The 242,669-nt window shown below is 44.7% G+C and overlaps 2 protein-coding genes across 12 annotated transcripts; one reads left to right on the top strand and one right to left on the bottom strand.

The window, feature by feature from the left end:
• The first annotated feature begins 20,251 nt into the window (after positions 1-20,251).
• Positions 20,252-114,655, top strand: Mapt (microtubule associated protein tau). Of its 7 annotated transcripts, XM_090350013.1 has the most exons (14): positions 20,252-20,356; positions 63,380-63,496; positions 69,670-69,756; positions 72,615-72,701; positions 76,691-76,756; positions 81,132-81,917; positions 85,530-85,585; positions 88,685-88,882; positions 89,734-89,866; positions 94,052-94,317; positions 103,621-103,713; positions 106,626-106,707; positions 107,839-107,951; positions 111,539-114,655. In XM_090350013.1, the coding sequence occupies exons 2-14, from the start codon at positions 63,397-63,399 to the stop codon at positions 111,752-111,754; spliced, it is 2,283 nt and encodes a 760-aa protein (XP_090206139.1). In that variant the 5' UTR covers positions 20,252-20,356; positions 63,380-63,396; the 3' UTR covers positions 111,755-114,655. The 7 variants fall into 7 exon arrangements, with proteins under 7 accessions (XP_090206139.1, XP_090206135.1, XP_090206137.1 ...); XM_090350007.1 differs by lacking the exons at positions 81,132-81,917; positions 88,685-88,882 and having other exon boundaries at positions 20,258-20,356; XM_090350009.1 differs by lacking the exons at positions 81,132-81,917; positions 88,685-88,882; positions 103,621-103,713 and having other exon boundaries at positions 20,257-20,356.
• Positions 114,656-122,790: 8,135 nt separating this feature from the next.
• Positions 122,791-237,401, bottom strand: Kansl1 (KAT8 regulatory NSL complex subunit 1). 5 transcript variants are annotated; one of them, XM_090350003.1, is made up of 16 exons: positions 237,355-237,401; positions 235,559-235,695; positions 200,296-201,667; positions 164,684-164,825; positions 159,005-159,106; positions 148,126-148,241; positions 146,674-146,866; positions 138,391-138,562; positions 132,022-132,204; positions 131,382-131,570; positions 130,894-131,042; positions 126,311-126,432; positions 124,328-124,385; positions 124,021-124,133; positions 123,289-123,541; positions 122,791-123,077 (listed from the first exon to the last, which is right to left on the bottom strand). In XM_090350003.1, exons 3-16 carry the CDS (start codon positions 201,582-201,584, stop codon positions 122,850-122,852), a joined length of 3,309 nt encoding a protein of 1,102 aa, XP_090206129.1. In that variant the 5' UTR covers positions 201,585-201,667; positions 235,559-235,695; positions 237,355-237,401; the 3' UTR covers positions 122,791-122,849. The 5 variants fall into 5 exon arrangements, with proteins under 5 accessions (XP_090206129.1, XP_090206127.1, XP_090206128.1 ...); XM_090350001.1 differs by lacking the exon at positions 237,355-237,401 and adding an exon at positions 236,352-236,703; XM_090350002.1 differs by lacking the exon at positions 237,355-237,401 and having other exon boundaries at positions 235,559-236,703.
• Positions 237,402-242,669: the final 5,268 nt, after the last annotated feature.

The following is a 242,669-nucleotide window of genomic DNA, read 5'->3' as shown; positions in this document are numbered from 1 at the left end:
CAACCTAGATACTTGGCTTGATTGAGGAGTGAACAAATGAATGAATGCATGAACTAATGAGTGAATGATGAATGAATAAATGAATAAACAAGATGCTGATCCCACTTAAATGTAAAGGAGCAGGAACACTGTCCAGGCCACCTCACCGGGGTCTTGTAGGGCCCTGATTAGAGGGAAGGTTAGATTCAGGTTAGGCCCTAAGATGAAGGCAAGGGCAAGCAAGGCTAGGGTGGAGAGAATGAACAACTTAAATCCCCACTCCTGGTGGGGGGGAGACACAACCCTTTAGCAACCACAAAGCCAGGCCAGGCAAGGACAGAGGGATGTGCTCAGGCCAGGACACTCACTAGAGGTGTTGGCAGCCCCTCCCACTGCAGCCAGAGGCCATCTGGCCTGGACAGAGGGGCCACCACAGGCTCTGGCTCACCCCCAGTCCAGGCAGCCTCCCCACTGCTGACCTGCGTCACTGGGCCTGCAAGACAGGCTACACCCCTGCTAGGCCCAAGGGGAAGGGCTGGACAGAACCCAAGCCTTTTGGCCCCAGAGTGAGGATTCAGGGACAGGCCAGGAGTGTTGGCTCCCAGGCAGGGTGTCTATGAGGACACACAGCAGAGCTGCCTAAGCAGAGGTGTCTCAGGACAGGTCTGGTAAGGGAGTCACCTCCTTGTCATCCCATGGGGGCCTAGTGGCAGGTAAGGCTGAGGGGGTTGGATGCGTGGCTGTCCCCCTCTCTGACAGCTTGGTGTGTGGTGGGAGGTTGGATGAGAATGCCCATAAGGGTCCTAGAAGGGATCAGGGATAAATGACTGAGATGGCTCATGTGCAGTGGAGAGCCCATGACTCTCACCCCAGCACAAGCTCTGCTCCTCACCAAGAAATCATTACGGGAGGCTCAGTTGGGCTCTGGCCCCCAGCCTCTGATAGACTAACTTGACAACATCTATAAAGACAGCCCCAGTCTCCAGAGGCTCACAGCAGGGTTCAGCTAACTCACATGCTGCCTCAAGCCCCACCAAGCCGGAACCCCGGTGCCTCCTTTCTTTTTTCCTTTTGTGCTGGGGCTTGAACTCAGAGCCTGAGTGCCATCCCTGTGCTTCTCTCTATGCTCTACCACTTGAGCCACAGTGCTACTTCCAGCTTTTTCTGAGTAATTGGAGACGAGTCTCATGGACTTTCCTATCCAGGCTGGTTTTGAACTGCAGTCCTCAGATCTCAGCCTCTTGAGTAGCTAGAATTATAGGTATGAGGTGCCTGGCATGCATCCCCTTATACTCTCCTGAGCCCACTTACAAGGCACAGGGGCAACAGCCTTTTGTATGTGAACCCAAAGAACTAGACACCCTCCACCTGCACCCTATCATGTCCTCTGCCCATCCAGAAGGAGAATAGGAAGAATAGAAAGAGGGCCTGGTTTTTCTCCACTGCCAGGCACCTGGCAGCAACACCTCCCATCACACACGTGGGGCTGGGCAAGCACTTTGAAAGGAATTGGCAGTCCGAGTATGTAGATACCTGTGCATGGCAAATTCGTAGGCATCTGCTAAAAATGCAGATTCCTGGGCTCCAGGTTCTCATTTGCTGGGCTTAGGTAGGACCAAACATCTGTGCATTTGAAGGGCTCCCACCCCCACCCTAGGTTGAGCACCACCAGAGGCCAGCACTCTCCCTTTTCTTGACTGGAAGATGAGGAGGAGAGAGACCTGGGCTCAAGGTGCAAGGCTCAGAGCACTCTCCACCTTCCATCTTGTCACCTGCATCCTGATTGGGCCCAAGGTTCCCTTCCCCCACCCCCAGGCTTATACATCTGATGATAGGATGTCACCATACTCCCCAGGCCAGTTCTGGGGCAGGAGGAATTGAGACAGACAACTCCAACAAGCTTCCCTCTCCCCCTTCGCCCAGGAATGTTCTGCCCCCAAGGCAGACACTATTTTCTTCTTCATGCCACACTGCAGGTGCTAAATAAAACATGTCAGATAAATCTGCAGGAAAATGAAAAGTCCCTCTTATTATGTGACTTTAGGACACAGATGTCCTTGTTCATGCAAAGGGCACCATGGGAGCACTGACCAGCCCAGGATTCTGTGAAATATTAAACTGTCGGAGGAAAGAATTGGGCTCTGTTTGGGCCAGGAGTTTGGCCTAGTGGTAGAGTGCTTGCCTAGCATGCACGAAGATCCAGGTTCGATTCCTCAGCACCACATACATAGAAAAAAAAAAGCCAAAAGTGGTGCTGAAGCTCAAATGGTAGAGCTCTAGCCTTGAGAAAGTCCAAGGACAGTGCTCAGGCCCTGAGCTCAAGTACAGGACTGGCAAAAAAAAAAAAAAAAAAAAAAAAAGGGCCTGGTGTTTAGCCTAGTTTAGCCTAGTGGCAGAGTGCTTGCCTAGCATGCACAAAGACCCGGGTGCAATTCCTCGGTACCACATGCATAGAAAAAAGCAGGAAGTGGTGCTGAGGCTCAAGTGGTAGAGCATTAGCCTTGAAAAAAGTCCAAGAACAGTGCTCAGACCCTGAGCTCAAGCCCAGGACTGGCAAAAAAAAAAAAAAAAAAAAAAAAGAATTGGGCTCTGTGACTGGTGCAGACAGATGAGCGTACACCTGTACACATGTACATAGCACACCCCAAATATAAACCCACATGAGTACATGCCACATATTCACCCACAGCTAACACGGGCACATACCTGTGTGCACACTTCCCAGGCTCACATGTGCACACATGGGAATTGTGGCCTGTTTCCCTTTAGATTTAGTCCTTCCCCACAGGCCATTGCTGGACTCTCAGGAATGAGGGGGTAGCAGTCCCTGAGGGATAGTTGTCTAGGTCTCTACCCCTAGGCCTGCTGCTTTCCTAGGCAAGCAGATATGGTTTCAGAGATTTCTGACCAGGCGTTGGTGTCTCATACCTATAATCCTACGTCCTCAGGAAGATGAGGTCTGAGGATTTCAGTTCAAATCCAGGCCCAGTAAGAAAATTCTTGAGACTTTTATCACCAGTTAACCATCAACAAAAGCCAAAAGTGGAGCTGTAACTCAAGTGATAAAATGGCAGCCTTAAGCAAAAAGAAGTGCAGGGACAGTGCCCAGGCCCTGAGTTCAAACCCTAAGACACATGTACGTGCACATGCATGCATGCACACACACACCAAAGAAAATATGATACCTCTCAGTTCCGTGGCACTCTTCAAGGCCACGCACAGGGCTCTAGGTGGCCCCATGCAGCATTAGAGCTACATGTTTGGTTTTCTAGGGGCCTCATTTAGACCACTCTAGGTCTCAACCTTGTCTCTTTTCTATAATGCAAGTGTTTGGTGTCAGAGTTTCTGGATTGCCTGTTCATTAAGAAGCAGCAATCACCTGTGGAATGCTCCTAATCCATAGACAAGGAAAGAAGGGGAAGACCTGCCCAGAGTCATGCAGGAGTCAGACAGGAGAAACAGAACACAACTCTGGTCTCCTGATTCCCAGTGCAGCGGCTGGAACCACCTTCATCTTCTACACACTACCCCAGGAAAACGCTGGCCCTACCACCAGCAATCCTTAGTAACAAGTGTAACTTTTATTTTTCCTCATTGAGAAGTTCCTGTGGAGCTTGCTGAAGGTGTATAGTTAAGTGACAAGCACCTCCTCAGCTACAGTGGGAGGGAGAGAGGACATAGCTGGACTTCTCTGACACCTAGGCTCAAAGCCAAGCATCAGTTTGACTTGCCAAATGTGATCAAGAATGGTGTCTTTTTTTTTTTTTTTTTTTTTTTTTTTTTTGGCGGCAGCCCTGCTTCTTGTGTGCTCCTATGCTGCCACCTGCTGGTCAGTATGATGACAGCAAGCCAATGCACACCACCTGAGAACTTGACCATTCTACCCAGGATGATGCTACATACTGAATACATACACCCACGGTGTCATTGCAGCTGACTGTATGACCCTGGACAGACTGCATTCCCTCTTCATCCTCTGGAGAGTGCTGGAATGGCTGTCAACACCATGAATCGGGACACTCTCCTTAGCCTCCTCACCTCCAGTCTTTTCTATCATCCATGTCTTTGGGACCAGGAGAAGCTACTTTGAGGCATTTCTCAGAACATGGCTTTAATGGAAGCCACCTACTCACCTTCCCAATTCCCTTCCTGGTCACTCTAAAAATATGTCTACGTGTGTGTGTGTGTGTGTGTGTGTGTGTGTGTGTGTGTGTGCCCTTCCAGTGGCTCATATATGTTGTTCCAGTCCTGGGGCTTGAACTTACAGCCTGAGCACTGTCCTTGAGCCTTTTTTGTTCCAGGCTGGCACTCTTACCATTTAAATCACACCTCCATTTCCAGATTATTAGTGGTTAATTGAAGATATGCAGCTCACAGGCTTTCCTTGACAGCCTCAGATCTCAGCCTTCATAGTCGTAGTTAGGGTTACAGGTATGAACCATAAGTATCTCACCAGGATCCTATAATTCTGTCCAGTTGTTAGAGGGACAGCATACTATTTTCCAGAGACTGCATAATGTTACATTCCCACCAATGGTGCACGAGAGCTCCAATTTCTCACATCTTTTCCAAAACTTGTTATTTCCTGGCTTCTTTTGGTAGCCATATTCTTTGGCAAGGGTGAGAGTGGCTGGAATCCAGCTGGCATCTCTCTATTAGCATATCTCCTTTGGAGAAATGTTTATTCAAATCTTTCCTCCATTTTGGAATGAGGTTACTGTTTCCTACTTTGCATGTTTCAATGGTTCTGGTAAGGTAGCTCCCGTCATGTGATCTCTGGGAAAACAGAGACATGAACATCTTTAAAGCTTATAATGCCTTTTGCTATATTTCTTTCTACCTCCTGTGTGTCAGTTCACCCTCGGTGCTGGTGAGATGTGAAAGTATCAGCGCTGGGAGTGTGTCTTTGTGGTAGAATGCTTGCCAAGCATGCATGAAGCCCTGGGTTCAGTTCCTCAGTATCACATAAACAGAAAAAAAATCCACAAGTGGTGTTGTGGCTCAAGGGCTAGCCTTGAGCAATAGAATCTTAGGGACAGTGATCAGGCCCTGAGTTCAAGCCCCAGGACTGGAAAAGTGGGGGGGGAGGAAGAAAGAAAGAAGCCTTCATGGCAGCCTCACTAACTTTCCAGCATGAGAAACAGCATGGACTCCACCTGAGAGACCGATGGGCTCCACACTCCACATCCAGCCACTTGTGCTGGTACAAAGTTACAGGCAGTGTGAATCCTCTTTCGTGGGGGCATAGTTAATAAAAGTACATAGTTTACATTCAGAGGCTCGTGCTTCTATTCCTAGCCACTTGTCCAGGTTTGCATCCCTCAAGCCCCCATACACTGTGCGCATGGCTCTTCTTACACACTCATCCTCGATCACACTTCTGCTGAACTGTTCCACTCACTGGAAACTTTCTCCCGATGTCCATTACACCAGAATTCGCAGAGAGGCATTTCACAGGCTCCGGTGCACTGTCCAAGGTCCTGAAGGTCCAGGGTCTCACCGTGGAGGAAGGGCAGAGGGGGCACGGCCATTTTTTAATGGAATCTTACTGCATTACCCAGACTGGCCTTGAATTTCTGGGCACCAGAGCTCCTCCTGACAGCAGCCTTCTGGGTAGCTGGGACTACAGATGTGCACCACTGTGCCTGGCTAGATAGACACATTCTGATTAGAACCCCTGGGCTTCAAGAGCAAGAATACATTTCAAAAAGCTCCAGCAAAATATGCTCATGAGAAGGGATTTTTCAGAACCTAAGGCAATCAGTCCAGTGGGGCCTGTGGGGATTTGCAAGGAAAGAGCTCTGTGCATTCTACTCTGTTCGGGCTTGTATTCCCACTTCTTCTTGTCCCTCCTGGAGCGGGCTGCCTCTCTCTTTCATTTTGCTCTTGACTCACAGTGGCATTAGCCCAACTCTACTTCCCTGCCTCTCTTACTCAGGGAATCCTGGGAAAGACAGACTCAACTTAGATTTACTGTGTAAATTTAAAAGTGGGATGTGGGGGCGGGGGAGGAGCTGGGAGCTCACACCTGTAATCCTAGCTTCTCAGGAGGCTGAGATCCAAGGATCATGATTTAAAGGCAGCTCAGGCAGGAACAGTGGTGAAACTTATCTCTAACCACCAAAACGCCAGAAATGGATCTGTGGCTCAAGTGATATGGTGCTACCCTTGGTCAAAAGAAGTTCAGGCATAAAGGCCAGGCACTGAGTACAAGCCTCCGTACCAGTGAGTGCACACACATACACACAGCGTTTGTTATCTCACAGTGTCTGTGGATCCGCATTTGAGGACACTGGCTGAGCATTTAGCTCACTGGCTCAGATACAGGGTCCAGTCTTGCAGAGATAAGAGTCCAGAGACTGAAAGACCAGCAGCAGCACACTTGTGCGCTGGGGTAGGGCTTCACAGCCCCACGCCAGCCCACGTGTTGACTGACCTCTTACTGGACTTGTGACTTTTGCTTCACTTGGTCTAATGGCCTCTCCTCTACAGCATAGGACTAGCTCTCATTCTTTTTTCTTGAATGCTCACCTCCCTGGCTGCCTGGGTCTGGGGTGGCTTAGATGTAGGAGAGAGGGTTGGAAGTTGCATCATCACTTGATATTGGTTGGAGAAGGAAGCCAAGTTTTCATGCTTTGGTGGTATGTTTGGCCAGGAGCCCACGCTGCCGCCCTAAGCTCTGGCTGAAATGACTTAGCTGCAGGTCAGCACTGAGGGAGAGAAGATGGCTGGGAGCAAAGGCTATCAGCCCTCATCCTGCCTCCCACAGGAGCAAGCAATTGCTCATGCCAGACCCTGAAAGGACCTTGCCTTAGCCCACATGAACTACTATGACAAAATACCATGGATGACTGATAGACCATACATGTTTATTTCTCCCAGTTCTTGGGAATAAGAAGTCAAAGTTCAAGGAAGAGTCAACATCTAGTGAAAGTTCCCTTCCTGTTTCCTGATCATCTTTGGAGGATTACAGGTGTGTATCACCATAGCCAACACCCTCTGCCTATTTCTTATGAGTCCACTTGCCACTAGATTTAGAGTACCCCTGGACAACCCAGGATGGCCTTGCCTTCTGGTTCATAACTAATTACTTGTGCCAAATAAGACCACATCCATGGATTCTGGGAGAATATTTACAGAGCAGGGGTGAGACGGGGTAAGAGGGACCATTCAACTCACTACATCCCCTTTCTAACCAATAGTATAGGATCACACCAGGACCAATAGTGTACCACTCCATCTTCATCCTCATCAGAACTACAAATGACAAGACATTTTGGTCATCCCTATGTTAGAAAAGCCAGCAAATTTCCAAGAAACCAGACAGGGTCAGCTTCCTCCAGAAACTGAGGATGGAGTGGGACCACAGCAGTCAAGAGGGGTGCCATCTTTGTCCTTCATCTACATGAAGGACATCTGCCCCACCTCTGGTCTTCTGGAATCAGAGAATGAGATTATGCCCAAGGGAGAGAGTCAAGTACTTTGCATTGCATCCTGGGAATTACACAGCCAATGCTCTGATAGCACAGCCCTTTTGTAGCTTCTGTTCTGCCTGCCCAGGAAGTTTTATGATTGCCAGGACAGCAATTAAAGAGGAGATGATCAGCCAAATGGTGCATTCATGGGCCATGGCAGCCGACGTTCTGTGCAGCCTGTCTCGGAGCCAAAGGGGATGAGACTTTCCAGAAAGCTAGCCGTCTCCAGACAAGACTCGGCGCTGCAGCCTCCAGGGTCACTAGTTCTGCTGTGATGAGTGATAGGAGCCCTGGCCCATGGTGCTTGAGAAATGGTGGTGAAGATGTCTGACCACTGGAATATCATGTACAGGCCAAAGGAGAAAGGAAATGAGTGGACAGTGAAGGAGAATGGTGGACTGGGAGCTGGTGGTTAAAATAGATAATTAGGTTAGATTTGTGTCCTCTTCTCAGCATGAGATTGGAAGAGCTTCTTAAGAATCCTTACAAATCATTAAGGAAAAAATACAGGAGAGGGAACCATGGGCAAAGAATTTGAACAAGCATCTTGCAAAAGAAATACAGATGGTCAAAACCAGAGAGAAAAGATGTTCAATCTCTCTAGTAATTAGGAAAACAGAATTAAAGACAGGCAGAATGTAAGTGGAAAACTTAGTGACATCTGAAGAAATGCTGTCATTAATAACATTGTATTAATGTTAATTTCTTAGCTTTGGTCTTTCTGTTAAGTAAGTATAACACACTACCTGGAGACCAGATTCCAGTAGCTCATTTAATCCTAGCTACTGAACAGGTTCAGACCTAAGGAGGCTGAGATCTGAGGATCTTAGTTGAAAGCCAGCCTGGGTGTTCAAGTCCGTGAGATTCTTATCTCTCATTAACCCCCCAAAAAAGCTGGAAGTGGAGCTGTGGCTCAAGTGATAGAGTGCAAGCCTTGAACAAAAAAAATGGGTATGGGGGCCAGGAGTTTGGCCTAGTGGTAGAGTGCTTGCCTAGGATGCACCAAGACGCGGGTTCACTTCCTCGGTACCACATACATAGAAAAAAAAAAAAGCCAGAAGTGGTGCTGTGGCTCAAGTGGAAGAATGCTAGCCTTGAGGAAAAAAACCTAAGGACAGTGCTCAGGCTCTGAGTTCAAGCCCCAGGACTGGCAAAAAAAAAAAATGATTAGGGACAGCACCCAATCTCTGAGTTCAAGCTTCAGGTGAGAGGGGTCAACTGTTTAAGCCATTTTTTGCCAGTCCTGGGAATTGATCTCAGGGCCCGAGCATTGTCCTTGGGCTTTCTCAAGGCTAGAACTCTACCACTTGAGCCACAGCACCATTTCCAGCTTTTTCTATGTATGTGGTACTGAGGAATTGAACCGGGTGTTCATGTATGCTAGGCAAGCACTCTACCACTAGGCCAAATTCACAGTACCTGTTTAAGTCATTTTTAAAAGAATTCTAGTAGATATTACCTGAGAGTGTTTAGATTCTCTGAACAAATATTCTAGCACATCAGGAAAATGAAGACTAAAGAAATTATATATCTACATATATGTATATACATACATATATATAAAATCATTTTGGCCCAAGACATGTGAAAGGGTATCAATGTATGTGAATTAATGCACCTTCTATCTGGCAAATATCATGTAACCCTTCTATTAATTACAATAAAAATATATGAAAAAAATAAATAAGTAAAATCATTTTGGCTGTAAGTCATTGGTCTTCCTACCTGGTTCTGCCCCAACTGGCTTTGGACTGAGTTCCTTAGATCTCAGCCTCCTGAGCAGCCAGGATATAGGTATGAGCTACCAGCACCCAGATCACGTACAGTTTTTTTCTTCATTTGTCTGTGCATAGTTTGGATTATATGCCAACCCTAGAGTCACTAGCCCTAACTGGCAGGAGAAAGAAGTTATTGTGACCCACAAAGCCTGTGGGTCCTGGGATGCTTTTGTTGGGCACAAAAGCCCTTGTGTGGCTCATAAGAGTCTGCACCCACACCCGAGGTCCCTCATAGGAGGGAGAAGAGCACTCCCTGTACTCATGCTCTCCTTCTCTCAAATTTGTAAACAAGTGAAGCATAACACAAATTTTCTGTGTGTGTGTGTGTGTGTGTGTGTGTGTGTGTGTGTGTATGCATGTGTATGTGTTTAGCTTGTTGGTGTTTTTTAACTCAGTTTATTAATTAACTCCATGAGCTCTATTTTAACCCTCCACTATCTCTACATTGGAATGGCCTCCACTGACTTTTGTCTTGATAAGTATGCACCTAGTAATTATCAGGGCAGGCTAAGTGATCATGCAATAACAAATAACATTTGGATCCCAGGGGCTTACCAAAAGTTGGTTCTCTTGTTGTACTCCATGCCCTCTGAGGATTAGCAGGGGATTTGTTCCATCCCCTCAGCTGGTAAGGAGAAGCCTTGATCAGAAAATTAAGGACCCTGCCCCTACATGTACACCACAAGTTAAAAAAAGCAGTCTATTGACCAGCACAGGTCCTGATGTAAGTAGTGTCACCTTGCTCTGGGACCTACCGACAGCATGTCTCAGGAGAGCCTTCTGCCTTTTACTCTCCAAATGCCAGAGCCACCCTCTTCCCAAAATGTCCCCGGATATTGCCAGATGTCCCAAGATCTGCATCTATAGTTGCACACTGCTCCGCTATGACTTTAGTTTGCCATAACTTGGCTTACCTATGCTTCAGTGGACAAGCCTGGCCTGCTGTCTCTAAGGCTTGAGTTTAAATCTGCCTTTGCCCAGCCATTCGAAGCTGGCTCTTTGGGCCTCAAATTTCCTCTCTGCAAATTGAGAAGATCACACAGGACAATTCTCAAAATTGCTTAAGAGCTTCTCAAGCTGTTCATTTCAACTCTGCTCCAGTCCCCCTCCCCTTTATGTGTGTGTGTGTGTGTGTGTGTGTGTGTGTGTGTGTGTGTGTGTGTGCACATACACTGGAGGAGGAATGAAGAGTTCAGCCATACAGAGGGACAGCCCACAGTGACAAACTGCCACACAGTGGGAGCTCAGCAGGGGCTGGAAAAGGGGAGGACAGGAAAAACACCAAGAGTCATTTCGTGGTTGATTCTGAGCTTCCACAGGACCCAAGAGAAGGGAGAGAAAAGATGGTTCAAGGGTGGTAAAGGGTTTGATGGGGGAAAGCCTAAGAGGATAAATAAGAAGCAGTGGACAAAGAAAAGGTAGAGGAAATGTGCCCAAGTATGAGCAGAGTGTGGTGTGTGTGTGTGTGTGTGATTCTGGTGTATCTTTGCTATGGGCTAAAAGGAACAGAATAACTTCAATTCAACTCGAATCTTCCCATGAGCTGGAAAAGCTGCCATTACCCTGGCTTGTTATTAGGCTGGCTGGGCTGGCTGGGCTGTCTCTGGCCTCTTGACTCTGTTCAGCTATAATCAAGGCAGAGATGAGAGGAGGGAAGGAAGGGACAGCCCTGCCCCTTGCCACCCACATTTCCTCCCAGTCTATCTCAGAATCTAATAAAGGTTGACAGTGACATTGAAAGGGAGTGAGTGGTATTTAATAAAAGGCTGCTCTGTCTAAACAATGATTCAGGACTTTCTGAAGAGAAGCCGACGAGCTCCTTCCACACTCACACACTGAACATGGCTTCCACATAGCTCTCTTCTCTGTCTTCCATTTTCATATCATTTGTTTCCATTCCACATTTGTTTCAGCTATGTGAATTCTTTTCCCAATTCCTAATAATCAGAGTTCCCAATCTGTGCTCCCCATTTCTCAGAAATATACCCCCCCCCACCACACAAACACACAGTTGTTCTCTGTCCTGCAGCCAGCCAGCCATTTTCCCCACTCCAGCCTTTGTGGGCTGCGGACACAGGTGAATAGGAGACTGGGGGGCGTGGGCAGCTTACCCAGCATGCAAGGAGGTTCCAGCCCCAGCACTAGGGAGACACAAACCTGAATGGGGTCCCAGAGTATGGTATCGCACTGGGTGCAGGCATGAGTCCAGTGATCACCCCAGGAAAGAGAAGGACACCAGAGAAAGGCCACTGCACTGAGACCTGAAAGACAAGAGCTGCTCACACCAAGATGAGAGAATCATCAGACCTGTAAAAGACCCAGAAGCAAGAGTGGGCTGCTGGTCCAGTGAGCTGTAGCCAGCTGGCTACTTGTACCACGGTGTCTCAATCACCACCACCAGAACCCAAAGTACAAAAACAGTGGCACTAAAAAGCCCACAGAAAGGCCTCCTCATAGCACAAAGGCTGACCCAAGAACAGAAGCTTCTGCCTTGTCTGACCTCCATTGTCACACCAGCCACAGTCTTCTTTCGTGTCCAGTTGTGACTGGCTGCACAGTTACTAATACATGTCAGCAAGCAGACAAATTTGAAAATATTGGTTTACAAAGGATCAACTACACTTAAAAAACATAAACACTGGGGTTGGTGATTTAGTTCAGGGGAAGAGCCCTTGCCTGGCAAGTACAGGCCCTGAGTTTGGTCCTCAGCTCTGGGAAAAATAAATAAATAAATAAACATTTCTGCTGGATGGTGATTGCTTACACCTGTTATTGTAGCTACTCAGGGGGCTGAGAACTAAAGGTTGTGGTTTAAAGCCAGTCCGGGCAGCAAAGTCCATGAGCTTCTTAACTCTAGAAAAGCTGGGAATGGATGTTTGGCTCAAGTGGTAGAGTACCCAGCATTGAATGAAAAAAACCAAGCTAGAGCATGAAATTCTGAATTCAAGCCATAAAACAAGCAGGAAGATCTGGGCATGGTGGCTCATGCCTGTAGTCCTAGCTACTCAAGAGGCTGAAATCTGAGGATCGTGGTTCAAAGCCAGCGCAGGTACTAAAGTCCATGAGACTCTTATCTTCAATTAACCATCAGAAAACCATAAGTGGCTCAAGGGATAGGGCAGTAGCCTTGAGCTGAAGAGTTCAGGGACAGCACCCAGGCCCAGAGTTCAAGCTCCATGACCGACAAAAAAAAAAAAATGAAGAAAAAGAAGGGAAAAAGAAAAGAATAAAGAGAGAGGGAGGAAAAAGAAAGGAAGAAAGAATGAAACAGAGAGAAAGACAAAGACAAAGAGAGAAGGAGGGAGGGAAGAAGGAGGGAGGGGGTAAGCCCCTAATGTCCAAGACTATCTATGCCTGCTAGTGTAGTTTGCTTCTATTCCAGTTTCTTAAAAGACATGAGAGAGGCAGGAGTGATCTCAAGATCTAGAACGATCTGTGAATGGAAATCAAGAGCTACAGAGAGACATGTCAACAGCACAGCAGTTCTTTGTGTCTTTCCAAGGTCCGCTTGTCACGGTGACTTACGACTCTTGTCCCGTGCATGTCCAGCCAAACTTGGCTAATGACATTTGCATCCCTGGAATGAAGCTACGCAGTGCAGCTGGCACCCCAAGGTCTCCAGGGCATCAGCTGACAGCCCTGTCCATCTGAGGTCACAGGCGGTGGGGCGGGGGTAGAGGGGGCAAGCAGGAAGTCAGGTGTCCCGACAGACCTGCCAGCTGCTGTCAGAAATGCAACAGCCTGCACCTCACCACATGTCCAGAAAACCATTGGACAGCTCATGCATTACAATGTTTCTGGATACAGTAACATAAACTCCTTAGGCTGTTGAAAACCAGAGTACCTTCCAGGCAGCACTTCATTTGAAATACTAGACACTGTGCACATACAGGTTTTAGTTAATATTTTAAACCATAAAGCTTCTTACATGCTGGGAAAATATCTGAAACACACTCCCCTCAGGGTAGAGGTAATCTCCTAGTGGACTTACTGAATTCAGCAAAAAAAAAATTGTTGTTGTTGTTAGGCATGAGGCTTAAAATCAGGACCTGGGCACCGTCCCTAGCCTTTTTGCTCAAGGCTAGACCTCTACCACTTTGAGCCACCATGCCACTTTCAGTTTTCTGGTAGTTTCTTGGAGATAGGAGTGTTGTGAGCTTTCCTGTTTGGGCTGGCTTCAAACAGTGATCTTCAGGTCTCAGTCTCCTGAGTAGCTGGGATTATAGGCATGAGTGACAGGCGCCCAGCTTCAGCAAGTTCTTTAGTATGAAAGAGTGTAATTTGATGTTTAAAGAATACATGCTAGGCTGGGAGCATGGCCTAGTGGCAGAGGCCTGCCTAGCATGCACGAAGACCCAGGTTTGATTTCTCAGTGCCACATACACAGAAAAAGCCTGAAGTGGCACTGTGGCTCAAGTGGTAAAGCACTAGCCTTGAGAAAACCCAAAGACAGTGCTCAGGCCCTGAGTTTAAACCCCAGGACTGGGGGGAAAAAAGAATACATACTAACCATGATTATTGGAAACAGATCATTTGATGTTGCCTAGGTGATAACACAGACACACACACACACACACACAAACACACACACACACACACACTTCCATTGCATTTCTTTCTCTCTATTTTCTTATTTTATATAGGTTTTAAAAAAAATGGCAATACTAAGGGAATTGAACTTTAAGCCCAGGCAGGTATCTTATCACTCCAGTCCTGCTCTTTGCCTTTTTTGCTTTTGGTTGTTCAGATGAAGATTTAAATTTCTGCCTAGGGCTGCCCTCAGACTGTGATCCTCCTCCTACCTCTGCCTCCTGAGCAGCTGAGGTTACAGGTGCAGCGCACACCACCAAGCCCAGCTGGCTTTTTTTTTTTTTTTGGAGAAGTTTCAAGTCCCCAATTAAATTGAGTAGGCAGTACAGTGAACTCCCATATCACCACCTGCACCCAACCTCCCCCACTTACAAACATCCTAAACCACACGATGGTACCACCCAGGGGCCTATGCCTACACCCCATGATTAGCCAAACTCCACTGTTCACACTGGGGCTCGCTCTTGGCATGCTATGGGTTTGGATAAATGTATGGTGAGGTGCATCAGCTATTATCGTATCATATAGAATAGTTTTCTGCCCAGGAAACTTCCTTGTACTCACCCTGACCACCTTCCCGGTCCCGCCCCAGTCCCTGGAAGCACCAAACTCTTCACTGGCTCTCCAGCTTTGCCTTGTACACGTGTCATGTGATTAAAACCACAATGTACCTGGGCTCATGCCTATAATCCTAGGTACTCAGGAAGCTGAGATCTGAGGCTCATGGTTTGAAGCCAGCCTGGCACTAAAAAATGTGAGACTCTTATCTCCAATTAACTACTAGAAAACCAGAACTGGTACTGTGGCTCAAAGAGTAGGATGATAGCCTTGAGCTGAAGAGTTCAGGGACAGTGCCCAGGCCCAGAGTTCAAGCCCCATGACCGACAAAAAAAATCACAATGTATGTGATGGGCTCCCCCCAAGATTTTTTGAATTTATAATTATCTTCCCCTGGGACCCCCTAAGTTCAAGAACAGTAAAAATTCATAAGTCAGCTATGAGGGACCATACTATGAGACACAACCATGAAAAGATGGACATATAAACAACCTACTTTTCTGAAGAAAAAGAATCAGAACACTAATTTATCAATGGTTACTTTTAGAGCATAGTGTGGTGGCTTAGAAAATTAGTTGCTCCGCACTGGTGGCTCACACCTATAATTCTAGCTACTCAAGAGACTGAGATCTGAGGATCATGGTTAGAACCCAGACTGGGAAGAAAAGTCTGTGAGACTCTCATTCTCCAATTAACTACCAAAGTAAAGCTGTGTATCAAGCAATAGCCTTGAGCAAAAAAGCTCAGAGATAGTGCCCAGGCCCTGAGTTCAAAGCCTTTGAACTGATGCAAAAAAGGAAGGAAGGAAGGAAGGAAGGAAGAAAGGAAGGAAGGAAGGAAGGAAGGAAGGAAGGAAGGAAGGGAGGGAGGGAGGGGAAGGAAAGAAAAAAAGTGGGAAAGAGGGAAGGAAAAAAAGAAAAATAACCAAGCTGGGAGCTGGTGGCTCATACCTATAATTCTAACTACTCAGGAGACTAAGATTTAAGGATTATGGTTCAAAGCCAGTCTGGGCAGGAAAGTCTGTGAGACTCTTATCTCCAACTGACCCACAAGTAGAGCTGAAGATCAAGTGATAGAGCAGTATCCTTGACCAAAGAAGTCAGGGACAGCTGGGCATGGTGGCTCATGCCTGTAATCTTAGCTATTCAGTAGGCTGAGATCTGAGAATGGCAGTTTAAAGCCAGCCTGGGCACTAAAGTCTGTGAGACTTTTATCTCCAATTAACCACCAGAAAACCAGAAGTGGCACTGTGGCTCAAGGGGTATGGCGGTAGCCTTGAGCTGAGGAGCTCAGGGACAACACCCAGGCCCAGAGTTCAAGTTGCATGACCTACAAAAAAAAAATCTTGGGGCGTGGGGAAAGGTGTTTTAAGAAAGCTTTCAAAGAGAATAAGCCAGGCACTGACAGCTTCTGCCTATACTCCTAGCTACTGAAGAAACAGGGTCTGAGAGATTCATCTCCAAGGACTCAAATAGTGGAGTGCCAGCCGTGAGTGAAAAAGCTAAGAGATGGAGCCAGGAGTGTGGCCTAGTGGTAGAGTGCTACCTAGCACAAACAAAGCCTTGGCTTCCATACCTAGGTACCACATACACAGAAAAAGTTGGAAGTAGTACTGTGGCTCAAGTGGTAGAGTGCTAGCCTTGAGCACAGAGAGGCTCAGGGACAGAGCCCAGGCCCTGAGTTCAAGTCCTGGCACTGGCAAAAAAAAAAGAAAAGGAAGACAGAAAGAAAAGGAAGGAAGGAAGGAAGGAAGGAAGGAAGGAAGGAAGGAAGGAAGGAAGGAAGGAAGGAAAGAAGGAAGGAAGGAAGGCAGGCAGGCTAAGAGACAGCACCCAGATCCTGAGTGTTCAAATCTCAGTACACACACACACACACACACACACACACACACCACACCACACCAAGCTGTTCGTTAATAGCTGGAAGAATTACCAGGTAAGAGATTTTTTCCCACATTATTGTGGCTTTTTCTCAACGTTTCTTTTTGTCCCTTCCATTCCTGCAGCTGATTTTCAGTTGGTCACAAGAAAATGCAATGAATTTGCCTAAGATCCTCTGTAATAAAAATGTATTTTCCAGTTGTACTGGTAACTGAATATCATGTGTAAGAAGTCCAGAAAAAATGTCCTTAAGATGTTTCTTCTTCATCTCTGTCTGTTTTCTGAGGACTAGTATACAAGTGTGATGCCTGGAACTCAAAACCCTAAGGTTCAGTGTAAAAAAGTACAAAGACGGATTGCTAGCCAAATCCTTTTTCTTTCTCTTTCCTGAACCCATGACTCTGACATTTGTTGCTCTCCCTCATAGGAAGGGATGGCTGTGACTAAGCTATGTCTGTGCGTTACGATCAGGGACAGACTCTTAAGACAGTGGTTATGCTGCCACCAGCTTCATCCAACTCTTCAAGGTGACAAGAAGACAGAAGATGAAGGACCCCAGATTCTAGGACCTCACAAAGAGGAGGCTGCCACCAACTTGGAGTTATTTGGGGGGACCATTATATTTGGGGTTCTCTTTGTCAAAGCACTAGTTTACCTTAGGGCTAAATTTAGTGACACAGCTGCCAAACTCCACAGACTTGGATCTCAGTACTAACTGTGAGACGTGTGTGTGTGTGTGTGTGTGTGTGTGTGTGTGTTTGTGTGCGTGTGTGTGTACATGTGCACGCACGCACACGCATCAATTCTGGACACTATCCCTGAGCTTCTTTTTGCTCTAAGCTAGTGAAAGTGCTTGAGCCACAGTGCTACTTCTGGCTTTTTCTGAGTAGATTGTTGGAGATAAGGGTCTCATAGCCTTTCTTACCTGGGTTGACTCTGAACCGTGATCCTCAGCTCTCAGCTTTCTGAGTAGCTAGGATGAGGTGTGAGCTATCAGCACCCAGCTCTGAGACTTTTTTTAAATAAAAGAACTGAAGCCAAGAGAATGCAGTGAATTTGCATAAGGTCATACAGGATGGCCTGGCTGAGAGTAAGGTGTATGGTTCAAGTGGTAGAGTACCTGCGTAGACCCTCCTTTCTGACACTTCACCACTTTTCTCTCCTCTATGCCCATCTGCCTTTTGTGGGCCCACAGATGTGGGTTTGTGCCATGAGATTCTATTTCAGCATGAGGAGGGGTAGGGAGGAAGAGAGGGTCTGCATTTTCTTAGCCTGCATTAGTGAGCCATTAGTAACTTAGAGCGATTGAATTCCCTGGGCTGAGCACTCAACTCCACATCACATACAAAAGACAGATCTGCCTAAGACTGTCCCCAGGATCCATCTCTGTTTAATGTAGGCAAATTCAACCTCAGTATCAAGAGATTACAGTATCATCAGGTCCTTGGCAGGCCTTAATTATACTCTTTTAGGGGGAACTGAGAAATTCCAACACGGAGACTTCATTTGACTGCTACAGCTTACACATAGAAAATAATGTAGGATGGGGGGGGAGGGAAATGGGTACCAAGACATGTGAAAGGATATCAATGTATGTGAATTAATGCATCTTCTAACTGGCAAATATCATGTAACCCTTTTACTAATTACAATAAAAAAATAAAACCTTTTCTGAGTTAAAAAAAAAGAAAATAATGTAGGAGCAAAGCATTGACTATTAAGGTCATAATGAAATTAAGATCTGCCACTTATCACTTAATTCTACGCAGTAGTCATTGTGTATGAAGCTATATGCATGCATAATCTTATTTGACTTCTAGATTAGTCAGTTTTGCTGTGGAAACAAACAGCTCCCCAAATCTCTATACAACAAATGCATCTGTTTTGCTCGTGCTAGAGCTATTTCCATGGACTTTGCATTCTGGGGTCCGTCCTGTGGGGACATGCCATCTGTTGATGGAAAGGAAGAGTGAACAGTGAAAACCTGGAATACCAGTTATGTCTGCATTATTGATAGGAATAGGCAAAACTGTATAATCCCCTTAGAGGAAATGACAGTTATTGGGTATAATATAAACTATGAATCCTGCAAGAGAAATATGATTTTTGCCACTCTCGTGAGTAGCTTTGCAAAGCTCCTTGTTGAGATCGGAACTGTTTCTCCCAGCAAAGGCGGACTAGAGGAGGTTTGGATAAAGTTTGAGCTAAGGTTTGAAAGTGAGCCATAGAATAGCTGAGAGGTAAAACTGAGAGGATAGGGGTTCAGATCAGGGGAGGTTAGGTTGCAGAAGGGTGTTTGAATGCTGAATAGAGATTAACTTCACCTAGGAGGCAGGTATAAACATTTAGATAGTTTTTACATGAGGCTGCCGCCATGATTAAAAGGAACATTTCTGAAGACTGGTGTCCCGTGCAAATGGCTGACAGAGGGAGATAATGAGAACAGGGAGACCAGCCATGCCCAAATTAAGGTAGGCATCTTGAAGGTGGGTGATGGTGATTGGGAGAGCTGGGCTCGGTTCCAGAAACTCAGAAATTAACCCCACTTCCACCACCCACCTGGTACTCCCCAATAATCATAAGGTAATTCAATCCATAGGAAGAAAGTAATTTTGCTGTGTGTGTAGGGGGGGGTGTATTATTTGGTTGTGGGGCTTGAACTCAGCATCTAGGCACTGGTCCTGAACTCTTTTGCTTGAAGTTAGCCATCTAATACTTTGAGCTACAGCATCACTTCCAGTTTTCTGGTGGTTATTGGAGATGTCTCATAGACTTTCCTGCCAGGGCTAGCTTTGAACTAAGATCCCCAGATCTCAGCCTCCTGAGCAGCTAGGATTACTGGTGTGAGCCACCAGCACCTGGCCCAAGAAAGTTTTTAAAATTATTTTTAATTAGATTGATCTATGACCTACAGCACTGGGCTTGCTTTTTAGAATAAAAGCCAGGCAAATAAAAGCTCCAGGACAAGTTCCCACCTCCTTACAAAGGGTTGTGACTAGGTGATCCACAGCCCATTCCTACACATAAAGAGCATTCCCCACCCGCTCCCCGCCAGGGCTTTGATGAAGTGCTGCAGATAAATACAAGCTTAGGCCAAAGCTTAGGGTCTGGACCCTAGGCTAGGACCCGTTTCTGGCTCAGGTGCCATCCAAGTGGCCATCTCTAGCAAGCACTTTTTAAAAAAGAGAGATTTCAAGCTCTACTTCCAGTATAAAGGTGTTTCCACGAATGAGATAAAAATACCCGCATGTGAAAATGCTTTGCAATGTGATAAGCGCCATTAGAACTTTATTTAAGAATTCCCCCCCCACACTAGGGTCACAAATACCATATCGATTTGAATGTCCCTAGATTTAAAAAAGAAAAAAAGCACCAAACCAATCCAACTGTTTTATCACCAAATCAGACTGAGTTCAAGAGTACCTGCTAAGGAAAGTCCCTTTGGTCAATACCCTAGGAAAAGGAGGCCCACTCAAAGGACCACATCTCCTGCCTCTGGGTGGACAGCCTGGAGATCCAGCTAGGGAGGACTCTGCTCTGGACCTCTCCAGGATAAGACACTGCCCTTGGGCTGGCGCCCAGGAAAGGGACAGCATCCCTGCAGCCCCAGCCCTCCGCGGGGACCGAGGAGACCCCTACACAAGACAAAGGCTCAGCCGCGGGAAGCTGACAGTGCGCGTGCGCCGTGGAGCGCGCGTGCGCGCGGCGGTCAGCGCCGCGGCCTGAGGCGTGGCGGGAGTGGGCCCAGATTGCTGCCAGCCAGCCAGGCGGCACCGGAGGGCTGAGCGGAGGGGCGCTCGCTCGCGCCCACTGGTGGTTGGAGGGGACGGCGCTTATGAAGTCCTCGCTATCCGCTCTGCCCCTCCCCACCCCTGCCCTTCCCCTCCCCTGGGGAGGCTCGCGCTCCCGCCGCTCGCGCCTGCGCCGCCCGCCGCTCTCGGGGACGCGCCCTCTCCTTGGCGCGCGCGCGCGCTCGCAGTCTCCGCCACCCACCAGCTCGGGCACCAGCAGCAGCGCCGCCGCCACCGCCCACCTTCTGCCGCCGCCGCCTTCTCCTCACTGTCCTCTTCTGTCCTCGCCTTCCGTCGGCCATCAGGTAAGCACCCAGGCTCCGAAATCGGCTTCCCGGTTCGCCCCTCTGACAACCGCACGTCGCCGTCCCTCGCCCCAAAGATGGGTTTATTGCGCTGGGCGTCGGTGGAGGGGGTGCAGGTAACGGGGGCGCTCGCTCCGGGGCTGGGGAAGGAACGCGTGCAAGAGATGCACGCGCGAGAGAGTGCGTGTGTCTGTGGTCCTGTGTGCTAGGGGGGGGGTCTGCACAACCTTCTTCGCGCAGACCTGGGGGGGACCAGGCCGAGAGGGGGGGCTGATCTCCAGGGGGGGCTCTGCGGAGGGGGGCGCGGGCGGCGGTGACCCTGGGGAGGGGTCCGCTCTGCACGCTTGCTCTCAGCCTTTTGCCGCAATGGGCGTGGGCCTGTGTGTGTGTGTGTGTGTGTGTGTGTGTGTGTGTGTGTGTGTGTGTGTGTGTAAAAGAGGAGGGAGTCCCATGACGACCCCCCAAAACCGATCCTGAAATCGGATTTCTCTGACCCGCTTTGCCTTCAGCCATGGATAAGGTTCTAGGAAAGATGACACGTCTCCGGGAGGGCCGCTGTCGCCTGGATTTTAGGCAGTAGCCCGCCCCCTCCCCTTTTTCTCCTTCTGGAGGCAAAAAAAATCCCGCAGGGGACATTTGGGGGCTGGGAGGGCTGGGAGCTGGGGAGGGGTCCGGGCGCGCTGTCGGAGCCGCCCTCCCCCTGCGCGCTCCCGGCGCGGAGACCCGCGCGGCGCCGTGCCCCGGAGAAGACAGCGCGCGGACCTCGCCGGGGAAGCTCCGAGGCCCGGGTCACCCGGCCTGGCGCGGCCCGCGCGAAGGCTGCAGGTGCACTTCGGGGCGGGTCCTTCACGTTCCTCGCTGGGCGCGGGGCGCCGGGCGTGTGCGCTCCCTACCCGAGGAGAGGGCAGCCACGCAAGGCTCGCCCCTCACTGCGGCAGTGGGTGGGGACCTGGGTGGGCGAGGGGGGGAGCGTGGGATGTGCCACCTCCCACTCCCACCCTTCCCCCCCCGAACGCGAGGGGCCATCTTTTTGCAGCGTGTCACGTCTTTATCGTGCCATGCCAGGTCGGGTGGCCGGGCTCTGGGGGACAGGGCAGGGACTGATAGAGGAGAGGTTTTGCTGCTGCCGACGTGGGCCCCGGGGGGCGTCCACCTGGGAGCGCCGGGTGAGCGCCCCGCTTTGTTTGTAGAGGTTACGTGATCTGTGATCTGCGCTCTCTTTTATTCCCAGCGCCCCCAGAACCTCCCCCCCCCCACACCCACCCTTTCCCCCCGTTTCTATCCCTTTGTCGAATCTCAGGCCTTTCCAGGGTCCTCACCGCCCCCCACGCTGAAATGAGACGGTGACCCCGCGCAGCACTTCCCACGAGTTCGGCCCGATGCCAAGCAGGGTTAGCTGGGGGTGGGGCCACAGGTCTCCATGGTGGCCCGGAAAGGACCACACCCCTCCCTACACTGGAAACAACGGGGGGGGGGGGAGACACACCCCAACGTAGCCAACCAGTTCCCGGTGATGGAAGGAGCTGGAAGGCAGGCCCTTCCCCGCCGTTCACCTTGTGGCGTCCAGGGGCAGAGAATGCAGGGGTGGGGAGGCGGCTTTAGGCCCTCCCTGTGCTGCGGCCACACCCATCTTTGGGAGGGAGACGGGTAGGAGAGGTGGTGGGAGAGGTGGGAATACCGTGGAGGATTGCCATGGGAACCGCAGGCGTCCTCTCCCCCCCCCCAAGGACCTGCGGGCCTGGCGCGCCCCTCCTCGTTGGGGCTGAGCACCTCGGGGTGGGGATGCTGGGTTAGCCTCCCCGAGGGCGGAGGGGGAAGGGGCGCCAGCCCCGACCGGTGGCTCCTTCTGATTGGTCCAGCGGCCAGAGCTATCCAGCGAGGCATCGCTGGTGTATTTTCATTATTGTGGGCTTACCGGCTCACACTATTTTATTCATCTCGAAGTGAGGGATTTCCACTCCCAGTCCAAGTTTTCCGCCGCCCTTGGCTGGGAATAGAGGGGTGGAGGGCGAAGTCCCAGCGATCAAGTCTTTGATGAGCCTGGTACGTGTGGTTTTTCTGGTTGATTCTGTGGTTGAGCCTTGACGGGAGCGGGGTGTGCGCGGTTCTGGACCCAGTGAGCATGGTGGAGGCGGAGCGGCCCATGCAGGCCGCCGGGGTTGCTCAGAATTCCGGAGAATGGCTTGGCAGGCGAGCCCCGCCTTGGCTGGGACGTTAGCCCCCCCCACCTCCCCCCATCACCGGGTCTGGGCGCTTCCAGGGCTCCGTGCAGCCCAAGGTGGTGCCCGAGCAGATCAAGGATGGATGCAAAGACCTTGGGCGGACTCCCCTCCCTGTAAGTAGGCTGCAGGAGCCCCGTTCCTGGACGAGGGAGCCCGGAGCCTTGGACGAGGCTCCGGCACCAGTGTCACCTCCCATCGGTTGGGGGAAGGTCGGAGGGGCGAGCCTGCTTAGCTCAACGCACAAACAAAGCGCCAGCCACGCGCCTTCGATTTCGGTCCCTTCTGGAAGGGGTTGGTAATGTGGCCAGGCGCTGGCGTTGCCTAGGCGATGTTAATGGAGGATTGCGGTGGCCACGAGATGGCCCCCCTCATGCCATGAGGATTGGGGACACTCCTTCTTTATTTGCTCGCTTCACCACCAGACCTGTGGGACACAGGGATGGTGCAGTGCTCAGACAGACACAGCACATCCAAAAATATCCCGGCCCCATGTATGTGCATTCAACTCCCACTCTCACGCCACCATCCTCAAGCAGGTAGGGGCTCTGTAATGTCAGCTGAGACCCCACTAGCCCTCTGGCACTCCGGAGCTTGTAAGTCCCAAGTCTTGGATCTTGGCTGGTTCCAGATGGGGATGGATGAAGGGACCCATGACAATGACAACGTGGGCTCAAGCCCCAGACTCGGGGGAGTGGCTTTGGAGTTCTGTGGGACCCCTGCTGTATGACTGGTTTATAGCAGAAAGGGAAAAAGTCTGCCTGCCTTATTTTCTGTCATTAAATCTGGGATGTCAGTTTGTGTTTAGTGAAGCTATTTTTCCACCTGAGAAGCCCTTATCACTTCCCATCTCTAGACCTTCTCTAAATAAAGGACCGGATAGTTAACTAGCACCCCACCCTCCCTCTCTCCAGGCTCCCCAGCAGTCACGAGTGATTGTGGAATCACTTCATTCCTTGACCAACATTTGCCTAGCACATGTGTTTTTGGTGGTCTAAAACAACAACAACAACAAAACCCACCTGGCTAGACCCTCCAGTTCACCTTTGGATGAATTTGTTGGCTTTGCTGTTTTTTGGGGGTTTTTTTTGGTTTTTTGTTTTTTTTTGCTGCGGGGTTGGGGGGGGGGTGAGAGACAATCCATGACTGTGTTCCCCTGTCTTATAGAGAGAGACCTGGCCTGCACACACTCATAGTGGTGAAAGGGTGTGACTCTTAAGTGACTTCTAGTGTCAGGCACTGTTTTCCAGACAGGAACAAAGGAAATTGATAATGCCACACACTGCCAGATTGAGGAAAGGTCAGGTTTATTCCCATTGGGAAAAGGAATCCCTTGTATTGAGCGTGTTCTTTGACTCACATATCCTTAGAAGTCAAGATTAGCCTGCCACTAAGATAGAATTATGGTGTCCTTTCTGTAGGCTAACTTTTCCTTCTACAGTTCATGCAGCTTATTCATTGTGAAGTATTAAGTCATGTTTTATTCTACTTTCCATCAGCTTTGTATAATATCATTGAGGCTCTTAGCTGCAGGTGTGAGCATGTGTTACTTTTCCAATTGTTTTGATGGTGGTTTTCCAATTGGAACCTTGCCTTCTATTTCTTTAGTCAATATATTCCTTCCACCTTGAAAAGGACTCACTCTGAAACAAATAAACACACCCTTGGGCCAATGTATTGGACTAGACACATAGTAGGCGTTTACTCTATATTTGCCTAACAACTAAATAGAGAAAATGTAAACCTCTGTGTCAAGAGAGTAACTAAGAGAAATAAGAATGGAAACATTGGGAAGCTTAGGGGACAAATCCAACCCAAATTGTCCCAGCTCTGTTTCCAAATGATACCCAGACAGTTGCCTCTGCTCTGCTTTGGACCTTATAGTCTGATCTCAGGGCTTGCCTCTCTCTTGTTGACCAAAAGGGGAAGGGAAAGGGGGAGAGGCTATATTCTACCTGGCTACCACCTGAGCCACTCCTCCTAGAGGCGGAGAGCCAGCCATGCTCCCTCTACTCCTCCCTCTCCACTCCCTTCCTGCTTCTTTCATTATTCATTCCAGAGACTCTTCCTCAGCTCTCCATAACTCCAGAAGTACCCACCTGACCAAAGATAACTTGGCACTGGTGTTGGGGCACCTTGGCAGGTGAGAAGACCCCAGCCTACCAGCTGGGCTACAGGAGAGGAGCCTGGGATGCTATGCCAGGGATGTTGCTAAGGTCCTGCAAGACACAAGCCAGTCGCCTTCCTCAAAGAATGTTTGGGTCCAGTATGTCAGTAGGGCAGCCTGTGCTGTAGGCACTCTTGCTGGGCCACATCCATCAAATGGCTTCTTGGAGTTAGACATGATTTCATTTAACTCCCTTCTCCTGTGAGTGATGTTATTGCCTTTGTTACCGATAAGGAAACTGACGCCCACAGATGCTCATAACACAATGAGATCCCACAGTGAGTGAGTAGTGGAGCCTGGGGTTCTGATGCCAGCACCCACTCTCCTAAGCCTCTTGTGGGTTTAATAAACCTTTGTGGGCTCGCGTAGGTCCCCAGTCAAAACCTACAACTTTGATTACACAGCAGATCCTGCTTCCATAGCTATTAATCACAAAGGAATGCTTGTAAGAATCTGATCGCAGCATGGTCTGAAATAGAGTTTTAAAAAATGCGGTTAAAGATCTCCATTTCTGATCTGGTCCAGACATGGGGTGCTCTGGTGCTTCATTTATCAGACCTTAAGCCTCTTCCTCCACATCCAGAGTTTCTGGACTTCTCTGTGCTATGAAGGCTGGAAGTTAGGATTGGGGGATTGAGGCAGAATCAGCTGTGGCTAAGGTCAAGTCAGATCCTCCCCTTAGGTCTGCCCCTCTCTTAGGTTGAGTCTTGGCACCCACCATTCGGGCTAGCTCTGAGACCGGGAGTGAGTGTTTAGTTGGGGAGTATGGAGGACCCTCATCTCAAGCATTGGGGTCTCCTCAGGCCAAAGGGGGTCTGTGCTCACTGACCAGGCCCAGGTGCTGCAGTACATAATTCCCTTATTTGATAGGTGTTGGGGCTGCCTCTGACTCTTCTGTCCTTGGAACTCTCTGCCACTCCCAGCAGGCAAAACTAAAATGCATCTGCCATCCATGGCTACCCTTCCAGCCTGCCTGTTCTGGCCACAGGATGCCAACCATCATCACCCCTGTGCACAGGCAGGGCTGATTGTCCAGGAATCCTTTTCCTGTCTTCATGGCCATGTGGTGGGAGACAGTGAGAGTCCACCAGGCAAGGTCTGGTGTTTTTTGGTTTTTGCCAGTGCAGATGGCCTGGGTTTCAACAAAACTGACATACTCAGAGGACTCCCAGGAGGCTTCTTTTCATTTGGAAGGGGAGCATTTGTAAATGTTTCAGGGGACTCTTTGCTGAGCCCTATCAGAGACTCTATAGAAATCCGCAGGAAATGCATTTTGTGGCTCCGCTATTAAAGGGAGATCTCTGCACCTGCAAGTGGGTTCCCAGTGCTAGCTAGTGGGGAACACCTTTGTCTCATCACTAAGGACGTGGGCTCATGCACCCATCTGAAAGGCACGCACAGGCTCTGGTTACAGACAGGCCAAGGGACTTCTCTGTTGTACTATGCCTATCCTCTTCCTTCCTGAAATCCACTCCAAGCCAGGAACAGACTGTGGACGACACCAGTCTGAACTGAGGTCTCCCTTCCTTCTGCCTGGCATGGCAAGCCAGACATCTTTGTAGTTTACTAGTTGAATAAAAGTGAGTGCTGTTGGTTGATAAAGTAAAAGCGGTAATGGAAGGCAGGCAGTGGAAGTACAGGAGATCTTCACAATGAACAGGTTGGCAACCTGGTGCAGAGGAGGCTTGAAGCAGGATGACAAAACAAAGTACACTCCTCATTTATGTGTGCTTTATGGGCTGCATCTTAGGAGTTCCAGGAGTTCCAGACATCTCATAAGTCCTGTGTGAATCAATAAATTAGTCTTATGAAGTCCTTCATCCATGAAAACAAGACAAAACAATCTTAGTGTGGTACTTTTATGTCATCATAGTAGAAGTCATTTTTTAAATTATATAGATACAGGTAGGTAGGTAGGTAGGTAACAGACAGACAGACAGATAGATAGATAGATAGATATGCCATGTGTGATCTTATACCACTATAATCCCAGCATTCTGGAGGCTGAGGAAGGAGGATTGTGAGTTTGATATGCAGTTTAAGCTATATAACAAGACCCTGTTGTCAAATCAAATAAATTAAAATATTTTATTTAAACAAAATAAATGGGTATTCACCATCTTTTGACATAGACCCCATACTTTTTCTTTGTGTTTGGAGTAACTGATTGCAATTCTTGTTTTTTTTTCTTTTGCCTATAACATGTTCATAATGCATTGTAGAGCTCTTTAGAGTCCTGACTCCAGATGTACATTGTGGAGTAATCTGAGCGCAACAAACTCTTGGCAATGTGAACTTCATTTCCACGCAGTGTCTAACACCCCATTTGACAGAGCAAATACTACTCAGTTGTATGAAGTCTGCATTTTGTGCTTGCATCCTAGCACCTTACACTTATTTAAGTTACATGATCATTTTTAACAAGTTAAAATAAGTCATGCAATTATTTAAGTGGTGTGATTGTTGCAGCAAGTAGAAATGGGCTGAGGTTTCTGAAGAAGCTCAGATGACCTTGGATATGGGGTTGGCTGTGGGAGAAGCAGCCCCTGGGTGTGGATACCAGCCCCAGCTTTGGGACTTCACTTTTATGCTTCTTCTTAAGGGGAAGCACCCATGGTGGGGGTTTTGGTGCTAAATAGAAGATGGACACCCTTCTGCACACCCATCTTTTTCTTTCAGGATCAGCACTTGGAAGTCATACTAACATAAGGGGGAAATACAAAATTCTCCCCATCAGACTCCAGTGAGCATTCATTGCTTCTACTATGTACTGTGAAAAGAGTTTTAGATCAAGATCTAACAACTTAGAAACAGCCAGCAGAAGTTAGATCTGGAGCCACTAATGATGATGCTGCATTCGTGATCTTCCCTTTAACCTGTCCACCCCCTGTCAAATCCTGGCATGAAAGGAAAAAGGGACATAATTCATCTCTGCTCCAGTTGCTAGTTTCCTCCCATCCATAGCTGAGTATTCTGTTTGCTGGGGAAAGCTGAGTGATACCTAGGTTGCAGCTGTATCACATTCAGAAAAAAAGCCCAGGAATGCACTTTTATTCTCATCTCCTCCCCAGGACATCCAGGGTATTAGAAAACCCCAGAGTCCTTAGCTGCTAGCCATGTGATCTGTAGCCAACTCAAATGACAAGAAGGAAGTGCTGATGGGACAATGAAATGGTGTCTCTTCCAGGGAATAACAAATTGTACCAAATTATGAAACCTGGGAGCAGAATTGGGGAGGGGTATAAAAAGTCCCCATTAAAAAATAAATAAAACAAGAAAACAGACAAAAACCCAGACTCATGTGCAGGATCAAATCCAATTCTGCCATTGCTTTACAAATCATTCCAAGAGTGCTGATTTCTCTGAACTGATTGTACTCCTGCTCCTCCTTCCCCTCCTCCTTTTCCCTCCTCTTCCCACCTCTTGCCTCTCTTCTTCCTTTTCCTCCCCTTCTTCCTTAACAAGAGACTTCTTGATAGATTAAATCTCAAGCCAGGTGCTTAAATGCCTAAGGAAAGGTTGAAACTTATATACACATATATACACATACATGTATACAAACACACATGTATGTTCCATGTGTAAGTATATGTATATATATGTGAATATTCACATATTTTTTGTACTTTTTCTATACTGAGTTTGCTGAAACTTGAACAACTATCAGCTTTGGTATTCCTAGTGTACTGGAATTAAGTCAGTGTAGCAGATAAAGCAAAGGTTGGTTCTACAAATAAAATGTTAACTTCCTCCTGCCTGGGGTCCTTTTCAAAGCCACTCATTGACAGAAGCACTAGAAATAGCATTTGGAGCTGTCACCAGCCCTTCTGCCATCTGTTCCCTGTCTTGTCTTTTTCCGAAGAATAAGGGCCACTCGAGGTGACTCATGCCTGTAATCCTAGCTGCTCAGGAGGCTGAGATCTGTGGATCAAGGTTCAAAGCCAGCCCGGGCACAAAAGGAGCTGAGACTCTTATCTCCGATTACCTCTAGGAAAAAATGGAAAGGGGGGCTTGGCTCTAGAGTAGGGTGGTAGCCTCGAGCTGAAGACCTCAGGGACAGTGCCCAGGTTGAGTTCAAACCCCATGACGCACTAAATAAATAAATAAATAAATAAAGTAATAAAGTAATAATAAGGGCTCTTGTACCTGGGCCCCAATTCTATGCTTCTGCATCTGCCACTGCCTACCATAAAGTTGGCATAGTCCAGAAGGACGGATTTTTCCAAACATCCCAAATCCACTTGAATAATGTACAGAGTATTCACAAACTCACCTGAGCCTTCTATAAACCTATTTTGTATTTTCCCTGGCTAAGCCTCTGGGGATAATGTGCCACACTCGAATCTCTCTCCTGACTGGTTCAGTTTCTTCTAGTTCTGAAGTCTTTTTCCTTCCTAGCTCAGCAGCGCCTGAGAAAAGGCCACTGCTGGCTAAGCTTTCCCTGCGGCATGCTAATAAGGGCAGAATACATTGAAACATGTTCTTTTCAATGTCTCTTAAGTGCTATACATAATCATGAACCAATATTTAATGGCTGATGGGAAAACGTAGGAGAAAAAATTTAATCAGCAAAATTCATGCTCTAAGTTGACAGTTGGGGCTGAGGTTTAAAATAAGACTTTAAAAAAAAGATTCCATCTGATTGTTTGCTGCAAGATCAAATTCCAGAAGCCAGTACTTGCCTCATTCCTCGGCCTCTGTGATCACTAGATCTTCAGGCTCCCTAGGCCCTGAATTTAATTGCTAATTGAATTGACTGATTAAGAGACTTTTCACAAAAAAGGAAGGATTTACACGCTTCTTTACTTTTGTCTGTGAAAAGGGAGTGTTATGGGGTCTTCTCCCTCCGAAAGGAAAACCAGGGTTGTTCTCTCTTCTCCCTGGTAGTCACAGAACTGAGATGAAAGATGTGTGCAGATTCTTCGGAGCATCTCAGAAGACAGCGTGCAGGGAGGCCAGTGGCTCCTGGGAGCTGCAGGCAACATGGATCTCAAGTGCCTTGGGGCCTGCTGACAGAAATGGTTCAGCTGCTGCCACCTCGCTCCTGAGCTGCAGCCAGAGGAGGCAGCTGGTTCCCAGGGGTGAAATCTGGGTCACAAGGCCCGTACCCAGGAACGATGGACAGACAGCCACAGTCTAGCCCCTATTCATTATATCTGTCTCCTTTTTTTTTTTTTCCTGTCTCCTTTTTTGATAAGAAGACCCAAAAGCAGGGTGCAGGATTGTGGCTAGGATGCTCTTTGTGTGACCCCAAGTGATTTCTAACTTCTGCCAGTGCAGGCTTCTCCGGAAATGGGCTGGGACTTCCTTTTATATTTTGGCTTATGTCATGGTCCTTGGATGGAATTTCCTGGGACCTTTCCTGTCTCTCTGGGGTTTTTAGTTTCTTCCTAATCAGACAGGGACTTGGTATAGATTCTAATTATGCCCAGGGCGGCCTCTCCTGGCACATAGACTGTTTGGCAGGCGACAACAATCGATTAAGGCCACAGTGATTAAATTAAAACCAGGCATTGACTGATGGGATAAGATTCTGATGGCTTATTAATGGAATGGCTTTAAATTGACTTGGAGCTGGGCTGATGTTTATTTGTCTCTCTCTGGGAAAGGGAGGTTTTTCATAGTTGGTGGGGATTTTGTACAGAACCCCCAACTGGATGGTGGCCCATAGGTCTGGTTTGAACACCCATCCTGCACCCCTAAAGGCTCCAGGCCTTTGTCCTTTGGTTACATCAGTGCTGCACTCATTCACACCCTGTCCCCTCCACTTGAATCTTTGGACTCTCTTCCCTCCAAGTCCTGGAGCATATCTGTCAGGTCCTTCCTCCTGTCACCTGGACTTACCCCTTCCCTAGACCATTCTGTCTGCACCAAAACAGATGTAAGCACTCTCACCTACCCCAAGACAATTATGGAAACAATCCTTGCTCCCACGTCTGTTTCCAGAATCCACATCCAATCTGTTTTGCATTCCAGTGCCAAATTCCTCTCAGAACAGCACTGTCCAAGCCTGAGTCTCCAGTCAGGCTCTGTTACCTGCTGATAAGCCACGCCCAGCCTCCTGCCACCTTCCCACCAGCCACCAGCTTGTCTAGTCTCTTCATGGAGGGGTGTGCTTTTCATCCCTCACTCATCCAAGTCCCCTTCCCTTCTTGTTTCAGCCACTGCTCCTGTCCTCCTGAGGGCTGCACAGCTCTGATTCTTCCCTTCTCCCCCTGCTCACTGCAGCACTGCGGGTGCTCTGTTGTCTTATTTGTGTGCAGGGAGTCCTCTGAGGGCAGGGACTGTGTCCCCTGCTTTCCTGTAGCCTTAGGTATATGGAGTCACAGGGTTGGTGGACTCACTCTTCTTTTTTAAACCCAGGGCTTCTTGAGTCAAGTGCTGTCTCACTAAACCACACAGTGAAGCCTTTGATTTTTAGTTTCTCAGAAAAGGTCTTGTGCTTTCTGCTCAGGCCAGCCTTGACTGTTAGCCTCTGCCTTCTGGGGTTATAGGTGTATACTATCACACCCAACTTGTTTCTGAGAGAGGATTTCACTGATTTTGCCCAGACTGGCCTCAAACCTTGATCTTCTGTCTCTACCTCCCAGGAAACTGGGATTATAGGCATGAGCCACCATACCTGGCACAGAATACTCTTGATAAATGGGGTTGAGGGCTAATAGATAAAATAAGCTGATTTCAGATACATTTTGTATCTGCTCTTAAATATAGCGTACCTACTACTTACTAGCTCACAATCTTATTACTCTGAACTTAAAAATAATGAAAATCATATTTCCTCTGAAATGTTATTTCATTGTTCACTTTGCCCTCTTCCAAACCTACCTGATAGTCACCTGGATGGACCAAATTAGTGTGGCTGCCCAAAGATTCAGCTAACAGTACGGTAGTAGATTGCGTCTGTTTGCCTGAAAATGTCTTTGTTAAACCTCACTGCCTGATGAGGCAGGGGCATTATCCCATCCCAGTTTTCAGAGTATCAAATTGAGAGATTCCAGGACTGGGCAAGGAGATGGATTGGGCCCCGTGCCAGTCATGGCTCTGCCCCTGCTCTGGCTCTCAGGTCCCTCCCACCAACTCCATGCTCTGCCAGCCACTGAAGAGCCAAGGGACATGTCTTTAGTGTTAATGACCCAGGAAGTGTGCCCTCTAACTCTGCAAATGGATTGCATGTAACGTGAACCCAGAGAAATAATTTCAAGCTGAAAGCAAGCCTCTAAACCAAGCCGCTGCTTCATGTGGCTGGTGACGGCAGAACCAAATTTAGTGCCATGGTCCTCACTTACCAGAGAAGCTCTGTTTTCTTCCATCTGTCAGGAAGCAGGAGAAATGTATACACTTGGAGGAAAGGGGGTCTACCTACCAGGGGATAGAAGATGAAGATAAGGTAGCCTGGTGTTTGAACTCAGGGAAAAGATGCTCAGCTCCCAGGTAATATCTACAGAGGGAAATTTATTTTAAATAGAGCAAGCTTTGATGCTGGAAAAGAGGTTCCTGCCAGGTGCTGGTGGTGCACGCCTGTAATCCTCACTACTCACGAGGCTGAGATCTGTGGATCCCAGCTCGAAGCCAGGCTTGGCAGGAAAATCTTATCTCTTATCTTCAATTAACTGCCAGAAAACCAGAAGTGGAGCTGTGGCTCAAAGTGGTAGAGCACTAACCTTGTGTGAAAGAGCTCACGGACAGCGCCCAGGCTCTGAGTTCAAGCCCCATGACTGACCGAAAAAAGGGAGTCGGGGTGAGGAGGGGAAATTGAGCCTGTTCCAGCTTGCCAGGCTCCTTGCCTGAGCCCCACACTCCACACTGCAACTGCAACTGCAAAGTGGAGGCAGTGGGGCACAGGAGGGAAGGAGTCACAGGTATGGCCAGGAATTCACTTTCTGCACCTCCCAGGGACTTCCACACTTCCTCCCTCTAAGACCACAGCCCATTTCTGCTCCCTCCTTGCCATCCACCTTCTGTGCAATTTTTTAAAGAAAATCTTCCAGCTGTACAGCAAAGACACCATATATGAGATAAGAGATCCCACTCAGTTCACCCTCCTTCCGCTCTGTGGGAGGGGGGAGGGGGTCATATCTGTATATAAAAATATTTTTGAGATAAGTAATTCCACAAGGAAATCCTTCAAAGCAACCCATGCCAGAGGTGGCTAGCCTTGGCCTTGAGCAACCCCACCCCCACCCCTACCAAGTGGCAGATGCAGGCTCTTGTGCATACAGATGGCCCTGGGTCTCCTGAGTTCCCTGGGGTTTCCACACCGGGCCCCAAGTTTTCAGAGAACACTTGTGATGACCTGACTTTCCAGATACACTAAGGTGGACCTGATTGGGAGTAATTAGTGGAAGTTAGGAGTCACTCTAATAGTCTAACTTGGATGCCAGCCTCTAGGCATTTGGGAAAGGCAAGTGAGAGGCACAGAGAGGGATGGTCTTGTGTGCAGTATGATTTCAGGGTGCTGAGATGAGTACTCTCCCCCAATTACTAGTAAGTAAATGGTACTGTATAGTTTAGCTGGTGTCATTTAATTCATGTTGCACAGATAAATGAAGAATTTGTTCTCCTCAATTCAGGTGAAGGGAAAAGGCATGCCTGGCATGTGTGAGACCCTGGGTTCCATCCCAGCATCCACAAAAAAAGAAATATCTTCATTTACACATTCATACATTGACATTTAGGGGGAATAAGTAGGGCTTGGGGAGTGAAATAGGGTTCTGGAGACCTAAGTGGCATCTGATATAACATAGTTAGTATGGCTGGCAGGGAATTTGAACCCAGGGCTTCTGATTTCCCATTTTGGATTCACTGTTCTCCCCTGGGGGGCCTGTCATTTATTAAGTTGCTAGTCCCTGCTTTGGGGGAGACAAGACCTCAACCACCTTTGATTCCAAAACAAAGCAAAAAAAAAAAAAGATTGGTTAGTTTGTTGGCTACCTGGTTAGCTGCTAGCTGGCTAGCTGGCTGACTGGTCAGCTGATTAGCTGGCTAAAGTTGGACAGGGCAGAGATCTGGAATGTCAGCTTGAGGGCTTGTATCACAGGACAAATAAGGGAACAGATAGCTTTTTGCTTCAAAGTAAAACATGGAGGTATTCAGCGCAAGCTGTGTTCGCAGGCAGTGGGTAATCTTTATACCCATGGGCCCCACAAATGCAGTAATCGAGAGTGGGGTAGAAATCACGGATCATAGCCATAGGATTGGCTGAGCAAGGCTGAGCAGGTGGCAGCTCTTGGTATGGCTGCTGGAGGAGACAGGGGACAAGCCTACAGTCCCATCACGTTTCCAGGAATCTAGAAAGACACAGAAGAAGAAGAAGAGCCATCATGGGTTACGGGTGATAGAGTAAAGTAACTCATTTAGTAACACGTATTTGTTTTGTTGGTTTTTATTTTTTCTAAAACTAAAGGCTGAAAGTACTAGCTGTGATTTAAAAGATTGATTAAAATGTTCTGTTTTCTGTTTGTGACTCATTTCTACCACATGACCTCATTGCAGAGTTTGGGGTCCCCTGGGGAGTAGACGCCCCCTCTTACCCAGTGCCATTTTAGTAGTTGTATCTTCAGTGGTCTGCTGAGCCATGAGTGCCACCATTGTTCACTGATGCACTAAGTGGAAGAGGGAATGAATACCACACAGACTAAACCTCCAGGCCAGCCTCCTGTTTTAATTTACCATGTTAAGATTGTGTGCATAAATTGGTAAAAGAGCTCTTTATAAAGTTGTTGGTCAATGCTGGAGTTGTAGTTTGCTGGTAGTGTTCTTACTAGCAACTGTAAGCCTTGGGTTTGAATCTCTTAATGCTGCCAACACACACACACACACACACACACACACACACACACACACACACACACACACTGTGGTTTATATATACTACTATTGATGCAAATATACAATAGAGGCCTTGTTTGATAAATTAAATTTTGTGAAATTGTGACTCAGTCATCTTTGCTTATAGCCACATGTATGTATAAAGACGTGATCTAGTCTGTGCATGACCACTAGATAAAATATTTAGTGTATTCTTGAAAGGGGAGGTGGGTAGGTAAATGAGTTATCCTTAGTGTTCTTGAATTATAAAGATACCATTTGAAGCACCCATGGGAGTTTTTGTAAACCTTTTATTATTTTCTTTAATAAATGATGAGCTCTAAGTGTTTCATGGAAGGATGTAGATTTTAGGTCTAGTTGAGCAAGACTTTCTCTTTATTGGGAATAGAATCATACCATATCTTCTGTTTGTAGTATGTGAACTCTATGTTTCAAAAGGAATTCTCATATTTAAATATTTTTCCATTATTAAAAGCTATCATTGGATACTAGAACCCAGTTAATTTTTCATTCAGCTTTCAGAAGTGAAGATATAAATTCATTGTATCCCAGTTTTGAAAATTAAGTTCTCCCAAAATTCTTGCTCTGTGTGTATGTGTGTGTGTGTGTGTGTGTGTGTGTGTTTGTGTGTGTGCGCGTGCGCATGCTCACACTGCTCCTGGGACTTGAACTCAAAGGCTGGGTCCTGTCCCTGAGCTTTTGCTGGGTCTTTTGCTCAAGATATAGCTCCATTTCTAGCTTTTTGAATAGATTATTGGAGATAAGAGTCTTATGAACTTTCCTGCCAGTCTGGCTTCAAGCCTCGATCCTCAGATCTCAGCCACCTACGATTATAGCACCTGGCTCATTATTAGTTTTAAGAGAAGTTTGAACTTAAAGATTCAAATGTATAAAGAACTTACCAAACTTTTCAACCTCAATTTTAATCAGTTTATATTATGAGATACATCTACTTATACCTAGTTGCTGAAAATGTCTTGTATTCCAGCAATAAACTTATTACTACTTAGTAAAAAAAATTAAGACTATCTTAGTCTGAGGAAGAGCACCGGCCTACCAAGTACAAGACCCTGAGTTCAAATTCCACTATCAAATGAACTTTTTTTTGTCAATTATGGGGCTTGAACTCAGGACTTGGGTGCTATCTTTATCACTTTGAGCCACAGTGTCACTTCCAGTTTTCTGGTGGTTAATTGGAGATAGGAGTTTCATGGGCTTTCCTTCCTGGGCTGGTTTTGAATTGGGATTCTCAGATCTCAGCCTCCTGAGTAACTAGGATTATAGGTGTTACTAGCTAGCATTATTAGTACCCAAAAGACTTTTTAAAGATAGACTACAAAATATCCCCCGAAAGGCCTGGAGTTTGGCCTAGTGGTAGAGTGCTTGCCTAGCATGCACAAAGACCTGGGTTCAATCAATTCCTTGAGAAAACGCAAGGACAGTACCCAGGCTCTGAGTTCAAGGCCCAAGACTGGCAAAAAAAAAAAATCCCCCAAAGATATCAGTTCTAACCCCAGAATCTGTGATCTTGTCATCCCATTTTCAGATATATGACATTACTTTCAAAAAGGGTTTTTGTAGATATGATTATATTAATGCTCTTAAGGAAATTATTCTGAAGAATCTTGGTAGACACTAAATGCAGTCACAGGTTCACAAAAGAGTGAGGCAGAGGGCCAGGAGTTTGACCTAGTGGTAGGCCTAGCATGCACAAAGACCTGGGTTTGATCCCTTGGTACCACATACATAGAAAATGCCAGAAGTGGTGCTGTGGCTCAAGTGGCAAAATGCTAGCCTTGGGAAAGCCCATAGACAGTGCTCAGGTCTTGAGTTCAAACCCCAGGACTGGCAAAAAAAAAAAAAAAGAGTAAGGCAGAGGGAGACTAAAAACACAGGAGAGACATCAAAGAGATTCAGAAAGCAGAGATTACAGCAATGTAGCCACAAGCTAAGAATTGCCAACAGCCACCAGAGGCTGGAAGAGGCAGGCAGAGGCTTCTCCCCTGAACTTTCCCAGGAAACCTGGCCCTGCCAACCCCTGATTTCAATCCAGTAATAGTGATTTCAGACTTTGGGCCTCCAGAAATATGAGAGAATTAATCTGTTATATATTTCCTTAAGCCATTAGGTTTGTGGTTCATTTGTTATAGCAGAAAGTCAATGCAGTCAGTATGTCCCATGCCAAAAAAAAATTATCTATAGTTTATCTGAAATTTAACTGGGCCTCCTGCATTTTATTTGACAATTCTCATTCTCAGAACCAAAGTAAGTAGTTTTGAAAAGTGGGGAGTGAGAACGGAGGAAGCTGACATTGCTGCCCAGAAGTGGGCTTTGAAAACACTAAACTAATTTGAACTTTACTCACCATCTCTAGACAAAAGAGGTCCTCAGTTAGATAGGTGTTCATGACTTATTCTTTCCACGGTCATTTGAGTACCTCCTGTAATAAGAAGCTCTGGGTAAGGATAAAGGAGGCAGCCATTGGTTGGGTATCTTGAAGTTAAGAACCATTCAGATAAATCACGTGAAATATTCCATAAACAGCTTCATGATTCCGCTCTGTGTTTCTAGTTACCTGATGCATCCTAGTACAGGGAAGGGGGCACTGCTGAAGGAGGAGGACCTGACAGCTGCTCTGTAAGATGTTGGGAGCTGCTGGCTCCAGAGTTCCAAAGGAGACTTTAGGGGAATAGATTCAAGACATCTCCATCATTTCCTGTCACATCCCACTCTAAAATGTACCCCACAGAGGCAAGTGTTAAAGACTGCTATGGCCTGGTTTCCCACGTTAACTGAGCTCCTAGCCATAGGCCCCACGGTGGGGCTTGGTGTCCCAGTGAGGGTAAGGGCTGTTCCTTATTCCCCCCTGCCTGTCTTTAGAATTGCCTCCCAAGGCTGGATGCCAGTGGCTCATGCCTGTAATCCTAGCTACTCAGCAGGATGAGACCTGAGGATTGCAGTTCAAAGCCAGCCTGCGAAGGAAAGTTCATAAGACTCTTATCTCCAATTAATCACAGAAAAAAAAAAGCTGTAAGTGGCTCTGTGGCTCAAGTGGTAGAGCATTAGCCTTGAGCAAAAAGGAGCTGAGGGACAGCACCTAGGCTCAGAATTTGAACCCTAGGACTGACTTGAAAAAAAAAAGAATTGAATTGCTTCCAAGTACCCATACCTGGTAAGAGATTAAAAACAGGAACTTCCTAGGAAAAGAACAAAAGCAGGGCTGGGAGTTTGGCCTAGTGGTTGAGTGCTTGCCTAGCATGCACGAAGACCCGGGTTCAATTCCTCAGTACCACATACATAGAAAAAGCCAGAAGTGGTGCTGAGGCTCAAGTGGTAGAACTCTAGCCTTGAGAAAGTCTAAGGACAGCACTCAGTCCCTGAGCTAAAGCCCAGGACTGGCAAAAAAAAAAAAAAAAAGAACAAAAGCAGGACAGGAGATTAACTAGGAAAATGATGCTTGATCTCACCCATAAGCAAAAGACGGCTTCTCGGGCGCAGTGATATGCCTTTTCTGGCAAATCATGCTCAACAAGATTGCTGTGCAGCAAGGACATCACTGGTGACTCTGACAGAGGGGCGCACACACCCCAGCCTTCATCCTTCCTGTGTGAGCAAAGACTTAAGCTGGGAACCACTGGAGACTTTGATGCCAAAGTCAGGGTGATCCTTGAGCATCCCAGGAGAGACCTCCCGTGAAGAGCATCCTGAAAAGTGAGGCTGACTGGTTGTGTCTCTCGCTCTACGGTTTCCCTGTTAGATCCTATTGTGGAGCAAACTACCTCAATGGTATTTTCCTTCAAAGTGCTCTTGCACACATGACCTCATCGTGTGTGCCACTCCAGAGTGGTGGCACTTCCTGTTTGGAAGGAGAGAAAGTGAACACTGCCATCCACAGCCCAGCCACTGCCTTCTCTTAGAATAACTGGGCATGGGTTTCGTATCCAGCTTGCCCAACGCGGCTCTCTTTGAAGGGAAGGGGGGTGTCTTTCAGAACCCCACCTGCACAGCTCCCCACCACCAACCACCACTCCTTGAAGGTTTCAGAACCAAGAAGCAACCACAGCATCAGTCCTCAGAGGTGACCAGCAGGTCCTCAGAGGGCTTGGTGCCCCTGGTATGGAGGCCTCCTTGTCTCCCCAGCCTCTGTGTGGATAGCAACTTCCCAGCATGGCCGCCTCACACCAATCCCCTCTCTCCAGTGCTGGCCTCCCCACACAAGGACCCTCAGATGCACTTGGTTCATTAGGCTGGAAAACCCCAGCAGCTGAGGTCTTATGAAAAGGAGGCTTGGCCTCTCGGAGGATGGAGGCCATCACTGGGACACCTGATTTGATTTACAGATGTGTCCCCTGGCAGCAGCCTTCCAGAACATTCCCAATATCTTTCGTAACATGGGCAACTCCTCCTGCCATCTCTTCTGGGGAGACCCTTGTTTCACTGATTTTGACAAACCACCTTTGGCTTTCAGTAGGCCAGCTTCAGCCTAGAGCTTGCTCTCAGGAGAAAAAAAACCATCCAGGCCAAAGCACACATTGGAACAAAATCCTCCAAAGAATGGCTCTGTGTGGAGATGGATCCTCTCACTTTACCGTAGGCTGAGTAGCCTCCACTACGCCTCAGCCTCTACTGAGAAGGGGCTTTGATCTTTCTCCATGGTCCAGATCCGAGCAGAAGGAGCTGTCTGGGGCAGGGGAAGCCTTGTCTCTGCCAGTGGATCTTTGCTTTTCCCTTCTGTGCTTGCATTACTCAAGAGCCTTTGTGGCCACAAAATTAGGTTAATGAGGCATTCTTGTCCAGGGAGACTGTGCGATCCAAAGAGCAAACGGAGTAGAGAAAGAAGAGTGACATTGCCCACCCCTTTGCTCCACCTGTTACTGGGCACTCAGGAGACCCAGGTTAGTGTGGTTTGAGAGTCTTTTATTTTTTTAGTCCACAGATGGAGTTGCGTGAAGGGCTTGCACACATCCGTCTGCTGTGGTGAGCCTTTTATAATGCAGGTCACAGAACCTACGCTTGGATTTGGTTCAAAAACCATTAGGGCCATAATTCTTGGGGTGTGTGTGTGTGTGTGTGTGTGTGTGTGTGTGTGTGACTTCAAGTTTCTTATTGTTATACAACTTACATCACAAATAGATTTCTCATTGCCAAAATCCTATAGAAGTGCACAAAACACTTTTAGAATCAGACAAATAAGGGAGACATTTTGTCAACCTCATCAACTTCATTTTCCTTCCACCCATCATATGGAGTTGGCTCCAGTCTGAGTATTGGTGTCCTCGGATTCCTTTGTTAAAATCTTCACTCTTAGCCAGGCACCAGTGACTCATATCAGTGGCTCTCACTATTCAGGAGGCTGAGATTTGAGGATCACAGTTCAAAACCAGCCCAGGCACAAAAGTCATGACACTCTTATTTCCAATTAACCACCAGAAAACCAGAAGGGGAGCTGTGGCTCAAGTGGTAGAGCACTAGCCTTGAGCTGAAGAGCTTTGGGACAGCACCCAGGCCCAGAGTTAAAGCCCCACAACTGACAAAAAAAAAAAAACAAAAAAAAAAACACAAAAACCTTTCACTCCCAAGGTCATAGTGGGGAGAGAGGTAGTCTTGGGGAGATTCCTAGAGGGGGTATTCTCAGGAATGAGAACCCAGAGAGCTGGCTCACAGTGTGAACAACTGGCTATGAATAGCAGCTCCCACCAGACAGAATCAACCAGAGCCAGAAAATACTGCTTATTGTCTCTTAAGCTTCCCAGTTGATGGGATTTTTCTAAAGCACCCTGCATAAACCAAGATGAATCTGGTTCTTTCTCCACCTGCCTGTAACTGCCATGCCACTCACCCTCTTGTCCTCATTGCTTGACAGCTTTAAGGATTGTCTGGCATATTTTACTCTTCTTTCCTTCCTGGATGTGTAAGTGGAAGTTTAGGGATAAGTTCTTTTCACCTGTCCTGGTGAAAGGGTTGTTAACTAAAACTGCTGGGTCCAGACACTCAGACACTTGGGGTGCATATATTTGGGGTGCCTCTCACCAGTGGGAACTTGGTGTAGAGCCATCAAGGGGGCTGGAGGCATGGCTCAAGTGGTAGCAAGTGCACAGTTCAAGCCCTAATACTGCCAATAATGAATAAATAAACACAATGGAAAAGGCCATCAACCTCTTTTGCAGAATTCTTGTCTCTACTCTAGCCTAAGGCTCAGGTAGCAGTGATACAACTAAATATGTTCTAGAACAATCTGGGCCAAAATACATCTTCCACATGCACAGATAAATGCTCTTAGGTCCAGGAGGCTTAGCTCCCTCCAGTGTTCTTGTTAATCAAAATAGGTGTCTGGAAATGATGTGATGTCATCTGAGGGTATTTTACATGGTGGGGGGAACCCAAGAGGATCCACATACTGTTTAGTTCTGTAGGTGGCAGTAAACTCATTGTTATCTCTTGGGACAAAGTGCAAAATGGGATGTCATTTGACACCGGGGCCCCATGGGGTGGAGCTGTGAATCACCCAGCTAATAATGGCATCTCACAGGAATGAGCCCAGAGTTAGCCAATCCTCCAAACTCTTCATGACAAGTCAGAAATTTCTCTGTGAAATATCTTTATCATCAAGTGATGGTAACTTTTAAAGGTCTGACCCACCCTCTGTCTGAGGAAAGAAGTATTTGGAGATAGTGGGTGGTAAGGGTGTCTCTGAGAAATTTTGAGTCCCATCCTCTACAAGGCACACTAGAAGATTCCTGCTTAGCAAGGTTTTGAATGCCCAAGCTCACAACCCCAGACAAGTCCATCTGAGTGTCCAGCACTCGGAGACCTGTGTTGAGCTCTGTGAATGGTGGACTGATCACAGCTGTTTGTTCTGTTTGTTCCTCTAATCTGAAGCTTGTTGGCTGCCTTTTAACTAGGGACCTTTCATCAAAACATCCTGCCATGGTGTATAGATTATGCCTTCAATTTGAAAACATCCAGGGCTGGGTATGTGGCATAGTGGTAGAGTGCTTGCTAGCATGGATGAAGCTGGAAGTGGCACTGTGGCTCAAGTGGTAGAACACTAGTCTTGAGCAAAACAAAGCTTAAAGACAGTGCCCAGTGCCTGAGTTCAAGCTCCAGGACTGACCAAAAAAAAAGATAAATCCCTTAGCACAGAGCTTTACAAGGTATGCTATAAAAGTGTTGACTTAAAATAAAAGATCCTTCCAGGCATGGCACATGCCTGTAATTTTAGCACCCAGGAGGTGGAAGGGTGGAAGTAGGTACACCAAAGAGTTGGAGACCACCTTGGGTTATATAGCTAGCTTCAGTCTACCAAACTACATAAAGAGAGCCTGTTTAAGAAATGGGGGGTGGAGAGAAGGGCTAGAGAGACAAGATCCTCAAACAAGACCTGGGCACTATTGCTGAGCTGCTTTGGTACTCAAGTCTAGCACTTGAACCACAGTTCTACTTTCGGCTTTGGGGGTAGGTTATGGTAGCGTCTATACAGACTTTCCTGCCTAGGCTGGCTTTGAACTGAGATCCTCAGATCTCAGCGTCCTGAGTAGCTAGGATTACAGGTGTGATCTACTGAGTGCCTGGCCCAAGTACATTCTCAGTGAATTTCCCCAGCCCTCTACTGTGCATTTCCTATCGGAGCTTCCTTGGAATTCAGCCGGAACTGCCTCCAAGGTGTGAGACTGACTCCAGCAGATCTGCACACATGGAGAGAAGGTGGCCCTGGGCCCAGGCAGTGGAACCAGGTTACAGCTCCTCATCACTCAGCAGGCCATCTCCAGAGCCCGTTTCAAGTGGGAAGCCTCAGGAGTGCATGCCACCTGCCAGCTGAAGCTCCTTTGCACACCTTGTGACCATTAAGAGAAATTGAGGATGGAGGGGAGACTCACCCTCGAATAGGGGGAGCCTCTACCAGCTTCCTTGCATCTCAGCCTCCACTTTCATCCATCATTTTCCCTTTTTTGATCACTAGAAGCAGGGCACCCAGTTTCTGGGAAAACTGTGACATTGCATCCATCTTGCCTGCTCACAAAGCCCATGGAAACTTCAGGAACCACTGCTGTCACACAGGCAGCCCCCACCATGGGTCCCCTTGCTGGCCACCCTCACGCTGGCTCAGCCTAACTCAGCCTGCAGAGCTGTACCGAGCAGTCACTTACAGTCAGTCATCCCACTGAGGACAGTGCATCCACAGCAAACTGCAAGGACAGCCACACTGTCCCGGATTCCCTCGGGTCTGTAGAAGCCCAGTTGTGCCTTCAGGGTCATTCCCAGGAGCTGTAGGGACACTGGCACGCACAGGCGTCTGATGGATCTCTCCTGCCGCTTCTCAGTGGCTGGATTTCAAGGCTGACTTAGGCTGGGACTTGCTCTGAGAAGGAAGTCCATGTGCTGCCTGCTTGAAAGAACTATGCACACCAAGCACAGGGCAAACACAGGTTTGGCTCTCACTACTGCCCCAGTCACCACTGGCCTGGTTGAACATATGGCTCTTTGCCTTTCTTTTCCCTCCCTTTCTTCCTTCCTTCCTTCCTTTTCAAAAAAAGAAAGTCTCCTGCCTGGGCTGGCTTCACACTGCGATCCTCAGATCTCAGCCTCCTGAGTAGCAAGGACTACAGGTGTGAGCCACTGCAACCCAGCTCTAAGGGTTTTTTTTTTCTCCTAATGCTAGTCCTGGGGCTTGAACTCTGAGCCTGGGCTTTGTTTCTGAGCTCCTTTTCCTCAAGCCTAGCACTCTACCACTTGAGCCACAGTGCCACTTCCAGATAAGAATCTCACTGACTTTCTTCCCTAGGCTGGCTTTGAACCGCGATCCTTAGATCTCAGCCTCCTGAGTAGTTAGGATTATAGGAGTAAGCCTCCTGGTCCCTGCCCTTTTGCATTTCTTTTCCTCTCTCCCCCACTCTCATGTGGGACATATGACAGTAATTCAGAATGTGCTGATGATTGTGTTTATTTGCGCAGCAGCCATTGCTTGAATGCCTCCCATGGACCAGGCCAAGTGGGCCTGAGACTCACTGGTCTCTGCACGCCCTTCCTGAGGATCCCTGTGAAAGGAGATTTTTCAGTTGGGTCTCCCTGCTGAAACCACACCTTTCCGCCTCCCACCCTTCCCCTCCATAACCTCAGGCTTCTATTCCACTTCAAAGACAGCATTTGCTCAAGCAGGCTCTCACGCAGTGCGGGTGGGAAGGAAAGTTCACACAAATTGCCAGGAAGCAGTTCCAGGCAGGCAGAATAGAGAACTCTTTTAAAAGTTGCTACTCTTTGATCCACAATTTCACTTCCAAAAATCTCTCCTAAGGAAATAATTAGGTACTGGGGAAAACATATTAGAGTGGGTAATACAAGTTTATGTCTCATTCCAGCATTCAGGAAGCTGAAGAAGGAGGATCATGAGTTCCAGGTAAATCTGAACTATATACAAAAAAGACTTCTCAAAAAAATAGGAGGAGGGGGCTGGGAGTTTGGCCTAGTGGTAGAGTGCTTGCCTAGCAGGCACAAAGACCCAGGTTCGATTTCTCGGTACCATATACATAGGGGGAAAAAAAACAAACAGTGCTGTGGCTCAAGTGGTAGAGGGTTGGCACTGAGAAAGCCCAAGGACAGTGCTCAGGCCCTGAGTTCAAGTCCAGGACTGGCAAAAAATAGGAGGAGGAGGAGTCATAGTATAGTGTAATCTCAGCATTGAGGGGCTGAAGCAGAGGGACTGTGAATTTAAGGCCAGCCTGGGCTACACAAACTAACAGACAGAAAGCTTAGGAGAAGGAAGACCCGCTCACCTTGAACCTTCTTTTGCCAAGCTCGTAATAGAACCCACATAATTTGGCAGTTTAATTTGTTTTCCATTTGGGCCATGGTCCTTAAGGTTGGGTTAGGTACTGCTATGGGAGTTTTCTTAGGAGGAAGAAGCAACGCCCAGGGGCCCAGGGTCCAGGTGCTTTGTCTGCTGACCTGAATGATGGGAGACCTCAGGTCAATGTTCTGGACCTGCTAACTCAGCTCACGGCCAAAGTGCACTGTGTGTACCTCTGCGGGCAGCTCTCTCGAGCTACCGTGCTGAGGCCAGCCCTCCCCAGCCCACTCCACACCTACTCCTCAGGTTCCAGCCCCCTCTTCTGCCACCAACTCAGGGACTTTGCTCAGGCTGCATTTTCCCCTTTCCAATCCTCACTCACCCTGCCAGCATTTCAGAGAACTAAATCATTCTCCTCTTTATAAGATAATCACTGTCCTCCTTTAGCCTCTCACCCTAACTCTAGCCTTTCCACACCACAGGGAGTTTTGAAAATATATATCCTCAGCATTTTTGCAGCCTCCACTCCTCTCGACCCAGTCAGTCATCCTCTTCACTCAAATCCAGCCAGGACACCTCCGTCCTTGAGCCACTTGTATTAGTCAGCAAGGCCAGCTCACTGACCCAGTAACAAATAGGCCCCAGGTTCCAGTGGCTCCACACATCTTTACTATATGTCCTTCATCTTCCAGTCTGGTGGGTTGTCTTTTACCTCCTTGAAAACTCCATGGGCCAGGCACTAGGGTATCATGCCTGCAATCCTAGCTACTCAGGAGGCTGAGATCTGAGGATCACAATTCAAAGCCAGCAAAGGCAGGGAAGTTCATGAAACTCTCCAGTTAACTACCAAATAAAGCTGGAAATGGAGCTGTGGCTCAAAGTGGTAGAATGCTAGCCATGGGCACAAAAGCTCAGGGATAGCACCCAGGCCCTGAGTTCAAGATTAGGGCCAGCGCCTAAAAGAAAAGAAAGGAAAGGAAAACTCCAGTTTCCTGTTTTAGTGAGCTTTTCCACATTGTTTCCTCTGCTTAGAATATGCTTTCCTTTCCTACCTCCTCTCATCACCTCAAGAACTTGTTCTCAGCCTGTGGGTCTCAGCATAAATACAGGTTCCTTCAAACCCAAGACCTGACTACACAAGTGCCTATCCAGCTTGTGACCTCTTTAGTAGAGAAATACAAGAAGAACTCAATAATTGTTAGCCAGCCACAAAGCAAAAATAAAGCCTTATTGTATTCTGATTGCAATTTAGACCAACCCTTTTCCTTGTTGGTCTGTCCCACCTGCAGTCAGGTCCCCTAATTCCTACGTATAGAGTGTTGCACGTGTTTATTGAAAATGCCAGGATTACTTGGCCATTGTCTGTTGTTAACAGATCCCCAAGCACAACCCCCAGGATCCTGGGAACGGAACATGCGTGGTGCCAGACCTTGAGGTATTCTCCCTCTGACAAGCTAAATGCCTTCCTGGATGCCTGGCCCCCTGCATTCCTATGGGACTTTGTAGGCTGGCCACAAGCCAGCTCTGAGAAGGGCCTCAGCCATGTTCCACCTTGGCTTTGGCCTACAGTATTGGATGTTATGAAACTAAAGGAGATGGAGCTAAAGTGGCAACAAAGGGCAGACTGGATTGTGCTCTGTATCAGGACAGCCTACAGAGGTAGGGCTGGACCCCCACATTATAAATAAGGAAATTGAGGCTTAGAATGGCTAAGTCACTCACCCGAAGTCATCACATTGAGACTTGGAATTTGAGCCAGGTGCCGCTGGCATATGTTTGTAATCCTAGCCCCACTATGGACAAAATAAATTAAAAAAAAATATATATATATATATGTAGTTTTTCCACTACTCACTGGTTAATTGTTTAATTTCTAAGATTAGACTTTTCTATTCATGACTCTGACTCTGTCTCCAGAAAAAGATGAGCACTATTCTAAAGCTCTTCTAGCTTGAACTCTGTCCAGTGCACTTGTTTTTGCTTGGTCATGGCTGCTCAGTCCCGGCCAGTAGACTGGGAAGTAGGTCACGGCTGCAGGAATCCACACGCTGGCTGCTGCCTCCATTTCCAGTGCTAAGCAGAGGCCAGAGCCTTGGACTTCTCATCCTCACTCTGGGGAGCCATGGCCACCCTTGCCATTGCGGAGCCTGGCCTTCTAGAAGTTTCTGTTTCTGTGGATGCTGAGCGTGAGAAAATCCACCTTCATTCTCCTGAGACGCTGAGTGACTGAGCCCAGCTGGGTGCTGCAGGGGTTTACTCCATCCATCAGTACAGAACAGGGTTCCCAGCCATGAGGAGCCAAGAGCTGGCCTTAGTTTTAACAGCCCCCATTCTCTGTATGACAAAATTACTTTCAGAAATAATCATGGAAAGCTGGGCATGGTAGCTCATGCCTGTAATCCTAGCTACTCAGGAGGCTGAGATCTGAGGATCACAGTTCAAAGCCAGCCTGGGCACTAAAGTCTGTGAGACACTTATCGCCAGTTAACCAGAAAACCGGAAGTGGTGCTGTGATTCAAGGGATAGGGAGGTAGCCTTGAGTTGAAGAGCTTAGGGACAATGCCCAGACCAAGAGTTCAAGTCCCATGACCTACAAAAAAAAAAAAAAAAGGAATAATGAAATGATTGAAACAATGGCCAGAAAAGAAGTACAGTTGTTTCTTTCATTGAACTCTTCTATATATCACTGCATCAAGCCTTTTTTTTTTAAATAAAAGTAAATGCTATAGTATAAAAATGGGAATGGCCTGGAGTTGTATCTCAAAAGCAGAGTGCTTTTCTAGCATGTGTGAGGCCCTGGGTTCAGTCTTCAGCACTGTTAAGAAAAGGATAGCTGGAACCATGTGTGGTGATTCACGCCTGTAATCCTAGCTACTCAGGAGGCTGAGATCTGAGGATCATGGTTCAAAGCCAGCCCAAACACTAAAGTCAGTGAGACTCTTATCTCCAATCAATCACCAGAAAACTGGAAGTGGCGCTGTTTCTCAAAGGGTAGGGTGATAGCCTTGAGCTTAAAAGCTCAGGGACAGTGCCCAGGCCCAGAATTCAAGCCCTACAACCAACCAAAAAAAAGAAAAGAAAAGAATAGCTGGGTGCTGGTGGCTCACACCTGTAATCACAACTACTTAGGAGGCTGAGATCTGAGGATCGTGGTTCCAAGGCAGTCTGGGTATTCAAACCGGAGAGACTCTTATCCCCCACTTACCCACAAAAAGTTGGAAGTGGAAGTATGGTAGACCATCAGCCCTGAGACCTGCCCTGAGTTCACACACACACACACACACACACACACACACACACACACACACACACAGAGCAATGGCATGTTGCGTATGAGAGAGTTGAGATGAATAGTTGGTTTTGGCTAAATGCCAGTAGGCTCCTTTTGGAGGAATGGCATTGTGGCCGGCCATGACTCAAGGAGGAAACTGCATGCCAAGTGCTTATGCTTTGCATGCTGGGTTGTTTCTTTCACTAGCAACCATTAGTGGTCACTTTGTGTATTTAAAGACTATAAGTTGAATACAAGTGATTCATGCTTCTATATTTTTTTCAGAGAGTAGTCTGTTTTTGAGCGTGCGCGCGCGCATGTGTGTGTGTGTGTGTGTGTGTGTGCGTGTGAGTGTGTGTGCGTGTGTATGTGTGTGTGTGTGTGTGTATGCTCACATGCACACATGTGTCCATTCTGGGGTTTAAAATTAGAGCTTGGGTGTTATGCCTATCTTTTTAAATTTTATTTTTTTATTTTTTCCAGTTCTGGGGCTCGAACTCAGCACTATCCTTGGGCTTTCTCAAGGCTAATGCTCTACCACTTGAACCACAGCACCACTTCCAGATTTTTCTATGTATGTGGTATCAAGGAATCTAACTTGGGTCTTTGTGCATGCTAGGCAAGCACTCTACCACTAGACAAAATTCCCGGGCCCGGGCCTAACTTTTTTTATTTATAGCCAGCACTCTACCCTTGATCCACAGCTCTGGCTTTTTGAAGGTTAATTGGAGATAAGAGTCTCATGGAATTACCTATCCAGGCTATTTTTGAACCATAAACCTCAGATCTCATCTTCCTAAGTAGCTAGGATTATAGGCATGAGCCATCAGTGTCTGGCCTATACTGTGGGTTTTAACTTAACTTAAAAATAAAGATAAGGTCTGAGAGAGTGGCCTAGTGGTAGAGTGCTTGCCTAGCCTGCATGAAGCCCTGGGTTCCATTCCTTGGTACCATATACACAGAAAAAGCCAGAAGTGTTATGGCTCAAGTGGTGGAGCGCGAGTCTTGAGAAAACCCAAGGACAGTGCCCAGGCCCTGAGTTTAAGCCCCAGGATGGGCAATAAATAAATAAATAAAGATAAAAAAGTATTAGGAAATTTCCTAAATGGAAACTCAGCCACTGGGCTGAGGGTATGTATTCCATTTTGGTCACTGGAGTTTTCCTTGCTGACAGCCACTAGCCACGCAGACGGCAAGCAGCTCAGAGGCAGGCGAGGACTGCAGCACGTAGTCAGGTAGATGCAGTCACCTGGTGACTATGTGTTCCAGTCTTCGTTTCTCAAGCACACTGAAAGCTGTGTCTTCCCCAGAGAAACTCACTTCTCTTCCTCCTCCTCCTCCTCCTCCTCCTGTGCCACTGACTGATGGGGTGACTGCCTCCTACTGAGCCTCTGTGGTACCTGGTCAAGAAGTCAGAAGATGGACCTTGAACTTGAAGCCATTTTGATTTTCCTCCTTTTAGAAGGATCTTGGATCTTACTGAGTTTCACAAACATGAGTTAATGATGGAGAAGAGTGAGGGAGGAGGGGACCCTTCTGTAGACACCCTTGGGAGTTTTGAAGAGTTTCCTGTACTCCCAGCTTCCCCAGGACAAATCTCCCTGGCAAGAGGGTTGCAGTATCAGAGATCCCCTCACTGGAATTTGGAAATCCACTGTGCCAGGGTCTGCTGACTCTGACAGTGAATATTATGCTAGGAATTGTCTCTCCCAGAAGGCCTGTCCATTCCTCCAGAAGTCTAGTGGGTGTTGGGGTGCCAACACCTCCGCCTTCAGCCTCACCTCAGTGGGGGAAGGGGGAGGCCTTACCCTTCTCCTCCCCCTTGTCCTTCTTGTGTGTTTCTGGCCAGGGCCTCTCTGCAGCTTAATTATGTAACCTGCCTGTTTCTGGTCCAAGGAGCACCCTGGAGAAGTGGGCAGAAATGGGCATGTAGCCAGGGCCGGCTTACTTGCCATGCCCACACTCATGGAACTTGGAGGAAGCTCTGGAACGTGGACTCGGCAGGACTTAGGCCTCCACCACCAACCCCAGAGCCAAAACTTGAGGGTGATGCTCTTTGACTTCGGTTAATTTCTAACAGGCAGTGTGGGGCACAAAGGGCCTGCAGCTACTGGGATAGAAGGAGCCCATGGCTCAGCTCTGGCTGGGCATCTGGGGAAGATCTTGAAGACCAGAACAATAAGCCAATATGAGGAAAGCAAATACGCAACCCTCACCAGGGACCCAAACGAAGGGACCGGTGGAGCCCCCCACCCAGTCTTGGCAGGGAAACTTGTACCCAAATGGTGAATGACACAGGAGTTATTTCAGAGCAAGGAGACAACCTCCCTGCCTGTAGTGTCCTGGGACTGCCTTTGGGATTGAAGGGCCTCAATGTGAATCACACAGCCCCAAACACAGCATCAATAATGCATCTGTGCATAGAAAGCTGTTACAAAACTCATTTATTATGCAGCTAACATGTCTGAATGAGCTTCCAGATCTACCTCAGAGTATGGACTTGGGACTGGTCTGCTTTAATAATAGATGCTTTCTGTATCTCCGGCTTGGTAGCTTTTATTTAAAGTGATCTTAACTGAAGAGATTAATGGATGATTCTGAATTTGTGCCTTTTAAGAACAAAGCTTTGCTCTTAATTAACTGGATTCGATCCTTTGAGCAGGAAGAGGCTCTCCCCCAATTGCAGCAGGAACTACTCACATCAGGACAGCTCCCAGACTTTGTCCTGGGCCAGGCCCATCCTAGAGGTATTGCTGGAAGGTCAGGAGGCTACAGGAGCCACAGACATTTCCCAGGGACACCTAGTGTGCATGTCTAGGGCTCAATAGCCACATGAAAAACCCAGAGAGATGGGTCCTGTGCCTTGGCCCCACCTAGGAGAGATGGGGCCATCTTGTTGTTCACGGTTGGAGGAAGCAAAGGAGCCTCTTGTAGTGTGTATACGGACTTGATCTGAGAGGTCGGTGGCTATCACTCCCTGCTGTAGTGCATGCGTGAGAGGTCAGACTCCCTGAGCAACTTCCTCTCTCCAGTGTGTTCTTCCTTTGTGTCCCCACAGCAGGAACAGAGCTGGAAAGGTGACACAGCCTCTCCTCCACCCTACTCCCCAATCCCACTGCTGGGAAGCTGGCATGGAGAGGGGAGACGGCCAGCATTCTGGGGCTCTGCACCCCAGATAGAATAGGCACTATGGGCTTGGGGCAGCTGGTGGCTTGAAACAGAAGGTGCTCAGGAGGCAAACACACCTGCTTTAATCCCTGTCTCCGAGGCCCGCTAATGCCTGAGACAAGCACCTTAACCCTCCCAGCCAACAGTTGCCAAAGGGTACAGTCAACACCTACCACACTGGTGGGTGGTCAGAGGAGCCTGAAAAGGATAAATGGCAGAGGATCTCACATAGTGCCTGCCACACGGCAGGTGTACCATCAAACTTTTCTGTCTTCCTTCCCCCAAATCAAATTATCACTGAAGTGCTAGTCCACTCATGAGCAGATCTATCAAAATTAATGGCATTGGTTTTCTACTTGCCGCTTCAACCAGTTACCAATTTTCACAACTTAGCTGTGTTCTTTTACAGTGCTGGAAGTCAGAAGTTGAGGCTAAGGTTTTGGAAAGGTTGTGTTCCTTTCTGGAGAGTCAGAGAAGCAGCCCTTTTCTTTTCCTTTGCAGCTTCCTCTAGGGGGCGCCATGTTCCTTGGACCATGGCAGTCAAGTCTGTCTCACTTTACATGGCTCAGACATCAATGCCCCTCCTTTCTCTTCTGAGTGCAAAGATCCTTATGGTCACCCCACCCTGATGACACCGGTGAGCTCCCTACTGGAGTGAGCTGCAGAACCCCACAATGCAGCTGCAGGGTTAAGTCCCTTTGCCAGGTCACGTGACAGTCACTGTTTTGGAGATGGGACGTGGACTGTGAGATGCTATGTGCCTGCCACTTTAAGCACCCATGTGTATTTTTACCCACTAGATGATACAATAATCTGTTAAAACCAGTTCTAGAAGAGATGGGATAATGTACATTAGGATCTAAACTGTGTTTCGTAATGCAAACTAGTGCTTAAAGAGCTTGGTCCTACTGCATTTATTGTCTTATAAGACAATAAATTTATTGTCAATAAGATTGTCCTAACCAGCTTCTTTTGTATCCTTTTTCACCAGAAAACACTGCTTTGCTACAGCCTCAACTCCAAGTCTTGTCCTCTCTTTGTTTCTTCCTCTCCCTCTCCCTTCCCTCCTTTCCCCCTCTCGCTTTCTCTCTCCTGTGGTACTAAGGATTGAATTCACGGTCTCATGCTTGCTAGGCAAGTGTTTTACCACTTGATCTACACTCCCAATCCTTTGGCTTTTATTTTTTCAGACAGGGTCTTGCACTTTTTCCTGGGCTATCCTCAGAGCTGGTTCTTCCTCCCTGTCTTCTACTTCCTGTGTAGCTGGGAATACAGAGAGGCTGTAGCAAAGCAGTGTTCTTCCCTAACTTGCATAAGGCCCTGGGGTTGTGTTCCAGCCCTAACACAACCAAAACAGACCCCAGGTCTTGAGATGTTTGGATGTTTTTTTCTTCCGCAGATGTTGCCTATAAATCGAATTCCAGAGCTCTCTGGGGAATGGTGTGTGGATGACAAGACCCAGAGGGAAAAGGAAGTGACAGGGCTCTCCAAGTGTAAACAGCTTTTCCGTGGAGGTCAGGGCACTCTGCTCCTGCTCTTGAACTGAAGGACTGAAGAGAGGGGGGCAGACCCAAAGAAGATATACCTTGCTCCCCAGATGTTCTCCAGCTCATCTGAGCAGAGCCCCAAGATTCCTGCATGGCCCATGGGGGTCACTGTCAGTCATCCTACTTCCAGTCCAGTCTCCTTCTTTGAACTGAGGTGTACTCTGAGTCCTCAGTCACCCTATCCCATTATGGCTCTTTGCTTGCTGAGCTGGGAGGAATCTGATCACCTTCTCCCTGTCTAGAAGCACAGCTGGGAGGCTCTAGAATTGAGCTAGGAGCTCAGAAGAGCAGGGATAGAGCCAGACATGCACCACAAGCTTTCTGTGTTCACAGCCAAAGAGGTTGTGGTATTTCCTAAGTAAACAGAGAGCCTCGTGTGACCTGCAAGATCAAGGGTGTGGATTTGAAGCTGTGGGAAGTGGTGGTTTTTCTGCCCTACTGGCCTAGACTTGAGTCCTAGGGTCACAGCTCACTCACAGTGTGATCCTGAGCAAGGAGCTCTCTTCTGTGTTCCAGTGACCTTATCTCTAGATTGGGTATTCACGATATCATCATCTTTCTGCTAGAGACATGGTGGTGAGAATTTGATGATGTATTCCATGAGCCAGGCAGGTACAAAGTGCCCAGTTGATGTTGTTGCCATAGCAGTTAAGTTGTTAGAACTGAGAGCACCTTCAGATGCTTCAAGTGCCTCCCATCCAGGCCAGAGCAGAGAAGCAGGGTGTATTCAGGCTGGAGAGAGAAGGCCTGGTATGTTCTTTGTGCCCAGTAGGACCAGTCTACTTAAGTTTCAGGGACTGAGCTTGGTGGAACATGCCTGTAATTCCAGTTCCCTGGGAAGCAAAAATCAAGAGCATTGCAGTCCATGGCCAGCCTAGGCAAAAAGCTCATGAGACCCACCCCCCCTCCCCATCTCAACTAAAAAGCCAGATGTGTCCATTAATCCAGCTATGAAGGAGGTACAAATAGGAGGATCAAGATCCAGTCCAGCCTGTGTAAAAAATATGAGACTCTACTTGAAAAAAAATTAAGCAAAAAGAGCCAGGCGTGTGGCTTAAACAGTAGAGCACATGCCTAGCAACCTCAGGAGTCCGAGTTCAAACCCTAATACAGCCAAAACAAATCTCAGCAAGTCTGAACATGGTGGTAAAAGCCTATAATGCCTGCACTTGAGAGGCAGAGGCAGGAGGAGCAAGAATTCACGGCCAGCCTGGGGTGAGAAAGTACAGCTGCACCATGCTGTGCGTTCTGAGCTTGGGAAGTGTCAGCGAGATCACTGCCGCACTCTTCTCTCCACACATCCATCTCCACGTCCCATGCACACCCTTGTTCAGCAGCATTTCCCAGGAGCTCCCTGTGCCAGGTGTGGGTGGTGGCTTTGTGTCACCCTACTGAAGCACAGCCATTTGAGTTCCAGGGATGAAGAAGCAATGTTAAATGGGGTTGAGAGTTGTGAGTGATTCCTGCCCTGGTTTCCAGAATTTGGGTGTCCAGCCCAATTCTGCAAAAGAGGAGAGAAGTGTGATGGAAGAAGTGGTGTGATCTCATGTACCCCAGCCTCCTCTCTACTTCTGGCCTGGGGGTGCAGGGCCCACTGGGATTCCCTCCATCTCTGTGGTTGGCTAGCTGGCTAGTTGGCTTGTCAGTACTGGGAGTTGAATGTAAGGCTTCATACTTGCTAGGCTGTCCCACTCCCCCCCCCCTTTTTACTTTATTTTTCAGGTTAGGTTTCCTATGTTTTTGTTTGTTTGTTTTGCTTGGAACCAGCCTTGCCCCGAGATCCTCCTATCTCTGCCTGCCCGCCTAGCTGCGATTACAGGCCCTTACATCCAGCATGCTTGTTGAGTTGGGCCTTGCAGATGTTTTGATTTCAGCCTTTCCAGTCGCTGGGATTATAGGAGCTACCATACCTGACCCCAGCCTGTGTTTTCATGGGTACCCCATGACAATCTGTGTGTGCTTGGCAGCTCCTGGGGAGGTGGCCTTTGCCTTTTTCCTGGTACCCCTCTGCTCGCTAGTGGGCCCGTGGTGCATACGCCACCGCAGTCCTCCCTCTGAGATTCTGCCTGAGTTCCGTGTGGTCTGAAAAATCCCTTGAAGACACTTGTTTTTGTGGCCTGTTTCAACACAGACTTGAGTGGGTTTCAGGCAAAAGCAAACTGGCAAGCAGAATACTGGCATGCAAACCATTCCTCTGGATGAATGCTGTCCCCGCGTTCCTGCTGGGGCACAGAAGGCAAGGAAACCCAGGCCCCAGGGCTTGAAGCGCCTCTATTTTTAGACCCAGAAAATTAATTCCGAAGCTGGGTACGGATTGCTCATGCCTGTAATCCTAGCTACTCAGGAAGCTGAGATCTGAGGATCGCAGTTCAAAGCCAGCAAAGTTCTCAAGACCCTTAACTGCCAATTAACTGCCAGAAAACTGGAAGTAGAGTTGTGGTTCAAGGTCACCTTGGGTAAAAGAGCTCAGGGACAGTGTCCAAGTCCCGAGTTCAAGGCCAGGACAGGCATAACAACAACAACAACATATATAATGAGACTAATTTCAGTTTCACTGCCTGCACTTTTTAGGAATTTTCTGTCTGATACTCACGTAGATGCATCGTTTGCTTGTCTATAAAAGTCACACTGGTGAACATTTCTTACTACGGTTTCTTCCATCAGAGTCTTCTGGGACCTCTGTGTGTCCACATCTCCTCCCATGACTCCCAGAGCCATCCACCTCCTGCACGGAGCACCAGGACAGAGCTTTGGCTCTGTCCCCAGGGCATCACGGGATCCTAGGATGATGATGTCATAGGGGCTGCCATCTGCCCTCCCTGGCCAGAGGCTTCAGTGGGTGGAGCCAAGGGGACGCCAAGGGGGCACCACGCGTACTGGGTATTTTCAAGCCAAAGCCCTTGGAGAGAGCTGCTCTTCCTCACAATCTTTCTTTCCTTGGCTTCTGGATGTTTCTCCCCTGGTGGGTTCCCAATTCCAGAGCTAACCCAGGCTCCTCTCCAAGGCAGCCTATGTGGAGCATGATTATAAGGCAACCGCTGGGCAAAGCTCACCAGATACCAGGATTGGGGTGTGGGGGGGGGTCTTTGTCCCTGAGAGGTAGCCTAAAAACACATTTAGAGAAGGTTTGATTAAATCAATGGATGATGATGTTTAGATGATGAGGTTTAAATGATAGAAACCATATCTGGCACTTGTGAAGCCCTTAAAGTCTGTGATGTATAGTCATTCATTCATTCGTTCATTCATTCCCAGCTCCAAAACTCCAAGAGGTCCCAGGTTCTACACTGTAAGTGAAGGATTCCAAGTAGAGCCTGAGTGGCCCGGCTGAAATGTGTCCTGCACTGTCATGAACTCTGATCCTGATGCACAGAAGAGGCTGGGCACTCTTGTACAACAGAAAACTCAGGGGCAAGTGTGTGTGACCCAGTGTGGTGTTTCTTAGGTGTGTTCAGAGGAAACTTATTGTTTTCTTTCCTTCCAAGCCCACACTGAGTTCAGGTCATTCATTACAGAGGGACAACTTCTAATTAGAAACAGACTCCCGCCACCCTCGAGTCCCCCATGTCTTTCAGGGTATGTCCTCAGACCCAAAAAATAGAACTAAAGACATGGGGAAAACTACCACCTTCCCTTCCTAAGTCTCTTCCTTCTCATCTCCCATGTTTTCCCCAGCAAGTGAAATATCAGGGCAGAAACAGCCAATTTCAAGCCCTGGGGCCCTGGGGCCTTTCAAACTCCTACCTTCCCCACGGGTCCTGGGCAAGCTTCCACCAACGTGTAGAAAGATCTAGGCCCTCGATCCCACAAGATGTCCTGCTGCATCTCTGGGCTTGCCAGCGCCTGTCTGGGGACTTGGATGAAAGGAATCAGGTGTAAGCCCTGTTCTGCAGGCTGCCTTTATGGCTCTCTACCTGGTCTTCCTTATCCACTGTCACCCCCTCCGTCAGGACAGAGACAGGAGTCCTCTCCTCAGAGCCTTGGCTGCTTCCATGGTCCACATGAAACTGCCTTTTCTCCATCTCCTTCCTCTGTGTCAGACGAGCACATCAAAGTCACTAACAGGCTGGTTTTCACCTGTGCTTTTTCAAGGACCCTCTCAGCCCCCTGTGAGACAGGTGTGGCACTGGCCTGCCACTTGGAGAGGTCAAGTAGCAATCCATCCCAACACCACCTGGCCAGTAAGTGTCCCAACTGACTTTGAACTCCACGCCAGGGGTCCATGTGGACGAGTGCACTTGGAAGGAAGGCTCCCTTGGAAAGACTTGGAGACCCTGTGGCTTTGGAAGCTACCTCCTTGGGGAGCTATGCTGTCTATTCAGCTGGCAAGCAGGTTTTGGTGGATCCCAGATGTTGGGGCCACCCAGTGTATCACAGAAATAGAGTCAAGGTGGAGCCCTGGTCCTGAGATCTGACCCCCCCAGAAAGCCAAACAAGGGGACGTCCAGGCTCCCTTCAGAGGAGTGGAGGATAGGGGTGCCTTAGCCTCTGTCATGAATTCAAGGCTGTGCTGTGTCCACGCCCCATCTACAAAGTGTCTGCAGCAAGGAAGAATTGAAATCCCAACACTCGGGAGGCAGAAGCTGGAGGATTGAGTTGGAAGCCAGCCTGGGCTACATAGAGAAATGCTGTTAGAGACATTTGTTGTTGGTTAGAACCAAACGCAGAGATATCACACACACACAAACACACACACACACACACACACACACACACACACACACACACACACACGACACTAGAAATTATACTTGCCGGAAACCAAGCAGAAATCAGGACAAAACCTATAAATACCAGCGTATTGTAAAGCGACTAAAGTAGGTTGTAGGATACTTGGTGTGTCTGAGGTAGGGAAGGTGACATATGCAAAAGAAAGGGGGAGGTATTGAGTGGGCCGAGGGGGTTAGTATGCTTTCTTCTCTCAGGTTGTTTGACTCTCAAATAATCACTAAAACTGGTTCTTAGAAAGCCATAACTTTTCTCTTCCTTCCCCTCTTCTCTGTCCAACAAAAGCAGGGTTTTCTCGGCTTTGACACCACAGGGAACTGTCCTTGTCCACTGAGATCTCTGAATTTGGGGGATTTGCTGCACATAGACTGAAAGTGGTGACCAGGGACATTGGCAGCCCCAGAACCACACAGGGACCCAAGGAACCCCTCACCATCACCACCAAAGAGTCTCACACGGTGGCTATGTTCTCACTAACGCATCTCAGGATGAGGGGGGTAGGTGCAGGTCCACCATGTGTCCTCACACAGATCCAGCCACGGGGGAGGAGGAAGACATTCTAAAGAGGGGACTGGTGGACAAACTATTGCCCCTCTGGAAATGGCCATCCATGCAGGAAAGCTTTTGCAGGAGCTATAGGCCATATTGGTGGTTACAAAGGAGAACGGAAGTTTGTTTGTTTGTAAGAACAAAAAATAGAAACTCTAATTTAAAAGCAAAATTGTAACCAGGGGTATGGGGCCATGTCTATAATCTCAGCATTTAGGATGCTGAGGTCAGAGGATCATGAGTTCTAGACACCCCTGAGCTATATAGCCAGTCCCTGTTTCAAAAGCAAAAAGAAGAATCAAGGCAGGCTTGTCTTCTCCGTCCCCCTGTGCCAACTTTCTCGATGGTGGACTTCAGCCAGCTGACCTCAGCCGACACGTCCATGTGCACATGGCGGCACCACTCCTCCCCAGAGCCACCGCCGCCGTTCACACAGCCCTACATTGTTCCCTTTGGATGGAGGCCCAAAGTTATTTCACTTTCTTCTCGTCAGAATAAGTCTTTCCTGTCTGTGTGCCCAGCACCACATGCGCTCAGGCAGAGCTCTGCTGCAAATCTATGATTGTTTTCTATCTTTTTCTGCTGTTGTTGGTTGTGGGACTTGAACTCAGGGCCTGGGTGCTATCCCTGAGCCTTTTTACTTGAGGCTAGTGGGCTCTTCCACTTTAAGTCATAGCGCCACATGTAGCTTTCCAGTGGTTCATTGGAAATAAGAGTCTCACGATGCCAGGCACCTGTGCCTTGAGCCTCCTGGCCACTTAAGAGGCTGAGATCTGAGGATCACAGTTCAAAGCCAATACTGGCAGGAAAGTTTGTGAGACTCTTATCTCCAATAGACTACTCAGAAAAGGCTGTGGTGCTGTGGCTCAAGTGATAGAGTGCTAGCCTTGAATACAAAGAGGCTCAGGGACAATGCTCAGCCCCAAGTTCAAGCTCCAAAACTGGCCAAAAAAAAGTAAAAATAAAGAATGGCTTTAGTGACATTGTCTAAAAAGAAATTTACTCATTCCTTGACTTAGGAAACTGTAACCCCTCTGTACATCGACTTTATAATAATAAAATACATTTTAAAATAAACCAAATATATGTTTAAAAAAGAAACTAATTTTAAAAAGAAAAGAAAAGAAATAGCTTCAGTGCCAGCACTGGCAGATCACATCTACAATCCTAGCTACTCAGGAGGCTGAGGTCTGAGGACCACAGCTCAAAGCCAGCCCAGCGCAAGCAGGACTATTATCTCCAATTAACCACCGAAAAGCCAGAAGTGGTGCCGTGGCGCACGTGGTAGAGTGCCAACCTGAAGCGAAACAGCTCAAAGACAGCCTCCAGGCCGCGAGTTCAAGCCCCAGGCAGGCGCACACAAAACCCAGCTTTGACTCAGGTGTGGAGGGCATTCCCAACGCGGTGCCATCATCCCCACAGACGTCCTTGCTGCCCGGGGCAGGTGCAGAGGATCCCGGATCCGGGGGATGCGCTGAGTCACCGCGCTGTGGATCCCGGGGCGGGTCCCGGGGCGGTCCCGGGGCGGTCCCCGGACGGTCCCGGGGCGGGTCCCGGGTCTCCCCTCGCGCCCGGCCCGGTGTCTGGCGCCCTCTAGCGAGCGCTGTCCCTAACAGCTCCGGGCACCGCGTTCACCTGCTGGCTGCCTTTGCAGCCTGGGGTCTGACTCCAGCCAGGGCCTGGCTGGCAGCCATGTACTTGTGCTTAGGGCAGGAAGGCAGGCTCAGCAGGGCCCTTTGGCTACAGGATGTCACAGACAGAATCTGGGGCCTAGCGGTGCTCGTCCGTTCTCAGAAGACAGTCCTCTTCCGGGAGTTCCTAAAAATGACCCATTGTAGTTTGTACTTTTTTTGTCAGGCCTGGGCTTGGGCGCAGAGTCTGAGCACTGTCCTTGGGTTTTCTCAAAGCTAGAGCTCTAGCACTTGAGCCACAGCACCATCTCTGGCTTTTTCCTATGTATGTAGAATCGAGGAATCCAACCCAGGTCTTTGGGCATGCTAGGCAAGCACTCCACCACTAGGCCAAACTCCAGACCCCTGGTTTGTACTTTTAAACATTTCCCCACTGATAGGGAAGGGGGGAAAACCAAGACGGGTGGGGGGTGTGGGGGGGGGAGGGAAACGGGTACCAAGACATGTGAAAGGGTATCAATGTATGTGAATTAATGCACCTTCTATCTGACAAATATCATGTAACCCTTTTACTAATTACAATAAAAAAAATTTTAAAAAAAAAACATTTCCACACACACACCTTTAAAATGTCTTCCTGGTTTGGGAAGGTGGCTTCGTGGTAGAGTGCTTGCCTTGGGCGTTGTATGAAGCCCTGGGTTCAATTCCTCAGTACCACACACAAAGAAAAAGCCAGAAGATGCACTGTGGCTCAAGAGGTAAGAGTGCTAGCCTTGAGCAAAAGGAGTTCAGGGACATCGCCCAGGCCCTAAATTCAAGCCCCAGGACTGGAAAAAGAAAAAAATGTCTTCCTTATCTTCCACCCCCACTGTCTCCAAGCCTCTGGCAGGGCAAACAGGAGATAGGGAGTCAGAGACAGAGACAGAGTGACAGAGAATAGGAAATCAGATTGGTGTTTGTTTTCCTCTGTCTGCTGAGATTACAGGGCTGCAGAGGAGATGACAGGCCTGGTCCATACAAGCAGGCCCCTCAGGGCCTCCTTATTTCCGTGTTTTATGCTGAGATGCACAGTTGTGCTGTTTGCTGGCTGGCTCTGCCCTGTGTCCTGTGGGATCTCCAGAGGGATCAAGCAGGCCTCTGACGGGCACCCTGTGATCCTTTCCTCTTGCAGACCCTTGGGTTCTGCAGTGCCTGCCCAGGCAGGTCCCCCATGGGGTTTCTTGCTCGCATGCCATCCGTGAGTGTCACCTTTTATTCTCCAGGGATCTCTTCTTTCTGGTTTCTATGTGAATTCCACCCTTAGGAATGTGCTAGAACACAGACTTCTCTCTTCCCATTTCCCTTCACTCTCCTGTTTTATCTTCTCCTTTTCCATTCCTTTCTCTTCCTTTTCCTTCTTCAGTGTTGAGGACCAAACTCAGGGCTTTGCCCATGGTAGGCAAATGCTCTTCCACAAAGTGCAGTGCCCCCAGCATGGCCTGTCGTCAACCCGCCTCGCCCTGCCATGAAGAATGTAGAGAGAGTGTGGCGTCGGAAGGATTTGCAGTTGTAGTGGAATGAACCTCCTGACTCAGTTTTCTTCCTACTCATCCTATTTTTTTATCTCCTAAAGGAAAATATTGGCCCTTGAATGGAACACAGTTGGATTTTTGTGATGAGTACTTTCAGGCTGGTTTAAGTTCTGCCTTCCTGTGGGTAAAGCTGACTACAGCTTTAAGGGGCAGGGCAGAGGCAAGGGGAGCTCCTTAGGAACCAGGATGGAGGGGCCCATTGTCCTGTTGTCTGCTGTGTGGGTTGAAGGTGGCCGTCTAGACCAGTGTCCCCAAACCCTGGGATGGAGGCCCTAGGCTCAAGTCCAGGAATGACCCTGCCTTCTCCAGCTCCTGTGTGGGGACCTATGGAACCCTCTCCACACTGAGAATACAGGAGAGGGCTGCATGCATGGCTTCTTGGTGGAGGCCTGAGTTCCAGCCCCAGTAACCACCCCCCGCCCCCCGCCCAAAGAAAGGAACACAGTGGAAGGACTGCAATGCTTTTGTTTGCTTGCTTTGAGATGGGGTCTCACTATGGAGTCTACACTGGCCTCAAACTCAGGATCCTCCTGGCTCAGCCATTCAAGTGTTGGGATTACAGATATCTGCTACCATGTTTGATGAAATCTTTGGGCTGAGACTTATGTATTTGTAGGGTATTTGTTTTTACTGTCAAAAACCACTGAAGAAGCCTTATAGAGAAGTCTATACACCATGGCTCACAAGTCAAACCTTGCCTTGAGCTAAAAATGTGTATGTATTTTCAAATGGTTGAGAAAACAAACACAAAAATAGAATGATAATCCATGACCAATGAAATTCAGATGTCATTGCCCATAAAGGAAGTGTCAGGAGAATGCAGTCATATTTGTTCATTTGCCATCTGACCTGCTTTCCCACCACATCCGCAGCCACAGCAGCCACAAAGTCTACCAAGTTACCCTCTGGTAAATTCTCACAGGATATAATTTGCTGGCCCTTGACCTGAAGCTAACATGGAATTCCTCTGGGTTGAAAACTCCGTAATAATAAAGCGTTACGAACTGTGAGTGTGTGTGCACGTGTGGGTGTGCGTGCATGCACACTGGTCCTGGGGCTTGAACTTAAGGCCTAGGAGCTAGCAGTCCCTGAGCTTTTATGTTCAAGGCTAGTGTTCTACCACGTAAGCCACAGCTCTACTTCTGCTTTTTGGTGGTTAGAGGTAAGCATCTCATACTTTCTTATCGGGACTATCTTTGAATCATGATCCTCAGATCTCAGCTTCCAGAGGAACTAGAAACCTGGGGGAGACTGTCCCTTCTCTTCCCTAGACCTTGAGCAGAGCCCGAGGCTGCTGTGCCTGTCTCATCATTAACATAATCTCCACCCCTGTAAGAATCCAGAGGCCACAGCAAAAAAGATGCAGAGGCTGGACGTGGTGGTGCATGACTATCCCCAGTATTCAGGAAACTGAGGCTAAAGATCTCAAGTTCCATGTGTGTACGTGTGTATATGTTTGTCTATATATATATATATATATATATCCGTACATATATACAGGCTGTGCACACACCTGTAGTCCCAGCCACTTGGAAGACTGTGATCCTAAGTGATCTTACTAAGGCAGTAGGATCACTTGAGCCTGAGCAGCATAGCAAGACATCTTGTCTTCAATTAAGCAGAAAAACACAAAGACTTGGTTTTAATTTCAGTTGCCATTGATAGAATAATCACTGCATCTTTGAGCCATGTTTTCCTGCCCAGAAATACCATGATGTAATGTCCTTTGTCTTGTCTGATCCTATCCTTCAAAAAAAAAAAAAAAGCCAGTCAATGGCATTTACTTTGTTTTTGTTTGTTTGTTTGTTTGTTTTTGGTGGGTCATGGGGCTTGAACTTGGTCTGGGCACTGTCCCTGAGCTCTTCAGCTCAAGGGTCTCGTCCTACCTCTTGAGAAACAGTGCCACTTCCAGTTTTCTTGTAGTTAATTGGAAATATGAGTCTCAGGTCCTTTTTTTGCTGGCTTTGAACCATGATCCTCAGATCTCAGCCTCCTGAGTAGCTAGAATTATAGGTGTGAGCCACCACACTCAGCAGGCATTTACTTTTTAAACAAGGAGAAAGCACTAAGGATAATAAGCCAGGTCCGCAGAACCTGCCTCCCCTGGTTGTTTTGAATATGCAGTGGTGGTAGATTAGAAATATCCAAGAGGGGGCTGGGAATGTGGCTTAGTGGTAGAGTGCATGAAGCCCTGGGTTTGTTTTCTCAGAACCACATACACAGAAAAAGCCGGAAGTGGCACTGTGGCTCAAGTGGCAGATTGCTAGCCTTGAGCAAAAGAAGCTCAGGGACAGTGCCCAGGCCCTGAGTTCAAGGCCCAGGACTGGCAAAAAAAAAAAAAAAGATACACGGGAATGTCACACTACTATGGCGGCAAAAAGCAAGATGAGACTGCATAAGTGCTTGTTGGACAGGAGTGGGGAAGACCCGCCTCTGCTTGCTGAGACTTGAGGGTGGGGACACCTTTTTCCTTGGCAAACCTACTCCACCCCAGTGTTCCCAGAAGCCCCTGGGCTCAGCATTCCACATCCCTCACCCTCCCATCTTCTTTTCCCAGGTGAGCCTTGATCTAGGATGGCCGAGCCCCGCCAGGAGTTTGACACAATGGAAGACCATGCTGGCGCCTACACCCTGCTGCATGACCAAGATGGGGACACAGAACACGGTCTGAAAGGTTAGTGGGTGACCCAGCCAACACCTTTCCTTGGCAGGAACTAGCAGAAAGAGTTCACATCCTGGTTTTTGAAAGTCTTCAATACCTAGTGGTCAGCTGAGGGCAGCCACGTTCATTTGAATGAGCCAAGATAACTCAGAATGGAGGAGGAGGTATCTGAAAATCCACCTTTTCAGAGGAGAAGCCCTCCTGAGTGGATGGAGTGAGACAGGGACTTCTGTGGATTGTCACTCTCAGTAATACCTGGGTGCTTTGTGTCTGGAGCCTCACCTGGCAGGCTATAAAATAGTACTCTGATTAGCATGTGAAATGTGTGGCTTTATCCATGACATTGTAGCCCTTTAAATCAGATCTGCCTGGCCACTGTCTGGCAAGATAAGTGAGCTCTGGATTTATTTTTTTATTGCCTCCCCATTAATAAACCATACCCACATCTGCAAAAGCTAGAATACAGTGACATGACCTTTCCCTTGACCCCCCTATGTCTCACTTCACCATGGGACCACAGACACGCAGCGTCCTGCCTGTAGATCTTGGAGCCAGCTCCTCACTCTCTGCCAGACCTGTGCTTCAGGGGGTTCCACAACCCTCCAATCCCCCTTCCCACTCCACACTCCCAAATATAGCCCCAATTAGGGCCCTCCTTAGAGCACCCCATGGTCCTTCAGAACCATTGTCAGGCAGATGAAATGGCAAGGATTTACATTTGTTGTTGTTGCTGCTTGCTTTGTATTATTGTATTTGTTAGTTTTTGTCTACCCACAAAAAAAAAGTGATTACTCATGCTGTTATGGAACTAGAGAAGCAATAGAAACTGGAAATTCTTTGCTGGACATCATGGCTCAGACCTGTAATCCTAGACACTCAGGAGGCAGATGTCAGAGTTTGAAGCCAGCCTGGGCCCAGAGGTTCACAAGACATCTTAATCAAGACAGGGCGAGGCCGTGTGTAACTGTTCTCCCAGCCCTGGAGAAGCACAACGGCTGGATATAACAACATAGAGAAACACAAGTAGGAAGACTGCAGCCCAAGCAGGACAGGGCACATTTCGCTTTTAATGCTAGAGATGATGAAGTCTTTGCAGTCAGGGTGTGGGGTAGTGAGTGGAAGCTCTGGAGTTCTGGGCTGAGAGGAGCCATCTGCTGCTGTGCTCATCTAAGAATACTTGGAGGAGGGCCAGGACATGGCTGGGCAGCAGGGGGCACTACCTCACAGGCTGGCTTCTGCCTGTGGGAGGGGAGGGAAGAGGATGGGCACACTGGTGGTGGCACAGTTGGGGAAGAGGCCAAGCTCACAGACCAGGTCTGGGGACATGCTACAGTCAAACCTCTCAGCCTGAACCCAGTCACCACCAAGTGCTATGAGGAATGTATAATAACCTCAGTTCTAGGTGGTTGGTGGCTATGCCTATAATCCTAGCTACTCAGGAGGCTGAGATCTGAGGTTCAAAGCCAGCCTAGGCAGGAAAGTGAGATTCTTATCTCCAGTTAACCACCAGAAAACCAGAAGTCACACCACTGCTCAAAGTGGTAGTGCTAGCCTTGACCTGGAGTTCAGGAACATTGCCCAGGCCCTGAGTTCAAGCCCGATGAAAAAATAAATAAATAAAAATTCAGTTCTGAAATTCTCATGGAATCATAATATAATTAGAATCATAACATACCAAGCTCACAGTGAATCATTCGTGTCCTGAACTAAGGTGTATCCACGTGTAACCATATATATTCACGTGTAACCACACAGGGAAGCATGTTTAACTATTAAAAGTGTATATTATAGGGCTGAGGGCGTGGCCCCAGTGGTAGAGTGCCTGCCAAGCAAACAAAACTACACTAAGCCAAAAAATACAAATAAAATAGGTTCTGGGAGTTTGGCCTAGTAATAGAGTGCTTGCCCAGCATTCACAAAATAGGGGAATGGTTTTTACTCCTATTATCTAAAAGAGACACTATATTCAATTTGTAAATAGAGAAAATTTACCAGTTTTCTCTGCTTTAGGGTTACCTAAAGCATATTTGCTCTACCCAATTTCTCTCTCTCTCTCTTTTTTTTTTTGCTGTCCTGGGGCTTAAACTCAGGGAGCCACATTTCTACTTTTGGTTTTCTAATGGTTCATTGGAAATGAGAGTCTCATGGGCTTTCCCTAACAAGATTGGCTTTGAACTATGATCCTCAGATCACAGCCTCCCAAGTTCGGATTACATGAGCCAGCTTAAACCTATCTTTCACATGAAACATGACGAGACATTCTATGCTAACACACACACACACACACACACACACACACACCAGCAGCAACAACAACACTGAGATTGCTGACCTTTCGGAAATGTCTCTGAAATGAAAGCCTGTGATAATTTTCTTATCTAAAGACTACAATCCACAAAAGCCAGATTTCCATACTTTCCATCAAATTGATTCCTGGTACTGAGCTGTGTAGAATGATCTATTTTTATGTGTGGAGTGACAGGTTTCACTTGGCTGAAAGCGTCACTGTACTAACAACAGTTTAGATAAGTGACAAAAGACTGTTTTGAATAATGACAAGAGACGGCAGATGTGTTAAGTACCAGAACAAAGAGTGTCTAAGCAGATGCTAAAAACTGGAATAGGACTAAATACAGCCAGACAGCTGAAAAGTGGTAAAAAAAAAAATCACTTTAGCTGGTAAAACCATGCACCCTAGGGATTAAAAAGGGGTGGTGGTTAGCTCGCTTTGCCTTCCAGACACTCAGAGGGGGCGTCTCTCACCCTCCTCCCCACCCTCTAGGGACAGTGCAGATGGCGAGCTGGGGATGGGTGGGAGAAGGGCTCTGTCACACTCATGTGTGCCATGTCTCCTGTAGCCCAGGCTGCTTAGTACCAAGACCCAAAGGTTGTCTGCCTCACGCTGCCTCACCATATGCCATACCTTCTTAAAGCAAGTTGCAGGTTTTTATAAGCTCCAGGACCAAGGAGCTGGGCATGCCCAAAGCTTGGGCAGCACTGGCTCTTCTTTGGCAACATGGGTACCTGAGATCAGTATCCAGAGACTGCATTTTGACCAGGGTGGTGGGATGCCTGATTGTGCAATGGCCTTGAACTCCATTTGTCTTTATTTGTCATCATGTTCCGTCTTGTGCATGGGGCTACCACCACCCTGGTCCCCCATCCTGACTCTGAGATTGCACCAACTCCAGAATCTCCCTATTGCTTAAAGGACAATATCTCTGTTGAGTGTGCCAGCCATACCTGCAACCTCACAAATGCCATTCACACTCTCCCATCCTCATTTCTACATTGGACTATTCTTCACTTCTACATTGCTGTACAGTGGCACCACCATTCACACAGTCACAGTGATGACCCTGGCCAGCTCCCCAGGGACCTCACCCTCCAACTCACCTGACACAGACAGCCCCACACCAAACCTTGGTTTTAATGCAGCAGTCCCATGGCCTTGGTACCATCTGCCACTCATCCTGTCATCCACTGCGGACAGGAAGCCATTCCTTAGAAAAATGACTCTCCGGCCTGATCTGGTTCCTTGCCTGCTTGTGTCCTCTCCACAAGATGAGAAGGTTTTGTTTGTTCATATGGCAAGAAACAAAGACAAACTGAAACTATCCTTATCCACTTTCAAGGTTATCTCAGGGATCGCATAGATCAGAAGGGATTGGGACATAGGGATACGGTAGGAGAAATGCAAGCTCAACCTAGGCTACCTAGGTATGACCCAAAGAAGGAAGGGAGGGAGGGAAGGAGAGAGGGAGGGAGGAATGAAAGGAAGGAAGATGGTCCAGATGGAGCCCCTAAATTTCTTCCAAAACTTCCCCTGCCTAACCAGGAGGCTGAGCATTGTAGCCTTTTGACTAGACCCATAAGGACCATTTCCAAGGAGGAATAGCTAGATGGATAGCAGAGGGGTCCCCAGCAGCCTATGTCACAGAGGAGGCCTCTGTAATGTGCCTGATAGGGTACTAGATCTCATGTGGCTGTGACTACAAATGGTGTAGGACTTTTCCTCCTATGATCAGAGCCCATTTGTTCATCTGATGTCATGCTAGGGGCCCCAGGAATTCCCGTGAGATATCTACATAAACATTAGGGACAGCATTTTTAAAAATGCTCAGGTTGGGCCGGGAGTTTGGCCTAGTGGTAGAGTGCTTGCCTAGCATGCACGAAGACCCAGGTTCAATTCCTCAGTACCACATACATAGAAAAAAAAGCTGGAAGTGGTGCTGAGGCTCAAGTGGTAGAGCTCTAGCCTTGAGAAAGTCCAAGGACAGTGCTCAGGCCCTGAGCTCAAGCCCAGGACTGGCACAAAAAAAAAAAATTAAAAACGCTCAGGTTCCTGTTGGTGCACAGTGCTCCCTCCCTGCCCCCCCCGCCCTGCCCCCATCCCTTCAGTCAAGGTATCATGGAAATGACTGATAGTAATCACCACATCTTTATGGCTTCCCACATGCCAGGCCTGGTGTGTAGGGCCTTAAACATGTTTTAAGCAGTTTTCTCACCACAAAAGCCTGTGAACAGAAGAACTATTACTACCCCCATTTTGTTGAGGAGGAAACTGAGGCAGAAAATGTTAACTACCTTGGCCAAAGCCATAGAGTTGATAGGTGGTGGGACCAGGCTTTGAGCTGGAAAAGTCTTCCTGGGTATGGAGGACCAGGCTTAGGAGATGACTGAGAGGTCCTGGAAAGGAACTCCAGATCTGATGGAAGCATTTCATGTTTCATCAGTAGTCTACATCCATCCATCCATCCATCCATCCATCCTACCACTCATCCTTGTAGCCCCCTCCCAACCAGTCATTCATCTTAATTTGAGCTGTGACTTCCTGTAAGGATCACTGGGGACAGTCTTGGTGGGGCTGAGCTGAAAGGAAGAGCAATGTTGCCACCCAGAAACACCCAGCAACTCCACACTGATGAGAACTAGATCGATAAGTAGAAATCCTACAGTTTGCAATGTGCTTTACTCTTGGGATCTTCTGAACAGCTCCAGAGGACAGCACAGTTGCTGTCATCGTAGCCATTGTATAAGAAGAAACTGAAGTCCTGAGAGACAAGTCTGAGGTCACCTGATGAGAAATGGTGAAACAAGGACTTGAACCCACCCAAATCCTGTGCTTTGTAGACTGTAGTTCCCACTTCCTGTTGGGGAATATTCAGGAAGACAATTTCAGCTGATCTTGGGCCTGTTTGGGAGCCTGCTCTCTTGATCTTTTTGCTCTGTCTGGCCATGCTTCTCTGTTATTTGGCCATATACTCCTGGAGGAACCGAGTCTTCTGAGTAGCCTGCACTCAGCTCTGCACACACAGTGATCTCAAGAAGCCCTGTCTTTGCCAGGTTACTATGGGTCACGCCTGTAATCCTAGGTACTCAGGAGGCCGAGATCCTCAGATCTGAGTTCAAAGCCAGCCCAGGCACAAAAGTCCATCAGACTCCTATCTCCAATTAGCCACTAAGAAACCGGAAGTGGCTATCCAAAAAGAAGCCCCGCCCTTCTGAATTTGAAGGCCTCAGTTCACCAGACCCAGATGTTCAGTAAGATGTTTGTAAGTATGATAAGAACTGATACAATGACCAGAGCAGATTGAGTCTGGTTGGCCAAGTTGAATGGGAGGGGACAATTCAGGAGGAGGAGATAGATTTTTCTGATTTTTTGTGAAGCCAACAAAAGCCGCCTTACCAAGAACATTCATGGTGGAAGGTAGAGCTGTGGACTGCTGTGGTCACTTGACCTCTCTCCCAGAACAGTTTCCCTGTGGTGGCTCACATTTGACTTCCACAGTGTAACTCAGGGCTTGTTCATTGTCTGTGTAGACTTGCATCCTATTTCAAGCCAGGAATGGAGTCACTGAGGCATCTATTTGTCACTAGTAGCAAAGGCAAAGCAGCCATTTACATGGTGCTGCTTTCTGGATCTGTTGCATATTGGTCAGCATAAGGTCCTTTGCCTCCTCCCCAGGGAGCACGCACAAAACACCTGCATCTGTGTCCTGTGACTGCGGGAGACACCATTACATGGGGCGATAGAGGGCTGGATCCCTTTGTGGTTTCATGGGGAGGCAGTGGGGTCCACAGTGAGGGGGCTGCAGCTCAAGACACTGCTCCCAAGTCCCTCCTGAGGGCACAGGGGGCTGGGAAGAAGCAGCCATGCTGAGGGCTCATTGTGTATGTTCCAGAGTCTCCCCTGCAGACCCCTGCTGATGATGGATCTGAGGAACCGGGCTCTGAGACCTCTGATGCTAAGAGCACTCCGACGGCTGAAGGTGGGGCCTCCCTCCCATCGCTTCCTTAGTCATGCTCTGAGCCACCCATCCCGGCTGGCACCAGGCAGGGCCACTGGCCACTGGCTGCTTCCACTCCCGCTGGCTGAGCTGTGCTGCGCACTGCTTTGCAGGATGCTGCTGCTTCTCTCCCTTGCTCACCAGTGGTCTCGTGTGTGCTCCTGAGGCCACTGTGCTTTGAGACTGGACTGTGTGCCATGGCTCCCCAGAACCCCCCACCCCATATCCACTGCCCTCCCACAGCCCCCTCAGCACCCCCACCTCACTTTTCTCTCGGGACACCATGTCTCCATTTGGCTGAGCTATGGGTGGGGCAGGGCAGAACACATTTCCTCAGCTATGCCTTGGAACTGGTCTTAGTTTGATGTCCTTCCTTTCTTGGTTGCTGGACAGGGCTTGGGCCTCTGCTTGTGGGCTGTGGGGTATGTTCAAGTGCATCTAGCTTGTCCTCTCCAGACACATGGTGTCCAAATTTGTATTAGATCCCTTGCCTGTTTCCCGAACACTTTTTACTCCTGGTTTTCACCACCTTCTCCTGCTTTCCCATCTGTGTTAGTGGAAACGACTACGTTTGAGTCCAGGCAACAGAAAACCCACTGGGGCAAATGTGTGGAGAGGCTTGATCGTCTCACGTCATAAGATGTCTAGCAGCAGATCCCCGGCGTTGCTGATGCACTGTCATCATCTCCCATCCTTAATAGACGGGCCATCGCCTTCTGATTGCACGATGGCTACTGCAATTCCAAGCATCTTATCTGAGCAAGAACAAGTGAAGTATAACCCAGGCAGCGATGATGGCTCATGCCTGTAATCCTAGCTACTCAGGAAATTGAAATTTGAAAATCATGGTTCAAAACCAGCCCAGGCAGACAGATCTGGAAGAACTTAATTTTGTTGTTGTTTGAGCTACTGTTTCTGAGTTCTTTTGCTCAAGGCTAGCACTTTATCACTTTGAGGCACAGCATCATTTCCAGTTTTCTGATGATAATCGGAGATAAGAGTTTTGCAGACTTTCCTGGCTGGGCAGGCTTCAAACTGCAATCCCCCAGATCTCAGCTTCCTGAGTAACTAGGATTATAGCCCTCTTTTCCCAGCCTGTGAGAGACTTATCTCCATTTAAACAACAAAAAGCCAGAAATGGAAGTTTGGCTCAAGTGGTATAGTACCAGCCTTAAGCAAAATTGCTCAGCAAGTATGTGAGGCCTTGAGTTCAAGCCCCAATACTGACACACACACACACACACACACACACACACACACACACACACACGAAAAAAGCAGTGACGCAGAAAAAGAAAGGAGGGAAGGAAGGGTTGATTTTAGGAGAGAGAAGAGAACGTGAGAGCGAGAGAGCGAGAGAGAGAGAGAGAGAGAGAAGAAAGAAAGGGTAAAATGGCCAGAAGAGACCTGATGCTCACTGTGTTCTCTTAGGAGAGCAGGGGTTTTCCTGCAAGCTCTTCCTAGAAGATTTCCACTTATGATTTTTGGCCAGACCTGGTACATAGCTGAGATTTTGAACATTTTGATTTTCGGCCTGTTTAGCAAAACAAATCAAGAGAGAAAGGCATTGAGGATAGTTTTTGAACCTATTTGTGGTATCTGCCCTCTGGCCCTCCATCTTCCTCAAGGAGGTCCAAGCTTCCTTTCGTTGTGTCATGGTGAGAACTTAGCCCTGGCATCTCCTCAGGCATCCCTGCACCTTTGAATTAGCCCAGAAAGTTGTTGTCAAGTCCCTGCCAGTTGCTTAGCATAAACGCGTCTGTGTGGAAGGTTCAGCTGGCGAAGTCCTTAGTCTTGAGGTCCTCTGTCCGGTGACAGTGTCCAGGCCAAATTCTCTGTGCTCCCCTGAACAGCTGGTTATGCAAGACATTTCCTGCTCATCTTGTTTTGCAAGTTGCATGTCATCCTGAGAAAGTCCTGAATTCCTGTCGCTACCTCCCCAGTCTGGCTTTCCACACTGTCATTATCATTCCGGAAGAAGCTTTCTCCCAAGGCTTAGTGTAGTCTGGACTGTACCTGTCTAGTCCCAGGTGCCTTGGCTCTCATCCACAGGGAGGGAACTTGGTGGGGGCTGGGCTTTATCTTGTTGCTCTGTCTACACCAGAGATGACTATACTTTAAATGGCCTTCATGGAGCAAAGCTGTTCCTGAGGTGTGTTCGCATCCATGAGGTGCTGACCACAGCTACTGGAAGGCTACCTCGTACCTCTGCCATAAAGCCAGACTTGTCAATGGTCAAGTCCCCAGCTCTTGGTGGGGGGCACGGGGGGTGTTATTGTGATAGAAGATCAGGGGCTTAGAAAATGGGGTTAAAGCTAGAAAAAAATCTCAGCAGTCATTTCGAGATGGCAACTCTGGTTTGTAGAAGAAATGGAGGCTCAAAAAGAGAAAGGACTTGCTCAGAGCCTCACAGCAAAACCATCCCTATTTGATTTTTCCTACTGTTCCACCTGGCATATGTGTGCTCCTGTCTCACTGGCCAGTACTGGGTCTCATGGCCACCCCTGGATACAGGGCAGGGATCTTAGGGCGGTTCTGCCCTGCCTCAGTCCCCATGCTGTCTTAGGAATTACACAGCTGGAAATGTCATGGGGACTGCACAGTTCTCTCTAGAAACCCCAAGACAAGCCTCAGCTAGCTGGTCTCCCTGCAACATACATGCTGCCTCTGGCAGGTGGCCTGTGTCCCACTGCCAGGGGGGAAGAAGTCTCAGGCCTGCTTTGTGCTGGTGCTTTCTTGCATGTAGCTGCTCCCTTCCCTGCATTGCTTTGATTAGACTAAGCAGCAAAGATCAGAGGCTCACCCCATACATACCTAAGGTCGTTCTTGGTGGTTTCCAGACGTGACCGCACCCTTAGTGGAAGCGAGAGTCCCTGGTGAGCAGGCTGCTGCCCAGGGCCACACGGAGATCCCAGAAGGAACCACAGGTGAGGTGACCCCAGGGCCCTCCCAGGCTGTGAAGGCGCTGCCTGCTATTGTAACTGTCCTACTGCAGAAATGCACCTGTGTCTGAATGAGCGGGAACGCGGGCGGGGGGGGGGATGCGGGGGGCGACTAGGGAGGCTTGAATTGTTAGGAACAGGTGCCTCAGAGGCCAGTCACTCTCCTCCAGCCTCCTAGAGGGCATTGGGGGCCTTCTGGATTCCTCCTGGCTCCTGCTGCTTCCTCCCTCATGGTATCAAATCCAGTGAGTTCTCTCTGCAGGGATATTTTGAGGCAGGCAAGACAGACCTATGCCTTGTTCACACCCTAGGGCAGTCCTTGCTCCTGCACAGATGCTGACTGGTGGCAGGGGACCCTTAAGGGACAAGTTTACACCCAGGCACACAATAGGATCCAGCATGTCAGCACGTAGTCCCAGAAGAAATTAGGAATGTGGCCTAGGATCCATTTGGAAAATGTTACATTTCAACACTGTCATTGTGAAACTGTCCCACAACACAGTGATCACAAGTGGTGGAGAATTTGTCTGACCAGGTACTGACAAGACGAGCCCAGTCACAGAGGCCCTAGGAAAAAGCCAGCACAGCCAGGAGCCCCAGATGCCCCCCAATGCACACACATGTTTGAATCTTCTTCCCTGAGTACACCGAAGTCTCCAGCCATTGGCTTGATGAGCCACAGCTGCCCAGCAAAGCTCTTTGAGCAGGAAGCTCCATCAGGAGGTAGGGGAAATAACCCCAGTCAGGGCTCTCTGGCTTTCCTGAATCTTGTGGCTTTTTCTCTCCAAGTTGGGGTTCAGAACATCTGCTGTAACAGAAGGTGCTGCTCCTTCTCCTTCGGTGTTTCTGCTTTATAGGTGATGGGCCCCTGTGGTTTGCAAGATTGTCAGAGATAGTGGAGAGGCTTTCTCTAAAGTAGTAGAGCCTCTGCTTTGAGCATGAAGATCACAGAACAACTCATAGCATGACTTGGTTTTCCTGTGATTATCACTTTACAGTTTGGTCAGTTGGGAAATTTCTCCTCTGTACTGGATGAAAACTTGAACCAACTCTGGACTTCTTCCTTCCTTCTTGGTAAACACAAATACTTTAGTCTTCATAGCACCGAACAGTCGGCCAGTGTCAATCAGGATGAATGCTGGTCAGTCCATAGGACAATGGAGCTCTGGCCGATTTCTGTGATCACCTCTTACCCTGTCTAGCTGGTGTGGGGTAGCTGGTAAGTGAGGCAGCCAGGTGGCACTGGTGTGAGTTGATCCCTGCCCCTGTAAATGTTCAGAGGTAGCGTCTTCCATATGGCCCTCACTGCCGCCGGTCTCTTGCCATGTTGCTCTGAGGATCTCCGTCCACTGGATTCTAGCCGTATGTCCTCCCTCCTCCCTTTCCTGGATCCAGCGGCATGCCGGTGGTGGCTTGCTCCTGCTGGACCTACTACACAGATCTACCGTCTCCACATGTCCTGTCTGATCTGTGCCTACTTCAAGTCTGTGGGTGGACAGCAGGGCATCTGTGCTCAGCCACCACTACTGTCCCTGACAATAGTCCATCTGGTCCCCAACCAGAGGGAGCACAGGTCAAGTGTCTTGTCTCCAGGTGGAGATGGTATGGAAACCATGGAACCACGGGACTGGTGGTGCAAGCCCGTGATCAGCTCTCAGGAAGCTGAGGCAGGGACTTGAACATAGCCAGACCCTGTTGAAACAAACAGGCTGGGGATATCATTCAGTGGAAGAATACTTGCCTAGTGTTAGCAAGGAAGGCCCTGGGTTCAATTCCCAGCAAAATGGTGGAGCCACCCCCAGCTCCCAACCCTTCACATCTTGGTTTGGTAGGGAGGTCTTAGACTTGGGTGAACAGTTTTTCAGCTGTGGACTGTGTGTAGATTTAGTACCCTGCTTTGCTGCATCTTGCTGTTTCCATGAAGATGGCCGTTGACGTCTGGCAGGGGCTGAACCATAGCTGCCCCTCTGAGGAACCCTTGCCTCCTTGAAAATACTCCCCAGGGATGTGAGAGGCCATTTGTCACAGGACACCAGCACTGCTGTGCCAGTCCCACCTTGAGTTTTTCTGAGCTCCTCACCTGCTAGGGTCAGAGATGTTGGCAACCCCCAGCTCTGCCTCACACCAAGGCCAAATGTCACAGCCCCATCTTGTGGACTCTCCTAGGGTCAAGTCCTTGGACATGTAGCTGGACCTCTGTCCCTCTGAGTCTGTCTTCCACTTCCACAGTCTTGTCCAAAACCCATACTGGCAAACTCTGCCTCCTGGATGATTGGCTCAGGGCTTATCTAATAGCATGTCACCTGACAATGAGCTGTCACCATTAGACCTCGTGGGCAGCACAGAGGCAGGTTTGGAGATGCAGTGTGTGATGATGACCTCATGGAGGGGCGGTCCTGAGCCCAGTGCCCTTCCCAGCCCCACCATAGCTGCCATGGGATAGCCAGTAGATTGGCTATTAATAAGGCCACTGGTAGCTATTCAGCAACTCCAAATCTCTTGTTGCTGTCCTTGGCAGGCCAGACTGACATGTTGGTGTCAGGTGCAGAGACAGCAATACTAGTCTGGGAGACAGGCTGCTGGACCAGCCAGCTGGTAATTCTAGGTCAGTACTTTACAAACTCTTCTCCAGGATGATTGCATGTGCTCTACCCTAACTTCTGCTGTCTTCTAGGTATGAGCACTTATTGATTTGTGGCCTATTGATATAGTCAGAAGCTTTTCTCAGCCTCTTTGTTTGGGGTGACAGCTTTCTCAACCAGAGCTCAAGATCCCCTAAAAGCTGTTCACCCATCCTGGATGATTTGTAAGAGGGATATGTCTTTGGAGAGCTACTTATGTACTTATGCCAGGCCCCTGTGCTAAATATTCTTGCAGAGTCCCCCTCCCCTATATCACACACACACACACACACACACACACACACACACACACACACACACACGTTCTTTTACTCCCTCACTCTCTTCTCACTCTCTTGTTCTCTCTTTCTTTGTACCACTCCTGGTGCTTGAGCCCAGGGCCTGAATGCTGTCTCTAAGCTTTTGTGATCAAGGCTAGTGCTCTACCCCTTGAGTCAGAGATCTGCTTCTGGATTTTTGGTAGTTAATTGGAGATGAGAGTCTCATGGACTTTCCTGCCCCGACTGGCTTTGAACCACAATCTCAGATCTCAGCCTTCTGAGTAGCTAGGATTGTCGGCGTGAGCCACCAGTGCCAAGTCAGAGCTCTTATTGTCCCTGCCTTCTTCCTGGAGACAAATCCACATCATCCCCTTGGAGCTTCAGATGAGGAAACAGGCTCAGAAAGGTCCAGTGGCAGTGCCAGGTGTGCACCACAACTACTTGAACCCTCTGCCTCATACCTCCCACGACAGCTTCCCTAGAGCCTCTGACCTCCTGTAGCTCGCAGAAATGCTTCCTCCTACCTCCTCCATTTTGGGGTCTTCGTGGAAAAGCTTTTTCTTGCTTTTTTATTTCTTCCCTTCTTCCCTCCCTCCCTTTCTTCCTTTCTGTTCCTCCCCCACTCATTGTTTGTTTGTTCCTACTAGTTGTGGGACTTGAATTCTGGGCCTGGGCACTGTCTCTAAGCTTTTTTACTTAGCAGAGCTTGCTGTTTAAGTAGAGATGAGAGTCTCATGGACTTTCCTGCCCAGGCTGACTTTGAACTGTGATCCTCAGATCTCCACCTCCTGGGTAGCTAGGATCACAGGTGTGAGCCACTAGCACCTAGCTGAAAGCTCCTCTCTCCGAGGCCCTCGTCACCTGTAAGGGAAGTGGTGCTGTGGTTTCTGTTTCAGGAACTCATATCATCCCCCTCATCCCCGCCCCTGCACCTGAAGAGCAACTACAGCACTGACCCTCTTAGGAACCACCTTCTCCACAGGTCTCAGAAAAGATGAAGACACGGAAAGCTTGGGTCCCAGCAAGCAGTAACCATGTGCTTATCTTCTCTCCCTTTCCTATGTCGGAGCAGCTGAAGAAGCAGGCATCGGAGACACCCCAAACCTGGAGGATCAAGCTGCTGGACATGTGACTCAAGGTCAGTGACCCCAAACTGATGCCATACTTGAGGGTCAGGAAGAGAGGGATGGGAGTCCCCAGCGGGGTTCTGCCTGTAGGACAATAGAGCTGTGACCTGGGCTCTTGTGCCCAAACTCAGGAGACTTGAGGAACATGGTTCTCATTAAAGGTGGGTTACTTAGATATGGCAAGAGCCTCCACGGGGTCACCCATCTTTCCTGAGTCACTCTGTCTCCTGAAAGTAGCCAACCTTGCCCACTCCAGCCATGGAGAATGCTGGTCAGCTCTCCTGAAAATAGGCTCCGAAAGCTTGCCCTCGGCCTCCCCCCTTCATCATCAAGCTTTTATTTTTGAGTTTTCTTTGGGGCAGCCTTCAGATCTCTGATTTCTTTCTCACAAACGAAACCACTGTGTTCAAGAAGAGCAGCTTTCACTGGACATCAGTGGCTTGAGCTTGTAATCCTAGCCACTCCGGAGTCTGAGATCTGAGGCTTGTGGTTCAGAGCCAGCCCCCGTAGGAAAGTCTGGGCCTCTCCGATCTCATTAGGCATCAGTAAACCAAAGTGGTGCTGAGCCTCAAAGTGGTAGAGCGCTAGACTTGAGTGAAAGAGTTCAGGAACAGTGCCCAGGCTCTGAGTTCAAGCCCCACAACCAACAAGAAGAGAAAAACAACAACAAAAAAAGAACTTATTTTTAAATTCTAGAGCAGTAACTTGAGAAAATAAGACCCTGACATAGTTAAGACTTTGTGGGAGGTTTTGTTGTTATTGTTGTTTTTATCATTTTTCTGGATAAATGAACTAGAGTCTGCTGTATAATGTGGAAGCTTCTAGATTTTACGAAAGGTGGGAGGATACATCCCACCTTAGTGATTCTGTCTGGTTTTAGGGGACATTGCCTTGGTGATACCTGTACAATCTTGCTCTTAGAGGCTTCTGGCCTACCCTGAGCCACACCCCCAGCTCTCTTCTTCTTTTAGCTTTTGTACAGTCCAACCCACAGAAATTATCAATTGTTTTCATACAAAGCAGTGGATCTGAATTTGTTCTGTCAATTTGTAGAACAGACCATGGCTTACAGGGCTCTTTCTTCCCCCAAAAGGCTCAGGAGTCTGTTTTTGTAAGAGATGGAAAGTTGACCCAGAATCGATCCACCATTTGTTAGGACTCAGGTTTGTAAGGGCCTCCTCCATATCCAGCTCACCCCCAGGAGCAGACCTTCCTCCTTTAAATGAGCCTGCACACTAAAGAGGACCAGGAAAGTTTATCTGGACTCTGTTTATTAGATACCCTTTTCTTGGACTCTCCCTCCTACCACCCCCGCCCCGCCCATGACCACCATGTTTAATATTTATGCATCAATTCAGGAAGCTCAGGGAATGCAGTAGGCTCTGAGCTAGCTCCTCCCTTCAGCACCTCAGCTGCTGTGTGCTGTGCTCCTCATCCTTCCTCACACACTACTGCACAAGCCTGAACAGATGACTCCAAAGTCTCTGCATGATTCATGTTTGGGGGGACAGGTCTTGGGGGAGTCTTTTGTAGTCTCCGAGTATGTCAGAATCCAGAACATCCCAGTCAAGAGCTATTGTTGGGGAGCATTGTCCAGGGGACTGTGGAGACCTTGCCTGTAGGTGACACAATGGCCAGCCTCTGACCTTGTCCATTGAGAAGAAGTCTTGATGCTCGCGCTTAGCGTCAGCTTTGGCCTGTGCTGACTTTCTGGCTTTTGGGTTGTCCTTCCTAGAATTTGACCAAGGACCTCAATAAAGTACCTGGAGCCCTTTGAGGAACAGAAAGCAGCCCATTTTCCTGACACCAGCTGTGTGGCTGGCATCCAGTGCTAGGAGCAGTCCATACTGAGGGTGGAGCTGAGTCTCTTTCAGTGGGCCAGTGTGCAGCCACACTGATCCCAGTGGGGGGCAGAAGTACGACCCATGAGTTACCCCATGTGTCAGTGCTCACACATATATGGGTGCACATGTGTCCTCCCCCATTCTCCTCTCTTACTTTTCTAATTCCTTTGGGATTGTCAGTTTGCTCAGAGGAAAGCTAGAGATCTATGTGGGTAATTCATGATCTATTAGGACTAGGTGGGATGTTCAAAGAGTTGAGATTAGCTGGGCACTAGTGGCTCATGCCTGTAAGTCTAGCTACTCAGGAGGCTGACATCTTAGGATAATGGTTCAAAGCCAACCAAGGCAGAAAAGTCCATAAGAATCTAATTGCCATTGAACCACCAGAAAACAGGAAATAGAGCTGTGGCTCAAAGTGGTAGCTCACTAGCCTTGAGTGAAAGAGCTCAAAGACAGGGAGCAGGTCCTGAGTTCAATCCCACAGCCAACAACAACATAAAGAAGAGACAGCCTTTTAAAAATAGAGACGTTGCTTATTAAAAGAACAAGAGGGGCCGTGAGTTTGGACTAGTGGTAGAGTGCTTGCCTAGCATGCACAAAGACCCGGGTTCAATTCCTCCATACCACATATGTAGAAAAAATGCTAGAACTAGTGCTGTGGCTCAAGTGGTAGAGCTCTAACCTTGAAAAAACCCAAGAACAAAGCTCAGGCCCTGAGCCCAAGCCCAGGACTGGCCAAAAATAAATAAATAAATAAATAAAAGAACCAGAGGAGCAGGGAGTTTGGCCTAGTGGTAGAGTGCTTGCCTAACATGCATGAAGACCGGGGTTTGATTCCTTGGTACCACATACACAGAAAATAAAAAAAGCCAGAAGTGGTTCTGTGGCTCAAGTGGTAGAGTTCAAGGACAGTGCTCAGGCCCTGAGCTCAAGACCCAGGACTGGCAGGAAAAAAAAAAGAACCAAAGAGCATAACTTTTCCTTTGTGAATGCATAGTCAGATGCTATAAAAAGGATTCACATGAATATCACATGAGTGAACCAGAAAAAACAAACAAACAAAAAAAACGGAGTGTACCACTGACTGGTGAATTGATGAACCATGTAGTAGGTGCCCAGTTAGAATACTGGACCCTGAGCTCTTGGCAGGTGTTAGTGTGCTTCCAAGTATAGGCATCTTATGGGAGATCTGTTAATAAAGGCTTGATCTTTTCCTAGTTTGTCAGAACACGGGCTTGAAGCCAGCTGGTTTGTGATTCCAACTGGTGACTGCCAGCAGGGGGAGCCGTGAGCGAGGGAGGGGACAGAGGACCCTTGGTGGGCTCACAAGAGATACTGATGTGTTGGTGCCCCTGCAAAGGTCTGTTGGTAAGCAGAGGGGAAATGCCCACACCAAAGGGACCTAGAAGGTCACCAGGCCCGAGGCTGGTTTTTTTGTTTGTTTGTTTGTTTGTTTGTTTTTGCCAGTCCTGGGCTTAAGCTCAGGGCCTGAGCACTGTCCTTGGATTTTTCTCAAGGCTAGAACTCTACCACTTGAGCCTCAGCACCACTTCTGGCTTTTTCTAAGTATGTGGTACTAAGGAATTGAACCTGGGTCTTCGTGCATGCTAGGCAAGCACTCTACACTAGGCCAAACTCCCAGCTGCAAGCCCGCTTTTATGGATGAAAAAACTGAGTCCTAGAGAGGGGTAATTTCATCCAGGTCTCCATTCAAGATGGACAGGAGAGTTTTCATTCCAAGCAAACAAAAGCAAGTTGATAGTCCCGGGACTGGGGCCTGCCTTGTGGTTGTTAAGACGACTTGAGATGCAATTTGAATATTCTTTTCTTATAGCAAGAATGACATTCCTGTTGAGTCAGTGGCTCACACCTATAATCCCAACTTCTCAGTGAGTGCAGATTGGGAGGATTGCAATTTAAGGCCAGCCTGGGCAAAAAGTTCATGAAAATGCAATTCCACCAGTAAGTTGAACACATTTGTCTCTGGTTGCCATCCCATCTATGTAAATGTTAGAGGTAGGAGAATTGTGGTCTGAGGCTAGTTCAGGCAAAAGCTTGAGACCCTATCTGAAAAATAACGAAAACTGAAGGGCTGTGGCTTGGCTTGGCTCAAGGGGGTAGGGCACGCGGGTAGCAAGGGAAAAGCCCTGAATTCAAACCCCAATATCACCTCCCCCCCCCAAAAAAAATTACTTCACCATTGCTAATTTTTGCCCCTGCTGCCTCTTTAAACCCAGAGGAAGTGAGGGTTCCAGGACAGTAGAGGGAGCTAAGAGGCTCCTGGCCGAGGGGCTTAGTGTTCAAGTCCAGCCTGGACATGGTGGAGAAGTTCCTGTGGCCTCAGTGCTGCCTCTGGGTGAGCAACAATCAGAGGCTCCCATCCCAGCCACCATGCACCTTCCTCAACAGCCTACCTGCCCAGCACCTCCCTCATCGGGGGTCCCTGAGCAGGCCCCCCAGGAGTGGGGACCAGAGTGTGGAGACCAAGCCAGGGAAGGTTGGGCTGCTTTGAAGCCCTCTGTCCCTGAATGTCTCCATATAGAGCCTAAGAGAGTCGAGATGGTCCAGGAAAACCTGCTCAGGGAGCCAGAGTGCCATGAAGGCCAGGCATCGGATCCAGGGGTCCCAGGTCTGAGCCTCCAACACATTCCTGACCTGCCTGGCACCTCCTTCCTACCTCAAGGTCTCAGAGTGGCCACACACCTGCCTTCAGGGATAGGACCTGAGGACACAGAGCCAAGCTACCCAAGCTCTGAGCTGCTGCAACACCAGCCCTGGGGAGACAAGAGCCAGGAGGCGCTGGCTTTGAAGGGGGTCTGGGGCAAAGAGAGGCTGGGTGGCGAGGAGGCGCTGGATGAAGACCGTGACATTGATGAGTCATCGCCCCAGGACTCCATTACCTCCCAGGCCTCACCTGCCCCTGGCGGGCCATCCCCCCCGGTGGTCTCCAGTGGGGCCACTGGTGTCCTTGGTTGGCCATCTGAGGGTGCCATCCCACTCCCTGTCGATTTCCTCTCCAAAGTTTCTACAGAGACCCCAGCCTTGTCACCCGACGGGCCCTGCACGGGGCCTACCTCGGGAGAGCCTGAGGCTGTCCCCGAGTTCACGTTCCACGTGGAAATCAAAGCCAACGTGCAGAAGGAGCAGGCGCAGGCCCAACTGGATTTGGAAGGGCCTACACTTCTGGGGGCCCCTGGACAGGAGCAAGAGGCCCAGAGCCTCTCAGTGGGAGAGGCCACAAAAGAGGCTGGCCTTCTGGAACCATCTAAGAAGCAGCCTGCAGCTAGCCTGCCAGGGAGGCCTGTCAGCCGGGTCCCTCAACTCAAAGGTCTGTGTTTTGAGCTCTCTTGCCCCTCCCCCGGCACCTTCCTGTGCCACCCAAGCTGCAGGCCCTGCCACTGAGCTTTGGTCCTCCTCAGCTCCTTCAAGTCCAGGCTCGGGATCAGGCACTAAACTGAACACCTGGGCCACCACTGCTCTCTCCCCAGTCCCCTGCTCCTCTCCTCTCACGCTTGTGGCTGGCCATTCTGCATGTCACCACCAGTCCCCTCTCCCCCCCCCCCCAGCCTGTGCTTGTGCCCAATTTGGTTCTCTGGTTACTTGATGTGGCACCGTGGTCCACCAGCCACAGGAGGTTGGTGGTCACCCTCCACAAAAAGGATAATAGCTGCCCATCATTTCAAGATACCATAACAGGCCATAGTCCAGAGCCAATTAGCCCTACTTTGTAGATGAGGGAACTAAGGCTTAGAGAGGCAAACATAACCCGCCTAAGGTCGTCCTCAGTAAGTGATGGGGGCCAGTTCTGAGTCCAGGCACACAGAGCCCCATGGTGCCTTGGAGAAGGGCATGACCTTTCCTGCCAGAAAGGCACCAGGGCCTGTCTTTTGCTGCTCTGGTCAGCATGCTACACACACACAGCCTTGGAGAGAAGCAAGAGGCCAGTGGAAGCCCATGGCCCACCAGCTTGTGGAAGAGACAGTGAGTGGGAAACAGCTGTCTGGTCTAGTGTGCTCTCCTCCCTGGCAGAGATAGAGGTCACTGTGCTGTCTCACCCGGCCAAATCTCGCCCACCTGGAGTGTGGTTACAGCCACCTTCCAGGCAGGTGCACTAATAGTTTAAAACACAGTGCTTTAGGTTATTTGCAGACCTCAGAACTTGGTGCTCCTCGGTTTCAAGGTGGTAAATTGATACTAGATTGGACTTATGCAGGACATTTGATACATTGTAAATAAGAGAAGCTGTGTTTAGTTTTTTGAGAGGGAGCTGGATCCAGGCACTGTTAACTCATGCCTCTAATCCTAGCTACTCAGGAGGCTAAGATCAAGGATCACAGTTCAAAACCAGCTGGAGCAGAAAAGTCCGTGAGACTCTTAATATCCAATAAACTACCCAGAAAAAGCTGGAAGTGGCACGGTGGCTCAAGTAGTAGAGCACTAGCCTTGAGCACAAAGAAGCTCAGGGACAGTGTCCAGGCCTTGCGTTCAAGCCCCAAGAATGGCAGAAGAAAAACAATGGGGTTGGATACCACTGACTCAAAAAGCTGAGCTCTAGAGGATCATGGTTTAAAGCCAGTGTAGGCCAAAAAGAAAAATGTCCATGAGACTACATCCCCAAAGGGTGACTAGAGGTATAGCTTTCCCGGTAGAGCACTAGCCAAGCAAGAAAGCCAATATGCAGTCTTGAGTTCAAACCCTAGTATTAAGGGGAAATTTTTAAGATAAAAATACTCAGGTGACTGATGCAAGAGGTTCAAGGTTACGATCCTTAAAAAAAAAGTTAGGTGAGCTGGGAGCGTGGTCTAGTGGTAGAGTGCTCGCCTAACATGCATGAATCCTTGGGTTCAAATCCCCAGAACCACATACACAGAAAACGTCAGAGATGGTGCTGTGGCTCAAGTGGCAGAGTGCTAGCCTTGAACAAAAAGTGTCTAAGGACAGTGCCAAAGCCCTGAGTTCAAGCCCCAGGACTGACAAAAAAAAAAAAAGAAAAAAAGAAATAGCCCAGGAATAGGGCTTAGTCCCTAAGTTCAAGCCTCAGGAACTGGCACATTTTTTTTCTAAGTTAGGAAGAAAAAAAAATTCTGACTGGCCTAGCATGCATGAAGCCCTGGGTTTGATTCCTCAGTACCACTTAAACAGAAAAATAGATAAATAAACTGGAAGTGGTACTGTGGCTCAAATGATGGAGTTCTAACCTTGAGCAAAAAAAAGAAGCTCAGGGCTGAGAGTCTAGCCTAGTGGTAGAGTGCTTGCCCAGCATGCACGAAGACCGGGGTTCGATTCCTCCATACCACATACATAGAAAAAAGCTGGAAGTGGTGCTGTGGCTCAGTGCTCAGACCCTGAGTTCCTGCACAAGAACTGGCAAAAAAAAAAAAAAAAAAGAAGAAGAAGAAGCAGCTCAGGGACAGTGCCCAGGCTCTGAGTTCAAACCCTAGGAGTAGGGAAAAAAAATTCCATGTCCTATTTTAAATTCCATAACAATAAGAGACAAATGACTATGACTTAGTGTTTTCCTACAGTGTTTCCTCAAGTGAGGTTCTGTTTCCATCCCAACCCATCAGACATCGATAGTGTGTCCAGCAGCGGAAGAGCTCCATGATCCAATGAGTCTAGAAAAACAGAACCAGCGAAGTTCAACCAGCTTTGCTGGTGCAGGACTTGTCAGCCCCCTTAGTATGTAAATGTGAACTGTAACCATCTAGGAAGGATGCCCAGGATAGATTTCCCAGCTGTATTTGCAAATGGTAGCATCCCCTGGAAGAGGGCTTGCTTGTCGTGTCTCCTTTTCCATCAGGAGATGTCCCTGCAGGTGCTGTTATGGTGACACACATAATACAAGTTAACTTGAGCAAAGGAAAAAGCATGCCAGATGGGGTTACTCAGGGGGCTCCTGTTGCAGTTCCAATTCCTGGGTGTCCCCTTCAGTTTCCTGACCCAGTGTGGGAGGTGCAGAGCTCATCCATAAGCAGCCCCGCCAAGTAAGTCTTTGCACAGTTACACTAGAAGTCCTCCAGGCGAGAGAAGACATGCTGAGTTCTCTAGAAATCCAATCTGTAGCTGCAGCCTAGAGTCCTGAGAGACTGAGTGGCCTCGGGGCAGACAGAATAAATAGCATGTTGAAACCAAGATGGTAGCAGTCCATGACCACCAGTGACCTGCAGGAGGGAAAGGCCAGATTAACCTCCTTAGAGGCCTCTATACAGTGGCCACACCTCTCCCTCACCTGCCCCCAGGGCGGGGGCAGAGTGGGGTTGGATAGGCTCATCTGAACACATCTTGGACTCATGGTAAGATCTCCACTCATAGGGGCAGTTTGGGGGGGCAGGGTACAGATGATAACGTCCCTCCCAGGACGGGAAGGTGAACACTAAGACCACTTACAAACTGGAGGTCTGGAGCAGAAGAATCAGGGGTGGGTGGCCCCAGTGAGGCATCTGGGCCCTGGTTTCTAAGCGGAGCCCCATGGGAAATCAAGGCCACGCGTGGCTAAGGGATGTACACAAATCTCCCACTCTGGTCCTGGGATCCAGCAAGAAGGGAACCTGGTGGGCGTGGCTCCAAGCCATGCCCTTGGGGCCTTTCAATACTCTTCCAAGTCAGGTTGGCTGTGCCGAGGTGGCATTGACCTTGGCAAGAGGCAGGGAGATAGCCTGTGACAGCCTGGTGTCCACACGTGCCTCTGTGGCCACTGCATCCCCTCTGCATGTCCCCCCCCTCACCACCCGCTGCCCCCTCTTGCCAGATTGCTCTAAGCAATGGCCCCAGTGTGCTGTGTGATACTAACCAAGTGAGGCCCAGCAGGTTTGAAGGCAAAGAAAAATCACTTTGGTTTCCACAAAAGCCAGCCTGACCAGCCCTGAAGTACAGTTGGCTCTTGCTGGAGCTGTGCCCACGAGATTGTAACATGCAGTCTTGTTTTGTATTTTTCTATCAGCTCGCATGGTCAGTAAAGGCAAAGATGGGACTGGAAATGATGACAAGAAAGCAAAGGTAAGTGGACTGGATCTTGAAGAGTGAATGCTGGCCAAGTTCACTAGTTCTATGTTGAGTGTCCTCTCCTACAGAACGTATGCAGAGTATTTGTCACCAGGACACAGCTGTCATTTCAAGGCCATTGTGGGTTTTTTTGCAAGCTTTTTTGGGGTGGGGGGAATGCAGCATTTATCAATTTTAATAATAGCATCAGGAAAGGGTAGTCCTCCACTAATGAACCCCTGCCATTCCCTCACAACATTCGAATGAGGTGTGCTTGAAACGTTCTGCAATAAATTTAGGCTTGCACATACATCTTCCACTTGTCACTACAGACCCAGCATACATCTATCTATTTAGGATACAGGTAAAAATACAAAAAAAAATACATGTAGGAGCTGAGAGAGCATTGAGCAAGGAAGTGATCTCCAGCCTGGAGTGTGGTAGAGTGCTTGCCTAGCATGCATGAAGCCCTAGGTTTGATTCTTTGGTACTACACACACACATAAAAGGCTGGAAGTGGTGCTGTGGCTCAAGTGGTAAGAGCACTAGCCTTGAGAAAGCCCAAGGACAGTGCCCAAGCCTTGAGTTCAAGCCCCAGAACTAGCAAAAAAAAAAAAGTAGAGCCAGGAGTGAGGCAGGGAAGAGAACATAGATGAGGCTGGCATGCAGGGACATGAATGCCAAGGTGGGGAACAGCACAGACAAAGCCTAGTCCAAGCAGAATCCTAGCTGGCTTGGTTGTTGTAGAGCCGTCTGTGAGGCTGGCCTGGGCTTGAAAGGGTATTGGAGGAAGAAACCTGATCCTTGTCTTGAACACAGAGTGGAGAAGTGTGGGTTGGCATAGTAGACCCCTGTGGGGTAGCTTTATAGAAGAGGTGATATGAGACCCCCTTAGTGACTTTGTGTCTGAGAAAATTCTCCTGAAACTGCACAGTGGTATCTTTTGTGGAACATTTAAGGAATATAAAATGTCCAGTCTAAATGATACCTGGAAAGTCAGGCACAGATGGCTGTAATCCTAGCTACTCTGGGAATCATGGTGCAAAGGCAGCCTGGATAAGAGACTCTTTCCTCCAAATAACCACCAGATAACCAGAAATAAAGTTGTAGCTCAAATGATAGTATGCCAACCGTGAGTGAAAAAGTTAAGTGAGAGAGTGAGTGAGACTCTGAGTTCAAGTCTCAGTACTGGCATTAATAGCTAAAGATTAAAAGTAAGTGAATTAAAATAAAATGAGCCTGGAACAGGGTAAGAATGTACCTCCTAGCATTCACAAGGCCCTGGGTTTGATTGCCAGAGCTTCAAATGATAATACTCAATTGGAAAAGTAGATATGGTTAGCACACATATGTGATTCCAGATACTAGGGGGGGGTGCAGACAGGGGAATCCTGAGGTCCAGGACAGTTTGGGAAAGGTAGTAGCAAGACCCTGTCTCAAAAACTTGTATGAGGAGGGAGTGAGGGGTGGGAGCTGGAGCTTGGCCTTGGTGACTCCTGACTATAATTCTAGCTACTCAAGGAGCTGAAATCTGAGGTTTGCAGTTCCAAGCCTGCCTGAATAGGAAAATCCTTGTGAGATTCTTATTTCTAATTAACCACTCAAAAACCAGAAGTGGAGATGTGACTCAAAGTGGTAGAGCACTAGCCTAGAGCTCAGGAACAGTTCGAGCCACATAACTGACAAAACAAAACAAAGGGCTGGAGATTTAGCTTAAGAACATATGGACAAATAAGTACAAAGCTCTGGGTCCAATCCCCCCCCCCAGTGTAAATAAATACACACACAACACTGCCTGGCACATCTGGATTGTAGTCTGTGCAAGAACCCTGCTAGGAGTCTCCACATGCAAAGATGACTCTAGAGTTTGGTAGCTTGGGTTGAGGGTTACTCCCTAAAGTGCCTGTCCTGTGTAAATCAGGGTTCCCCTATCTCACAGACCTTGACCCATGAGGCAGCTGAGCATCCTTCAGAGACCTAAGAGAGCCCTGCTATCCACCAGGGGATGCTTTCAAGTGGGAGCCATAGCTGCTTGTCAGTCCTGGTGACATTTAGTGCTGGGACAAGGGGCAGGAAACCCACCTCAAGGATGCATGCATTCATCCACGTTATCATTTGCTCATGCATCTGTGCATTCATTCACATATGTGTCTATGCATTCATAACAGAAGCAAGCTGGAGAAAGCAAGGGAACTTTCTGGTCAGGTCCCTGCTCTATAGTCCTGACTCCATTAGCCATTTAGCTTTTTATTCCCTAAGATCTGGCCTCAGGCCCTCCTCTTCTAGGCCACATTTCACAGTCAGCATTTCCACAAGCAGTTAGGACAAATTGTGGGTGTCAGGGGCCCCCACTCAAGGGCTCAGAGTGTCCAGATGCTGGCTCTTTCCATAGGTGGAATGTGTTTCATAGTTAACTGTGGCCAGATTAGGATTCACTAGGTAACATGAAGATTAGGGACGTGTACGTGCGTGCGTGCGTGCGTGCATGCGTGTGTGTGTATGCCTGAATAACCTAATTGATGTCCAAATCCCTAAGATTTGAGGCCAGAACAGTCCCCATTAAGCTGTCAGTGTTCTGTGGTATGGTGGAGGTGGCCAGTCTAGACTATAGTGGGCCTAGAGGTCTTTGAAGAGTTGAGCAGGAAATGGGGAACCTTCAGACCCATGCCGTGTTAAGTTCTTTCTTACGACAACTGTAGTCTCAGTCATCTCCAAGGACTTACTGAGTGCAAAGCTTCTTTGAACCAGTGGTCTCCAAAGTAAGGAGCACAAGTGCCAATGGCTAGAGAAAGAACATTCGAGAACCACGTCCCACCTTTCGTCCTCTCTTGGAAAATTTCTGTCATATGCAATTTAGCCATGTTTGCCACGTGTCAGCATTGGGGCACACGTGTCTAGCTGACAGACAGCTAACCCCATGGTGGGGGAAGACGGCTGCTTCCCTTTCTTGAGGATCAGAAGGGTTGATGAAGTACCCCGCACTGTGGGGATCGCTGCTTTAAACCATCGCCTGCTCTCTTTATGTTCGGTCACTGTCTTTATTTTTTTTTTCAGTTTATTTCTCTCCCCCATGTGCTGACTTTTCTTTTGATTCTATTTATGTTTATATTTAAGACATCCACACCTTCCTGTGCTAAAACCCTGAACCATAGGCCCTGCCTTAGCCCCAAACGCCCCACTCCTGGTAGCTCAGACCCTTTGATCAAACCCTCCAGCCCTGCCGTGTGCCCTGAGCCAGCCACCTCTCCTAAACACGCCTCTCCTGTCACACCCCGAACTGCCAGTTCTGCATCAAAGGAGATGAAACTCAAGGTAAGGAAACACCTGTCAGAACCAGGCTGCCCAGCTGTGCTGTTCAAATGTGCATTTTCACCAGAGAAACAGCCGACAGGGAAGTGCCAGGCAGGTTCCATGGTGCTTGTTGACCAGGGGAGAAGGGGATGGGGGCTCTGCACTCTCCACCCCCCTCTCTCTCTCTCCACCCCTGAGACACCTGGGGCAGCCTAGTGTGAAGGTCTCTAGGTAGGTTCCCTGACCCAGTTCCTATGGTAACTGGAAATGCCCCAGGTCATCCTAGCCCTCCCTCCCACCATGACAGCTCTCTCCTTCAGGGACCATCAACCCAAGCTCATGTTATGTGTATGGGTCGTCTGTAGGCCCACAATCAGCAGACTGCCTGTGCTGGCTTTGGTTCCCATCCCCCTGTGTTTACCACCAAGGGCTCTTCACACAGCTCAGTAGCCCCAGAGACACCCCCACCCAAACACCCATGGCTCATGAGGAAGACAACAAAAGAACAGGACCTAGCACTGTCTAGCATTCTTGGTTAGGTTCGACAAATGGTGTCTCCAGGCCTTCTGGAAAACACAGCCATCACTCGAGTTGGTAAAGCCATGTCCTCGGGGACAGATCTCCCAGGGCCACACCGAGTGGATGATGACTCTGACCATAGCCCCAAAAGCTTTGTCACAAACAATTCCTCTGAGAGGAAATGGGATCTGGGCTGCTGGGCATGTAGGCGGGGCTGCAGGCCATCCAAGAGGCAGAGGGCCACCTCCTGCCTTCCCTCCTTCCTGTCTGAGGAGGGAAACGGAGCTGGCCTCTCCTCAGTGACAATCACTTTCCCCTAGGTGAAAACTGCTTTGCCCTGATTTGATTTACAGGGGGCTGATGGGAAAACTGGAACAAAGATTGCCACCCCCAGGGGAACTGCTCCTCCAGGCCAGAAGGGCACAGCCAATGCCACCAGGATTCCAGCCAAAACCACGCCCTCCCCAAAGACTCCGCCCGGCACTGGTAAGCATGTCGTCTTGTGTCTTCTCTGGAAGCTTCCAGAACATTTAGCCCTCAGCTCAGGAAGCTACTGACAATAACCCACGGCGGCTGAGCAGTACTTTCCCAGTTTTCCAACAACCCAAATGTCCGTCCGTTTTCTTTTTAATCCTTTGGCACCTTCCTGTGATAGATACAGAAACCTCGCTGTTCCAGCAATGAGCTCTTGTTTGGCTCATTCTAACCATCCCATCCTAAGCATGAGGAAAGTGCAATTGCATGACTAGTAAATGGCAGGTGTGGGGGGGTGTTGGGAACAGCTCTAGGATGGGGGTATTTTCAGGGTCAAAATGGGGTGCATGGCACTGCCAGGAGACAGAGCAGCAACCTGGACAGGTAAAGACCACAGACTTCACCCTGGGCTCAGCCCACACAACTCACTCTTGGATTTGAGGAAACTTCTGGCAAAATCAAGGGTGTTGGCCCAGCAGGGGCCTGTTCTGGTCGCCTGACTCCTGTGAGTAAAACCCAGGGTTTGACCAGGCGTAGTGCTGTTAAGAAAGTAGACCTCATTAGGGCCCCATGGCATGGGGGGGTGTCAGACACCACGCAACCAGATGTGATTGGCATTGTCCGCTCCCTGGTGATCGCTGGGAAGGGTGTGGGTCTGCGTGTGGGCCGTGCTAGAGGTCTGACTAAGGATGGCCTCAATCACTTGTCTGCCTTGAGACGACGGCCGTTCAGAGCCTGGTACCCGGCTAGAGCCTGTCTCCTTGTGCTGCATGTATTTGCCATGTCATTGCACCCATGTGTACAGAGGGTGGAAGGTGGCGCCAGGATGCAGCTGCTGAGGGTGTTTGTTGTGTGTTCTCACTGAGTGTCTGGGAACCTGGTGTTTTGTTATACACTTGTGATCTGAGTGGCATCAATCTGATTATTTGCAAAGCTCTTGATCTTGCTACATCTTCCTTACCACAGCTTTGCTGTGACAGTGTGAGGCCACAGCCTGCCTTGCTCTTGGCGTTTCTCATCTGCTCTAAGCGTTGCCTGCAGGTGGCCAGATCATTCCTATTGGCCCTGCTTCCTGGCTGCTGTGTCTGTGTCCTGCCTGCCTCTCCTAAGATAGGTGGGCCAGCATGAACTCACTGATGCCCCAGGAAGCCTGATTATAACCAGGCTGTCTATGGGTTTTTCTTTTTAAGCTTCCAAGCAAGTGCAGAGAAAGCCACCCCCTGCAGAGACCCGGTCCCCGAGAGGTAATTGTGGGCCTGCTTCCCCAGCCCCCCTAGGCCTGTGTGCTGGGCTGCTTCCAGGGCTGGAGAGACCCACTCTTACCACCAGGCAATTCCCACTGAGCCCCGGACGGGGGCCTGGAAATGCACCCCTGCTTCTCTCTTCACAGATGAGTCTATCTGGTTGAACTCTTCAATCTTGCTTTAGGGACAAGAGTGTGGGGGGCAGGGAGTGTGTGCCTAAAGACATCTAGGGACCACATTTGGGGTTTGGGAAATCCCCACTAAGAGTGTGTATATGGCGGGGCGGGGGGCTGTTTGTGTTTGAGATGGGGTCTTGCTCTGTTGCCCAGGCTGGTCTCAACTCCTAGGCTGCTAGTAGCTTGAGAGCTCAGGAGTGCACTACCATACAACATATTTTAAATGACAAGTTTAACAAACAAGTGTTCAAGGAGGGAATCTCTATTTACAATCACTGGGACTTAGTATTTAGAACTTAATCAAAATTAGGCTAAGGGTTTGTATGTCATAGAAACATATTAATTTAAGAAATAAAACATTATGTCTATAGAGTCATAGGTTTTTATGTCTATATAGTTATGTTGTATTTCCATTACCATGTCCATAGCTTTGGGTATACAGTTATTGAGTCTTCGCTCTTGTACTCTTTGGATTTAATAGCCACATATTAAGGATACCATGCACCTTTTGTTCCTTAGGTCTTGACTTGTCTCACTCAGCATGATTCGCTCTAGATTCATCCACTTCCCTGCAAATGCCATTATTTTATCTTGTCTGTTGGCTATGTAGAATTCCATTCTGTATATATACCACATTTTCTGTATCCATTCATCTGCAGTAGGGCATCTGGATTGTTTCCATCGCCTGGCTATTGTGAATAGTGCAGAGATGAACATAGCTGAGCAGGTGTCCTTGTAATATCCTGGGTCATGATGTTCAGGATAGATGCCCAGAAGTGGTATGGCGAGATCATAGGGAAGGTCTATTTTCAGTTCTTTAAGAAACCTCCACACTGCTTTCCAGAGTGGCTGATCTAGTCTGCATTCCCACCAGCAGTGTAGTAGGGTTCCTTTTTCTCCACAACCCCGCCAGTAACTGTCATTGTCTGAGTTCAAAATCTTGACCATTCTTGTTGGGGTAAGGTGGTATCTTAGGGTTGTTTTTATTTGCATTTCCTTTATGACCATGGATGATGACATTTTCTCATATGCTTTTCTGCCATTTTAATCTCTTCTTCTGATAAGTCTCTCTTTAGTTCCCTTGCCCATTGAGTGAATGGTTTATCCCTCTGCCATTTTTTAAAATCTGTTTTGTTATTTTTTGCCAGTCCTGGGCCTTCAACTCTGGGCCTGGGCATTGTCCCTGAGCTCTTTTCACTCAAAGCTAGCACTTTACCACTTCCATTACAGCACCATTTCCAGCTTTTTCTGTGATTAATTGGAGATAAAAGTCTCACAGGTTGGTGCTGGGATCTCACACCAGTAATCTTAGCTATTCCAGTAGCTGAGACCTGGAGATCATGGTTCAAAGCCAGCATAGGCAAGAAAGTCCATGAGATCTTTTTCTGGTCTAGTCATGGAGTTTTGAACTCAGAGCCTGGGTGCTCTCTCTGAGCTCTTTTGCTCAAGGCTAATGCCCCACCACTTTGAACCACAGTACCATGTTTGGTTTTCTGGTATTTAATTGGAGTTAAGAGTCTCATGGACTTTTTTGCCCTGGCTGGCTTTGAACCACAATCCTCAGCCTCCTGAGTAGCTAGGACTACAGATGTGAACTACCAGCACCTGGTGTCCCCCTGGCATTTGTTAAGCGCCTTTGTTGTGAGTGTGGACTCTGTAAAACACCATCTTGTACACCCATCTGTAAAACACAACCTGCAGGCTCAAATCTGATCCCTTTCCCCAGTTTTCACATGAGGATACGAGCTTAGGATCAGCAAAGCCCCTAAGGTCTCTCAGCTCAAGGTCTCTCCACAAGTGAGTGGTGTGGAATGGAAGCCCACTACTGCCCTGTGTCCAGAAGACAGGAGGCGGAATCCCAGCACAGGCCCCACTTCCCCTGCTGTCACTGGCCCTGACTTCTTTAGGAACATCTATGACTGGAAAAGTCCAACTCTAACCTCTGCAAATGAAAGTGCTCCTTCCAGACTTCCAGGGTGGGGAGCTTGAGAAAAACCAGTTCTACAGGCCCCATTCTGGAAAACCCGCTCCATCAGATCTACATTTACAATTCCACTTCCTCTTCAGCATCTCCAGAGAGATCACACACACACACACACACACACACACACACACACACACACACACACACATCTCTTCTGGAGATTCTGACACTGGGGTCCATGGTCCCCAGTTTTAGGAAGGCTGAGGCATGAGGCAAGGATGTGGGAGTCTGTCATGAGAGGGGGCTTCCAGCAGCCCAGAGGCTCCGTGTGAGGAGGTACAAGGGTAATAGCTGCAGGAAAGGGCATTCTGAGGGTGAGAACAGCCGGGCAGGATTCAGCTGCAGGACGCTGTGTGGGGCCCGCAGTGGTGGCATAGGTAGTTCTGAGGAAGCAGGAAGGGTGGAGGGAGGAGAGGCAGAGTGGTGCCTGGGTCACTCAGGCCTCCTTCCTCCCAGTGTGAAGGTCACACACAGGGAGTTTTGCAAAGCAGACTTCCACACACTACCCTCCCTGTGGGCTTTGTAGCACTTCTCCATTCACCTGGAGGCCCCTGGCTGGAGAGGAAAGTGACAGACTTGGCTGGGGCCCATCTCTTGCCCTAGGGACGGTGGGACATAGTTGGTCTGCATCTGTAATGAGGTACTCTGTGGCTTAGTGGGAATGGACCTCCGTCAGGACGTTCTGCTCTGTCCTTAGCCTGGCCATGACCCTCAGGATGGCAGTCCCCAGGCCATGACAGACACTACCCCCACCCCAACCTGCCTGGACTCACTCCATTTCTTTCCCCTCCAGGTGAATCAGCAAAATCTGGGGATCGCAGTGGCTACAGCAGCCCTGGCTCTCCAGGGACTCCCGGCAGCCGCTCCCGCACCCCATCTCTGCCGACCCCACCTACCCGGGAGCCTAAGAAGGTGGCTGTGGTTCGCACTCCCCCCAAATCGCCATCTTCCACCAAGAGCCGCCTGCAGACGGCCCCAGTGCCCATGCCAGACCTGAAGAACGTCAGGTCCAAGATTGGCTCCACCGAAAACCTGAAGCACCAGCCAGGCGGAGGGAAGGTAAGGGCTGTGCGCTACCGAGCCTGAGCGGCCCCACCAGGCAAAACCTAAGTACTTCCAACATTTCCACAAAGACCTGGATGTCAAAAACACTTTTCTGTGTCAGAACGTGGAGGTGGCCTGGTTGACTGAGCTGATGGAGCCAAAACCTCCTCCTCCGAGCATATCCAGGCTGGACACGGACAACCTGAGATCCCCAGTGGGATAGAAACTTTCAGAGCCCCCGGGGATCCTAAAGGGAGGGATTCCTATGGGAGTCCAAAGCCCTCAGGGCTGCACTATTCAGGATAGCCACAAGATGGCGATGTTGCAGGCATCCATCCTTTCTTGGACACTTCCTTGGAGATGACTACTTTCTATTCTGCAATTGTGCTGATGCGATTTCTTTTCTTTAAATCTCCCTCTCCTTCTCCTGCTGCTGTTATCTTTCTTTCTTCCTGCTCATCTTTTTCTGGTCTATTTCTCCATGTTACCCCTTTAAAGCATTTTAAATGTACCTGCCTGGCAAATTAAGTCTCAGTTTCAACACCCAGTACTACCAAAAACAAAACAAAATGCTTAGTGCATTCTCTTCATTAGCAAAGTTCTAAAAGCGGCTGGGAGTTTGGCCCTGTGGTAGAGTGCTTGCCTAGCATGCACAAAGATCCAGGTTTGATTCCTTGGTACCACATACACAGAAGAAAAGCTGGATGTACTGCTGTGGTTCAAGTGGTAGAGTTCTGGCCTTAAGAAAGCCCAAGGACAGTGTTCAGGCTCTGAGTTCAAGGCCCAGGACTGGCAAAAACATAAATAAACAAACAAACAAACAAATAAATAAAAGCATATATCACTAGGTGTCAGTAGTTCACACTTGTAATCCTAACTACTTAGGAGACTGAGATCTGAGGATTCAAAGCCAGCCTGTGCAGGAAAGTCCTTGAGAATTTTAGCTCTGATAAATGACTCAGAAAAAGCCCCAAGTGGCACTGTGGCTCAAATGGTAGAGTGCTAGCCTTGAGCACAGAGGGGCTGAGGAACAGAGTCCAGGCCCCAAGTTCAAGCCCCAGGACTGACAAAAAAAAAAAAAGTGCGTGCGCACGTGCACATACACACTAAATGAAGTGGGTTTGAACCTGGGGTAGTTTCTGTCCCCTTCCGGATCAGGCTAGGCTTCAGGACATTTGGGCTGAAGTGTCAGGCACTGTAGTGAGCAGAGCCAGGCTGGACACTGCTTGGACAGTCCTGTCCCCCTAAGACTCCCAGCATCCTCCCTGCTGCACATCCATGCATCTGCTAAATGTTATGTCGATGAAATTGATCTTAAAGGAGCAGTCCCCGTCCTAAAGAGGATCTTCTTGTTAATGAATCTCTCCAGCAGTTGACCTGACAGGACACTGGGTTTTCTGTGGTTGTGTCCAGATAGACCACGTTGGATTTAAGACAAGGCTTGCTGTGACAGACTGCCCTGGGTTTGTGTTCCACCAGAGTATTGCTGGCTGACTCTGAGGCCCAGCCCAGCAAGCAAGAGGCAATGATAGCCTAGTCTGAGCCAGACTGGAGTCCGGGAGGCTCGCTATGGGGCTGGAGGCCTGAGAGCAAGGAGGATGCTACCTGGAGAGATCTGCGCCTGGACAGAGCCTGGTCAAGGCCTAGTGAAGGATGGGGAGAATTCAGGGCTCTTTGGGAAATGGATTAAACCAAAGTGGAACTATCATAGCCCCACCCCACTAGTGTCTCTTCAGGGTCAGTCCTCTTCTGGGGTCAGTCCTTTACCACATTCATTTCTCTCCTGACTAGCAGTCACTCAAGCCAAAAACTGGGGCTCCCTTAGCCAGGCACTGATGGTTCATGCCTGTCATCCTTGCAACTCAGGAGGCTGCAATCTGAGGATTGTGCTTTGAAGCCAGCCTTGGCAGAAAAGTCCCCAGGAGACTCTTACCACTAATGAACTACTCAAAAACCAGAAGTGGAGCTGGGCCCAGTGGCTCATGCCTATAATCCTAGCTACTCTGGAGGCTGAGATATGAGGATCAAGGTTCAAAGCCAGCCCTGGCACAAAAGGACCTGAGACTCTTATCTCCAGTTAACTTCTAGAAAATGGGAAGTGGGGGTTGGCTCAAGGGTAGGGTGGTAGCCTTGATCTGAAGAGCTCAGGGACAGCACCCAGGCCAAGTTCAAGTCCAATGACCCACAAGGAAAAAAAAAACAAAACAGAAGTGGAGGTATGGCTCAAAGTGCTAGAGTGCTAGCGTTGAGCAAAAGAGCTCAAGGACAGTGCCCAGGTCCTGAGTTCAAGCCCTAAGAGTAACAAAAATATATATATATATATATTGGGGCTCCCAAACACTCTTCTCCTCCAGTGGGTGTTTCCTGTGTCTGGCCAGGGCTGAGGTTCAATAATCGTACATGTTACTTTAACTGAGAAATATCAGGATTGCACTTTTTCTTTTCTTTTTTGCCAGTCCTAGGATATGAACTCAGGGCCTGGGCACTGTTATTGTGGTTTTCCTGAAGTCTAGCACTCTACCACTTCAGCTGTAACATCACTTCCAGCTTTTTTCTTTTTCTTTTCTTTTGTTGTTGCTGGTGGTGGTCGTAGGACTTGAACTCTTGGCCTGGGTGTTGGCCCTGAGCTCTTCAGCTCAAGGCTACCACCCTATCCCTTGAGCCATAGCACCATTTCTGGTTTTCTGGTGGTTAATTGGAGATAAGAGTCTCATGGACTTTAGTGCCCGGGCTGGCTTTGAGCCAAGATCCTCAGATCTCAGCCTCCTGAGTAGCTAGGATTACAGGTGTGAGCCATCGAGCCAGGCCTGGCTTCTTTTCTGTATATGTGGAACTGCGGAATCAAACCCAGGACTTCATGCATGCTAAGCAAGCACTCTACCACTAGGGTACATCCCTGGCCCCGGGATTGCAATTTCATAATGCCAACCATCACTGTCTTCTCTGCCTTCTCTAAATCTGAGATTCTCTAAAGGGTGGTCACTTAATGTGACAACTGACAGTAATTCAGATCTGCTTTGTAAATATCCTTATGTCTATTGCCAAACCCCACAAAAGCTTGTTGCCTTTTTTGTGGGATTGGAACAAGGAGAAAAAAAAAACACATTGGGGAAAATAATTTTTTTAATGTACATTACAGACCTTGTGTTATTACTTAATGTCCCTTGATTAATTTGATTAGTTTCTTTTATGCATTAGTACAGAAAATAAGGTTATCTTCCTTTGAGGAACTGGAAAGTTTTCTTTGTCAAATCAGAAGGGTTATGTAACACATCATGTTTCTTTTTTCTTTCTTTTTTTTTTTCTTTTTGCCTTGGCTTCCAGGAAGCTCAAGGCTAAATATAATATTCAGTCTTATAATTGTCCATCTCAGTAGCCTTCCTTTATTTTTACATTTTGCTTTTTAAGTTTTTCTTGTTTTGTTATCACCCATCCAAGTACAGGCCTGACCCTCCTTAGATTCTGAGCTCAATGAGATTGGATGTGTTCAGGATGGAATAGCTGCAGATGCTTGTTTTATTATCAGACGGAATGTGTGTTTTCTTTCATTTTTTAAAAAATTAATTTCTTTGGTGCCAAAGCCTCACACTCTCACTCAGCTTTCTTGTTCATGGTTGGTGCACTACCATTTGAACCATGCTACCAGTCTGGCATTTTGCTGGTTAATTGGAGATGGAGTCTTTTGAACTTTTCTGCCTGGGCTAGCTTAGAACTGCAATCCTTCAGGTCTCAGTCTTCTGAGTAGCTGGGTGAGCCATTGTGAGCTTCATTAATTCTAAACTGTTTCTGGTGTTTTTTCCCAGTCCTGGGGCTTGAACTCAGGGCCCGAGTCTCTCTGTGCTCAAAGCCAGCACTATACCACTTGAGCCACAGCAATACTTCCAGCTTTTCTCTGTTTATGTGGTACTAAGGAATCGAAACCAGGGTTTCATGCATGCTAGGCAAGCACTCTACAACTAAACCACATTCCCAGCTGCTTCTGTTCTTTTCTGAAAACAGGTAGGTAGATCTGATTGTGGGATTTATCCAATGAGAAGTTGCTAACATAAAATGACTCCCTGGACAGGGGTGTGCAACTTGGAAGGAAGGAAGGAAGGGAGGGAGGGAGGGAGAAGGGAAGGGAAAGAAAGCAAAGGAGGGAAGGAAGGAAAAAAGGAAATAAAGAGGGAAAGGGGGAGAGAAAATGAAAGAAAATAATAGAAAGAGGAAAAAGGAGGAAAGGGAGAAGAGATTCCCAAAGGAGCGGTTCATATGAGACTTTTAAAATCTTAGGCTAAGCCAGGTGCCAATGGCTCTTACCTGCTAGCCTAGCGCCTCAGAAAGCTGAGATCTGAGAATCATGGCTCTAAGCCAGTCTGTACTATAACGTCTGAGACTCTTATCTACAGTTAAATACCAAAAAGTCAGAAATTGGAGTTGCAGTTCAAGAGGTAAAGAGCTAGCCTTGAGCAAATAAGCCCAGGGACAGCACCCAGGCCCTGAATTCAAGCCCTAGGACTGGCACACACTCACACACACACACACACACACACACACACAAGGACCATTGTGGGAAACCCCTCCACCCCCTGCCCAGCATTGACTGAGCTCTGTTCTCATTCTCTCTGCCAGGAGAGAAGTTCTGGGTCAGCCAGGAGTCAGTATTGTTTTTATTTGGTTTATGAGGCAATACCTCGAGGTCATCCCAGGCAAGGCTTTGTTGTCCTCAGTGGCTGCAGGGACACCCAATTCCGGATCCTAGTGTGACTTCTGCCACTGCCCTGCTGCGGTGGCTGAGCCTCTGGTCCACAGGACAGCCTCGCTGGAAATAAGGTGGGGCAGTGGTGTGGCATTAGACACTGGAGATGTCACTGAGGAAGAATTTCAGCTTTAAAAAATGCAAAAATTTGCCAGGCCTGCAATCCCGGGTAATTAGGAGGCTGAGAACTGAAGATCAAGGTTCAAAGCCAGCTCAGGTAGAAAAGTCCATGAGACTCTTAACTCAATTAACCAGCAAAAAAGCTGGAAGTGGAGCTGTGGCTCAAGTGGTAGAGTGTTAGCTTTGAGCAAAAAAGCTCAGGGACAGCTCCCAGGCCCTGAATTCAAGCCTAAGGAGTAAATGGCGAAAGAGTTATATGATCTGAAGAGAAACCAGAGTATGTCAGCAGGGGGGTAAAAGAAGCCATTTTAAGCTGGGCATTCACGTCTGCAATCCTAGCTAGTCAACAGGATCACAGTTCAAAGCCAGCCCAGTCAGGAAAATCTGTGAGACTCTTTCTCTCCAGTTATCCCAGAAAAAGCTGGATGTGGAATTGTTGCTGAAGAGGCTTTGAGCAAAAGGAGCTCCAAGACAATGCCCGGGCCCAGAGTTCAAGCCCCAGGACTCACCAAAAAGAAAAGAAAGAGAGGAAGAAAGAAAAAAAGCAAGCAAGCAATTTCAGTATGCCTTCAGAAATACAAACACAACAATGCAAAGAAACAAAAAAGAAACAATTTCAGTAAGAAAGAAATTCAGGCTAAGCCATCAGTGCAGTTCTGTCTTTTTGTCAAAGATATAAACAATTGTCAGGACTTCGCATTGTGCCTACAATCAGGAGCTATTCCCAGGTGGTGGTGGTAGCAGCCCTCACTGCCTGCGCGCTGTACCACGTGTACCATGCCAGGCATTGTCCTTGGTGTCATCTCTCAAAGGTCCTAGGAGCTCAGTACTGCCACCTGCCCATTTTAGCTCCCCCACCCCCTCCCCATCCCCAGCCAAGGATTAAACTCAGGGCCTTGCACTCACCAGGCAACTACTCTTCCACTGAGCTAAATCCCCGCCCCGGCCCTGCCCATTTTACAGAAGGGTTAAGTGGATTTTCCAAGATGAATGGCTGAGGCTGAGATCAAGCCCCAAGTTTCTGACTGCTAGTCTTCCCCTAAAGTGCAGGTCCTTGCCTAGAAATGCCAAGTGCATTAGCGGAAGCAGGCTTTCTAAATAGCCAGTGGCAGCGGCAAATGCGGTCACTTGTCTGCTCTCAAGCCAACGCCTTTAGAAGGCCATTTGGAAAATTATGTTGAGAGCTTTGAGAATACTTTTAACCTTGGCCCAGGAATTCTATTTCTAGGGCTCTCTGCAAGGAAAATAATCCATACTGTTAAAAAAAAATTCCTCTTGCAGGAAGATGTTCATGTGAGGCTGAGGATGCTGTTTAAAATGGAATTCATGCAAACACTTAACAACCAAAGGAAGAGACTTCACAAAGTGACACAGGACATGCTGATAAAAGGAATACGCTATGGGGGGGGGCGAAGATGGGAGAATCATGTGTTGAAGGCTAGCCTGAGCTACATAACAAGACTCTGCTTCAAAAAATGATGATGATGGTGATGGTGATGGTGATATCTAACCAGGTGCCTGTTATTTCCAGCTAGTTGTGAAGCTGGCATGGCTGGATCACTTGAACCCCTAGGCAACATAGTGAGACATCTCGAAAAGAGAGTAAGGGCAAAGTGCTGGTGGTATAGGTCTATAATCCTAGCTACTGAAGAGGCTGAGATCTCAGGATCAAAGTTCAAAGCCAGCCCAGTCTGTGAGAAGTTATTTCTGATTAAACAAAACAACAACAACAAAAGTAAAACAGATAGAATTGGAGTTTTGGCTCGAGTGGCACAGCACTAGCTTTGAACACTACCAACAAAAAAGCTGAGACAGCACCCAGGTCCTGACATAGAGGTATTCAGGGCTGGGAATGTGCCTCAAATGGCAGAACACCTACCTAGCAAGTACAGCAAGGCCTTACGTTCAAACCTCAGTACCACCAAAACAGAAGAAGAAAGCAGGTGTACAATAATTCTGCCATTCTTATGTACATAGTGACAGTTACACACAACTGGGACTAAAAGGTAATAGATCAGCTGGTGCTACAGAGTGAGATCCTGTGTCAAAAAGAAAAAAATTAACTCTTCAAAAAATAGTTTTAATGTTTTGATGATTGTAATGTCATATTTTCTGATGAAAAGCACAGCTTTAAAAAAGGGGGGGGGGGCGCAGGAGTTTGACCTAGTGGTAGAGTGCTTGCATAGCATGCACAAAGACCGGGGTTCAATTCTTCAGTACCACATACATAGAAAAAAAAAAGCCAGAAGTGGTACTGAAGTTCAAGTGGTAGAGCTCTAGCCTTGAGAAACTCCAGCACTGGCAACAAAAAAAAGGAGTTGGGCACTGTGGCTCACACCTGTAATCCTAGCTACCCAGGGAGGCTGATTTCTGAGGCTCAATAGCCATCCTGGGCACTAAAATCCATGAGATTCTTATCTCCAATTAACCACCAGAAAATGGGAAGTGGCCCTGTGGCTCAAGGAGTAGGGCAGAAACCTTGAGCTGAAGAGTTCAGAGACAGTGTCCAAGCCCAGAGTTCAAGTCCCACAATGAAAGAGAGAGAGAGGGAAAGAGGGAGAGAAGGGAGGAGAGAAGGAGGGGGGAGTGGGAGGGGGAGAGGGAGAGGGAGAGCCAGGTGCTGGTAACTCACACCTGTAATCCTAGCTATTCAGGAGGCTGAGATCCTGACTTGAAGCCAACCGGGCAGGAAAGTCCTTGAAAGACCTCATCTACAATGAACTACCAGAAAAACTGGAAATGACATTATGACTCAAAGTGGTAGAGTGCCAGCCTTTAGTGAAAGAGCTTGGGGATAGTACCCAGGCCCTGAGTTCAAGCCCTATGACTGACTACAGAAATAAATGAAAAGATGGGTTAGATGTGTGATTCCAGTTCCCAGGTTGTAAGATTCAGAGCTGTAAAATTAGGGAAAAGAACTCGATGACTCAGAGGGTGGACTGGGTTTTTTTCCCAAGCAGTTCTCAACCGGGCTTAGGCCAGCTTGAATCTTCACCCACTGCTTCCAGTGATGCCCGTGTTTGTGAAACTGAAATCTCAGTTGGGTCACGGTGGCACAGCTGGTTCTTAATTAGGAACTCTGACTGGTAATTCTTTCCATCTGTGATTAATAAAAGCCAGGCCCACTATTTCCACCCAGGGAGCTGCGTGGGGTGAAATGGAAGATGTCGTTGCTGCTCCAGCTGACACGTAGAAATTTCCGGCTTCTTTCCACATACAGGATTGCTTATTTCATAGCTTATAGGCAAATTTGGTTAAAAAAAAAAAGAAATTGTTCCTCACTTAAACATTGATATCCCCACACCTCCCTGTTTCCTGGAGAGAGAGAGGATGCCTGGACTACCTCAGCGGTGCTGCCCCGGCCTACACAGCCTGGCAGAGGATGGGGTGCTGCTTCCTTTGGGGGCCTCCTGGAATGGAGGTAGCCAGGTGGATGGGTGGGAAAGAGTAGGGCACTTACCCCACCTTCCAAGAAACAACCCTTGTAAGAGCAGAAACTAGCCAGGTACTGGTGGCTTCCACCTGTAACTCTAGCTATTCAGGAAATTGAGTTCTGAAGATCACAGTTCAAAGCCAGCTGGGCAGGAAAGTCTATGAGACTCTGATTTCCAACTAACTACCAGAAAACCGGAAGTGGTGCTGTAGCTCAAAATGGTAGAGCACTAGCCTTGGGCAGAAAAGCTCAGAGAGAGGGCCTAGGCTGTGAGTTCAAGCCCCACGACCAACCCAAAAAGTAGAATAAAATAGCAAGACTGGAACTCCAACTCAGTACCTAACATTTTCACTCATTGACTGGCATTCTACCAACTGAGCCATGCCTCCAACTTCAAGAATCTTTACAAAGCCATCCACGTGCACCCTACAAGACTGGGGGTTCTCAACCCTGGCCAGGTTCCATCATCTTGGGACCTTTTCAGAAAGGAGGTCAGCAACATAGATTCTAACCTGTCCTCAGGCACAGGTGGAAGGAGTGTGGGGTGTTCTTTTCAGGAAGATCTTCGGGTGTTCTCGGTGTCTGTCAGTCTTGAGAACAGCCATGGAAAGTCCCGAGAATGTTCCCGTGGCTCTGGCAGGGTGTGAGCCTGAGGACCCTGAGGCTTTCTGTTTCCTCTTGGATTTGTGTGATTGGGCACGAGTGCCGCTCCGTCTCGCCCTGGTGTGCCCCCGTCTCTGACTTACAGGCATGCTCTCTGAGGCTTCCCTTATCACTGACCTTTGGCAAAGTGGATAGCTGCCATCTGGGAGTCTGTTTTGTGGCCCCAGTGTCAAACTTGGAGTTCTGCCAACTTTTGTTCCCTTCCTTCCTCCTGAAGATCCTTCCCTTCTGCTCCATTTGTCCCCCCCCCCCCTCCGCCCAGGGCCCCTGGGCCAGGCTCTGCCCCACCCCAGGTCAGGAAGCCTGAGTGTGCAGACTGGATCTGGGTGTGGTTGTCACTCATCCTTTTTTCTGGCTGTCAAAGGTGCAGATAATTAATAAGAAGCTGGATCTTAGCAACGTCCAGTCCAAGTGTGGCTCAAAGGATAATATCAAACACGTCCCAGGCGGCGGCAGTGTGAGTACTGCGCACTCTCCATCCTCGTGCTGCGGGCTCCGCTTTGGGAAGAGGCAGGAGTGTGTAGACGTGTGACACATTGCATAGAATAAATCCTCTCTGGCTTGGGCCCCCTCCCCATGTCCCTACGAAGGTGTGCCCATGATTCCCCCAGCCCACACGGGGTCCACAGCTCCCAGATCCCACCCCGGCACCCCCTGATACCCTCCCCATGCTTGGGGAGCACCTGCTTGCGGTGCAGAATACCAAAGATGATTGGTCCTCTCTGGGAATCAGAGTCCTCCCAGCCCAGCCCCTGGGTCCTCCTTACCAGTCAGGAACCAATCATGGCCCAGCACTAGTTCTCAGGAGCTCCACAGTCCATCCGAAGTTGGGCCGAAGGCCACTGCCCCATTACCTGGCCAGGCTACTTTAGGTGGCTCCACTGTGGGAAGGTATTGAGTGGATGTCGAGACCTGACCATCCCACCTTAAAGGCACGATGGTCTAGTTGCCTCTGCACTGCATCTCCTGCCCCTTGGAGGGAGGGGGGCTTCCTTAAGGCTCAGCTGAGCCTTGAATCCAGTTGTATCCAAGGGGTGACTCTAGATGCAAAAGGTCACACACAAGTGCCACTGGTGACACTGCCTTTGGTGCTTCTAAATTCAGCTTCCTCTAGTGTCCCCTCCCCCCAGGACCCGATGTGCCCTAAGGTGTGTGTCTTGTGAGGTGTGGGCTTGGATAGTCACTTCCTACCTGATCCCTTGATGGGCTTAAGAGACACCTTGGTCCTCTTGGTTGGCCTGTGCTCACTGAACAGTGCTCACACCGTCAGGCTCCCCTTCCCCCCCCCTCTCTCTCTCAGCAAACTCCTCATCCCTAGCTCTCTAGATCAGCAGATCTCTCTCCCTCCCTCCCTCCCTCCCTCCCTCCCTCCCTCCCTCCCTCCCTCCCTCCCTCCCTCCCTCCCTCCCTCCCTCCCTCTCTCTCTCTCTCTCTCTCTCTCTCTCTCTCTCTCTCTCTCTCTCTCTCTCTCTCTCTCTCTCTCCAGAAAATATACCTGTTGCCTCCAGGCCCAGAGGGTTTATTCTTGCAATGTGCTGCTGCCTCACACCCTAAGCCCCCACTGCCTTCTGCCCCCAAGGGCTTTGCTGCTTGGGTTTCACTCACTGATGCTTTCTCACCGTGTCTGCTGCTGAGTGTCTCTCCACCCCTCCCCTTCCCCTCCTGTCCACCCCCACTTGATCCTACCCCACTGCCCTGCTCTTGTCGCTGCCCCCTGGTTGCTGTTTGGAGGTTTTCTGCCCACTCCGGCCATGGGCTTTCTAGCTTGACTCCTCTATGGCCTGCTGACCAGCCAGTGGGTCCAATCTCCTCCTGCAGGAGAGGATGGGCAGACAGCACAAGGCAATGTGACCACTGCCTCTGTGACAGCATGTAGTTGACAAAGCTACAGTGCCCAGGACACCAGGAGCTTTCTGCAACATGTCCTACACTGTGCCAACCTGTGAGCTAGCCTAGGACCTTGCACAGAGCCACCAAGGTAGCCTGGGCTAACCCAGGGCCATTGTCCTTGGCCTGTGGTCACTGCTGACCAGTGAAGGCTGTCACATTTTGGGATGCTGGATCCTTGCCCTCCTCAGTGGGGAGCAGCTTCCCAGAAGCTCAGGCTTATTCCTTCTCCATCTTGCGATGTTCTGGCCTCCTGGCTGGGTTTCTCCTTATTCCTATGGCTGCTTCAATCCCCCCCCCACCCAGGGCCCACAGTCGTCCATACCTTTCTCTTCTGGACATCTCCTGCCCCTGCTGTACTCCAGTTCTCACAAATGGCCCCATCCAGGGCAAGGTGGAAAGAATGATGCCCTGGCCACCAAGCAGGCATTCCCCCTTCCCCAAACTCACATCCATGCCAGCCCTCCAGCTCACACCACCTCCTGGACCTGTTTGCAGACACACCTTAAAATCGCTTCTTTCACCCCCTTACCCTGCCCAGGTGCAGGAAGTCTCCTGCACTGTACACGTGGGCCACAATCCTGTCTGCTTTAGTCGGCTGTCCACAGCAGCTCTCCAACAAACAGCAAGTGCCAGCATGACCATGCACTAAAATATTGTGCAATCCCTCCATTTAGACACAAGTAGAAATCCCTCCTCCTTTCTATCAGCCTCCATGAGCCCATTCTCACATCAGGCCTCCTCTCTCCCTCCATGGGTAGAGGCTGCTCCTGCAGCCATCTAGGACTCTCTCACCCAGCTGCTTTGTCAAGACCTGTCCTCCCTGGCCGCCCCTCCCCCAGGGAGTTGACTCCCCAAGGAAGTGTGAGCAGTTGACCAGGCCACATGCAGGACCCTTGGGCCTGCCTTGAACTCAGAGCCAGCTCACGGGCCTCACAGAGTATCCTTGTCTGCTCCCCCTGGCCCTGCCCTCCCCCTGGGTTTCTGCTGTACAGCTGCCCTGCCTGCTGGTGTCGCTTTGGTCCTCTGGATAGAGGCTGAAATGCCCAGTGCCAGGCAGCTTAATGCTGAGTCCCAAGGCCCACTGGGTCTTGCTTGCTGACTGTCTCTGTTCTCATGTGGGTCTGGGGCTGGGGCTGCCTGAATAGAGCTCACCCATCTGCACCCGGACCACCCGTGCCTCCCTCTGGCTCTTCCCAAGACTTTGTTCAAAGGCTTTCCAGGCTAAGCACTCCTTCCTATGTTTGTCTTCACTGAACATGAACTGTCAGTGCATTGCAGAGGGACTAACACGTTCTCATTGAAGTGTTTGCTAACGGAACCGCACTGCACTGTGAACAAGTGCCCTGCTTTTCCCTGCAGAAACTCATTATGTTACACCCTACAGGAAGCTCACTTTATTCTCTCTCCCCCCCCCTCTCCTTCTCTCCCTTTCCTTCTTCCTCTCCCTCTGTTGTCACTCTAATTCTCCTTCATCTCCAGGTACAAATAGTCTACAAACCAGTGGACCTGAGCAAGGTGACCTCCAAGTGTGGCTCATTAGGCAACATTCATCATAAACCAGGTAGCCCCTGGGGAAGGCCAGGATTGGGACAGAAAGGTGCTGGGTGGGCGGGGCAGGCTTCCTCCAATGGGATCCAAGAGATGGTATTGAGCATGGAACTGTGGGTGGGGCCTATGGGAGACAAGACTGCTCCAGTTCACTACTGAGCAGGGTCCTGTCATCATCTCACAGGAGGTATGGAGATGCTGGCCCCAGACCCTAGCCCATGCCTCTCCAGAAGGCTGTACTCCAGGCTTCTAGGGTTGGCCTTGGGCCTTACTTGTTCCCTAAAGCAAAATAGATGGATGTCTCCAGTCAGCACTGGGCACACTTCACCAGCTGCACTGCAGCAGGAGACCCTGGTCATGGCATGGCTGTGATTTTGTTAAACAGAAGAGGAGGGAGACTACTAGAGTTCTTGCCAACCACTCTCCATTCCATATCTCACCATCTTTCCAGTCACCGTCTTTCTGCAGTGAGGAAGTCCATATCTGCACTGCCATTGCGGCCGCTAACCACATGTGTCTGGCAAGCACTAGAAATATGGCCAGTGCAGTAGAAGAGCTGTACTGTTATTCCATTACAAGTAAACGGGCTAGGGGTATGGCTCAAGAGGTAGAACAGCACCTACCTTTCAAGAATGAGGCCCCAAAGTTCAAATTCCAGTATGGGCCACCTCCCCCCTAAAAAAAAAAGAGTTAAACTGCTGCATGCAGACAGTGGCTGCCATATTGGACAGCACAAGTAGAGATCCCGAGTCCCCAGCCTAACAGGACAGGACAGGGCAGGAACTTCTGCCTCAATCAGGCCCTGGACTGGTAGAGGTTTTTACCGAAACCACCCACCACCGTGAAGGAGGAGGTGAACAGACAAACAGCCTGGCATGGTGGTGTTGTCTTAGCATTTGGTGGTAGAGGCAGGAGGACTGCATATCCAAGGCCAGTCTAGACTACACTGTGAGACTGTGTCACCTGGCGGAACCCTCCGTGACACCTGAGCCCCCAGAAGCCCCTGGCATTTCTGTGTTCTGCAGGCTGCAGACCTTGTGTCATGGACAGCAAGTTTACTATGCCACAGAAGATGTGACAAAGTGTATGTGTGTGTGTGTGTGTGTGTGTGTGTGTGTGTGTGTGTGTGTGTGTTGTGTTCCAGGAGGTGGCCAGGTGGAAGTCAAGTCTGAGAAGCTAGATTTCAAGGACCGAGTCCAGTCGAAGATTGGATCTCTGGATAATATCACTCATGTTCCTGGAGGAGGGAATAAGAAGGTAAAGGGCCAGGGGTGGGGGTGGGGGAGGGAGGACACACTCAGATATGGGTATTCGCCTAGTGGACAGGCCGGGCTCACTTTCTCAGAGGAGGAAATCTGAATGGACTGGCTTGAGATGCAGTCTCAACCACGCCCACAGACGGCTCCTGGGAGCACTGGTTAGGATGCAATTAGAACAAAGCAAGCTGCCTGTCAAGTCCCTGCCTGAGGGCTGCTGAACCTGGAAGTTGTCAGCTGTTTCTAGTCTTTAGGCAGGGAAGACCAGAGTGCACTGAGAGTAGGTGCTCCTCTCGTTCCCATCCCTCGGGGCCAGCACAGAGCTTGATTTTGGTTTCCTCTTCTGCATAAATGTAGCCTGGGTGCCCTCTGGGATTTCCCACCCATGCCTACTTAGAAGTTGTGCAGATGGCTCCCTTGCCAGCCTTGGACTTCCAAGAAGTTGACTGGGGACTAACAGCAGGAGAGAGGATGTCCCAGTAGTGTTAAATCATAGCAAACCTGCATGAGACAGGGCTCTACCCAAAGTGGCCCAGCTGGCCGGACAAGGCAGTGGCTGTCTTTCCACACACCACCATGCTGGGTGGCACAGGAGAGCCCTCTTCCCTGGTCAGTGTCCATACCTCCCCTGCCTGCCTGGGCAGCCCTGGGTGTCTGTGCCTCTGCATGCCGGTACTTGCCCATTGGATGACTGGGAACAGTCCCAGGGCATTATTTTGTGGAGAGGAACTTGCCAAGTGGTCCCCAGATGGCCTCACAGCCTCCAGCTCCCTGAGAGCCCCTTCTGGTTTTTAGAAGCCAAAGGCTGACCCTTATATGCATCAGAAGCTTGCACCACAGCCCCACACAGGAGCCCTTCTCAGTACCTGGCTAGCTGTCAGAAGCGGGAGGTCAAAAAAGAGGCTGTGTGCCTGAGGGGAACATGGTAGCAATCAGTGCTCTGAGGAGTTGGTGACAATTCTCTGCCTAAAGGCCAGGCCTCCACTATTTCCTTCCATCACCCACACAAGGAGTTGGGCCTTACAATCCTGGGGGCATTTTTGATAATCCCCAGGTCTGGCCCCACTCCACTGTGATGAGTCACTGCAGTGACCTAGTGGGATGGGGCAGGCCAGGGCCTTGGAGATTTTCCATGTCAGAGAAGACATCTGTCATGCTGGGTCCATCTGGCCAGCAAAGCTTCCTGGGGGTGCAGCACTGGGTGGGATGTGGGCAAGATCTGCAGATTCTTAGCCTGGTGGTCTTTAAAGAACTCGAGTTAGAGCCACAACGAGGTCCAAGCTTCTTGGATCCTCTGCTCCTAACTCATCTTCATGGTGGCCTCAAATTCAAACCTCCATTAACCAAGTTCAAAGAACACAAGTGCTGCTAGCAAGCCGTGAAGCACAGCTCAGTTTGGGGGAGTTTTGCCATTCCAGGAATCTCGCTTTATTCTTTGTTGTTGTTGTTGTTGTTGTCATTGGTCATGGGGTTTGAACTCAGAGCCTGGGTACTGTCCCTGAGCCTTTGTGCTCGAGGCTAGGCTCTACCACTTTGAGCCACAGCTCCATTTCTGGTTTTTGAGTGGTTAATTGGAGATAAGAGTCTCAGACAGGAGCCGGGAGTTTGGCCTAGTGGTAGAGTGCTTGCCTAGCATGCATGAAGACCTGGGTTCGATTCCTTGCTACTACATACATAGAAAAAACTGAAAATGGTGCTGTGGCTCAAGTGGTAGAGCTCTAGCCTTGAGAAAGCCCAAGGACAGTGCTCAGGCCCTGAGTTCATGCCCAGGCAAACAAACAAACAAACAAAAAAGTCTCAGAGACACTTTTATGCCTGAGCTGGCTTGGAACCACAATCCTCAGATCACAGTTTCTTGTGTAACTAGGATTACAGTTGAGAGCCACCAGTGTCCAGTTATGGTTTTATCCTTAAGAAACAATGATTTTTTGTTGTTAAACTATTAACATATACTCTCAATAATTCTCTCAAGCAGCCTTTCAAGTACAACACTATGGGAAATTCTTTTTAACTCCTCCCAAAAGAACATTTATGTAGCTTAAATGGGAGTCTTGAGTTTTCTCTGTCCACATTCAAGACCTTGAGGTCCTCGGAGCCCTGAGGTTGTGTGGGGGAAAAGGCATTAAATGTGTGTGAGAGTGTGGGCACACACACATTTTCTGGCTTCATCAGATGCTCAAAGAGCCTAGGATCCACAGCAAGGCAGAGAATTCCTGTGTCTTTGTCCTTGAGTTAGTCAAGAATATTACATACACACCTTCAGCTAATGCTTGGCTACCCTGGAATTTCCCAGCATCCTTTGGAACTCATGGCTATGTCTATGTCCCTTTGAGAAGGGCTGCATAGCATCATATCTAACGCCTGCCAGTGCTGCCCACTGTTTCTGTCACCTCCAGACTATCAGCCACTGATGAAAGGGAGGAATGTGTGGCTCGTGGCTGGCATTAGTGGCTTGGAGACAACGGTTGATTGTGTGTGTGTGTGTGTGTTGGAGTGAGGAGACAGTACCGGGGTTTGAACTCAGCCTTGTGTTTGCTAGGCAGGTGTTCTGTCCCTTGAGCTGTGCTCCAGACCAGCAGCCCTGTCATCTTCTGTAGGGATCTTTAACATGTTTTGTTGCAGGTTGATGAGAATCTGTGGGGCTGGTGTGGAGCTCAGTACAGAGCATATGCTTAGCATGCTCAGGGCCCTGGGTTCAATCTTTCTGTCTCTCTCTGTCTCTCTCTTTCACATACACACACACACACACACACACACACACACACACACACACACACACACACCATTGTATGTCTTTTGATCTAGCAGTTTTACTCAATTTTACTACAGCACACTGACACATGTGAAATGATGTAAGAGCAAAAGACTGGAACCACTTAAATATCCATCTGCAGGGAGGAGATACAGTTTGATGCATCTGCTGTGACAGAGTATATTAAGTCAGCAGCAAGAAGCACCAGGATGCTTCATGTACTCATAAGAGAAAGTATTATGCTTGACAAGCAAAGTACAGCCAGGCCTGGTGGCACAGGACCTCTCAGCAACATGGAGGTATATGTAGGAGGATCATAGCTCAGGGCTGGTCCAGGCAAAAACATGAGACCTTATTTAAAAAAAAAAAAAAGCAAGGATTGTGGCTCAAGTGCTAGAGCGCCTGCCTAACAAACATGAGGGCCCAAGTTCCAGTACCATCACACCCCCAAAAGAAAAACATGCGCAGACATTTGGCATTTTGTGCATTGTTATCATATGCACTCAGCACACACGTGTGAGATATCTTGGAAGGATACAAGAAATAACAGCCATTGCCTTTGGTAAGGCAGGCTAGAGAAGAACTATACGCAAATAGTCCACATTACAAACAAAACCAGCCAGGTGCAATGGTTCAAATCCTAAGTGATTGGGTATTGGGGATTTGAATTTACAAGCCCTTATTTCAATAAATGGCTGGCCACTACCTGTCATCCCTGTAACCAAGAAGCACAAATAGAATTATAGTCTAGGCTAGCCTGGGTTTCAAATCGAGACCCTGTCTTGAATGATAATCAGAGCTTTTCCCTGGCACTTCCCCTCCCCTTCTCCTTGCAGATTGAAACGCACAAGCTGACTTTCCGAGAGAACGCCAAAGCCAAGACAGACCATGGAGCAGAGATTGTGTACAAGTCTCCCGTGGTGTCGGGGGACACGTCTCCACGGCATCTCAGCAACGTGTCTTCCACCGGCAGCATCAACATGGTAGACTCGCCGCAGCTCGCCACACTGGCCGATGAAGTGTCTGCCTCCCTGGCCAAGCAGGGTTTGTGATCAGACCCCTCAGCGGTCAGTAATCATGGAGAGAAGAGAGAGTGAGAGAGTGTGGAAAATAAATGAATGATCTGGTCCCTCGCCCTCTGCCCTCCCCGCTGCTCCACACAGGGCTCGCCCGCCGGTGTCACCTAACCTGCTTTTGTCGCTCGGTATCGGGACTTCAAAATCAGAGATAGGAATAAGAACAAATTTCATCTTTCCAAATAGATTGATAGGCTAATAATTTTTCTTTTTAAGAAGTGTGTAAAAATACAGCCATGCCCAACACTTCTTTGGGCACCTTCTTTTTTATCTTTTTTTTTCTTTTCCCCTGAGTATTAGAGGGCGAAGGAGAGGTTCTAAAAGCTGTTTCTGGGGAATTTCGAGGGACCGGGGCTCCCGCTGCCCCCCCCACCCCGACTCCATCCAGGGAGTGTCACGAGCTGCATTAGCAACAATTTAAAACAACAACAAAAAACTTGGTGTGTTCGTGGAGCCACGGGCAGAGGATGTGTGAGTGTGAGGAATGCACAGGGGAGAGGCTGAAGTGGGGTGGGCAGGGAGGAGAAGATGAGAGGGGACAAGGAAAGGGGCCCCTGGGCCCTGCTGAAGGTCGCAGGAAAGGTGTGTGGCCTTGGTCCCGGCAGCAGTCTCTTTGTGCTGTTGGCGGTCAGGCATGCTGTGGGCTGTTGTCCCGCCTCTGGAGAGTGGTCTCCCGGAAAAGGGACAGTGGGAAGGAGAAGGAAGGTGGCAGACTGAGTGAGGATCCCTTCTGTGGAGAAGGCTGAACTCGACATCCTAGATTGTTGACCTCTCCCTTCTTGCAGGATGGGGGCCTGAGCTGAGGGGCTTTCCTCCACCTTGGTGGAAACCCCATTTTACTGAGTTCTGAAGGTTGAAACTGCAGCCACGATTTTGGCCACGTCACTGACCGGGACTTTAGGGCTCACCAGTTCTCTTTGTAAGGACTTTGTGCGTCTGGAGGGGATTATCTTTCTGTTTCCAAGCCTGGGCCTCTGGCTCCTCCAGGCTGTCCAGGATCGTCTGGCTCCTCCAGGCTGTCCAGAATCGAGGGGGAGGGGGGCAGGTCCTGGGAGGTGGGTCCCATGCTTCCCATCCCTCCCGAAGCCACGACAGCCACTTTGGCTGTCCCTCTGTGCACGTGTCCACTGTAAGCCCATTCACTGCCATACCTCTCATTCTGTCTCACTGTCCTGAGTGCCCAGCTTCTTCCACCCCAGTCATGGCCCTTGGTGAGACACAGGCAGCCCCCTCTCTGCACTAAGGGGTGAGGGTTGAGCGGCACAAAGGCGTGGAGCTCCAGCTTGTTCTAAGTTCCCTTATTCAATCTGTGTGCCTCTCACAATGGATCTCTCTCATCCAGCCACCCATCATAGATGGGGATCTGGGGCTAGGCGTGAGGTTGTGGTAGCCTTTTCCTCCTGGGCTGGCTCCCTTCCTGTGCTGAGCTAGCAGCAGCAGATCAGGTGTCCTGGCGGCCAGCACCAGTGCTAGGACTCAACAGACACGACTCCAGGGCAGAGCCATCCTCCCTCCTTCCCAGACTTCCACCCAGCTTGCTTCTGTTCAAATCCACATGCATAGAGTCGACCCTCCATACCCAGCTATGGGACACGCCCTCAATACTTCCTCCCCCATCCCAGCGGAAGCAAGCAGTGCTGCCTGTCCTGCTGGAGCAGCTGACATCCCCATAGATGTGGCCCTTTCCCCTCTGTCCACACCCTGTTGCATTGTAGTTGAATTTGTCTGTTTACATTTGGCTTCACCAGAGTGATGATAGTGGAAAAAAAAAAAAAAAGGATGCATGTATCTTGAAATGTGTATAGAGGTTTCTAGCCCACACTGGTTGGGTGGGGGTGGGGGGTTCTGGATCTTTCTCACCCCTGCTGGAAATTGGCTAGGACTCGCACAGCAGCAGATTTTGACATGGAGGACTCAGCTGTGAAGAAAGTCTGAGCTCATGCCTGACTCTGATCTCTGGCCTCCAGATGCCTCCTAAGAGCTGTTAGGGCAGTCTGTGGCTAGCCTAGTGTTAGTGTTCAGCATGAAGATGGTCCTCTCTGGTCACAGCCTCAAGCCCACAGCAGCTCTGAGGGAGTCTTATCACTGTACCACAAGAGAAAGGACATGCCAGCCAGATGAGCTGCAGCTCTGTGAGCCTGCGGGCAGCCATCCCTGGGCCTGGGGTGGGGGAGGGGGATGACAGTGGGGGACTCTTCAAACTCTCCTTGGTTATGGTGAGGGTGGCACCTTAGGCCTCCTCACTAGAGGGATTGGGCAGGACTGCCCAGCAGGCACAGACTCCAGATGCTTGGGCTGAGACAAGGGACCAGTCAGGAGACACACCTAGTTCCCAAAGCCTTCACGTTCCCCACCCCCATCCCCCCACACACACTGACCTAGCACAAGCTTTGTTTGCAACTACACAGAAAGTGAAATCATCTTTGCAGAAATCCAGTAGTCTCAGGCCCAGGTCTGCCAACCTCTGGTTTGGGTAGTTAAAGACAGCCCTGAGCATGGAGGCAGAGCTTTCCTTGCAAGGAAACTTTCCATGGTGAGGTTCCCCACTGCCAAGTCTCAGCCAAAATGCCCAGGCCTCAAAATTGAAGGGATCTGATGGGGAGAGGAAGAAGTATGGTTTAGAACCTTTTGACTAATGTTTCTTGCACCTCATTTCCTCCTTGTGTGATCCCTGTGCTGTGTATGTAGGAGGGCTCTCCCCTCTCCATTGTGGGATGGGCTGTTGGGGGCAACCCAAAGGCCATGGCTTAGGGTGATCAGGTCAGTGCTGAGGGAAAAAGAATGCTGGGTTATGACTGTCATGGACAATCCGCGTGGGGGCTGGGCATGTCTCTCCATTTTTCCCCACTCCAGAGCCAATGGCCCTGGATGGTTAGATAGGGCATCCTTCAGATGCTCTGTTCACTTTAATAGTTCCATTTAAATTGACTTCAACAGTGAGACTGCATCCTGTTTGCGATTGCTTGTTGTGCTGTGGGGGAGGGGGAATCATGTAAGATAGTTCTTATGGGTGGGGGGGGGGGAGTCTTGGAGTGCAGCCAAGTTCAGCTGCCTGGTAACCCTTTTCAGGATTCTGACCATTTCGCTGGAGGGAGGGGGTGTCATGGGGTCTGCTGCTCTGCTCCTTGCAGCGTGGCAGCCGGCTTGTTCCTGTCACCTCCCCAGCCAGGTACAGCCACCCAGCTTGTATCGGGACTTGAGACCTGGTTGCTCTGCTGTCCTCTCAAGAGTCTATGCCTCCCCAAGGCCATGTCACTCTTCCCTCTAAGCCACAGGCACCTTAGTGTCCTGCCTTTCCCACTGGCTCTCTCGGTCTGCATTACTAGTAGCTGGGAGAATGTTTCACACCCCTCCACTTGTTCCCCAAGTAAATCAAAAGATGGGGATATGGGTAGAGGTGGTTATCAGCTACCGGTCCATGGCTTCATGAGCCTTTCAAGTACTTTTCTCTCCAGTTTCAGAAAGGGTTATCCTGGGCACTGATCCAGTGTCTTAACTCCTCTTGGACTTAATCTGTACATGTGCTATGCTGGGCAGGACATTTCCAGCACTTGCCAGTCCCAAGATTTCTTTGGTAATTTTGAGGGGGGAGGGGGAGGGACATGAAATCAGCTTAGCTTAGCTTCCTGTCTGTGAATGTCTACATAGTGTATTGTGTGTTTTAACAAATAATTTACACTGTTGCTGTAAAAGTGAATTTGGAAATAAAGTTATTACTCTGATTAAATAAGGTCTCTCCTCCTATACATGAATTCTAAGGACAAAGAGAATTCCTAATTTCTTTTCTACCCTTAGAGAACTTCAGAACAGTAAATGATAGTACTGTTGAAAAACTGCATCTGAAGCCAGGCTCCTGTGGCTCACACATATAACCCTAGCTACTCAAGAGGTTGAGATCTGAGGATTGTGGTTCAAAGCCAGCCAGGGCAGGGAAGTCTGTGAGACCTCAATAAACTACTCAAAAAAGCCAGAAGTGGGAGAATGCTAGCCTTGAGCACAAAGAAGTTCAGAGACAGTGCCCAGGCTCAGATTTCAAGTCCCAGAACTGCAAACCAGCCAAACAAAACACTACATCTGAGCCAGGTCCCTGGTAGCTTACACCTGTAATCCTAGCTATGAGGGAAGCTGAGATCAGAGGATCACAGTTTGAAGCCAGCCCAGGCAGGAAAGTTTGTAAGACTCATCTCTAAGCCAGTAGTAGAGCTATGGCTCAAGTGGCAGAGCAGTACTGTTGAGCAACTAGCAGCTAGCCTTGAAAGAGGTTCAGGAACAGCACCCAAGCAGTTAAGACTGGCACACTGGCACACACACACACACACACACACACACACACACACACACACACACACACACCGAAGGAAAAACAAAACTGGACTTCCCGCCTAGCACGGAACAGGACCTGCTTCCCTGGACCCAGACTGGAGGCTGAGCCAAGGACCCCAGACCGCCTTTGTGCCACAGACACAGGGGCACTAGAGGCCACAAGCTCCCTGCATCCCCATCTTGCCAGGGCTTTGGTGGAGGCCTCTCTGGGCTCCCTTGGGTGGCAGTGGGTGGAGCAGAGCCAGTCGAGAAGGATGGCGGAGGCTTTCCAGGGCCAGAGGGCGGAAGCCACAGGTGGTTTGGGAAGGTATCCGGCACTCCAGGCCGATCCCAGGCTGGTGGCGGTTGGCTGCGGAGGAAGGGTGGGCGAAGTGACCCTCCGGTGCTCAGAGTCCTGGGGATGGAACTTGGGAAAGTTGCTCTCAACTCTCCCCCAATCTTGTAAAAGATGGGATCGTGCATGCAGGCATTCCAGAGGTGCAGAGGCAGGAAGTCACACTTGCCCATTTAAATGTCCTCTGGAAGTGGCTTTGGACGGCGTGAGAGCAGGAGGGCCTCTTCGCGTGGCAAGGAAGACCTGGGAGAAGGAAGAGGAGGGGGCCGCGAAGATGTTTGCCAGGGGCAGCCATGGATGTGTGTGCATCATTCCCTTAGCTGTGGATGGAGCTGACTGTGCTTATAATACCTTTGATGTTCTGGTGTAGGTTTTTAAAGTAGGAGTAGGAAAAGAGCACATTTTGTAAAATGTCTTTGTTAAAATCCCTATGAAAGGTATTTGGAATTGTAGGCCTGATGTTGGTGCCCTGCTTCCCAGGAGAAAGAAATGTAAAGACCCACACCATGCTCACAGTAGTGGGTCACACTGTTCCATTTTAACTTTCATGTGTACATAGTGTAGGTAAAAGACAAAAGAGTTCTAACTGGGTCCGGGAGTTTGGCCTAGTGGTAGAGTGCTTGCCTAGCATGCACGAACTCGGGTTCAATTCCTCGGTACCACATACATAGAAAAAAGCCGGAAGTGGTGCTGAGGCTCAAGTGGTAGAGCTCTAGCCTTGAGAAAGTCAAAGGACAGTGCTCGGGCCCTGAACTCAAGCCCAGAACTGGCCAAAAAAAAAAAAAAGAGCTGTAATTACACCTGGTATTTCTAGACGTTAGACAGGTTAGTAAGTGTACGACAAAAATAGAATCAGTAGGGGCCGGGAGTTTGGCCTAGTGGTAGAGTGCTTGCCTTGCAGGCGCGAAGACCCAGGTTCGATTCCTCGGTACCACATAGAAAAAAAAAGCTGGAAGTGGTGCTGAGGCTCAAGTGGTAGAGCTCTAACCTTGAGAAAGTCCAAGGACAGTGCTCAGGCCCTGAGCTGAAGCCCAGGACTGGCAAAAAAAAAAAAAAAAAAAAGAATCAGTAGACTGAAACTTTGTATGCTTTTTGTTAAAATTCCTAGAAAAGGTCTTCTAAAAATCTGAGCACTAGCAGAAAGGTTCTAGAATGCTCATCTCCTGTTTTGATCAGAATTTGTTACATGGGAAGACTGCTCTGTATATAGTGGATGAACTGAGTCCTTGCTTGAAAACATCTAGTCTGTCTAGAGGTTTAGAACTGCCCAGCATATGTTACATGTAGAGATAGTAAAAGATCATTTTCTAGATAGCATTTTGCTAACATTCACATGAGATGCTGTCTCTGGGAAATGAAATAGGGAAACCACCTCTGAGCAAAATGGCAGATACTACCTGCACTCACTCTTTGGCTTGGAGAAGTGGAGGGAACAACTGCAAAAGGTAATATGCTAATGTGGTCACAGCTGGACATCCTCAGAGGCCATTCTTCTGTATTGTGCATTTGGTTTTGCTGGGTATAGTGGACAAATAAAGCACATTTTGCTCTTGATATTAAGAGGTTGCCAGTGTATGACATTTTCTGTAGTGCTGACCTCACAGGAAAACCTTTTCTCTGTAAATGACACATAGATATGAATTTTAACTAGTTCTAGGCATTGCATATGCCTATACTTGTCCACTGGTTTGAAGGCAGAAAGAAGGAATTGAGGAGGGACTGTCCCAGGACCAAATTGGCCACTGCTGCAAACACAGCAGGCAAGTTTGTATGAAACAGCCAGTCGTAGGTCTAGAAGTGCTTGGTGTACTTGAAATACCATGTTTGAAAATGGAGGTATAGCTGAACGCAGTGGCTCATGCCTGTAATCCTAGCTACTCAGGAGGCTGTATCTGAGGATTGAGGTTCAAAACCAGCCTAGACACAAAAGTCCATGAGAATTTCAGAATCGCCATCATATGTGTGTGCTTTATCCAACACTACTGTGTCTATAGTGCACAAGTCCTCATTTGAAACACCTAGTGCCTCTATATGTTTTGTAGTGCACACAGCATGTTAAAAGTAGTAGTAGTGAAACTGCTTCTGAGCAGTAAGTAATGTGTCTGTACTGGCTCAGGAAGAAGTGCTGAGGGCCTTCTACCAGTGAGTTTATGCTGAAGCAAGACTGACCCATCATGCCTTGCATCTATGCATTTCAATTTTGTTCTATATAGACTGTATGTATATAAAGTCCTATTATATAATATCCAGTCTTGCTAGATGTTAGAGGTTGCCAGTGACAAAAGTAGTTTGAAAATAATCCTGACCACAGGGTTGATGGAGATGGGAAGGGTTCTAGGCCAGAATCCTACTTTCAAATTAGAGCTTTTGTTAATTATGTGTGGCGTATCTGACACTACTTGTATGTTTGGTAGACATTTTAAGAACTAGATGTCTAAATGTGTATAATCTTGTAAAAGTAGCAGGCTAACATAATGCCCTTGAAGTATTTTTTGTGGTTGAATTTGGGGCATGAATTGTTAACGCTTTAGAGACTATGGTGTTTACTAGGTGGTGGCAGAGGTGGGGTGGGGAAAGAGGCTATCTTGTGCCTGTTGTTGGTTCGGTTTGCCTAGACTTTGTTCTATATGTATACTTTAGTTAATATTGCCAATTAAGAGATAAGTCCTAATGCCAAAGCTAAGAAGTAGAAAATAATCCCTATGTAAATGTCCTTTTGTTAGTTTTTAGGGAAAACCATCTTTTGGGAGTAAACTTAATATTTGGAGTCCTTATCTCAGAGTTTGTATCTGGAGTGATGAACAGGAAGAAGAAGATGAGGGAAGGGCTCTTTACCAGTATCTCTACATCAAAGAGATGTGCAATGTTTGGTAAAGTACTTATACTTGTATAGGAAGTTATTTCAGAACATGTAATCTTTACAGATGTCTTAGGGTGACAGTGTATGGTAAAAAGGAGAACTAGTGAATTAGCTAACTTAAGTGTCTGTTAGAATAAGCAGATCCATCTTGGATGGATTGTGCCACCACTGGGCAATGGAGTCAGGACTTATTTAGAGGATGGCAGCAGAGAGTGGAAGAGGAAGCCTCCAGGTATGCTCAGATTTACATTTTAATTAGAGCCACTGATATATACGGTTCTGGTTGTACCCACAGGGATATGCATTTAGTAGAAACATATTAATATTGAAACATGCTAATATTTTAATAGTATGCTATAAACCTACTAATGAGCTTAGAAATTGCTTAGTTTGTCTTGTTTTACATCTCATTTTAAATTGAGCATAAAGGAAATGCAATATTTAAATTACAACTCTGCCAAGGCAACAGGTGAAATTTTTTAACCCTAAGAAAAGCAAGATTGAGCCAGGTACGGTGGCTCAGGCCTATAATCCTAGCTACTCAGGAGGCTGAGATCTGAGGATCAAGGTTCAAAGCCAGCCAGGGCACAAAAGGACCTGAGACTCTTATCTCCAATTAATCTCTAGAAAATGGGAAGTGGGACCTGGCTCAAGGGTAGGGTGGGTAGCCTTGAGTTGAAGAGCTCAGGGATAACGCCGAGGCCTCATGACCCCCCCCCCCCCAAAACAAAAAGCAAGATTGATTCATAATGTTTGGAAAAGCATGACATCCCATAAGATATCAGTTACCCAAAAGGGATTGGTGGGTACGTGCACAGATCTAAACAGTCATGTCCAACAGAAGTGCTTGTGGCAGTAACACTCTTTGCTTATGTTTTTTATAATGCACATGTTAAATAAAGATTTTTTAAAACCTGAAAAAAAACTGTACACCAAAAATGTTTATTCTAGTGTAACCAAACTATGTCATGCTGTCCAACTCAAAAGGCAAGCAGTACCCATGGCTGCACCCAGTCTGTAAGGGTCTTGCTACTACCTTCAAGCCACAGGAACTTGGGGTAAGGTATATGAGATCTTTTGTTCCTAGGAATTAACTAGGTCAGAGACTAATGCAGAAAAACCAAAGCTGTCAATTAAAATGGCCTAGATTCTTTCCAGGTTTACATACCTCTTTCCCTGGAACCTTTTTGTAGACTGGAGTTCAGCTCACCTAAGATAGCAATAGCAGGATATGTCTCTAGCACAAGACACAGCCCTAGCCCTCACAGAAACTGCCAGGGTGGCAACTTCTTCATTCATTTTGTACAAAAGAAATCAAGCCAGGCCTTTATTGCCCTCAGAAGCCGATCTCAGGGTGACAAGCCAATAATAAACCCAAGGGCCATGAAAATCATATGCATTCTATACATTCACATTTACCCCAAACTCCAGAAAAGCCCAATGGAAAAAAAGAAAAATCTTCACTAAAGAGCAATTTAGAAAAGGTATAAAGTATACTGCCAGCCTCATTAGAGAAAGAAACAAGAAGCAACGAATTAGTTAGAAAGAATGGATGGTTACTATTTGCTGGTGGCTCTTAATCCTAGCTACTCAGGAGATTGAGATCCAAGGACTATGCTTCAAAGCCTTCCTGGGAAGAGGAGTCCATGAGATTCTGATCTCCAATAAATTATCAAGTAGCTGGAAGTGGAGCTGTGGCTAAAGTGATAGGGTGTTAGCCCTAACCAAGCCCCAGGACCAGCATGCCCATGTGCTCCTGTGTACACACACACACACACACACACACTGCTGTGTCATCCCTCTCCTTCCAGCACCCCTGATGTTAGCAAAAACCACCAACTCTTTCTGGTAATTATCACATGACTACAGAATGGAGATTCTAAACATTCAAAGTAAATCAGAAAGCCCTGAAGAGCCCAAGCTAGCAGAGCTTGTTCCAAAACTGCCACCACTGCCGCAATCACCCAATATGCCACGAGATGCCCTGACACACAATGTTCTGTAACTTTTTTTATTATTATTTTTTCATTTTTTCCTCCTTTTTTTTTAAAGCACTAGTCTGTGCTTTGCGAACAGAATCAAGACATTAACAAAGATCAGCTTCTCTGAAGAAAAGCATTTCTATAGAACAAAGACAGCTACATGTTTTGCTGCCATTACACAGCTCAAAGCAGGAAAAGAAAATATTTACAAAATACAAGGTTTTTTAAATTTTTTTTTACAATGCTAAAAGGGTTATTCAGAATTTTCAACCTTATAAATAGAAGAAGCACTTTATGCATAGGGATATGGTGCATTATTACGGTTTAAAGAAACAATGACAAATCTTTAAACTTACAACAGAACCAAAAAAAAAAATCACTAATGTTGAAAATTGTGAAAAAACCCCAACCTTAAGCAGTTTGTCTACTATTTTTATAGGATTACAAAATGGCAGGAAAAAAAAGTCCTCCCCCCTCCCCCACTTTTTGGTGATGAGATTATACATGAGACAGGCACGAGGTTTACACGGGAGGGTGATGGGGAGTGATGGAAACCACAGCTAGGACCAGACAGTGTTTCACAGGCAAAAGGAGTGGGGAAGGAAAAGTCTGACACTGACAGGGAACAGGAGGTGCAGGAAACAGCCAAGTGAACCAGTCAGTGAAAACAAAATGATCCAGGAGAGATGGCACTCACTCCCCTCACTCCAGGTACAGGAGTGGGGAGTGGTTAAGCAGTCCTAACCACACCTTCATAGGTCAGGATAGGTGCTAACTACATTCCAAGTGGATTCTGTTTGTGTAGGTGCATGTGTGTGCATGTGTGTGCGTGTGTGTATGTGTGTATAGGTGTGTGCAAGTGGGGGCAGTAAAGGAGGGAGGGGAAAGGGCAGGATGGGGAACCTGAGCAGTCGCAGGTTACTGCAGTGAGTCAAGACAGAGATGGCCAAATGTAGATGAAAGTGAAAATATGTCAAGGTCTAGGTGACAAGAGGAAGCCTTTCTGCCAGCCCAGAGCTCCATAAGAACAGCTGGCAATTATGGCAAAGAGGTCCTGTGGGCGTCTTCAACACTGAAGACCATGGAGGATCCAGCCAGAGCCAAGCCAAAGCCAAGGATGGAAGGGGAGGGGTAGGAGTTCCAAGTGTCCTTGCTCTATCCTGTCCTTCCTAAGGCTTTGCTCAACTGGAACCTTTCACTGCTGCCTACTTGGCCAGTGCACCCCACCCACAGATTTGAGGGAGAGGATAATCATCTAACATTGGGAAGTCCAGTGATTCAACAGTGCAGAGAATGTGCCAGGACCAGGCCTACAAGGTCTTATCCCGAACTTCTGCCAACTGGAGGAAGTGCTCAGGTGTGTCATAAGAAAACATGAAAACAAACAAAGCAAAAATCAAAACAAGAAAAACAAACAAAAGGGGGGGAAAAAAACCAAAGGAGGGTCTAAGTTCCTTAAATTCACTAAAAACTGTGAAAATTTCTGGCATATGATGTTTGAATATCAAACGCAGAGATTTCTGAAGCTTTAATGCCAATAGTAGTGAGTCTGTTTAGATTCTCATTTCCCGCTCATCTGTGAGTTGGCCGCTGGGCTGTGACTGTCGTTGCTAGATGCCGACTCTTGAGGGGGACAATGGGAGGTGAGGTGGGTGCCACCTCTATCTCCCGGCCAGTCTTGCTGCCTGAGGTGCGCCGAGTACAACGGGCTGCCCGTTCCTGTGCATCGAGCTGGTCCTCACATTCTGCCTGGGGACTGTACGCCAGGGGGAAGGTCCGCCGCTCCCATGGCTGGACAGACTGTGGGCAGACAAGTGGCTCTGGTGAGGATACAGGCCCTGCCTATTTCTTGCCTGTAAGACCTTGTCATAAAACTTGTTAACTGGAGTCCACAGCCAGTCTATGCAAAATTTTTAAGAGGAAGCCCAAGGAGGACCTTTCCAAACTTGCCACCCCCTCTTCCCACTTCACCAACACTATGCAAAGGCAAAGGTAGTTGCTTGCCACTTACCTGTTCATCCAGCCCCAGTTCTGGTGTGGAACAACGGGTGTCTTCACTGGTTAAGTGTCTCAAAGTGTCCCGAGCTACAGGGGTGAGGGGTGCAGAGTGCAGTTCTGGGCTAATGGGGCTTCTAGGGGACTGACCATGGGAGAATTCTGATAGAGAGTGGCTACTACTGACATCAGGGGAGGCGGGCTGTGGGGTAGAGGGGTTGGCACTGCCCAGCTGAGGGGTGGTCCGACCGTCTGATGACCTATAAGACCTATACACCAAGAAATACAAAAAGAAAGCCGTCACTAAACAATGAGGCTAACCTCTTGTACCATACCTCGTAAATTTCATGGGGTTAGGAAAATTGGTTCAGAATTTGAAAAGTCAAACAAGCAAAAACAGGAAACCATAGATTTTATGTGTTTCTGCTGCCGTTGAGGATAAATGGCTCTCCGAAGTAGGATCACAAAACTAGTCACTATCTTAACCTATAAGGCCTTCAAGTCTCTGGCTAAATCATGACACATGACAGACAGGTTTCACAGGCAATGTCTACAATTTAAGACAACTGGACACAGACAACTTAGGAAGGAACTGACATTTAACTATAGCTCCTCTTCTATGTTGATGTCTCATCTACTACCAGTGGCTGGGCATAAAGAGCAACCAGGAGGCAATGGCAGTCCTGTGAACACAGGTAAGTCTCAAACTCTCTATCTGCCCTTCTTCCACAAACCCCAGGACTGTTACCTGCTGCCTCGCCGCTGGGGTGGCACACTCGTGGTCCACAGCCATCGTGCCCTTTCCATCTCCTCACATTTGGCATGCAGAGCAGCAAAGGCAGCATCAGACAGGTCTTCAATCTGCAACAGAATACCTTCATTGATCCTGTTCCCACAGGAAGCTGAGTTTAAGAACAGGCAGAGTAATTCTAGAACCAGTTCCACCCCATTCCAGGCTCTTTCTGGTTAGGCCAGGAATACAAAGAGCTTGCACCCTACACCCACAAGTCTTGAGGCATCTTGATTATATGTACCCCATATGAGTTGACCATTACCTCCTCATTTTCCTCATCAGGATTCCCTTTCAGAGACTGAAGATCAACTTCCCTCCAGCTATGAAAACCAAGAAGAAGAAGAAGAAGAAATCATGAAATGGCAGACAGGCTAGCCTGGGATAGTCTATTCCTCATGAGTGCTCAGCCTTACCCTTTTAAATTCAAGGCAAGGTTTTGCCACACAGCCCAAGCCAGCTTTGAAATTGGAATTATTTTTTTTTTGGGGGGGGGGGAGAAGACCAGTCCTGGGGCTTGAACTCAGGGCCTGGGCACTGTTCCTGAGCTTCTTTTGCTCAAGGCTAGCACCCTACCACTTGAGTGACAGTGCCATTTCTAGCTTTTTCAGTTCATGTGGTACTGAGGAATTGAGCCCAGGGCTTTATGCATACTAAGCAAGTGCTCTATCACTAAAGCCACATTCCCAGTCCTGAACTTAGAACTTTTATGTTTCAGCCTCACGAATGCTAGGATTATGGGTATGTACTACCTCACCCTACCATGCTGGCTAAGGAATTTGTTTATCTGGGACATACAGTACCACCTGACTGACATTATATGGGATTGCATATAATATAAAATTGTTCAAACTTCTGACTTGCCATTAAAAGCTGGAAATAAAGATTTAGATGTGAGCCAGGCAGGTGTAGTGGCTCACGCCTATAATCCTAGCTACTCAGGAGGCTGAGATCTGAGGATCAAGGTTTCAAGCTAGCCAGGGCACAAAAGGACCTGAGACTCTTATCTCCAATTAACCTCTAGAAAAAGGGGAAGTGAGGCTTGGCTCTAGGGTTGAGCTGAAGAGCTCAGGGAAAGCGCCCAGGCCGAGTTCAAGTCCCATGATCCATAAAAAAAAATTTAGGTGTGAGAGGTTGGGAATATGGCTTAGTGGTAGACAGCTTGCTCTAGGAAGCATGAAGCTCTGGGTTTGATTCCTCAGTATCACATAAACAGAAAAAGCCAGAAGTGACACTGTGGCACAAGTGATAGGGTGCTAGTCTTGAGCAAAAGCAGCTCAAGGGACATTGTCCCAGTCCTGAGTTCAAGCTCCAGGGCTAGCAAAAACCAAACAGATTTATATGTGAAATCCTTCTTTGATACTGACAATAAAGTCAGTATTTAAAAACACATTGTTGGGCCAGGCGTTTGGCCTAGTGGTTGAGTGCTTGCCCAGCATGCACTTGAAGACCCAGGTTTGATTCCTCGGTACCACATACATAGAAAAAAAGCTGGAAGTGGTGCTGAGGCTCAAGTGGTAGAGCTCTAGCCTTGAGAAAGTCCAAGGACAGTGCTCAGGCCCTGAGCTCAAGCTCAGGGCTGGCAAAAAAAAAAAAAAAAAAAAAAAAATTGGTTTTTGTTTTATCACACACGTTTATAGGCCACAATGGCCAGAGAGCCTTAGGTTATAACCTTTAGTCTGCTTGATGAAATAATGTAATGGAATAAGAAAAAGAAATATGCACAGAAACAATTTTACTCCCATCAGGTAAGACTTTCTTCATCTCTTTTATTTTTGAGATAAGAGTATTCCTTTGATAGCCTAGGCTAGCCTTTAACATGACCCTCCCGTCTTAGGCTCCTAAATGGTACAATTATAGGTATTACCATGCACAGCTTTAAGACTTTTTTGGGGGGTGTCAGCACTGAGGCTTGAACTCAAGTTACTGTACTCTGCCTTAGCTTTTCACTCAAGGCTAGCACTCTACCACTTGAGCTACACCTCTACTTCTGTTTGTTTTTGCTGGCTAATTGGATAGAATTGTGTCTTGGATTTATCTGCCTGTGTTGGCTTTGCATCTTAAATCCTCAGACCTCAAGTCTTTTAAGTAGCTGGAATTACAGGTATAAGCCACAGGCACCAAGATCTTCTAAAGAGAAGACATACAACCATGGATAGGGCATAAACCTTTATCAGAAGAGAAGGAAAGACAGGGCAATAAAGGGCAAATAAATGAGGGCAAGGAGCTGATTGCTTAAGGTTTCTACCTGGGAGTAAGGATTTCCTTGTACTGTAGTTTCTCTACACGGGTTGTTGCAGCAACAGACATGGGGATGACAATGTTGTTAATATCAAATGAGCTCTCTCCCCTTCTCCTCCTTACTGGCTGCTGTAAGACAAAGGGTAAGTTTAGGGATAAAACATAATTCCACAAACATCAAATCACTCACCAGACACTTACCAGGATCATTTAGTAACAAAGCAGCTAGATCCTTGGGTAAAGTTTGATGGTGATTTTGGATATGGCAGCTTGCACCTAAGTAGACTCTCTTAACAGCAGAATCCTTGGGGGACGGGGGGAAGAGGATACCTTACAAGGGGTAATTACTGTTCACAAGTCTCTCTGACCAACATTCTTTATCACAAGCTCGTATTACTGGGATAGGTGTCCTAGGGTCTTAAGCCAATTATTGGGATTCCTAATTCTTCCACAAATGTCTCCATCAACACCCCTTCTTATCCCTTTTATGCCTGTCTATGACTTAAAAACCAAGTTTATGCTTAGTGGCAATTCCAGTTTAAAATATTAAATTCTCTTACCCTAAAAAATGTTCAAATCACAAATCCACCTCTATGAGCCATCTTACCTTGGTTGCCATGAAAGCACCTCTTTTTTCTCTTGAAGATCTACACTCTTCAGCTAAATCTGCACCCACTACCTTCTCTGCCCTTATATGCTTTCCCCTCTGTTATTTTTGGGTAAAGAGCAGAGAGCATTCTCACTGCCTCAACAGAGGTAAGTGGAAGGAAACTGAAGAGGAAGACCTGGCTATAGCTCCAATTCCCACAGAAAGGATATGTGCTTCAAATAGAAGAAAAGATCAAGTCCTTGGGGAAATAAAACTTCCAAAGTTCCAATCAAGAAGCAGAGGTGGTCATGTACAGTAGATGGGACATCAGGATAAATGGGGGATCCAAATGGCCTGGTCTCTTAGATGGAGGAGAAAAAGTCTAACTGCCTTAGCCCAGACAACAAAAACCTCATCCTGAAACAGACTGTTAACTGACTTATGAGAGAGCAGAGAGAAACAGTGGGATGACAAACATGCTGTCATGGCAACAATACAGCTGGAAATACCCAAACCAGCAAAATGTGACCAGCCTACAGGTGATGGGTTGGTTAGTGAAGATCATCTGTTTCCTCCACCTATCTACTATATCCTCTCTTCTTGAAAGGTGATAAACAATTCCTTATCCCATTATCTTAGAACACTGTCAGGAAATAATAAAAATTAGCACTCTCTGGGCAGGATTTTTTTTTGGGGGGGGGGGGGGGGAGGAGGCAAGTCCTTGAGCTTTCTCAAGGCTAGAGCTCTATCACTTGATCCAGAGCACCACTTTCTGGATCTTTGTGCATGTTAGGCAAGCACTCTACCACTAGGCCAAACTCCTGGCCTGGGCAGGAACTTTTTGTTGCTATCATTTTTCAGATCACTACACTATCCTTTTCTCTTTAATTTCTTTCCCTACCAATGAGATTAGATTGTCACTAATCTCACAAATTGACAAAGAAAAAAAAATCTCAACAAATGTTTGAAGAGATTTTTGCCTGTTTTGCCAGGTTGAGTTTTGCAGCAGATTAGTAACCTCATACCTAAGGGGTTCTGATACATCTCTGCTGAAGCTCAATGCCCCATATAAGAAATGTGTTTTAAGTAAGACTGAGGAAAGACTATATCATAGTCAAGAATGAAACTCCTGCATTTTTTTTTTTTCTGAATCTTCTTAGGCATGTTATTTGAACCTTCAGGGCAGAGAGTCTTGTGAGGTTGTCCAAAGCTTCTACCACTTCCTCTCAGTCTGTAAGCTGTTCATTTAGTCTACTTCTACTTTTTCCTATTTAGAAGCAGAAGTAGAGAGCAGTCAATGGAATGGCAAATAGCTCCTAAACCTGGTAATACATTAAAAGCAAGATAGAAAGGAGTGAAATAGAGAAGACAATGATACTAGACTCCCCCTTTTCTGAGATGAGATGAAACAGGCAGAGCCTTCCTATGTCTGCGATAATGGTGTGAAACATCATGTCTGCCTTGAACTCAGGGCCTGGGTGCTGTCCTTTAGCTTTTTCACTCAAGGCTAGCAATCTACCACTTGAGCCACAGATCTACCTGTCTCATGGACTTTCCCATCTGGGCTGGCTTTGAATCACACAATACACAGATCTCTTGAGTAGATTATAAACATGAGCCACCCACCAGTGCTTTGCACTTCTGAATATTTACAGACATTTTTTAAAGTTACTAACATGATTCTGTTTTAACCAACCACTTCTGCAAAGCATGGCCTCAGCACCACTCTGGCTTTTTCTAAGCATGTGGTACCAAGGAATCGAACCCAGGTCTTTGTGCATGCTAGGCAACCACTCTACCACTAGGCCAAACTCTGGCCCTCAGATTTTCTTTTTTGCTGAAGTACTATAGTTTGAAATCAGGGTCTCCTGCTAAATTTTTAGATAGATCTTCTACAACCCCACATCCCTAGCTGTCATATTAAAAAAAAATTTTGTGTGTAACTTTTTTATCCTTAGGGCTGGGAGTGTGACTTAGTGGTAGAGTGCTTGTCTATCATGAATGAAGCCCTGGGTTCAATTCCTTACTACCATATACACAAAAAAAGCCAGAAGTGGTGCTGTAGATCAAGTGGCAGAGTATTAGCCTTGAGCACAGAGAGGCTCAGAAACAGAGCCCAGGCCCTGAGTTCAAGCCCCAGGACTGGCAAAAACAAACAAATAACAACAAAAATATTTCTTCATCCTTTGATTATCTGAAACCTTTGTTGATGGTTCAATGTTTGTTTGTTTTTTTTGCCAATCTTGGGCTTAAGCTCAGGGCCTGAGCACTATCCTTGGATTTTTCTCAAGGCTAGAACTCTACCACTTGAGCCTCAGCACCACTTCTGGCTTTTTCTAAGAATGTGGTACCAAGGAATTGAACCCAGGTCTTCGTGCATGCTAGGCAAGCACTCTACCACTAGGCCAAACTCCCAGCCCCTGATGGTTCAATGTTTATAGGATACACATACCTATTTATACCAACTTGGTGAGGAAGGTGAAAGAGGATTTAAGTAGGCCATGTATAAGACTGATTTGTAACAGCAAGAACAGTGTAAATTCTATCTCATCACAGGAGCCTTGTGTGTACATTTTATAAGATTGATGTTTCTTGATTTAAACTCTTAAGTTTTGTGACGCTGCCTCTGAAACATACCACTACGTAGTATAATATTAAGAACTAGCTCTGTACTCTGCCTTGAATTGCATTCATAACCCTTACAAGCTACCATACCTTGTATAATTTACTTTTGACATTGGAAAGCCTTAGTTTTCAAGCCTCTAAAATCAGGATCCACCTACATTTCAAAGGGCATTACAAAATTAAGTGGATTGACATATGCAGAGTACTTAACACTGGCTCAATGTTTAATTACTGTTATAACACTGAAATTTTATCAAAGGACCTTTGATCAGGTAAAATTCAGCTATAGGTACATGTATTTAAGAGGGCACACGTTTGAGAATTTTAAAATGTTAAGATGAAGTTAATGAAAATGTGTTTGAAATGGTTATGCAAACTGTTTCTTAGATGGAGTTTGGTACTGACAAAGTAGAGGTTTTTGGGAAGGAGAGTCTTAAATGGCCATTTAAATATTGACACAATAACCTGATGGACTTAACAGTTCTGCTCTTTATATTGGTAAGTATATGCCTTATCCCTTTCTTTTTTTTTTTTTTTTTTTGGGCCAGTCCTGGGCTTGAGCTCAGGGCCTGAGCACTGTCCTTGGACTTTCTCAAGGCTAGAGCTCTACCACTTGAGCCTCAGCACCACTTCTGGCTTTTTTCTATGTATGTGGTACCGAGGAATCGAACCCGGGTCTTCGTGCATGCTAGGCAAGCACTTTAACCACTAGGCCAAACTCCCGGCCGCCTTATCCCATTTCTTAACATTAAATGTTCATTCTTTTTTTCTGCTCAAGGCTAGTGCTCTACCAATTTGTACCAGAGCCACTTCTGGTTTTCTGGAGGTTAATTGGAGATAAGAGGCACATGGACTTTCCTGCCTGGGCTGGCTTTGAACCATAATTCTCAGATCTCAGCCTTCTGAGAATGTGGGATCACAGGTGTGAACCATCGGTACCTGGCCTAAATATTCATTCTTAACATTCTACTACCACTCACCAGTACAGTACATATTAACTGGTGTCAAGAGTTCCTATAAGTATCTCTCCTCTCAGATTTACTTTTTGCCTACAGAGCTGAGTATATTTCTCATGCTTGAGTACTGACCAACATGTCCGGTCTCTGGACTTGATTCTCAGCACTGTCAATTAAAAACAAAACAAACCAAAACAAAAGGCCTGTCTTATTTTTTATATCAAGCTTCCTATTGATGGCTCAGCAGAGAGCCATTTCTGATAAAAACTATGCAACAGAGGGTCAAGTATCACTACTGTGGCTTAAATTTGAGTTTGTATAAATACCTGAAGTTTCCAATCCCACTGTTGATTCTCCCCTTCCCATTCCCCTGAGTGACCAGTAGAAGGCTGTGGAGGACAATTTCATGCAGGTACTTACAGATGTGCTGGCTGTGGCTTGTGAACTGGAGCTGGTAGGTGCAGACGTATCTGATGAGGTGGAAAGCTGACGCACCAGTGGACTATGTGGTGAATGGTGGGTGGCTGCCAAGTAGCCTGAACTGCTTGTGTCTGTGTGATGCTTCAACACTGCATAAGTCAACAGAAAAGAGAAAAACACGTGGCTATCTTAACCAGCTTCATTTCTAACATTCACTAGGAATGCCAGCAATTCACACTAAAGACAAAAATGCTCCCTAAGCCTAGAGGATAAAAAAGTAAAGCAAACTGGTTGATGGGAAGTAGGGGCCGGGCAGAGGTTGCTGTAGCAGTAAGAAATGACCTGCATGTAGAAGCAGTAGCATCCCGCTGCTTTGCCTTCCTAGAAAGCGAAGGACAAAGCTGAGGGGCAATTAAGAGAAACCTGGGCTGCCCCAGAAAGCTGTGAGCAGGTACAAATGCAGGTAGATATGCCAGGCCTGGCCCTACCTTCACTTCTCTCAGATGAATGGTCTCGCAATCTCATTTTGCTGTGGTTTGGGTCATGCACAGGTGGTGGTGGATTGAGCAAGCGCTCTGCTTTTGGCGCTGTCACTCGCTCTACCATGGGCACGGCCCCCACATCGTCTAAGTGCTGCCTGTGGGTTCTGTCAAGCCGAGTTTGGTGATGGGACAGCTCTGAAGAGGGGAACAGAAAAAGAGCTGTGAAATATCTTGTCTCAAATTTTTCCTTGAGTTTTGAGTTCCAGTTTTCTCTAGGCCAATACTATATACCCAGGGCAGCAGGACAGTCCTTTGTGACTAAAGTATCTAGTAAACAGCACAATGGCTGGTACTGGGAGCCACCACTGGAAGACAGTCTGTGCACAAATAGACCAAATGCCAGGCCACTGCTGGCTGTTCTCTGAGTATTTCAGATTGAGTCTCAAGAGCCATGGTGTTGAGAAACCACTTTCAAAGTCCATCAGAGAGCATTTCAGACAAGTAGTAATAGATTATATGGTGAATTAATATATGTCTTGCCCAAGCCTCAACACACTGGAATGGCAAACCAATAATGAGAATTTTTTAAAGAATGGAAAAATAGCATCTGGGTCTCTGGAAGACTCCCCAGGTCCCTGAAACTTACTGGCTGTTGTTAGAAAGGAGCTGACCAACTTGTGCCTATCTTTACGAGTTGGATCTGGCAGACTGCCTGGCATGGGTGCTCTGTGCTTAAGTGAAAACTTCTTGGGAGGTCTAATCTTGTCAAAAGGCTTGTTCTGCCATTGAGTTTTCAGCATGCTCTGGAAGTGCAAGCCTGTGGGAACATCTGCAAGAAACAGAACACTGAAGGTTAGTCCCATCATGGCATGACCCTTGGGCTCCTCGCAGTGAGGATTGTTTACTGGTCATTCTCCAGTGCTCAATGCCTATTTATACTCGTCTTTTTTTTGGGGGGTGGGGGTGGGGGCGGGCAGTCCTGGGGCTTGAACTAAGGGCCTGAACACTGTCCTTAGGCTAGAGCTCTACCATTTGAGCCACAGCACCACTTCCAGCTTTTTCTATGTATGTAGTACTAAGGAACCAAACCCAGGTCTTTGTGCATGCTAGGCAAGCACTCTATTACTAGGCCAAACTCCCAGCCCCTCATACTCCTCTTTGATTTGACCAATGGCTGGATACCAGCAAGGACAAGGACTGTCATTGGAAGATCTAACTATATGAACTTCTTACTAAAAATTGACACAAGGACACTGGGTGCAGGACCTGAGGATTGCGGTTCAAAGCCAGCCTGGGCACTAAAAAATCCATGAGACTCTTATTTCCAATTACCCACCAAAAAACCAGAAGTGGTGCTGTGGCTCAAGGGGTAGGGCGGTAGCCTTAAGCTGAAAAGCTCAGGGACAACGCCCAGGCCCCAAGCTCAAGTCCCACGATGGACAAGACCAAAAGAAAAAAAAAAAAAAAAAATGGGGCTGGGAGTTTAGCCTAGTGGTAGAGTGCTTGCCTAGCACTAGCATGCACAAAGACCCAGGTGCAATTCCTCAGTACCACATATATAGAAAAAAGGCCAGAAATGGTGCTGTCACTCAAGTGGTAGAGCTCTAGCCTTGAGAAAGCCCAAGGATAGTGCCCAGGCCCTGAGTTCAAGGCCCAGGAATGGCAAAAAAAAAAATTAATTATTAAGACAGTATGGCCTCAAATATGCAATTCATCTACCTCAGCAGTGTGTATGCTATCACACTCCTCTCATTTATGAAACTATACTGCAAACCATTTTATTGAAAAATCAGTTCATTTTACCTTTTATTGTCAATCAGGGAGCTGTGAGGAGAGAAATACTGAACACCTTTAGAATGATGGGAGCTGGGTTTTTTCTTTTTCTGTTAGTTTTTAGCAAGGATTTGTTTTAGTATAACAGACTCAAAGTAGGTAGAAATAGAAAAGAAACATTTTCTGCCCCTCATATAGGAAGGAAATGAGACTCCATATAGGAGATAATCTTTCTTGTATTTTCCCTCTAAGCTTAATAACTTTACTGGTTTGACAATGATAAATCCATTTCCATCTAGAGACTTAAATCTGCTTCTAACAGTATAAAGTTAATCAAGACATGTTTATTTAACAAATATTTATTAAGAGTTTACACGGGCTGGATGGGAACCAGCAGCTGATGCTTATAATCATAGCTACTCAGGAGGCTGAGAACTGAGCATCGAGGTTCAAAGCCAGGTAAGGGAGGAACGTCTGTGTGATTTTTATTTCCAATTAAACACAAATAAAGACAGGTAGAGCTGTGCCTCAAGTGGCAGAGTGCCAACACTGGGGGTGGAGAGAGTGGGGGAGAAAGTCTACAAGGATGCTTATGGTGCAGCTCAGTAGAAGAGTGCTTGCTTAGCATATGTAAGGCTATGTTAGGCTCTGGGTTCAACTCCCAGCAAGCACAAGATATAGCGAATGTTTCCAACAAAAGCTATGAACTCATCTTCCTCTATAGTTCCACCACTTTCCAGCTGATTAATCTTAGAAAGGTGTGATCAACTATCTTTTATACTCAGTAATACCTTTTTACTTTTATCACCCTCTTTGAATTTTCTATTTTTTCATATATTTTTTATTGTAATTAATAGAAGGGTTACATTATGTTCACTAGATAGAAGGTGCATTACTTCACAAACATTGATACCCTTCTCATGTCTTGGTCCCTATTTCCCTCCTTTAAAAAAAAAAAAAAAAAAAAAAGACAAGGTTTCACTTACCCAGACTGACCTGAAATTCCCAGGCTTTGGCAATCCTCTTGCCTCAGATAAGAGTCATCTGAGGATTTGTGTGCCTGGGCTGGCTTTGAATGACCTTTCTCAGATCTCAACTTCCTGGGTAGCTAGGATTATGTGAGCCACCAGTGCCCAGCTTCTAGACTCATTTTTATTTTCCTAAGAATATGTATGTCATCTAGTCTTTTAGTTTAAAATTTTCCTTACAGGGGCTGGGAATATAGCTAAGTGGTACAGTGCTTGCCTAACATGCATAAAGCATGATTCTTTAGTACCACATAAACAGAAAAGGTTAGAAGTGGCACTGAGCAAAAGAAGGTCAGGAACAGTGTCCAAGCCCCAGGACTGGTATTAAAAAAAAAAACAAAAAAACACCCCCTCCCTCCCATTAAGAGCCAGATTGTGGTGGTTCACGCCTGTAATCCTAACTCCTCAGGAAGCTGAGACCTGAAGGTAGCAGTGCAAAGCCAGCCCAGGCAGAAAAGTCATGAGACTTTTTTCCCCCCTTTACCAGTCCTGGGGCTTGAATTCAGGCTCAAGGCCTGGGTACTGGTTCTTGAGCTTTCTCAAGGCTAATTAATTACCACTTGAGTCACAGCACCATTTCTGGATTTTTTTTCCCTGTGTATGTGGTATCGAGGAATTGAACCCAGGGCTTTGTGCATGCTAGGCAAGCACTCTACCACTAAGCCATACTCCCAGCCTCCAGGAGACTTTTATCTCCAATGAATCACTAGAAAACAAGAAATGGCACTATGGCTTCAAAAAAAAGGGAGGGGAGGGGGGAGGATTCTGCAGAAGAGTTTTTTTTTAATTAACCACTCATTTCTATGATATTTTACTGAACAAGTTTGAATGCTAGGTCTCTCATATAATGAACATGTTCCTGAATAAAAGGGAAAAAAAAAACCAACCTTACAAATGAAATTTTCCCCAAGAAGTAATCAGCCACAGGTTCATAGATGTCCAACTTTTTTTTTTCTTTCTTTCTTTCTTTGTTTCTTTTTTTGCTGGTCCTGGGCCTTGAACCCTGGTTCTGTGTACTGCCCTTAAGTTCCTTTTAGTTAAGGCTAGCACTCTATCACCACTTCCAGCTTTTTTTGTGATTAATTAGAAATGAGTCTCATGAACTTTCCTGCCAAGGCTAGCTTTGAACCGATTCTGACTACTGAAGTAGTTAAGGCCGTAACTTTAGCACCCAAGCCTATATTTTAATAACAACAAGTATTTGCTACATGTTAAATTGCAAAACTGTCTGTATGTGGTTTGCCTGCTGCCACAGCACACCTAAAGACTATACAACTCAAACCTATTTGTGGTTAGGAATCTCAAGCAGCATTTGGCCCCAGAGAGCAGTCTAACAGCTAGACTGCTGTAGAATGTATAATGAAAGCTTGAAAAGTGGCCTCAATATTTAAATATTATGTTAGAAAAGTTACCTCCACTATTCTGCAATAGCTATGTATATAGTATATAAAAACAATATATTTCGACTTTTGTTTTACCCCCCAGTTACTGTTCTCCCAAATGTGAAAATGAAGCCAGAGGGTGGAAGGGGGTGGGGGTAAGAGGGGACATAGGGAAGAGCCTTGGCTGTGAAAATAGCAACTCCTGGAAACTAAGGATGAAAGGTAAACATAATAGCAAATAGTAAAGAAAACAAAACAAAAATCAGTTAAGCTTTAGTTTCTGGTTTTTTTTTTAAAGAATTTATATTTATTTTATGCCAAACCAGGCACATGAACGCAGGAACTTGATGTCATTCAAGGCTATTACATATACTTCAAGGCTATTGCATATACTTCTCATTTCCTAGCTTCTTTATCATTTTGAAAATTAGTTGTGGCGAGTCAAATTCTTCTCTACTTTCTATCTTCTGCAGACATAAACTTAAGCACAATGGTTATTCCTATCTTAGCTAATACCTCAATTCTTCAGGGTGGGGCAGTGCAACCATACACATAACTACTATTTCCCCATATATTTTATGAGCATCAGTTGTATAAGGGGCTTCATTATGACATGTCTATATACAACATAGCTATTATTTATCCTTAGAAGGCATGAGAACATTTATGTTACTGACACAAGTCTCTCAATTCTAATAAACTGAACCAATAACTCAACTAAAATCTCACTTGTAACCCCTTTCTCTCACTTCAACGCTCTCAAATGGAAGTAGGCACACCTATAGAACATCACTCATAAAATAGTGCCTTGTACAATTAAGCAGCATAGAGATATATTGAAGTGTTCAAAAGTATTCAAGGGACTGAAGTTGCTAAACTTTGCCATAAACTTGCTGTTTTCTTTAACCACTTTTATTTGAAAGCAAAAAGAAACTGGAGGCTGCCAACTCAACAGGCTGAGATCTAAGGATCACAGTTTGAAATCAGCCTGTGTAGAAAAGACAAGACTCTCCAATTAACCAGTTAAATCCAGAAGGAGAAGGGTGGCTGAAGTGGAAGAGATCAGCCTTGAGCAAAACAGCAAAGGAAGAGTGTAAGGCCCTGAGTTCAAGTACTAGTACTGGCACTCACATGTGTGCACACGGACGGATATGGACACACAGACGACATACGAGACAGACACACACAGACACACAGACACACAGACACACACACACACACACACAATAGGAATCCAGCTAAATCCTCCAGTTAATGGATAAATAAACTGCTGGTCTGAGTCCACCCTCTAAGTGAATAGTAAAAAAAAAATCTAAACCTGATTGGATATATTACCTGAAAGTAAACAAAGGGATATGATATCTAAGAATATGCAATAAAGAGCCATTCAGCTAGAAGATGTCTAATGTTCTATAACTGTACAAGCAATTAGTCAAAAGCAATATTATTATAGAAAAAAGATAAAAAACTGATTACTAATATTAAGTTACTATTTCTTTAACTAAGTGAAATGTGGATGAAAAGACTTTGACCAGGGTTAACAGGTTCTGATATTTCACAATTCACTTGATAGTTCCACTTATTACTTTCCTTATGTTTTTTTTTTTTTTTAATTTTGTTTTGCTTTGTTTTTTTGCCAGTCCTGGGCTTGAGCTCAGGGCCTGAGCACTGTCCTTGGACTTTCTCAAGGCTAGAGCTCTACCTCTTGAGCCTCAGCACAACTTCTGTCTTTTTTTCTATGTATGTGGTACTGAGGAATCGAATCCAGGCCTTCGTGCATGCTAGGCAAGCACTCTACCACTAGGCCAAACTCCTGGGCTCCACTTATTACTTTCTACCATTTTCTCAAGTGTGTTTTTCTTGGAATGTTTTGTAATGCTCACTTCCTCCTCCTGCTGGAAAGTTATAGTAGCATCATGTGCAGAGTTTGGCAAGCTCAATTGAAGCAGCATTGACCTTCCTGGCCAGCAGGTGGTGCTCTTGAGTCCTTTTCATGAACTTGTTCTTCCCGATTGTGCTCAATCATTATGCCATAATCATACAGTGTCTTTCATTAAACACATAGGAGATTCTCCTTTAATAACTTTAAATTCATTAATGTTTCATTTGTTTTGTACTTAAGTATCCAAGATTTATTCTCAGGCAACCACCAGAGTGAAACTTGACATGACCAAGAGGAGTACCTTTCTTTAGTCAATGGGAGATAGGCAGATGTGATCAAAGGCAAAATTGTGAAACAGAATTAGGGAGGTGAACTTTAGAAAACAGTACATGCCAGTACTAAGAACCCAAGAAAGCAGTCATGTAACCACATATATACCATATACAGACAGTAGTCAAGAGTAGTGTTGACTGTTCTATTCTATGTATTTTTTAAAGTACACTAAGAGTATACTGAGGCTGGAGGCCAACTGACCCTTTCCCTCCATTCTCAGACACCTAAAAGTAGAACTTCATGGGGCCGGGAATTTGGCCTAGTGGTTAAAGTGCTTGCCTAGCATGCATGAAGACCCGGGTTCGATTCCTCGGTACCACATACATAGAAAAAAGCTGGAAGTGGTGCTGAGGCTCAATTGGTAGAGTGCTAGCCTTGAGAAAGTCCAAGGACAGTGCTCAGGCCCTGAGCTCAAGCCCAGGACTGGCAAAAAAAAAAAAAAAAAGTAGAAATTCATGATCATTCAGCATGCATCTGGTTTGTTCTACCTGTTGAGGATCCTTTCTGTAAAATCCTAAGAGAAGATTTTTCTGAAAGAAAGTGAAACCTTTAGAAGGTATATGTATCCGTTTCTTCACCTAGAGCCCTCTTAGGTTTGTATCTTCTGTTTTACTTACCATCTGGAAATGCTAGCACAGGGTGAACACAGGAGTCCAACTGGGAAAGACGTTCCAACAGAGGGGCTTCATAGTGAACTTCAGGAGGCATAGTACTGACACTACCTGAACCACACAGTGCACAGAAGGGATTCACATCACAGCCAGTGCGTACTGTGCTATTCCGGTGAGCCTGAAAAGGGCCAAACAAAACTGAAAAGTCAGTATCCAGCAAGCACTCATTCTTTATCCCAAAGATTCCAAAAATCTTTCTACATCACTTATGGAATGCTCAGACATTTCCATTTCCCGAGCACACTGACCATTAAAATGACTAAGGAAAGCTGGACAAGTGGCTCACACCTGAAATCCTAGCTACTCAGGAGGCGGAGATCTAAGGATTGTGGTTCAAAGCCAGCCTGGGCAATACAAAGCCGAGAGACTCTTATTACCAATTAATCACTAGAAAATGGGAAATGGGGCTGTGGCTCAGGGGTAGGGATAGTGCCCACGCCAGGTTCAAGCCCTATGACAACACCCCCACACACACACCAAAAAAAAGACTAAGGAAATTTTCTTTTAAATGATTTATGCCCATTACATAAAACCCGAAGTGCATGCCTCAGTATCAAATCTGTCAACATTCTAAGGTATTCAGAAACTGTACTGACAACACTTTGCAAAAGGCTTGTATAGTTTTGTTTTTCTTTTTAATTTATTTTTTTAAGTAAAACAGCCAGGTGCTGGTGGCTCATGCCTTTAACCCTAGCTGGGAGGTTGAGATCTGAGGATCAAGTTCAACGCCAGCCTGGCTAGGAAAGTCCATTATAGGCTAACCTCCAACACACCAGAAAGCTAGAAGTGAAGCTGAGGTTCAAGTGGTAGCCCTGAGCAAAAAGAGCTTAGAGACAGTGCCCAGGCCCCCAGTTCAAAGCTGAGGACTAGCAGCTGTGCGCGCACGTGCGTGCACACAGGAAAATCTTCCCAAACCAATAAAACGTGTATGTGTACATTCTAGCTGCTAGGATTAGATCCCCTAACTACTCTATTCCTTTTTAAACTAAGCCTCAAGTAGTTCTTACTACTTTCAACTAATCAATAGAATAAGTGTATTCTCATTTTTAAATCTCAGATATACTAGAGCTATACTAATTAATAATTAAAACTTCTAAGTGACTTATCATCTCATGAGGAAAAGTCAAAGTTTTCATGTCTCTGTCACTACTAGTTTCCAGGAAACACTGGAGAAAGAGAATCACCAATGATAAATGAACAAAAGGATATATATCATGTTACAAAGTATCAATTCTAGGCAGTAAACCAGTAAACATCCACATACAGGTATATATTGTAAAGTTAAATTTTTCTGTATATATGAATAAACAAAAAACAAAATTTGTAAAGAAAAATGATACCACAGAATTTTTGCTTCTGCTCATGAAGAAGCAGCAGATCAGACTTACACTATAGACGTAAGTCAGGAACCTGGACAAAAGGCATTGTAAAACTAGGAAACAGATCCCCTAGATTACAGAGCAGGGAGAGGGATTCCAAGTAGAGGCATGATTGTTTCATGAATTAGGAAAAAAACTCCTAGAGGCCAGCGCTCAGAGGCTAAGATAACTTGAGAGTACAGACAGAATCTATGAGAAAATGAGCTCTAGAAATATTCATGAGGTCCCCGAGCGCTGGATAATAATCAAGAAGTACATGTACAGGCCAGACAAAGAGCAACCGGAGAACTGTGTGCTGAATAGTTTCGAGCTAATCTAAGCTAAAAGTTTGATTATAAACAAAGTGACATGCAGCATTCAGTAAATCACTTTTATCCTGCTCTAACAAAGAAAAAGTAATTCATACACCAACATAACTTTTATTTGTGTGGTACCTGGAGACTGAGCCCAGGACCTGATGTATATTATTTTTTCATTTTAGACAGGATCTCACTGAGTTGCCTTAGCTGGCTTCATACCTGTGATCTTTCTACCCTGGCCTTCTGAGAAACTGGGATTACTGGCATGTTCTACAGTGCCTGGAAACACTAAGCCTCTTTAAAAGAATATAAAAATTGCTACAACCAAGTAGAATACATGTCCAATACTCAATGAAAATTGTTAGTTATGCCAAGAGGAGAGAAACTGAGAAAGAGTAACTCTTCAAGGATATTAAAACAAACAAACAAACAAATAACAACAACAACAAAAACCACTGAAAACTAAGGGATAAATAATCCAGTAATCACAGCAAATAAATTACTAAGGAAGCCAAGAGTAACCTGACATTAAGAATAACTAGCTGGGCCAGGCACGTTTGCTCATGTCTGTAATCTTAGATACTCAGGAGGCTAAGATGTGAGGCTAGAGATTCAAAGCCAGCCCAAGCCAGCCCAGACACTAAAGTCCATGTGACTCTTATCTCCAATTAATTACCAGAAAACTGGAAGTGGCACTGTGGCTCTGGGGGTAGGGCCATAGCCTTGAGCTGAAGAGCTAAGAGACAGTGCTCAGGCCCAGACTTCAAGCCAAAAAAAAGAAAGAAAAAAAAAAGAATAACTAGAAAAATCTGAGAATAAAGACAGACACAGACACAGACATACAGACACATACAGACACACACACACACACACACACAGTTTAGAAGAATCATAAAATTAGCTTGCATTCTGCAGCTGCTTTTTTCTGAAGATATTAGTTAATTCTGAAAAAGATGCTTAGGATACGATGTCTTGGTAGAGGACCACTCCTGGAAAGCAGAAAAACAAGCAGAGCTTTTCATAAGACTGAAAGGACAACATTAGAGACAAATGCAAATTTCCAGTGAAAAGAGAGGACAAGAAACTAAGATGAGCTTCTTGTTTTGGTATTCATTGTAAAGCTGTGAATGAAAGAAGGCTAAGAGGCTAAGCAAAATATCTCTGAAAAGTAGATAGGAAATTTTGGCTGTATGGATGCATGTATGCATCCATTCAGCTCAGTCCTAGTATATTAAAATTTCTAAAAACTATGCATGCCTAGCGGAGGATGAAGTTAAAGCCTATCTAGAGAAAAACATTGTTGGAGCTTCTACATTTAATATACTATTATTCAACAATAATTGACAACAAAATACGAGCTCCTAGCACTTCAAATTTTATACATGTGCCAGGTATAGTGGTACAAGGCTCAGTAGAAGCAGGAGCATATCAAGTTTTAGGCCAGCCTGGACACTTAACAGTAACAAGAGTCTCAGAAGATGAATGCAACAGTCCCACAGGCTTGTAATAATTGAATCAATAAACTGGTTAAAAAGAATTAAACAAACTAAAAACAGAAGAAAAGACAAATAGGAAGTATGTAACAATATAAATCATTGTGAAAATATCCAATGACTTGTAATTAGAGCTCCTTATGAGAAACAGAGAAAGTGAATATGACTAAGACTAATATCTGAAGAGATAATAGCTAGTTTCTGTTAAAAAAAAGGGGGGGGGCGTTAAAAATACGCCATATATTTAAGGATGTCTGAAAATTTCAAGCAGAAACACAATGGTAAACCCATAATCTAGTGCTGACTGCTCATCTGGTATACATGAGGTGCACCTTCAGTCAAATTTTGCTGGTTATTTTGCAGGTTTAAGACTTGAGAACTCTGTTGTTCAAGATGGCTTAGACTGGATCTTAGCCTTCTAAGTAGCTAGAATTACAGGTATAAGCCACTAGGTACTCTGCTTAATTTGCATCTTGATTCAAACTATTATACCATTTATGAGACAATCTTAGAAATCTGAAGTCTTAAGATAATATTGGCCTCAAACATGTTATACTCTTGCCTCAGCTACCCAAGTATTAGGTGTTGCAATTACTACATACCAAGCTCTACTACAGCTTTATAATGGACTGAACTAGCAGTCTACAAGAAAAACACTGTTCCAAAAAGTCTCAGAAATATAGCTTAAATGTAATTGTAACTAGAGCTACTTGGAAAATAGACTCCTGGGCTCATAGTTCAAGGCTAGTCCAGGCATAGAAAGCTGTCAAGACTCCATCTCACTCAATGGCTGGATGCTGCGATGTATTCCTGTTCTCCTTAGAATCACAGGAAAAGATAAGTAGGAGAATTATGGCCAGATGGCCTGCATATAAAGACTCTTATTTTTTAAAATAACGAAGACAAAAAGATTCCAGGCTATAGCTCGAGTGATAAGAGTACTTGTAGTAGCAAACACAGGCCCTAAATTGAACCCCTTGTACTGTGTGCACGCGTACACACACACACACACACACACACACACACACACTTAAAAATAAAAACTGTAGCTTGGTGTCAGTGGCCATATTTGTAATCCTAGCTACTCAGAAGGTTCAGCTATAAGAATCATGGGTCAATGCTAGCCAGGGCAGGATTCCCTCTACAATGCAGTATATTTTAATTTATGTATTAAAAACATTTATTCTACAGAGTCCTCAGGATTCACCATTCTTGCAAAGCTATGCAAATAAAGAAATAATTTGAATTTAATATAAGAGAATAAGAACCCCAAATTAGAGCAGTAACGAGTAAGTCTTACTGGTTCATCAGTTGGGGGAGCAACAAGGAAGACCTTTTTGGTGTTCTGAGACAGTCTCACTCTACCTAGCCTGAGGACTGGGATTAAAGGCTTGACTGAGAAGAAGTTTATAATGGCCCCTGGACCTCAGTGAGGAAAAAAGAAAAGCTAAAAAGTCCAGACCTGACTCACATTCTAGTAAGAATTCCACATTCATCCTACAAGCTTATGTCCAAGAACCTTATTCTAAGAATGTGACATCTGAAACCTATCTATATTCTAGTGACCTCTCTGGAAAATAAGAAGAAAAACATACTTAGGGACAACTTGCACAGTCCAGGGATTACAAACTCCTACAGAAAATTATGGCTGCAATGTCTCACAGAATTTACTGTCAAATTATAAATCCTGAAAACACAGGGATATTAGGAAGCATTCTGATGTTAAAAAATGTAAGAGTTTCTCCTTGAAAAGCTAGGAAGTAGAATTTGAAACAACTTATAAACAAAAATATTAATATTGTTCTAAGAGATTATAAATGTTCTTAAGAGTAACCACAAAATACAAACGAAAAGCACTGAAGTAAAATCCAACTGACAGGCTGACCGAGTGCCTTCCTAACAAGTGTCAAGTACTTAAACCTAAAAACTACAAGGAAAAAGAAACCTCAAATGAAATATAAAAGGTCAGTGAACCTTTTTTTTTTTTTCTTTTTGGTGGGTCATGGGGCTTGAACTCTGGGCCTGGGCACTGTCCCTGAGCTTTTGAGCTCAAGGCTAGCACCCTACCATTGAGCCACAGCTCCACTTCCCATTTTCTAGTGATTAAATGGAGATAAGAGTCTCACAGACTTTAGTGCCAGGATGGCTTTGAACCTTGATCCTCAGATCTCAGCCTTCTGAGTAGCTAGGATTACAGGTGTGAGCCACTGTCTGGCTGAAAGGTTAGTGAACTTTTTTATTTCTTTCTCATTTTTTTAATTGGAATTAATAGAGGAGTTACGGTTATATTCGCCAGATAGAAGGTGCATTACTTCACATACATTGATACCCTTTTCTCCTGTTTTTGTCCCCATTTCCCTCCCCTCACCCTCTCTCCTCATCTTGTTTCCCCCCTTCCTTTTCCTATTTCAAATAAACATATATACAATATAGGAAATTACAAGGTAAGAGATGAGAAATAACATAGTACACTAAGAACAACAATCACACAGGTCAGTGAACTTTTAATGACAGTAAGTCTAAATAAGACATATGTATCTGTGCTGGGCATAGTGGCTCATGCCTGTAATCCTAGCTACTCAGGAGGCTGAGATCTGAGGATCAGGGTTCAAAGCCAGCCCCGGCACAAAAGGACCTGAGACTCATCTCCCATTAACCTCTAGAAAATGGGAAGTGGAGTTTGGCTCAAGGTAGGGTGGTAGCCTTGAGCTGAAGAGCTCAGGGACAGTACCCAGGCCAAGTTCAAGCCCCATGACCCAGAAAGAAAAGACAAGAAAAGGAAGAAAGGGAAAGGAAAGAAAAAGGAAATAAAAGGAAAGGAAAGAAAGAGTACTTGCTTTCAAAATAATACAAATTTCAAAACTGTTATTTAATAAAATCGGCATTGACAATAAGACTTTCAAGGGAAAACAAAGTAAATGGATAGAATCCTTTTCTCTCAAATGTATACACATATATATACTATTAGTATCTAAAAAAGCAAAATTTAAAGCTATTGTGACTTTACTAGAAATCATTAGAATATGGTTATATAAAACTATATTCCAGTAGATACAAATGAAAAATTCAGTGTCAACATAATGACCAGTTACATAGTAACTACAGAACTATCACTTTGATGAAAATACTTAAGGTTCAACAACCAATTCGTTGGGAAAGAATTAAAAACCTTAACAGCAACTTACAAATTATCAGCAATAGAATATTTCACACTTCAAAGCCTAGGGAATGCCATCATAAACTAAACTTGGAAAAAATTCAAAAAGTAAATTCTTTCATTATATTGTAAGAAAGAACAGAAAATAAAGGCCAAAACCTGGTCTTTGAAATAAGACCATAAAATAGAAAAATTGCTGACAAGATTAATGAAGAAAGAAATTTTAAAGAAGCTTTTACAGAAGCTAACCAATACAGAGCAATCTCCCTGATACAATTACACTCTAACACAGAGTACAAAATGCATAACTTATTCTAGAACACTGAAAAACAATGTCAAGAAATCCTGCTTCAAAAAAATTATGAAATTCTATTAAGGGAAACCTCAAAATTTCCAAGGGTAATAATATATTAGGAGAGGGAGATGAAGAGGGAGAAGAAGAAAAGGGAAAGGGGGAGGGAGATTGTAGTGAATCATTAACAAAATTCTCTTTTCCTCTTTACTTTTAATTTTGTCAGTTGTGGGATTTGAACTCAGCGTGTAGGTACTGTCCCTGAGCTTTTTTTGATCAAGGCTAGTGCTCTACTAATTTGAGCCACAGTTCCACTTCCAGTTTTCAGGTGGCTAACTGGAGATGAGAGTCTCACTGACTTTACTACTTTTATCTGAACTCCCAGCATACTCTATTCCCAATGGCTGTATTAACTAACATCATATATAGTTATTTTTTGATTTGTTTCTGTTTCTATTAATTAGAATACTTCATGAAAAGAAGGATTTTTGTCTGTTGTAGTTTAATGCTGTATTCCCAGTACCTAGAAATTATTTATTTAGTCCATTATATGAGTCTCTAAGACTATTTGTTGAAGGACTAAACAAAAACAAAAGTGATAAGGTAAATGTGTACTAGAAAATTACCAGCCAGAAACCTTAAAGTGTAAAACACATTTCATTTAGTTTTCAATTGTATGAGAGCTTTGATCTTAGGAAAGGAATAGTAAACTACTACCTTGCAGTATCATGATTCAAAACCAAGCTTATCTTCAGAATTACTATTTGGTACCTTCATGTTATTAACTTTATTAGAATATTATTTCATTTGCTTACAAATAAAGCCAATTCTGCTATTTGAAGAACGACAGCAATCAAAAGTTTCCTGCAATGATGAACTAATATTCTTTTTTTTTGTAAAGACAATTTAGAAACTGTAATGGAGCTGGGCACTAGTGGCTTCTGCTTATAATCCCAGCTCAGGAGGCTGAGATCTGGAGGGCAGAAATTTGAGGACAGCCTAGAGAGAAAATTTGCTAGGTTCTTCTCCAAATTAGCTAGCAAAACTCAGGGTTGGAGACATGCATGCATGACCCAATGGGTAAAACACCAGCAAAGCAAGCACAGTGCCTTCTGATCCCACCCCCCTCCCCGCCCCCAAAAAGTAATGTGTAGTCTTTTTACATTTTTGGTCTTTTGGGATAGGATCTTACTATGATGCCTAGTGTGCCTTCAAACTCATTATCTTTCTGCCTCAGAGTCCTAAGTACTAGAATTATTCTTTTAGGCAAAAGGATTTACATTGCCATGTTCAGCTAAAGTAGTACAAATGAATGAAGACATGTTAGACACTCTTCAGTGTTTAAGGTAACACTTAAACTTTCACTTTCTGGTAGTCACCTAGAAACTGTACTTTTTTTTCTTTTTAAGAAAAATGAAATCTAGAGCAACAGAACCATAATCTCTAAGAAACAGGGCCCAACAATGTACTTTTAAGTCTCCTCAGAAAATGTTGGTGTTTAGCATAGTTTGAAAAACACTAGTTAAACCAAAGTTGACAAGACACTGAACACTATCTAAGCACCTGGCTCATTTGTTCAGACAAGGACCAACACCTTACCAGTACTGACCTTTCTGGAAAGAGGAACAATGCTGTTGGGCCTCACAAGCCTCCTTTTCTTACAGCTCAGTACGGGACGAGTTCGGGCTGCCATACAGGTGCCATCAGATGATGAAACTAGATTCAGTCGTTGTTTTTTATGTAATTGTTCGTCAGCATCAGAGCTGTCACATGAAACATGGTCTGCTAAGACAGGCTGAAGACTATACAGAGGAAGAAAAACACTGGTTTAACCCCTTTACCTTGCAAATATAAACAACTATAAACAAGTATTCTCTACCACAGAAAGATGGCAGTTCAGAAACAGATTATATGCTAATCTAAGACCATGTGTTATATCCATTCTTAGGTTCTTGGTACAAAAACAAGTATGTAAACTTAGTTTTAAAGTTTTAGTAATTAAGTATTGTTATCCAACAGAAATATGATTAAAGAAAGTATAGAAAAGTACACTTGGTTAGAAAATTATGAAATTTCAAAATGTTGATATACTGTCTTAAAAGCAGTTCTTCTGCCAGGTGCTTGTAGCTGCTGCCTGTAATCCTAGCTAACCAGAACCCGAGATTGGTTCAGAGTCAGCCCAGGCAGGAAAGTCTGTGAGATTGTCTCCAATCAACCACTCAGAAAAACTTGAAAGTGGCTCTATGGCTCAACTGGTAAGAATGCTAGCCTTGAGCAAAAGAAGCTCAGAAACAGTGTTCAGTCCTGAATCCAGCCCCATAGGACTGGCACAAAAATAAATTTAAAAACTAAAGGGGAAAAAAAAACTCAAAACAAAAACCAGTACTTCTGCGAATCATGAATTCTTGGAATGTGTAACATAGTTTGTTCACTAATACAGAAACTTATACACACAGGAACTTTCCTATATACAGATTTTCCAACACAGACTTTAGGGAGCACACTGTTCTAGAGCATAAAAGTGTTTGTGAACTTCTTTGAGGGATTGCTCCAACATTAGGACTAACAGTAATAGTCCTGCAGGATAGCTGTAGGCCTCTCTGTGCTTGTATTTAGGGGATGTTAGCAAAAAGATACACATTAACATATTAAAGTATGTTATACAATATCAGACATCGAAAATATTAATGCATAATAGGGTTTCTATTGCTTTAAGCTGTGGTCATCCTGACTGGAAATAACTAAGAGGTCTAAATTCACCTTTTGAAATCATACCAAGGGCCGGGAGTTTGGCCTAGTGGTAAAGTGCTTGCCTAGCATGCACGAAGACCCGGGTTCAATTCTTCGGTACCACAAACATAGAAAAAAGCTGGAAGTGGTGCTGAGGCTCAAGTGGTAGAGCTCTAGTCTTGAGAAAGTCCAAGGACAGTGCTCAGGCCCTGAGCTCAAGCCCAGGACTGGCAAAAACAAACAAACAAACCCCCCCAAAAAAAAAAAAAAAAAAAACAATAAATAAAAAATAAAATCATACCAAGTGTAATAACAGAAGGAAAAAACTTACGTGTTAACAACCCCATTGACAGGTCTCAAAGTTCCACATGATTTGGTAGAAAGCGTCTCTAAAACATGTCCAGTAGGGGCACCATGGCTTTCCAATGGCTGCGAAACAGACTCAATCTGAACAGGGACAGAAAAGTAAAATACATTAACAGAACTTACCAAAAAAAAAAACCTAAAAACAAAAATCCCCTAAAACATCACCATTTCATTTTATTTTACACATTTAAAGTTTCTGATGATCAACTTGCAAAACAAAACTTGTATGGCCAAGGAAAAAGAAAAACAGAAATTAGCTTCTGTTTTGGAAACAGAATAGGAAATACAAATATTATCATACTAAAAGTAGAAATCATCTGATAGGTAAATGACCTCAATAACTCTGGCATCAAAGTTTAGCAAAAAAAATTATATAGTAGCATGAGCCACTTAGGATCAAGAATGTCATAGTAATAGCTACCTAGGGTCAAGAATCACCCATTTTTAGACAACTACAATGAAACTTACATGGGTATATGGTTGTGTATATAAAATTGGGTATGCGGTGGTAACTTTTTCAAACTCTATTTTGCTTAAAAAAAAAATATATATATATATATAAATTTGGTAGAAAATAAAATTTAAATGTCAAATGAATATAATTATCTGATAATATTGTATTTTTCTTTTCTAGAGTCTTGTACCATGCTAGGATACGTAGTGTCTTGAACAGAAAAATGTATTTTAAATATAAAAAAGAATAAAGGAGGGCCGGGAGTTTGGCCTCGTGGTAGAGTGCCTCCCTAGCATATACGAAGACCAGGGTTCAATTCCTCGGTACCACATACATAGAAAAAAGCAGGAAGTGGTTCTGTGGCTCAAGTGATAGAGCTCTAGCCTTGAGAAAGTCCAAGGACAGTGCTCAGGCCCTGAGCTCAAGCCCAGGACTGGCAAAAAGAAGAAAAAAGAAAAAAAAGAAAGGACACACGAACGAACAAACAAACACACACACACGCGCGCGCGCGTGCGCGCGCGCGCGCGCGCGAATAGGAAAAGCTGGAATTTCATTATTTCAAACAAATTGTATATTTATTTTTGAGTGTCAATCATGTGGTGTTTCTGAGATATAGAAAATAAAGGCAGAAATGCAGCTATCTACTCATCCAGAGGTTGTTGAAGTACCACAAAAAGACTTTGGAATGTTCTGAAGTTCTCCTTCCAGTAAGTAATTGGTACCAGCATATTTCAAGGCTACAAGAATTAGAGGCTGAAAGTCCATTTTTAAGAATTACTGAGCTTTTTTATACAAGAATGTATCACAGAAGAAAACAAATTTTATATCAATTGGCCAAAAAAACACAAAAAACAAACAACAACAAAAAACCCCTCCAATCCAAAGTATATAAACACAGGTATACTGAGAAAACATGCTACCATAATTATGGTAAATTTGGTATAGATTCATGATCCCTTAGAAAGCAACATGCTTTTAAGTAGCAAGAACTATAAAAATATTCCTGTCTTCTTTTAAAATATTTTAACCAATTTATATATAATTTACTTAAAAGGTATAAACCCTATTAAAAGATATTAGAAAAAAATTCTTTCAAAAAAATCTTACAGGCCGGGAGTTTGGCCTAGTGGTAGAGTGCTTGCCTAGCATGCACAAAGACCCGGGTTCGATTCCTCGGTACCACATACATAGAAAAAAGCCAGAAGTGGTGCTGAGGCTCAAGTGGTAGAGCTCTAGCCTTGAGAAAGTCCAAGGACAGAGCTCAGGCCCTGAACTCAAGGCAAGAACTGGCAAAAAAAAAAAAAAAAAAAAAAAAAAAAAAAATTAATTAATTAATTAATTAATTTAAAAAAATCTTACAACCATACCTGGTTAACTCAAGACATTGAAGTCTGGAGGATGATAGTTTGAAACTGTGAAAGGAAGAAAATGTGTTCCAAAATAACCAGCAAAAAGCAGGTGGCTCAAGTGGTAGAATACTAGCCTAGAGATGAGTAGATTTGAGCAGAAAAAATACTGTTTAGTAAAAATTCAAAAATTCCTTTGGAAAAAAAAAAAGAAATTCCATGGCTGAGATTATCTCAGAGGTAGAGTACTTGTCTAGCATTTGCAGTGTCCTGTGTTGAATCTTCAATACTTTACCAAAACAGGAAAAAAAATTAACTGAAAATATTTTAAAATAGTTGCAATGAGTTCAAAATATATATATACATAAATGACTAAAATATTTAGAAATATACAGAAATTTCAATAAGAGTTTAGTAATTTTTACATTAAACTGAACCAAATGATAGAGTGTGACAGAAGTAAAAAGAATTAAAAATTCAGATTGGTATTAACTCAGGTGAGATGTATGGCTTCAGGCATGTTATAGCTTTGCTAAATTTAAGAAGTTCTGGTTTTTAGATGAAGTTTCTTTCACTTAAAAATGTGATTATCGGGCTGGGAGTTTGGCTTAGTGGTAGAGTGCTTGCCTAGCATGCATGAAGATTGGGGTTTGATTCCTCAGTACCACATGTATAGAAAAAAAGCCAGAAGTGATATTGTAGCTCAAATGGTAGAGCTCTAGCCTTGAGAAAACCCAAGGACAGTGATCAGGCCCCCGAGCTCAAGAAGGACCTTTTGATTGGCATATGGTCCATATGAAGAATTTCTGCCAACTTCACATTCATTTTACTTACAGCTGGACAAAGAAGTACACGTTTATAAATAGTAGTATTTAGGAGGCAAAGGATACAAGATGGAGAATTTGAGGCTAGCCTGGGCTACAAAGGGAGTTGAAGGCCAGCCATAGATACACAGAGACACTGTCTCAAAAATAAACAAAATCCAGGCCAGACTGGCTCACACCTGTAATCCTAGCTACTCAGGAGGCTAAAATTTGAGGATTGCAGTTCAAAGCCAGCCCAAGCACAAAAGGAGCTGAGAGTCTTATCTCCAATTAACCACTAGAAAATGGAAAGTGGAGCTGTGGCTCCAGGAGTAGGGTGGTAGCCTTGAGCTGAAGAGCTCAGGGACAATGTTCAGGCTCAGAGTTCAAGCCCCATGACCACAACCGACCCTCCCCCGCCCCCCAAAAAATCCTAGGTTCCTCATGAATCTCAGTACTAAATTTTGACCACAGTCTGATTCATGTATCTACTACAGGTTCAACAAGCTACCAATGTTTAATAGTTTGTAACTCTCCACTTGGTCATACTAATATTTTTCAGAAAACGATGGGCCTGGAGTTTGGCCTAGTGGTAGAGACCTAGGTTTGATTCCTTGGTACCACATCCATAGAAAAAAGCCAGTAGTGGTACTGTGGCTCAATTGGTGGAGCACTAGCCTTGAGAAAGCCAAAGGACAGTGCTCAGGCCCTGAGTTCAAGCCTTGGGCCTGGGGGCGGGGGGGGGGGGGGGGAGGGGGAAGCATTTTCAGAAAACTAACCATAACTGTAAATACCTCCAAGAAACTAAAATGCAAGAAAGAACCCAACATTCACCCATCCACAGAGGATAGGTTAAAGAGGCTCTTCCGGAGGAATATTATTTGGGGCTTGGCTGTATTCTTAAAGGTTTATGGATTCTGAAGCCGGAAAGAAGAGAAAACAGAAAAACTAACGTGATAAAATGCATCCATAATTCCCTTGCTTCCTAATTAGGCACCTGGAAGATTATCTTTGGAGTAATGTGAGTTAGAGGTACAAGGAAAATTACTGAACTGTTTTCTTCCCTGATTCAGAGGCAGGTGTATAATATAAAACAATTAATGCAGCAATGAGACATTTGTTATTCATAAAGCAGGCATCTGTCTCTTTATTATTCCACCCTCTTACCCAGACCTCCCTCTCTCCTTCTGTCCTTTGTTTGGTATTGGTACTGAGACTTGAACTTAAGACCCTTGCACTCTCATTTGGTCTTTTCTGCTCAAAGGTAGTCTTGCTTTACTACTTGACTATACCTCCACTTCTAGGTTTTGGTTGGTTAGAGACAAGAATCTAATAATTTTTCTGTGTGGGATGGCTATAAATTTCAACACTAAGATTTCAACTTCTTGATGTGAGATACTAGTGCCTGGCTAGCTAGCCAAACATTAAGTGTGACAAAGACATTAAGTTGTGCTTATTTGAAGAACCAGATGACCTTGGTCATCCCCCCCCCCCTTTTTTTATTGCCAGTCTTGGGGCTTGAACTCAGAGCCTGGACACTGTTCTAAAGTTTTCTCAAGGCTAGCACTGGGCCAGGAGCATGGCCTAGTGGTAGGGTGCCTACCTAGCAAGCACAAAGCCCTGGGTTCCTTGGTACCACAGACACAGAAAAGGCTGGAAGTGGTACGATGGCTCACGTGAAAGAGCACTAGCCTTGAGAAAACCCAAGGACAGAGCCCAGACCCTGAATTCAAGCCCCAGGACAAAAAAAACACCAACAAAAAATTAAACTCTTACCTGAAAGACGTGTATCTATTTTCAGGCTAGTCATTAAATTAATGCCACAATTACAGCCGAAATATTTTCTTAAAGGGTATCATATTTGCTTGGCTATAACTTCTCTGTTTTGACTATTTTTTCTTTTTCGCTACTGAAATTTGAACTCAGCCTTGTGTTTTTGATAGGCTGGCGCTCATCCACTTGAGCTAAGCCTCCATCCTTGCTTTTTTGTTGGTTACTTTGGAGATGTGAGTCCTATAGACTTGTAACCTAGAACAGTAATTCTTCAGGTCTTAGCCTCCTGAGTATCTAGGATTACAGTGTGAACCATTCATCAGTACTAGCTATCATCTGATAAATATCAAATTTGGAAACTAGATGTCAAGCATTTTTTTAAAGCCTTGTATAGATTTTTTTTCATGCTTAAAGCTAATCCCCATTAAGCTGGGTACCTGTATGATTCATGCATACAATCCTAGCTATTCAGGATCTGAGGTTTGAGGTTCAAGGCCAGCTGAGCAGAAAAGTCCCCATGAAACTCGTATTTCAACCTCTCAAAGACCAGAAGTGGAGCTGTGGCTCAAAGTAGCAGAATACTAGACTTGAGTAAAAAAAAAAATCTCAGGGGCAGGGCGCAGGGCCCCATAACTGTTTTAAAAAAGCCTTTTCTCCTCATCTCAATGACATTCAGCATAGTTTTACTTAAAATCACCAATATTATTACCAGGAACTTGTTTATTATTCCTTAGTTACTATGGCTAAGAAATTGTCCTAAATTGGGAGTTAAAGTTTCTGAATACTTCCATCAAGTTACTTTTATCTGGCTTAAATTATTGCATAGGTAAAAATGGAACCAACATGTCTCATTTTCTCATGTCTCTAACTTTATACTAAAACCAAACAACCAGGCACAGCAGCTTAAACCAGCAACCCACTTGAGCTAACCACTCAGGAGGTAAAGTTCAGGAGGATCATAGTCTGAGGCAATAGTGTGGGGGGGGGGGGGCGGGGGAGGACATTTTATCTCAATCAACGAAAATTCTATCCCAGTAGTCTAGGCTGGCCCAGGTTTAAATGCTAGATTCTATTCTAAATGTAACTAAAATGAAAGAGGAACATAGCTCAGCTCAAGTGGTAAGTGTCTAGCAAGCAAAAGGCCCTCAGTTTGAACATCCTACTGTATAAAACAAAACTCCAAACTATATACTTAAAAAGATTTCAGCCAGGGGTCAGGAGTTTGGCCTAGTGGTAGAGTGCTTGCCTAGCATGCCCAAAGACCCGGATTCAATTCCTCGGTACCACATACATAGAAAAAAGCCAGAAATGGTACTGAGGCTCAAGTGATAGAGCTCTAACCTTGAGAAAATCCAAGGACAGTGCTCAGGCCCTGAGCTCAAGCCCATGACTGGCAAAAAAAAAAAAAAAAGGAAAAAGATTTCAGCCAGTACAATGTTACTACAAGTCTAGTGGGGTTAATCTAGGATTTGTATTTCTTGTGTGATTGATAAAAGCCAAAATATTTGGCTGTGAAATTATGTATATATAGCTGAGAAAAGGAAATTGTCTTAGTTTAAAAAAAAACATTAAAAAGGGTAGACTCAAGTTAAAAATATGAAATACTTAGCTTAGAAACTAAAGAACTGAGAATCACAGTTCTAAACTAGTGGCAACAAATCCCAGAAATTCGTATTTCCAATTAACCACAAAAAAAGCTAGAAGCAGAGCTGTGGCTCAAGTGGTAGAATAACAGCCTTTAACTGGAAAAAAAAAAAAAAAGCAAGAGACCCTAAGTTCAAGCTCTCAAGCTCTAATATGACAAAAAACAAACCAAAACAAAAAATAGGTAGTAAATGGAAAAAGAAGATCCACAATTCCTTTAAAAGTTAACTTAGAAGATTAAGAGACTTAGAAGGGGTTATATTAAATCAGTCTTATTCTTTCTCTTCACGGATGGGTAAATAAATAGACATGTCTTACAAGAAGGAAATCCTGAAGGATGTTTTGGGTTGGTTTTACCGACTACCTTGACCACATGTATTGGCCAGCTCAGAAAGTATACAACTACAGATAATAACAACTACTTTTGAGGGTAGGGGAGCTAGAGAGCGATGGGGGTGGGGGGGGAGGGTGTGTGTGTGCGTGTGTGTCCTGGGGCTTGAACTCAGGGCCTAGACACTGTCCCTGAGCTTCTTTTGCTCAAGGTTAGCACTCTACCTCTTGATCCACAGTGCCATTTCTGCCTTTTGCTGTTTATGTAGTACTGAGGAATCGATCCCAGGGTTTCATGCATGCTAGGTAAGCACTCTTATCACCAAGCCACATTCCCCAGTTAGAATATTGGTAATAAAGCCTACTATGAGTTTTTAACTTCCATTTGCTGTGTGTGGAATAGGTAATACTCTTCTGATTTACTCTGTATTAATTCTGCTATACTAAAATGAATACTTTGTGAATGTTAAGCTTTATAGTTACCAACTACTGAAAACATATGCCTAGAGTCTAAAAAAAAAAACCACAGCAATTATTAAAAAACAAAACTTCCTTGTAACTCTTTATTGCTCAACTGACTTATCCACAGCTCAACTTACATGAAAAGGCTTAGTATCTAACATAGGAAATTAAGTCATTTCAAGCCATAGCTACCTTTTATTCTCTTTTGGCCTTGTCAGGCCACAGACCACCACCACTTATCATCCCTGGTGACCAGAAAACTTATTCCTGTGCAACCAGTGCTAAGAATGTTATCTGGAACTGTTTAAAAACCAGCAATACCTTACATTTTCAGCATGCCTTTCTTATGAGAAAGCATTAATTCCTCACTTAATAATACTTCAGTTGTTTTCCCTATTACATCCATAAACTGAGATGAATAGGAAAGAGTAAGAAACAAAGCTCATTTTACACATTAAAAAAGAAAACATTTGTTAGTAAGTCATAAAAATAAGTATTTAAAAATTTTAAGTATTAAAATGTAATATTTAGTACTTTAAATCTATAAAGATGATGCACAAAGGGGTTATAGTTACATAAGTCGAACAAAGAGTACATTTCTTTTGGGACAATGCCATCCCTTCTAAAATCAATAGTTTTGATACAAAACAAAAACGCATCACCTCCTCAATTCTCAATGTAGCCATTAAAAAAATACCCAAAGAGAGGATATTAAAAAGATGTATACTCATTTCTCCATAAGAAATGTAAGAAGGGCCTAGTATCATTTCCATGATTTTAATTAAGAAATAATTTCTAACAAAGGAAAACTTTTGACAAGTACTATATATATATATAGTATATATGTATATGAAATACTTGCTTTATATTACTTTACTATAATATGTAATACTGTATATATACTATATATAGCATATGAAGTATATGAAATACTTGCTTTATACTAGTTACATAACACTTAATACTATATATATATATACACACATATATACTATATATAGTTTTCCGGTGGTCAATTGGAGATAAGAGTCTCATGGACTTTTGTGTCCAGGCTGGCTTTGAACCTGATCCTCAGATCTCAGCCTCGAGTAGTTAGGATTTACAGGCGTGAGCCCCCTCGCCTGGCCATTATTATTTTCTTAAGTGTGAAAATGGATTGCTGTTTATTTGAAAGATAGAAGAAGTTACAGGTAAAGATAAAGGGGATGCTTCAAAACACTAGAGAAAACTATCAACAGCTTTCATACTTTTTTCCAAAGCATACCCTTTTTGTTCAAGAACAGTTTTATTTCATACCAGCATCTATTTGTACTTATGATAACTATTGCAGCAATAATACTACCCTTTACATTCTTTTTTTCTAAGGAGGTTTACCTTCTGAACTCCTTTGTATGGCAAATTTAAACTGAATTTTTTCCCAAAATGGGGGGAAACATTTTCCTTCATCTTACTTTCCTCTTCCCCACTACTCTGTGGTATAAAAACAATCCTTTAACTTGCCGGAGACTTAGGTAGGAAGATTGCAAATTCCAAGCAAGCCTGGGCTACAAAAATGAAACCCTGCCTCAAATAAGAAAAAGACAAGTGTGACGACTCACAATTATAATCCTAGATACTCAGGAGGCTGAGATCTGAGGATCAAGGTTCAAAGCCAGCCCAGGCACAAAAGACTTTTATGTCCAATCAACCACCAGAAAACCAGAAGCGGCACAGTGGTTCAAATGGTAGAGCGGTAACCTTGAGCTGAAGAGCATGGGGATAGCACCCAGGCCCAGAGTTCAAGTCCCAGGACAAATTCCGCCCCCTCCCCAATGAAAAATAACAAAACAAACAAACAAACAAAAAACCACTGCACAAGAAAATCAGAAACCACCTCCCCATTCCAGGGACTACTTCAAGCCTATAATCCTAGCTACTCAGGGGGCTGAGACCTGAGGATGGCAGTTCAAAGCCAGCCCTGGCACAAATGAACCTGAGACTCTTATCTCCAATTAACCACTAAAAAACTGGAAGTGGGGCTGTGGCTCAGGGATAGGGTGGGTAGGCTTGAGCTGAAGAGCTCAGGGACAGCACCCAGGCCCAGAGTTCAAGCCCCATGACCCATGAAAACAAAACAAAACAAAACAAAAATATGCTCATTTATTTCTGATCACACATTGGAACCTCTGAAAACATTTTTGTCTCATTAATATATCTGTATTGTGTATTCAAGACCTAAGTGCATGTTTTGGCTCTGTTCAAGAAAGCAATTATTGAGCTTGAAATTGAAGCAGACTGTGTGTGCTTTCAACTTAATATTAAACATTACCAAATGAGCACACCTCAGTCAGGTAACTATCCATAAATTATTTAACTTTATTTTACCTATTATTTATAATTGATTCTGGCCCAGATGACTTAAATTGGATGTCTATTTTAGAACACCAATAATTTGTGCCTTGTTGAAGACGACATAACTCCAGAAGTTATGACTTTATAATGTTAAGTGTTTGTACACTGGTGAATAATGTGTTTCTGTACTCTATTTCTTTGATTATTATGTTTTGCTGGACTTTATCAATCCTAAAAATACTTCTGTTGTTGTTAATTCCAGGGAGTTTCAGAAATGAGATTACAAAAATAAACACAACTCCAAACCTTCCACAAAACTATCTAAAAAATATAAAGTCTTTCTTTTTCTTGTGCTGGTTCTGTGGCTTGAACTCAGAACCTGGCCACTATCCCTGATCTTTTTCCCTCAAGGATAGCACTCTACCAACTGCCACACCATTTCCACCCTTATGGTGGTTAATTAGAGCTAAGAGGGCCGGAGTGTGGCTCGGTGGTAGAGTGCTTGCCTAGCATGCACTAAGCCCTTGGTTCAATTCCTTAGGTGCCACATATACAGAAAAAGTTCAAAGTGGTGAGGTGGCTCAAGTGGTAGATTGCTAGCCTTGAGAAAGCTCAAAGACAGGGCCCAGGCTCTGAGTTCAAGTCCCAGTACTGGCAAAACAAAAAGAACAAAGTAAATAGTGTTGCGGCTCAAACTGGTAGAGGGTTAGTTTTGAGTGATAAACCTCAGGGACAGCACCCAGGCCCTGAGTTCATGCCACATGACCCACCCCAGTCCTCCCCCTCACCCCCTACAAAAAAAAAAAAAAAAAAAAAAAGAAAAAGAAGGTTAGAGCTAAGAGCCTCATGAATTTTCCTGCCTGGGTTGGCTTTGAACTACAATCCTCAAATCTCAGTCTCTTGAGCAGCTAAACATACATGAACCACCTGTCTCCCCCACCTCTTCACACTGTACCATAGAAAAAATAGGGTCAGAGACTGGAATTTATAGAAGCCATTGAAATTTACAGCAAGAAATCTTAATACATTAAATGATTTGGGGGTTTTTTTGGAATAGGGTTTGAAGTCGGACCCCAAGACACTACTACTTGATTCATGCCACTAGTCCCTAATATCCTTTTTTGTTTTGTTTTGCCAGTCCTGGGCTTGAGCTCATGGCCTGAGCCCTGTCCTTGGATTTTCTCAAGGCTAGAACTCTACCACTTGAGCCTTAGAACCACTTCCAACTTTTTTCTATGTATGTGGTACCAAGGAATCAAACCTGGGTCTTCATACTAGGCAAGCATTTTTATCACTAGGCCAAACTCCCGGCCCCTCTAATATTCTTTTGAAAAGAAAATATAAGCAATGAAATAAATTAGTCATTTTAGAATTCTGAAAGAAATTAAGATACTAAAAAAAAAAATAGGGTAAAGAATTGACAGAGACAGATTTGTAATAGGCTCTAACAATACAGAACACTGGGGGATGACAGCTTTATCCTTACTATAAAGTAAGAATCATCTATCTATCCATCTATACATGCATGCACACATACACAATATGAAAGGCACTGATACTGGCTTATTCATTACTTTAGATCTTAAAACATCTCTTCCTTCAGCTAATGCAAGGATTCTAGATACAGAACGTAAGTAAACTGTGACAAAAACTATACTCTGAATTCACACCTATTTCCCCCTTTTTATCTTTTAAACCTACCAGTTTATCAGTCCCATGATCTGTCTTCGCCTCAGAACTAAGTGGAAGAAGCAAGTCTGTTGTATGTTCTGGGGGAGATGCCTCTCCAAGAACTATCAGACCCTGGAGAACAAAACAGAGAATTGCATGAGTAATATATATATCACATATTATAAGTAGAAATGGACTGAGTGAGAGCAATGGGTTGATTTACTGGAGGCCTTTACCTAATGGCTGGTCACCAGCTCCTGCTTTCCCCCAAGATCTACTAACACTAACAAAGTAATTAGCAAGGCAAAAGACTCAGACCTAAGCTTCTATTTTATTTGTATTCCTTACCCACATGGCATTTCAGCATTTAGCAATTTTATTTTTATTAGATTATGACATTATTTATTAGCATTTCGACCCTACTGGATAAATAATAGCAATGAAGATTTTCTAGCTAACTTAATCACAAATAAGTGAAGGACTAGTAAACCGTATATGTTAATATTACAAAGAATGAACTTAAACCAATTGTATTTGAGCAAACAAAACTGGTGAAACAAAGATGAGTACTCCACGTAATTAGAAAGTAAAAACGTACTTGAGAGAATGTTCCTACTCAGGAACTTCAACCCAGAATTTAATTTTATCTCAGGAAATAAAACTAAACTACACTAAGAAGCTAGAAGTGGTACTGTGGCTGAAGTGGTAGAGTGCTAGCCTTGAGAAAGCACAGGGCAGTATTAGAACAGTGCTCAGACCCTCAGCTCAAGCACCAGGACTAGCAAAGAAAAAAAAAAAAGCCATGTGCTTTTATGTTGCATATATGTATGAACATAGCTTAATGAAATACATTTTGAATTTTCTTTTTTTGTGTGTGCTAGTCCTGGGGCTTGAACTCTGGGCCTGGGCATTCTTTGTGCTCAAGGCCACTTGAGACCTTTTCTGAATAGTGTATTGGAGATAAGATTATCACAGACTTTTCTGCCCAAGCTGGCTTTGAACCCCTATTCTCAGATCACAGCTTTCTGAGTAGCTAGAATTATAGGCGTGAACCACGCCAACACCCGGCCTGAAGTTGAAATTGTTTACCAAAAAAAAAAAGCTGAGTTCCTGTGGCTCATACCTGAAATTCTAACTACTCAGGAGGCTAAGATCTGAGGATCATGGTTTAAACCAGCCTAGGCTACAATTAACCAACAAAAAAACTGGTGAAGTGGAGCTGTGGCTCAAGCCGGAAGTAGTGCTGTGGCTCAAGTGGTAGAGATCTAACTTGAGAAAGCCCAAGGACAGTGCTGAGGCCCTGAGTTCAAGCTTTAGGACTACCCCTCCAAAAAAAATTAAATTAAAAAAGGGGGCTGGGGAGTTTGGCCTGGTGATAGAGTGCTTGCCTAGTACACACGAAGCCCAGAGTTCAATTCCTCAGTACCACATACACAGAAAAAGCCAGAAGCAGTGCTGTGGCTCAAGTAGTATAAAGTGCTATCCTGAGAAAGCTCAAGCACCATGCCCACACCCTAAGTTCAAGCCTCGGGGTGAGAGAAGCAGTACCAAATGCTAGTGAATGAAGCCTGATCCTAGCTACTCTGGAAGCTGAGATCTGAAGACTGAGGTTTGAAGGCAGCCCAGGCAGAAAAGTCCATGAGACTCTTACCTCCAATGAGCTATTCAGAAAAATCCAGATGTGGCACTATGACTCAAGTGGTATAGTGCTAACCTTGAGCAAAGGAAACACAGGGACAGGGATCCCAGGCCCAGAGTTCAAGCCTTAGGACCAGCATGCATGCAAGAAAAAATGAATTAACAGAATATGCTCCACAAAAGCATAGGCTACTTGGAGAAATCCAATTATTTCCAAAGTATAGGTACCGACAATATTTGGCTTTCTAATAGAAACAAGTACACTACAATAAAGTTTCATTATTTAATGGAATTTTCTCTTCAAATCCTGCCTCATTCACAATTTCAAAATAAAACTACTTGCAAATGGTAGCTATCTTTTTTTTTTTTTTTTTTTTTTGCCAGTCTTGGACTTGGGCTCAGGGCCTGAGCACTGTCCTTGGACTTTCTCAAGGCTAGAGCTCTACCACTTGAGCCTCAGCACCACTTCTGGCTTTTTTTCTATGTATGTGGTACCGAGGAATCGACCCGGGTATTCATGCATGCTAGGCAAGCACTCTACCACTAGGCCAAACTCCCGGCTCCACAAATGGTAGCTATCTTATACACTATTACTTTCTCCAGAAGTGCATTCAAAAAAATGTTCCCTGCTTCAGAGTTCTACTTTCTTCTTGTATAAATAGCTATGGTCCCATCTTAATTACTCCCATCCCCCCCCTCCCTATCATTAATTATGCTAACATCACTATCCCACAAGCAAATGTCAGCATGTAAGTTGCTGATGTGAAGAGTTGCCAGTGGGTAGAAAGCATATAATCTGAATTAAACGTTATGATGTTTAATTCTAAAATATAAAATATAGGGGGTGTGGGGGAAGAAATGGGGACAAAAACATGAGAAGGGGTATCAATGTATGAGAAGTAACACACTACTTGACGAATGTAACTGTAACCCCTCTATACATTATCCAGACAATAAAAAAAGATATGAAATACAGATGTTATCCTATATTTTTTTCCCCATACTGCTCCTATTCCTCTCCCCCATGAGATGTTGTTGTCTTGCTATATAGCCCAGGCTAACCTCAAGCTCACATTCTCTTTCCTCAGATTCTAAAGTATTGGCAGTAAAGGAGTGAAAAAACACTCAGCCTCTGAGTCTTACATTTTTTGAATTTCATTCCCCTTTCCAATCTGAAAAGCTTTTCAAAGCCAAGTTTTGCCACATCCAAGAAAGTGGTCCCGAAAGTGGTCCCAGTTAATAGTCTTACTTACTTTATCTCTAGTTAGACTTTCTCAAGTATGATTGTTTCTATTTTATGTACTTAAATCTCATTTACAGAGCAGAATTTCATACTACTGCTTTATAAAGTTGATAAACAGAAGGGTGACAGTTACATGAATCAGGTAATTAATACAATTCTTTTTTATGTCTCCCTTCCCTCATTTCTAGTTTTTCCCTCCCATTCCCACTCACAACACATACGGTTCATTTTCCAGTATCTAATAAGTACCACTGTGGTAGCTGTTCACTCTTTGTTCCACCTTTCTGATTTCATACTTTTAATACTATAACATAAAAGTAAACAAACTAGATAGCCCACATAAAGATCCTATCCTAAAAACAAAAACCAGAGTAACTGTAGCTCAAATAGTACAGCCCTTGCCTATCAATCCCCAGGACCTTAGAAAAAAACCCATAAAACTATGTCTATTTGAGTGAGTTAAAATATTTACTACGCCACATTTTCAACAGCACTAATATCCATGAAATCTGGCACAAATGAAACATAACTTGTATGTTTATACATGTTTAACAAATGCAACAAACGATTTTATTATTCTAATCTCAGCTACTACGTTAATCATCAAATATAGGAATTACCACTCAACTACTGGCTATAAAAGCCTAGACACTTGGGCTGGGAGTTTGGCCTAGTGGTAGAGTGCTTGCCTAGCATGCACAAAGACCCAGGTTCAATTCCTCAGTACCATATACATAGAAAAAGCCAGAAATGGTGGTGTTACTCAAGTGGTAGAGCTCTAGTCTTGAGAAAGTCCAAGGACAGTGCTCAGGCCCTGAGTTCCAGCCCCAGGACTGGCAAAAAAAAAAAAAAAAAAGGAAGAAGAAGAAAAAGGAAGGGAGGGAAGGAGGGAAAGGAGAGAGAAAGACAGGTAGGTACTGGTGGCTCACACCTGTAATCCTAGCTACTAAGGAGCTGAGATCTGAGGATCAGTGGTTCAAAGCCAGCAGGGAAAGGAAAGCCCATGAGACTCTTTGGAAAAGTTTTATTTATTTATTTAGCTACTGACTGAGTGTTTCCTTTAGTGATCCTATGTTAAATTCTGTCTATTATGAGTTTAACTTAGTGGTTGTTCTACCCCTTGAACCAAAAATTCATTGCTTTCTTGGTTTTTTTTTTTTCCTGGTATTTTTGTTCCTGGGGCCAGATCCAGACCACACTTCTTTTACCTACAGCCTTGCTTCACAGTTGAGAACACAGAAATACTGTATCACAGTTGGCTTATTGATTAAAAGAGATGACATCATTAACTTTTATTACCATTCAGGACTACAAGTATGACTCAAGTGGTAGTGCACCTGCTTAGGAAGCCCAGGTACTTAAGTTCAAACTCCAATAACTTTATTAGCCTCTCAAAAGGCTTCTGGAATACATACTCAGTTATAATATTCTCTGGTGAGCTTTTAGAGATTTATACATAAACTCACAATGGAAAGAAAACAGGGCTGTATAGTGGAGTGTGTGTGTGTGTGTGTGTGTGTGTGTGTGTGTGTGCGCGCGCGCACGCGCACCTATGTGAACCAGTCCTGGAGTTTGAACTCAGGATCTAGACACTGTCCCTGAGCTATTTTGCTCAAGGCTAGTTAGCAAGCATTCTGCCACCTGAGCTGTCACAGTTCCACTTCTGGCTTGGCAAATGTGGTTAATTGAAGGTAAGAGTGTAATACACTTTCCTGCTAGGGTTAGCTTCTAATTGTGATCTTTAGATCTCAGCTTCCTGAGCACCTAGGACTACAGATGTAAGCTACCAGTGCCAGGCTTGCAGAGTGGACTTTTTAGGGTTAAAGTTTAAATGAATGTATTAGACCTCAGGACCTTTACTTAAAACATTTTGTTCACCTTGTCATTTAACCACTCTAACTTTGGGCCTACTAATGCATACCATTCTCAGTACAGCATTTGGTTCTGTTTTTGTTTTTTGTGACAGGGTCTGCCTATGTAGCCCTAGGCTGACCTGGAACTGCTCTTGCTTCACAGTCCAGACAGCTAGGATTACAGGTATAAACACCTGTCAACAATTCTTGTAAGAATCCCGCAAGCCTTTAGGATGAAAAACTATTATGAAACTTGTATATCAGAGCAAGGGAGTTTAGCTACACCATGTGTCAGTCATGGAGCTCAACCATACAAGCAAATATAAATGTTTACAAGAATGTAAGCTCCACGAAGATACCTTACTACAGACAACAATGCTGATATATAGTAAACACAATATTAGTTGAACAAATTTGCTTGTGTGCAAAATTTCAAGTCAAATGCAAACTGAATAAAGGACTCATTTCTAAGATGATTTCTAAAAAATACAGGTATAAGATCACTATACGCAGAACACATGAACTCTAGTCCAATAACACAGGTAAAGTCCAAGAACCAATATCTAATTTTGTCTATATTACCTCATAGGAAAAATCTCTACTTTTATTCATCCATTTAGAAGGAAAAGCAGGAAAAAGTCTAATAATCAAAAATGAGGAATATCCTCAATAGGTATCACCTCTTTTCCATAAATCAAACATACTTACAGTCATTGGCTCTTGTCCTTGTGTTTCCAGTTAGCCATACAGATACTTTTTGGTTCTAAACGCATGCCCATTAAGTAGTATATGTCTAACAATCTGTACCATACTAAGTAACATTGGGCTCTTATATTAAACCACTAATATCAGGTCATTAAACAATTTATCTCGATGTAGTTAATTAAGAGTTACTAAGAACTTGGGAAGGGATTGGAGGAAAGGGATAGTATCAGTTTTAGTTGGGTTGAAAAACATTGAATTTTTATCCCTTACCTTATTAGCACGTATCTGTTTGTAAATATCTGTTTGCTGACGAATTCTGTATTCCAAGTCAGAAACATGGGCCTGAAGCCAGTTCCAGCGGCTGACAATAGCTGCTCGGTCTGCAGCCCATATCCATTCTGACCTGCGTCTCCTAAAAGGAAATAAACTGAGTGAAATCCAAGAGTAGCAGTAACATCTTTACCAAATGGGCAAATGAGTGGGGTCAACTGATTAAACTTTCTGATGGCCCTCACACAAACTAATGTCAAGAAAAAGTAAAAAAGAAACATGTTTAATACAGGTGGGAGGGAAAAAAATCAAGAGACAAAAACACAGGTGTTTCCCAAATTAATTAAGTAAAGTTTGCCTTTGGTACCCTGGTCCTGTTGCACAAAATTCCTTCAAAATTGCTTTAACTTCTGAGGTGACAGAAACATTTTCTATATTAGAATTCAAGAGGTATTAAGAATTGTTAAAGTATATAAAGTGGTTTGATAAAGTGGCTAGGGTTGGGGAAAATATTCTTGGGCCAAGCATAGTGGTATATACCTACAATTCTAGTACTAGAGGCTGAAGTAGGAAAATTCAAAAATTCAAGGTCAGCTTGGGCTACACAGGGAAGAGGATGAAGGGAAGGAAACAGAAAAAATACTTATCTTCTTAAAAATTACAAGCCAGGCTCGGTGGCTCATGCCTGTAATCCTAGCTACTCAGGAGGTTGAGATCTGAGGATTGAGGTTCTAAGCCAGTTGGGGCACTAAAGACCTTGAGACTCTTGTATCTCCAATTAATCATTAAAAAGGGGGAAGTGGGGCTGTGGCTCCAGGGAAACGGTGGTAGTCTTGAGCTGAAGAGCTCAGGGACAGCGTCCTAGTCCCAGAGTGCAAATCTCATAACCCACCAAACACACACACACACACACACACACACACACACACACACACACACACACACACACACACATATGCAATCAGTAGCATATAATACTACATAAAAAAAATCTTTACAGATAAAACACTCTGAAAGACAAAGATTTACATAACTACCAGAGGTCTTTTCACATACATCTATAAATTCAAAGAAATCCCAACAAAATTCTCTATAGAATAATGTTTTGGGTGGCACTGGGATTTGAACTCAGGGTTATGCTTACTAGACACGCACTCTACTATGCCTGCAAGCTATTTTACAGGGTTTCCAATGGAAGCAGTTTTATACATGAAAAAAAGAACCAACGGAGAAATTCTGAAGTATACTAAAGCCTGGAATAATGAATTATCAAGATTCACCATGCATATAGCAAAGCACAGTAAGATGGACAATGAAAGCTGGGCACCAGTGGCTCATACCTATAATCCTAGCTGCTCAGGAGGCTGAGATCTAAGGATTCCAGTTCCAAGACAGCCCAGGTAAATCCATGAGACTCTTTTTTTTTTTTTTTTGGTCAGTCCTGGGCTTGAGCTCAGGGCCTGAGCACTGTCCTAGGGCTTTCTCAAGGCTAGAGCTCTACCACTTGAGCCTCAGCACAACTTCTGGCTTTTTTCTATGTATGTGGTACCGAGGAATCGAACCCCGGTCTTCGTGCATGCTAGGCAAGCACTCAACCACTAGGCCAAACTCCCGGCCCCTCCAGGAGACTCTTATCTCCAATAAACTACCCAGAAAAGGCAAAGTGGCACGGTGTCCAAAGTAGTAGAGTACTAGGTTTTGATCATAAGAGGCTCAGGGATAGTGTCCAGGCCCTAAGTTCAAGCACTGGGACCAGCAAAAACAAAACAAAACAAGGTTGATGGAGCCAGTGGCTCATGATTCAAGCCAGTACAGGATGGACGGACAGGGGGAGAGGGGGGGGAGGGGGAGGCGGGGAGGGGGGAGGGAGGGAGAATGAAGACCTAGGAATGAAACTGGCTAAAAATGGTGGAAACCCAGCCTTGAGCACCAAAGTATAGTTCAGTGATACAGAATCTGTTTGCCATGATTAAGGCCCTAGGTTCTATCCCCAGTCATACAAACACAATCACTCCCTCTCATTCCATCAAACACACACTCTCTAGTTCCATCCCCAGTCAGAAACCCACATACATACAGACTCCCTCATCTAATTTTTCCCAAAAAAGGGGAAAATGCAGAACCTCAGAATTTAGAACTGCATATATAAGATATTACTCAAATAATTGGGAAAAGATTAAACTATTCAATAAACAGTATAAAAAGATCTCCCCCACCCCTAGTCCCGGGGCTTGAACTCAAGATCTGAGTGTGGTCCTTAAGCCTCTTTGTGCTCAAGGCTAGTGATCTATCACATGAGCCACTTCTAGCTTTTGGTAAGTAGGTTATTGGAGAAAAGAGTCTCAGACTTTTCTGCCTGAGCTTGTTTCAAACAGGAATCCTCAGCTCTCAGACTCCTGGGTAGCTAGGATTATAGGCAGGAGTGAGCCATGGGCACCCAACGAAATGATCTATTTTTTACATCGATAGAATTAGTTTCCTTATTCATGACACAATTCTATAATTTTGGTCTTTAAACTGCTGAAATCTGCACAAAAATCCTGAAACACAAAAGAACACCTGCATCTATGGGATTTACAGCAGGATTCTTCTCCCTGCCCCCCCCCTTTGTTCCTTCCCTTCCTTTTACTTTGTGTGGGTCCTAGACATCAGTCCCTTTCTTTTGCTCAAGGCCATAGCTCCACTTGCACTTCTAGCTATTTGGTGGTTTATTGGAGATACAGCTTTCCTGCCCAAGCTGGCAGTAGTCCTCATATCTCAGTCTCTTGAGAAGCTAGGATTACAGGCTAGAGCTACCAGCACCCAACCAAGGAAGAATTTCTTAAAGAAGCATGACCAAATTTCCAACATATAATGAAAGAACTAATAAACAAAGTTGAAAGACAAGCTGCTTTTTGCTGAAGGATATGTGCATCACACTTAAGTAAAAATGAACAGAATACAGACAGGAAGTGTGGTAGTGCTTGCCTAGCATGCATGAAGACCCGGGTTCAATTCCTCAGTACCACATACACAGAAAAGGCTGGAAGTAGTGCTGTGGCTCAAGTGGTAGAGCCCTAGCCTTGAGAAAGCCCAAGGACAGTACTCAGGCCCTGAATTCAAGCCCCAGGACTGGCAATAAATAAATATTATTTTAAAAAACCTTAATTCTATCAACATAAATAAATTTCAAAGACTGAGTAGAAAAAAAAGGGGGGAGGAAGGTGGAGGGGCAGTCCTGGGCGTTGTCCTGAGCTCTTCAGCTCAAGGCTACCACCCTACCCTTGGCCCCACTTCCTGTTTTCTAGAGGTTACCTGGAGATAAGAGTCTCAGGTCCTTCTGTGCCCAGGCTGGCTTTGAACCTAGAGTCTCAGTTCTCAGCCTCCTGAATAGCTAGGATTACAGGGTGAGCCACCACGCCCAACTCCTTTTACTTTTAAAAAATGAATTTTCTGGGCCAGGAGTTTGGCCTAGTGGTAGAGTGCTCGCCTAGCATGCACAAAGACCTGGGTTTGATTCCTTGGTACCACATACGAACAAAAAGCCAGAAGTGGTGCTGTGGCTCAAGTGGCAGAGTGCTAGCTTTGAGGAAAAAGCCCAAGGACAATGCTCAAGCCCCTGAGTTCAAGCCCCAAGATTGCCAAAGAAAGAAAGAAAGAAAGAAAGAAAGAAAGAAAGAAAGAAAGAAAGAAAGAAAGAAAGAAAGAAAGAAAGAAAGAAAGAAAGAAAGAAAGGAAGGAAGGAAGGAAGGAAGGAAGGAAGGAAGGAAGGAAGGAAGGAAGGAAGGAAGGAAGGAAGGAAGGAAAGAGGGAGGGAGGGAGGGAGGGAGGGAGGGAGGGAGGGAGGGAGGGAGGGAGGGAGGGGAGGTGATTTTTCTAGCCAGGAGTGGTAGTAGGATCATTCTATATAATGGAGTATTTAATCTTTTGGTTTTACTGTTTCAGTATCTTATGTAATTAACCAAAGGGTTAAATACTCAATTGCATCCCAAGAGTCTGTCAGGATGATTCAGCAAGTTTAGAAACAGCTCTGCTACATTTGTTTCCTACTGCTATAAACTTCTAAAAAGTTTATATAATCTAGTTAGGCAAATGAGACTCTGTTAAGTGATAGTTTGTATCGATTTTTTTTCCTTAGGGTTTACTTTACAACTAAGGACTATTCCATGCTAGACAGTTTGGATCTGAGAGTGAGGGGGGGAGTAATGAATGTTATTAGAGCTATGGCTGATAGTTTGACTGTGCTAATGTACTACATTGTTTTTACCATTCAATCCAAGGCTCAAGAAACTCTTACGAGTTAACAACTACAAACATCATCTCTTGTTGCCCACTAGGTTAGTACACCTAAGTATTTGACATTAACAAGTTTCTGTCAGTTTTCTGAATTATAAACAGGAGAGCATGTAAGTATGCGCGCGCGCACACACGCGCACACGCACACACACACACACACACACACACACACACACACACACACACACACTTTTGGTGTTGGCCCTGGGGCTTGAACTCAGGACCTCATCACTGTCCCTGAGTCTTTATGCTCAAGGATCATACTACTCTACAACTTCCATCTTTTGGGGAGATTAATTGATGATAAAAGTCACATGGATTTTCCTGCCAGGGCTGTTTCTGAACCACAATCCTCAGATCTTATCCTTGTGAGCAGCTGTGATTCTAGGTGTGTGCCACCAGCACTCTGCTAGAAAATACACGCAATTTAAAAAACTTTAGATTTTAGAAGTATGCATTTACAGGGATGATGGTGTGATGTTGGGGGTCAGCTTTGAAATAATACATAGGGTTAAATGGTAGACATTATAGATGAGGTATATAGGATTAGCTAGAAATTGATAATTAAAGATAAATAATGACTGGGCACTGGTGGCTCATGCCTGTAATCCTAGCTACTCAGGAGACTGAGATCTAAGGACCAAGGTTCAAAGCCAGCTTGGGCACTAAAGACCGTGAAACTTATCTCCAGTTAACCACTAGAAAAAAACTAAAAAACTGGAAGTGGCCCTGAGGCTCAAGGTAGGGTGGGTAGCCTTGAGCTGAAGAGCTCAGGGACAGTGCCCAGACCCAGAGTCCAAGGCCCATGACCACTTCCCCCCCACTCTGCCCCCCAAAAAGAAAAAGGTTATACTACAGAAGTCTTTGTCTAAATGTTCTCCTAATTATCTTTCATCTCCAAACAAGTAAAAACAAGTATCTGTGCTCTCTGAAAATTTAAATAAAACTTTCATTTAGTATATCCTTAGGACCTAAAATAATCACTGGTAAATATTTAGTAAATGGTAAGACATTAGTCAGGTGGGAACAGGGCAGTTCACAGTGAATTAACATCCTAGGATGTCTCAGTTGTTTTATACCAATCAAGTCAACATTTAATGTACATACTTCACTTTGTTAACTCATCAAATTTGTCATTCCCTCAAAATCTGGGGTCAAACTGAGGACCACACTGAAGATTTTACAGCTTTATATCCTTGTCACAAAGCCCATGTATGGTTGAAGTTTTTTTCTTTTTAATAACCATCTTTATCTTTAGTTTAATTTTCTGTATGTCAGCTGATAAATTACTTGAAAACGTCTATGTCTGAATTTTACATATCTAAATTATGTTTTAATACTTAACTAAAAATCAAATTCAGCTAATTTACTATATATCTAAAAATGTAAAGAATTAAAAATCTTAAAATGTCTCTCAATGCCCATCTGAAAGAGTTTTTCATAAAATATAATGAACAAATATAAATTTTAAAATCTGGAATACTAAGAAATGTAGTAACTCTCTAAAAGGGCTTGTCAGCACTTCTGAAGTTCAACCCACATGGTACAAAACTGAAAACATTCAGAGATTCTCTATCCCTTAAATGCTACCTCTCCCTGGGAAAGTCTTTCCTGGTAAATTACACACACACACACACACACACACACACACACACACACACACAGAGTAATGTACTTATTTTATGACTTACAAAATGGCAACTCTTCTGAATGACCTTAATAATAATACAATTATATATTTAATATATATTTTATTATTATTTCTTCCTGGGGTTTGAACCCAGGGCCTGGGCACTGTCCTTGGGCCTTCTCAAGGTTAGTGCTCTACCATTTGAGCCACTGCACCACTTCCAGCTTTTTTTATATATGTGGTACCAAGGAATCGAACCGGGTCTTCGTACATGGGAGGCAAGCAAGCACTTTACTAGGTCAAATTCCCAGCCCCATTGTTTTTGTTGTTGTTGTTGTTTTTTGTTTTTTTTTAATTAGAAAAACATGGTCCAAGCGGGCAGGGTGGCTCACGCCTATAATCCTAGCAGCTCAGGAAGCTGAGATCTGAGGATTGCAGTTCAAAGCCAGCCTAGACTAAAGGCCATGAGACTCTTATCTCCAATTAACCACTAGAAAAACCTAGAAAACCTGAAGTGGCACTAAGGATCAAAGGATAGGGCAGTGCCCAGACCCAGAGTCCAAGCCCCATGACTGACCAAAATAAAAGAAAAACAAGAAAAAAAACACCCATGGTTCAAGCAATACAGACTACTTCCTTCCTTCCAACTCATCTCTACTTTAAGTCAACCAAAGAAAAACTGAAAGGTGGAAAATGAACTGGTTAAGGATCCCAAGACCAGAAGAATATATGTCAATGACTACGAAACCCTGTGGCTGGGAGTTTGGCCTAGTGGTAGAGTGCTTGCCTAGCATGCACGAAGACCCGGGTTCGATTCCTCGGTACCACATACATAGAAAAAAGCCAGAAGTGGTGCTGAGGCTCAAGTGGTAGAGGTTTAGCCTTGAGAAAGTCCAACGATAGTGCTCAGGCCCTGAGCTCAAGCCCAGGACTGGAAAAAACAAACAAACAAACAAAAAAAACTTAGCCGTTTGGGGCTGGGAATGTGGCTTAGTGGTAGAGTGCTTGCCTAGTATGCATGAAGGCCTGGGTTTGATTCCTCAGTACAGAAAGACAGGTGATGCTGTGGCTCATGTGGTAAAGTGCTGGCCTTGAATAAAAGAAGCTCAGGAACAGTGCATAGGCAAGTTCAAATCCCAGGACTGGCAAAATGAAACCAGAACCAAAAATCCCAGTTGTTTTTATTAGATAAGTAAAGTTATTTTAAAAAGCCAAAAGAGAGGTTACAAGCAGTAAAACACTACACAACTATATGGGTAAGCAGTAAGTGAAAATCAAAACATCCCTTATGCTGCCTGTTCTTTTTTAAAAAGCTAAACAGAAATCCAGAAAAAGTATACACAAAAATAGTTTTAGAAAATATATGATGGCACATAGCTTTTCAGAGAACTCTATTTGATTTCAAATTACATTAGGAACCAAACTCCACTAACTGTAATTATGAATGAGAAACCGCTTATTTGCAAGAACACTTCTTGTTCTAGGAAAGCCAATAAACATTATCTTTGTTTGGATAGAAGGCAATAACAAAATATCAATTTCTCAAGTTAGAGAGTGATCACAAGTCACAAAGAGGGCTGGGCTACAATGGCTTATGCCTATGAGCTACTCGGAAGGCTGGAGACCTTAGAACTCATATAGAAAGCCCAACCATACGGATAAGTCTGAGCAAGTCTCTTATCTACCAGTGATAAAGTGCAAGTGTAGCTAAGTAGAAACATTCATTAGTAAGTATTATGTACTGTACGTAACTGTAATTTAACTGTGCTAATAAGCCAACTAACAATATATAGTAGGTTTACATAAAAATCCTTACAAATGACTAAGGCATTGTGATACTGTTACAATGGCTATGAAGCAACAAAGTTACAGAAAATACTCAGTTCTATTATAATCTTACAGACCACCAATGTACATACAGTCATTCATTGATCATCAAAATATTGCTATTTGATATAATTAAATGCCAAAATTTAAGAGTAAGAGTGCAACAGATACCATCAAGAAGTGAGGAAAGAAAAAAAAAAAAAAGGCCGGGAGTTTGACCTAGTGGTAGAGTGCTTGCCTAGCATGCACAAAGACCCGGGTTTGATTCCTTGGTACCACATACATAGAAAAAAAGCTGGAAGTGGTGCTGTGGCTCAAGTGGTAGAGCTCTAGCCTTGAGAAATGTCCAAGGACAGTGCTCAGGCCCTGAGTTCAAGCCCCACAACTGCCCCCTCCCAAAAAGCCGGGCACAGTCTCTCATGCCTGTAATCCTAGCTACTTAGGAGGCTGAGAGCTGAAGATGAAAGTTCAAAGCCAGCACAGGCACAAAAGAACCTGAGACATTTATCTCTAATTAACCTCTAGAAAACGGGAAATGGGGCTTGGCTCAAGGTTAGGGCAGCAGCCTTGAGATGAAGAGCTCAGGGACAGCACCCAGGCCAAGTTCAAGCCCCAAGACCAACAAAAAAAAAAAAAAAAACAAAAAACCATGCACAGCCAGGCATGGTGGCTCATGCCTGTAATCTTAGCTATTTAGGAGGCTGAGATCTGAGGATCACAGTTCAAAGCCAGCCAGCCTAGCACTGAAGACTTATCTCAGTTAACCAGAAGGGGCACTGTGGCTCAAAGGACAGGGCTATAGCCTTGAGCTGAAGAGCTCAAGGACAGCACCCTGGCCCAGAGTTCAAGCCCCAAAAATGACAAAAAATAAAAATTTAAAAACGCTCATAATGAATGAAAGTATCTGCAGATCATTTAACATGAGACTCAGAATCTAGACTACCAAAATGGTTTACAATTCAGTAATTTTAATAACCAAATAATTCATGCTTAAAAATGGTCAGAGAGGGCCGGGAATTTGGTCTAGTGGTAGAATGCTTGCCTAGCACACACGAAGACATGGGTTTGATTCTTCGGTATCACATACATAGAAAAAAGCTGGAACTGGTGCTGTGGCTCAAGTGGTAGAGTACTAGTCTTGAGAGAAGTCCAAGAATAGTGCTTAGGCCCTGAGTTCAAGCCCTACGACTGGCAAAATAATAAGTCAAAGGATATGAATAGGCATTTCTCCAAAGGTTACATAATGATCAATAAATGCCTCAAAAGATGATATTAGTCACTAAGAGAAATTACACATAAAACTATTATGATTTCTGACTTCATGATTAGACCATAACTTAAAAGATAGGGAAGGATGTAAAGGAATTGTAACTCTATAAACACTGCCATTTTGAGAAATTGAAATGGTGTCCCTGCTTTGGAAAACAGGCAGATCCTTAAGAAATTAAATGTACTTACTATATGACCTAGCAATTTCACTTCAAGTACATAGATACCTGAAAATTGAAAGCAGATGTCCACACACACAAAAATCTGTACATGAATATTCTAACAATACTATTCATAATAGTCAAGAAGTAGAAAATGCATTAATAGATGAACACATAAAACAAAATATAAGCCATACAATGGAATATTATTTGGCCATAAAAGGTAATGATGTACTAACACAGGCTATTATACATGAGCCCTGAAAACATGCTAATGAAAAAGACACTAAAAGACACTAAAAGCTATACATTGAACGGTTCCATTTATATGAAGTATCTAGCAGAAGCACATCTAGAGAAAAAGTAAATATATTATGGGTTGCTGTGGGTAAACAGGAAGCACAGTATTTTGATTTAAAGATTATGAAAATGTTCTAGAACTAAACAGTAGCGATTGCTCCATAACTTGGAATAAGCAAAACAACAACAACAACAAAACTCTGAACTTTGCATTTTAAAAAAGGTGCCTGGGACCTGGCACTAGTGGCTCATTTCTGCAATCCTAGCTACTCATCAGACTGAGATCTGAGGATCATGGTTCAAAGCCAGCCCAGTAAGGAAAGTCCAGTAGACTTTTATGATCAGTTATCACGAACAACAGCAGCCACTACTACTGGAGTGTAGACCTGTGGATCTAGTACAAAAGTACTAAACCTGAGCATAAAGAGCTGGGAGACAGTACCCAAGTCCTTCATTCATGCCCCAGAACTCAGGACATACATATACACAGACACACTCATACACAATCAGCACCACAGTTTGGAGGTATGGCTCAGGTGGCAGAATGCTAGCCAATAAGCAAAAGCATCAGATACCAAGTTCTGAGTCCCTGTCTCCAACCAAAAAAAGTACATCATGCCATATGCATTATATCTCAATTCAAAAAACGAAGATGATCTAACTGGGATGTGATCATGAAGACCTGTGATCTCAGTCAGCGTGAGACAAGGCCACTGTAGATTATGTGGTAAAATTCTGTCTCTAGTAATACTGAGATTGAGAAAGAAAAAGCCCAAATTTCTGTGCAATTATCATCACCATCAATTTCTAGACCTCTCATCTTGTACACTGTAAATATAAAAAATTCCAATGAATGAACAAATCAGCAAACATTAATTTGCAATAGAACCAGAAAATCTAGATTTCTATCTCAGTACAAGGAGGCCTATAATAAAATTCTGACATATAAAAATGGACTACTAATTGCATATACAAATCTGAACTGAAAAAAGTTAGATCTTCTGAGAATTCTAAATGAACTCTTAATTCAAAAGTATACACACACTCGGGCCGGGAGTTTGGCCTAGTGGTAGAGTGCTTGCCTAGCCTGCATGAAGACCTGGGTTCGATTTCTTGGTACTACATACATAGAAAAAAGCCGGAAGTGGTGCTGAGGCTCAAGTGGTAGAGCTCTAGCCTTGAGAAAGTCCAAGGACAGTGCTTACGCCCCGAGGTCAAGCCCAGGACTGGCAAAAAAAAAAAAAAAAAAAAAAAAAAGTATACACACAGATTCTGTATTCTTTCCAATCACTTATGAAAACAAAGCATATGACAGTGTGATAGTTAAATCTTCATTGTCTAGATTGGATTCAGTGTAACCTAGGAGATTAGTAAAACACACTTCTGGGTACCCATGAGGGTGTATCCAGAGAGGATTAACCAAGTGAGGGAAGAGCTGCTCTGAGTATGACTCCATCCCATTTATTCCATCCAGAGGGAATGTAAGGGGAAGGAAGTCCAGGAGTATAGATGTACTCTCTGTACTCTGCCATGTCTGCCCTGCCACAGGGAACTGAAATCTCTGAAGCAAAACTAAACCTTTCTTCCCTTAAGCTGTTTTGCTGTGGTGTTACAATGACAAAAACAAACAAAACAAAAATCTCTGAAAAAATAGGTTCTGATGAGCCTTTAAAAACAATCATAAGGAGGTCAAGGGGGGAAAACTGGGAGAAAATTAGGGAGGTGACACTGTACAAACAGCCGGATACCAGTGGGTCACACCTGTAACCCTAGCTACATAGGATGGTGAGATCTACGTACGATGTTGAGATCTGAGGATTGGAATTCAAAGCCAGCCCAGGCACCAACCAAACCTATGTCCAGTTAGAAAACTAGAAGTGGTGCTGTGGATCCAGTGATAGAGCACTAGACTTGAGCTCAGTGACAACGCCCAGGCCCAGAGTTCAAGCCCAATGACCGAAGACAAAAAAAAAAAGGTATTGACTTATAATTTAAAATAACAAACAAAACCAGACATGAGCTGAGTACCCGTGGCTTATATGCCTGTGATCCTAGATAATTAAGAAGTAGTAGCTTAGTTGTAGAGTGCCTGCCAAGTATGAATGAATCCCTCCCTGTGTTCAATTCCTCAGTACCACATGAAAAGAAAAGGCCGTAAGTGGTGCTCTGTGACACAAGTGGTAGTGCGCTAGCTTTGAACAAAAGAAGCTTAGGGACAGTGTGCCCAGGCCCTGAGTTCAAACCTCAGAACTGGCAAAAGGAGAAAGGAAAGAAGGAAGGAGGGAGGGAGGGAAGGAAGGAAGGAAGGAAGGAAGGAAGGAAGGAAGGAAGGAAGGAAGGAAGGAGGGAAGGAGGGAAGGAGGGAGGGAAGGAGGGAAGGAGGGAGGGAGAGAGGGAGGAAGGAAGGAAAGAAGGAAGGTTGAGATCTGAGAATCAGGGATTCAAAGCCAGCCTGAGCAGAGGTTTATGGGACTTTATCTTCAATTAACCAGCAAAAAGTTGAGCTAAAGGCATGACTCAGGTAGAGTACCAGCCATGAGGAGGAAGAAAGTGAAGTGAAAGCTCATAGCCCTGAGTTCAAGCCCAGGTTCAAGCAGGCAATCAATCAACCAATCAATCAACACGCACATGCACACAGACACAGACACACACACACACACACACACACACCACAAATTACAGGTATTATTAAGCTGTGAGGTACATAAACTGTGTGAGTATTTGCTTCCAGAGTACACCATGTAGGAATGATAGATACCCTCTCCAAGAAATTATACCCAGGCAATATTACATACCAGAAGATAAATCCTAAAAACAGGATGCAATTAAAACCTTGGGGACAACTGATGATGACACTTTTGTTGCTTACAAGCTTATCCCACCAAAGGAATTAATAATGATACTTTCCTTAAGTACAAAGAGAACAGTCACTCTTCTTTCAAGCCAAATTCACGCTTTCTTTCCTTTTAGCTAATTGCAGGGCCTGAACTTAGGGCCTGGGATCTGTCCCTAAGCCTCTCTGTGCTCAAGGCTAGCATTCTTCCACAGCACCATTTACAACTTTTTCTGTTTATATAGTACTGAGAAATCAAACCCAGGGGTTCATGCATGCTAGGCATGCACTCTACCACTAAGCCACATTCCCAGCCCCAAATTCACCCTTTCTGCGCAAAATGTAAAGTACTTCTAATTCTCTAGATTACTTTTGATTTGGATATCATACAGGCCATGAGTATTCAGACAAATACTAATTTGTTTGGCATCAGAGGTCCTGACACTTAACAAAGGAAAGAAGAAACTCATAAGCAGGAAAAAAAAAAAAGGCTGGGAGTTTAGCCTAGTGGTTAAAGTGCTTGCCTAGCATGCATGAAGACCCGGGTTCGATTCCTCGGTACCACATACATAGAAAAAAGCCGGAAGTGGTGCTGAGGCTCAAGTGGTAGAGCTCTAGACTTGAGAAAACCCAAGGACAGTGCTTAGGCCCTGAGCTTAAGCCCAGGACTGGCAAAAACAAAAAAAGCAGTTAAAAAAAAGATTTCTTTTAGGATTGACTTTACAGGCATTACAGGTATTTCATCATCCCATTTAAAAATCTGTCTTTTATAGTTTGCATCAAACCTACTTTATACAATGAAAAGCTACAGATACTGATTTTGCATAAAAGTATTTTTTTAAACTATGACAAAAGCAAGGCGCAGTGGTTCATGCCTATAATCCTATCTACCCAGGAGGCTGAGATCTGAGGACTGCAGTTCAAAGCCAGCCCTGGCACTCTCAGTCCTCAGTCTGTGAGATTCTTATCTCCAAAAGTGGCACTGTGCCTCAAAGGCCTTGAACCATGGCCTTGAGCTGAATAGCTCGGGGGCAGCACCCAGGCCCAGAGTTCAAGTCCCATCATGGACCCCCCCCCCAAAAAAAGTATGACTTAAGAACACTGGCAAAATGTGAATTAATGCACCTTCTATCTGACAAATATCATGTAACCCTTTTATTAATTACAATAAAAAATTAAAAAAAAAAGAACACTGGCAAACTCAAGGGTCCATGTCCATGTCAATCACTTACTATCATATTTCAATTCCCTCTGTATGGGAGAGTTCTATTTCATATTCCAAATGCATTTGGCTCATTTCAGACATTTCAGGTGATTCTTAGGAAGCCACACATTGACATATATATAATCACAACCTTTTATTTCCACTTAACAAATCTTATAACACTAAATTTCCCAAATCTTCATCAAAAATTTTGAATATTTAAAAACTACCTTAAAAAAATCTACTTTGTTGAAGAGCACTTTCGTGCTTTGCTGAAATACTGGGGTTAGTAAGTAGCTACTCAGTTCTAAATTTCCATGCATGAAATAGTTTTACACAATTACTGTACTTTTTTAAAATTTCAAAACAGTATAGTCAAGCTAGAACAGTTTTCAAAACCTCTTCTGCTATGAACTAACAGTGAAACAATGAAGTTCTGGATATGGTGTTACACATCTGCAATACAACAGAGAAGGAAGATAAAAAAGAGCTAGCAAACAGCATGGGCTAGTTTAAAAACAAAACAAAACAAAAACCCTCTAATCTCTAAGTGAAATGATGAGCACAAGCTGTTTCATTTCATCTACATTAGCTTCTCTAAAGCCTGTTCAGTCATTTTACTATTTTCCATTCTAGAAAGTTCAAAGCAGTTCCAAAACAAAGACAACTAGTGTTCTTCCAAGTGGCATTCATTAATGTGACTCAGTTGTGAAAAGCACTAAAATAATATAAATGTGCAGCTAACCATCAGCTTTTGAAAATTTCACAAGTGAATAGCTATTAAGATTTCTCAGGAATTTTCACATACTTATTCAATCATCTTTAAACATCAAGGAAACAAGGCAAATCATCACGCCATAATGTATCACCTCTATTTTACAAATCCATTTTACTGAGTAAGATATGTTACACGCTTAATCAAAGTTATCAAGTGACTAAACTTGGAAAATTCAGTACCCAGTCTTATGGCAGTACAAGGTTCTTTCCTCTCTACTGATCCCAAAAGTACAAAAATAAAACACAGTTATTCAAAAGGATTCATACGTAGAATTTTTTGTTTTTATTTTTTAAAAAAGATTCAATATACTAATGGATATGAAAAGATAACCCAGGCACCAGGAGTGTGGCCTAGTGGTACAGTGCTTGCCTAGCATAAACAAAGAACCGGTTTCAATTCCTTGCTACCACATACATAGAAAAAGCCAGAAATGGGGCTGTGGTCCAAGTGGCAGAGCACTAGCCTGGAGAAAGCAAGAGAGCGAGAAAGCAAGAGGGGGTGAGGCAGGGAAGGAGGGAGGGAGAAGGGAAAAAATTGGATCCAATTTAAAAAGTGGATAAAATAGAGGGGGAAAAAATCAGCGTTTTGTATTGCTTATTTACAAATTCATAATGTTTATAAAGCGTAAAAAAAAAAAAAACCTCAAATGATACTACTTTCAATCAATTTCATTTAGCCAACTTAATTTTTTTTTTCTTTTTTGATGCCAGTCCTGAGGCTTGAACTCAGCTTGGACACTGTCCCTTGGCTTTTTGGCTCAAGTCTGGTGCTCTACACTTGAACCACAGCACCATTTCTGGTTTTTGGTAATTTAGAGATTAACATTCTCAAGGACATTCCTGCATGGACTGGCTTCCAACTCCCATTGCCAGTCTCAGCCTCCTCAGTAAACTATGGGTGCTCAGCTCTAATATTTTAAGTATTTCCCCAAATTATGGGTCAGCCAAAGGGGTCTAGGGTAAATTTTAGTTGTTTTCTACATAATGTGTAGCTAGTATTAGATGCTATTATGGCAATTGTTTTCCTGCAAGTATAGTACAAAGATTTAAAAAAAAACAACAAACCATGCCCGCTGTGGTGGCACATGCCAGTAATCAATGAGGATGGCGTGTTCAAGACCAGCCTGGGCTACACCTTTAAGCTGGTGTCAGTGGCTCATGCCTGTAATCCTAGCTACTCAGGAGGCTGAGATCACAGGATCACAGTTCAAAGCCAGGTTGTCACTAAAGTCTTGTGAGACTCTTATCTCCAATTAACCACCAGAAATCAGGAAGTGGTGCTGTGACTCAAGTGGTGGGGTGGTAGCCTAGAGCTAAAGAGCTCAGGAACAGCTCCCAGGCCCAGAGTTCAAGTCCCATGACCGAATCGCACCCTTACCCCCACCCCAATCACAAGGAATGTCTTCGTACAGTCCCAAGAATCTGTAGAACAAAATACTAGGGTTGATTTGATGAACTAACTGAAGACATAAGTTTAGGAAATAAATATTCTTAACCCCAGTGTCTATAAAATCAGATCAATTACATGCCTTGAATTCTATTTTTCCCAAAGGTAAAACAGGTAGTTACACAATCTTCCTACTTTATAGAAAAATCCTAGAGCACTGGAAAGAATAGTTTTATATTAAAAGTATTTTAGGGGGCTGAGAAGCAAGTATAATGTGCTGGGTTCAATCCCCACTATGAAAAAGGCAAAGGTAAAAACAAAAAAAAAAAATTTAGTACCCATTCTGCCACATTATAAGCAATAAGGGAGCAACCAGTAAATTAATAATTTCCTGATATTAACGTACACTGTTGTCATTAGTTAGTGTACAAAGAAACAAACTTCATACACTGTTCATTCTACCCTTCCCCCACAATTACTCTCCCAAAAGAAAGCACCATTCTTTAAAAAAAAAAAAAAATATATATATATATACATGAAATATATATATGAATTGCCAACTCAAGATTTGAAGAGAATGGGGGCAGGGCACAAAGCAACCTACTTTGCTTTATTTTTGCCTGTCCCAGGACTTGAACTCAGGGTCTGAGCATTGTCCTTGGGCTTTTTCTCAAGGCTAGAGCTCTGCCACTTGAGCCACAGCACCACTTCCAGCTTGTGGTACCAAGGAATAGAACCTGGGTACTTGTGCATGCTAGGCAAACACTCTACCAATAGGCCAAACTCTCAGGACCTATTTTAAAATTTTAAGGACAACCCAAGAGTTTAGTCATATTTGAAGGATAGGACTGTAAACATTGTATGTATTTTATATATCCTCAGATATATAACTGTCATTGGTTAGGCTATTTAAAAACAAAACAAAAAAAACTGGGTGCAGGAGGCCAGGAGTTTTGCTTAGTGGTAGAGTGCTTGCCTAGCATGCACAAAGACTCGGTACCACATAGATAAAAGCCAGAAGTGGTGTTATGGCTCAAGTGGTAGAGCTCTAGCCTTGAGAAAACTCGAAGAATAGTGCTCAGGCCCTGAGCATAAGCCCAAGACTGGCAAAAAGGAAAAAGAAAAAACAACAACAACAAAAAAAGTGGGTGCAGAGGCCAAGAGTTTGGCCTAGTGGTAAGAATTGTTGCCTAGTAGCATGCAGGAAGACTGAGGTTTGAGTCCTTGGTACCAGGTACATAGAAAAATACAGAAGTCGTGCTGTGGCTCAAGCAGTAAAGCTCTAGCCTTTTGAAAGCCCAAGAACAGTGCTCAGGCCCTTAGTTCAAGACCTAGGACTAGCAAAAACAAAAACAAAAAACCTGGGTGCATATGGCTCACATCTGTAATCCCAGTTATAACAGGATGAGGATCATAATCTAGACTGGACAAGAAATAAGAGCCTATCTCAAAAACAAACCCATTAAACCACATTCCCAGCCCAGTTTTATATCTTTAAAGCTGTGTATTTCTACCAATTAATATCTTCACTTCTACTCTACTGTTGCACAAGATGATTAACTGAATATGGGTGAAACTAATACTGACAACTAGTACAGGAAGAAGGAGGGACAATCTCACAGATTTATTTAGATCATGTCCAAAATGGTGTGAAAAGAGCAGGTGTCAGACTAACACAGGTGGTAGATTAAGCAAAGATCAAGTAAGGATTCATCAACACCAGTTTAGAATATCATGTTTCCGGTTGTTAAGCTCTCAATCAATCAGGTACACACACATACACACACCCTTTTTAGGGGTACTATGACTTCAACTCAAGGCCTTATACTTCCTAGGCAAATGTTTATCACTTGAGCCATGTCACCAGCCCTTTTCGATTCACTTCTTTAGAATGAGTTTTTGCCCAGGACCAGCCTACAAAGCTTAGAAATTTACAACTCCATGTAACTGGAATAGGAGGTGTGTGCAACATCTAACTTTCTGACTGAGATGGGAGAGGAAGATCGTGTGTGTGTGTGTGTGTGTGTGTGTGTTCGTTTGTGGGACTTGGAACTCTGGGCCTGGGTTTTGTCCTGAGATCTTCAGCTAAAGGCTACCACCCAACCCATTGAGGTTTCTGGTGGTTAATTGGAGATGACAGTCTCATGGACTTTAGTACCCAGGCTGGCTTTGAACTGAAATCCTCAGATCTCAGCCTCCTGAGTAGTTAAGATTACAGGCATAAGCTCCACACCCAGCGTGTGCGTGCGTGCGTGCGTGCGTGCGTGCGCGCGCGTGTATGTGTGTGTTTTCTTTTATCGTTGTGGGGACTTGAATTCTGGGCCTGGGGGTTGTCCTTGAGCTCTTCAGCTCAAGGCTATCACCCTACCCCCAGAGCCACAGTCCCATTTCTCCTTTTCTAATGATTAACTGGAGATAAAAGTCTCCTGTTCTTTAATGCCCAAACTGGGTTTGAACCTTGATCCTCAGATCTCAGCCTTCTGAGTAGCTAGGATTACAGGCCTGAGCCACCAGTCCAGCTCCTGTGTGAGTTTTAAAGCTACCTTTATGATCATCTACTGGTGGTTTATATCTGTAGTCCTAGCTACTCAGGAGACTGAGATATGAGGAGTATTAAGTTTGAAGTCAGCCCAGGAAAGATAAAGTCCACAAGACTCTTATCTCTGAGAATAAACTACTCACAAAAAGCTGAAAGGGATTCTGTGGCACAAGTGGTAGAGTGCTAGCCTTGAGCCAAAGAAGCTCAGGAACAGCACCTAGGCCCAGAGTTCAAGTCTCAGGACTGACCCGGGTTCAATTCCTCGGTACCACATACACAGAAAATGCCAGAAGTGGTGCTGAGGCTCAAGTGGTAGAGCTCTAGCCTTGAGAAAGTCCAATGCTCTCGCCCTGAGCTCAAGCCCAGGACTGGCAAAAAAAAAAAAAAAAAAGAACAGGCACAACAGGTGATATTCTAGGAAATATATATTGCCCAAACTGGGTCATAAAGGTTAAAAACTTTAAGCTGCATGAAAAGAATATTGTAGCTGGAGATGCAGCTCATTTGGAGTGTTCTTACCCAGTAAGGACAAAGCCCTAGGTTTCATCCCCAGCTCGTGGTGGTAGTGGTAGAATGGTTTAAGTTTAGCAAAGTCAAGTTGTATCAAAACAAATAGGGTAGGTGCAGTGATCCATGCCTATAATCCTAGCTACTCAGGAGGCTGAGATCTGAGGATCTTGGCTCAAAGTCAGCCTGGGCACTAAAGTCTGTGAGACTCTTATCTTATCTCTAATTAACCACCAGAAAACCAAAGTGGTGCTGTGGCTCAAGGGGTAGAGCTCAGAGACAGCACCCAGGCCCAGAGTCCAAGCCCCACAATGGACAAAACAAAAACAATCCCTGTTAACCACTCCCAATGGTTCAAAACAATGCTAAGATCAGTTCAAATTCATGATCCTTCTATTACAATTAAGGAGTCAGAAAGTAAAGATGAAATATTTCAAGTTATGAGGTCAATAAAGCCAGTAACAAAATTACATGTAAGGTGATATGTGTTAATAGTCTAAGCAGCCAATATTCTGTATTTTTTATCTGAAGAATTCTTTATGGCAATGTCGCTAAATTAGAAAGAACATGAATTTTTGTGCATTATATTTAATGCTGTTTGTGTATTGGTGGTGTATTAAGAGTAAGCATTCAGGAGCTGGGAGTTTGGCCCAGTAGTAAAGTGTTTGCCTAGCATGCACAAAGACCCAGATTCGATTCCTTGGTACCATATTCAGAGAAAAAGCTGGAAGTGGTGCTGTGGCCCAAGTGGTAGAACTCTAGCCTTAAGAAAACCCAAGGAGGGGCCGGGAGTTTGGCCTAGTGGTGGAGTGCTTGCCTAGCATGCACGAATACCCGGGTTCAATTTCTTGGTACCACATACATAGAAAGAAGCTGGAAGTGGTGCTGAAGCTCAAGTGGTAGAGCTCTAGACTTAAGAAATGTCCAAGGACAGTGCTCAGGCCCTGAGCCCAAGCCCAAGCCTGGCAAAAAAAAAAGAAAGAAAACCCAAGGACAGTGCTTAGGCCCTGAGCTCAAGCCCAGGACTGGCAAAAAAAAAAATAGAGTAAGCATTCAGCATTTATTGAGAAGAGTTAATCAAGGCAAGATTACACACTGATAGTAGTAGTAAGTATAAGCTTTTATAAATACATTATAGGATAGGAATGTTGCTTAGTGGTAGAATGCTTGCCTAGTATGCATGAAGCCATGGGTTCAATTCCTCACTATCACATAAACAGAAAAGGCAGGAAGTGGTGCTGTGGTTCAAATGCTCGCCTTGAGCAAAAGAAGTTCAGAAACAGTGCCTACACTCTAGGACTGGCAAAATAAAGTAAATAAAAAATTAATATACTATTATGTGCATATGTGTATACCTATCTTTTTTTTCTACAATTTTCATAGATACGGAAAAGGCACTGATGAAACAAGTTACAACAAAAAGCATCAGACCAGGGTCAGGCACACTCAATTCCCATCTCAAAATCCCAGCAATAGGCAGGTGGGCAAAAGGACCACAAGTATGAGGATAGCCTAGGTTATATAGTCAGATCCAGTATAAGACTATAACTGAAGAATTCCTAGGGTTGGGATGTAGCTCAGTGGCAAAGTGCTTGCCTAGCAAGTGCAACATCCTGGGTTCGATCCCTAGCACCAAAAAAGAAAATACCAAAAAAAAAAAAAAAGTTTCTTTAAAAAAAAAACCCAACTGAAGAATTCCTAAGTCATAAAGTTAAAACAACTGTGCTTATCTATCACTAACTTGTAATGACCTATTATACCCACTCAGAAAAACCTAACTTTATCCAGATGCTGGTGGCTCATGTGATAATCCTAGCAACTCAGGAGGCTTAGATCTGAGGATTATGATTCAATGCTAGAGATAGCATGGGCAAGAAAGTACATGAAACATTAATCTCCAATTAACCACCAAAAGTCAGAAGTGGAACAGCAGAGCAGCAGTTCAGGTGATAGGGTGCTAGCCTTGAACAAAAAAGCTAAAAGGACAGAACCCAAGCTTTGTACACTGTATTCAAGCTACAGTACTGGCACACAAAAACAAAAAACAGTAGTTTTCTCATTTACCAATAACAACAACAACAAATATCTTGCTACAAACCATACATGAAAATTAAATGAGCTAAATAAAAAAATTCAATAGTCACTCTCTCATTTAGGGTACTTCTTAAAAAAAGACCACTTCTGTTAACAGTCTGCCAATTTCCTGTAGTCAAAATGTAGTAGTAACAGCATCTGTTTCCAACAGTGTATAATCATGGGAAAATGTTACATATAAAATCCTTTATATTGGCCAAGAGTTTGGCCTATTGGTAGAGTGCTGGCCTAGCATGCACAAAGCCCTGGGTTTGATTCTTTGGTACCACATATTCAGGAAAAAGCCAGAAGTAGCGTAGAAGCTAAAAAAAACCCAAAAAACAAAAAAACCTCTATATTACAACTTTGACTCTTATTCTAGTTATCTTTAGTACAGCTGTCACCTGATCCTCATCTGGAAATAAAAAATGTACACTTTATCTACCAAAATAAGTTTTAAAATCTTATGCTTCAAAAGTCTTACATCTGTACCACTCTCACCTCATCTCCATTGCCCTGGCTCAATGACTTTTATTGCAATTAGGCAGTTTTAGCCTTGCCTTACTCAATGGGAGAATCAACCTGTCTATCCCACAACAGCATCAAATGACTTAAAATATTAAAATCTTTCTCTGCCAAGTATCAGTGAATATTAAAATCTTTCTCTGCCAGTATCAGTGTTCATGCCTGTAATCCTAGCTATTCAGGAGGCTGAGATCTGAGGATCATAGTTCAAAGACAGTTCTGGGGCTTGATCTTAGGGCTTGGGCACTGTCCCTGTGCTTTCTCAAGGCAAGCCCTCCATACTTGAGCCACAGCACCACTTTCAGCTTTTTCTGTGCATCTGGTACCAAGGAACCAAATTCAAGGCTTTGTGCATGCTAGGCAAGCACTCTACCACTGACTCTACCACGTTCCCGGCCCTTTTCCTTTTTTCTTTTTTCTTTTTTTTTTTTTTTTTTTTTAGCACTGGGGAATCTAACCCAAGGAATTCATACCTGAAACTGACAGCTTTCAATCATTTCTAGAAAAGAATGAACTATTTATTTACTCATTTATTCCTCCGTAGGTTGATAAGGAGATTTTTTTCCTAAGCATGACACTCCAACTCCTTTATCCAAAAAAGTATCACTTCACTTCACTCTACCCTATGGGTCCATTCACAACAGCATAATCTGGTCTGGAGATGTAGTTCAGAAGTAGAGCACCCCTAGCACACCCCCAAGGCCAAGGGTCAGTCACACATACACACACACACACACACACACACACACACACACACACACACACACACACTACAACACAGCCTTAGGGTCCTTTCACTGCTGTATGTGGCACATGCATACAAAAAAAAAATAAATCAGATAATGTAAGCATACACACTGGCATCAGGGTACCTCATGAGAATGAGCAGACTACTAAGGTAGTTCTGTCACTAAATCCCTAGGTGGAACCCAGTCTAAGAACTCTCAATGGAAATGCAAGTAACATGAAATACAACGAATCACTTTGTCCATTTGTCCTATATCTCAGCTAGGTATAGAATATGGCTAATAATGACAACAGCCTTTTTCCCCCCCCCCAGCCTGGCCTTGTATACAAACATTTTTCTGGAAAAGGTGTGAGGAACTCAAGTCTAGAAAGACAAAATTAACAATTCTCAATGATAGTCCTTATTTCTGTTCTATTGCTCTTTCTTATTAATTTCACAAATGCTAAGAAAAATAATAACCTCTAGTATGTCCTTCAGATTTTCTACTGCTTGCATAATGAACAGAAGAAAAATAACAAATGTTAGTTATAAACCTACTCAAGCACTGAAGTGACAATATATTCAAACTAAGTGAATGAAAACCAACCAAGATAGTCTTCAACTATTCCTTAATTTTTTTTCAAGTTCTTCTAGAAACCAGTTTTCAGAAAGATTTCTGAAAACATTCTAAATACATGTTTATAATCCATTTATCATGTAAACACAAGGGAAAAACAAGGAAGAAAGAACATAAATACTTTATAATAAACAATATTTTTGGCCAGGAGTTTGGCCTAGTGGTAGAGTGCTTGCCTAGGTCCTGAGTTCAAACCCCAGGACTGACAAAAAAAAATTTTTTTTTAATATTTTTCCAGCTGGGCAAGGTGGCTCACACTGTAATCCTAGCTACTCAGGAGGCTGATATCTGAGATCAAAGCCAGTCCAGGCATTACAAAGCCAAGCCTTGAGACTCTTTTTTTTTTTTTTTTTTTTTTTTTCTGCCAGTCCTGGGCTTGAGCTCAGGGCCTGAGTCCTGTCCTTGGATTTTCTCAAGGCTAGAGCTCTACCACTTGAGCCTCAGCACCACTTCCGGCTTTTTGCTATGTATGTGGTACCGAGGAATCGAACCCGGGTCTTCGTGCATGCCAGGCAAGCACTTTAACCACTAGGTCAAACTCCCGGCCGCCTTGAGACTCTTATCTCCAATTAATCACTAGAAAATGAGAAGTGGGATTACAGTTCAAGGGTAGGGCAGTAGCCTTGAGCAGAAGAGCTCAGAGACAGCGCCCAGGCCAGATATATATATATATGGTATATAGTTTATATATATAGTATATATATAAAATGTATAAATGTACATATATAATGTGTATATCCATGTATCCCTCCCCCAGCAACAGAGAAATAGGACTTTTCCACCAAAAGTATAGAATGTTTCATTTTGGTCTGGGTGCCAGTAGCGCACGTGTGCACACACAAACACATTTAATTTTGCTATGTGATGAAAAAACTATATAGGGGCCAGGAGTTTGGCCTAATGGTAGAGTGCTTGCCTAGCATGCACAAAACACTGGGGTTTGATTCCTTGGTACCACATACTTAGAAAAAAGCCAGAAGTGGTTCTGTGGCTCAAGTGGTAGAGCTCTAGCCTTGAGAAAAAGCCCAAGTACAGTGCCTTCAAGACAGGACTGGCAAAAAAAAAGGAAAAAAAAAAAAGCTATATGAAGTGACTTCTCTGGATTATTACAGTAGAAGAAAATTACTTTCCTATTATTGCACAGTTGTTACCAAGTTCACTAGTGAATTGTGGTGTCATCTAGCTAAATGAGTGGCTACAGCAGCAGTATGTGCCTCCAAGTTGTCCATTTCTCAAAACAGAATCTTCTTTGTGCTCTCTCCCAGTCAGTTCCAGGAGAAAAATACAGCAATAAGAAAGAACTGGCTTGGAAGTGAACTGTGGCTCAAGCGGTAGTACACTTATACTAGCCTTGAGCAAGAAAAAAAAAAGCCTCAGAGACAGAGGCCAGGCTGGAGTTCAAGCCCCAGAACTGAAGGAGGAAGGAGGGGAAGAAAGGGAGGGAAAGTGGAAAGGAGAAAAGGAAAGGAGAGAAAGAGAGAGGAAGGAGGTTCTTTTTTTATGATCTCAAGCAATTTATTTACAGCTTTACAGTCATATGAAAATAACAAAGATGAAGATAAGCTATCAAGCATTAAAAAATGTGACCAATCGGGCCGAGAGTTTGGCCTAGTTGTAGAGTTCTTGTCTAGCATGCACGAAGACTAGGGCTCGATTCCTCAGTACCACATACATTGAAAAAAGCTGGAAGTGGTGCTGAGGCTCAAGTGGTAGAGCTCTAGCCTTGAGAAAGTCCAAGGACAGTGCTCAGGCACTGAGCTCAAGCCCAGGACTGGCAAAAATAAAAAAAAAAAAAAAAAAAAAAATGACCAATCAATATCTTTCTTGCCTTTAAAGAAACAAAACAGGAAATGGAGGTATGATTCAACTGGCAGAGCACAAACCTTGAGTAAATAAAAACAAAAACAAAAGCCAAGTACAAGCTTGAAGCCCAAGTTGGGCACTAGTCACACATGCCTATAATACTAGCTTCTCAGAAGGCGAAGATTTGATCATGGTGGCTCAAAGCCAGCCCAGGTAGGAGAGTCCCTTGAGATTCTTACCTCCAAACCAGCCAGAAAAAGCTGGAAATGGAGCTGTGATTCCAGTGTTAGAGCACTAGCCTTGAGCACAAAAACTCAAGAGACAATTACCAAACTCTGAGCTCAAGCTTCCAGGACCAGCACATAGAGAGAGAGAAAAATGTGGGGTCCCAAGTTCATAACCCAATATTGGCACATGAGTGCATGTACGTGCATGTTTGCTCACATACATATGCCAGTACACAAAACCCCCAAAATAAACAGGCATGGTAGCATATGCCTTTAGCCTATTTGGGAAGAAGTGATCAGGAGAATTCATGTTCAAGGCCAGTCAGGGAAAAAGTTAGCAAGATATTTACCATAACAAAATAAGATGAGATGATATCTGTCTATAATTCCAACTATAAAGATAGTCATGTATGTCGGATGATCATGTTCCAAGGCTGGACTAAAGCAAAAATGTGAATCTTATGTGAAAAATAATTAAGGTAAAAAAATAGGCTGGTGTCATGGCAAGCATGAAGTCCTCAATTCAAACCCTAGTACCACCAGAAGTCACTCAGTCAACTAATCAATCACAATAGCTCCTTCCAAGACACTATGATGGTTTGTCCTAGCAAACCATCCCCCTTCACCCAACTACATTCCGAAAGTAAAAGGTATTGTAGATTTAACAGTAAGCATATTTTGTTAAGATAAAGGCCATTATTCCTCTTTTAAAAAGAGATATCAAGTTACATTAGTTGATTCATAGTAAGTCAAATGCTTCATTTCACCTTTACAAAACATTTTATACAGATCTGGAAATGTGGCTTTGTGGTAGAGTGAAGCCCTGGGTTTGACTCCTCAGTACCACATAAACAAAACAAGCCAGAAGTGGTACTGTGGCTCAAGTGGTAGAGCACTAGGCAAAAAGAAGCTCAGACATAGCAAACAGCCTCTGAGTTCAAGCCCCAGGACTATAAGGAAAAAAAAAAAAGAAGAAAAAAATTATAGATTTCATCAACCAATACAAAGGTTAATTTTTTGTTTCCATCAATGTAGCTAATGTTTGTGCCCAGCTCTTACTAGATAAGTTAACTTTCAATATTCCGTAAGTCAAATCTGCAAAATTAAAACTATCTACCTCATTATGGTATTGAGGATTATATAAATTAATACATGGAAGCTCATAAAACATTCCCTACTCTCTTCCCTAAATCATATAAGTTAAAATTTTTGCCTTTACTACATGTCCAATCTCTAAGTTGCTTTAAAATGTTTCCTAGCTCATCCAATTCAGCCAAAATCCTCCTGGGGCTCTGCAGTCTCCCAGGTTTCAGACTAATTTAGTCTCAAAGGTCCTCAGTTTTTTGGGAGTTGTTTTTGTTGTCATTGTTGTTTAGGGTTTTTCCTGAGACATAGCATCAAAAATTCTCATCTCAGTCTTCTTGCCTCTATTTCCTGAGTGCTGACAAATCAGGGGCATCTAAGCTTTTCCTTTCCTTCTTAATCGGACTAGGATACATCTCTTAAATTCCATAAAACAATGGAGAAAACAGAGATTAAAAGGAAAACAAGGAAAGTGCATTACAAATACAGACCATCATCCAAATTCTCAGATACACATCAGATGATTAGATTCCTAGGTTCCACATATACAGAAAAAGCTGGAAGTAGCCAGCTCAGTGGCTCACGTCTGTAAATCCTAACTATTCAGGAGACTGAGATCTGAGAACCAGGGTTCAAAGCCAGCCAAGTACAAAAAGACCTGAGACTCTTATCTCCAATTAACGACTAGAAAGCGGGAAGTAGAGCTGTGGCTCCAGGAGTAGGGTGCTAACTTGAGCTGAAGAGCTCAGGGACAATGCCCAGGCCAAGTTCAAGCCCCATGACTCACAAAAAAAGAAAAGAAAGAAGAAAAGAAAAAGCAGCAAGTGGTGCTATAGCACAAGTGGAAGAGCACTGGCCTTGAGAAAGCTCAAGGGCAGTGCCCAGGCCCTCAGTTCAAGCCCCACAACTAGCCAAAAAAAAAAAAAGATTCAAAATAGATTATAATATTTCTATATCCCTACCTTACAACCAATTACCCTTTGTTCCAATCAAAATTAATTTTCTTCACAAGACCTCTGGTCTGAGCTTTCAACAGAACTGACATTAAATATTTCCAACCTACTGAGTCAGCTGCATGATTAACACATATTTACTTGTGGTGGTTGTTGTTGTTGCTGATTAGAGGGATGAACTCAGGGCCTGGTGCTGTCCCTGCACCTTTTATGCTCAAGGATACTGCTCTACTACTTGAGTCACAGCACCACTTCTGGTTTTTGAATGGTTAATTGGAGATATGAGTCTCACAGGGCTGGGAATGCAGCTTAGTGATAAGAATGCTTGCCTAACATGCCTGAGTCCCTAGGTTCAATTCTTCAGTACCACATAAACAAAAATTCAATATACCTGGAAGTGGTACCGTAGCTCAAGTGGTAAGCACAAAGAGGCTCAGGGACAACACTCAGGCTGAGTTCAAGCTCCAGGACCCAGGGCAGGACATTTTCTTTGCAGGAGAAAACAAAGGAGGGAAGAGTAACAGTGTTTGAAAAGAAATGTACTCATTACCTTACTTATGTAACTAACCCCTCTGTACATCACCTTTACAATAATTTTTTTTTTTTTTTAAAGAGACGAGGAGCTGGGAGTTTGGCCCAGTGATAGAGTGCTTGCTTAGCATGCACAGGGCCCTCAGTTTGATTCCTCGGTACCACATACATAGAAAAAGCCAAAGTGGCACTGTGGCTCAAGTGGCAGAGTACTAGACTTGAGCAAAAAAGTATCCAAGGATGGTGCCCATATCCTGAGTTCAAGCCCCAGGACTGGCAAACAAAACCCCAAAACATAAAAAAAGAGATGAGTCTCACAGGGACTTTCTGCCCAGTCCAGCTTCAAGCCATAATCCTCAGATCTCAGCTGAGTAGCTAGGATTACAGGAGTGAGCCACCACTGCTCAACACACACTTACATTTTAATAACAACCTTTCAGAATATACTGTCCTCGTTTAAAATAGGGAAACTCGGGGCTGGGAGTTTGGCCTAGTGGTAGAGTGCTTACCTAGCATGCACAAAGACCCGGGTTCGACTCCTCCGTACCACATAAATAGAAAAACCAGAACTTGTGTTGTGGTTCAAGTGGTAGAGCTCTAGCCTTGAGAAAGCCCAAGGAGAGTGTTCAGGCCCTGAGTTCAGGCCCCAGGACTGGCAAAAATAAATAAATAGGGTAACTATTTGTACAAACATTAAATCCTGTCTACATTACTTGTCATTTTTAATTCAACGTAAATGGTGAGTAAATAGTACTTTGCTAAAGTCACTAAAGTGTGGGAATACTCTCTACAAATTCAACTTTCCCCAAGTATTTTCAGTCATCAGTGGTTGAATTCATTAATGAAGAGCAACTACTTACTATGGGCTGTTTCTGGTTGAAGAATTGACTATAAATATACTTTGCCACATTTCAGCTAACTTCACAGCCAATTTATTTACTGACGTGCGGGAAAAAACCTTTGATAATACTCTGGGCCCCAGTAGTACCACTTTATAGAAAATGTTTTCTTTTTTTTTTATTTTTATTTTTTTGCCAGTCCTGGGCTTGAGCTCAGGGCCTGAGCACTGTCCTTGGACTTTCTCAAGGCTAGAGCTCTACCACTTGAGCTTCAGCACCACTTCTGGCTTTTTTGTATGTATGTGGTACCAAGGAATCAAACCCGGGTCTTTGTGCATGCTAGGCAAGCACTTTAACCACTAGGCCAAACTCCCAGCCTAGAAAATGTTTTCTTTACACTGAGTATGAGCATAAATTTCCCAGATACAAAATTGGGGGAGGGAAGGACAATGGACCAATAGACATTAAAGGACATAACTTTACACATAAATTTCTGCACAGGCTGCAAAATAATTTAGTCCATTTTGATCCAAGTTTGGGAGTGGGGGAAAAGTAGGGAAAATAAGTATTACTGTTACAATTGAATGTTGCTTCAAGCTTTCCATGGTTAAAACAATTTGCTTTATTTTGTTGGTGGAACATAACAGAATGTTTTGGAAAAGATACTAGAGCCTCTAGTTAATAACCAACAGACAGGACATTTAATTTTTAAAAAGTCAAATCTCCCTCTTCTGATCCTTCTCAATCTCAACGTCTACCTAACTTAAAGTAAAAGCCTAACTGGTTGGGTTAAATGATTAAATCCACAGGCGGTAGTTCAAGCCTGTAATCCTAGCTACTCAGGAGGCTGAGATCTGAGGGCACTAAAGTCCATGAGACTGATTATCTCCAATTACCCTCTAAAAAACCAGAAGTGGCACTATGGCTCGAATGGTAGGGCTGTAGCCTTGAACTGAAGCGCTCAGGGACAGTGCCCAGGCCCAGAGTTCAAGCCCCACAACTGACAAATAAAAAAAAATCCACTATGGGCTGGAAGTGTGGCCTCATGGTAAAGTGTGCTTGCCTAACATCCATGTTTGGTTACTCCATACCACATACACAGAAAAAGCCAGAAGTGGTGCTATGGCCCAAGTGGTAGAGGGCTATCCTTGAGAAAGCTCAAGGACAGTGCTCAGGCCCTGAGTTCAAATACCAAGATTGGCAAAGAAAAAAAAATTCAATTGTACAAACCACGTCAGTGGCTTCTCAATTAAACTCTGAACCTGAAATTTAAATATATTTTACTTTGCTCTGAAGTGTCAATCACCTTTCATTTCCAGAACCTTATTTAGCATTAACTACTTCCCCAATCTCCTTTTCTTTCCCATTAATTCTTCATATCACTACCATGTACTGACAACATATTCCTGATGATCACTTTCACAGTACTCTGAACTTTGTTTCTAAGCAATAATCCTCTTGAGAAGACAAGAACTTTCATACTTCTGTATTTCTAGTAGCCTATCACATAATAGGGATTCAGTAAGGAGCTAATAACAAATGAATTAATCATGTGCCAAGTTCTCTGGCATATGGCTTTGGAGTCTCTCTGTATATTTAATAATTACAAAGGATATTAGAAGCTCGTTCTCTGATAATTAACACTTGCTGGAACTTTTAAAAAATACAAAATCTTTCCTTTTTTTTTTTGTCTGTAGTGGGACTTGAACTCTGGGCCAGGGCACTGTCCTTGAGCTCTTTCAGCTCAAGGCTACTGCCCTCTCTGGAGCCACAATGTCACTTCTCGTTTTCCAGTGGTTAACTGAAGATAAGAGTCTCACAGACTTTAGTGTCCCGCTGGCTTTGAACCGCTATCCTCAAATCCCAGCCTCCTAAGTAGCTAGGATTACAGGCGTGAGCCACACCATACCTGGCTACTTTTATTAGCAAAGAAAACTGGACCAAAAGGAATGACTAAAGTTATTTTGTAATATGGGTACTTAAATACTTCTGGTAATTATCTATTTCAGCTGTCACCCAGACTTAAAACTTATCTATGGGGCCATTAGTTTGGCCTAGTGGTTAAGAGTGCTTGCCTAGCATGCACTAAGACCCAGGTACCACATACACTGGGAAGAAAAAAAAAAAAAGCTGAAAGTGGTGCTATGACTGAAGCGGTAGGGCTCTAGCCTTGAATAGGCCCAAGGATAGTGCTCAGGCCCTGAGATGAAGCCCAGGACTGGCGCAAAAAAAAAAAAAAAAAAAAAAAAAAAAAAGCCTTATCTATGATGACCCTTCCCTTCCTTTACCACCCACACATATTACTGTTACCAAGTCCCATTAAATTTACCTGTACCTCATTTTAAAAATTATTTTCTTTCCTTCACATCAATCATCCTTACTCTTACTGACAGCAACACATCCTACTCTAGCCACTAAAGCCCCGTGAACTTTTTTTTTTTGGTCATGGGGCTTGGTCCTGGGCCCTGTCCCTGAGCTCTTCAGGTCAAGGCTACTGCCCGCCCTTCCCCTGGAGCCACAGTACCACTTGGGGTTTTCTATTAGTTAATTGGAGATAAAAGTCTCATGGTCTTTGTGCCTGTGCTGGTTTTAAACTGCAATCCTCAGATCTCAGCCTCCTCAGTAGCTAGGATTATAGGCATGAGCCACGTGTCTGGCTAAGCCACATGCCTTTTAAATACTGTCTTTCTGGTGTGCCCAGTGTGCCTATCTTTCTGCATGTACTGACCTCCCCTAAGAGACCACAATTCCCAGAAAACCTGTCTTAATGTAAACTTAGGCTCTTTTCAAAGGTCATTTTTAATAATCTTTTCCAATCTCATCAACCTGCTATACTTTTTTCCTATTTTATTTATATCACCAGCATTTACTTTATATTACTATGTGATAGACACAATTAAATTCATCTTTGTCTCACCATGTACCTACTCTCTAGGCAGACCATAAAGATAAAGGCTTGGTTTACTCAAGAGTTTCTCTATTCCAATGTGTGAGAAGTAATGCACCTACTACCTGACCAAAAAAAAAAAAAAGTTTCTCGATTCCTACACATCTGACCATCAGTAAGTACTTAATGCACTAAGTGTAGCCTTGAGCTTAAAGAACCTTAGGGGACCCCAAGCCCAGAGTTCAAGCCCCATGACTGACCCCCCCCCAAAAAAGGTAGAATCCTTGCCTAGCAAGAAGACTCTGAGGTCAGTTATCAACACTTCCCCAAAAATTAAAACAAACAATAAAGTACTTATATGATTGTCCTTATTCTAACATAAGATTACTTCCAAGGACAGGGAATGAAAACCATTAACTTAAGTAGGAGAAAAGTGTAGCAACTACATTAAAACAAGTAACATGACTTCAACATCAAATTCCTGTTGCCTGGTTTCTTGTGAAATCCCAAAGGCACTAAATATAACTTTTGATTATCTACCTATCTTCTCAGGGATAATAAGATAATAGGAAGAACAAAGAGTTTGTGTCACACTCAGGTTAGTAGAAAACTAATGAGTATTAAATAAAAAAATATTCAGCAAATCAGAGTTAACTAAATCTTTGAGATAAATGCCATTATTCCCTTATTTGTAATATGTAAAGAAACACAATGAGCACTTTTAATAGACTATAAAAAATAAGTAGATCAAAGAAATGAACATATTAAAAGTTCAAAACTCCCAGGCACTTAAGGCTCACACCTGTAATTGTAGCTACTCAGGAGTCAGAGACATTGTGGTTTGACGACAGCCATAGTAGGAAAATCCATGAGACTCTCATCTCCAATTAATGACCAAAAAGCTGAAAAAAACTGTGGCTCAAGTAGTAGAGCTCTAGCTTCTTAAAGCTAGAAACTAAAGGAAAGTGCCCAAACCTAAGGACTAGCATGTGCACAAGCTGTGAATTCTCAAGTCAAGAAACTTCTTTTGTTTCAAGTTCTAAGATTTTTGCCTTGGATTCTCCAAAAATTGTGGTCAGAATGGCTCATGAATGTAAAAACAACAGTCACATTTCAAAACGTGCTGAGAGTATAGATAAGGAGAGCCTTTTCCTAGCATGCACAAAGCCCAGGGTTCATTTCCTGGGTAGCAGTTAAAAAAAAAAGTTGCAGAAGAGAGGCCAGGAGTTTGGCCTAGTGGTAGAGTATTTGCCTACCATGCACGAAGACCCAGGTTCGATTCCTTGGTACCACATACATAGAAAACAAAAAAGCTGGAAGTGGTGCTGAGGCTCAAGTGGTAGAGCCTTGAGAAAGTCCAAGGACAGTGCTCAGGCCCTGAGCTCAAGCCCAGGACTGGCAAAAAAAAAGTTGTAGAATTCAGAGTAAAGTGATAAACATTTAATTTACTCCTTCAACTTTAAAAAATAGTTACATGATTAGTACTTTAGGTAGTCCTGAGCAGAGAAGTGAAATCTTCTAGCTAATGTTTATTTTACTCTACAAGGAAGGAAATAGAGGGAAAACAACAAATCAATGATTGCTACTCCTAGCAACACCACATCCACCCTCTTAACAAATTCAAATAGGAGCTGTAATCCTTAAAAAGCAAAATTTACAAAATGTTAGTAAATTACTATACTCCAAAGTGTGTAACTTTAAAAGGGAAACAACAGAGAACTCACTGAAATTAAGACCATCCAAATTTCAAAGTACTTTACTGTCACTGAACTGGACAATGACAATTTGTTAACCAATTATGCTTTAGAACAGACTTCAGGAGCTATGAAACAAATTTAAGAAGAGGAGGAAGGAGGCCGGGAGTTTGGCCTAGTGGTAGAGTGCCTGCCTAGCATGCACGAAGACCCAGGTTCAATTCCTCGGTAACACATACACAGAAAAGGCCACAGTGGTGCAGTGGCTTAGGGTAGAATTCTAGCCTTGAGGAAAGCCCAAGGACAGTGCTCAGGCCCTGAGCTCAAGCCCAGTACTGGCAAAAAAAAAAAAAAGAGGAGAAGGATAAGGAGGAGGACGAGGACTACATACAACAAGCCAGGTAGTAGTGGCTTACAACTGTAACTTTAGCTACTCAGGATGCAGAGATATTATGGATTGCAATTCAAAGCCAGCCCAGGTAGCAAAGTCCATGAAACTCCTATCTCTAATTAACCACAAAAGGCCAGAAGTGGAGCTGTAGCTCAAGTGGTCAAGGGCTAACCTAAAGCAAAAAGCTCAGAGACAAGCTGGCACTGGTGGCTCATGCTACTACTCATGCTACAGGTAAGAAAGTCCATGAGACTCTGATCTCCAATTAACCACCAGAAAACCAAAAATGGTGCTGTATCTCAAAGTGGTAGAGCACTAACTAGCCTTGAGCAAAAGAACTCACAGACAATATCCAGACTCCAAGTTCAAGCACCATGACTGAGGATATGACTCCTCAGTGCCACATAAACAGGCCAACAGGCCCTGAGTTAAAGCCCCAGGACTGCCCGGGGGGGGGGGGGGGAAGGGGGGGACACAGACAGGAACAGGCACAAGCACAGGTACACACAGACACACACTTACATACACACACAGAGTAGACTTTAAACTCTCTCCAGTATTGTTTTATTGATGGTTTTTGGTTTTGTCTGTTGTTTTTTTGTGCTACTCTTAGGGCTTAAATTCAAGGCCTATGGGCTGTCCCTGAGCATTTTTGCTCAAAACTAGAACGCTACCACTTGAGCCATAGCTCTACTTCCAGATTTTTGGTGTTAATTGGAAATAAAAAGTCTCAAGGACCTTACTGCTCAGGTTTGCTTCAAACCAAGATGCTCAGATTTCAACCTCTTGAGTATCTAGGATTACAAGCCTCCAACTGCACCCAGTAATTAGCTGTTGTTTTATGTACCAGTACCTGGCTTGAACTCAGGCCTCATTCTCACTTACCTTTCTTTCTTTAGGCTGAAGTTGTACCACTTGACTCATGCCTCCAGTCTAGCTTTTTTTGTGCCAGTCCTGAGGCTTGAATTCAGTACCTTAGTGCTATTCCTTAGCTTTTGTGCTCAAGGTTAGTGTTCTACCATTTGGGTCACAGCTCTATTTCCAGCTTTTTTTGGAGGTTAGTTGGAGGTAAGAGTCTTATGGGGCCCAGTACTGGTAGCTAACGCTTATAATCCTAGCTACTCAAGAGGCTGAGATCTGAGGATTACCATTCTAAGCTAACCTGAACAGGAAAAATCTATGAAATTTTTATCCCCAATTAATCACAGAAGAAAAAACAAACAACAAAAACCCTTCAGTGGATGTGTGGCTCAAGTGGTAGAGTATTAGCCTTGAGCACAAAAACTCACAGTCAGTGTCCAAGACTCCATGACCAGCACCAAAAAATGTCTCACAGACTTTCCAGCCTGGGGTGGCTTTGAACAGCTAGTTAGCCTCCTAAGAAGCTAGGATTAGCTGGAAACAAGAGCCTCTTTTGGACTTTTCTGCCTAGGCTGGGTAGGAGTATGAGAGGGGGGTATGTGCCAGTCCTGGGGCTTGAACTCAGGGCCTAGGCACTATTCTTAAGGTTTTGGCTCTATCACTTGAGCCAAAGCTGCACTTCTGGATTTTTTTTTTTTTTTTTTTTTTTTTTGTGGTTGATTGAAGATAAGCTTCATCGACTTTTCCTGCCCAGGATGGTGTTATACCATGATCCTCTTATCTCAGCTTCCTGAAAAAAAATCTGAGGCTTCCAACTAGTATCAGCGAGAGTGGAAGAAATAGGAATTCAGTCTTGAGGACTGAATCCACTCCATGTGGATTCAGAAGTTTGGCCCTAGTGGTAGAGTGCTTGCCTAGCATGCACAAAGACCTGGGTTCAGTTCCTCAGTACCACATACACAGAAAAAAAGCCAGACGTGGTGCTGTGGCTCTCGCCTTGAGAAAAACCCAAGGACAGTGCTCAGGCCCTGAGTTCAAGCCCAGGACTGGCAAAAAAAAAAAAAAAAAAAAAAAAAAAATTCAATTAAATGTAACTATAAAGTCAGACCAACTTAACATCATTCCTACTTACAAATAACAAAATGTCCTATATATTATTCCAAAAGAAATGTTACTTATTAATGGGGACTGCTAGTTCTTTTCCTTAGTAAGACTTCAAAACAAACAAGCAACTTTTTCTTTTTTTCTTTTATTTTTGGGTGGGTCATAGGGCTTGAACTTGGCCTGGGCGTTGTCCCTGAGCTTTTCAGCTCAAGGCTATCACCCTACCCTTGAGCCAAGCCCCACTTCCACTGGAGATAAGAGTCTCAGGTCCTTCATGCCTGGGCTGGCTTTGAACCTTGATCCTCAGATCTCAGCCTCCTGATAGCTAGCATTACAGGTGTGAGCCGCCACACCCAGCTAAAACAAGCAACTTTTAGCTTCAGCAACACTATATAGCAAAAATAGCTGCCATTTTAAAACAAGGTATATTATGCATCTATCATAAAACTAAAGAAAAGAACCGAACCGCCAATATATAAAGAATTATATTCTTTACAAATTAGGGATTCACTGTGTCTTCCTCCCTTGCCTAGGAATGACATTATGTATTTCCAAGGGTTCTACTCACAGGGGTACATGACATTGCTCAGGATCCGCTCTGGTCAGTTCTTCCTCTTCAATATCAGATTCCCCTCCTGAACTACTGTCAGTGATGTCTGAATCAAATGCTTGCTCACTGCACCTCAAATTGGCTATGCCACTAGCTGTAAATCTCTCCAACTCTTCTGAAATTGAATTGCTTTTCAAGAAGTTGCTAAGTCCTTCTGAAGTGGTGGTCTCATTGGCAGCCTTTCTCAAGGCAGCTTCAGCCTTTCGGGTCAGCATCAACTGGCTCCGTGACCTCAAGGATTCCAAATTTGGCAGTTTACTCAAAGTCTTCTCCAAAAATCCACCTAATTGATGCTGTAAATGCCTCTCCACCTGCTTGGCTTGTACAACCTGTAAGCGCTTCTGTAATCTGCGGGCACGGATCTCAATATCAGCCTGTCGCCTCAGTAAAGCTGTGATCCTTGTATCCGAATCTAAAGCACTGAAAAGAATGGAAGACTGGGGAGATGTTTTGCCCTCTAACTTGATACCTCCCAAGTTAGAGCTGGAGTCTGTAACAAGTGATAACCTACTGCTTCCTTGAAGTGCGGGCTGTTCCATGGAATTGACAGAAGATTTGTTTGCAGTGCTATTATTGCTATATAGAGTTGTGTGTTCTATATCAAGGCTTCTGTGTGGAAGAGTGCAATTGGTCATACCCCCCTTTAAGTCCCCGGAGTCACATCCCCCAACTTCACCTCCCTGCAGAGCAGATGAGGTGAGAGCCCATTTTCCCCCATTGAGGGAAGTGGAATTGTCATGATCAGAATGTGTTGAACTTTTAGTCAATTTCTTAGCCAATCCATTTACAGGCGCTTGTGGCAGAGCTGTCTGACCACTTGTATTCATGGTTCTAAGATTTTCTAAGGAAAACTCCAAAACTGGCTGTCTCCCCAACAACTCAGCTCGGAGTTCATAGGACTGCGATAAGAGAGGATGAGATTTAAGGACTGTCTGCTTGCTAAAGACCCCTTGTAATTTCAAAGATTCCTTCGAAGGAACAGATGTTACATCAGAGCAGAGATAAGATGCCACCAGTGGTTGCAGCTTTCCCAAGTCGTCCTTGGTAGGATTATTTCTGAAGTCTAGACCGGGATCCTCTGCAGCAATGGCTTTTCTTTTGGTTCCGTTGGCAGCAATAAGGATGTTGGCGTTGCCGTTATTTTCGGCACTGCCTGGAGACAAGGTGGAGGATGGGGGAGCCAGTTTGAACCGGATGTGGTGTGCTTCAGCTGCTGCGTCAGTAAGAGCGGGCGCCATCGCAGCCATTCAGCACAGAGAGACAGGAAGTCCAGCCTCTCCTGGTGCTGAGGCCAGCTCCACGGCCCCTTGCTGCCTCCCCTGAGAACAAACTAAAAGAGAAAAGAAAAAAAGGAAGTTAAAAATATAAGCCCATTCAAAAATAACGCACATATTTAATATAAGTACTTCTTGAAGCTATTGTCAAAACTCTGCCTCCAGAAAAAGTTTATCCTTCTTGTCATTTGTTAACCACAGATCTTAAAGTTGTAAAATAGAACAGATTCTTTCAGTTGACTAGTTGGCCTAGTGGTAGAGCGTTTACCTAGCATGCACGAAGACCTGGGGTTTGATTCCTTGGTACCACATACATAGAAAAAAGCCGGAAGTGGTGCTGTGGCTCAAGTGGTAGGGATCTATCCTTGAGAAAGTCCAAAGACAGTGCTCAGACCCTGAGACTAAGCCCAGGACTGGCAAAAATAAATAAATAAATAAACAAACAAACACCCAGTAACAGAATTAGTAATGGGCTTCTTGGGTTCACACAGAAAAAAAATTATATGTCAGATGTCAAAAGTCTGAATTTTTACACCCAGGAATCCAGTTTCCATCAGCTTCTCTACAAGTATAAACCATACTATAACGCTAACTATACCACACTTACAAAACCAATCAGCTTCATCCATTTTCTTTTCTTTATCACGAGCTCTAATAGCTTCTTACTTTCAAGCTAAGAATCTATTCACACCTCTTCAATTGTCAAATTAATTGCCCACCCTTCCCCTCTCCCATGATCTCAAAACAGCTGCCTCTGCATTTTTACTATTCCGTAGTCTAGATTCCAATTCAAGTGGCTTTGGCAAAGGTCATACTACCTACTACCTCATCTGTCTTCCAAGCATTAGGTAGTGTTGACTGCCTTAAAATTCTCTATTCTCAGTGTTCTTAGCACTACTATCTTTTCTCTTCTTCCTGCTAGCTGCTGCACTACGTAAGATCCCTTCTGCCTTTTTTCAACTCACTTCCTTGGCAAAACTACTATTTTCAAAATACAAAAATGCTCAATTACATAGACATATATACTTAGTATTAATGTACATAATATTTATCAACCAGACAAGAGTTAGTAAATATTGCTAACTATCTCTAACTCTTAGGCTCTGTGAAAATAAGAACCTCCTTTCTTCTTCCAACATATTTATTGCTCATACTTTCATTTTCTTAGCTAGTGATAGCACTTTTATTTAATAAGCTTCATGCCTCCATCATTTGCCTTTTCCCCATATATGGTCTGAGATCAACAGGAAACATATAAAACTAAATCAGCCATTTTTTTTAAAGTGTGGTCTCTGAATTTCTATGGGTGTCCAAATCCATTTAGAGGGGTCCATACTTTCATATTAATACAAAACCATGTCCTTTTCACTGGTGATATTTTCATGAGCGCATAAATCAATGCAGTGGCAACAAATTTTACTAAGTCATCATGCTTTAAGTTGTGTTTTGTTTTTAAAATGTCGGTTACCACTGGGTACAATTGGATCATGCCTGTAAACCTAGCTACTCAGGAGTTTGTGATATCTAAGGATCAAGGTTGGAATCCAGCTATGGTCGGAAAGTCTGTGAGATTCTTACCTATAATTAACCACCAAAAAGCCAAAAGTAGAGCTAGGACTTAAGTGGTAGAGCGCTAACCTTGAGGGAAAAAAAGGCTAAGGGACAGTGCCCAGGCCCTGAGTTGAAGCTCCAGTACCTGCATGAGCATGTGTTAATTTTTTTTTTTTTATGTTCTTTATGTTGCTGTTGTCAGTACTATGAATTAAACTCAAGAGCCTCTTGTTCGCTAGGCAGGCAGGCACTCTACACTACCTACCACTCTCAGCTCCTTTGTGCTTTATTTTTTAGATAGCGTCTCTTTTTCTTCCCTTGACTGGCCTGGACTGCTATCTTTCACTTTAAGCCTCCCACATAACTGGGAAGACAAGAACATACTACCATATATACTTTTTCCCCTAAGATGAATTATTGTTTTTTGCTGGGCTTGAGAAACTTCATCCTCCCAATCTCTACCTCCTGGGTAGGTGGGTTTATAAGTGTGAGCCAGTGGCTTACGCTATATATTTCATTATCATGACTATTGAGAATGCTTTAAAATTCTGTGTTTAAAGAAAAAATATGGCCAGGCGTGGTGGCTGACACCTGTAATCCCAGCTACTCAGGAGGCTGAGATCTGAGGATAGAGGTTCAAAGCCAACCCAGGCACAAAAGGACCTGAGGCTCTTATCTCCAACTAACCTCAAGAAAATGGGAAGTAGGGCAGTAGCCTTGAGCTAAAGAGCTCAGGGACAACACCCAGACCTAGTTCAAGCCCCATGACCCACCCCCCCCCCACACACACACAAATGTATAAAGCACTTTGATGCATTAACCACCAGAAAACAGTGGCACTGTGGCTCAAACACAGCACCCCTGCCCCGAGTTCAAGACTGTCCAAAACAAAACAAAACAAAACAAATTAAAACTATGATTATTCAACCTGGGTTGGGAACAGTAGTACATATCTTTAATGTCAGCACACCAGAAAATGAGGCTGGAGACTTTACAGGTCAGGGCCAGCTTAGCCTACATAAACAGACCACATATCACAAAGAAAAGAAGGAAAAAAAGAAAAAGGAGAAGAGGGAAAAGGAGGGGAATGAAGGGGGAGGAGAGGGAAGAGGAAGAGGAGGAGGAGGAGGAGGAGACCAGTGGCTCACACCTACAATCCTTACTACTTAGGATGTTGAAATCTGAGGATCTTAATTTGAATCCAGCCTGGGCAGAAAAGTCCCCATGAGACTCTAACTCCAATAAACTACTCAAAAAAGCTGGAAGTGATGCTGTGGCTCAAGTGGTAGAACACTAACTAGCCTTGAGCCTGAAGAGGCTCAAGGACAGCACCCAGGCCCCAAGTTCAAGCCCAGGATGAGCAAAAAGAAAGAAACCTGGTAGCTTGCAGCCAAGCAAAGTGAGAACTGCTGTCACTTTAAAGAAAAGCACTAATACTTGTTGCCAATAATAAAATTTAACTTTCATGTCATATGCTTCAACATTTAGAAGCTCTATAATACAAGGAATGACCAATGCATGTAAGAAAATCATGAATGTTTTTTGTAAAACCAAGTACAAGACAACTATTAGATTTTAATGTAACAGTATGAAGAGTTAATTGATAGGGTTTTTTTTATGGGGGGCAGGGTCTTATTATATAGCCCACTCCAGCCTTTTTGGGGGGGCCAGTCCTGGGGCTTGAATTCAGAGTCTGTCCTTGAACATTTTTACTCAAGGATAGCACTCTGCCACTTGAGCCACACCACCATTTCCAGATTTTTCTGAGTATGTGGTACTGAGCGATCGAATCCAGGACTTCATGCATGTTAGGCAAGTACTCTACCTCTAGGCTACACTCTGGGATCCCTACTCTAGCCTTGAACTCAAGGCCCCAGTGGCTCATACCTAGCTACTCAGGAGGCTGAGATCTCAGGATCCCAGTTCAAAGCCAGCCCAGGCACAGTGAGACTCTTATCTCCAATTAAATACCAGAAAGTCAGAAGTGGCACTGTGGCTCAAGTGGTACAGCACTAGCCTTGAGCTGAAGAACTGAGGGCTCAAGCCCCAGAACTGACCCCCGCCTCAAAAAAAATCGTCCTGCCTCCCTCTTCTTGAGTATGACCCACACTTGGCTTTTTATTCCACAATGTAACTAGCCTTTATGAAATTGTTGAGTCTGAATACAATATCAAAGGATATAATTAACAGGCATCTGAAAAGACAATTAAATACTCTGATCTTTCTAAACTATCTCTCCTGTTAAAATCAGGTTATCTTTTCCCCCCCTTGTACTGCTAGAAATTGAACCCAGGGTCTTGCACACTTGCAAGACAAGCACTGTATCAACAAGCGGCATCTTTAGCCTAGTTGAGGCTAGTTTTTCTAAATCTGTTTCCTTATTTTTTTCATTATAAATTTGTTTCCTTCTGTAGAATATAACAGAACATGTGTAGCAGACAAAAAAAAATCCATTGTTTTCTATCAAGTCAGACATTAGAAAAGATTTGCAAAAAAAGGCCTTTATTGAACATTTATTTTGGTGAAATATATAAAAGGATGTATATAGGATGTTGATGTATATGTATACAGTGATAGTTTTGTAATTTTTAAATAAAAAGGTAAATAATTTTTAAAACTTCCCAAAGTAGCTGGGCGCAGTGGCTCACGCCTGTAATCCTAGCTACTCAGGAGGCTGAGATCTGAGGATCAAGGTTCCAAGCCAGCCCAGGGACAAAAGGATCTGAGACTCTTATCTCCAATTAACCTCTAGAAGATGGGAAGTGGAGCTTGGCTCAAGGGTAGGGCGGTAGCCTTGAGCTGAAGAGCTCAGAGACAGTGCCCACCCAGGCCGAGTACAAGCCCCATGACCCACAAAAAAAACTTCTCAAAGTTTAAAATAAAAAAAGTGGGGCTGGGGGCCGGGAGTTTGGCCTAGTGGTAGAGTGCTTGCCTAGCATGCACGAAGACCTGGGTTCAATTCCTCGGTACCCCACATACATAGCAAAAAGCTGGAAGTGGTGCAGAGGCTCAAGTGGTAGAGCTCTAAGCCTTGAGAAAGTCCAAGGACAGTGCTCAAGCCCTGAGCCCAAGCCCAGGACTGGCCAAAAAAAAAAAAAAAAAAAAAAGTGGGGCTGGGAGTCTGGCCTAGTGGTAGGAGTGCTTGCCTAGCATACTCAAAGACCCAGGTTCGATTCCTCAGTACCACACACACAGAAAAGCCAGCAGTGGTGTTGTGGCTCAATTCGTAGAGCTCTCGTCTTGAGGAAAGCCCAAGGACACTGCTCAGAGCCTGAGTTCAGTCTCTAGGATGGGCAAAACAATAATAATAATAATAATAATAATAATAAAAACAAGTGTATGTAAGCCACAAAAGCTCTTGTATGAGAGGTGCCAGTGGCACATGCCTATGACCACAGCTACTCAAGAGGCTGAGACTTCATTCTGTTCAAAGCCAATAAAATGGCAAACTAGAATATGCTTCAAGTGCCAGCTGAGAGCAAGAAAGCTGATCAAGAGCTGGAGGTCCTGAGTTCAAGCGCTTGTACCTGCTCAGCTTTTTTTCTGAGACACAGTGCCACCATGTACTACCCACTACCCCAGCAGTTCAACATGAGATCTTCCTGTCTCAGATTCCTGAATGCTAGAATCATAAATGTGCACTACCACACCTGTATCACAATTTTAAAAATGAAAAAGTTAAAAAAAAAAAAAAGTGAGCCGGGCATCGGCTCATGCCTATAATCCTAGCTACTCAGGAGGTTGAGATCTGAGGATCAGAGTTCCAAGCCAGCCTAGGCACTAAAGACCAAGACTCTTATCTCAAATTAACCATAAGAAAAGTGGAAATAGAACTGTGGCTCAAGGGATAGGGTGATAACCTTGAGCTGAAGAGGGATAACACCTAGGCCCACAGTCCAAGACCCACAACCAACAAAAAAATTAAAAATTAAAAATATATATTTTTTTAAGTGAGAAAGTACACTTGAGAATAAAAAGTTTGTAAATTCACTGAACTATAACAATCCACTTACCCTCACACCCCAGAGGTGGTGGTAGGGGAGACCTCCAATTGGGACAAACATTTTTGTATCAACATAGGAAGTTTCTTAAAGAACAGGTGTGGTTCAAGTAATATAGTATCAGCCTTAGAAGAAAAAGCTCAACAAGAGCATGAGGCCTTGGGGGGGGGGGGGAAATGGGTACCAAGACATGTGAAAGGGTATCAATGTATGTGAATTAATGCACCTTCTATCTGGCAAATATCATGTAACCCTTTTACTAATTACAATAAAATAAAGTCATCCTGATAAAAAAAAAAAGAGCATGAGGCCTTGAGTTTAAGACCTCATATGCATGTGCATGCACTCACGCACACGTGTATACACACTCACAAAACAAAGGTATAATATGGCTCAAGTCTGTAAGACTAGCTACTTGGAAGGCAGAGAATCAAGAACTAATGACTGGAGGCCAGCTTAAGAAAAAAAAAGTTATTGAAACTCCATCATGGCTGGTCATAGCAACACATGAACACTAGCTACAGAAAAGCACAATGGCTGGGTGCAGTGGTGTATACCTGTCATACTCAGACACAAGGAAAGATGAAAGGAGGAAGAGGGCTTGATCACAGGCCAGCCCAGGCATAAAACCAGACTATATATAAAAAATAACCAAGTCATAAAAGGAGATGGAGATAGGGCTCAAGTGATAGGCAACTACTTAGCAAGCACAAGGCCCTGACTTTGAATCCCAGTACTGCTAAATATGAATAAAATGGCCACCACAGTAGAATTCTGAGTCTCCTTTAAACTTTAATTTCAGAAATATGAAAAGGTTAGCATCTATCTAATGAAAGAGCCAAACATGTGGTACAAACAAAAATGAAATGTCTGTAAAAGACTGCAGTGGGCTGGGGTACAGTTTATGTAGTAAAGCACCTATGTAGCAAGCACAAAGCCCTTGTATAAACACCAGTTACTCCCATGATGGAAGTAAGTAAAATAAAGCCCTCTTTACTTCATAACTCTATCTTCTTTCTTATGAAGCTGTTTAGGTTTGGCCTATCCTGTTATTCGTAACACTATATTCTCTGTATTTCTAACACTACCAACCAAGCCATGCCCACATGACCTAACTGCTTCCTAACTGATGACTCAGTCCCACCAAACTATACTTCACTTCTTTATTATTATTATTTCACTCCCTACCGTAAGAGTTTCTAATACCTTCCCCCCTCAAGTCCAACTTCTTCAAGATGAAACTTTAACAAAGCAAGCAAACCAGGGTGCCATATGTTCAGAACTCTCCATAAATACCCAATACTTCATCTCTGCCTATGTTGTTACTTCTATCACAAAGGCCCTTCTGTTCTTCAGTACACAGCAAATCCAGAAAGTTTTACTTGACTATTGAGATTCCTTATCACTTTCTTCATGTTTCAACTAAATAATTTGAAGTCACTATCGTTTAATTCACATCATCTGAATGAAACCTATCAATTTATTAACTCTATTTCCAAGATCTATTTTATCTAGAATTCGGTACATTATAAAAGCATTCTAGCTGGGCACCAGTGGCTCCTAACTGCTCAGGAGGCTGAAATCTTAGAATCGAGGCTCAACAAAGCCAGTCTGGGCATGAAAGTCTGTGAGACTCTTATCTCCAATTACTCACCAGAAAAACAGAAGTGGTACTGTGGCTCAAGTGGTAGAGCGTTTGCCTTGAGCTAACTGAAGTATGCCTTAAGAGTATAAATTAGATTGTGTTAAGAAAAATTCTACTAGACACAAAATAATGAGGGGATCTGAGAGAAGACCTAAAGAACAACTTGGATGACCTAGGTGGTATTTTGGAATTTGTGCTGAAATACTGGAAGGTACATTTTGGGATATACTAAATAGTATTTCTTTTTTTTTTTTTTTGCCAGTCCTGGGTTTGAGCTCAGGGCCTGAGCTATGTCCTTGGACTTTCTCAAGGCTAGATCTCTACCATTTGAGCCACAGCACCACTTCCGGCTTTTTTCTATGTATGTGGTACCGAGGAATCGAACCCGGGTCTTCATGCATGCTAGGCAAGCACTTTTAACCACTAGGCCAAACTCCCGGCCACTAAATAGTATTTCTTTGACACAGAAACAAATCTACAAAACCATGGAATATGCTGGTGAATAAGAAGGAAAAATACTATAAAACAAAAAATGTGTTTCTCACCCTTGCCACAGGTTCTAGTACTTTTCCATAGTAAGAATTTCCTTCTGGCTGTGCAAGGATTTAAACTGAGCACTGTCCCTGAGCATTTTCACTCAAGGCTAGCCTTCTACCACTTTGAATCGCAGTGTCACTTCCAGTTTTCTGGTAGCTAACTGGTGATAAAGAGTCTTAACAGACTTTTCTCCCTGTTCTGGCTGTGAACCATAATCCTCAGATCTCAGCCTCCTGAGTACTAACATTACAGGTGTGAGCCACCAGCACCCAGCTTGCTGGTTATTTTTTATCTTTTTTTTTTTTTTTTTTTTTGGCCAGTCCTGGGCTTGAGCTCAGGGCCTGAGCACTGTCCTTGGACTTTCTCAAGGCTAACACTCTACCACTTGAGCCTCAGAGCCACTTTCAGCTTTTTTCTATGTATGTGGTACTGAAGAATTGAGCCCGGGTCTTCGTGCATGCTAGGCAAGTGCTCTACCACTAGGCCAAACTCTTGGCCCCTTGCTGGTTATATTTTGAGATAAGGTTCTCACTTCCTATCCAAGAGCAAGTCTGGGCATGATCTGCCTATGTTATGTTAGGCTTACAGTCTAGTTAAGAGGCATTTGTCCAGTTTTCTGTTGAGAAATTCACTGTCTGAGCTTTCTACCCAGGCTATCCTTGAACCGTCCTACCAAATTCAGCCTCCTAAATAGCTGGTCACAACAGTGAGCCAGTGGAGTCCGGTACAAGATTTTTAACGAAAAATGTTTTATAATTACTAATGGAATCATAACTGGAAATAGGTTAAAGACTGTTATTCACTGACACTGATCTTTTGTTAAGCAATGCCCCCAAGTGTTTTACATATATTTTCTTATTTAATCTTTGCAATAACACTGTAAAATAAGTACTACCATCCACATTATATGGATGAAGAAAATTGGTGGTCAATGAAAATAATTAAAAGCCAGGTGAGGTAGCTACTAGCTACTCAGGAGGCTGAGACATGGGGATCAGGGTTCAAAGCCAGCCCGAGCATAAAAGGACCTGAGACTCATCTCCAATTAACCTCTAGAAAATGGGAAGTGGGGCTTGGCTTAAGGGTAGGGCAGTAGCCTTGAGCTGAAGAGCTCAGGGACAATGCCAGGCCAAGTTCAATCCCCATGAACCACAAAAAAGAAAGAAAGAATGAGGGGGGGGGAGGGAGGGGGGAGGGAGGGGGGAGAAGGGAGGGGGGGAGAAGGGAGGGAGGGAGAAAGAGAGAGAGAGAAAAAGAAAAAAAGAAGGAAAAAGTAAATTTGCAGGCAATCACAGAAATACAAAGGGGACAAAGGCAAGATCTCTAACTCTAAAGAACATGCTTTTAACCCTTATACTAAGCAACTTAAGGCTGAGTTTGAACTAAAAGGGCCTTAATTACGGACACTAAATTTTGAATTGGAAACATTAGAGGGAAGTCAATGAAGAAATACCAACTAGCTACTAATTATCTCCAGTATGTATTAAGATGTTCATAGCATTCAACCTGTATATATAGTACCTGCAAGGATGCCAAGAACCAGTAAAGAAGGGTATCTCTAGGAGCCACAATGGGAGACCTTCCCAGACACAGGATCAAAAGTAGGATAATGGGTTTCCTGTTTCTAAAAGAAACTGCATTTAAACTGAAACTTAAAGAATCAGAAGGACTCAGTATTATCCATGCAGGTACTTCAAGTATCCCATGTTCAAAACCCATCACCAGCCCATTACTAAATCCAAAACTAATTTTTGACCCTTAATATTCTTTTGTGGGGGGAGGGGCAAGAGGGGTAATGGGACTTGAATTCTGGGCCTGGGAGCTAATCCTGAGCTCTTCAGCTCAAGGCTACCATCCTACCCTTGAACCACAACCCTACTTCCCATTTTCCAGTGGTTAAGTAGAGTCTCAAATTCTTTAGTGCCCAGGCTGGCTTTCAATTGTGAGCCCTCAGATCTCAACCTGCTGAGTAGCTGGGATTACAGGCATGAGATACTGCGCCTGATGACCCTTAATATTCTTACATGAATAAACTGTGATCCCAATTCTTTTGGCATAACATCTTGTCTAAATAGCTAATGCCATGAAATCACCGATAATGGGACATTCTAATACTGGAGAAACTAAAATTTATGAAGTTTCACCAAAGTCAAAAAATATATAAATAGGTGTCAAGGTAGCTTTGCATACTTTTGTCTGAAGATGTCAAGTAAAGCTTTCAGGAAGACATTCTAACTGATGGGGGAAAGGGTGGTGGCCACAGTTTATTCCAATTCATTCAGGCACCAACCCACATATTCAAGAATCTTAACACTGAGCCATACCTCAATGGCTCATGTATGTAATTCAAGCTACTCAGGAGGCTGAAATATGAAGACAGAAGTTCAAAGCCAAACCAGACAAAACTGATTTCTCAGTACCACATACACATAAAAAGCCAGAAGTAGGGGCTGGGAGTTTGGCCTAGTGGTTAAAGTGCTTGCCTAGCATGCATGAAGACCGGAGTTGATTCCTTGGTACCACATACATACAAAAAAAAAGCCAGAAGTAGTGCTGTGGCTCAAGTGATAGAGTGCTAGCCTTGAGCAAAAGAAACTCTAGGACAGTGTCCAGGGCCTGAGTTCAAGCCCCAGGACTGGCAAAAAATTACATATAACAACAACAACAAAGACTCCTTGTAGAGTCCAAGCAATAAAAAAATAATACTCTTAAGGTCTTCAGATATGCTCCAGTCTCTTTGGCCAACAGTTTAACAAAACTTATCAGACCAGCATTTCTGGGCATGCGTGCGTGCATTGCTAAAAATCAAAACCAGAACCTTGCAAGTACTAGGCAAACACCTTACCACTAAGCTGTACCCAGCCACTCCCCCCACACTACATTCTATAAACTCTCTATACTAGCAAACAACAAAAACTCACTTTTAGCCTCTAGTCCTTCACACCCTTGGTGGATGTGCTAGTAAGTGTCAAAGGCCAGACAGCAAGTAAAGCAGGAAAAAGCCTGAATATACCTTGGTAATTTGGGGTTTAACATCTTAACAAAATTATTAATCTTTTATTCCCCAACACTTCCCCTGTAAGTGAATTTACCTGGGTTGCTTTATTCCATTTTAAGAAAAAATTTAAAAGTAAGGGACTCTAGAAAAGTTTAATGTCATTCAAACATCTTTTTCCATGGGCCAGGAGTTTGGCCTAGTGATAGAGTGCTTGCCTAGCATGCACGAAAGACTAGGGTTCAATTCCTGGGTACCACACAGAAAAAGCTGAAAAATGGCTCAAGTGGTAGTAGTGGGCGAGTGCTAGCCTTGAGAGAGCTCAAAAACAGTGCCCAGGACCTGAGTTCAAGCCCCAGGACTGGCCAAAAAAGAACCAGTTGGTTTTTGTTTTGTTTTGTTTTGTTTAAATAACACTTAAGACAATACTACACCGAATTTACCTTCACTTTACATTTTCTTTTTTCTTTTTTTTTTTTTTTTTTACTAGTCCTGGGCTGTGCTTAGGGCTTGAGCACTGTTCTTGGACTTTCTCAAGGCTAGAGCTCTACCACTTGAGCCTCAGCACCATTTCTGGCTTTTTTTCTATGTATGTGGTACCAAGGAATTGAACCCGGGTCCTCGTGCATGCTAGGCAAGCACTCTACCAGTAGGCTAAACTCCAGGCCCAGAATGTACCTTTTTTTAAACAATCATCATTTCCTACACAATGCTACCCAACAGTCAAACAATTTTTAAATTCTTAAATACTCCACTCTGGAAGGCTTGTTTCTTGACAAGATAAAAATCATAAACAATCTTTACATTTTTCTTGCTGACTAGCCGAGGTTATTTTTTGTTCATTAATATGGACAGTACTCTGATGAAACCAAATACACTATATTTCTGTATTTTGGTGGTTTTATCCTAGCAAAAATAAAAAAAAAAACGGGTTGGGAATGTGGTAGAGTGCTCGCTAATATGCATGAACCTTTGGGTTCAATTCCTTAATATCACATAAACAGAAAAGCTAGAAATGACACAGTGGCTCAAGTGGTAGAATGCTAGCCTTAAGCAAAATAAGTTCAGGGACCATACCCAGACCCTGAGTTCAAGCTCCAGAGCTGGCAAAATAAACAAACAAAAAGAAAACATCTGTTGCAGGCCAGAAGTCTAAAAACTATGGAGTAAATCATGCTTTTTGGCTTAATCTCTCCTACACATGATTACTCTACATCCTAAAAGATAGATAGGCAGGGGTTGAGAGTTTGGGCTGGTGGTAGAGTGCTTGCCTAGGATGCATGAAGACCTGAATTAGATTCCTCGGTACCACATACATAGAAAAACCGGAAGTGGTGCTGTAGCTCAAATAGTAGGGCACTATCCTTGAGGAAAACCCAAGGACAGTGCTTAAGCCCTGAGTTCAAGGCCCTGGACTGAAAAAAAAAAAATACAAAGAAAAGATAGGCATTTGGCAACACAGAAACAAATCCCAGAGTACATCTCACTATTGATGTAAATAGTTTGGTTTTTTTGTTTGTTTTTGGTTCTGGGGATCAAACCCAGGGTGTTGTACTTGCTATATAAGCACTTCGCCAAACTAAGCCACATCCCAGACCAAGTTAAATAACTTAAAGTACCTTCCTTTACCCATTTCTCTCCCTTTCTCTCTCTGGGGTGGAGGAGATGTACATGTTGGCACAGGATGCACACATAGTACTGGGGCTTCAACTCAGGGCCTGGATGCTTGACCCTAAGTAAAGCTGCACTTTTGATCTCAGCCTCCTCAGTACCTAGAAATACAGGTGTGAACCATGGGCCTGGCTTCCCCTTTTTCCATTTTAACTAAGTTTCTGCCTTGATTGGTTCTACTGCCCTAGGTCTCAGAAAGTATATTTACACCAAAACCCTTTGCTTGCTCACTTCATGAAGTAAAATGCAGATGTATCCAATAAAATGGTCCCAAACTCCTGCTCTGCATATTGTCTCACTGCAAAGAAGACTGGAACTATGTTCCACATATGACTTCAGCTTTATTTTTGGAAATCTATATGTTAGAGATTAGGTCTCTCCATATATTGCTTCTGAAGATATATTTAAATTACATATTAGCCTCTGGATATACTAAAAATTGTACAAAAATACCCCTGCCAGAGTGTAATAACTGTCACATACAGCAGGACTCCACTCTTCCTATTCCCCCAAACATCCAGGTAACTCAGGTGAACCACCAAGAAAAAAAAAGTAGAAAGTATTATAGTAGATAATACTTAAAAGCTACAGAAGAGAAAGGAAGTGATACTTCCTTGGGTGTTACTTGCATAATAAGGGAAGAATTGAGGGTCATAGGAAACTATCAGAACAGATGTTTAGGAGGTAAATGTAATTTTATCATTACCACACTTAAGTGTACACTATTTGTTCCCTTACAGACTTAAAGAAATACAGAGGTGTGGGGCAGGGAGGATATGTCCATAAATCAAAACATATATACACTTCTCCAGAAACAAAGTCACTTAGTTTTTATGTCTTAATGGTCTTACCACAGAAAACCAGCCTATTATTAACTCTCCACCAAAAAGGGTGAGTAAATAGAAAAGACTAAGTAGTAATAAGCATTACTGACTAAACCTAAGGTTTTGTATGACTATCTCTGTAACACAGTATGGATTACTCTGTAGTTTTGGAATGTTTAAAACACTGTTTCAGCCAGGTGTCAGTAGCACACGCCTGTAATCCCAGCTATTCAGAATCTGAGGATCCAAAATCTTAGGGTCCGAAAGTCTGAGACCTTTTGAAAGTCTGAGACCTTTTTGTTTGTTTATTTATTTATTTGCCAGTCCTGGGGCTTGGACTTAGGGCCCGGGTGGTACTGCCCTTGAGCTTTCTGAAGGCTAGTGCTCTACTACTTAAGCCACAGTTTCAGTTCTGGCATTTTCTGTGTATGTGATACCAAGGAATCGAACCCAGGGATTTGTGCATGCTAGACAAGCACTCTACCACTAAGCCACACTCCTGGCCAGAGATTCTTGTCTTCAACCAACCAACCAACCACTAGTTTGGTGCTATGACTCAAAGTGGCAGAGCACTAGCCTTGAACAAAAGGCAGCTCAAGGACAGCACTCAGGCACAGACTTTAAGCCTCAAAACCAATCCCCCCCTCCTCAAAAAAAAAAAAAAAAAAAAGACTGCTTTTAAACATAAGGTAAACTAAAATTTACTCCCAAAAGGACCTAAACACTAAAATACTTTTGAGAACAAGCATCACTAACTCCAAAAGTTGTATGTTTACAGATTACATTGTTCACTTTAAAATACTACTAAAATCTGTGACCAATAAAATCCAGAAGCTAGAGACATTGGTTACAGTGTATCCTTACTAAAAATGAAAGCCTATTGGAAAAAAAGATAGGACTATAATTTTCCTTTCTTCTCACCTTGATGAAAGTTCACAAGTGATGAACTAAAGCTTACTCATTTTCTAACTTCCAGAATTTTCCTAAGCAGGAAAATGATAAGCCACCTACCAGAGTGCTTTGCAGGTTTAACTACAGAAATAACATGTATAGGCAAGAAACAAGAAAATCAGGCCATGTGGTAAAACACAAAAGTCAGATACTAATATTCTTAAGGCTTTCAGGAAAGATTCAGGAACACATCTCAATATTTCAATAGAGTCCCATAGGTATAAATACCAAAAACATCCATGCTATCACAAACATTCAAGCAATAATTAAGTGATCACTCTTATCTGTTCTGCCGTAAATCACAAGTACTTGTTTCACATATCCTTAAGTCAGAAAATTAATAAAAACAACCATCCTAATCAGTATAAGATATTAAGAACTTTTGTAATATCTCATGTTTCCCTCCAACTAGATCACACTTGAGAAAGTCAATCACCTCAAATCATGCAATTATCACCAAATACATCAAGTACGCTAAAGGTTAAAGGAATGTATACTTTCTTGGGTAAACTTGATGGAAATTAAAATTCACAATTACATGACTGAGGAAAGTTTTCTCACATTTATAATACATTTTTTTAAAATTCCCAAGGGATGAGCATTTTTACCTTGTCTTATTTTTAGAATTACACATCACACTGCACATATCACATGACATGATGTAACTGTTAGCAAAGAAAATGGCCCAAACCATGAAAACATAAGTGGTAAGAGAAACAGATCAATGCATACTCAATAACCACTACATTTCATATTTGTTAAAAGATCTACTACCCTTCTCAGAACAGAAGAAATGTACTTTGTATTTTGTAACAGGAATTCACCCAATTATGGAGAAAAATGACAAGTTGAAAAAAAAACAGACAACAGAATAACCTTCTTCCAAAGCTACAGATTAAAAGCAAATTTTCTCTGTATCAAAAAGAAAAGCAACAGAAATATTAATGAAATATCCTTAGGTAGGCAACACATCATTCAAAAGTATCCACTGTTGTCAGAGGAAAAAAAGAAGAAAAATGTTTTAACTGACAACGCCTGAAGACAATTGAAATTTTCTAAATTGGTAAGCCAGTATGTAAGAAAAGAAACCAAGTACAGCCTATAGAAGAGGGGAAGGGAAAACACACCCACTTATGCCTTGGTAAATAGTGGTACTTTAAGTGACCGGAAAAAGGTAGGGAAAATACAAAAATTACAGACCATTCTTAGAACTAGAAAACATATTCTGATGTACTACTTTTCTTACTTGAAAGTACTTTTGACACAAACTTAGTAACAATCTATAACTATATCATGATTATGCAAGGCAAAAGATTATGTAATTTCATCGTTTATTTTAAAACGTTCTCCGACTATATGACTAGAAAAAAAAAAAACTAAAACATCCTGATTTCTACAACGATGAGGGGGAAGGCTCCACATAAGCTACAATTTAAAATACAAACATACCCCCAAAACAAACAAACAAACAAAAAAACACAATGATTCCTAGCCACGTGACAAAGGAGATGGCAACACCGGGATTGTGAATGGAGGTGAAGGAGGCGAGGTTGGAAGACTTAACCAGATTTCTCGGAACTTTGGGGACCGCGGGATTCGGGTCTCTCCACCTCCGAGGTATCAAACTCTAGCCCCTACGAGCTGTAGTGCTAACACCCACAAGTCACTTTTATTAATAGGTCACGGAAAATGCTTCAGTGACCTCCAGGATAAAGGAGGAAAACAGGAGGAGGAAAGAGCAATTTAAAGTGGCGCCATCATGTCACCCCTTCTCCCCTAAGGCAATCAATAAGCAATAGTTAAGTAACGTGTTTCTTTAAAAATTCACAGTGATATTCAAACATGGGAAAACGAATATTTTAAAGTAAAACATGGGAGTATGGATGTTTATAATACAGAGAACAATTAAACTATTTGCAGAGAATCAAAAGACCGTCCGCCGGAAAACAGGCCCCCCAAATGGTAGCAAAATTCCAACTCACTTAAAAGCAAATAAATGCTTCTTCCTCTTTAGTTAGGAAAAAGAAAAAAGAAAAAACACGTCTGCCCAAGGGAGACAAAATCTGCAAACATAAGTGACCTCGATTTACAGGCAACACATAAATAAATGAAATAATCAGAGTTGTGGTACGAACCGTAGAACAGTCAAGATATGTGTATTGGAGCAAAGAAAAGGCCTTTTGCAGTCAGGAGAAGTTCAAGGCGAGAGCCAGAGTTTGTTTTAGGCGTTTTCTCCTTTACGGGAACAAACCATGTTCTCCAGGTCGCCTTTTTAAATAGAACGCCAAAGGAAAGCCCAGCGAACGAGGCGGCAGCTGGTGGGGAAGGGCCCCCGCACACCCCCGCCCGGACCCGCAGCGGGGAAGCCCGGAGAGGCCATTTAAAGTTCCGGGGATTTTTCCTCCCCTGCCCTGCCTTTCCAGTTACAACTAACAAAGAGAGGGAGAAATGGGAGCCACGGGGAGAGCGAGGAGAAGGAGAAAGGGCAGCGGGAGGAGGAGGAGGAGGAGGAGGAGGAGGAGAGCCTGCGAGCAGCAGCAGCACCTACCACGTGATGGAGGAGCGTAGACCGGGCGGTTTCGGCCCCACAAAATGGGCGCAGTTTGCAAACAGCCCCCCGGCCTGGTCGCCGCGGGCCGGCGGGCGGGGGCGCGCGGCGGCGGCTCCGGCCCAGCCCGCCGCTCTCCTCCCCCCCGGCGCCCGGAGCCGCCCTGACTTTCCGGGCGGGGGGGGGGGCGAGGCGGAGGGGGAGGGGAAGGCGGCGGCGGCGGGGAGCGGCCGCTTTTCCTCCTCTTCCCGACCCTTTCGCCAACCTCGCTCGGCTCCGGCTGGGCCTGGGGACGGCCGGGCTCCGCAGCCCGGCCGGGCGGGCGGGGGCAGAGGGTGAAGCCGCCCCCCCGCCCCGCACAAACAAGCGCCACCGTCTGCAGCCCGAGCCTGCACCCCGGCCGCCACCCCCGGGAGCCTCTTCCCGGCAGGGGAGCGCGCTCCGGCCGCCCCCCCCGCGCCGCCGCAGCCAGACGAGTCGGCTTCGCTACGGCGCTCGGTTCTCCCGCCGGTTCGGCGAGCGGTGGCGGCGGTGGCGGCGGCACTGGGAAAATGGCGGCCGAGCTCCTTTTCCCTCCCCCCCTTTAATCTGAAGCGGAGGGAGAATGGAGCGAGCGAGCGAGCGGGCGAGCGCCGGGGACACGGGGAGGAGGGACAGCAGCGCCTCCGCCGGCTGCGGCTGCGGCGGCGAAGGGCCGCTCCGCCCCGGCGCGCCGCCAGGGGGCGCCCGCCGCGCCGCCCCCGCGGGCCGTCAGGAGGCGCGGCCGCCGCCGCCGCCGCCGCCTCAGTCATGGCTCCTCGCCGCAGCCGCCGTGTCTGCGCCTCTTTCTGCGGAGGCCACTGCGCCCGGCCCCGCTGCCTTGGACCTGCGACCGAGGCACGCGGCACTGCAGAGGGCGGAGCGGGGCCCTGGCTAACCTGAGGGCTGACGCCGTCACATTCCCTCCGCGCTGGGGTTGGCGGGGCCGCGCGGCGCGGTGAGGGGCAGGGCGGGCCGGCGGGCGCGGCGCGGTGGAGGGAGAGGACGTGTGCGAGGTACTGTGTGCACTGTGGAGTAGTAAGGCTAGGGCCGCCGCCACACTATCGCAGGGCCAGCCGTACTCAGAGACCGCCAGGAAGCTACCTGGCCAGTGGAGCGGTTTCTGCCACCCGCCCTTTGTCCTACAGCCTGCCACCGTACACTGCAGCACGGCTGGGCACTAGCCCCAGCTCCGCAGCCGCCAGACCTCCACCCCCCTCCAAAAAAAATCACTGCGCAGGCGCGAGCCAAGGCCGCGCCGGGCCGGCCCGGGCAGGGACAGCCGGGAGCCGGAGGGGAAGGGTTGGCCCACCCGCGATGGGCCCGCTGGGAACTGTAGTTTTCGTTCAGAAGCACGAGTCTTGTTTTGGGTATCGTGGTTTGGCAGATCCGCCAAAACAGACAAAAAGGCATTACCCAATGATCACTTAAGCTTCAGGATGCCATCAAATTACAGTACACTGCTACACGAAAAGTTTAGCAGAGAACTCCACGGAGAAACCCATCCCAAGACAAAAAGCAAACCTCCCACTTTCTTACCAGACTTGGCCTAAATTGGTGGCACCTTGTTTCACATGACCAGTTTGAGAATATGAAATTTTATTCCTTTCCCCGAATAAATCTTATTACAACGGAACTTTTCTAGACTTAAGAATTTTTTGTGTGTGTGCCAGTCCTGGGCTTGAGCTTAGGGCCTGAGCACTGTCCTTGGACTTTCTCAAGGCTAGAGCTCTACCACTTGAGCCTCCGCACCACTTCCAGCTTGTTTCTATGTATATGGTACCTTGGAATCGAACCCAGGTCTTCACTCATGCTAGGCAAGCACTCTACCAGTAGGCCAAACTACCGGCCCCAAGAAATATTTACCTAAAGTATAAGTTTATTGGCCTTTGAATCTAAAGAGTCAACGAATGACGAATTAAGTATTAGGACTTACTGAAATTAGTTTAGACTTAAGAAAAAAATCCAAACAAATCGTCCAATTCCTAAGAACTGTATTATGCTCTACTACCAGAAAGGAAGACAGAATTCTCAATACTCCTTTGTGGTTTACCAGAACCAATATCCGGTTTTATGTGTCATTTTAGGCCACCCACAAAGTTAACACTAACTCACTAGTAGTTCCTACAGTATCTGCACCTATACTTCTCTGAGTTTCTATTTGTACTCTAAAAAAGTCATACTATATGCAGTCATGAAAAGTAGGAAGCTTAGAGTCAGAAGGTCAAATTACTTTCTCATCCTAAAATATGCACAGTTTTGGCTTTTCAACTTATCATCCTAAGGAAAATTCATTTTAAGTGTATACACACACACACACACACACACACACACACACACACACACATCTCCACACTAATAGTAAATGCACAAAACACAGGCAAAGGAAGACGTTAACACAATTCCAAGACCAATAGATGGCGAACCAGAGCCATAATATGAACTCTCTGAAATCTAAACTAGCAGAAAGAAAAAACACCAAATAAGGCAAAGCCTTTTGTAATGTACACTTAAGTATTATATTCAAAAAACATTCATCACAAAACAACTCAACTATCAGATTTATCTAAGTCCTCAAGGACTTCAGGTGGCCCTAGTGGTACAATACCTGTACAACAAGCACAAGGCTCTCCCCTGAGTTCAAACCCCGGAATGCCAAGGTGAGGAAAAAAGAAATTAAGTAGTTCCCCAAATAATTATAGTTCAGACGTACATTTTCTAGTGAATTAGAAGGTGGAAAATTCTCATTTTTAAAGTGAAGTATTTGAGAGAAGACTAAACTTCAAATTTCTCATTCTCTTAATAAAAGACAAGAGTTCAGATGTTTATGTTATTTAAACCAGTCAACCTGTGTTTTACATTAACTGAAATCAGATGTCTTTCTTAAGACAATGAATTTATAAATAAGTACATTCTCTTAAAACATAAAATCTTAAGAGAATACAATTTCTTAAAATTTCTCACAGAGAGCTCACACGTATAATACTCAAGCCTATAATGCATACCTGTAGTCTTAGCTATTCAGGAGACTGAGATGTGAGAATCCAAGTTTGAAGTCAGAGGAAGCAGACAAATCAGAAATTCTTATCTCCAATTAACCAGAAAAACAAACAGATATGTATCTATAGTGGTAGATACCATCCTCAAACAGAAAAAGCCAAGTAAGAACTCAAGACCCTGGTCAGGCGGGCGTGGTGGCTCATGCCTGTAATCCTAGCTACTCAGGAGGCCAAGACTCGTGGACCACGGTTCAAAGCCAGCCTGAGCACTAAAGTCCATGAAACTCTTATCTCCAACCACCAGAGAACCGGAGTGTGGCTCAAGGGGTAGGGCGGTATCCTTGAGCTGAAGAGCTCAGGGACAATGAATGAGTAGGGCGGTACCCTTGAGCTGAAGAGCTCAGGGACAATGCCCAGGCGCAGAGTTCAACCAACCAAAAAAAAAAAAAAAAAAAAAAAAGAAGGGAAGAAAAGAAACTCAAGGTCCTGAAGTCATGCTCCAATACCAATCCTCACATATATTCTCACTTTTCAAAACAGTCAAGATTTACTATTCAAAATCCATTCTATGAAATCGGTTTAAACCTATTCTCTTTGCCAGTGATTTTTAGGAAGGGTCAAAAGACATGAATGGCAGCCATCTAAAAACTTCAATCAACATACAGATGAGATGAAGGGGAAAACCTGTGAGACTCTTATCTCCAACTGAGCACCAAAAAAGGCAGTAAGTGAAAGTAGAGCTGTGGTTCAACTGGGAGAGCAGGAGCCTTGAGTAAAAAAGCTCGGGACAAGCACCCAGGCCTTTAAAAAAAAAAAAAAAAAAGATTATGTCAGCGCTGATCACCTGTAATCTCATTACTTGAGAGGTAGTGGCAGATCCCATGCTAGCCTGGGCAACATAGCTTGATTGAGACAGTGTCTCAAATTGGGAGTATACCTCAGGGCTTGCACAGCACATCCAAGACTAGGTTTAAGCCCTAGCACCTCAAAAAAAGAAAAAAAAAAATCAAAGTCTATAAATTGGTAGATGTTTTTCTGTTTAATATTTAGTGGCTATATATTAAACCGGAAGCCAGAATAAACTGCACAAAAAAATTAAATCAAAAGGATATAGAAGAGTACGTAATTCAACCACCATATTGTATCAGTGAAAAATAAGGCAAACTAGCTAACAAAGCTTCAAAGCTGAAGCACCCACCTTCATATGCTCTTGATGTACAGAATCTAGGAGGAATAAATTTTCAGTAAGATTCCATTTGGGAAAAAAAAAATGTTAGCTGCAAGAATGTATAGCAGCCAGACACTGGTAGCTAAGTCTATAATCTTAACTAACACAAAGGGCTGAGATCTGAGGAACAAGGTTCAAAGCCAGCCCAAGCAAACAAAGTGAAGAGACCTTCTGAGCTAAAAAGCAAAGTGAGAGCACCAAGTCTTAAGTTCAAGCACCAGTACCAGCACCAAAAAAGAAAAAAAAAAAAAATAGCCTTCCTTTGATCAATTCCACCTAAACTCAAGGTTATCCTGATACTATTGTTACAAGGTTTGAATTTGCCTGAAGATACTATCTTGTCAAATCAAATCACAACGTAAATGATCTAGTAGCTCATAAAGAAAAAAAATTCCTAGGCAACCTCATGATTTAACTAGTAATAATAACAAAAAGTAATATTAGCTGGGTACTTGTAGCACATGCTTGTAATCCTAGCTACTGAGATGGCTGAGATCAGTAATTCAAAGCTAGACAAGCCCAGAAAGTCCATTAGACTCTTAACAATAATTAACTAGCAAAACGCCAGTCACCAGCCAGGAGCAGTGGCTCAGACCTGTAACCCTAGCTATTCAGGAGGCTGAGATCTGAGGATCAAGGTTCAAAGCCAACCCCAGCATAAAAGTTTGTGAGTCTTATCTCTGATTAACCAGTAGAAAACCAGAAGTGGTGCTTGTAGCTCAAAGGGTTAGCTCAAAAGATTAGCCTTGAGCTGAAGAGCTCAGGGACAGTGCCCAGGCCCAGAGTTCAAGCCCCACAACCGCAAAAAAAGAAAGGAAAAGAAGAAACAACAGAACACAATGTTATTACTAAAAGAAAAAAAAAGAGATCAACTCAGGTTCTTTAAGAACCAAATCTTTTGGCTTCGGGCCAGGAGTCTGGTAGAGTGCTTGCCTAGCATGCACAAAGACCAGGGTTCAATTTCTCAGTACCACATATGAAAAAAAAGGTGGAAGTGGTGCTGTGGTGGACCACTAGCCTTGAGAAAGCCTAAGGACAGTGCTCAGGCCCTGAGTGCAAGCCCCAGGACTAGCAAAAAAAAAAAAAGAGAACATCACCTTGGCTTTATTTTCTATAAGCCAAATTTGAAAGAAAATTAACACTGGCTTCCAATATATATAATTCAACCAGGATTTTAGATCTATATATATTTTTCACTTTTTTTTGCAGCAGTACTGGGCTTTGTGTTTGCTAAGTTGATACTCTACTACCTCAGTTGTTTGTTTGTTTTTTTTCTGGTTATTTTGGAGATAGAATGTAGCAAAAATTTCTTCCTAGGCTGGAAAGAAACCATGATCCATAAACTGTAACCAGATTTTAGCCTCCTGTAGCCAGGATAAGCCTCTAGCACCCAGCGCAATATTAATAAAATTCTTCAGGAACTAAATTAAATAAATAAAAAACATTATTTAGGTAGATTTTTAATTATTTCTAAAGCTTTTAACCTGAAGAGTTTAGAATGCTTGAAATTCTTAAATAACTAAAGTATGTGCTTAGTAAAAAAAAGTGTGTGTTAGGGCCAGGAGTGTGACTTCCTGACAGAGTACTTGTCTAGCATACATGAAGCTCTAGTTTGATTCTTCAGTACCACATAAACAGAAAAAGTCAAAAGTGGATCTATGGCTCAAGTGGTAGATTGTTAGCCTTAAGCAAAAGTACTCAAGAACAGTGCACTGGTCCTGAGTTCAAGCCCCAGGACGAGGGGGGAAAAAAGTCTATTATGATTGGAGGTGTGGCTCAGATGCCAGCCAATGAGCAAAAGCAAGTATCACATAGCAAGTAAGAGTCTCCGTCCCAAACAAAGCAAAAAGAAAAAAAATGCTTTCAAACATCTCCGGAATGTATTAAAATACTGATTTGCAGATGAAGCAATCAATGTCAACTTATACCCAAGCCTAAATACTACCACAGGTTTATTAAGTTAAACATCAGAATTTACCCAAAATTTGCTAAGAAACTACTTGACTTCTTTGCCAAATTTTAAAAAATCATGAAGTTTGCAGAAAAACTTCAAGGCAGCCAAATTGAAGGACCCCGATAAAAGCCAATCAAGAGTTAGAGGGGGAAAAAATGTTCCAAGAGAAAAAAAAAAAGTAGGCATTAAGTATAGAAAGAAAAACAACTTTTTAATCAGTTGGTAATTCTAAAATTTTGATGAAACTTATAAAATCTTTGCTTGATTGGTATAACAGACTAGCGATTTTGGAAGACAGCATACCTGTTCTCATAATGGAAAGACACACTGTTCTTGAGGAAGGAATATTCCCTTTAACCCACTAACTCCTGGATTTTTGTATATGTAACAAAATATACAATGATAATATAGAGAGTGTCTAATGCCACTAAATAAACAAGAGAAACCTACTGGTGTAAATTTAATCAAATATTGTAATAAAATTAGAAATACTTTTGTCAAACACAAACATACAAAATTCTCATTTTTTCAGGCCAGAGAAGATTCTTTTTTTAGGGAAAACAGTCCTGGGGCTTGAACTCAGGACCTAAGCATTGTCCTTATGCTTCCTGAAGGCTAGTGCTCTACCACTTGAGCCACAGCAAGACTCCCAGCTTTTTCTGTGTATGTGGTAACAAGAAATCAAACTAGAGTGCTAAGCAAACAACACTACCACTAGGCTATATTACCAGCACACAGAGAAGATTCTTTATTTGCTACAGTGACAAGCTACTCCAAATAGCCCCACAGTAAGGAATACTTAAGATAGAAAATTAGAAGAGCACAGGTTTAAATCATTTAGATACACACAACTCACTTTGTGCAAAGCAAACTCCTGTGGATGGTGAAAACTAAAAACACCTAACATACATACTGTCAGAGATACAGCATTAGCAAAGACACCATAAGCTACCAAGAATGTAAATGCAATTCAGAAAATGCTAAAGTCCCTATCTTATCTCTGTCATTCATTTACTACGAAATCATATATAATTTTCTCAGTAACAATCTTTATTTTATTTTTAATTAAATGGACAGAAATTATATAATCTAATATTCAGTATTTTCAACCACATGTAAATTAATTTCCGTTACTACATTTAGGCACTTTTTTGGTTTGAACCCTGAACACAGGACATAGCTCAAGGCTAATGCTCTACCTCTTAAACCACAGCTCCACTTCTGGCTTTTTTTGGTGCTTAATTGGAGATAAGAGTTATATAGACTTTCCTGCCCAAGTTGGCTTTTAACTATGATCCTCAGATCTTAGCCTCCTGAGTAGCTAGGATTTACAGGCATGAACCACCAGCATCCAGCTGTACACAATTTTTTTTTTTTTTGTGGGTCTTGGGGCTTGAACTCCGGCAGGGCACTGTCCCTGAGCTCTTCAGCATAAGGCTACCGCCCTACCCTTGAGCCACACCCCACCTTCCATTTTATAGAGGTTAACTAGAGGTAAGAGTCTCAGCTCACTTTGTGTACAGGCGGGCTGGCTTTGAACTTTGATCCTCAGATCTCAGCCTCTTAAGTAGCTTCCAGATTACAGGCATGAAGCACCTCACCCTGCTCACAAATCTTTAACAAAATTTGTAACAAATGAATTAATTTCAACCAGCAAAGTAAAATAACAAAATGGCAATTTTCTGAACTACATGTATAAGAAGAGGAAAGCAAGGCATCAGGTGACTTGGAAGACTGAGGTGGAAAAAGAGTTCCAAGCCTGCGTCAATTAGCCATATCCTGTGGAGAAAGAAACAGAGAAGGAGGAGGGAAAGAGAGCTTTTAGAAGAAAAAGAACATTTAAATATCCAGGGCCTAGACCTTGTATGGCTTTTTAATTCACAGCTTGGTATTTTACCACTTGAGCCACACCTGCACATTAGGCTTTGGTTAAGAAGAGTAAAGAATTTCATGAATTCCCTACCCAGGTTGTCTTCCACTGTGATCTTCAGCCTCAAGAGTAACTAGCTACGATTATCTCAGGTCAGCCTCTTTAGGAACTAGCTAGGAATATAGGTATGAGCCACCAGTACCTATCAATTCAGGGGGTTTTTTTTTTTCTTTTTTTGTTGGTTGTGGGGCACTTGAACTCAGGGTCTGGGCACTGTCCCAGAGTTCTTTTGTTCAAAGCTACCACTACTCAAGGAATCTTAATTCATTCTTGTTTGTTTGTTTTTTCCACTTCTGGGGCTTGAACTCAGGGCCTGAGCACTGTCCTTGGGTTTTCTCAAGGCTGGAGCTCTACCACTTGAACCACAGCACCATTTCCAGCTTTTTTTTCTATGTATAAAGAATCGAACCCAGGTCTTCATGTATGCTAGGCAAGCACTCTACCACTACACCAAACTCCCAGCCCACTCTACCACTTTGAACCACAGCTTCACTTCTGGTTTTTGAGTGACTAATTGGAAATAAAAGTCTCACAGGGACTTTTCTTGCCCAAGATGGCTTTGAACCATGATCCTCAGATCTAAGCTTCTTGAATAGGTAGGATTACAGGCACAAGGCACTGGTGCCCCACTAAATTGACATTTTAAATGGACAAAATTCAAAGCTAAAGTTCAAAGCCTATGTTTCTGATTCTGTTCTTTTGGTCCCTTTCCTAAAGCTCGCTTAAAAGCATCTCAGGAATGTTAAAATTAACTATTAATTAAGGCATTATAAAATGAAGTAACAAAGCAAGAACTTGCAATGAAACTATGAGAAGCAGTTATGGGAACAAAGTAGAAGACAGGGATCTAAGAGCGCTGAACTTGAATGTCTCAAGGTAGGCAAAAGGTCTAGAAAAAAAAAAAATTGTGACCTAATCCAATTGCATTTAGTTCTGAATATCATTTTTCTTTTTCTTTTCTTTTTTTCTTTTTTCATTTTTTGTGGGTAATGGGGCTTGAACTTGGCCTGGGCACTGTCCCTAAGCTCTTCAGCTCAAGGCTACATTACCCTTGAGCCAAGCCCCACTTCTTTTTTTTTTTTTTTTTTTTTTTTGCTAGTCCTGGACTTGAGCTCAGGGCCTGAGCCCTGTCCTTGGACTTTCTCAAGACTAGATCTCTACCATTTGAGCCTCAGCACCACTTCTGGCTTTTTTCTATGTATGTGGTACTGAGGAATTGAACCAGGGTCTTCCTGCATGCTAGTCAAGCACTCTACCACTAGACCAAACTCTGGGTCCCTCCACTTCCCTTTTTCTAGAGGTTAATTGGAGATAAAGAGTCTCACGTCCTTTTGTGCCTAGGCTGGCCTTGAACCTTGATCCTCAGATCTCAACTTCCAGAGTAGCTAGGATTACAGATGTGAGCCACCAGTCCAGTCTGAACACCATTTTCATTCTGAAATCGTTGTTCCACCCTGGTGAATACTAGGTTTCCTCTGATTTCAAAAGATTCAATAATAATCTTTTTAAAAATTAGTTATATCTTTAAGTATAACTGACTTATTAAGTAATTAGGATTATTGCCAAATAAATGTTCAAAGTTAAACCAATTTGTTTCACACACACACACACACACACACACACACACACACACACAGAATGCTAAGGACAATCGCAATTCATTCAATAAGTCCACTATGACACTAATACCAAAACCCAACAAAAACAACACAGTAAAACTATCAATCTTAGTATTTCTTATACATGTAGATGAAAAGGCCTCAAAAAGAATGAAATGAATATAGGCACATATAAAAATGATTATATTCTAGCTACTTCAGGAGTCTGAGATCTGAGGATCCAGGTACAAAGCCAGCAGGGGCATGAAAGTCCTTGAGACTATTTTTTATTGTAATTAATAGAAGGGCTACATTATATTCACCAGATAGAAGGTGCATTACTTAACAAACACTGGTACCTCTTCTCATGTTTTTGTCTCCATTCTTGAGACTTTTATCTCCAATTAACCACCAGAAAACCAGAAAGTAGAGCATTAGCCTTGAACTAAAGAGCTCAGAGACAGCACCCAGGTCCAGTGTTCAAGCCACATGACCAAAAAAAAAGATTATATACTGTTTTTTGGTATCAATACTAGTGCTCAAACTCAGAACCAGGGCACTCCACCTTAGCTATTTGGTTCAAAGCTGGCAATCTATCACTTGAACCACACCTCAACTTCCGGTTTTTGCTACTTAACTGAAGATAGGAGTCCCATTTACTTTTCTGCCCAGGAAGTCTACAAAGCAGGATCTTCAGAGATTACCCTCCTGAGTAGCTAGAATTACAGGAGTGAACCAAAAGCATCAGACACATACATAAAAATGCGTTTGTTAATGGGATTTATCCCAGGAATTGAAGGCTAGCTTAAAAGCTGGCCATCTCAATAGTTACAGGAAACTCACTTGACAAATCAGGCTAAAAAAACATCCAACAATGGGGCTGGGAGTTGGCCTAGTGGTAGAGTGCTTGCCTAGCACGCACAAAGACCCAGGTTCCACTCCTCATTACTACACACATAGAAAAAGTGGTGCTGTGGCTCAAGTGATAGAGCTCTAGCTTTGAGAGACTCTAAGGACAGTGTTCAGGCCCTGAGTTCAAACCCCAGGACTAGCAAAAATAAAAATAAAAGTGGGGGGAGTACGGGGATCTGAGTCAGTGGCAGAACCCCTGCATAAAAAGTGTAAGGTAGCAGGCCAGGAATGTGGCCTAGTGGTAGCATGCAGGAAGCCTGGGTTCGATTCCAAGGTACCACATACACAGAAAAAGCCAGAAGTGGTGTTGTGGCTCAAGTGTTAGAGCACTAGCCTTGAGAAAGCTCAAGGACAGTGCCCCGGCCCTGAGTTCAAATCCTAGGATTAGTTTTAAAAAAACCAGAACTTGAAAAGAATACAAAGGAAAACATAAGAATGTGTCTATTTACAGAAGACATAAACTTATATATAGAAAATCCCGAGAATCTACAATTTCAACAAGGTCACAGGAGACCAGATCAACATACAAATACAAATTGTATTTCTCTGAGAGTAAGCAAGGGAAGGGGTAGCAATGGCTAAAAGAAAATGTACTCAACATTTGACTTACATAACTAACCTCCCTCTGTACATCACCCTCATAATAACAAAGAAATTACACTTCTCTATACTACCATATCATGTTTAGAAAAAAAAATCCCGGAAGTGACACTGTAGCTTAAAGTGGTAGAGCTCAAAGACTGCACCTAGGACTTGAGTTCACGCTCAAGTTCTAGGCCAAGGTTAGAGCTACACCACTTGAGCCACAGAGCCACTTCCTACTTTTTATGAGTACAGTAGTTTAATGGAGATAAGAGTCTCACTGACTTTCCTTCCCTGCCTGGCTATGAACTCTCAGATCTTATCCTCCTGAGTAGCTAGGATTTCAAGCATGAGCCTATTTTTAATGACTTTTAATGTCATATATATATATATATATATATATATATAGAGAGAGAGAGAGAGAGAGAGAGAGAGAGAGAGAGAGAGAGAGAGAGGGAGTGGGGGGAGGGAGAGAGAAATCTGTTGTTGGTTGTGGGACTTGAACTCAAGGCCTGGGCACTGTCCCTGAGCTCTTTAGCTCAAGCTAGTATTCCACCAAGATGAGCTATAGTACCACTTCCAATTTTCTGGTGGTTAATTGGAAGTAAGAGTCTCACAGAAGGCTATGAGTTTGGCTTAGTGGTAGAGTCCTTGCCTAGCATGCATACCTGAGTTTGATTCCTTGATACCACATACATAGAAAAAGCCGGAAGTGGTTCAAATGGTAGAGCATTACCCTTGAAAAAGCCCAAGGACAGTGTTCAGGCCCTGAAGTTCAAGCCCCAGGACTGGCAAAAGAAAGAGGAGGAGGAGGAGGAGGAAGAAGAGGAAGAGGAGGAAGAGGAGGAGAAGGAGGAGGAGGAGGAGGAGGAGGAGGAGGAGGAGGAGGAAGAGGAAGAGGAGAGGAAGAGGAAGAAGAGAAAGAAAGAAAAAAAATTTTTTCAAATGTTTTGAAGTAAATTTTTAGTAAGTACAGATTACATGTGCGCGCACACACACACACCCCAGTTCTGGAACTTGAACTCAGGACCTGGACACTGACCCTGAACATTTTAGCATGGTAACATGGAACATGGTAGCTAGCATTCTACCATTTGAACCAGTGCTACTTCCCACATTTTTTAGTAGTTTATTGGAGATAAAGACCACTAGCTCCTGGCTTCAGAACTATTTTAAGGCAGCATAGTGTTCTATGCAAAAAGAAAAATAAGCTGAGCACAGTGGCTCACGCCTATAATCCTAACTTCTCAGGAGGCTGAGATCTGAGGATCAAGGTTCAAAGCCAGCCCAGGCACAAAAGGACCTGAGATTCTTGATCTCTGCCTGAGCGCTGTGCGTGAGCGCTGTCCCTGAGCTCTTTAGCTCAAGGCTACCACTCTACCCTTGAGCCAATCCCCACTTCCCATTTTCTAGAGGTTAATTAGAGATAAGAGTCTCAGGTCCTTTTGTGCCTGGGCTGGCTTTGAACCTTGATCCTCAGATCTCAGCCTCCTAGGTAGCTAGGATTACAGGCGTGAGCCACCACACGTGGCTACTCTTATTTTATCAGTAAAGCTTTTCTTCCACTTGGTTGACAAATTTTTGAAAGCTGGTTGGGATGAAGTCAGTTATCATCAGTAACTTTAGCCCCCTCTGCTGGCCAAAAATTTATTATCCTGCTCAAGAACCCGATGAAAGTGCAAACTGTGGGCTGCAATTTTAAGTTTATTCGTCTTCTGGGTTATTGCTCCAAGCACAAGAATGTGTTCGTTGGTTTCTTAATTCCTTTGTTTTTGGAGGTGGCACTCGGGCTTACAGTCTGGGCCTGAGCACTGTCCCTGAGCTTTTTTGTGCTAGGCTAGTACTCTACCATACCAGCCACAGCTCCATTTTTTTTTGTTTTGGTCATTAAGTGGAGAGAAAAGTCTCATAGACTTTCCTGCTTGCTAGAGCTGGCTTCAAACCATGATTCATGATTCTCAGTTCTTAGCCTTGTAAGTAGCTAGGATTATAGGCATGAGCCCCTGGCACCAGCTCCAAACATTCTTTATACATAATGATACAAGAGAAAATTTCAGACGTGCACTGGTGGGTCACACCACCAGTGATGAAAATACTGTAACCTTTTTCCCCATAAAACATAGACAAAACCACATCAACTTAAACCAGACTACCAAAACATGTCATTTTTTTTTTTTTTGGCCAGTCCTGGGCTTCAGCTTAGGGTCTGAGCACTGTCATTGGACTTTCTCAAGGCTAGAGCTCTACCACTTGAGCCTCAGCACCACTTCCGGCTTTTTACCATGTATGTGGTACCAAGGAATTGAACCCAGGTCTTCGTGCATGCTAGGGCAAGTACTCTACCACTAGGCCAAACTCCCGGCCTCAGCTTAACTTTTTTGACAAATAATTTATACAAGTTTAGTTTATGGGTAATCCACCTTACCACAGAAAGAAAATATGAGAGTAGAGGGGGACGTTTGCTGGAATATGAAAGGACAGTAACAGCTAATACAAAGATTACGAGACTATCAAGTAGATAATTGGCAAAATACAGAAAAAAACACTCAAGAGTAGTAACATGTGTCTACTAGGCTATTTGCTGTCCTACAAGATAAATCATATCCTCCAAAAAAAGATATATAACTTTTCAGTATCTCAGAATGTGATCCTATTTGAAGATATTTGAGGTCATACGGTTAAAATGAGGTCATGCAGACAAGGCTCTAGGGCTACTCAGGAGGCTGAAATACACCAGCAAAGAGCTACAAGTGGAATTGTGGCTTAAATAGAAGCTGAAAAAGAAAAAGAAAACAGCTAGGAGCTGGTGGCTCAGACCTGTAATCCTAGCTACTCAGGAGGCTGCGATCTGAGGATTAAAGTTTGAAGCCAGCCTGGGCAGGAAAGTCCATGACACTCTTATCTCTAATAAAACTATTCAGAAAAGGCCAGAAATGGCACTGTAGCTCAAGTGGTGGAGTACTAGCCTTAAGCACAAAGAGGCTGGTGGGGGGGGGGGGGAGAAGGGAGCCAAGCTACTCAGGAACTGAGATCTGAAGACAGTGATTCAAAACCAGCCAAAGAGCCAAGCCCAGAGGCTGATGTCTGGAATCCCAGCTACTCAGAAGGTGGAAATCTGAGGATCATAGCTCAAAGCCAGCCAGAGCCCTAAAATATCTGTGAGACTGTTATTTCCAATTAATCACCAGAAAACCAGAAGTGGCACTGTAACTCCAGGGATAGGGTGGTAGTCTTAAGAAGAAGAGCTCAGGGACAATGCCCAAGCCAAGAGGTAGGGCAGTAACACTGAGCTGAAGAGCTCAGGGATAGCACCAAGACCTACTTCAAGTCTCACCACCTGGGGGGTAGGGGAAACCAGCCAAGGCAGTAAAGACCAGGAGGCTCTTATCTCCAATTAACCACCAGAAAACCGGAAGTGGTGCTGTGGCTCAGAGTTCAAGACAGGAGAGGAGGAGGGAACTAGGAGGCTAACATGAAACTTGATACACTGATCCCAATCCTCTTGAAAGCTTCCTAGGAATATAGAGACTAATAAATGCTGGCACTCAGTGACTGCTAAGAAGTGGAAACACTATTAAATAAGGCTCTCCAATTCCTAGGAGCTAAGGACTTCCAGCTATGTTTCCCCACTAACTCTATAGGGAAAAACTGTGTTACTTTGGCTTTCTCTCTTTCTTAACCAATTCTGGGGCTTAAGCTCAAGGCCTGAGCAATATTATTGGGCTTGATCACCGCTAGTGTTCTACACTTGAGCCAAAGCACCACTTCCGGCTTTTTCTATGTATGTGGTACCCAGGAATAGAACCTAGGGACTTTGTGCATGCTAGACAAGCACTCTAATACTAAGCCAAACTCGCAGCCCCTTTTTTCTTTGTTTCTCTTTTCTTTTCTTTCTTTCTTTTTTCTTTTTTTTTTTTTTTTTGGCCAGTCTTGGGGCTTGAGCTCAGGGCCTTAGGCACTATCCCTGAGCTTCTTTTGCTCAAGGCTAGCACTCTACCACTTGAGAGCCACAGTGCCACTTCCACTTCTATTTATGTGTTACTGAGAAATAGAACCCATGGCTTCATGCATGCCAAGGCAAGCACTCTACCACTGAGCTACATTCCCAGCCAACTTTGGCTTTCTTTAAGTAGTGTGTCAATTATCCAACAATAGGATCTGAAACATAAATGAGAGTAAGAACTCAGTCTACAGTACCCACGATCTCCCAAAAGTCCAAATGTTTACAGACTGCATTATTCTGCATTATTATTATCCACTGCATCCATCTGGAATTCAGAGCAGAGCAGATTACAACAAAACAATCTTGACTATATTAGCATCTACCTCTGAAGAAAGTAAAAGATGTTGAAGGGTTTCTACTGCTACCTCCTTTCTTCATCCTTCCTCCCACTTCCTTTCTACATCTGTCTTGAGCTTTTCCCTCTGCTTAGTCCTAATAAAACTATTTAGCCAAAAGAGTTTTTAGTACAAGACATTAGAAAAAGCTGTAAGACTGTCATGTTTTGAATAGATAAAATGTAGAAAGAAAAGAAAGAAATGAAAGAGAGAAAGAGTTAAAGAGAAAAAGAAGGAAGAAAAAAGGAAGGAAGGAAAGGGGAGGGGAGGGGAAGGGGGAAGGAAAGGGAAAGGGAAGAGAGAGAGAGAGAGAGAGAGAGAGAGAGAGAGAGAGAGAGAGAGAGAGAGAGAGAGAGAGAGAGAGAGAGAGAGAGAGAAAGAAACCAAGCAAGCAGGTAGACAGGAAGGCAGACAGGGAGGGAGGCAGGCAGGCAGGCAGGCAGGCAGGCAAGCAGGCAGGCAGGCAGGCAAGCAGGCAGGCAGGCAGGCAGGCAGGCAGGCAGGCAGGCAGGCAGGCAGGCAGGCAGGGAGGCAGGGAGGCAGGGAGGCAGGGAGGGAGGGAGGAAGGGGTATGCCTTAAAGAGATGGAAGAATCATGACTTATTGGAAGCTTTATCCATCTTAAGACAGCTCTGTGCACTTGCCCAAATGAGATTTACCCTGTGAGACAAAAGTTGACACAAATGCTACCTGTTGAAAAAAAAAGTGAAAATGTTCATGCAGTGACCTAGTGAGTAGCAGGTAAATGTAAAGCAGGTCTTCAAATGTTCTAATATAGTATATGAGGTTTCAGAGTAAACAGATGGTTAATGACACATCTTTTGTAACACATGAATCAGCTACCGATTTGCAAGAGCAGGACACACCCTAGCACCTATGACTCTCAAGTACCTGTTTGAGAGTGGACCTGGAAGTCTAAACTGCCAGCCCATCCTACCTAGATTGGAAAATTCGTTTTACAAATATACAGGTTGTGGGGGAAGGGAAACGGGTACCAAGACATGTGAAAGGGTATCAATGTATGTGAATTAATGCACCTTCTATCTGGCAAATATCATGTAACCCTTTTACTAATTACAATAAAAAAAAGAAAGAAAAGAAAAAAAATATACAGGTTGTTCTATCTTAAAAAAAAATAAAATAAATCCATCAGGATGAAGGTTAAGCTGCAAATGCCATTCACATTTTAACACCAATAATAAAGAACAATATAAATAGAAACCCGAAGAAATTACAATGGGCTTTTTTTCTTTTTGCCAGTCCAGGGGCTTGAACTTGGGACCTGAGCACTATCCTTGGGCAAGGTTAGAGCTCTACTACTTGAGCCTCAGCACCACTTCCTGCTTTTTACTGAGAAGCCCAACCCAGCTCTTTGTGTGTGCTAGGCAAGCACTCTACCACTAGGCCAAACTCTTGGCCCAGTTGTTGTTGTTGTTGTTGTTGTTTTAAGGGAATTGTAAGTAGACTGAAGAATAGTAAATTTAAAAGTATTATCCATTTTAATATATATATATGCATATATGAAATACATATATTTATTTTCTATGCATGTATTTCATATATAAACACATACATGAAAACAGTATATACACACACACACACATACACACACACACACAGCTTGTAATTTAAAAAAAACAAAACAAAACAAAAAAAAACTCCTACCTTAAGAGGCATCCAAATAGCATTCATAGTGTCAGGAATAGTTCAGACGACACTCAGAAATGAGCAAGAGAGTCTTAATAAAATCAGTCACCAAGTATGAGGAAAATGTTTTGTTTCAAAAGATATCTTGAAATGACCTGAAAGAGAAGATTTCCTTTAGACTGAATAAACAACAACAACAATAAGATGCAAACTGTTGAAGTCTTCTAGGAAGAGATCTGAAGTACTAACCACCTCACCATCCTAAAACATTTACAAAAAAAAAAAAATGCATGTATGTGCATCTTTATATATATTGGAAGAAACATTCTACATAAAAATATATTGAATCACTTATTAAAAAAATAAAAAGGCCAGAATCTCACTAGGGCAAAAAAAAAAAAAAAATCATTATCCAAAGTACTTCCTAAACACTGCCGGAAAGTGATTTTAACTAATCATCCAAAAAAAACTTCACTTGCCACATTTAATTTTATTTAGTAAATTAAAAACCTGATGATTCCAAATGTCCTGTAACAAGTTTCAGAGCCAATTCTACATGGAAAAATAATTTTTGCTTGTCTCAAGTACTACAAGCAAATAAAAGACCCTTCTTTTCCAAAGATCTTTAAAAACCAACTTAATTTTAAGGATGAGTGGTGCTAAGTTTCTACGGAGGCAGAAGAATGAAGCAAACCTCTTCTTGGGATCTTTCTTCAAGACCTAGGCCTGAATGAAACTCCAGCTTAAACAGTTACTGGCTGCGCTTAAAATGGAGGCTTGCCGGAGTAGGGACAGAAATAACAGCACTCACCTCTTTAAAAATAAATTTCCCAAAAGAAAATAATCATCATCAAAAAATAAAGTATCTTCGTCGTCACGGTCGCTTAGTGCGTGTGTGCGTGTTTAAAGTAAGATAGCGAGATCCTCTGGAGTGGATCTGTTCCTGCTATATAATTCGTTTCTCACTCCGGCTATGGAGACTTGGCATCACTTTCCTGACCAAGCTCATCAGACTTGGGGGGTGGGGGGGAAGGAGTTTGACGCTTGACCCCAAGTCTCAGGTAGGCTGGACCCCCCCCAATCCGGTCTTACACACATCCACCGCCACTCCCACCCCCCACCGCTCGCCGCGCGCCGGGATCCCCACCTCCAAAGACCGGGGACGCGAGAAAGGGGAGAGGGAGCCGAGTACCCACCCCTCCCCCTCCGCCTTGGACCCTAGCCCCAAACCCACCCGCCCCCCCACCCTCCCGCGGTGAGGCGCCTCCTCTGGTCCCATCCTCTCGCTGAGGGGGAGGGTACGTGGGGAGGGGTCTCCTCAGGACGCCCGCGGCCGCGGCCCGGCTGGCCTCGGGAGGGGGGCGGCCCGCGGGATGCAGCTTCCCTTCCCCGCAGCGTCCGCCCGTCCCACCTCGGCTCGGCCTGGCGCCCGGGGCCCCGCTCGGCGCCCCCCCCACCCCCACCAACCACGGTCCCGGCCCGCCCCCCCCTTCCAGGCGCCCAGGACCACCCCCCCACACTCACTCGGCCCGCAGCCCGAGGCCCAGGTCTGCGGGTGGGCGTGGGGCGGGGGTCCCTAAGCCACACGCGCGCGTCCCCGCTCCCCCAGCCCAGTGGCTTCCAGGGCCCTCGGCAGCGCTCGCTCCCTGGGCCCCTCGGCTCCCCGGCTCCCAGCCGCGTCGCCTCTTCGGACTCCCCCAAGACTGGGCCGCCTTCTGTTCCCCACCATCACCCCCGACCCACTCGTGCGCCCACCCCACCCCCACCCCCCCGGGCACCAGTGCCAACGGCGGCTCCCCCAGCCCCAGACCTACCTGCACGGCTCAACCAAGCCTAGAAGTGGGGGCGGGGAAATCGTCCACGCTCCTCTGTCTCTCATTGGCCCCTCCAGGGCATATTCTGAGCTCTATTGGCTGAGAGTTGATGTCAGTCAGAGCGGCGGGGCGGGACAGAAGGGGGAGAGGGATGCTGGTGCCTCGGTGTCTCTGTCTCTGTATCTCTCTGTCTCTGTCTCTGTCTTGGCCCTTGGAAACGAGAGGCTTTGGGACGACAGATCTCGTAGAGGGCCCGAAGTGGGCGGAACTGGAGTAGAAATTCGGCAGTGCGTCACACCAGTCAACTACTCTGAACCCCCTAACCAAGTCCCCCAGGTCCTCTTCTCCATCACCCCCTACCCCTACCCCTCACCCCTCCAGGTTCTTCATCCAGGAAGCGACGTGATGAAAAACTCAAGGCCGGAAAGGCCATCGGGAGAGATTTTTATATATGTATTTCAAATACACACATACCAGTATTTATATATAAAGTCAACCAGATATATGAGGGCCTAGAAGGGTACACACCTCACAGAAAAGAAAGGAATTTAGAGGACAGAAAGGAGTGGACCACTCAGAGATGCTAACAGTGGTTACCTCGGGAGAGGGGGTCTGAAGGGAGTGGGGGGGACGACGACGAGGGGGGAGGGGGGAGGGGCGGGAGCGGGAGGAAGACTTCATCTCACCACATATCCAAAGCTTCCAACACCCATTAAGATTGCCATTCAAGAATATTGCTTTAAATTTTTTAAAGGCCACGGCGGGGGGGGGGGGAGTGGAACTATCGACAAAATACTTATCCAAGAAAATTGGAACAACACGAAGACTTAGGGAGGAATGTTTATTTTGTCATTTGATCAGTTCCAGATACCTGGGGTGAAGCAAGCAAAGGTATCCCCAAAACAGCAGGAGTTCTAGACTTTGGGACAGGGTCGATAATCAGGGTTGCAGGGTGGAGTCTCCACCTTATAATAGTAGTCTATGGCATGCTAAAGGATAAACTCCCCCAAAGAAACGCACAAAAGACAACCAGAGCCTAAAAATCAAAAAAATAGAAAACACCAGAATATAGAAGCTGTTTGAAAGTTAAACAAGGTGCTCTGGAAAAACAGAACCTAAGAATCTCACAAGTCTTGTAGATTACTTAAGGGACCTTCTATAGTCCCTGGTAACCACGAGACAAGAAGAATGAAAGCCGAATTTTTGGGGGTTTTTTTGGACGAAGGGATGGTTGTGGAGCCTTAACTAAAGACCTGGGCTCTATCCCAGTACCACTGTGTACTCACAGCTAGTCCTCTACCACCTGCACCACAGCACCACTCCGCTTTTTCTGTGTATGTGGTACTGAGGAATCAAACCCAGGGCTTCTTGAGTGCTAGGCAAGCATTCTACCACGAAGCCATATTCCAGCCCAAGCCAAAATATTTATAAATCAGAAGTCTTAACTTGTTCACACCACAGTGTGATAGACATGCAGACCCCTTCTTAGCATGCTTTTAAATTCATAACAAACTCATAGGAATCAAAAGAGTGAAAGAATGAACAAGTACAGCAAGTGGTACTCACTAGACACTAGTGGAAAACCAACTATACAACTTGGGGTGGCAACAGCAGGAAACAATTGGAGAGCTGGAGGGAAGGGATGACATTGTCCAAAAAGAAATGCACTCCTTACCTGACATGCAACATGCAGCTGTCAACCCTCATCACCTGAATAATAACATTAAAAAAAAACATATATATAGTTTTCAAGGCATGGTATGGTAGCATCTACCTATACTAACAGCTTAGGATATTGAGACAGGAAAATTGTGAATTTGAGTTCTAAATAGTGACAGGCCTCATAGTGAATAGTGAATGATAGCCCTAAGTTTAAGTCCCAGTCTCTCGTGCCAATAAAGTTTTTGATTTTTTTTTTCAAAAAAGACAGTAGGGGGCCGGGAGTTTGGCCTAGTGGTAGAGCGTTTGCCTAGCATGCACAAAGACTGGGGTTTGATTCCTTGGTACCACATACATAGAAAAAAATCCGGAAGTGGTACAGAGGCTCAAGTGGTAGAGCTCTAGCCTTGAGAAAGTCCAAGGACAGTGCTCAGGCCCTGAGCTCAAGCCCAGGACTGGCAAAAACTAACTAAATAAATAAACAAACAAACACAAAAACAGTAGGACAATGTAAATTTGCTCATGTATTTTTTACATTACACATATTTTGTAAGAAGAAGATCCACATTGGGCCAGGAGTTTAGCCTAGTGGTACAGTGCTTGCTTAACATGCACAAAGACCCTGGGTACTGCATACACAGAAAAAGCCGGAAGTGGTGCTGTGACTCAAGTGGTAGAACTCTAGCCTTAAGAAAGTCCAAGGACAGTGCTCAGGCCCTAAGCTCAAGCCCAGGACTGGCCAAAAAAAAAAAAAAAGAAAAGAAAAAAAATCCACCTTGGGCCTGGGAATGTGGCTTAGTTGTAAAATGCTTACCTAGCATGCATAAAGCCCTGAATTCGATTCCTCAGTACCACATAAGCAGTAAAGGCCAGAAACAGTTCTGTGATTCAAGTGGTAGAGCACTAGCCTTGGGCAAAAGAAGCTCAGGAACAGTGCCTAAGCCCTGAGTTCAAGCCCAAAGACACACACACACACACACACACACACACACACACACACACACACACAGAGCTTAAAACCCTAGTACCATCAAAGAGGGGAAAAAAAAAAAAGAATGTTTTTCTAAGATGATCAATTCTTTTTTTTTTTTTTTTTTTTTTTTTTTTGCCAGTCCTGGGCTTGAGCTCAGGGCCTGAGCACTGTCCTTGGACTTTCTCAAGGCTAGAACTCTACCACCTGAGCCTCAGCACCACTTCCGGCTTTTTTATATGTATGTGGTACCAAGGAATCGAACCCGGGTCTTCATGCATGCTAGGCAAGCACTTTAACCACAAGGCCAAATTCCCGGCCCGATGATCAATTCTTTTTAAATCAACCCAATCCAATTTTCTATTTCTTCAATCCAATTTTCTATTTCTTATCTAAGGAATAGGATAGAAAATGAATATAATGGTACGTGTCTATCATTCCTGCTTTTGTGACCAGCTCAGATAAACTATTAGTGCAACGTTACCACAAAGAATAAGCTAGATGTAGGAGGACGTGTCTATAAGCCCAGCTACACAGGAGGCAGAGACATAAGACTGGTCCAGGCATGACTGGGCTCCTGTGGCTCACACTTGTGTTCCTAACTGCTCAGGAGGATGAGAGCTGAGGATCACAGTTCAAAGTCAGCCTGGTCATGGTGACACCGCCAAGTTCATGAGACTCCTGTCTCCAATTAACTGCCAGAGCCTTGAGCTGAAGCGCTCAGGGACATCAGGGACAGCACCCAAGCCCAGAGTTCAAACCCTACAACCGCCAAAAAAAAAAAAAAAAAAAAAGCCCAGGCAAACACTTGATCCCTTATCTGAAGACTAAGCAAATTAAAAAAAAAAAAAAATGGAGCTACGCTCCCAGTAGTAGAATGTTTGCCTAGCAATTTAAGACCCTGAGTTCAAATTTTAGTACCACCGAAAAAAAAAGTATTAACCTCTTCGAGATGTTGTGAAGATTAAATTAGTTAATACATAAGACAAATTTAGAAATAGCTGAAAGGTCAGGGTTGTAGTTCAGTGATGGAGAACTTGCCTAGCAAGAGTAGGGCCCTTGGGTTCACTTCCAGCACCATAAAAAATATGAACAAGAAGGGGAAGAAGGCAAAAGTGCCTAACATAGACTAAAGCCTTAATTGTTAAATATCAGTAGTGGGTTTGGCATCTGGTAGAGCCTGTTCCATAAAAATTTCTGCAATGATGTGAATGAGCTTTGAAAATCTTAGGCTAAGTGATAAATGAGAATTCAAAAGTTAAAAAAAGTGGTCTGCAATGATTCGATATATTAATAACATAGGTAATAGCAAATCAAGAAGAATAAGAAAATTAACACATTGAGGCATAGTGACACATGTCTATAATCCCAGCACTGTGTCAAACCGAAGCAGGATTCCAGCCTGAGCTACGTAGTGAGGCACTATCTCAAAATACACAAAAATGAACAAAGAGAGAGAGAGAAAGGTAAATTCAGAATACTAGCTTTTCACTTGAGTGTTTCAAATTTAGGCTCCATCTTTTCTGCCAATTACATTTGTCACTCCTTTAGGGAAGATGTCTCTTTAAGGGCATAGTAAAGCCTAGCGCTGGTGGTTCACTCCTGTAATCTTAGCTATTCAGGAGACTGAGATCTGAGGATCATGGTTCAAAATCAGCCTGGGCTCAAAAGTCTGTGAGACTCTTATCTCCAGTTAATCACCAAAAAAACTGGCTCAAATGGTAGAGCTCTAGCCTTGAGCTGAAGAGTTCAAGGACAAACAAACAAACAAACTGCATAGTTAAAAGCCAGAAAAATACTGCTGCTTTTATTACAAAGGGCTAGTTTCCATAAGACTATATAAAAAGACCTGCTGTGGGGCTGGGAGTTTGGCTTAATGGTAGAGTGCTTGCCTAACATGCACGACGGCCCAGGTTCGATTCCTTGGTACCACATATCAAGGCTCAAGTGGTAGAGCTCTAGCCTTGAGAAAGTCCAAGGACAGGGCTCATGTCCTGAGCTCAAGCGGCAAAAAAAAAAAAAAAAAAAAAAAAAAAAGACCTGGGCCAGGAGTTTGGCCTAGTGGTAGAGTGCTTGCCTAGCATGCATGAAGACCCGGGTTCGATTCCTCGGTACCCCACATACGTAGCAAAAAAGCTGGAAGTGGTGCTGAGGCTCAAGTGGTAGAGTGCTGGCCTTGAGAAAGTCCAAGGACAGTGCTCAAGCCCTGAGCTCAAGCCCAGGACTGGCAAAAAAAAAAAAAAAGACCTGCTGCAAATCAGTAAGTGCTAGCAATTTCAGTACACAGAGGGAATATAAATAGGTATACTACTTTAGAAAACTTTGATATAGGGGCTGGGAGTTTGGCCTAGTGGTAGAGTGCTTGCCTAGCATGCACGAAGACCCGGGTTCGATTCCTTGGTACCACATACATAGAAAAAAGCCAGAAGTGGTGCTAAGGCTCAAGTGGTAGAGCTCTAGCCTTGAGAAAGTCTTTCTTTTTTTTTTTTTTTTGCCAGTCCTGGAGCACAGCACTACTTCTGGCTTTTCTGTTTATGTGGTACTGAGGAATCGAACCCAGGGCTTCATGAATGCTAGGAAAGTAATGTACTACTAAACCACATTCCCAAATCCTAATAAAATTCACATAGGTATACTCCATGTCCTAGCACTTTCGCTAGAAGATTTGTGTGTGTGTGTGTGGGCG

Source organism: Megascapheus bottae, chromosome 17 (assembly GCF_031878675.1).
Source record: "Megascapheus bottae isolate mThoBot1 chromosome 17, mThoBot2.hap1, whole genome shotgun sequence".
In the NCBI taxonomy this organism is placed as follows: Eukaryota; Metazoa; Chordata; class Mammalia; order Rodentia; family Geomyidae; genus Megascapheus; species Megascapheus bottae.
This window is presented reverse-complemented; position numbering and strand designations above follow the sequence as displayed.

Coding starts and splice junctions, on each gene's coding strand:
- Mapt (XM_090350013.1), top strand. CDS start 63,397: ATGGCCGAGCCCCGCCAGGAGTTTGACACAATGGAAGACCATGCTGGC. Junction 72,702..76,690: donor GATCCCAGAAGGAACCACAG/GTGAGGTGACCC, acceptor ATGTCGGAGCAG/CTGAAGAAGCAGGCATCGGA. Junction 85,586..88,684: donor ATGATGACAAGAAAGCAAAG/GTAAGTGGACTG, acceptor TTTATATTTAAG/ACATCCACACCTTCCTGTGC.
- Kansl1 (XM_090350003.1), bottom strand. CDS start 201,584: ATGGCTGCGATGGCGCCCGCTCTTACTGACGCAGCAGCTGAAGCACAC. Junction 123,542..124,020: donor CCCCAGCGGCGAGGCAGCAG/GTAACAGTCCTG, acceptor CTTGGTGTATAG/GTCTTATAGGTCATCAGACG. Junction 123,078..123,288: donor AACTGGGGCTGGATGAACAG/GTAAGTGGCAAG, acceptor GTCTGCCCACAG/TCTGTCCAGCCATGGGAGCG.